Raw genomic sequence first — 288,358 nt, forward strand, 5'->3', positions numbered from 1 at the left:
TATTAGTACTTGTTTTACAGTCATTTACATTTACAGCTCTTGCTCATTTCTTGGTTAATTCCAAAACCGGGGTTTGACCTAAAGGCAAACCCCTAATCCCTAACCCCCCAATCGTCTTCGCTTTTCTGTGTGTAGGTTGCAGGTACGCAGCTAAAATTGAAGATCTGGAATCCTTGTGCAGAGATGAACCGATCCCCCTTCGTTTGACGGATTTTTCGGAGGACCGTGGCGCCAGGCGCCATCGTCCCGACAACTTTTGCTCAAATTTGCAGGACAGCGCCGTATCGACATTCTACTGCTAATTCCAAGTCCGCAGCTTCATCCTATAACCCGAACTCAGTTTATAAGCGAATCTTTATGACTTTCTATGCATGCTTAGCTTAATTCTTCTATGCACATTCTTTACAAAAGAGGGTAGCCTTGCTTTCCTAACCCTTGAAATTCATTTAGCATCCAATCTTGCATTGCGTGGGATTGGATCTTATGAGTTTCAACCCCTCTTTTGAATGTAAAGTCTCTCCCCTAAGTGAAAACCATCGAATCTTAGCGAACCTCCCTTCTCTCTCCTCGGAGTTGGAAGAGGGGAGAACAACTAGGGTTCGATCGCGATTTTCCGCTTTACAATACATATACATATACATAGATACATATACATATACATATATAGATACACACACACACATGTGTGTGTGTGTATATATACATACATACACGTATACATACAAATGCATATACATACATATACATATACATATCTATATATATATACATATACATATACACATACACACACACATATATATACATGTGTGTATATGCATATATACATACATACATACATATATATATGTATGTATGTATGTATATATGTATATACACATATATACATGTATATATACACATATATGTATGTATATATGCATATACACATATATACATGTATATATACACATGTATATATATATATATATAGAGAGAGAGAGAGAGAGAGAGAGAGAGTATTCACATAGAACTTCTAATAGATTTTTTTTGATTTCAATATGCTAAATGAACATATTCCCAACTAAATTTGATCCAACCTCATATTTACAAATAAATAAATAAAAAACAACAATTTAAGGCTTGCAAAACAAGGCCCATAGAATAAATCTTTTCCAGACATCAATTTTAGTCCTGGGATTAAAATTCGAGATACAAAGAAGAACAAATCTATCATATTCGAACTATTCATCTCATTTTCCCTTTTCAATCAAACAACTAAAGTTAATATCATTCAATTTAAGAAGAGATATTAACATGCAAAAGAAAAGAACCTGAATCCTACCTCCTTACGTTATCTAGAAGAGTAAACAGAGACAAAAGCAGAAATTGCCAGGCACCAATCCATAAAGCTTCAACCCAAAAATTTCAACAAAATCTCTTAATTCCTTTACAAAAACCCCGATTTCCCCAAATTCTTTTGCAAAAACTCCATAACCAAAAAATAAATGCACACACAGTAAAACTTCACGGCAAGAGCCCCCTCCATTTATTCAAAAAATAGATTATAATAATTTCGCCAAAATGTAACTCCCCAATGCATGCGAAAACTTTTTATTAATTTTGCTCATCAAATTACTTTTGTAATTCCCCCTCATGCAAATATAAATTGAAAATAATTAAATAGAAATTACTTTTTAATAGATTATTTTATGAGCACAAATAAAATACCAAATAAATATTTAGGTCCCTTAAAATAATCATTTTTGAAATAGTTAAATAATTTAAACCTTCTAGTTCCACAAACTAAATTAATATATTTATGCAACAATTTTTAATTTTATTAATTAATTAATCCTTAATATTTAATCACCTTTAAAATATTAATATTAATACTTCCTTGCTAATAAAATATTAAGCTAAACACAAGGGTAAGAGACTGAGACTAACAATGCAAAATACCAACAAGGCCAACACTAACATGACCGACAACAATGAACAAGAGATAACAACAACCACAATGGTACTTGACAGAAGACACGTTCCATAGGAATGCGATTATGCCTAAGGTGTAACTGGTACTCCAACTTGCACTTTACCATTGGGTTGTAGAGCATGCTCAAACCTGAAGATTCAGGTGGAGTCGATGCTCGGTACCTGCAGCTGCATAAGCAATCTGTTGAACATATACATATAAATCATATAATAACTATAGTGTCATAAAATTGTGCTGCCTACAATTTTAACCACATTTAGGGTCCTCACCTTGGCGACGACATATTCTTCCTCAACCAAGACCTATTTCTGCATTTTCACCCCTTGCCCCCTTCATGTTTGAGCCCTAAGATAGCCTTAGGACCCTGTCCGGCCCCAAGATAGGGCAGGACAGGGGCATGGCACCCTTGTCCCCCCTAGAAAAAGGGTGTGGCGCCCCTTTCCCCCTCGAATAGGGGCTTGGCACCCCTTTCCCACCCTCTTAGGGTTGCCCCAAGATAGATCCCCCCGACCCCATCTGCATTTCAGGATCCTAAATCTCCTCGATGTTGGCCTTTTATGAGATGAATTAATCTTTGAGAGGCATGTATAAAAGGGAGTTGGTTTTCTCATTTGTAGAAGAAGGAGGAATGGGAGGCAAAATTCAAATGAAGTGGATCATAAGCAAGCATAGGCGAAGATATACATCATCAAGCATTCAAGCATTCAAGTCTTCTTCATTCATCCATTGGAGCAATATTTCAACATTAATTTGCAAGAATGTATGTGTGTTAGGGTTTTGTCATGTTACATGCCATTTCATGCAACACTTGTGATTACATTCAAGAAGCAAATCAATCATCATTGATAAATTGTAGATCTACAAGGTATACATTTTCATTGTTTACATTCAAGAATTTGCAATTACTTTCTTTCAAGGTTGATTCCTCAACCGGGGTTTGATTGAGGCAAACCCCTATCCACAACCCTTCTTCCCCTCTTTTCTATGTGTAGGTTGCAGTTGCACAACTGTAATTGCGGGTTTGGGCTTCATTTGCAAAGACGGAAGAACCATTTTTGTTTTGCAGATTTTGTGGAGGACCATGTACATTCCCGCCATGGTCCCAATGACTTTTCTCCAAATTTACAGGGCAAATTTGTATCAGTCTGATTAGCTCAGATCAGAAGTTACAGCGCGATCCCAAATTGGTAACTCCTCATTTCATTCATTTTCTCTCTCTTTTCCACATAGTCAACAAGTCAACTTTCTCATTTACAAAAGAGGGTAAATCACACTTCAACCCTTGCAATCCACTTGGAATTCACATCCTTGTCTCTCTTGGATTTGGATCTAGTGGATTCAAGCCCCTCTTTTGAATGTAAATTCCTTTCCAAGTGAAAATCATCCTAGTGGCTTCCTCTCTCTCTCCTAGGTGGGGAGTCACTAGGATCCAATTTTCCACTTTACAATAACATACCATGGAAAGGGAATGGAAGTGATGTAGCTTTCCCATAGAGAGAAGTGTGATGCTTTTCCCTTTCACCCAAGCATATCAAGGATAAAGTACAATGTATATTAGAACAATTAAACATTGATAAATATAATGACTAAATCATAACCTCACATATATATTCCATCTCATTAATATTCTAACTATCATAGCATGTATAACAACATATAATCACATTAACATGTAAGTCATCAATCCATAAAGCATATACCAAATATAGCCACATAAATTATAGAAAAGGTCATCTAGAGTCAAACTAGCTTAATTTGAGTCTGTTCAAGGGAGCAGCATTACATAAATGCTCAACTATTCCTCCAACAACCAAATCTCAATTCCTTAAAGCTATAGAAGGAATTTTAATGATCTTTTCAAAGCTCCTTGAGAAGATAAAATTGGTCATATTACCTTTAATATTTGTAGACATTATTTCATTAGAAACATTCTCCATGTCATTGATTATGCGAGTGATTTACTCATGTGGTGTACTCAAACTTAAGAAACCATCAATGCCAAACATGATCAATTTATATAGGCATTTAGACATTCCCTCTTTTGATATCGAGGTCTAATTTTCTATTTTCCTTCACATGAATGGTGGCTATAGAGGATAGAGTTCCTTGATGTTTAATGTGCGCTAATTCTTCCTAACACCCAACAAAAAGATAGAAATTACTTCACTGAAACAAGATATGGGAGAGGAGCAGTTGTAAAACCTGTAGAGGAATAGTATTCTTGTGAAACCTTAGGGTTTTAATTTCTTGTTGTAGGTAGATATATTTTAATGATGTCCTGCTTTTATACCAAATGTGTATTAAACACTTGTAACCATTGTAGTCTATTTGATTAATGGCATAATCAGATTTAGTTGAATGTCTCCTTGAATGAACAATTGCATTTTTAATGTATGTTTTTTAGTTTCTCAACCAATTTTTTGTAAAATCCTCACAAAGATATTTCATACCAGTATCTTTTCAATATAATAGCGTGGTTAATTTGAATACTCAATATTATTTTTCTAAATGTCTATGTAAAGCCCATATTGCTTAAATGTTTAGAACATCATAACCTTTTGTGATATCTTGATTAATATCACATTGGTTCTAGTTATTACATGTTTTGTATGATTCCAAAGAATTTGTTTCCCAACTGGATATAGGCGCCAATCGGTCACTTGTTTTATTTCCCTCAAAGTCCTCAATACACTCAAAATCAATCAAATTAAACATCTTTTTGGGTCCATTAGTTGAATGTATCTTACTGCCATGTTTGATTATGCATAAAAACATAAAGGGTCATCATAAAATGCATTTTTAGATGCTAAAGTGGCAAGATATCTATTAATTAGATGTTTACCCATACATTTCTTAACTAGCTCATAAGTATATCGTGACACTAGTATTAACATACATTATACTCCAGGTATAGTTTTCATTTAGTGTCTTTAACCTATTTATCATCAACCTAGTATCTTAGGGAACCCCAGCTTAATGTTGCAGAGCAAAAATCAAAGAAGTTCTTACTTACCTTAATCATTGTTTCTTAGTTGTCTTACCTAAATACAAGTTTGTGTTGATATTCTAAAGATTCAAACCCTTAACACTTAAGAGATTACCAAGCCTCAAGGATTTGGGGCTTATAGCTCATATCACCAACAACTATCTACGACATGTGGAAATTCAAGATAGTGGATTTAATTAAAAAAAGAGATAAACGGTTGTCAATCTCACAAGAAACATAGCCTTCTACAAAGATAGATGAATTTTGGAACTAGTTGGAAAAGAAGGCATGGGGAAACATTTCATTGCGAGTCTTACAAATTTTGTTCTCTCGAATGTCTCTTTAAAAAACTCTACATACAATTTGTTGATGTTTGGAAAAGCAACCACGATGATCAATCCATTTCCTATACAACCCTTGAAAGAAAAGCATGCATAGAAGTATAAAAACAACTAGATGCAAATATCAAAGACATATCACAAGATATACCCTAGGAAAACCCTCATAAAGGGAAAAACTCAACCTCCAAAACCATCGATGCTCAATCTATCATTCAACAATGAAACATTACAATACATTTATATAGCTCCCATGAACACCTCTGAAATATCAAGCCTCTCCTATACATCGTCCATGTGTCTAAGCATGTAATCATATATCTCATGCCATGCTTCACATATGCATTTCTTGGAAGAAGACTCAATACAATAACAACCTAGAGAAACCCTAACTAGCCAAGCTTAAATCACTAATCATGTTCTTTCTTTTAAGAAATAGGCTCACATAAAATACAACCAAGTGGTTTTGCCAACTTACTAACCTCACATTTAATATTGTGTGTTGAGTTTTCACTTTATTAAATATATTTCCCCAAATATTAACTTGAAATATTTTTCTCGTGTGTGAGCCACATAAAATACTTAACCCGATATTACATACAACTTTCTAGTGGCCCCAAATAATTATTCAATGTGGCTAAACACATCACCTAGGATGCACCACAAATAAATAATTATTTAATTACATAATTTAATTAAATTAATATTATACGCAAGATGCACAACACCTTATCCTAAAATTCTCCCACTTATATACATTTCATAAGGTTAATGAATAAAGTACTCATCATATCCATACATGAAACCATGTGAGTCTCCATAATGCTCTCATGCTCCATCAAGATACTTACAAACAACAACAAATATGTCCACCATTTAAATCATGAAATATTGCCATCCTCCAACATACACCTATGGAAGAACAAGAACAAGCCAAGGCGAAAATGTACCAATCCAAAAAAACACAAGCACCAAATCCAAGTGATTAAAAAGGGTCAAAGTTGTTTTCATGAAAAGAAAAACCCACACAAATAAACTCAACAAACATAATAAGGGTACATGAGTATCCGAGTTGGTGTGAAGGCGAGTCGTGAGGTGTAGTCTTAGGCTAATGATCTCATTGCTACGCATAAACTTTGGTTCGATTCTCACTAGTGTTACCATAAACCCTTTTGGTCTGTTAAGGGGCTTATCTAGGTTCAAACTAGAAGTGGTTGTTCTTCTAGTGATGTGTGGGAGAGACCTTTGGAGGGATGGTGGATAGTTAATTTTGATGGTGCTTCTAAAGGCAATTCGAGACCATCAGGGGTGGGGGTCATTGTGAGGGATTGGAAGGGTCAGATAGTTGCTTTAGGAGCTCACAAGATGGAAGAAGGAACAAATAATATAGCAGAAGTGTCAATGGATTTATTAGTTGTTGAGATGCATCTAGAGGGAGACTTGCTGAATGTTATTCAGGCATTAATGAAGGGGGAGATAGAAGCATGACATTTACAATGTTGGATTGCCAATATTATTGAAAAACTAAATTATTTTGATGAGTATTAAATAAGCCACGTAAGGTGTACAGGGAATGTAAAGGCGGATATACTTTCCAAATGGGCACAGACATTTGAGTCGATCGATGAATTAAGAGTGGAGGACTTTCGGCATGTGTTTATTGAGGAGGAAGTTGGAATTTGTCATTAATGACAGTGGATTTGAGTTAAGTACGAAGGATAAAGAGGTGATGGCAAAGAGCGGCAGTCTTTTAAGGAATGAAGATGTTTTAATGATGACACCCGAGCTGAGTGCACTCACATTTAAAATTGTCCACACCATCTTCGACACTTCATTGCGAAGAAAGTCGAATTCAACAAAGGGTTTTGTAGAAGAATTAAGGGCAAGAATAGGGAGGTAGCGAAATGGTGTAGGGTGTTCAAATGGAAGCAACTTTTATGCTGCAAAGTAAGAAATATTTATATCCTTTTTATGGGGACGTAATCATTTAAAAATTGAGGGGAATATTCAGGTTTTCAAATGAATTATTGGCTCAAAATGTATCTATAGTGGTGGGTGGCGCAGATAACCTAATAAAACACAAGTATAAAATGAAGATGGATATTTTTTTACTTATAATGGCATGGAGTTTGGAGTTGGGAGAATCCACAATGACGATAAGACAGGTGATGGAGATGATAGTACATGAGGACTTTCTGGTTGGGATGTATTCTTTCCTGGAATGGGTAGAGATGGGTGTCAATTTTGAAGTACGAGAGGGCTTGGAGGCGAGAGTGGGTGGTAGACATGCAAGATTGTATCCCTTCCTTCGGTGGATGATGGGAATGTGTAAGGCTCGTCGTAGAGTGGAAGCTAGGTGTAGTTAGGATGCTTTAAAGATGGTGGTTGAAATTAAAGAGCTTGATACAGTTATTGTACTTGCCAAGGAAAAAACAGAAGGGGCACCGAGGAGGGTGTTGTGCCCAAGAAATTCAAAGGTGGCAGAGGAACGAGATGTAGGGATGGTGGCAGGTAGGCGACAAAGGTGAAAACAGTGAGTTGATTAACTCACAATTTTTGGGGTGGTTTTTGTCTGTTTTGGTTATCTGTTTCCATAGTTTTTGTTAGTTAGTTGGATAGTGATATATTTGGGTAGGTATTTCTTTGTTGATCATTGTAGTAGGCAAGTTTGGTGGAAGCATTTGTAATGATGTGTCACAGTGAAAGGAGTTGCCTCTATCAGAAACATAGAAACTTTGGGAAGATGTTATTATGGTTTGTAAGACTCTCTTTTTGGATTTTAATAAAATATAATAATTATAGAGAAAAAATAAATAAAATAGAAAACATAGTAAATACTAATCCATCCAACCATCTATACCTCTAAGGTATACAAAACAATGTAAACTCATGCCATCAACACATACAACTCATAATTATAATCACAACCTACAAATGTCAAACCTATCAAGGAAGAACATACACATATAGGAACTCCTATTGCATGGGTACTATTAAATCTAAAGATGATCAAGCATACCAAGTCTACTATGAATATTGCATTGTAGAACACGAGCACCAAATCCAACTGATAAAACGGGCTCCAAGTTGTTGTCATAAGAAGAAAAATCCACATGACTTAAAATAGAAATTATAGTAAAATTATAATCCATCCAATTGTCTATACCTCTAAGGTATACAAAATATTGTAAACTCATACCATCAACATATACAACCCATAAATTATAATTGCAAGATTCAAGTGTAAGACTTGTCAATGAAAAGAGTATGCATCTAGGAATTCCCACTACATGGGTAATATCAAATTTAAAATTGATCAAGGCATACCGAGTCTATATAAGAACTTCGTATCCATAGCTCAATATCAATATGCATGAGAATACAAAGCATAAAACATAGTACATTTGAAAAGCAGGAATGGGCAATACATCTCAAATGACTAATAGTTGAGTAGACCATGAGTAGGAATGAGAATGCTCCTCCAAGATACCAAATCATCATGACTCATCCAAGAATGTCTTCTCATAGTTACATGTTGAAATCACATCCAACCAAGGCGTGGGATCCTCATAATTGTCGTTGAAATCCCATCAATAGTAATCATCTCAATGCAAATCTCTAACTGTAAGAAAACTCTTAAGCTCACCTATGTCTCCAAGTATTAGTGAGCACCTATAACCAATCAATCCATGTGAAGATCCAAATACAAAAAAAAATATCATGAAGCAACCAAGCAAACAATTAAAGTAATCAATACAAAGATAACCAATAAGATAAATATTAAAGCTCCAGTCTCAACAATTAAAAAAATAAACATAACATCATGTTCTAGCATCACCTAAAAATAACATCATATGCTACACATGAACATATCATGGTCTCAAGAGAATACTATCATATCAACACTCTAAAACATGATCGAGAGTACATCGTGACATAATACCAAACCATCCTCTAAAAAAAACACATGCCAAAGTAAACAAGTCATGACACCTCAACCAAAGACTGAAATTCCTCCATGGCAAACCAAGATGTCAACATCTCCAATCAACATGAATATAATCATGCATCGTCAAATATAAATCCATATCACTAGTACAAGCTCCCATTGAAATGTGTAACCAAGCTATCCATGCATCCTAAAAACCATCATCTAATCAAAGATTCTCCATGCCCTCCACACAATCAAAGAACTCAACACCATGTGCTCCCAAAGGGTAAAGCCAAACCGTGATCTCTAGAATCAGATGACCCAACTTCCACCAAATACTCATAACAAATCCAATATCCTCAAACCATCGATGTCAATCGCTCCCACTAAAAAGTGTAACCAAGCTATCGTGACATGGTGATAAACCATTATGCGACAAGTCCCATAACCAAATATCCAAGCACTAAACATCATCCATCCTCTCATCACAATGCACATGTACCAATGCACAAATAATCACAAACAAGGCCAACTAACTAGATCTGCACCAATATCAAACCAATTTCGTGGATATAGTTAGTCCACATCTAAGTTATGATAAATGAGTTGCATATACCTAATATTTGCATAACTAATAGATATAAATCCAATATAACATACAAACTGAGATAACATAGAAAATAACTTGTAGATCTCAAGACTCAAATGCCACATCAAAGGTAGATCCAATTTCTCAAATCAATCCACAACAAATTATCACATTCTAGGGACCAAGACAATCATCTGAGAGATAAGAACAACCTTCTAAAATTGAATCATACCACCACCAAACAACCACAAAATTAATTATATTGTCCCAATATACAATTGTACTTGTATATATGTGACACCATAATCAACACTAATGTTTATTTTGCCCTCAACTATCACCCTCACAAGACTCCAAGTCTCTAATCAGGTTCATCATTGTCCTTATAACTAAAGACATATATACCTATCACCATCGATTCCTAAACTCTAAAAATAGATGTAACCTATATTAGGAAGCACAACACTAATAATAAGTTGTACAGTCATGTAAACCTCATGAAAACAAGTATTCTCTTGAGTTTTGGCCTCTTTACTCATCTAGATGCAACCATAAATACACCATGAATCTCAAGCACCTACAAGCAATCAAATAAGTACCTATCTCTCTTTAATCATTAAAATGAGAATCCAAAATCATCACTATTGAGAGAGCTTTCTGACAATTATAAGTAAAAAAATGAACTATTGGGTGAAATTTATGTCTCTTGGAACAAAATTCCTCTAATTTTACTTGTTGATGACTTTGTGGTGGCCCTCGAGCAACACAACTTGGTGGGCACCAAGGTGGGTAGTGTGGGTTGTTTAGCAGTAGACTCAATAGGTTTATGAGATTCAGTTAAATTTTGAATTTTTAAAATTTTTAATTAAAAAAAATATTGGTGGTTTTTATTGTTTATAGTCTAACGTGGGTGGTTAGTCCCATTGTACTGTGGGATGATAACCAACACTAGTAATCATCAATCAATCAAGAGTTAACATGCTCTATAAAGTATAGATGCATACCTTGTGGATACAAGGCTATGTAGGGGATTTGCAGACCCCCATCACAAATTATTTATTTAATAATTTATTCACAAAAATATTTGTCAATAAAGATTTCTTTCTATTTTTCTCTGCAAATGCCTTTGGTCAAGTCATACAACTAGAGCTGGGTGTAAATTTTTTGTTGCATTTTTTTTTACTTTTCAAAAAATCAGTAATTTTTTTTATAGGAATCTTCATTTCTTGAGTAACTCTTAGATCCAATAGTAAGCTTTGCTTTGGATTAGGGGGTTATTTGTGAGATCTCCCCTCCAAAACCCTTAGAATAAATACCCATTAAAAAAATCATCTTTTGTTGGTTATAGTGAGAATGTAAATGATAATAAAATTTGAATTTCTCTAACTCATAAAATGATTTTTTCTATAGACGTGATTTTAAGGTAGTTTAGAGCTTAATCAGGTGAAGAAAAACCAAAGGAGAAAGATACGACGAAAACAAAGCACTTTGTTGAACACACTGGATGCTAAGAGGGGGGGTGTGAATCAACATAAACTAAATTCTAAAACTTAATAACATAATTAACAACTTAAATCCATTAGAAAATATTATGAAGACTTAAACAATAACAACACAAGCACTCACATAGGAACACCAATATTTTATACATGGAAAACCCGAATAGGGAAAAACCACGGTGGGAGTTAACCCACAAGATAATCCACTATATATGAAATAATTAGAAAAAGGTAGAGCTAACTGCTCTGGACTTGCTATCCAAGGCTAACTGCTCATGGAGCAAGATACAAAAAGGGACTTGCAGACCTGAAGCTAACTGCACTCAGGGAAAGATACACAATTACAATATCAGAAAAGAAATTGTATAAACAGAAGCATCTCAAAATGTTGATTAGAGTCATTGTTAAAGCACAAAACTCTGCTCTTATTGAAATATTTAATCCACTGGACCTTCCGGATCTTTGCATCTAAATCCAATGTAACAACAACACTGCAAAAACATGAGACATGAAATATAAATCGGACCAAAATTATCATTCAAACAAAAGAACACTCCTCGTGGGATCACCGGACCAAATATACATTATATCCAATTCTAATAATGTGACCTTATGCTTGCACCAATTATAATCATGCACAACAGAAAGAGTCTGAACCAAAATAGACAAAACCGAGACCAATCCATAACATGTTGATATCACTCCAATGCAATTACTCAAACACAGAACTCATTATATCAATCTCTAGTTCGAAACCAAATAACCTCATACTTTACCAACTTTTAAACATTGTACTCATACCTATCCATATGCGGATGTCCAAACCAAAATATATATGGACCACGTTGTTTGACATCAATGACAACAGAACACATATTTACAACACACTTCGAGACAAAATCTAAGTAGGAAGATGCACATGTGAAAGAACAATTATATGGATCCAAGGATGGAGAAGAAGGAGAGGGTTCAAAGATTTCAAGGGATTTGCATGATAAGCACATGGAAGAAGAAGAACAAACAAAGCCTAGTAATCCTAATTTGAGGAGGTCTAAAAGATAATGAAATCTAGTTAATAGGTATATCCCACTAGATTTTTGATATATATTTGCTTTGTTGAATATTCAAAATGAATCTAGATCTTAAGGAGCCTTTGTCTTCAAACAAAAGTGAGTCTTGGATGGAGGCCATGTAGGAGGATATGATGGCCCTGTATAGTTGTGACACTTGAGATTTTTCTATTTTACCTAAAAGAAATAATCCCATTGGTTACAAATGGGTGTTTAAAAAGAAATTTGGTGCAAACCATTGGTTAGAGTTGTATAAGGCTAAATTATCTATTATTGTTGATTGGGATTTTGAGATAGAGAAAATGGATGTTAAAATTACTTTCTTACATGGGGATCTTAAGGAGGAGATCTATATGTGATATCTTGATGATTTTGTTGTGAAAGGGAAACAACACTTGGTTTTTAAGTTAAATAGATATTTGTATGGTTAGAAACAGTCACCCAATATGTGGTACTACAAGTTTGATGGCATTGCACATTGAAGTTGGGTTATGTTAGGAGTGAGAATAGTCATTGTGTTTAAACTAAGGTTATTGATGATCAAATAATGATTATTGTCTTATATGTATCAAATGTTGAGAATGGGTGTCTCAAACTTACTGGTTGAAATCTCAAAGAGATGGCACTTGGTCTCTGAAATGAGAAGTTTAGTATGAATAACTTTCATGTTATTGATCATCTTCAAAGAGAACTAAATAACCCTAGTGTTAGTGATATAGTAGTTGATAACCTTCATGTTATGCACTCGCCAAGAGAAGTAGTGAATTTAATATAGTATCTGCGTTCGACAATACTGTACCAGGCGGTTAAGAGAAGTCACTTCTCTTACCGATTTCGGGGACACAGTTTATGTGTCTTGCCGACATGAAGCGATATATCGGTATAACTTGTAGTGTTGGTATGTCTCCCACAATAGTCAATCAAAGTGATGTTGCTACATAGACAAGCCCGAGTTCGATATAGCTTTGGCAAAGTCTTGGTGAAGACAAAGATTTCGGTGTAGCTTGGGGTTTTGTATCGCACAAAAGTGTTATTGGTCGAACTTGAGTTTTCGGTAGCCAAAGTCACCTTTATGACAAAGTGCGATCAACTGATAAGAGACTTGAGAGGGGCACACTATCGGGGATTGTAGATCGGGTAGACAAAGGCTTGGAGAATTAGTGAGTTACACTTCCATCGAGTGGCGATATGTTGATATGTTTTGAGATGGTCTTGGTGGGGACCACTATGGACTTGTTTTAACTTGTTAAGTTGTTTACTGATGATTGGTGGAAATTGGAACAACTCAGAGGAAGCAATGTAGGCAACGTATGTGTTATTGACAATCTGGGAAGTTCGACAATTGGGCAACTAAAACAAACTATTTTTCAACAGAGACATTTAAACATTTGGAAAGTGGTTGAAAAGTTTATTGGTTGATCATGTTGGATCATATGAGGATGATTTATATCATTGTGCAAAGAGGATTGAAGTAATCGATTGGTACTTCTGCAAAAGCTAAATTGAAAAGCTGATTAAGATTATAATCTTTTGTACTGCTGCCTAAACAAAGACCATATCAAAGCTTTAAAATTTGTAAGGTTGTATGTAAATAGTTTTATTGTAATACAAGAGATTTCTTTCGTGTGTGGGTTTTTCACCCGTAAAGGTTTTCCCACGTGAATTCTAGTGTACTACTTTGTGATTGTGTTTTTCATGTTGCTTTGTTTATGCTTTATTGTGTATCTTAGGTTGTTGTATTTTGAATTGAAACACGCATTTGCTTTACTTCTCTAAGAAATTAACATTAGGAAGGCCTTTTCTGCACCCTGCTTTCCTTACAAGTGGTATCAGAGCCTGCCTAGTTATGTTATCCTTGTGGGTAGGATGGGTTTTTGTGTTAATTCTGCAATAGGAGTTTTGCAGAGGTTTGTTTGAAATTGCAAATTGAGATGGCAAGCACATTAGGAAGAGTGGATGTTGATAAATTCAATGGTAGCAACTACGAGTTATGGAAACTCAAGATGGAAGACATGTTGGTTGATAGAGACCTTTGGGTTGCATTGTTTGGATCAAAACCATCATGCATGAAACAAGAAGATTGGAATCTCACAAATAGGAAGGCCAAAGTGTTGGCATTCTACACTCAGATGAGAATAGTTGATGTTGTCATTGATGGCAACCAACTGATAACATGGTTCACAGGTTACACCAGCAAGAGACATCATCTACCGGCATCGGCAGGCACTATAGGATTTTCACACTGACACCCAGTCTATACCAACAAAAGATCTTACCGGCACTCTGAGCTGACATGGAAAATATATTGTTTTGTATTATAATTATATTGTATAGCCGACATGATGTATTGTAAAGACTCATATATGTATGAGATCTTATAGGTCGTTTTGTAAGTATGAAATGTGTGAAAGGATATGTAATTAGGTAATGAATATGAGAGTGAATATCAGTATATTCATTTTGTTTTAATAATTTTATGAGTGAATAAGAGCAAAGAAGAGCGAAGAAAGGTTTATGGTAGAGGTATTTGATAGAGCTTAAACCGGTATTGAATCCAGCATTGCAGATGCTATTTTGAGCAGTACATTGTCATTGGATTTAACTATCCAATTTTGTAGTCAGTGTGACTCCTTTTTATGATTGAGCAGTGAGCTCTAGGCTGTTGGCCTTCCTGCATGTGCAGGCCCCTATTGTATCAGTAATATTTATTCGTATTAGCTAGTGAGTAAATATTATGGGTCACAAATCCCACCGAGGTTTTTCCCCTATCGGATTTCCTCGCCAAAATATCTTATGTTATGGTGTGCATTGATGTTGTCTCTCTTATTTCTCTTTATTGCTTTATTGCATGTTTACTGGTACATTAATTTGGGTTATAAAGTTGCAAACAAGTTTAAATCTTTGGTTTACCAGTTAGACACTGATTCACCCCCCCTCTCAGTGTCTTTAGGACTGATCAAGTATCTAACAATTAGTATCAGAGCCTAGTTCTTTATTTGCAGAAGCCTAACAGCTCGAGGAAGATTCTGAAACTAGTACTGATGGAAAACTTGAGACAACAGTTGGAAGGAGCTCTTGAAGATTTTGATGCAGAAAAATTGAAGAATATCAAACCGGAAGATGAACTCTGAACTGCTCAGGAATTTATCAAAGCACTTCAAGATAACCTTGTTATAGAAAATAATAAGAGAAAAGAACTACATGTGCAATTGTAAAATCAAGATGATTAAGAAAAATAAACTCTCAAAGATATTGCAGACAAATAGAGAAAAGAAAATAGTAACATGAAGAATGAGATGCAAGATTTAACCATGAGACTATGTAAGGATATTGAAGATAGAAAGAGGAATGAAGAAGATTTGGCCAGAAGACTTAATGAAAGATTAGATGAATCTCAAAGGCTTAGTTATGAAAATGATATGCTGAAAACTGATTTGATTCATATGCAACATGATAGAGAGGAACTTTTGAGACAAGTTAGCACTTTGGAAAGTGAATTGATCGCTGCAAATGAATACAAAGACAAATTCAAGAAGAGTTTAGATAATCTTGATGATATGCTGAAAAGTCAAAAACCTGATGGAGAAACAATCGGACTTGGATTTGAACATGGAGAAAGTTCCAGGACTGCAAACAACCATGATCACAACAAACCGGTAAGGCAACCTAATGCTTATAAATTTAATGGGAAATGTTTTAATTACAACAAATTTGGTCATAGAGAAAATTAGTGCAGATTTAGAAATAATCAGAATACAAACTTACCCACCGGTCAATGTTCCAAACGCAATAAAAATGGTCATAACTCAGACAATTGCAGAATGAATGTAAAATGCTATGTTTGTGGTAGATTTGGACACTTGTCTAATCAATGCAGAACTCAAACCGATCAAGGTTATGGAAAGGCTATTCAGAGAAACTATGTAACTTGTTATGCATGTAACAAGATTGGGCATATTGCAAAATTTTGTAGAAGCAATACTATACCGGCAAATAATAAAGGATCCAATAACAAAGGCAAAGAAAAGGTGACTGAAATCAAGCAAGAATTTTCTAAACAATGGATTAAGAAGAGAGATCGAAAAAGTGATGAATGTTGGCATTACGTGAACCGGTATAAGGACATAATGATATTGTATGTTGTCATTGATGTCAATATGTGATATGAAGTGAACCGGCATATGTGATATGTGAGAAGAGAGAACTGACATATGTGTGAACCGCTATATATATGCCAAAGTGAAGCGGTGTATTTGCTCAAGGTGAACCGACATGTAGTTATGGGAACCGACACATGGAAGCATTGTATGGCTACCGGTTGGTAGGTAGTTTCCACTTAAGGATTTTCGGTTGGAGTACCTCAAGCCTGTGTGACTCGATCGGTGATCTTTGTGTGATGAGTTAGCAGTATAACGGAGAATAGGTCGTGTTGCCACGTAAGCCCTATGCACGTGAAGGATCTTGCATGAAGAAGACTATTCCTATCTACCTCGGGAATGTGCGGAGTTTGTCAAATGGTGATAATGCATGATGGGTTATTAGCCGCCATGAAATCGGTGGATAATGGATGATGGAGAATGTCTTGAGATCTATTCAAGATTGTTGCATTTAATGTAGTATGATTCAACGGTCAGGATTGAACTGCTTGAATTGCTTAACCTAACAGGTTTAGGGTTTTTGCTACTGACCTGTCTATTTCCTATAAGGTCAATGTTGTGTTTCTTTCTAAGGTTGTTGGCAAAAGTTGTGTGTGTATCCAAGGGAGGTGATACGTGATTCTTTCCAAACTAAAGGAGAGAAGAGATACCTGCAAAGTGAATGTGCAGAAGGTGAAGAGGAGCCAAAATGGACCTACATTAGCATTGAGTGTTGTTACCAGATCATTGTAATTCCTGTTGATCTTTATCCACTTCAACAGTTGTGAAATTCCTTAACAGGGTAGCCTTAACCGGCTTGATACAAATCCCTTAACAGGGTAGCTTTAACCGGCTTGATTCAAATCCCTTAACAGGGTAACTCGAAGTTATTGAGTTATGGGAAGCTATAGAGCTCTGGAGATCCTTTAGCTATTGAGTTCTTGAAATCCTCTAACAAGGTAACCCTAACCGAGTTTAACCCTTAACTGGGTATTGTAGCCATCCCTTAACCGGGTGATCCCTAACAGGATCGGTTCCTAGCAAAACCTATTGTAATATCTTTAACTGGACAAGGCTCCTAACAGAGCGGACTTCTAAAGAGTTCAAAAGCAGCTTGTGGGTATTCATCCCCACCGTGGTTTTTCCCAGTTGGGTTTCCACGTGAAAAATATGTGTGTCATGTGTGATGCTTTTATCTTGTGATGCTTTATTATTACCTGTTGAGCATATGATGGTTCTGTGTTTTATGCCTATCTATAAAACATATTGAACTAACTATTGTGAAGATCTGATGATAGTTTACCTGTTCATGCATGAGGGTGTAATGGTACTATAGTATTGAGCTAAGAGGAAAGCTTAGTGAGTGATCGGTTTATGATTGTTTTAGGTATTTTGGGTCTTACCGGTTGCACTCTATTTTAACTAGTATCACTGCTTGCCAGTCATTTGGAGTATCTGCTTTCAAACTAGTTTTGGACTATATTTTTGTTTGTACTGATTCATCCCCCCCCCACCCGCTCTTAGTACTAGTTTGGTACTATTCGTTCATCATTGAGTTATCAATTGGTATCAGAGCAATCTAGGTCCTCTGTGTTGTAAGCTTAACCGCTTGAGGTAAAGATCCCAGTCAAATGATGAAGAGGGAAGGTCCAAAGTTTAACAGGGAAAATTTTGGTATATGGAAAGATAGAATGAAGATATTCATCAGAAGCATGGGTGCTCAACACTAGAGTTATGTTGAGAATGTCTATGTTGTCCCTACCAGTACTCTCACCGATGACCAAAAGAGAGAGATACAAGAAAATGGGCAAGTCATGGAAGCCCTCATTAGTAGTCTATCTAACCTTGAGTTTATTGATGTTCAGGACAAGGTAAATCCCAAAGAGGTATGGGATGCTCTTGAAAATATCTATAGTGGTGATGATCATGTAAAACAGGCTAAGGAAGAAAGCCTGAGAGGGAAGTTTGAAGATATGCAGATGGTTGAAGGTGAGACCATTCAATAGTATGGAATAAGAATCAAAACAATTGTTGGAGAAATCAAGAGTGCAGGTGGTAAAATAGAAGATTCCACTGTGGTAAGCAAAGTCCTGAGATCCCTGTTGTCGGTCTATGCAATAAGGGTTGCTGCTATTCAGGAGCTAAGATCAATAGACAAGACTAAGGTATCCTTGGACTCCGTCATAGCCAAGCTGACAACCTATGAGCTAAATAGTTTTGATGGTAGTGTTCAAAAGACTGAATCAACATTTAAAGCCTCTGCTTTACCATCCAGAAAAGGAAAAGAAGCCAGCACTAGTGGTGAACCTAGTGAGAGCAGAGAAATGAATGATGAGGAGATTCTGATGGCATTTGAAGCTCTCCTTGCCAGGAAGCTTCCTAAAGGAATCGGTAAATACAAAGGTAAGCTACCTTTGAAATGCTTTTCTTGTAACCAGATAGGACATATTGCTATAAACTGTCCTAATAGCGATAACAAGGACAAACCAGAAAGGTTCAAGAAATTCAAACGAGGAAACCGGAGAAACTATTTTGTGGCAGTTGATGAAGGTGTCACAGATGAGGAATTAGAAGATGAAGAGAATGAAGACATTGTGTTTGTTGCTGTAAAGGAAGATGTGGCAGACAAGAAGGCTCTTATCTCTCGGTTTGATAACTCCAATGAGTGAATCATTGACAGTGGTTGTTCTCACCACATGACAGGTGACCGGAGCAAGTTTCTATCCTTGGAGGAGTATGATGGTGGTGTGGTGCACTTTGGCAATGATGCACCATGCATGGTCAAAGGTAGAGGGTCCATCTCTCTGAATGGAAAGAGCAGCGCTGACAATGTGTACTGGGTTGATGGTCTTAGACACAACCTTCTGAGTGTTGCCCAGCTAAATGACAGTGGCCTCACTCTGGAATTCAAGAATGGAGTTTGCAGAATCAAAAAAAGAGGGTGAATTGGTGGCCACTGGCATGCAGACCAAAGGTAACCTATTTCATCTGAATGCAAATATAAGTACATGTCTTATGGCTAAGCTTGATGATAGTTGGATATGGCATAGGAGACTCTGCCATGTAAACTTTGATAACATTGTGAAGGCTAGTAAGATCAAGGTAGTTAGAGGGTTGTCGGTGCTAAGCAAACTAGATAATACCTTGTGCAGAGAGTGTCAATTGGGGAAAATGTCTTCCTCAACCTTTAAAGGTAAATCTTTCACTGCTGACAACTTGCTTGATCTTGTGCATACTGATTTGTGTGGTCCTATGAAAACTAGAAGTGTGCAGGGTGATAGGTACTTCATGATTCTCACTGATGACTGCTCAAGAATGATGTGGGTCACATTCTTGAAAGACAAGTTTGAAGCTTTTGTGAAATTCAAAGCTTTCAGAGTATTAGTGGAGAAGGAAAGCGGTAAAAGGATCAAGTGTCTCAGAACTGATCAAGGAGGGGAATTCACTTCTGGTGAATTCAACAAGTACTGTGAAGAATTTGGCATCATAAGGCAATTGTCTGCCCCCCGGACTCCACAACAGAATGGCCTAGCAGAGAGGAATAACCGGACTGTGGTTGAAGTAGCTAGAACCATGTTGATTCAAGGAAAGGTAGCTCACACCTTTTGGAGAGAGGCGGTGAGCACTGCAGTCTACACAATGAACCGGGTACTCATCAAGAAAGGTAAGAACAAAACTCCTTATGAGTATTGGACTGGTAAGACACTTGTGGTTAGCTACTTTAGGGTATTTTGTAGAAAATGTTGCATCAAGAGGAGTGAACATCAGGGCAAATTTGAAGCTAAATGTGATGAGGGAATATTCCTAGGATATTCCACCAAGAGTAAAGCTTTCAAGTGTTATGACAATAGGACTCAAAGAATTATGGAAAGTATCAATGTAAGAGTTGATGAATCCTCTGAGAAAACTGAGGAAACTGGTAGTGAGCAAGTTGTAAATGAACCAGTTGCAACCTTCTAGGAACCAGTTGTCAGTCAACCAAGTACCAGTAACAGTGTTCCTGAACTAGTGAATGCTGATGAAGATGAGGATGAAGAGAAAAAGCAAGAAGAACCTATTAAGACCATTCCTCGGCATGTCAAGTTGAATCATGATCCTAAGAAGATTATAGGAGATAAGGATGCAGGAATCCTTACAAGAAGAAAGGTCAGAGAAAACTCATGTATGATCTCTGAATTTGAGCCTAAATCATTCAAAGAGGCTCATAAAGATGGAGACTGGATCAAGGCAATGGAGGAGGAACTTGACCAGATAGAGAAAAATGGTACATGGTCCTTGGTACCCAGACCAGAGCATAAAAATGTCATTGGCACCAAATGGGTGTTTAGAAACAAGCTGAATGAGGATGGCACAGTGATTAGGAATAAAGCCAGATTGGTGTGCAAAGGATATGCTCAAGAAGAAGGAGAAGACTATGGAGAAACCTTTGCTCCTGTAGCCAGATTGGAAGGAGTTCGTATGCTTCTTGCATATGCAGCTTTTAAAGGGTTCAAAGAATATCAAATGGATGTAAAATCTGCATTCCTAAATGGTGTACTTGAAGAGGAGGTGTATATAGAGCAACCAGATGGGTTTTCCCTATTTGAAGACAGTGATATGGTGTGCAGGCTACATAAAGCCTTATATGGTCTAAAACAAGCACCTAGGGCATGGTATGAGCGCCTACATTCCCATCTTGTGAAGATTGGATTTGAGAGAACAAGTGAAGATAGCAATATCTACTTGAAGTCTGAAGGAGATCAGATCCTGATCTGTGAGGTTTTTGTTGATGACATTATCTTTGGTGGAGATGACAAGATGAGTCATGAGTTTGCTAATGAGATGAAGAAAGAGTTTGAGATTTCACTCATAGGGGAGATTAAGTTCTTCATCAGACTACAGATCCAGCAGATGAAAGATGGAATCTTTATCACTCAGTCCAAATATGTCAAAGAGGTGTTGAAGACCTTTGGCATGGAAGATAGCAAACCGGTTGGTACACCGATGGTGACCGATTGCAAATTGACAAAAGAGGATGATTCTGTACTGGTTGATGAGAAGGAATACCGATCAATGATTGGTAAGTTGCATTATGTAGTGCATAGCAGACCGGATATTGCACATGCAGTTGGCATTATTGCAAGGTTCCAGAAAAGTCCAAGAGAATCCCACTTGGTTGCAGTCAAGCGAATTCTTAGGTATCTGAAGGGAACAGTTGACTATGGATTGTGGTACCCATACAACAATGATTTCATTCTGAAAGTATTCACAGATGTTGTTTGGGTAGGTAATGTGGATGACTGGAAAAGCACAACCGGTGGTACATTCTTTCTCGGTGGTAGACTAGTCTCATGGATGAGTAAAAAGAAGAACTGTATCTCTCAGTCTACAACGAAAGTGGAGTATGTTGCAGCTTTCATGAACTGCACTCAGACAATCTGGATGAAGCATGTTTTAAATGGCTTCAAAATCCCTGTATCTAAACCGGTAAGTATATTCTGTGATAACACAAGTGCTATCAATATCTCAAAGAATTCGGTTTTACATTCTAGAACCAAGCATTTTGAGCTTAAGTATCATTTCTTGAGGGAAAAGGTTCAAAATAAAGAGATTGCACTGGAACATGTTTCTAGTAAGGAGCAGTTAGTAGACATGTTCACCAATCCTCTCCCAAATACTACATTTGTGCATTTAAGAGGTGAATTGGGGGTACTTCCCCTTCAGGAGGTGAACTAAAAGTATTTGTTCCACATCAGTCAGGTATTGCATAGTCAAATTTTTTGTTGATTGATGTGTTGAAGGATGCTACTCCTCAGGGGGAGCAACATAATGGAACATGGATGCTTGTGCCTCCACTTTGGCATTGTTGTCAAAGGGGGAGAAGGAGTGAAGCGGAAAAGATATTTGCAGAAAATGGGGGAGAAGATGTGAAGCAGAGAGATATCTTTGTATATTGCCATCAATGCCAAAGGGGGAGATTGTTGGCATTATGTGAACCAGTATAAAGACATAATGATATTGTATGTTGTCATTGATGTCAATATGTGATATGAAGTGAACCAACATATGTGATATGTGAGAAGAGAGAATCAGCATATGTGTGAACTGGTATATATATGCCAAAGTGAAGCGATGTATTTGCTCAAGGTGAATTGGCATGTAGTTATGGGAACCGACACATGGAAGCATTGTATGGCTACCGGTTGGTAGGTAGTTTCCACTTCAGGATTTCCGGTTGGAGTACCTCAAGGTTGTGTGACTCAATCGGTGATCTTTGTGTGATGAGTTAACAGTATAACGGAGAACAAGTCATGTTGCCATGTAAGCCCTGTGCGCGTGAAGGATCTTGCATGAAGAAGACTATTCATATCTACCTCGGGAATGTGCGAAGTTTGTCAAACGGTGATAACGCATGATGGGTTATGAGCCGCCATGAAATCAATGGATAATGGATGATGGAGAATGTCTTGAGATCGATTCAAGATTGTTGCATTTAATGCAGTATGATTCAATGGTCAAGATTGAACCACTTGAATTGCTTAACCTAACAGGTTTAGGGTTTTTGCTACCGACCTGTCTGTTTCCTATAAGGTCGATGTTGTGTTTCTTTCTAAGGTTGTTGGCAAAATTTGTGTGTGTATCCAAGGGAGGTGATACGTGATTCTTGCCAGACTAAAGGAGAGAAGAGATACCTGCAAAGTGAATGTGCAGAAGGTGAAGAGGAGCCAAAACGGATCTGCATTAGCATTGAGTGTTGTTACTAGATCATTGTAATTCCTGTTGATCTTTATCCACTTCAACAGTTGTGAAATCCCTTAACAGGGTAGCCTTAACCGGCTTGATACAAATCCCTTAACAGGGTAGCTTTAACCGACTTGATTCAAATCCCTTAACAGGGTAACTCGAAGTTATTGAGTTCTGGGAAGCTATAGAGCTCTGGAGATCCTTTAGCTATTGAGTTCTTGAAATCCTCTAACAAGGTAACCCTAACTGGGTTTAACCCTTAACCGGGTATTGTAGCCATCCCTTAACCGGGTGATCCCTAACAGGATCGGTTCCTAGCAGAACCTATTGTAATGTCTTTAACCGGACAAGGCTCCTAACAGAGCAGACTTCTAAAGAGTTCAAAAGCAGCTTGTGGGTATTCATCCCCACCATGGTTTTTCCCAGTTGGGTTTCCACGTGAAAAATATGTGTCATGTGTGATGCTTTGTTATTACCTGTTGAGCATATGATGGTTTTGTGTTTTATGCCTGTCTATAAAACATATTGAACTAACTATTGTGAAGATCTGATGATAGTTTACCTGTTCATGCATGAGGGTGTAATGGTACTATAGTATTGAGCTAAGAGGAAAGCTTAGTGAGTGACCGGTTTATGATTGTTTTAGTTATTCTGGGTCTTACCGGTTGCACTCTGTTTCAACTAGTATCACTGCTTGCAAGTCATTTGGAGTATTTGTTGTCAAATCAATTTTGGACTATATTTTTGTTTGTACTGATTCACCCCCCCCCTCTCAGTACCGGTTTGGTACTATTCTTTCATCATTGAGTTATCAATGAATCTGTCACTGCACCGACAGAACAGAGTAATCCTGCACCGGTAGGAGATTCTTCATCCAACTAAGGAATAATCCTTAGGGATAAGGCAACAAATTAAAAATTATGCATTTACCCTTGGTTGATAGTAAAAAGTTATATTTCTTCTTTACCGACAGATATGTGGAGTTTTCACTTCACCAGCGAGCATTTATTGCGGTTGTAAGTCAAATTTTGGTTATAAAGGCAATGTAACCTCTCATTTCAATTCACCAAGCATCCAAGCATTTGAAGAGAGTGAAATTGAGCAAAGGAATTCTAAAGGCGAAGCAACACAAGTCTTTTCAGGGCATTCAAGGATTCCACAATTAAAAGGTATTTATCTTTCACAATGGCATCTTCATCTTTTGTTCCCAAATTCGTAGCAAACTCTACCATAGTGGAGAACATTAAGCGACCTAGACCCATTTTCAAGATCATTCCTAAGATAGCAAAACATGATGATTCTATTGGTGCATTTTCTAAAATCCTGAAGGGAGTCATGTTTACTGAAGACCCTAGGGCATACATACATTGCAACATAGAAAGTTTAGGATCTGAAGATTTGATGAACATGTACATGAATGTAATCACTGACGAGAATGGGGTAGTGAAACTGGAACATAAGGTAGTTGAGGATTTAGGTTTCATAGACATCCTCCATATGCCTGAATTATCAGATGAAGTCATCTGCTATGTCCTTAGCAGGGCTCACGAAGAATTTATGTGGTTGGACTTGGTATTTAATATTAACAAGGAAGCTATCAAAGTTGTTACCGGTTTACCCTCCACTTGTTCTAGACCTGACAAGAAGAAGAATATACCTAACAAGGAAGTTACGAGCTTAACTGGAGCTACATATGACAACTAGTCGCTTAGGGTTAATGACACAAAGGATAAAAAAGTTAAATTTGCTAGCATGGTCATTGGATATAAAGTTAGTCATACAAATAGGTTGAATTCTGTGTCAAGTTCATGCATTCATAGTGCACATGAGATGATTGTAAACAATGCAAAGATTGATATTTGTGAATGGTTGAAGGATGAATTGCTAGAAAATTTGGATAAGATAAAAGGTGACAAGAAAGGAATATTCAAATTTGGAAATCTGTTATTGTGTTTAATTCTTTACTTTTCTAAGGAGAACCCCGGTATGGGACATAAGGATTTTGCCTATGATATTTCTATTGGAAAACAGATAAAGGAGGCAATCACTAGTATGGGAGCTAATAATGATGAGTTGGCTAAAGACTACTTCAATAATTTCCAAACCAAAATGAAACGGAGAGAAAGGATTTCCCAAAGCATTATAGATAAATATGATAAACAAATATGCTTTGTAGTGAAAAGAGATGAAATCTGGATGGAAGCAGTTAGATCCAGAACTGTATGGATTACTGAAATGGGATATGAGGTGGACTCTCACATTTTGGAATCGTATGCAAAAATACTCCTAGATGCTCCACCAGAACCATCAGAGAAAATATTTGGTAGTGGTGAAATAATCGAAAGTGATGTAGCTATGATGAAGCAGAGGAAGAAAAGATATAAGTTTATAAAATATGCTTCTAAAATGGTAAAAGATGTTACAAAAGGGTTAATGAATCTTAGTGATATGGCTGCTAGTGTGAAAGAAAGCCAATCAGAGCAGATACCGATAGCTCACATTTCCCCTGTGGCTACTTCTTCCGATTCTGATGATGACAGGGCAGCTGAACTCAAGAGAGTGGATAGGAAGAAAAGAAAACCCTCACCGACACTTGCTCCATCTCCCAAGAAGACCAGAACACAAAGAAAGAAACAACAGGCTGTAAGAGAGCCTAGTGGTCCGAAGAAGAAGGTGACTCCAAAGAAGAAACAAGAACCTAAAGCACCAGATACTCTTACACCGGAAGACTTGATCAATGAAATCACACAAGAAGGTAACCTTAGCAATGTGAATAAACTTTATCATTCTTTCAAGGATTCAGATAAGGACACTATAGAGGAAAGCATTAATTTGCACCTTGATATCTACAAGAAAGTTCTCATCGAGGTTGTAGATGATCTGCCTAATGATTTGTATTTGAGGTTAGAAGCTAAAAGAATGTTGGTAATGGAATTAGATAAGAAATTAAAAGTAGAGGCTCTTCTTGTTGTGCATCCTGTTAATTCCAAACAGGAAATTGATGACTTAATTTTAGAGGCAAATAGAACAGTTTTTGTGAGTGGTCATCGATAGGTTAGCCTTATGGCAGGCAGAGTAAAAGAAATTATAGATGAAACAACTGAGAAATGGGATATATTCTTTGTGGAAAGAGAAGAGAAAGAAGAAAAGGATAGGCTGAAAATGGATGTGTCTTTTGCAAAGGTATATCAAAAGGATATAAGTAAAGGTAAAATTGGTAGTGTACCTAATATAACGATCAAGGATAACCTTCCTCCACCGGCACAGGACACCCCACCAATAACTGCAGAGGCACCGGTACAAACTAACAGTCAACCGAAAGAGAAGGTAAAGGAAATAACAGAGATGACACTAATCCAGAATCTGATGTTTTTTTTACCATGAATGTGGACACACATGAATTCAACATTGTCATGGACAAAGAGACTGCAGAGGTTAAGGCAGCTGATGCTACAAATATTGAGATCTCAGAGTCACCACTCAACATTATTGACTCTCGGAACATCGAGATACCAGCAGAAGTTGAGAAGCCCAATACCATCCCAGATGCTACTCAGCCTAACATTGAGAAACCGACAGAAGCACAAGCAGAAGCAGAGGTAAAAGCACAAACTAAACCTATAAATGTTGACACTCAGCAAAAGGTAGAGAAACCGACAAAGAAAGAACCTAAACAGAGTATAACTGAACCGACAATCAACAAGGCAGAAAGTAAGGATGACAGTAAGGTAGAAAACAAAGTTGAAACATAGAATGAGAAAAAGGAAGAAACAGTGGATAAATAAGAGGTCAATGATGGAAACAAGGAAGAAGTGGTCAAGGAAATTGGACAAGTATCTAAAGAAAAGAAAGTTATTGAGCCTAGCACTCCCACCATGGATTACAGACCCACTAATGTGACTGATGTACTCTTGGATTCAATAAAGAGGATCATAGATTGCAACGCCTTAGCATTTAAGGTCATTGATGATACATTACCTATATTGAAAATGATTGCACCGGCTTGTAAGATAGATCATATTGATGGATCTTTAGGTAAATTGGACACATTGTCCAAATTCATTGCTTCAAATATTCTAATTGTGGATAAGATTAATGAGGAGACTGTTAAGGAAAGGGTGAATAAGGAGAAAAGTGAATTCTTTGATAAGACTATCAAGGACTGTATTGAGCATATTGATTCATTATTACTAGTACTTAATTCCACCATTTTGGAATATAAAGAATTGTATAAGGAAGCTTGCAAGCCTCACAACCTGACAGAAGACATTGATGAGGAGATAAGGAAAACACAAAAAGAGATTGATGATGTAGCAGACAACATGATAGGTTCTTCGAAACTTCTATTTTAGATCAAGAAATGGTAGTTTTTGAAGAAAAGATTGAGAAGTTGGAAAAAGAAAAAGCAAGGATAAGAATGAAGGCCCAGGAGCTAAAAAATAAACTTGGTCCTAGATTGGACAACCTTTTAACTCTGTGGATTGAGCTGTTTAAAGCAACAATTCAAGGAGAAAGATCACCAGAGCATCAAATGCATTATCTGACCAGTATGATCCAACAGACTGAAACCATTCTTTCTAACAACACCAAATTCATGTAGAGTCTTAATCTGATTTTGGCGGATATCTTTCAGATTGTACATAACCGGATACAGGCTATGAGGTAGAATTTTGAATTCTTTGATACTTCTTGACATCATTTGTCATTGATGTCAAAGGGGGAGTAGTAGTATGGAGAAAAATGTATAGAAGAGATCATTTGTTCAAGGGGAGCACTCTTGTTTTTTGGATCAGTTTTGGACTTCATTTTTGGATTTTTCTCATGAGTGTTGCCATCAATGCCAAAGGGGGAGGTTGTTGGAATTATACACTCAGATGAGAATAGTTGATGTTGTCATTGATGGCAACCAGCTGGTAAAATGGTTCACAGGTTACACCGACAAGAGACATCATCTACCGACACTGACAGGCACTATAGGATATTCACATCGACACCCAGTCTATACCGACAAAAGATCTTATCGGCACTCTAAGCCGACATGGAAAATATATTGTTTTGCATTGTAATTATATTGTATAGCCAACATGATGTATTGTAAAGACTCGTATATGTATGAGATTGTATAGGTCATTTTGTAAGTATGAAATATGTGAAAGGATATGTAATTAGGTAATGAATATGAGAGCGAATATCCATATATGCATTTTGATGTAACAATTTTATGAGCGAATAAGAGTAGAGCAGAGCGAAGAAAGGTTTATGGTAGAGGTATTTGATAAAGCTTAAACCGTTACTGAATCCAACATTGCAGATGCTATTTTGAGTAGTACATTGTCATTGGATTTAACCATCCAATTTTGTAGTCAGTGTGACTCCTTTTTGTGATTGAGCAGTGAGCTCTAGGCTGTTGGCCTTCCTGCATGTGCAGGCCCCTATCGTATCAGTAATATTTATTCATATTGGCTAGTGAGTAAATATTGTGGGTCACAAATCCCACTGAGGTTTTTCCCCTACTGGGTTTCCTCGCCAAAATGTCTTATTTTATGGTGTGCATTGATGTTGTCTCTCTTATTTCTCTTTATTGCTTCATTGTTTGTTTATCGGTACATTAATTTGGGTTATAAAGTTGCAAACAAGTTTAAATATTTGGTTTACCGGTTAGACACTGATTCATCCCCCCCTCTTAGTGTCTTTGGGATTGATCAAGTATCTAACACAAAGTGCTTATTAGATTATGCCTTGTGGATTCTATTCTCTTGAATTTTCACGAGGAGAAGACAACAACTTGTTTGTGGAAGAAATTTGGTGATATTTATCAGGGAAAGTCTCTGGTGAATAAGGTCTTCCCGAGGAAGAATTTATACTCCTTGAAGATGAGCGAAGGGACATCTGTGGTAAATCATTTAAATGCTTTCAACACGATCATTGCAGAGTTAACTTCTGTGGGAGATAAGATTGAGGATGAGAATCGATGTATGCTTTTGTTGTGTTCCTTGCCGGACACATGGGACCCTTTGGCGATGGCTATTGGGAGTACAACAACCACATTTAAAATGGAGGATGTGGTTTCTTCATTGTTCTCAGAAGAGGCAAGGAGAAAGACTTCTGAAATGGCCAAGGGGGCCCTTACTGTTGGAGGTAAATCAAAAGAGAAAGGCAAACAAAAGGACAAGAAGGCCAAATCCAAATCAATGGAGAGATCAAAGTCTCCTGGCAAGAAGTCCAAGGTGAAATGTTGGAATTATGGATAGACTAGCCATATCAAAAGGGATTGTAAAGAGGAGAAAAAGAAGAAGAAGAACTCTTCTAATACTAAATCTTCTCATAGCAATGCAGATGCCTTCATTGCTACCTTAGCAACATAGACAACTGGCAATGTTTGGTTGATCGATTATGGTGCATCTTTCCACATGACATCTCATGGAGAATGGTTTTCCAAGTATGAAGAGTATGATGGTGGAAAGTTTTACCTGGCTAGTGATTCATCTCTTGAAATTGTTGGTCGAGGAAGAGTCAGAATTAAGTTTCCCGATGGAAGAACAAAGGGAATTGATGGCATATTGCACATACTAGGTTTGGCTTGTAATTTGCTTTCTATTAATAAGCTGAATGATGCTGGTGTACAAGTATTATTCTCAGGGGGTGGCTGTAAGATGACTAAAGGCTCTGTAGTGCTAGCTAAGGGTGCAAGGATTGGTACTTTATTCAAGCTAGATGCACGGTCTATTCAATGTAGCACTGTCTCTAGAAAGTCAGATAAGGTTGTCAAGAAGAACAACATTGCAAGTTTAATGGAGGTTAAACTTCCTGCTGAGAAAACCATGCTTTGGCATCATAGACTTGGTAAAATAGGAGAGAAGGGCTTAAAAGCTATGAAAAAAAAACCTAGTAGAGGGGCTTGATGATTGTAACATTGAATTTAAATTTTGCGAACACTATGTATGGAAAGCAACACCATGTCATTTTATTTCAGTCCTCATAAATCTTCTGGTTTGCTCGATTATATTCACTTAGATGTATTTGGTCTAGTTAATGTTCCTTCGTTGTCGAATTCTAGATATTATGTTTCTTTTATAGATGATTATTCAAGAAGGGTATTTGTGTATTTTTTGAAAAATAAATCAGAAGTGTTCAAACAGTTTAAGGAATTTAAGACCTTGGTTGAAAATCAAACTGGTAGGAAAATTAAATGCTTAAGGATTGATAATGGTAGTGAGTTTTGTTTAGCAGAATTTGATCAATTTTGCAAACACTGTGGAATTAAAAGGCATAAGACCATACCTTACACTCCACAACAAAATGGAGTTGTTGAAAGGCTAAATAAAACGTTGATGGAAAAGGCAAGAAGCATGTTGAGTAGTGCTGGTCTGGAGCAGAAGTTCTGGGCTGAGGTTGTGTCTACAATATATTATTTATAATGTAGATCTCTCACTTCAACGTTGGTGGACAAAATGCCCATGGAAGCATGGTTTGGTAAGAATACCTCTCTGAGACATATTCATGTCTTTGGCTATGAGGCACATGCTTATGTGCCTAATGTAAATAGATTTAAGTTGGATAACGAGGCTATTAAGTGTATCTTTATTGGCTACGGTCTAGGAGTGAAAGGATACGAGCTTTGGAATCCTATAACTAAGAAGGTATTATACAATAGAAGTGTTATCTTCCATGAGTTGAAGACCACCTCAATTGATATGCAGTTTGAAAAGACAGAGAAATAGGAAGAAAAAGTTGAAATTCCTCTAACTCTAGAAAAGGAGGAACTTTGAACTCCATGTGTACCTGAAAGTGAGGAGAGCTCAAGCAACTCTAATAGTTCCAGTCAAGAAGAAGAAGAAGAACCTCCACCTCAGCCAATGAGGAGGTCTACATGGGAGAAAGACAACCTGATAGGTATGGTTTCTCATTGTTGGATAAAAATTGTGCCTATGCTTTTGCTACTAATGTTGATGAGCCTAGGACTGTGAAAGAGGCAATACAAATGCCTGACTCAGATTCTTGTTTGGAGGTCATGAACGAAGAAATGGCTTCACTAAAGAAGAATGAAACCTGAGATCTGGTGCCCTTGCCTGAAGTTAGAAGACCTGTTGGCTACAAATGGGTATTTAAAGATAAAATCGGTCTGGATGGCAGTGTGGAAAAGTGTAAAGCCAGATTGGTTGTGAAGGGCTATTCCCAAGTTGAGGGAATTGATTATGGAAAATCTTTTCTCCTGCAGCAAAGATGACATCGATCAGATTTCTTTTGTCACTTGCAAAAACACATGGCTTTGAGATCGAGTAGATGGATGTGAAGACAACATTCCTTCATGGCAATTTGGAGGAAGAGATTTATATGTCCTAGCCTAAGCATTTTGTGGTAAAAGGTAAATAATCCTTGGTTTGTAAGCTGAAAAAGTCTCTCTATGGTTTGAAACAGTCACCTAGAACGTGGTACCAAAATTTTGATAACTTTGTATTATTTATGGGATTTGTAAGGTCAAAGTATGATCATTGTGTGTATTACAAGACTAAACATGATCGTTTACTTATCATTACTTTGTATGTGAATGATATGTTGTTAATTGAGAATGATAAGGGTATTGATTTCTGACTTAAAATCTCAGTTGTCAACACATTTTGAAATGAAAGACTTGGGTGCATCTAGGTATATTCTCGGGATGAAAATCAACATGGATAGAAAGAATGGAAAGCTTTGGCTTAGTTAGAGCAAGTACATTAGTACTATCCTGGAGAGATTTAACATGTCAGATTGCAAGCAGTTAGTTGTTCTAGTATTGCAGGGAATGAAGTTTTTTGTTGAAGATTGCCCAAAATATTCTACTAAGAAGGAGGACGTGGCCAAGGTTCCTCATGCAAGTGTAGTTGGCAACCTAATGTATGCAATGGTTTGTACAAGGCCAAACATTGCCCGAGTAGCGGGAGTATTAAGTTGATTTATGGAAAATCCAGGAAGATCGCATTGGGATGTTGTGAAGAGAGTGTTTAGATACCTGAAAGGTACCTCTTAGTATGCTCTGTGTTATCATATAGATTTTGTTAGATCGCAGAGGACTGTAAGCATTTAGGGATACGTGGATTCTAATTGGGCATGGGACAATGATAGCAGAAGATCCACTAGTGGATACATATTCACGTTGAATGGTGGTGCAATCAATTGGATGAGAACGTGGCAAGATGTAGTCGCTTTGTCCACTACAGAGGAAAAGTACATGGCTGCAACTCATGCTTGTCAAGGGACCGTTTGGCTTAAGTGTTTTTGTTCTGATGTTGGGTTTAATGCAGGACAAATTTCTATTTGTTGCAATAGTCAGAGTGCCATTTGTTTGGCCAAAAATCCCACTTTCCATGCTAGGATGAAACATGTTGATGCACAACATCATTTTGTTCGTGACATTGTGGAAGATGGAAAGGTTAATCTAGAAAAGTTGGATACTCTGAAGAATGTTGTAGATGCATTGACAAAACCTGTGAACACAACAAAGTTCAAATGGTGTGCCAATTCGATCGGCCTTGGAGCCCATGAATCTCATTAATTTCTAAGTGTTCTAGAGATACCAGTAAGTTCTTCATCAAATAGGAGAATGTTGAGAATGGGTGTCTCAAACTTACTGGTTGAAATCTCGAACAAATGGAACTTGGTCTCTAAAATGAGCAGGTTAGTATGAATAACTTTCGTGTTATTGATCATCTTCAAAGAGAATTGAATAACCTTTTAGTTATTGATACAGTAGTTGATAACCTCTGTGTTATGCACTTGCCTAAAGAAGTAGTGATTTTGGTATAGCATCTGGGTTCGACAGGACTCTACAAGGTAGTTCGAAGAAGTCACTTTTCTTACCGATGTCGAGGAGATAGTTGATGTGTCTTGTCGACATGAAGTGATATATCAATATAACTTGTAGTTTCAGTATGTCTGCCCGAGTTCGATATAGCTTTGGCAAAGTCTTGGTGAAGACAAAGATTTTGGTATAGCTTAGATTTTCATATGGTGCAAAAGTTTTCTTGGTCAAACTTGAGTTTTCGGTAGCCAAAGTTACCTTTCTGACAAAGTGCGATCGATTGATAAGAGACTTGAGAGGGGCCCACTATCGGGGATTGGAGATCGGGTGGAACAAAGATTGGAGAACTAGTGAGTTACACTTCCATCGAGTGGCGATATGTTGATATGCTTTGAGATGGTCTTGGTGGGGACCACGATGGACTCGTTTTGACTTGCCGAGTTGTCTATCGACGATTGGTGGAAACTAAAATGACTCAGAGGAAGCAATGTAGACAACGTGTGTGTTATTGAAAATCTGGGAAGTTCGACAATTGGGCAACTGAAAAATAACTGTTTTTCAACAGAGACATTTAAATGTCTGGAAAGCGATTGAAAAGTTCATTGGTTGATCGTGTTGGATCATATGAGGATAATTTCTATCATCGTGCAAAGAGGATTGAAGTAATCGATTGGTAATTTTGTAAAAGATGAATTGAAAAGCCGATTAAGATTGTAATCTTCCATACTGTTGCCTGAACAAAGACCAGATCAAAGATTGAAAATATGTGAACTTGTATGTAAATAGTTTTACTATAACACAAGAGATTGCTTTGGGGTGTGGGTTTTTCACCCGCAAGGGTTTTTCCACGTGAATTCTGGTGTACTACTTTGTGATTGTGTTTGTCATGTTGCTCTATTTATCTTGTATTGTGTATCTTAAGTTGCTATATTTCAAATTGAAACACACATTTGCTTTACTTCTTTGAGAAATTAACATTAAGAAGGCGTTTTCTGCACTGTGCTTTCCTTACAAATGACATGTTATTTATTGGTTACAACAAGGCAATAATTCGAGAGTTCAAGAATTAGCTTTTTGATTTGATATGAAGGACTTTGGGGTTACAAAATATATCCTCGAGATGGAGATTAACGTAGATCAAGTTCATAGAAAGTGTTGGTTAAGTCACAGTAAGTATGTTGATATCATTTACAAAGGTTTCAAATGTTTCACTGTAAGATAGTTAATATTTCATTTTTTATTGGTACTAAGTTGAGTTTAGACACGTGTCCTAATTATGATGATAATTTTAGTGATATCTCTAAGGTTCCTTATGCTACCGCCATTGGTAATTTAATGTATGCAATGGTTTGCACTAAACCATATATATCCCAAGAAATTATAATTTTTACTAGGTTTGTGTCTAGCCATGATAAATAGCATTTAAATTTTCTTGAAAGGGTGTTTAGATATTTGTGAGTTAATTATGATTTCTATTTGGATTATCTTGGTACTAATTATGTGGTTAAGTCATTAGACAAACAAGAGTTTGTTGGTACATATTGGGCAAGTGACTTGGCTAGTCAGAGGTCCGCTACTAGTATGTGTTTACTTTGTTTTGAGGAGTACCGAGTTAGATGATTAAGAGACAACCTATAATTGCATTGTCTACCACTACATAGAGTATATGAGTGGTACACATGTCTCTAGGGAGGCTATGTGGTTATAGAGAATTGGTATTGTTATTGCTTTTGATTACAACACAGTGAATATTGGATGCAAGAGTAAAAGTGATATTTGTTTGGCTAAATTTCATGTATCATTCTCATACTAAGCATGTTGATGTTCAACACCACTTTATACGAGAAATGGTTGAGAAAGATGAGTTCTTGATTGAAAATGTTGACACTTTGGACAATATTGTAGATTCTCTTCTGAAGCTAGTGGCCACAAATAATTTCTCTTGGTGTAGGAAGGCCATGAGCCTTTATCACTATACTTGATTTCATTATTTGGATCTCTTGGATATAATTGTAATGTATAATGCCAAGTGGGATAATGCTGGGATACGTGACATTAAACTTGCATCCCTATGCCATTCTCAACTATCTCCACATTCCTTGGAAAGTGTTTTGTGGAACATGAGAGAAAAAACATTTAATAATTATTTATATGAAAAATTATAATTAAATTTCAAAAAGGTTAACACATGTCGATGATTTACAAAAAAAATGGGATAATATTCTTTCTAGGCATCCACTTTTGGGGATGTGAAGAGTCATTAGCTGGGCATTCAACATTGGAAGGTGAAAGGTTGTCCTATTGTGCAATGAAAATAGTCATTGGGGAGTTATGGAGCATTGAAGAGGCTAAAGAGTTGATTGGCTATGGGCTAGGCACCCATATTGGATCCATGTGAATTTTATTGTTTTATTATCATGGTTGTTGGCTGCCCATTAACCTAGGCACGTGTTTTTGCAAGTGGTTTCTTGCTTCTTGTTTCAAGTTACCATTGTGATTTTCCCTCCCATTTCTGTAAATTGGAGCCTTGAGATGGTGGTTTTATGGTGAGTTCTTGTAGGTCACAAGGTGTTGTTGGATTGATTAGAGGACAACAGTGAAGTGTACCATTGTACATCTATTCATTTAAGATTAATAAGGTTCTTGCCCTCTTTCTCATGTGGATTTTTTTTCAAAAGAGTTTCTCTACGTAAATCTGGTGCCTTTTATGGTTTTTTTTTTTTTTTTTTTTTAATTTTTTTTTTTTATATTATTACTAAATGTGCAATCACATTAATCTCATTTTTATAATTTAATTTTTAGATTTACAAAGAAGTTTATAAGTTAATATGTAGTTTTGCTTCAACTTTTTTCAACAAACTTTGCAAAAAAGAAAATTAACCTACAAAGAATAATAATTTCTTAAGATGTAGGTTTATTCAACTAATTGTCTTATGCACTCAAGCATAACAACATGAATTCATCCAACAACATGCAATAAGCACACCAAAAATATTAAGATGAATTGAACATTAATTAATTTTATGTAATTTGTTTAAATTTTTTATGATAAATTACTAGTAATATTTTTAATTTTTTTAATCTAAGACTTGATAAAGCTTGCATATCCACGAGCAAATTCTAAAAACAAAGCACAATAAAACAAAAGTGCAAATCTATGCGACAAGATCAAAACTTACTTTCTACTAGACTCGAAGATGCAATGATGAAATAATCAATTCTCCTTCGTAATTTTTTCTTGAGATTCAATATTTTGTTATGGAACTTCATATAACTAGGTTAACAATTGCAATAAAAGGGAAGTAACTTGATACATACAAAGTTGACAATTTTAATTTTGGCTTGTCGCTTTTGCAATAAAAAAGCAATGTGTCATGACCTTTACCTCCTTTAATTATGTATGTTTGTTGGTAGAGAAACACTTTACTATTTAGGTGCTTGAAGTCTATCGATTGAGAAGATTTTCTCCTTTTTTTTTTCATCTTCAAGATTATTTATGTCTTTTCATATTATAATAGATATTAATTTGAGCCATATCTAAACATATAGATTTGGGTGACAGTGGTACTATTATTCAAACATAGTAAATAATTTACAAATTAATAATGTTATTTGTAGAAGTCAATTTTTTTTATATTAATTAACTTGGTCACCTCACAATGAAGGATCATGGTCATAGATATAACAATGTTCAATGTCATTCAATCAACAACAAAATATTAATATAATTGGAAATTTGATCATCAAATTAATATTTAATAAGATTTACATTATTAATATAATTAAAATTTCACCACAAAATTTAATGTATTGAGAATATGATATATTTAAATAATATATAAATGAATTTGATCATCAAATTATTTTTTAATAAGTCTTACATTATTATTTAAATAAATTGATTGGTAATTACAAGTATAATTTATTGATATAAAAGTAGTTTAATACACAAAGGATACCAAAATCAAGGATTAACCCCTATATCAATCTCTGAACAAGAAAAAACTACTAACCTCTATACCACCTGAACCACAAGACACCTTACCGCTGACCATAGTACACGCAAAATTAACACCTTGCTCACCTATAGACCATTATCCGGACACCACCAAAATGTGGCTTATCGCCACAATTACATTGTACCAAATTTAAAGAAAAAAACGACCCAACAACCATCCACCATAGTGCGAAATAGAAACTAAAACAAAGTTATAATTTTTTCTTCTTTTTACTTGGTCCATTAACCCAAATATCTTTAGGAGCAAATTTTGTTTTCTTCTCCACGTCTTTCTACTTTGCCTCTCGTGCCAATTGAAGCTCCACTTCCTTCTCATGGACAAAGTCTTTCAGAGCCTCCCAACCCACATGTGCCTCCTTCGTCCGAGCATCACAATCAACACCATCGTTCCAAAGGATGAAGGGCCTGAACTTCGCGTCAATTCCATCATGCATCATGCCTTCTCCAAACTGTTGCTCTAGTCCTTTACCCACTTCCGCTCTGGCCATGCTAGGGGTCATACCACACAGAGAATGATTAGGACACATGCTCACACCACCCACACCACCTCCTCCTTCAAGCCAAAAACCAACCCCCATGCGACTACCATGGAGATAATGTCGGCGTTCATTCTGTAACGAAACTTCGATTGCAAGTACTCCTCACCAAGCAACACTTCTAGAATCTATAGGAAAGTGGGGTCATCAAATTTAAATATATGCCTCAGCCTTTTCTCAAAAATCTTGCCAAAAAAGGCATGTTTTTGTTTAATGGAATGAAGTGAAAAATTCGCCTCCATGCTCGCTAGTTGTTGCTCTCCTAGTCACCCCCTTGTCACAATCTCAATTGCTTCCTCTACACACATCAACTTGGGAAATACAAAACAACCACCCACCCTTGCATTTAAAATGCACCACCTCACCCCTTGTCAAATCCACATTTAATGATCATTAAGTATTTCTCCGTCGGTGGTGCATGAATCATACATCGACCAACTCCACACCCCGATAATCCTCCCACATGCCTCTCCCCCCACCTCATCCAATGATGTAGCCGAATTGGAAAGTACATTGGCCAGATCATTGCCTTATCTCAATACATGAGAGATTTGAAAGGAGTGGAAGGTTTCTAATTCCATTTTAATTAATTAGATGTATTTGTTGATTTTCCATGAAGCTACCTCGCCATTCATAATAGCATTAACAATTATTTGCGAGTCACCCTCTAAATGCACCACCTTCTAAATGCAAATAAGGAATTGATAGACGTTGCACCATCCTCACCCCCCATAACACTGCTTGCACCTTTGCTTCGTTGTTCGTTCTATCCACTAATCTCCTAGCCCAAATAGCTAGGATATTATCACCTTTACAATCCCAAGCAACAAATCCCAACCTCGAAGGCCTCAAATTATCCCTTGACGCCCCGTCAAAGTTCACCTTCACCCAACCTTCCTCTAGCTTTTGCCATACAACTCCTACCCTTATTTCCCCTTTTCCCAACTTCTTTTCCGGATCCACCCAAGAAAGCCCATTAACGAGCCATAAAACTTACTTTATTAATATAATTAAAATTTTACCAAAAAAATTAATGTATTGAAAGTATAATATATTTAAATAATAATTTCATTTATATATTAACTATTTCTAACATAGATTGATAAAAAATGGATAAATGATATTTTTAAAACTACTAAATTCAATTTTTATAGCAGACTACTAAATGGATTAAATTCTTAAATAAAAGAAATTACATCATTAAGAACTAATAATAACGAGATATCTTCCCATATAGGCTAATACACTAAAAACCAAAAAAATGCTTTCGTGGCAAAACCCTAAAACGCCAACTACCTAAACCCGCGCAAATCAAATCTATTTCTAAAATATCTGAAAAAGCGCTTGAAAATATAAATTGACGCTACAAATTTTTGACTCTGGATTAACTAATGTGTCGGCATTTATTCGTCAAATTCCTGCAAACATAGAGAGAATCTTGTGTCCTCACAGAGCAATTGATTCAAATGCTTGAACTCAGAGGCCATGGAAGGTATCAACAGAGCAGTTGATTTCACTTTTGGAAGCTCTAGAAATAAGCGTCCTTACCCTGTCGATAATTCAAAGAAAAGTATAGCCATTGGCTACAGCAAAGGCTGCATCTTGGTTACAAACTCTCTGCGGAAATTATCAGGTCCCATATTAGCAGCAAGGCGGACGAATTGTGTAGTCGCGGCAACTTTCAAGCGAACTAGCCAAGCTACCAGATGGCGCAACGCCCTGCGCCCCAAGATTCTTAAGGTGAGGGAACCCGACTTAAATATTTCCGATGATGTTGTTAGAGAGCAAGAACTTTTGTCGGGAGAAAACATTAGCCAGGGTCTGGAAAACAAGTCCATTCAGGGTTTGGAAAAACAATTTAGCGAGGGTTTTAGGGAGAGTTTGCAACAGGGAAGTGAAGATACAGGGCGGTTACATGTTTTAGGGGAGGAGGAGAATTTGTTAGAAGAGAATTTTAGCGAGAATTTCGAAAAGGAATCTACTGAAGGTTTTCCGGAGCGTCTGGATGCAGAAGAAAAGAGAAAATATGAAGACGTGGGGAGAAAGCTTTGGGATGATTTGGAGAAATTGAAGTTGCAGTTGGATAAAGATGCGGAAGAATGGGGAGTCGGAACGGACCGCATTTTTCATATATATGAGAACGGAGATGGGGAAGTTCAACGTGTTGACGTAAATGACGATGCTATTTTGAGAAGATGTGGTATTCAGCCGTTAGCTTTTCAATTTGCCGAGGAGGAAGCCAAGTCACTCGCCAACCACAGATTGAATAGGGCCAGGGTAGTGGCCAAAGAGATTGAGAGTGGGGTTTTTAGTCCTCCAAGGAATAGTACCGTGTTTAGATTTGTGAGGCCTGGGGAGTCGACGGGTGAGAAGTTGTGGAAAGGGTTGGGATATGTGGTTGATCGGGTTGACAATGTTTACGGTCATGTTCCAGGAATTTTGAAGTTCACTGTTGTTGGATTTGCCTTTGTGTATTGTTTTTGGTTTCTTTGGATGGCGAGGAAGCCTGCGCCAGCAGTGAGAAATGCATTTGAAGAGGAAGAGAGAAAGAAGATGTTGATGAGGAAGATGAAGTTAAGGATGGAGAAAGAGAGGATGGAAAGGTTGAGGATGGAGAGGGATTTGGGTGAGAAGGATGGAAGGCTAATGGATGGGGATTCACCTAGTGTATATGAGGACAAACCTGTGAGAGAAGGTTCCAAGGTATATGCTGGTAATCCTAATACGAGTGAAGCTGAACAGAAGAAAAGGATCTTTGCAACTAGAACATCTAAGGGGAAGGTTCCTATAGATGATAGAGAATTTGATAGGAAGATTGAGATGATACGGCGCATGGCAAATGATGTCCGACAGATGGAGCAACAAAAAGCAAGTAAGAATGTGAATGATCCTGAAGATTCAAATGAAGCCATTGTTCCAGATCAAAATGGCAGTCCACTGGTGTCGGGTCCTATAGATGTCATTGTCACATCTAGTGCCCTTCTAGACAATGACAAGCATAACAGAAAAAGTGCAGAAGTCACAGTTGCAAAGGATGAAAATTTAAATGGACAGAATAGTATTTTATCAGGAATGGATTTGAAGGCTTTTTCCAATTCAAATAAAGGAGAAACTGTGAATGTAACCGATTCAAATGCAACTGACATTAATGGTGCATTAGCTTCTGCTGCGGGTTCTGAGCACAAGGCCAATGAAAAGGAATTGAGTTCTGTGAATGTCCTTGCATCATCAACTGTCGTGGACTGCAAGGGCACTGAAAATAGAATTTCAAATGGAGCAGCCATAAAGGAAGAGAGGTCGGATTTTGGCTCTGTCGCCGACTCAGGGAGCAAGGTCGACAGAAAGGAATTGGGGCCCATGGATGATCATGTATCAGCTGCAACTCTCGTGGACGACAAGGCCACTGCAAATATAAGTACAAATGGAGCAACCATAAAGGAAGAGAAGTTGGATTTAGGTTCTGTTGCTGACTCAGGAGGCAAGGCTAACAGAAAGGACTTGGGGCCTATGGATTATAAGGGCACTGAAAATGGACTTTCAAATGGTGCAACCAGAAAGGAAGAGAATCTGAATTTACAGAATCATATGTTATCTGGAGAATCAAATGGGACTGAAGGAAACAAAGATTTTTCATTAAGGGAAAAACCAGCCGATGTCAGATACACAGATTCAGCAAAAGAGTGCTCACACACTTATTTTCTTGGACATAGTTCCTCAAAAGATGTGGGTGAAAAGGTGGGAGCTGAACGGACTGTTCATGGTGAAAAACCATTTTCCCAGAGTGGGACTGATAAACCAAAATCACTGAATGGGAAACATCCAAATAAACCTGATGGCATTTCTGTAAAATCTAGAATAGGAACTCAAAGATTGAGGCCACGGGTGATCACCTCTGTAGAGGAAGCCCATGCATTACTGGCATCAAAATGGGGCAAAACTTCTAATGATAGATCTGGTGATATTGAGAACCGCTCCACTCCATATGGGTCAAATGGAAGAATCCAAGAATTTGATTTTGACAAACAAAAGTTGTCCAGTGATCGTTTGATGGCACCTGAGACCGAGTCCTCTTCCCAGGATTTGCTCATTGCAAACGCTAACACTGGGACAAACCAAACAGAATTAACTGCTGGTGGGAAGCTTGACAAAGTAAACTTTGAAAAACTCAGGCCAGCCTTTAAAATAGTCGAAGTCCATCAAAAAGACAAGCCGACAGATACAAAAGTTGGTGATGCAAGTGAAACAGATGATCTACAGATTGAACATGAAAATGAATCTGATGAAGAAGAGAATAATATGGCACCAGAGGAAGTAGATGACTTTAAATGGATGCAAGATGATGTCTTACGTAATATAGTTTTCAAAGTTAAGTCTAATGAAGAAGCTGGCAAAGAACCATTTGATGGCCTAGACTCTAAGGAAGAAGATCTCTTTTTTCAAGGCATTGAGAAGACAATAGAACGAAAAGGGGAAATGGTGAACAATTGGGTTGCTGACAAAGTGGAGAATCTGGACTACGGCAAAGGTAATCCCTGGTTCTCTTCCTCAATTTTTATGGAATATTTACTTGAGCTTGCTCCCAAACTTTCAAGACTGGGAATTAAGACAATTTCCAGGTCTCTTGCTCTGCTACCATCTGTAAGCTTGGTTTGTAATATTAATCTTTGCATCCTTCTAAACTATTTAATGGACGAGACTATCTAATTTTAGTAGCTGCAAAGTAGCTTCTGAATATTATTCTGATTGAAACTAGTGATGCCATCCTTGTCCTTGAAACTTGGGGATAAATTACTCATGGTATTGTTGTGTGGATCTTGCATGCATTGAACATAATTATAACTAGCAATGGTTGACAGTAACCAAGCTTCTTTGTAAAGACCTTAATTCAAGGAAAACATATCAGAAACAAGTCAATGTGGAAGTATTTTCTTGCATCTTTGTTTAGCACATTTGTAAGAAAATTAACAACCTTGGGGTCAACTATTTTTAGTTGTGTGTGTCATCTTTGATAGGGAAGGTCTTTTGTACACTGGAAAATTGTAGGTTACAAACCAAAACCTTTTGATAACTAAACATTGTTTATATCTACAATTTAAACTTATGATCATAGATCTTAGAACATTTACAAAGTCCAAAAATCGTAACTGTAGACTTTAGGTGTGTAACTCTAGACATCATAACATTGAGCATGTGAAATTCTTCCATTTGGGATTATGGAAATATCAATAGGAGTTGGTATGTATGCAATTCTTGAGCATGTCAACTTTAGCATTGTTTAGTGACATGTTGAGGGATGTTAAGAGATCAATGGCATATTAGCAATGAGATATTTAACCATCCTGGTCCAATTGCTGTGAGGGAAATGATTAGATTTGTCAGAAATTGGAAAAAAGGATGCTGATTTTGGAACTAGTAATTATCTAGGGTTTAGTTGTGCATTTTCTAGGGTCTGTCACTTTGTTTTCTATTTTGTCAGTGACTTGTTTGGTCCATTGCTTGTTTTTTAAGTTATGCCTTTATGCCTTTGATATCACTCAGTTACCAGCCTTTCGTCCTAATGACCACTACAGTCCTTAAGAGCTCATGTGCAAATGATTCACTTAAATATTTTATGTGAGTGCTCGTTTAAGTGGTCCCAAAGAGAGATCATTTGCATCAGGCTCAGTAAAGTTGGCTTATCTTAGCATTTTGATTTGGGCAGCCAAATCATTTATTTGATCCTGCTTTTGCATGACTACCTGTTTGAGCTCTCCCAGATTCTTCTGTAAACTTTTGAATTCATTGCAAGGGAAAGAAATCAAAATGGGAAAAAATGAACAGTGCTGGTACCTTCTACAGAGGGCTCAGGCATAGGAGCAGGAGTCGTCATCAGAATATATTTGAGCTGGGATCTGATTGTCGCAATATCCTCCACAAGATTTTGCAGCTTACCACGATTGTCGTTCTTCACATTAAGTAGATGGCACCAAAGTTGCCAGTTAAGTTGCCAGTTATCCAAGTCTGGCTGCATTTTGTTAGGAAATGTATTGTTAGTACGAATATTGTCATAATGGTTATGTGTTGTTTTAACAATTCACCAATATTAAAGTGGGTAGTAAAACTGTATCAGAGAAAATTCAGCAATGCTCGTTCCTATGAATGTATTGTCCCGATAGATTTGAAGATACATAACTAAAACAATATTATTATTTTTTGTGTGAAGCTTTATGAAGCTTTCAAAGCAAACATGCTATCAGAGCATGGTTATTCCTTTGCACTTTGGGCACTGATATCATTCTTGTATTGATTTTGTACTGCTAAAGGCTTATTCCAACGACATAGTCCAGAGCTTGGGAGCAGAATTGAAGGTGAACTAGTAAGAATATTACAGGCATTTATAAAAAAAGTTTGAAACAGCCTCACAGAAATTGGCATATCTTTTTCATTTTTTGATGAAATTTGACGATTCAAATAGTGTTGGAAAGCTGAATAACAAGAGAAGAAAACCCACAAATCTGTTAGAAAAATGTTGTGAAACGTGAAAGCTGTTTGAAGAAGGAAAGTGATTTTTCAGTAGCTGGAGCGTGGTAATTGCAGGAGGCATCATTATAGACCTCTATTTAATAGTTGGCCATGTCACCCAGCTATTTTGGAGATATATGATAATATGAGGGATTAAATCTACCATTAGAGAGCTGGAGAATGCATGCAATTTAGTCTCTTTCCATTCTCTTCCTTTTGCACATTTTCTTTTTGTCTAATTTCTATTATTTCTGCAGTTTTATTCTCTTATGTTGGTGGTCAAGAAAGCTTTGAAAATATCATTAGTTGCTCATTTCAAAACCCTAATCCATCATGACAAGAGACGATAGTGCTTCTCCTCCAGCGTGCTCTTTGTGAACTATTTGAGGGGTGTTTTTTTTTATAACAATCTAATTTAATATAACTGCATTGCCTCAAGTTATAAAGTTGCGTAGAGACATTCATTCATATGGTTGCCACTCCACAACTGTCATGCCCCGATTTTGTATTAACAAATTAGATTAATAAACAAAACCACACACATCCTAAGGTGATAATGTATATGCAAATCTGACAACAGTAGTATATAATATTTCTTTTAAATCAACCGTTTGAAAGATAAATTGGATTAATTGTCATAAAGTAATAAACAGGTATTAGTAGTGGCAGACCAGATCTGACGCATGTCAGATCTGTCTGCCTTTGCAACAATTAAATAGATCACCAATTTATGCAGCGATGTGAATGTTGAAAATATTAGCTGTTAGTCAACACATTAATGAAGAGGCACGATTTGTCTAAAGGGAAAAGTGCGATCGAGGAAAGGTTGTATCTATCACCAAACAAAAGGGTGCAACCATTCAACCATTCGAATATTTATTTAATAAGAATCGCATACTTATTAAGGATTATGGGAGATATCCATCACAAAAGATATAAGTTTAAAACTACAGAAGACCGATATATATTATCGATCAGATCAGATCAGAACTGTTATTAAGTTACAGGCAGTAACATCCTTGTTCTTGGTGGTATGCATGGGGATGTGTTTAATAAGTATGCTTAATACTACAGAAGACCGATATATATTATCGATCAGATCAGATCAGAACTGTTATTAAGTTACAGGCAGTAACATCCTTGTTCTTGGTGGTATGCATGGGGATGTGTTTAATAAGTATGCTTAATATATAAAGCCTGATAATATTCTTATGCAGAATTAATAGTAATATTAATATGGACTGCAATATGTATGACAGTCGTACTTAATTTCATATATATTCATAATACATAAGAAGTTAGTATACTTATAATCTAAATCATGCTATTACTGTCAGTATTTAAGGAGATGAGATCGAGTTGTTTCCAAGAGGGGCATTCTAAATCCAGACAATAGGGTGATTCCCAAGAGAGGGTGGGGATCAGCGTCCTGAGAACCTTGAGGGACAGGGTCCCAAGATAGGGTAAGGGCTTGGATCTGTAAACTTTGAGGGAACCTATTGTATTTGGTATCTAAGCGCTTGGGTAACATTCACATCCTCTTCTTCCTTGAAACTGAAGTAGTAACAAAGTTTGTCACTTGCATTAAGAATTATGGATGTATGACAGGTGAGCAAGTTACTTATCAATAAATTAATGGAATATCACTGATTTCATTCATGTTAAGATAGAATTGTCTCCTAATCAATTTAGTTTTGAGTCATAAGTACATTGGAATAGGTTAATTATAGTTAAAACAGGCCTAAACCTAGTAGGGGACATTACAACAACGTAGAAGTGAGTTTTTCCAACAAGGAAGAGTGCTATTTGATATATCTTAGAAATTAATTATCTTGTTGAGAGATCAATATCAGTTACTCCACAACGAAGAAGTGAGTTTTTCCAACAAAGAAGAGTGCTATTTATATATCTTAGAAATTAATTATCTTGTTAAGAGATCAATATCAGTTTTTGAATATATGTTTAAAAAAATAGTGTTATAACCAATTTTGCATTATCGATGGAGCCCGACACCTTCAATTTTCATTTGTGTAAGGGGTAGTCATGGATAAATTAAGTTTTATTCAAAACTTTGAAGGTAGATATTTTCATACATGGCAAATACAAATGGAGTTACACTTGATAGAAAAAGATCTTTGGGAAGTTGTCAAACCTACCTTAGCCTTTCTAACTAATGGCAATGAACTTGCCAAGTGGACTGTCAAAAATCAAAAAGCGTTGGGTAGTCATGGATAAATTAAGTTTTATTCAAAACTTTGAAGGTAGATATTTTCATACATGGCAAATACAAATGGAGTTACACTCGATAGAAAAAGATCTTTGGGAAGTTGTCAAACCTACCTTAGCCTTTCTAACTAATGGCAATGAACTTGCCAAGTGGACTGTCAAAAATCAAAAAGCGTTGGGGACTATTGGTCTCCACTTGTCAAAAGCATACTTAAACCATGTGGATTTCACAAAGTTTGCAAAGGAGATTTGTGATTCATTAAACAAGCTCTTTGGATTTGAAGCAAAAAATGCCAGGATGACATTGAACCAAAGATTGTATGGATTGAAGATGTATAAAAGTGCAAAAATGGCAGATCATATAAATAAGTTCCACTTTCGACTAAATCAATTAGCTAGCATTAACAAGAAGGAAAAAGAGGATGATGCAAAAACGATACTTTTGAATAGTTTGCCTAAGAATATGTCTAGTATGGTGTTTAGATTAATCTATTAAAATAATATTATATCTGTTTTATAATGGTCATCTTAATTGTCGACTAAGTTGTCTTTTTAGTTCGTTTAGCGTAAATGCTGCTTCTTTTATTAGAAGGCGTAATTAGCTTTTTTAGCTTTTTAGCTTCATGTTGAAGCTTTAGTTGAATGTTCGTTCTTTTTGGAACATCGTCTTGTAATTCTCTTTATATACGTTGTGTATTCGTAAATATAATCATTCAATTATTTTTCATGGTATCAGAGTGGGTTGATGGGATCTTTTAAGATTTGGTGAATTTTTTAATAAAAAATTCGTAAGCCCTTCTATATGGAAATAATTTCCAGAAATTTTTTAAGTGTTTTTTTTACGGAAAAAAGCAAACTGATTTGCTACTTTCGGTTCATGGGCGTTTGAAAAAAATTCGAGGGCATAATAGTCTGTGCGATTTTTGTTTCCAGGTGAAGAGCAGATTTTGGAGTTTTTTAACTCCTTTTCGTCTGCACATCTTGCTTGAGCTCGTGTTTTCTTGGTTCATGCGTCTGTGTTTGAGTTTGCAGCTTGTGCGCAACATACTTGTGCGTGTGCGTCTATATTTTTGTCGTGGTTTTTTTCGCAGTTTTCATGGGCTGTTTTCTGTTGGGGGTGCTTGCTTTCTACATTTTTTGGTTGCTTTTTGTTCCAGTGATGTTTTTTTTTTCTTTTCGCAATTTTTTCAAACGAGCGATAGTATTCGATGAGGAAGACGACTGTTTTTTTTGCGCGCAAATTTCTGGGCAGTGGCCGCACAATTTATTCTCTACGACTTTTCTTTGGTGGTTGGGTTTCTCTAGGTTTCGTGGGCTTTATTTCTCACGACGGTTTTTCTTTTGTCTGTGGCCATGGTGCTGTTCTACGCGATTTTTTAGTCATCGCGACTTTTTTTGGCATAGTTTTCAGGCGACAGATTTAATCCGCGCGATTGTTTCTCTTGCATGCGTCTTGTTTTTGGGTTTCACGTTTTTCTGACGATACCTTCCTTTGTTTGTGGCCTTTGAAGGGTTTCATTCTGTTTTGTTTAAACGATTTTTTAGAAAAATTGTCTTTGTTACCCGCGAGTGGTGTTTCATGCGGCTAGGTTTTTGTGGGTGTTGTGCACAAGCAGGGAGGGCTTCTTCTCATGATGGAAGTGTTGGTTTTTATTATTTTTCTCTTTAAAAAAATATTTTGTTTGGGTTTTATAATTTTTGCCCCTTTAAAAAATTATGTTTGGGTTTTATTAATTTTTTCCACAATTTTTTTTTTTTTTTGGTTTTAATAATTTTTTCCTTGACAATTATTTCTGCGGTTTATAATTTTTTCCCTTCAAAAATTATTTTGGGTTTTTTGGTTTTTTTGCCATAAAAAAAAAATCATGGGAGGGTTTTCATAATTTTTTTCTGAAAAATTGTTTGCTGGGTGGGTTTTCATTATTTTTTCCTCAAAAATTGTTTGTGTAATTCGTGATGTTCGCGTGGGATTTTTGGTTATTTGGGTTTTACTGTTTTTTCCACAAAAACGACGATTTGTAAATCTAGTTTTCAGGGTTTGACAGTTTTTCCACAAAAATTGTGCTTTGTTGCAGTTTGTATTGGGTCACACGTGGAATTGCTGGGGCAAACATCTGCAACCGTGGTATCTTGCAGTCTGTTTTGGAGTTGCTAGAGCAAACAATGCTTGGTGCTCTTCTGCAAAAGTTTTTGTGTTTTTTCATCAAAATCGTGTTTGTTGCTCATTGGAGGGTTTGCTGATTATTCCTCAAAATCGTGGTTTCAGGGTTTTGAGGATTACATTAGGTTGGACAGCTTCTGGTACTCTTGGTCATTAACATTCTGTAGATCCTGGGAGGGTCTCCGTAGCAGCAGACTATTCTTTGCATTTGTGATCAAAAGACTTGCAATGTCTTTTGTAGTGTATTGAGTATGATGACCATTAGGGAGGGTATTAAAATAATATTATATCTGTTCTATAATGGTCATCTTAGATGTCTTTTTAGTTCGTTTAGTGTAACTAATTGCTTCTTTTGTTAGAAGACATAGTTAGCTGTTAGTTTTTAGCTTTTTAGCTTATTTAAGCATTTGCTTTTTAGCTTCATGTTGAAGCTTTAGTTGAATGGTTTTATTTAAGCATTTGCTTTTTAGCTTCATGTTGAAGCTTTAGTTGAATGGTTCATTCTTTTTAGAACACCGTCTTGTAATTCTTTTTATATACGTCGTATATTCGTAAATATAATCATTCAATTATTTTTCATAAGCAAGGTAAACATCAGCCTTGAAGGAGTAATATCTACTCTACTTGACCATAATGAACATCCAAAATATGAAAAAGGCTTATATGTGCACAACAAGGCAAGTTCACTTTCAAGAAAGGGCAAGTACGAATCTAAGAATGTTCCTTTAAAATGAAAAATAAAATGCTTCTATTGTAATGAAATAGATATGTAATTTGAATTGCAAGAAGAGACAAGTAGTGTAGACATCTAAAAATGGCTACTGCATTTTCATCTTGTCATGTTACCACTTTCACTTATCCATATTAATTAATTATTTAATTATTTCATTAGTCTTTTCTATCCATAATTAATTAAATATTTTAATTTAATTAATTTTATCATTTTTGTCCCAATATTAGTTAAATAATTTTATTATTTAATTAATCTATTGGCATAGTGAACTATAAAAGATCCTTTCCTTTTTTCCTTTCATTATTTTTTTTGCTCATTAAAAGGCCTAGGCCAAAATTTATATTAATATATAACAAAAAATTACATATTATAGGGCCATGCCCTGTAACCGCCCAAAAAACAGAGGAAGCCCAAACTAGAGAAATTCGAACATCTCCCTTCCTAATAACCCAAATTTCAGCCATAGAAGCCGAGATAGATCAAAACTTGAGACATGGTCTCACAGAGGAACGCAATGGAGCATAACATATCAAAATGTATATGACCTTTGATCAAAGACAAACTAGACCCAAGGAGCAGGGGCTTGAGAAGGACCCACTTCATCTATAGCCCAGGAGAGAGCTTGAAAGGCTCCAATTGTCGAAGCCATTTAGCTCCATATCAGTAGGATCATCACTCATTTCGTCAATATCCTCATCCTTCTTAAACTCCACAACCCAGTCCGCTTCTTCATCCACAACATCACCAATGACCTCAGCCAATAAACCCTTAGGAGTATAGCCCATGAGTCTTTTTAGAAAGTCTAAATTCGGTTGAACAATGGGTCTCCTTATATGAGATGGCATATCTCTCTTGATAATCACAGGAAATCTCGGAACCAATTCCCTCGCAAATCTAGTGTGAAAGTAATGATTGGGGAATGGGATGGTCAAATTGACATCCACATTGTGAAGCACTCGGTCCAAATCACCCAAGAAAGCCTTCTTGAAGACCCTTCTATAGAGATGCTTTGCCACAATCTTACTCTCTCCCATCCACAATACAGTAGCTAGAAAGAAGGCTGTAATATCCGTGTTAACTTTGTATTTGTGGTATGCTCTTATGAATTCCCCCATAGAATCCTTTTAACTGCATGAATGAATAGGTGGTGGGAAAGATTTGTAAGTTCAAGCACTCGCTTATTGGTCACTACCCCAAGAAAGGCCATCTGCCTCTTCTCAGAGACCAATCTAATGGGCAAATCCATCTATGAGAACTCTCCAGCTGAACGCAACAAGACAATGAATGATTTTGGCTAGCCGAGGGAGAATAAATAGAAGGGTTTCCGATCTTTGATAGCTTCTCGAAAAAGAAACAATTGAATGCTTCATAATTATACGATGCCATGCTGTCTTTTCCTACAATTTGAAATGCTTCAAAAACCACATATCATCCTCAATTTTAATATGATGTGACTCCAAACTTGCAAGAAACAAGTAAGCCAACCTGTCGTCAATCTGCCTCAATAAATGCAAATATTCTTTCCCAGTGAAAAAGATTATGTTTTAAATATAGCCCGCCAAGTAGTTGGTGACTTGTCTCATAATCTCCAACTCATCATCCACGACCTCACGAAATGTTGACCAGAGGAAGGCACCATCCATACCACAACAAAGCCCAGAATCTCTACCAATTATATTGAAGAAAGTCGAGAGGGCCCTTCAACCATTCAATGGTTAATCTCCTGAATCCTATCAAACCTTATGGAGCAATAGGCTCCAACTTGCAGAAATGTAGACCACCAGCCGGTGCATTGGCCAATTTGTCTGCAATCGAATTCCCCTTGCTATAAATGTGATTGATATTATAATCTCCAAAGAAATCCAGGATTTCCAACACCCTTTCTAATAGAGAGCCCAACCTCCAAGTTGGAGTAGATTTGGATCTCACAACATTCACCAGCACCGCAGATTCTCCCTCAATCTCAATCTTATATATTTCCAAATCCTTACAAAGCAACAGTCCTTCAATCAATGCATTGAATTCCGGTAAATTGTTAGTATCCTGCTGTAGGGGAAATGAGTATCGAGCCACTATGATCCATCCCACACACTTGGGGAGTCTTTTAGATACATCCCTCCCTTTCCTTCATGCTAGAATCCCCTCCAATACCGAAATTTGGGGGTATCTTAAGTCCACACCAAGTTTTCTTCATAACATTGTCCCACTCAGAAAATCTAATGCCTTTAGGCTGATGGATAGGTACTCTGCTATTAGCTATCTCCACTTTAGCTATTTCTATCTCATTGATTAAACTTTCTCTGGGCAAAGCCTTTTCTTGAAACACCCTTCTATTTCGCTCTTTCCATAATTCCCATAAAAGGATTGATGGGCTACAAATCCATAAAATCCGAAAAAGGTTATGACTTTTCCCCCTTCGACCAACCTTTGAAGAGACTTAAAATATCATTGGGGAGGGCCGTAATCCACCCTAATCGAGCACAAAGCCATCTCCAACAAGTTTGTGAATAGGGGAAACTCAAAAGGATATGATCCACTACTTCTTCAACATTTTTGCATAAAACGCCTCTAGAAGGACCTTCAAATCCCATTTTCCTGAACTTCTCAATGGTTAAGATTCTACCCTGAAGAGCAGCCCATGTGAATACCACAGCCTTAGGAAGACAAAGTTTACTCCAACACAAATGCAAAGGCAGTTCTGTCTTTTTAACCAATTCATATTTTTAATGATATCCCTATAACCATCCTTAGTATTATACAGACCTGTCTTAGAGCCCAACCATATTAATTTGTCTTGTTCATGTCTGAATGACACTTTCCTCTCCATCAAAATTTGTTTTTGTCTAACCAAATCTCTAGCAGGTAAAGGAAGATCATCCATGTTTCTCCATTGCCACCACAAAAAATGATGCTGTTCTATCATGACAACATAATCCCTCACATATGCCCCCCATTGTTGCTTAAAGTAGTCCTTGATTCTACTGGTGTTCATTAAGTCATCAATGGTAGGGAGACCAAGCCAAGAATCTTCCAAAATAATGCAGACCTACCATCCAGGATATCCTAAGATATTTGTTTCCATATAACCTCTTTACAACTAAGAATGAAGTTCAAGACCCTTGAACCTTTGGGAGGGTTTGGAGTTCTAAAGATCCCACAAGCCTCATCATTTTGCAAATATTTGTGTTGGAGAATCCAGACCCATTTCAAATGAGGTTCTTGATACATTTTCGAAACCAATTTAGCCCCAAGTGCCTTATTCTGCTAGAGCTGATTTCTCAACCCAACTCCTCTAAACTCGTTTGGCTTACAAATATTTTTCCAAGAGATCATAGCCAACATCTTCTTTTCCTCACATCCTTGCCAAAAAAACTTCCTCATAAGATGTATTAGTTTTGAATTCATCCCCACAGAAAATGGAAGGCAAGAAAGAAGATAAATGGGAAGGTAAGATATAACAAATCCCAACATAGTAAGTCTCCCCGCCCAGGATAACCATTTACCTTTCCAAGAAGAGAAAATGCTCTCCATCCCATCTTTTAGTGGATACCATAGCTTAGTAGATCTAACTCCTTCGTCCAAGGGTAGCCCTAAATAAATGCATGGAAGCTTGCTCACTTTGTAGCCAAGAGACTGTAAAATTTCAATCTCTTTCCTAGATTCCACTGAAAAGAAAAAGACTTCTGATTTCAACTAATTGATCTCCTGTCCAGATGCTAATGCATATTGTCTCAGAATTTTCCTCAACGGTAAGGCTTCCCTCTTCCTCCCTTCCCCAAATAGCATAGTATCATCCAAAGAAGCATTAATCGTTTGGGGAAAAAATCGGGAAAAAATAATGAAAGAATCGGATTTATAGAAAAATGTAAAAAATTGAAGAAATTACTATTTTTATATATTTAAGTGCCTTTCCATAGCATAGAGATATTGGGAACAAATAAAATAGAAAATTCAACCCATGAACTGTAGAAAATAGATTTTCTAGTTTATATTCATATTGCTGGTTACATTGCATAAAACATACTACATATTACAAGAGCATAAATAATAATCAAGTAGTGCATTGTCAATTACAATATAGTTTGTGATTTTGTACAAAGTCAACCTATAAACTAAGTTCAAGTTTCAAAAAATCATAAAGATAATAAGTAATTTTGTACAAAAGAAACTAATAGGAAAAAAAAAGCAAACATCAAATTATCAAATAATAAAATAATTTCTAAAAAAGCTAGTGGAAACAAAGCCCAACATGTGGAATAAAGCAGCGTGTAATATAATAAGGTAAAACAACACGATTAAAAATAAAGAGAAGTGGTAACTAGGGATTATTTGTATCGTAGGAGGTGATATATTTAATGTGAATTATCAATCAATCATCTTTAAATATTTTTTAAAAAATTGAAGTTATTTCTCTTCTAACTTCATAATTTTTATCACTTTTTTAATTTTGAAAAAAAATAAAAAATATGATTGTTCTTTATTTCATTCCATACACTTAAAAAAACAAATTGTAGAAAAACGGTTGTCTACAATAGCTAGCAAAACTAATGCGTGAGTTATAAATTAAAATTACCTTTCAAATCATCAATAAAAACACAAAATACTATCATTTATGTTTCATCCTACTAACATAAAGATAAACAAACAAAATATTAAAAAAACAAAAAAAAACAAAACTATTTTAATGTTGGAGATTTTTAGTGTTGTTCCTCCATTGTTGCTTGCTATTCCAACCTCCATTGTTGCAGATCCGAGCTGCCATTGAAGACATTTTTCAGAATTTTAGAAATGGTGCCATAGCTGGGAAATTTCGATTTCCATTTGGAGGTATTTTGTGCCATTGTTTGGGGAGATTTCCTGCATGCTTGGTGGTTGCCATCATTCCCAACTCGCTGATTTGTTTCAGATCTGAGATTTGCTTCAGATTTTGACCTCCATTGTTGGCTGCACACTAAATTTTCAGACTTTAATTTTCATTGCCCAGCCAATTCCAACTTAGGTGATTTGCATTTGAAGGTGCTTTGTGGAGTTTTTAGTGCATTTTCAGACCATTTCATCGCTGTTGCAGGTCTGAAAACTCCATTGTAGGCAGTTGTTCTTAAAAATTTTCATTTCCAGCCACCTAACCACTTTGGTGATTTTGCTTGGAGTTGATTCCTTAGCTATTTTCTATTATTTTTAGGGATTTTTAACTACTTTGCAAGGTGTTGGTAAGTCTACTAACATAAAGATAAACAAACAAAATATTAAAAAAAACAAAAAAAAAAACTATTTTAATGTTGGAGATTTTTAGTGTTGAAAAATTTGGCGATATTTTTCCTCCATTGTTGCTTGCTGTTCCAACCTCTATTGTTGCAAATCCAAGCTGCCATTGAAGACATTTTTCAGAATTTTAGAAATGGTGCCATAGCTGTGAAATTTCAATTTCCATTTGGAGGTATTTTGTGCCATTGTTTGGGGAGATTTCCTGCATGCTTGGTGGCTGCCATCATTCCCAACTCGCTGATTTGTTTCAGATCTAAGGTTTGCTTCAGATTTTGACCTCCATTGTTGGCTGCACACTAAATTTTCAGACCTTAATTTTCATTGCCCAGCCAATTCCAACTTAGGTGATTTGCATTTGGAGGTGCTTTGTGGAGTTTTTAGTGCATTTTCAGACCATTTCATCGCTGTTGCAGGTCTGAAAACTCCATTGTAGGCAGTTGTTCTTAGAAATTTTCATTTCTAGCCACCTAACCACTTTGGTGATTTTGCTTGGAGTTGATTCCTTAGCTATTTTCTATTATTTTTAGGGATTTTTAACTACTTTGCAAGGTGCTGGTAAGTCTGAAGTAATTAATTTTTCAGACTTGTCCTCATAAATTTATATTTTACCAGCCACACTTACATTCTTGGATATGATTGTTTTCATCATCAAAACTTATTTTTATCGAGTTTATGCATATTTTGAAGGGTTGCAACATCTTTTTTGAAGTTATTTTAGTAGTTGCAGGTTGTCTTCAGATTTGTTGACCTCCATTGTTGACCGCGGAAGGTGTCTTCAGACATATTTTGTGTGAAAACACAACCTTTCACACCTTTCCGTAGTCATCATTGATCCGGTATACTCCTTTCGTTTTAGCTTGCATATTTTCTAAGCATAAGGAGGTACTAATGAATTTTATAGGGGGTTTCCATGCCCTAGTGTTGTCACACTTTGAATCTAATTGTCAAAAAATCTACAAAGAGTATGGATTATTTTCCTAACTTCATGCTCTAATTAGCTAAAATCTTTAGAAAGTCAGGAATTTTATCAAGAGCTTAATTTATTTTCTTAAGTCTAACTTCAAGCTTCGTACAAGTGCGATGTCGAAGTCCGGATTTAAGGAAAGGAAAGAACTACTGAAGATGCTGGAGACTGGATTTTATCCAGAGCTCAAGATTTCATCCAGATGGAAGGAGATCACAAATACAAACATGCATTTTCTAGACTTGGACCAAATGTGACAACGGATGTTCGGAGTCGGAAATCAATTCTCTTCCCTAGCATATGCGAACATAATGAAGAGTGGTATTTTTCTGCCGCTAGATTTCCACAGTCCATACAATGCAGTGAGCTTATCTTGGAGTGTGCACGGTGTTATGGTCCGCTCACGCGAATGATCAAAACTCCTAAGGGCGTTGTCATTGCCTACCTTGCTGAGGATGCTATTGCTGAGGTGTTCAGAATTCCACGCGGAACATATATGAAGGATGTGACCAAGGATGAATATACGAAAAGATACACGAAGAAGATGGGTGTATGCAAGAATTTGATAAACAAAGAGTGGATGATTGAGCCTAGGTCTCATCATTCCAAGGCTCCCAAGACACTCATGTGCATAGACTTCAAAGAAGAGTATAGCGACTTAATATTCCTACTCAACAGAGTGATGGGGATGCCGCAGGGAGCAATATTCGATGGATGGATGTTCTATTTCATTCAGGATTGTCTAAGATGAACATTAGTAAATTGGTCTAAGATTATAAGTGACAATCTGGACTTTCAGCTGAGGAATGTAGAGTGGTCCAAGTCATTCGCTATGACTTCTTACTTGGTATACCTGCTTGCACAATTTGTTTCATATAGAGGATTGATATGCAAAGGTGAAGTCGGGAATGGACAAGGACAATTTAGGAGTCATGAATGCTACCCCTAGTTGAGCATGTATAGAATTGAAGGCTATAACATAGTGAATGATGCATTCACTATGTACATCACGCAAATGCTGCAAGGCGGAATCCACAGAAGATTGTCCAAGGAGGCAATAGACTTAATAGAGAAATATGGATCGTGGTATATTCAGTTTCCCACTTTCACGTACCTTAGGATTCATGGGTTTCAATCTGAACCCTACAGACTTTCTAGGTATCTGACCGACAGAATGATCTTGTTGGAAGTGGTGAGACAACTTTTAGAGTTTGATGTCATTCAAAGAGAGAAGCATAGGACATGCATGACATTCCCTATTTCAGTTGGGAAGACGTCAAAGGTTTGCCAGTCTGCCATAGCCGCCAGCATTGCGAGTGAGGAGCTTGCATTCTATTGATTTGCTACATATAAGAAAAGAGAAAGATTTGATCCAGACAAGAAAGTTGGAAGGATCAGGGGAGAGAAGTTCATTCACAAAGTTGACATAGAAGATTATTGGGCCAACCTGATGGACGAGCAAGCAGTGAAAAGAAGAATGTGGTCTAGAAGGATCAGGGGAGAGAAGTTCATTCACAAAGTTGACATAGAAGATTATTGGGCCAACCTGATGGACGAGCAAGCAGTGAAGAGAAGAACGTGGTCTAGAATGTCAGTGGATTTCATGAGGAAGTGTGGACTTTTTCTCATTCCTAATCAAGTGTTAGATGACAGAGATCATACACATCCATAGTATGAGAGTGAAATGAAGAAGGCAATCCTATTGCCTAATTGGTCAGAGTCATAAGAGATTGACCTGAATGTATTGATGAGAGAGGTCTTGAGTTTCTCCCGTGCATGGGTAGATATACAGATGAATAAGTTAGTTGATATGGGTGTTCCCTTCACTTATGAAAGGATGAAGCCGAAAGAGTCTACTTCCGAGGATGATCAGAGGACTATCAGTGATGTCAGGATTCATGCAGACGAAGAAAGTCAAGCTCCCAAGAGAAGGAAGAACATGCCAGGAGAAGTCAAGGCCAGAGGGAAGAAGATCGAGGAGGTGAAGAAGAAACAAAAGACTATCATTCCTCCACCTATCACTCCACCCCCTCTCAGTGTCTCATCAATCGAAGTGATTAAAGTAACAGAGCTGAACAAGGAGACTCAACAGTGTTCCAACACAATGATGCTACCAAAGAATATTCAGGAGTTACATGCCACAGTGACATCTGCACCTCCAAATCAGAATGATGATCAGCCAGGATACCCTACTATCCTTTTGGAAGTTAGTTTGGGAAATGAGGTATACGATTGGACCAGGAATAATTCTGATGATGATGATGATGTTATCTCGGCATTGAGAGGACTTGATCGAGAAATATGTCTCGATGATGGTATGGAGATGGCCGCTATTCCTGAATGGCTGATGAGAAGTATGGAAAAAAGTAAGAAAATGATAAAGGTACAACCTATTGATGACATTGATGACTACTTAGCTAGGAGTGCTAAGGAGAAAGAACCCAAGAGAGCAAATATTTTGTTGCACATAGCTAGAGATGAGATAGGAATGCGGATTGCGTAGATTGCTGTTTCTATTGCAGGCGTGACAGGGGACATTGCTACTTCTATGGATTTCCAAATCACTTCAGTTGCCCTTGGTCGTACATCCAGAAAGCAAGAATTTCAGGAGGTTGGTGAAAACCTCAAGGCAATCGATGCAAGGTTAGACAGAGAGATTGCGGAGAAAGAAAGGTACAGAGAAGAGAATATCAGACTTAGATAGTATATTGCAGGGATAAGGCGTGAAAATCCCACCCTTATTTCCCCTATTGTAGTTGACCATGGAATGCATTCACACTATGAGGCAGCGAGAGATACACTCTTGGAGGTGGAAAAGTGGATTGAGAGTACAAGAAAGCAGACAGATGATTTCCTTACTCAGTTCGTCCATGCATATGATAGGACAACAGGGCTCGTATTCAGAATCCAGTATTTGGAGGGAGGTTGGGAAGAATTCCGGCCTATTCAAGAGAAGACTATTCCATGCCTCCAGGCTTTGAAGAAGATTCCTAATTCCACCTTGGTCAGCGAGAACATTGTGCACAGTGGAGACGGATACGATTTCCATGGATGGTATTGTTCATTAGCCATAAAGAAATCAACTTATGAGAACACCCAGTCGAGTTGTATGGAGATGGGAGGGATTGATTCAGGACATTCAGATGAAGATCCTTGCCTCGATTGAGGAGTTGTTGGGTGTTGATGTTAGTGATGCCAGTGGTTTATACTTAGCCGAATTAAGAGACAAGATGAAATTTATGTATTTTTGCTAGTTGGACTCTTTGAAGAAGAGTTAGATAGATGACTTGGTCTCTTTGTTGATTCATGTTCATAGTTTGTAGAAGCTCATTCAGATTGGGAGAACACTTTGGATGCTTGCTCAGATTCACTAGACGTGATTGATTTACAACAAGATACCTTACCTAGCATTTCCATGGAGGAGTTAGATTCAGTATTGGCTAGATTCTTGGAGTATGCTAGGAGAGAGAGAGATGCAGGGAGGAATCCTCTAGAAGATTCCCTATTTGATGACTAGGTATCTTTTCATTGGGCCATATGTAGGTGGCACCATTTTTTATGTAAACCCTAATTAGGGCAATTTTAAGGTTTTGTTGGCATGATCTCGGCCGTTGATCTTGTATCAATCTTGGCCATCCATTTTCTAAGAAACTCTATATATGTCTCCTTGTCTCTCATTTGTAAGAGAGTTTTTGTAGAATTGTTGGTATATGCTGCAACTATTTGAATCATAATCATTGTTCAATTGTTGGTGATTTTGCTCTTCAAGTGTTGTGTTTGCATTCATGGTTCTCAATTCCTTCAAGTTAGATTAGAATTTATTTTCATGTATGTTAGATTGAGTGAAAGATAATTTGAATTTATTTGTGTGGAATCCTTAATCCATACCACTAGGCTCTTGCCGTTGGTAAGTGCGCCTTGTTTGGTCAACTGGAAATTTAAGTGAGCTCAACTTCAACTATCACGCGTCCCTTGACAAGCATCAACTTGGATGGTGTCAATGTTTGATGGTGATAGCCTGAAAATCTTTAAGTATACCTTAGACAATTGCACTAAGCTTGTGTCAATACCTGTTTGTGAGACCTTGCCTAGTTTGATTCCACTAGATCCGTTCATTATTTCCTACATTCCTAGGCTTAGAATAGATTTCGTGAACCCTATTCCTTTTGCCCCCCCTTTTTAGTAAGAAGTTAAATCCTGAGCCATATTGATAAATCTTAAGTTGTCAACACACCTACTCCGCATCATTCATGATAATCCAAACATTTGCGTAAGTCCCCAAGTGAACACAACAATTCACATCGACCATTGAGTTACCCACTCGTCAAGACCTGACATGTAGAAACCTTGGAATCATTTTAGTTGATTTCATTCTTAGCATTTGAGGTGATTTTGTTCAAGAGAGGGTAAAATATCTTGGTAATTTATTCTGTAATGTTATGTGCCTAAAACACACATCAACACCTACCATACTCAAATTGACACCTCATCTTACATCTTGCCATCCAAAGATGATGATCAAATGAAGTGATCATCATAAATTGGTTCAAATTGCTCCATTACAAGGATTGGATTGCTGCAAAAACATCAAATGCTCATCCTTGATCGAAAGGTTTTCTATGTTGATCGGGGCTTCTATGAGGTCAAAGGAAGTGACTGTCAATGCCTTAGCCAAATTTAGCATTTCATCCCTAGTTCTACAAGCAAAAGATGTAAATCCTTCATTTCGAAAGCCTTGGAGACTTGACTGACCTCACTTAATCAAGAGAGAGAAACTTAACTTGATTTCCTCCTGGCAATTTGAGAAACTACACCTCTCCAACGCAAAGGCTAATAGCAAAGACTTTACCACTATCCTAGAAAGCAGAAAAAAAGTGGGGGTCCCCATTTACAATGGGGCGATGTGTGAAAACATCACAACAGTCACCACCTTTCATAAGACTTGAGTCACCCCTTTTCATTGTTGCCTTTGAGAATAAAAAAATATTCCCCAAGTTGATCTCCCTTGGATATCCTTCTCAAATGAAACCTTGTCCCCTTTATATAGAGAGTCACAACTCTTCATCGTGTCTGCCCTTTGCAATGGTCACAACCTTTCACAATTATCCCCTTCGAAAGAGTCACAATCCTTCATCATTTCTGCCCTTTGAGAGAGTCACAACCTTTCATAATTTCCATGCTTGGAAAGATTCACAACCCTTCATCATTTCTGCCCTTTGAGAGAGTCACTGTAATTTCCCCACTTCAAAATAAAATTTAATGATAAATAATATTAAAATTAAAATATTAAAGGATATAATTAAATATATTTAAAATTTAATTAAGTTAATGAATGGACAAAAGACATAAAATGAAAAGTTGTGTCTCCCTCAAACACGAGATATAAAAGGGAGAAGAGAACCTCATTTGAGGGGGGATAATTTTGGGAATCAGAAGTGCAGATCTGATTGTGAGAGGTTGTGTACCTTTCAAAGGGCAAAAATAATAAAGAGTTGCACTCTTTCAAAGGGTGCTAATGGTGAAAGGGTGTGTCTCTTGCCAAAGGGCATACACGATGAAGAGGTGTGATCTTTCCATCATATTGAGAGATATAAAGGAAAGGAGTCAAAAGCCTCTAGTGACATCACCATCGATCAGATCAGATCAGAACTGTTAATCCTCGTTCTTGTTGGTTTGCATGGGGACGTGCTTAATTTGTATGCTTAATATATGATGCTTGATAATGTTCTTATTCAGAATTTAATAGTAATATTAATATAGACTGCAATATGTATGACAGTGTAGTAATGCCTTTCTATCACTAACTGTTCATATGACGATTAAGTAAATTATATGATGGAGTCTATAATACCTTCCGATCTCACCATCCAATTATGGAGGGAGAATAAAAGGAAGCAAGAGCACTAGGCTCCAGCAGGTATGCCAACCCCGAGTGTAGGCTAAGAGACCAAGTTTACGAGGCCCTTCGTGCTCTTGGGCATGTTGGAGAGGGATAGACTTGAGGCGCCTTGTGTAATTCTCCTTGACCTCCATAATGAGGACAAGTGTAGGGAGAGCAAGGGTTGTTAAATCCTTCATATAAAGTGGGCAATATATAAAGAATGTTGAATATATGATCTATCGTAACATAATGGAAATGTTGACTAACCTATTGTGTAGGTAAGCTTTAGCTGACAATAGTGTCTGTCTATTGTATTTACTATGCACTAAAATTGTGATTCTAGGTCAAAATATAAGAGGGTTCCATTAGGGATATTACAGTCACAACCTTTCATAATTATTACCCTTGAAAGGGTCACAACCCATAATCATTTCTGCCCTTTGAGAGAGTTACTTCTTTAGTTCCTTTCCATTCCCTCTTCTTCCATTTATTTTTCCTTAATTCCTATGCTCCTTTTTTTCCTTCCTCCATATCCTCTTTCAAATGAACTCCTCCCTTTTATATCTCACGTTTGAGGGAGTTACAAATCTTCATGGCATGCCTCTTGACCTTGTTGGCAACAATGCAACAAACTGAGAGGTGGGGGAGGGGGGGTGAATCAGTTTGCACAAAAACTTACTGCAACTTAAACCACAAATCAAATCTGATAATTAACAGTTTAAAGCATGAAACCATACCACATCAATAACACACATAACACCAAGATTTTTGACGTGGAAAACCTGGTTAAGGGAAAACCACAGTGGGAACCTACCCACAATGAGATAATAACCTGTTAGGAGTAAATGTAAATATTACAATGGGGAATGCACATTCATTCATTCACACTGCCTAGAGCTCATTGCTCAAACAAGATACCCAAAAGGGCTACAACCCTTAGGGAAGGCTCATTGCTTTACAGGAAGTCTCACGGACTTACAAAAGCATTCGTACAACAATCCGGATTACATGAACTGTGAAAATAGCATCTCCATATGCCTGGGTATAGTTCTGGTTAAGCTCACTGTCAAATCTTCTTTGCAACACACTTCTTCGCACAACTTCGCACAACTTCCTTGCTACTGAATGATTGATACAATATTCACACATAGCATGATACCTCACAATAATTATTACATTCATTTATACAAGTCATCAACCCATGAAATATAGGTCGGCTCAACACACCCTACATATTACAAAATAATAATTATACATGCTATAACAATGCATGCGGACCAAAACAATGTCGGCTAAGACATAGTCTGGACCTAAACAACCACCACAAATATGAAACACCTCCAATGATTATGCCTCAATCATCCGCAACACGCTACAGTCACCAAGAATGTCGCATAACACGAAAAACATCACCGGACAAGGAAAATCTTGAATAACGCGCACAATAATCAATGCAGACCACCAATACACATAGAACACGATGTAGAAACATTCACAAGCAACGTGAAATGCACCACAACAACCACAACAATTCAAATTACTAGAATCATTATCATCTTTCTACTGAAGCTCAAGAACACCAACATAACTGACTATCAACCTGAAAGATTCGCTTGTGGATTTCCAAATCATGAACCAATCGAACGGAAGACACATTAACGTCCAAAATACAACACACACATCCGCAACTAAAGATATTATAATTTCGGAGCAATATGGAGCACAAACCGGAATAACGAATAACATGAACAACTGAATATTACCCACAATACCAAACCTCATAAACCGATCAAAACATCACGCGGACCTCTGCAAATGGGAATGGACCATCTATAGACAACATGCTAGAAACCCTTTAATTCGCATCAGCTCATCCGCAACACACAAGCTAAATCAAATCATTCAATCTGTCTGTAACACTGGAATACACAAAAGAATATGTTGACACACTATTCCAGCGAACTTCCCAACAATCTCCCCCTTTGGCATTGATGGCAACATATGGATGTGAAAAACAATCAATCCAAAGAAAGAAATCAACTCACAACAATCTCCCTCAAAATCACAAGGATCAGCTCCCCCTTTGGCAAACAACTCAAATCTCAAATCTCAAAATGCTCCTCTCCCACAGAGTTTTTCACATGCTTCTATCCTCCTTTGACACCAATTACAAAGGCTCAGGATTCAGGATTCTCTCCCCTTTGAATTAACTTCACAAATCTGTACACCAACATTGACTATCCCCCCTGAGTAGCAGCCTCACTCATCAATCCGGATCATAAAATATCTCTTTGAAGTTCATCGGACTGATGCAAATCCATGCATCTTAGTTCTCATGAGGAGGGGCAATCACCCCTAACTTATCTCTGAGATACTCAAAAGTATCTTTAGGTAAAGGCTTCGTAAAGATGTCCACAATCTGTTCTTTTGTAGATACATACTCCATTCTGACTTCTTTCTCATTGACCTTCTCTCTCAAGAAATGAAACTTGATTGATATATGCTTTGTTTTGGAATGCAACACTTGATTCTTTGAAATATTGATAGCACTTGAATTATCACAGTATATAGCAATAGGCTCATCATAAATAACTCCTATATCCTTCAACATGTGCTTCATCCAAATCACTTGAGTACAATTGCTAGCAGCAGCAATGTATTCAACCTCTGCAGTAGATAAAGAAATAGCATTCTGCTTCTTACTTGTCCAACAGACCAACTTCTTATCCAAAAAGAATGCACCACCAGTAGTACTTTTCTGGTCATCAACATCCCCTGTCCAATCAACATATGTAAAAGCACTCAAGGTAAAGTCATCATTCTTAGGATGCCACAAACCAAAATCAATTGTCCCTTTCAAATATCTGAATATCCTTTTTATAGCAGTAACGTGAGATTCCTTGGGATCAACTTGAAATCTAGCAACATGACACACAACATTCATTATATTAGGTCTAGTCTGAGTCAAATACAACAATCCACCAATCATAAATCTATATCTGGTCTGATTAGCTTTCGGGGAGTCATCATTCTTTGTCAACTTACATCCGGTCACCATAGGTGTACCAATTGGTTTAGCATCATCAAAACCAAATTTCTTCAACAATTCCTTCACATACTTGGACTGAGATATGAAAATACCTTTAGCCAACTGAGTAATTTGCAATCTCAGAAAGAATTTCATCTCACCAATCATAGACATCTCAAATTCATTCTGCATCTCTTCAGCAAATTTCTTACATAGGCAATCATTTCCTCCAAAGATAATGTCATCAACAAAAACTTCAACAATCAAATTGTTATTCTGATCAATCTTGAAATAAAAATTACTATCAGCAGTACCTTTATTGAATTCAAGCTTCATCAAATACTTATCCAATCTGGCATACTGGGCTCTAGGGGCTTGCTTCAATCCATACAATGCTTTCTTCAACCGACAAACCATGTCCTTTTCATCTGTCAGCTGAAATCCACCCAGTTGCTCAATGTAGACTTCTTTCAACTCACCATTAAGAAAGGCTGATTTGACATCCATATGATAAACCTTGAAATCTCTGTGAGCAGCATAGGCAAGAAATAATCTAACAGCTTCAACTCTGGCCACCGGAGCAAAAGTCTCCTCATAATCAATTCCTTCCACCTGTGAATAACCCTTACAAACAAGTTTAGCTTTATTTCGAACAGCTTCACTCTGTTCATTAAACTGTCATATTTTAAATATTCAATCTAGATATTAAAGTATTAAATTAAATTTAACAAATATACTAATTTAATACATTAAAATTAAATTGAGCAAATATATTATATTTAATATAATATTGTTTTATTTTAAAATTAACACATTTAAATATTTAAATTAAAATTTTAAACTTATTAATGTTGATTTTTTTAAAATTTAGTATTGTTTTATTTTATTTTTATCGTTTTTTATTTTTTGATATTAACTTTTAATAAATCGATCATTTCTAAAAAAATTATATAAGTTGAATTTAATGTCAAATTTTTTTCCGAATTTTTTCCCCTTGCGAACATTCGAATTTTATTGTTGCCAAACTGGAACTTGAGTTCGAACCTTGGGGCTTAGGTTATAACTACCACCTCATATATTTAATGCCATCCAATGAGAAAATTACAAGTCTTTGAATGTACGTCCTTTTAGAGAAAGGACCAATGAAAAATGAGTCGTAGCATTTAATTTACTGCCTTCTACATGTTCAATTGTTCTTCTTTAGATGAGTTAGTCTCAATGAATCTGGACACGTTGACCTTGAATTATTTGATTGGTGGAGATGAGTAGGCACCACACCAGCTTGCACGTTTTGCAAATTTTGTTCTTCCTTCATCTTTGTTTGAAAATTACTTCTGTATCATCATAAAGAAGTCTCCACATGTCCAACAATATCTCTTGATGCTCAACATCATCCTTGCTCTTTCCTTGATCTTTCCTTTCTCATTTCAGCTTCATCTTTGAAATCCTTCGTGTTGTTTTTGATCTTCTCATCCTTGTCGTTGTAGAGCCTTTCATCTCAGATCAATCCTTCTTTGTCATACTCTTGAATGTGTTGATCTTGTCTTCCCTAGTATTGTTAAGCCCATCTCCTTTATTCGCTATCATCTTCTTGAAGTGTTGATCTTATCTCATGTTCTTGTTCCTTGATCTTTCCTTTCTCATTTCATCTTCATCTTTGAAATCCTTCGTGTTGTTTTTGATCTTCTCATCCTTGTTGTTGTAGAGCCTTTCATCTCAGATCAATCCTTCTTTGTCATACTCTTGAATGTGTTGATCTTGTCTTCCCTAGCATTGTTAAGCCCATCTCCTTTATTTGCTATCATCTTCTTGAAGTGTTGATCTTATCTCATGTTCTTGTTCAGTCCTTCATCACAGAGCAACTTCCCTGCATTACTTGGACCTTTACCTCTTCATGTTGTTCTTGTATCCTTGTCCATTGTTCACCATCATACTTCTTGCAATATCTTTGTAAAAGAGAAAAAACACCTTGGATTATAATTATGAATGAAACCCCATGCAAATAGAATGCAAGAAGATTGAGAGTTTAAAATCTTGGGTTCTTGATTCATGTTGTAGAAGTTTAAAAGGAAACTCATGATAATCAATCTTTAGTAGAAAATTTTGGAACAACACCAACAACATCATGAACAATTCATAAAAAGTTGTTTCACAAACCCTCTTCATAATCTGAAAATGACATTTCATGCTTAGAGTTCTTGTTTCAAACATGGAAACAATGCTTGAATTAGTGAGGAAATTGCATAAGTTTGCATATGAATTATTGGTTTTGCCTCCAAGGAATCGCCTCCTTTCAACATTCAAGCATCGACCTCTCCATTTCTTCACTTAATCTTGGAATCTGATTTCCCTTGTTCGAACTTGCCTCTATTTTATGTAACTCGCTTGTCTTCTGCCTTGAATTAGTTTGTGAGTTGTATCTATTCATACACTCCTCCTTGGTTTCAAACTAGGAATCTGATTTGCAATTCCAATTTCCTTTGGACAAAAGCACCTTCATTCTATTCACCACGACAACACTTCTCCCTTGGTTTGCTTTGAAACTGGTGGGTTTGGATTGAATTTGCACCTGGCTGCTAGGTTTTATATCTGCTCTGCTGCGATCTGATTTGGATTGTATAGCACAAATGTTTAATATGATCCCTCCTTCATAAGCGCTCATGAAAGGTGATTCTCTTGCTCAATACTTGGATCTGTCTTCTGCATTTCTTTCTAAAGCTAGGGAATTCTTTGCTTCTGATCTGCCTTTGAATTTCCTTGGGAATGCATTGCTCTAGCTTGCAAAATGATTTTTTGATTCTATCTTTATATGCCTCTCATATGAATCTTTCATTAAGCAAGGTGTTGGCCAAGGGGTTTGTTTCCTTTTGTTCCCTCTAAAGTTTTAAATTATTTCCAATTTTAACTAATTCGGCCCCTACTTTTACATGTTTTATCATTGACTTCATTATCTTTATGCACTTTGAGTTTTTATTCTTCAAGTTCAAGTCGGCCTTCTCACATAAATCAGGTCAGCCACCTTTTTTTTTTGATCGGTAATATATGATTTTTATTATTTAGAAAATAAGGATTACATTTAAACCATGAAATATAGCTGTACAATATCCGCCCAGTCTAAAATAGTGACAACCCAAAACGCCCACCACCTTCCCAAGCCCCATAATACCATACATTTTTTAGAGCACAATTTTTTTTGTAAATTACATCTGCCATTAACAATGGCCATAAACCAAAATGGTCACCCAAGACCATAACACTATTAGATCCCTATTCATATATAGACATGGAAATCATCAAAAACCACGTATGATACAAAATTGTGGGCAAAGTCACACAAAAACCAAATTCATCCTTGTAAAAATAGTGTACACCTGGCTCCCTACTGCTTTGGCTTCTCTGGTCCATTGTCCCAGTAGTCTTTTGATTTGAAACTTGGACTTTGGCCACTGTGTCTCCTTTTCTACTCCCAATGCCTCCGCCGCTCAATCTCCTTTTCCCGAACTAATTCTTTTAGGCCTTCCCAACCAATTAGGGCCTCCTCTCGTCGTTCCTCTTTGTTCATCCAATGCTTCCAAAGAATGAAGGGCCTGAAATCATCACTCTTTTCTTTGGTATAGATGCCCTTACTTGCATTCCTTCGCAGGCCCACCCTTGGAATAGCCTTCGCCAGCAAAGTTTTTAGTCCGAAGAGATAAATCTCCGGAACATAGGCCCGAGGCACCCATTCAACCTTCTCCTTGGTGCCTAGTTCCAAACCGTAGGCTGCCATCATAGACACAACATTAAAATTAGTCTGGAACCTAAATTTTGATTTCATATAGTCTTCTCCCAATAAATCCTGAATTTGAATGAAAATGGGCTACTCATGCATAAAAATTCTGCATAGCGTTTCTTAAATATCTTGCCCAAAAAGGCTAGTTGCTCTTCAGACAACAAGAGTGTGAAATTTACCTCAATGGTCACCCATCTGCAACAATTTGCCAACTTTAAAATACCCTCTCTTTCACTCTTTCCCAACTTGCTTTGGAAAGGGAAAATGACCCTCAGTGTCCTTTTATCCCACATCACCCATCCTAGCCACTCACAACCATCATTCCCACACAAATGTCAGCGTACTATCCTCCCGTGTGACAACTCAGTCCCTTGGAAATCCTCCCAAATCTACCTCCCTTGCATTACATTTAATGCTGCACCTACTTTAGACAACGTGTCCGCCATTGTATTGCCCTTCTGCAGAGTGCGATATTTGAAAGTTTTCAAATTTATTTAATTCTTTTATTAATATATTTATAAATTTATTCAATTTCCATGACGACGCGTTGACAATAATCAACAAGTCCCATTCTAGGTGCAACTTTGAAACATCTAGTCTTTTAGCCATCCAAACACCCACAACGCCACTTGGGCCTCAACTTCATTATTAGTTCCTTTTGGAAGCCATCTCCCGCCAAGGGCAAGATCCAATTGAGAGCTACATCCAACACGTAATGGTCTTGGATTCCCTTTTGATGCACCATCAAAGTTGATTTTTATCCATCCCTGATCCAGTTTCTGCTACTCCACTTTGGTTCTATCCTGACTATTTGGATCAACTCGAGAGAGCCCATTAACAAGCCATCAGGTCGGCCACCTTATTGAGCCAATTTTTTTTTTTTCTTGATTCCAAAGGCAAGTTGGCCAACTTTTCTTCACGTTTCATTTTGTTTTGCTTTTTAATTTTGGTTTCCACATGTTTTTTCTGTCTTTTGAGCCGACCTTGCCTTGGATTACACTTGCTTCACACTTTTGAAAGAGATTTTATTCAAGTCGGCCTCCACTTTTCCTTGCATTGCTCTTCACATCATTTCATGCGATTTCATTCACAAATGCCTAGAAAATTTCGTTGATTTTTTGTTGTCATGGAAAGATCCAAATCCATAAAAGATTTCATGGATTTTTGCTTCTTATGGATTTTTCCAAATCCAAAAAAAAAATTGTGGATTTTGGGCTATCATGGATTTTTGCAAGTTCATTCAAATTCCATGAAAAAAGTAGGGGACTTAACAAGTTGTGGATTTTTCACCATTTTCTTTCATTTTTCCATGATTTTTTTTTGTTTTCTCTTTCATCTTTCTATGGTTTGTGAGAAAGGTGTTTTCTAGAAATTGTATAAGCTGAATGTGTTGCAGCCTGTGGGGATTTAATCCTCCCGAATGTAATTGCATGTACTGAAAATAAATTCCAATCAATAATAAAATAGATCTATTTTATTATTGATTGGAATTTATTTTCAGTACATGCAATTACATTCGGGAGGATTAAATCCCCACAGGCTGCAACACATTCAGCTTACACAATTTCCAGAAAGCACTCACAATCCAACTTTTCTTTTCGCTGCCCAAACTACTACAAGTTTCCTCAAATGAGTCCTAAATAACCTCCCAATGGTTTGGAGCAAAAAGTACAATTTGAAAATTAAAAATTGGCGATTTGGCGCCAAATGTTGAAATTGGAAATTTTGAAATTGAGCCAAATTCGAAAACTGGAAACTTTTCGAAACGTTGTCCAACTTTCGACAACCATAACTTTTGATCCAATGGTCATATTGTTGCGCCGTTTGAAGCGTTGGAAAGTTCTTGGAGTGAAGAATATGTTATTAATAGGCTTTGCCTATTTTCGCCATTTTCGGGGCCGTTTGGGACCGTTTAGTGCATCAAATTTGACTCGGAAGAATTTTCACTCGATTTTCGAGAAATTGAAATTTGAATAACTTTCATACCGTAAATGATTTTGACCTGATTCTTTCACCAAAGTGCTTATTTTGCTGTTTTGAAGCTTCCCACAAATTTCTCTCTTCAAATTGAAACTTTCTAAAAATAGTAGGTTGGCTAGAAAAAAGCAGGAAGACAATTTTGAAAGTTGGAATCTCTTATTCGCCCAAATGGGTATCCAGAAATGCAAAAACACTAAAAGAAAACTAACGAAAAGAAATTATTTTTGGGTGATGCAGGATTGCCCTTACATAACCAGATGCTCCCGCATCATTTGTTAGGAAAATATTGTGAATGGCTATTATCATATTTGTTTGACAACATGTTCAACATATTTCCTTTCACATTTTATGACAATTTATAGGCAAACTTACTATGCTCATCAAGTTCTTACGCTATCACTTCTTGGTGTTTGAGCATTTATATTTTCTCTCATTCTTCCTTCCTATCGACTGACATACACCCTATAGTTTTTTATGGCATTCTCATGTTGAACAATCCCTATGTTTTTGTTAGTTTTAGCAATCAAATTAATCAATAAATAACAGAAAATCAGAATACAATGAAGAACAAACACATAACACTCAGATACCTTGGGAAAACCTCCCTCTTGGAGGAAAAACCCTGCATCAAAAGGTCTCAGATCTGATTGTATTAGGGCAGAAATAAACAATTACAAATTCGCCCAGCTAGGGCTAGATAGGAGCAGACTTATCTGAATGTTAAACTCAAATCTGAACTTAGCTGAATTCCAATGTGATAGTGAGCAGATCCTAGGGCAGAGTAGAATCAGATTTCTTCAGCTTAAAGATGCACGCACAACATGAAGGAAAGCCACCACCTTTGAGATGATTCGCATGACAAGGAGACCTCCCAAACAAGTATGCTATGCAAGGAATTGGATTCACCGTTCTCCAAAGTGAATTTGCTGGTCTTGAATGCTAGCAGATCAAAATTCGTATGGCAGAAGATATTCGCTCAACAAAAGTAGATTTCGTTGGAGGAGTGAATGTATTCTAAGGCTTTATCTTGCCTTACACATATATGAATTACAAATGATCTAATAGTCTTGGTCGGCCACAAGGAGTTTGGCGCCAAGATGTAATTTGAATTTACAATTACAAGTTACATCCACTTGAGTCCTATGCTATAACAAGTTACCCTTTACATTTTTGCTTATGCGCCCAAATGGGCCTGCCCTTTTAATATTACAAGTTACAATTTTGGGCCCAGCCCCAATTACATTAAGTGACCGTATAAGTCATCACAATATACAAATAAATTATAATGGCCAAAGGCCACATTAAAATTTTATACGCTAGGAATCCGACCTAGCTATTTTCAACACTCCCTCTTAGCTAGGGAGGATTCAAAAAAAAAAATAACCAGGTTATATTGTGATTATCACCATGACACTCTCAGAGAGTGATAAAAGAAGATTCATGGACTCTTTCCTTGATATCCATCTTGCATTGCTTGTAGAGGATGGATCCACCTTACATTGCCCGCAAAGGGTGGAGGAGGTCTTTCACCTCAACCTTCTCCCCGAGAAGGATTCAAATGTCACCTTGCATTGCCCGCAGAGGGTGACTCCACCTTGCATTGCCCGTAGAGGGTGGAAGATGCAACTTAGTGCATCACTAGGACCGAGACTCCCTCTCAGCCAAAGCTATGTTCTCGACAACTCCAAGTTTCTCTCTGAAGTACTCAAACTTCACTTGAGCAAGAGGCTTAGTAAGGACACCTGCAATCTGCTCATTGGTGCTGACATATGTCAGCTGAATGGCACCTCTTTGTACCATATCACGAACATAGTGATAATAGGTTTCCACATGTTTTGACTTATCATGAAACACAGGATTAACAAACATCTTAATACAACTTTGATTGTCACAATGAATGACTGTGGGTTCCCAAGGTTGTCCAAACAACCGAGCAAGAAGCTTGCGAAGCCATACTGTTTCTCTTGACGCCACACTTGATGCAATGCACTCAATTTCTGCAGTACTCAAAGCAACTGAGGACTGCTTCCTACTGGTCTAGGAGATCACAATAGAACCCAAACTGAAGCAAATCCCTGAAGTGCTCTTCCTATCAGTTACACTTCCTGGCCAATCAAAATCAGAGTAGCCTTCCAGGGTGATGACAGTGTTGATTGAATACTTCAGCCCATAGCCAACCGTTCCTCGCAAATATCTCAGGATATGCTTGGCTGCAACAAGATGAACATGCTTCAGTTTGTTCATGAATTGGCTAAGGGCACTCACTGCATAACAAATATCCGATCTAGTGTTAACTAGATACATCAAGGATCCAATCAACTGCTTGTTCTCCGATGGATCTGCAAAATCAGAGTTAGCTGCAGATAAACTCAATTTCTTCAAGTTAGTTTCCATAGGAGTAGACATAGGTTTGCAATCCACGATTCCAAATCTTTTCAATATATCAATAGTATATTTTCCTTGACTAAGGATAATTTCATTAGATCTTTGCCATACTTCTAAACCTTGAAAGTAATGCATTAGACCTAGATCCTTCATTTCAAATTCTGTAACTAATTCTTTCTTACATCTAATGATGAGACTATCTTCACCAGTTAAAAATAAATCATCCACATACAAGACCAGAATTAGCATTTTACCATCAAATACTTTAAAGTAAAGGTTAGAATCAACATCATTCTTACAAAATCCTAAACTAACTAAATACTTATCAATTCTTTTATACCAAGCTCGAGGAGCCTGTTTGAGGCCATAAAGAGCTTTCTTCAATCTGCACACATGCAATTCTCTATTATGAATCTCATATCCTTTTGGTTGCTCAATATAAACTTCTTTCTCAATGACACCATTAAAGAAAGCAGTCTTTACATCCATCTGATGTAACTTCCAGCCCTTAGCTGCAACAATAGCTATAATAGTTCTAATAGAAGTATATCTAGCAACAGGTGCAAATGTTTCCTCATAATCTATGCCTTCCTTTTGAGAAAAACCACGAGCTACAAATCTAGCTTTATATTTCTCAATACTTCCATCAGCAGTATGTTTAATTTTAAACAACCATTTAGAAGAAACAATAGACTTACCTTTAGGTCTAGGCACAATATCCTAGACATTATTCTTGATGATGTATTGATATTCTTCATCCATAGCTAGTTTCGATGCTTGCTGGTTCATAGCTTCTTCTATGCTTGATGGTTCAGTCTCAATTATATTGCACATAATTGCAACATAGTTTGAGAATTTCTGAGGTCTTCGGCTTTCTCTAAATGTTCCTTGGGGAGCTGCAAACTTTTCTGCTTCTTGAATTGTGCTCCTAACCCAAAGTGGTATTTTCTTGCTAATTGCAATATCTCTAGGTCCATCAGTTGGATCCAGAGGCTCAGGAGGATCACCATGCTCAATAGGTTCGGGAGGCTCAATAGACTCCCTCTGAATCTCAAGATTAGTATCAATATCCATATCTTGATTATCATTAACTTCTCTATCATTATTGACAAGGAAACCTTTAGATTTCTTAAAAGCAATATTTTCTTCAAACTTAACATCCCTACTTACCTCAATGTACCTTTGTCCTGGAATGTAGACACGAAATGCTTTGGAGGACTCACTGTATCCAACAAGGATACCTTTCTTTCGGATGGCTCTAGCTTAGATCTCTTTTCTTTTGGCACATGAACATAGACAGGACTTCCAAAAATCCTTAGGTGACCGATATCAGGTTTGACTCCAGTGAAGGCTTCTTCGGGAGTCATGTTCCTTAGGACACGATGAGGGCATCTGTTTAGAATATACACTGCAATCTTAGATGCTTCGGGCCATAGGAAAGTCTGCAGGTCCTGATCATGAATTATTGTTGGTGTAATTATTTATTCTTATAGGATATAATTACACTTTACTTAAGTTGACTTAGGATAATGCATCTCATCGTAGTTTGGATATGAGACACTTAGGGAAGTGTGCACATATGGATGATGCTTGTAGGAGAAATTCCACCTTTTGTGGTCTTATCTTGCTGTTACATTCCACATTCGGTGGGTGATCCACCTTTTGTGGAATATTATCTTATTTCTCCTATCTACCCTTGTTTCTCATTGAGCCACATGTCATGATCGTGTGCTCACATATCCATTTGGCCTTTCCTATATAAGCAGGCTCATATTCATTGTATTGGTTAATCCAGTTGATAACTTTTGCATATTGATGAAAATACAGTTTGTTCTTGTCAGTTTGATCTCTTTTGTGTGCTTTTCATTGTGCCCTTGATCTTGGCAAAATCTCACAATTATAGCTTTAGTTGCTTCAACAATGGCTCTATTCTTCCTTTCAGCCACACCATTTTGTTGAAGATTGTAGGGGACGCAAAACTCCCTCTTAATTCCTGTCTCTACACAAAAGTCATGAAAACTACTTGAGGTGTATTCACCTCCATTATCAGATCTTAACACTTTAATCCTTTTACCAGATATATTTTCAACTAGAGCCTTAAATTCTTTGAACCTACTTAGTACTTCATCAGATTCTTTAGATCTTAGAAAATAAATCCAAGTCTTTCTAGAAAAATCATCTATAATTGTAACATAGTATAGAAATCCACTGAGAGAAGGAACTCACATAGGTCCACATAGGTCAGAATGAACGAGTGCTAATTTTTTCCTTGGCTCTACTTTCACTTTTATGAAATGGACTTTTTAGTGTTCTTACCTAACGCACAACCTTTGCAAGTATCATCATGAAAATGACTAAGTTTAGGCATACCTTTAACCATCTTTTCAAGTGAGGGAAGTGCCTGGAAGTGAAGGTGACCAAGCCTTTTGTGCCATAGCTCGCTAGATTCAGGAGCCTCATGAATGAGTGCTTGAACAGGGTGAACTGATAGCTTAGACAAACTATCATATCTATTTCCAATAACACGAGCCCTTTTAAAATTAGATTTCTTGCGCCATGCAAGTACTCTACCCTCAGAAAATGCTACTTGATAACCTTTATCTTCTAGGGCAGAAATGGAGATTAAATTTCTTTTAATTCCAGGAACAAATAAAATATCACTAAGATGCAAGGAGATACCAGATTCTAAATTTAAAAAAGTATTGTCAAAATCTCTTACCGAATACCGAGCATCATCACCAATTACCACATGAAGGTTGGACTCTTTCTCCATTAAGTCTGGGAGGTGCTCCCGCTATCCCGTGATATGCTTGGATGCACCACTGTCTATCAACCAAGTGTTGCTGTTAGTTGGCACATTGCTGGATAAGGCAGAAATGAAGAGGAAGTCTTCATTATCCTTCGAATCTGCAACTTCATTCAAGTTCACTTCTCCTTGCTTGGGCAGATTCTGACATTCTTTAGCATAGTGTCCAAACTTATCACATCTGAAGCAACGGATATGTGAAAGATCCCTTGGCTTCTTCCTTGAATCATGAACAACAGGTCTGAAATCTCTATTTCTTTTGAAGTTCTTCTTCTTCCAATGACCACCCTTCCTTTTGACACATTGAGATGCAAGCATGTGATGGTCACCTCCATGAGTGCCCTTGAGCATTCCTCTTGCAGCTAAGCGTGATTCTTCTTGAATGCAATCAGATCGGAGGCGATCAAATGTGGGAAATTCAGATCTTCCGCTTATGCTTTGAATGAATGGATCCCAAGAATTAGGAAGTCCATTTAGTGCAATCATGACAATGTCCTTGTCCACAACTTCATTTCCAATGGAGCTAAGTTGATCCTTCAATTCTGAAATTTTCATGAAGAAAGACATTATTGAATCTCCCTTACCCATCTTGACTTGAAGTAGTTGCTGCCTTAGGGTAAGTGCCCAGCTGATGTTGTTGATCTCATACATTCCCTCTAAGTGTTTGAACATCTCCCTGGCTGAAGGTAGCTTGGAGATGATTGGGACAAAATGATCCTTAACAAAATCAATTAGAAACTTCTTGGCCTTAAGAGCATTCTTCTTGAACTGCTTTAACTCTTCTGGATCTGAGGGCTTAGGTAGATCCTTATCTTCTACAAACTGCAGCAGATCAATCTCCTCAAGGGCAAGGAGAACACGAACCTTCCAAGAGGTAAAATTAAGAGCCCCATCAAGTCTGTCCTCTACTTTCAGACCTATCACCATCTTGAAAATAAAACAGCAAACTGAAGGTGAAAGCTTACTGTTAATCTGATTACTTAGAATGAACCTAAAGCTTTGATACCATGTTAGTTTTACCAAGCAGATTAATCAATGAATAACAGAAAATCAGAATACAATGAAGAACAAACACATAACACACAGATACCCTGGGAAAACCTCCCTCTTGGAGGAAAAACCCAGCATCAAAAGGTCTCAGATTTGATTTTATTAGGGCAGAAATAAACAATTACAAATTCGCCCAGCTAGGTCTAGATAGGAGCAGACTTATCTGAATGTTAAACTCAGATCTGAACTTAGCTGAATTCCAATGTGATAGTGAGCAGACCCTAGGGCAGAGTAGAATCAGATTTCTTAAGCCTGAAGATGCACGCACAGCGTGAAGGAAAGCCACCACCTTTGAGATGATTCGCATGACAAGGAGACCTCCCAAACAAGTTCGCTATGCAAGGAATTAGATTCACTATTCTCCAAAGTGAATTCGCTGGTCTTGAATGCTAGCAGATCAGAATTCGTATGGCAAAAGATATTCGCTCAACAGATGTAGATTTCGTTGGAGGAGTGAATGTATTCTAAGGCTTTAACTTGCCTTACATATATATGAATGACAAATGATCTAATAGTCTTAGTCGGCCACAAGGAGTTTGGCGCCAAGATGTAATTTGAATTTACAATTACAAGTTACATCCACTTGAGTCTTGCCCTATAACAAGTTACCCTTTACATTTTTGCTTATGCGCCCAAATAGGGCCTGCCCTTTTAATATTATAAGTTACAATTTTGGGCCCAGCCCCAATTACATTAAGTGACCATATAAGTCATCACAATATACAAATAAATTTTAATGGCCAAGGACCACATTAAAATTTAATACGCTAGGAATCCGACCTAGCTATTTTCAAAAGTTTTTACTATTGTCTTGCCAATGTTATTGAGGGGACTTTGAAGTCTATGAGTGTGAGACTCGTGTTTGCTGAAAGAAGGGAGTTGATGATCTAAAACATGGGCCCATTTGAATGCAAGAATATTGGTTTTGAAACATCTACAAGTACTCGTAAAATACACATGGAATAAACTTGTCGAGAACACATGAAACATGATGGGAATTATATTCAAGACATGAGGCATACTTTAGGAAGGCACACACACACATATGCAGTAATCTTGCTGAAAACATGACAGACATGGGGCAAACACATAAATACACATTAGATATGAAGCATACTCAAAGCATACATGATAAAGGTACACATATAAAACACCCATGGAGTAAACATGCTGAAAACACGTTAGACATGAAGCAAATCTATCAATACGCATGAGATACAAAGCATATCCATAAATACACTTGAAGCATCTACATAAGACATGTAAGGCATGAAGCAATACACATAAATACACGCAAGGCATGAAACATGCATGTGAGGCATGGAGTAATGCACACAAATAAACATAAGGGATGAAGTGTACAGGTAAGGCATGAAATATATATTCATGTAAGGCATGAAGCATACATTTGAAAGGCACACATATATATGTGCAATAGCGGCATATTTGATTTTATTTTTTGATTCACTTAAGGGTTGAATAGTTAACCCTAATTTTATGAGGGTTAAGTAGGTTTGGCCCATAGGTTGGCAAGATTAATGCTCTGATACCAATTGTATGTCCCCAAATTGGGATAGACCTCTTTTTGCCCAAAATTAACAATTCCAATAATACAATTCATTTTACCAGTAGCATTCCGAAGTTCATTTAAAATTTATTGAGCTTGTGAGTTAATGAACAATTAACATCATATGAAATGATAAATAAGTTTGCTACTAGAACCTAAACGCTAGCTTATTCCCTAGAACCAACCATAGTAGAGTTTGGAGAGGAATACCACGGAAGGGCACCCAAAGACTGTTCAGCCCTATTAAGCTCAAAAGTGCAGAGCATCCAACTAAGACAACTTTCCCCTTGGCCCACAAATGGCAGGAACATCCAACTCAGACAATTCCATCCACTTGGGGTGGCCTACTTATTTGGAGGGAACTGGTCAAATGCCTCTCCCTAACAGATATCCTTCCGTTTCATGTATGATTGATTGTGGATACAAGGAATAGGTAAATTTATTATAGAGAAACATAATAGATTGACAATGCTTATTAATGTATGGGTCAAAGCTTTATTAAAGAGTACAAATGTATCATTGCATACCAAAAACTAGTAAGAACACCAAATTGCTGTTTTTTGAAATGTAGATTTTCTCATAACCAGACTGATCTGTTCTAGTTTCTTTTTCTTTCCTGATTTGAGGTATTGTTGAGTGATGATTGAGTAATTGTTGATTAGATGATTGATGAGTGATGATGTAATGAATGCTAGTTTTATATATTGGTGGATGATGATTGAATGATTGTTGATTTGATAGAGTGATGTTTGATTGCTGAATTGTTTGTTTTCTTGATTCCAATATGATGTGATGATTGATGTAGATTTGATGATTATTTGCTTAATCTTGCTGATTGATTGATTTCTTGAGGGATTAATGATTGATGGATGAATCAAGGATTTGTCTTGATGGATTCATGAGTGATGATTGATAACTGACCCTTCAATGATTGGAATGATCTCTTATATACTTCATTGGTGATAGGGTCACTACCTGTCATAAGACTTGAGTTACCCCTTTTCATTGTTGCCTTTGAGAATATTAAATTATTCCCTTGGATATTCTTCTCAAATGAAACCTTCTCCCCTTTATATCTTCTAATGTGAGATAGACTCACACCTCTTCATCATATCTGCCCTTTGCAATGGTCACAACCTTTCACAATTTCCCCCTTCGAAAGAGTCAGAATACTTTATCATTTCTGCCCTTTGAGAGAGTCACAACCTTTCATAATTACCACCCTTCGAAAGAGTCACAAGTCTTTATCATTTCTGCCCTTTGAGAGAGTCACAACCTTTCATAATTATCACCCTTTGAAAGAGTCGCAACCCTTCATCGTTTCTGCCCTTTGAGAGAGTCACTTCTTTATTTACTTCCCATTCTTTCTTCTTGCATTTATCCTTACTTAATTCCTATGCTCCATTTTTTCTTCCTCCATATCCTCTTTCAAACGACCTCATCTCCCTTTTCTATGTCATGTTTGAAGGAGTCACAACTCTTCGTAGCATGCCTCTTGACCTTTCATTAAACTTAATTAACTTGTAATTGTACTATATTTTATATATGTTTTAATTTTATTATTATTATTATTATTTATTATTATTAAATCCTTTTTCAGAAAGGGGACATTACAGTCCACCCTGCCCAAGATTGCTTGTCCTCAAGCAATGTCGCTTTTAATCTTATCAACTGAATTCTTCGCCAATATGAAGGATCTTAAATCAACCTTAAATCAACCTTTGGATATTTGTAATCCTTAGTTCCTTCTTGTAATTAGCGTTTGCTGCGTTACTCTGATATAACTTATGAAGGTTCGGCACTAATGATGTTTCTTTCAATATCTTGGTTGTATTGAACCCTATATTACCATGACTTCCTTGAAGAGTTGTTAATGTATTTGCCACATAGTCAATATAGTCTTAATGTCATAAGTTTGACACCATCATGTACAATTTATTCTCTAGTATTCTTTGGGTTTGTGAACGTGTACTGTCATTATAAACTGCTCGCAATGTTATATTATGACTGTTGTTCTCTTTCTATTGTTTATCAGGAATATATTATGAATGGCTATTATTATCTTTGTTTTACTACATGTTCAACATATTTCCTTTCACATTATATGACATTTTATAGGCAAACTTACTATGCTCATTGAGTTCTTCAACTATGACTTCTTGTTGTCTGAACATTTGTATTTTAACACATTCTTCCTTCCTATCCTTTGACATACACCCTATAGTTTTTTATGGCATTGTCATGTTGAACAATCCCTATGTTTTTACTAGTGTCCTGCCAATGTTATTTAGGGGACTTTGAAGTATATGAGCGTGAGACCCATGTTTGCAGAAAGAAGGGCCTTGATGATCTAAAACATGCATCCCATTTGAATGCAAGAATATGGCTCTTGAAACATATATAAGTACTCATAAAATACACATGGAATAAACTTATTGGAAACACATCAAACATGATGCGAAGAATATTCAAGACATAAGGCATAAATTAGGAAGGCACACACACACACATGGAGTAATCATGTTGAAAACATGGCAGACATGGTGCAAACACATAAATACACATAAGATATGAAGCATACACAAAGCATACATGAGAAATGTACACATATAAAACACCCATGGAGTAAACATGGTAAATACACATTGGACATGAAGCAAACATATCAACATGCATAAGAGACAAAGCATATCCATAAATACACATGAAGCATCTACATAAGACATGTAAGGCATGAAGCAATACACATAAATACATGCAGGGCATGAAGCATTCATGTGAGGCATGAAGTATCCACGTAAGGCATGAAGTAATGCACATAATTATACGTAAGGCATGAAGTGTACACGCAAAACATGAAGTATAAATACATGTAAGGCATGAAGCATACAATTGAAAGACACACACATAGAAGTGTAATGGTGGCCTATTTGATTTTATTCTTTGATTCATTTAAGAAAGTGTTGAATAGTTAACCCTAATTTAATGGCGTTAAGTAGGTTTGTTCCACAGGTTGGCAGGATTAATGCTCTGATACTAATTGTAATGTCCCCAAATTGAGTTAAGACTGGTTTTTGCCCAAAATTAACAATTCCAACAATATAATTCATTTTACCAATAGCATTCTAAAGTTAACTCATTTAAAAGTTATCGTGCTTGAGAGCTAATGAACAATTAACATCATATGAAATGATAAATATGTTTGCTTCTAGAACTTAAACCCTGGCTTATTTCCTATAACCAACCATAGTAGAGTTTGGAGAGGAAAACCACGGAAGGGCACTCAGAGTTTGGAGATTGGTCAACCCAATTAAGCCCAAAAGTGCAGAGCATCCAATTAAGACAACTTGCCCCTTGGCGCACAAATGGCAGGAATATCGAACTAAGACAATTCCATCCACTTAGGGTGGCCTACTTAATTTGAGGGAAACGGTCTACTGTCTCTCCCTAACAGATTTCCTTCCAATCCACGCATGATTGCTTGTGGGTACAAGGAATAGATAAATTTAGCTATAAAGAAAAGATTGACAAAGTTTATTAATATATGTGTCATTAAAGAGTATAGATGTATAATAACATTTATCCACATTACATACCAGTTACTAGTTAGAACCGATTGTTCAACCCAATTAAGCTCAAAAGTGCAGAGCATCCAATTAAGACAACTTGCCCCTTGGCGCACAAATGGCAGGAATATCGAACTAAGACAATTCCATCCACTTAGGGTGGCCTACTTAATTTGAGGGAAACGGTCTACTGTCTCTCCCTAACAGATCTCCTTCCAATCCACGCACGATTGCTTGTGGGTACAAGGAATAGATAAATTTAGCTATAAAGAAAAGATTGACAAAGTTTATTAATATATGTGTCAAAGATATATTAAAGAGTATAGATGTATAATAACATTTATCCACATTACATACCAGTTATTTGTTAGAACCCAAAGTTGCTGTATTCTGAAATGCAGATTTTCTTATAACCAGACTGATCTGCTCTAATTCCTTTTTATTTCCTGATTTGAGGTATTGATGAGTGATGTTTAAGTAATTGTTGATTGGATCATTTATAAGTGATGATGTAATGAATGCTTTATATATTGGTCGATGATGATTGAATGAATGTTGATTTTATAGAGTGATGTTTGATTGCTGAATTGTTTGTTTTCTTGATCCCAAGATGAAGTGCTGATTGATGTGTATTTGATGATTGTTTGCTTGATCTTGCTGATTGATTGATTTCTTACGGAATTAATGTTTGATGGATGAATGAAGGATTTGTCTTGGTGGATTCATGCGTGATGATTGATAAGTGATCCTTCAATGATTGGAATGATCACTTATATACTTGATTGGTGAAAGGGTTGTGGCAGATTTTGTCATTGATGTCAATTGTTGAGCCTCAAGAAAGTGTGCTGGATCGTAGTCTCAGTTGAGCTACATGGTTGAGTGCTTAAGCTCCCTACTTGCCTGCTTGAGCTGGCTGTCTACTTGCTTTAGCTGCCTGCTTGGATGGTTGAGGTGCTTGGTTGGTTTGTTCAGCTGCTTGCTTGGTTGCTTGAGCTGTGTGGATGTCTACTTGAGTTGCTTGTCTGTATGCTTCAGCTACCTGTCTGTATGCTTAAGCTGCTAGCGTGTTTACTTCTTGCCATGTCATCTGCTTGCTGGGTTGTTTGGCCGAAACTGTTTGTCATGTCGTCTTTTGACCCTTTAGAAGTATGTTGCGCTCAAATTACAACTACCAGCCTGCTACATTGAAAGGTTATCATGCTATGTTGCTATGTAGACATTCTTTTTGAAAGATCTGGATATTAAAAATGTGACAGGTGTTGTTTTATTTGAAAAGAGCTTGGCAGAGGTTTAATGATAGTAGCTGTCTCTTTTTCTTTTTAATATGCAACCCTCTAGTATCGTGGCAATTGTTTTCTGTATCCGTCTTGAAAAGGATTGCCGTTTTATTTCAGAAAAACGTCTTTGGTTTATGATTGATAAAAAGCAAATGGTGGGAAATAATTTTTTGTTCACTTATCGCACTGAAGTAACAGGTGTATATTTTTCTGTGATTGGCGGAAGTAACTGAAGGATTTAATCAGGCGTCTCATTTCTTTCCTCTGTATTTGATGTGGTGGTTCGGTTATGAGATGTAGCTGTGTCTTTTCTACCAGTGGGTGTTGTATTTCTTAAAGTAGCCTTTCAATGGATAAAATCGAAACAAGAAGGAAGGCTGCTGAATGGAGACGTAGAAACTGCTAAGTATCTCTATAATGTGATTCTTTTTTCGAAGTGAAGCCGTCTTCTGGAGTTAAGTCTTTTTGAAGTGGACAGCGTGTGGGTGGATTTTTTGAAGAGAGTCGATGCTTGTAGTGTTGCGTGATGAAAAGGAGTGGGTCGTGTTAGAAGATGCTACGCAGATTGTCTCATATTCTTTTTATTGTGGCTTGAATGTATATGTCTCTGTATATGGCGAGAGTAATATATGTGTGGCGAGAGTAATATATGTGTGAAGGTTTTTGTTGAAAAGCCATTTTTTTTGTGTTGATGTGTCAATGTTAGATAAAAATGCAATAGAAGTGCAGTTTGGTTACGGTGATAGTAGTTCTCATTCATTTCTATGGTGATTGAGTTTAATGGTGACAATGAAAAGGGTTTGTTTTTTTTCTAAAAAACGGGAGTATTATTCTGTGTGCTGTGAGTGAGTAGAAAGAGGCTGTGAAGCAATTTGGAGCTGTTGCTGATTTGTGAATGATCGTGGGAGTTTTATGAGTGCTTAAAATCTAACTTTATCATTTTCTGGTACTGGTTATCTCTCTCAGTCGATTGGAACAGCTACCTGAGTGTGGAAATCATACTTAGCTGGGTGAATAAGCTACATCTGGGTGTGGGATTGGAGTTGCTGGTTATAGGCCACCATAACAGAAATTTTGGGTGTGTGATGCTGTTTTGAATGAAAGCTGGAGTTTTATTTTGAGGTACAAGAACAGATAATGGTGCAGCAATTTTTGTGTGTAGCTCTGTTTTTCTGGTTGAAAAGCTTTCCTGAGCCTTGCAAGTAGTGTGTTGCTGCTGTATTTCATATTCTGTGATTTTGAGTTGGTGCTCTCTGTGGGCTGGTGCTCACATTTGTAATTGGGTTGGTGCCCATTCTTTATTAATAAAAGTTTTGCATGCCATGGTTTTTTACCCAAAAGGGGTTTCCACGAGAAATATGGTGTTAATGCTTTGACAGTTGCTCTTGTTAAGTGTTTATCTGGTTTCATTTTTTTAAAAGTTTGAAGTTCTGATATACTGATTCTCCCCCCTCACCCCTCCTCCCTGCCCCTCCCTCCCCTCTTGGCATTTCTTTTGTGCTCTTCAAGGGTCACCACCTTTCATATTTGAGTCAACCCTTTTCATTGTTTCATTTGAGAATACTAAATTATTCCCCAAGTTGATCTCCCTTGGATATCCTTCTCAAATGAAAGCTTCTCCCTTTTATATCTTCCAATGTGAGAGAGAGTCACACCTCTTCATCATGTCTGCCCTTTGCAATGGTCACAATCTTTCACAATTACCCCCTTCGAAAGAGTCACAATCCTTTATCATATCTACCCTTTGAGAGAGTCGCAACCTTTCATAATTACCACCCTTCGAAAGAGTCACAACCCTTTATCATTTCTACCCGTTGAGAGAGACACAACCTTTCATAATTATCACCCTTTGAAAGAGTCACAACTCTTCATCATTTCTGCCTTTTGAGAGTCACTTCCTTATTTACTTTCCATTCTTTCTTCTTCCATTTATCTTTGCTTAATTCCTATGCTCCATTTTTCCTTCTGCCATATCCTCTTTCAAATATCCTCTTCTCCCTTTTATATCTCATGTTTGAGTGAGTCACAATTCTTCATAGCATTTATAACTAGTTGATGAAACTTAAGTGCACTTAGACATTTTAATCCTTATTAAGTTTTTATTGTGTCTCTTCTTAGTAGCACCTCATTGGGCTTTGATAAGGAATTTTGGTGCTAGAAAAAAGCTTATATATTTTCAAGCCAAAAACAGACGATTGCAAGTCCTGATGTGTGTGTGTGCATGAGAATGAAACCTCAATAAGAAGTCTCCTAATTTTCAAGACAATCTTCCTTGAGATGTGTAGAGATGTGAAGAAATTCCATCTGAAATCTCCTGATGTCTGGAGATTCCCCCATATGTGACTCTGAGATGGGGATTTGTTTCCCATATGGAAAGCTAGTTCCAGGGTTCAGGGTATGAATCTTCAAGTAACTATGTTAGTATGTTGTTTTCCTGCTATTTTAGTTCAGAGATCACTGCCTGTATAGCCTTTAAAAAAGAGTTTTCATTTGCGTGGATGGGATTGTTTTTGTCTTGTTGATTTGATTGTTGTTTAAAGATTTTTTGAACAAACCTTTTATTTTTTGCAATGTCAGGGTGAAGATATGAATCTAGAGAGTGATTGGTAGTTCAAACTTCAAGATGAGTATGTTTTAACTCTGATGTTTCTTGTTTCAGATGGTATTGCGTATGATGACCCACCAGAGGTTTTTATGGCTCGTTGGAAGGATCGTGATAAAACAGAGAGTTCTCCATTTCTTGATAAATTGAAAGAGGATCGTGAAAAATTCATGAAAACCAAAACAGAAAGCTCTTCCAAATTGTATCATTCGGGAAATCCTGAAGCAGAAAGCTCTTCCAAATCAGGAAAGTCAACCTCAATATCAATGTCTTCTGCTTCACCTTCAACAAATTCCACGTGTGGTGCAAATGATAAAGTGTGTACTTCTTTCAATGATTCTTCGTCAGGTGCTAAGACTATTATCAGTAGCAGTGGGGAGTCCAGCAAATTTGTAAAGGATTTGAAAACTGAATCTTGGCAGCACACTAAGAAATGGAGTCGTGCCTTACAAGAAAAATACAATGCAGAAAAAGACCCAAAGATAAAAGAAGTAATAAAAGAAATGGGACAGGACCTTGATAGGTGGATAACAGAAGAAGAGGTTGAGAAAATTTCACTGGTTCTTAAGAATTTTTCAGAAGAGGAACTTAATAACATGAAAAGAATAAAGGAAAGGATTACTAATGAGAATGAAAAATTTGGACGAGAAGCAATGCTAAGTAAATATAGAGGGTATAAGCCAAAAAAGAAAGACCATTTATGGTGGATAGACCTTCCATATGTGCTGGTATGTTTTTCTGACTTATCTGTTTTGTTAAAGATATTAGTTTTCCACAATTTACAATAGTTCTTTCTATTTCATGAGCTTTCTATCATCCTGATGATGGATCACAGAGTGTGATCTGAAACGTCGATGCAAACAAATTCACACAATCTAATCCAGAAGCTATAGAAAGAGTTATCTGTATTATGTTGGTGTTTTGAACTATTAGTCCTTGAGATGTAACTGTTGTCATTTTATGACACCCTTGGTCTATCAGTGAGAACCGATCAGAGATATGTTCCATGGACCAGCACGGCCCCAGTTGATCAGTGAGAACTTCATGAAGAATGAAGTGTTGCCTGCCCGGAGGGAGTTCCTCCGTTGGCTTTTTCTTCTTCCCTGGAACTCCGGAACCTCGAGGTTCTGAGGTTCTTTGCCCTTGTCTCTTCCATTCTTCCTTTTCAGGAACTCTGGAACCTCGAGGTTCCAAAGTTCTTTGCCTTAGCCGCTTTCCTTCTCCGGAACTCCAGAATCCCGAGTTTCCGAAGTTCCCTTCCTTCCCTTAGCTTTTCTCCAGTTTCTCCGGAACTCCGGAACCCTGAGGTTTCGAAGTTCTTTCCCTAGTGTAAATGTTATTCAAATTTATGTTCAAATCTAAGTTGTAGATTTTCAGAAAATTCTTTTATTATTTTATTGACTGTTGCTTCTTATTTGCAGGTTGCTGTAGATTACATTAATTGATTTCAATGATCTACAACATTTCACAAGGCATATGCTTATATGTAATGCCTACCAATCAAGGCATGCCTTGACCGGGCATGTCTCTTGACATGCCCGATGTCTTGATCGGTTTCATAGGCACCGTTTCATTAAACTGCTTTACCGATAATTATCGGGCTAAGACACATGCAATATAATTATTGACAACCGATAACAAATCGGGTCAAGTCAAATATCATTTAATAATATTAACAACCAATAATAAATTGGTATGGGATTAATACAATAACTATAGTTATCTGATATGTTCTATTTCAATTATAGCATATGAAATCTGATCATAGCATGATCGATAATGATGTGCAAGTATCGAACTGTGTAATCTGATGTGAAATGCATATAAGTTTATTCATTCAATCATGAAGTCTACCATTAGTTTGTAGTTACTAGTTATATTGATAAGGTAGATGATTGAATGAGAGATAAATGAAGTCAATCATTTATCTTACCGAAGCTACTTAGTTTTAACACTCCCTCTTAGCTAGGGAAGTGTTGATGTGTTTTTTATGCACATGTGAACACAGAATAAAATACCTAAAGGTACCTTATCCTCTCTTGAATAAAGTTTCCCGATTGCTGAAGATCTCGCTGAAGCATCAATCGAGGCAACTCCAAGGTTCTGTTATGTAGGATCTCTACTCGTGGATAAGCTCTTCGTGGTATGATGTGATTTTGCTGGAATCACAATGGGACTTACAATCGATGACCTGAACGTCTGATTTGCTGGAATCACAAGTCCTATTTACTAACTGGAAGACAAACAAATGGCAAAAGATGCAGGGTTCAGGAAGTCTACTCTACTACCTAGAATGCGAGAAGATGGATGAATGACTAGGCGGAGTCCTACTGGGTTGGGTCTCACCATCAGGCTTGAACAATTCGACACCAACTCAGTGCGATCTTCTGGGGGATGCTTCAAATATATTCAAATCGGACACCTTCAGATACTGATCATCATTCAAGTTAATGCATGAGCAATGGACGTGTAACGACTTGAGATTAAGCTCATTTTATGCCAGTTGACCACGCAGGGCGCACTTACTATCAGTAAGAGGCTAGTGGTATGGATTAGATGGATTCCACATAGGTGCATTCAACGACTTCTTTCATTCAATTTAATTATCTATCATCTAAAATGAAGATTTAACAAGAGACCATGCATATTGCAACGAAACAACATACTTCACCATAACTTCAATGAAAATGGAGTTTATTTACAATCAATGGCAACAATTTCTTGCCTTGTCCTCCTATTCTACTCTAACTGCTATTCTATTTGCTATTAATCATTAGCTATTCTAACCTCTATGAACTAACTATTCACCTTCTAACTATTAATGACTAGCTATTATTCTTTACAAATGAGGAGCCAAGGCTTATATAGCGCTCTCAATACAATTCAATGGCTTAGATCAACTTGAAATCAATGGACGAGATCTTACAATGAAAACCCTAATTAGGGTTTGTTACAACAAACTCAATTTTGGCCAATGAAACAATTGCATTGTTTGGACACATGTCTTCTCTGGAATATTTGACCAATGGAGAACAGGGTTAGGTACATCGAAGTTTGTGCCATCTCCCATGAGTCAGGTACATTGAATTTGGACACGTTGAGGTGGACCAATCCGACTGGAGGAGTGATGACTAGGATGCCACCTTGTCTGACACTTGTAACTTGGTAGATGCTCAATTTGATGATGCTGAGAAGCTAACTTTAATTAACTCTTCTGGAACTGTCTGCTTCTTCAATGAACCCTTTCTTTAACCTCCTTTGTCTTTGATGTGCAGGATGGATGGTGTACCTTTCCTTGAAATGCTGGACTGGAAGAGGTCGTCCTTGATGATGCTGGACCGGAGAAGGCCGTCCTTGATGATGCTAGACTGAAGAACGCTGTCCTTGTTGATGTTGGACTGGAGAAGGTCGTCCTTGTTGATGTTGGACTGGAGAAGGTCGTCCTTGTCTTGGCTTGATCTTCTTTCATCTGCAAAAACAAATCAAAAGATGATTAAGGACATAATAAATTCATTTCAACATAGTATTTCACACCTTAAATCATTAGCAAAAGATATTAAAATGAAGTTAGTTCAAAACTCTTTCCAAGGACAGGCCCTATAAGAATTTCGCCCTGGACCCTCTGGAAGGGTCAAAAGCGAAATTTGCATTCCTTGCTCATTTAAACCTCTTTTCAACATTACCTCACAATTAGCTCCTCGCCTAGCCCCAACAAGGTGAAAAATAGTAGTTTCAAAGGATTTCGCCTTGAACCCTCTGGAAGGGTCAGGAGCGAATTTTGCACTTTTGGACAAATCCCATCATGTCTCTACTCCAAAATGCCTTCCAAGGCAAGCAAAAAACGCTATCCTTCTCCTCACCAAAGGCTAGGAATCCACAACTTAACCTTTATCATGAGCAATTTGAGTGAAATTGGGAATTTTGCTCTGGACCCTCTCGAAGGGTTAGGAGCGAAATTCACCTTTTAGGTCGCAACTCTTCATTTTCTTCACTTCAATTCATCTTGCAGGGCAAAGTAACATCATTTCAACCTCAACTACGCCTTAGGACTCCCTCACATTGAATCCATTTCCCAACTTGGCAAGATTTGTTTGATCTTCACAAGGCTTAAAAAGTCAAATTTGCTCAAAAACCTAGCCAGGGACAGGACCTATCCAGGATTTCGCTCTGGACCCTCTGGAAGGGTCAGGAGCGAAATTCTCATTTTAGGTCAAAATTCACACTTTTGATGGTCAAACATCTTTCCAAGGCAAGGAGCGAAATTCTCATTTTAGGTCAAAATTCACACTTTTGATGGTCAAACATCTTTCCAAGGCATTCTTAAGGGTTTATCTTACCTAGGTCTAGGCTTGGCTTGGCACAAATTTTGGAGAAAATGATGGGTTTTAGGATTTTTGCTCTGGACCCTTTGGAAGGGTCAGGAGCGAAAATCTTGTTTTAGGCTCATTCCTCCATCATTTCAACTTGAATTTACCTCCAAGACTAAGGACACATTGCCTCACTCCTATCTAGGCCATAAAAATCAAAATTTTAACTTGTCTTGCAAAGAAAGTAGGTGATCCTAGGATTTTCGCTCTGGACCCTTTGGAAGGGTCAAGAGTGAAATCCTTGGTTTGGGCTAATTTCCATCATTTTTCAACACCAATTAACTTAAAAAGGCAAGAACATGTCTCCTCGCACACATCCAAGCCATGAAAACCTAACGTTTGACTAGACTTGCAAGGAAAATAGGTGACTTTAAGATTTTCGCTCCGGACCCTTTGGAAGGGTCAGGAGCGAATTTCTTCCTCTAGCCCAAAATCATCATTTTTGGAGACAAAAATCCATTCAAGGGCAATCTCAAGGGCTTCTATCATCTTTGTCTAGGCCTGGCTTGGCACAAATGTTAGAGGAAAAGGTGGATTTTAGAATTTCGCTTTGGATCCTTTGGAAGGGTCAGGAGCGAATTTCTTAATTTAGGCTCATTCTTCCATCATTTCAAGTTGAATTCACCTCAAAAGGCTAGAAAACACTTCCCCTCTCACATCCAACCCAAGTTTGACTTGATTTTGCAAGGGAAAATAGGTGGTTGAAGGATTTTCGCCCTGGACCTTTCTGGAAGGGTCAGGAGCGATTTTCATCATTTGGCTTAATTCCTTCAAACTCGATAATTATTGACCATTCAAGGACATGCCTAAGGACACCTCTAATCTTGACCCACACTAGACTTGGCATAAATTTGAGGGAAAAGATAGGTTTTGCACAATTTCACTCTGGACCCTTTGGAAGGGTCAGGAGCGATTTTCCTTTTCTAGCCCAAAATCATCATTCTTTCAATCCCAATCTTCTTTGCAAGGTGAAATTTCATCTCTCTTCGACCTAGGAACAAGGTTTTAAGCTCAAACAAGGTTAAAAATATATGCTTGTAAGGAATTTCGCTTTGGACCGTTTGGAAGGGTCAGGAGTGAAATTTCCTTCCTTGGCTAAAACACTCATTCCTTAACTCTTTCAAACGTCTTTAAGGGTTTCAATATGCCCATTGTCTCTTTCAACATGCCTTGGACATCAAAACTTGGCCAAATAAGGAAAGAAATGAGGTCTAGGAGAATTTTCGCACTAGACACTTTGGAAGGGTTAGGAGCGAAAATCTCATTTTTGACTTGATCCTTCATCTTTTTAACTCCAATCTTCTCTGGAAGGTAACAAAACATCATTCTTCACCCAGGAGACAAGGTTTGTGGTCTAAGCAAGGTCAAAAAAATAGGCTTGCAAGGAATTTCGCTCTGGACCCTTTGGAAGGGTTAGGAGCGAAATTCACCTTCTTGGCTAGAATCCTTCATTTTTTCAAAGCTTTCAAACATTTCCAACGTCCAAACATGTCCACTCTTCCCTTCAAGATGCCTTACAAATCAAAATTTGGTCAAATAAGGCAAGAAATGAGTCTTAGGTTGATTTTCGCTCTGGACCCTTTGGAAGGGTCAAGAGCGAAAATCACAATTTGGGCTTGATTGCTCATTTTTCAAACTTCAATTTTCTCCTGGAGGCAAATATAGATCGTTTTCCATCTAAGGAGCAAGGTTTCAAGCTAACACAAGGGAGCAAATGAAGTTTATAGGGAATTTCGCTCTGGACCCTTTGGAAGGGTCAGGAGCGAAATTCTCCTTTTGAGCTAAAATCTTGATTTTTCAAACCTTCTAACTCCCTCTCAAGGCAAAAACATACCCAGTCATCCTCCATCAAGCCAATGCCTAGCCAAAATAAGGAAGAAAACAAGAGTTATAAGGATTTTCGCTCTGGACCCTTTGGAAGGGTCAGGAGCGAAAATCATGTTTTGACCTTGATTCTTGATTTTTCAAACTCTAATCTTCCTTGGGAGGAAAACATAGACTACTCTCCTTTCATTTCCACCTTGGTCCTGACTTTGGCTAAAGGAAAAATGAGTGTTTTCAAGAATTTCGCTCTGGACCCTTTGGAAGGGTCAGGAGCGAAATTCGCTTTGGACCCTTTGGAAGGGCCAGGAGCGAAATTTGACATTTTGGTCTCTCTGTCAGGATCATTTTATGGAATATATTCCATAACATTTAAGTATAAGTGACTTATACTTTAAGTTATATTCCATATATATTGTCAGGATGTTTGAGAGTGGTTTCAAACCTCCAGGAGTTATATTGCAAAGTCTAGTTTTTGGAGGATTCTTCAGTTTTTCAGAGTCAAATTTCAGGATCAGGACATTCTAGACTTAGCCAAATTTCAGGACATTTGAAGATCAGGATGACATTCCAGACTTCATCACTCACCAACTTGACCTAGCTCAAGCAGAGCCTGCTATCTAGGTGATCCCCCTGGCGACACTCAAAAAGCAAAGGCTAACAGACAAAACTCTAAAACCTAGAAAGCAAAACCCCACAGAGCGAAAAAGTAGGGGTCCCCATTTGCAATGGGGCGATGTGTGAATACGTCACAACAGGAAGATAACTGGAGACCTATGTAAGTATTGAAATAAGCATCACATTTCTCATAATAGAATGTATTACATGACCTCGTAATACAAAGGATCATATCACATATGCTTGTGACATGATGTATCAATAATAAGTGACACAAGAATATATCACATCATCTCGTGATATAGATATCGCATAACACGCGATACCTTGGATATACAATATTGAGAATGTTGAATTCCCTTATATCCAGGTTGTGGTATGTGCACTGACATTACGTCACATAATGTGTACCATAACATATCATGGCACATCCACGAGTCAATGATATCAAGTCAGCATGATATCAACATTATAAGATCGCCACCTTATAATGTTTAATACAAGTGTTCATTGTCTAAAAGATTGTCACCTTTTAGAAATGTACATAGGGGGTGGAGCCCATAAAGTCACAACACGACAAAAGAAGTTTACATTTAAACATCTCATATATATATATTTTTTTTGATCGGTAAGAGGCCGAGGCCAAGAATTTTATTAATTATTTTAAAGTTTACAGTACATTACTCCACTCGTGCGGGCACCCGTAGGAAAGAGTGGAGGCGAGAAAACCTCCGGCCTTGCCCGGGACCATAGTCCAGCTTAACTTACATAATATACGATAATTCCAAATTTTACTATAACAAAACCAGCAAACCCCGGGCCAGGGTAATCAGGAGGGGTGTTTCTATTTTACCCCTCCTTTACAAGCCCTTATTTGCCACTTTCATAACTAAGAAGTCATTGTCACTTAACATCCATCTTTTATAGCTCTGGAGATGATCTTTGATTGTATAGTTTCCATGATTGCTCGGGGCCTACCTGTTTGGCCTGCATGGTTAGTTGCTCAAAAACTAGGCAGGTTGTTAGAATCACTCAACCCATTATAATAAATGAAAAATTTAGCTGTCCAACTGGAAAGATCACCTTAATAAACTTATCTTGTGAAACCTGTCCTCAAAGAACATTCATACGAGATATAAAACTTAAAACTGAGTTAGGTATCAAATTCGTCAATGCCCAAACATGATCGACCCATGACCCGGCCATATAAGGAATCTCTCACTTACCAACTCTTGTTAATGCTCCTGGATGCAGTCCCTGAGAGAGAAGGGATCCAGGCTACAATAACAAGGGTAGGTAAATGGGATTCAATCAATCCTACCTCCCTTTTTTTGAAATTATAGCAGAAGGGATGATGGGGTATGATTCTGCCAGGCTGGATATGAATAGCTGTCCCGACCCTAAAATTGCCTATTAACCACCTTTAAACCATAGTCTGTAAGATATGACATGCAAGATAGCTAATTATAGAAATTCAGCATGTGGTCATTAAAGACTTCTCCTGGATTCATATATAAAATTATTCCCTTAGTGAGTGTAAATGCCAATGAATACATACTTCCACATGCGATCTAAAGTAAAAATTAAGAATTGCTGGGTCTATAGAACAGAAAGGAAAAGTGTGACTGCCTAGCCTCTGTCTAAAGGATTCAAAACCCCTTATTTGTTTGACCCAGTACTGATATCTGTAGTTAGGGTCTCATTTACTCGAAAGAATCTTCTGCTTTGAATCAATCAAACAAGAGAATCTTTTGCAAATATGACCCCGATCTGCTATCGAGAATTATACCCTTATGATACTTTAGGTATGAAAAAATTGCGAAGTGGGATAGGAATGAAGTATACTTCGAGGACTGAAAATTTGGAGGAGGGCATGAACAGGAAAAAGGATCATGGACACTTTTACCAAATTTTGTATAAGTATTTATATAGGTAGACGTCCATAAAATTCCTGAAAGATAACACAGAGTATATATATATATATATATATATATATGCATGTGTAAATGTATATGCATATGAGAGTATGTCTGTATATATATTAGTATATTTGAGTATATATATTTGAATGTAAGTATCTATAGGTATCTGAGTATATATCTATAAGACGACACTGAGCTCGCCTCGGGCTAGAAATTACTAGAGGAAACTGGGACTACCAATAAAAGGGGATATATCCGAACGAAAACCCTTATAGTCGAAGCACTACAACATGAGTACTTCCCTTCATATTTATCCCTGAAGCTTAAAAGACCCAGGAAATCTTAAAAGACACAAGAAAACGGGATTGAAAGACCCAGTTATGCCTTTAAATACTAATAATCACTTGTCTCTATATTACTTATGGGTCTGTGGCTAATGTCTAGATTAAATATATAATTTACTAGATATGCAAGGCACAAAGTTACCTTTTTACTAGGGATGGTAAACACCTTTAAAAAACCACTAAAATTAGGCATTTTAGAGGTGAGAATAACGCCTAAAATACGACGGCCACACATCTTAACACTAGTAATATTGAAAAGCTAACTGGGAATGTTTATATTCATATGGATGTATTTTATATATATATATATGAATATAAATTACTGAATGAATGTATATTACTGAATTACTTCCCCTTTTTAGCCTAGAAGCATAAGAACAACTCCTGAAAGTAGACATCTTCAGAAACAAGAACAAGATTGGAAACCATATTTTACCTTTGTGAGAATACTAACCTTATATTCTTCTAGCAAAATAACTCATTGTCTACGTGATCAAAAACAGCTTAGAAAAAACCAACTCAAGGCTATCAAGTTTGAGGGATCAACTATGCTACGTCCTTTTTCATAAAAGGCTAGTAAGCGTAATGTTTCAAAGTATTCCTTAACATCTAAAAACAAAAAGATTATATCTAATACCGAGACCTTGTCTTTGACGAGTGCCCTTCTTGGGCCATTATCCTTTCTTGCTCGGCTTTTGAGAAGAGTGAGGTCCAGAGCTCCCTGGGGTCTCTGCAGAGAGGGCTTCAAGAGAGCGGGGGATGGGCATGTGATCGGGGATGACCGTAATATTTTCTTCATCCAAATAATTCTGCAGCCACTTCTCTTGTGGGGGTTTCTTTACTAGGAGGATCCAGGAGAGAAATAAGAAGTTCCTGCTCCTTACAGAGCGTAGAGCTTCAAAAGTCATTTGGTCTTCAATAACCAAAATAGGGAAACGAGGAACCTGTTTGTTATTCTTGATAAAGACATCATAGTCCTGAGGCTTGGGAGCTGTAAGTTCATCATCTATGTTCACCAGAACCCGCTTCAATTCACCAAGAACGTCTTTGATGAAGACCTTCTTGCATAATTTCGCCACCACCTCCCTATCCCTCTCGAAATACATTGCCAAGGCCAGAAACATTGCGGCAATATCTGAGTTGGCTCGAGTTTGGTCCTTGTTCATTATGAAATCCTTCCCAAGAAATTTCATAACTGCTCCAAAAATCAGAGGGTTCTGTTGAACAAGTATACCTTTCAGTCTCTCATCTTTAATTTCACCCACAAAGGCCATCTGGTGTTTCAACCCTATAAGTCTGAGTGTTGTATCCATTGTTGCTTAGCGAGAAGATACTCAACATTCCGAAGAAAGACTCGCACTCTACCAACTTGATAATGAGCAGTTACTAAATAGTAAATATCAAACAAGGAATGTGCATTTCAAGACGAGAGATCATTAATATTACCTTGCTGCCACCAAGCCTAGGTTAACTCAACTGTCCCATCACTGCGGCAACATTACTCATCTTTCGCTGTTAGCCGTCAAAACAGGGTTTGATCGAGAAAGGAGCTGACGTATGGTATTATCAATAATGATTCATACGGCTCCTAGAGTCCTCCATCTAAATGGAGAATAAAACTATGGATACCTTGAAAAGCTTAGGTTTTAGCGGAAGGCTATCTATACATTAATAGAGTTCGCTCTATATCCATGCTTCATATACTTTAGGTGAGATATGAAATCATGTTTATAATCCTAAACTTGTTTAATGTATGGATTAGTCTTCTTCTAATCCCAAAGCCTATGATCTCGCGATTAACTTTGAGTATTACTCGAGAAGAAGGAAGAAAGATACAACTTAAATCACAAGGTGTCCCTTTATTTAGAGCCTGTCTAAAAAGGTTTAAAGGGGAGAATCCTCAAAGATTAATTAAAAAAGTGAATATTTAACCAATGGCTCTGAAGATTCTAAAGGTAGACTTGCAAGGGCTCAAAACCTTTCCAAGGCTTAAATAAGTTTGAGATATCTGGTTAAAAGTATATAGATCTTGATAAATATGATTATATATAAAAAACTTCTACATGAAATGTATTTATATATATATGTTTAAACAGTGGCTCTGGAGATTCTGAAGGTGGACTGGCAAGGGTTCAGAGCCTATCTAAGGCATAAATAAGTTAGAAATATATGGTTAAAATCTATAGATCTTAATAAATATGATTATATATATAAAACTTCTACATGAAATGTATTTATATATATATATGAGGATTTGTATCTATAGATATAACTTTCTTACGGATATGTGGATATATGTAAGTATATATATCACATTTGGAAAATATATGTGTGGATGTCTATATTACATACATATATACCTGCATACATCCTTACATCCATACATATATGTGTTTATATATCTATCTATTTGTATTGATGTATGAATGTATGTTTGAAATTGTATCTATGTATATATACCCACATGCATATATAACCAGACTTGTGTATATATACTTAGTATATTCACATATCTAGCAAATGTATTTTGGAGGAAGCTGAGGATGCCCAGAATCTATTCCTGGATCTAAATACAGAGGTGAGAACTAACTATGGATGCTAAGATATATCTGTAAGATTGATGATTTTCTAAACACATCCGTTCTAGGAGAAGATTGACAATAGATTATAGATCAAGGAGTGAAGATAGAAAAGGCAGAACTTATCTTAGGTAGGCAAGGACAGGAGTTTGATGCCATCAGCCCCCAGGTTAGCAATCTCATCTGCCCTTTTATTGCCCTCCCTATAGATGTGATTAACTGTGAACCTATCAAACCCTTTGCATAGATCCAGAGCCTTTGATAACAAGGAATTAAGTTTCCAATTTGGGATGCTACCTATTCTAAGAGCATTGACAATTATAGTCGAATCACCCTCAATATCTAAGCACTTCACTTCAAGTTTCCTGCATAAAAGCAAACCTTCCACCAAGGCCAACATTTCTGCCCAATTGTTTGTAATAATGCCAGCTGGAGAAGCAAGGGATGCTACTTCCTTGCCTTCCCAATTGTGCACAACGCATCCTATCCCTGCTTGCCCTGGGTTGCCCCGGGAAGCCCCATCAAAGTTTAACTTCAGCCACCCTTCACTAGGGGGGTGCCATCTGCATGATGCTCTAGATTGAAGGCTAGCCGTAGGGCCTACACCTACAAAGGGGGGGAAAGGACAAGCCTTTCCAACGTTTTTTAATCTTTTCATCCCAGTAAGAAATGGAAGCATTTTTAAGTGAACCTAAGGAGAGTCTGTTATTTACAAGCTCTGTGACAACTAACTCTATTTTATTTATGATTCTTAGGACATCTAGTTTTTCATTCTTAAAGATGCGCTTATTTCTTTCTTTCCACAGTTCCCACATTATGGATGATGGGAGAGCTCTCCACAATCCTTCGAAGAGACAACCCCTCTTAAGAAGAGGCCAAGTCGTAAGCATCCCTAAGATGGTGTTGGGAAAGGCTGCAGACCATTCAAGTTTATTGGTAAACCATATCCAGCATTGATGAGCATAGGGATAGTTAAGGAGAATATGATTGGTGTCCTCTTCTTTTGCTTCGCATAGGGGACATCTACTGGGACCCTCATAGCCCATACGCCTAAATTTGTCCGCAGTGAGGAGTTTGCTTTGGATTGCAAGCTAGGAGAAAATGCCTGCCTTGGGCAAACAGTTTCTATCCCAGCAAAGATTTAGTGGAAGTTCTACCTTAGGCCTTAAAATTGCTTTGGATATGTGAGAGTACCCATCTTTGGCATTGTATTCTCTTTTTAAGGAGCCTTCCCATACAAGCTTGTCCTTATCATGAGTTAGGACAAAGTTCCTAGAATTGAGAATGGACAAGAGTTTGTGCTTGTCCCCTATCGCGATGACTTCATCATCCCTTTCGATCCATTGCCAGCCAGCCCCCTCCTTTGAAGGGGATAGGTAACTGTTTAACAGGGGACCTCTTTTTACTTCAAGAAGGACTCTGGTTGTCCCAAAGTCATGGATGTTTTCAATGGCTTTATAGCCTTCCCATGAATCTGACCAAAAGAGAGCTTTGTCCCCTGAGCCTAGGTTCCAGGTAAGCCTGTCCGTGATGATCTTCCTACATTCAAGCATAAAATTCCAAAGGTAGGAGCCTCTGGGAGGGTTGATCTCCCTGAATATTTGGGATGGGTCATCTCCATTAAGGTACTTGAGGTTAAGTAATCTTGCCCATTTAAGATGTGGGTGTCTGAATAATCTCCATACCAACTTTTCCCCCAATGCTCTTCCTTGGGCTCGAAGGTTTGTGATGCCCATACCCCCGTCCTCTTTGGGTGAGCATATCTTGTCCCAGGAGATAAGTGAGATTTTGTGGTTGTTATCAGTTCCCTACCAGAAGAAAGTTCTAAGATGCTAATTGATTTCAGCAAGTTTTGAAGAGGATAGCTGCTGAAGGGAAAGCTGGAAAATGGGCATAGCTGATAAGACTGATTTAACCAGAGTTGCTTTGCCAGCCGAAGATAGCCATTTCCCTTTCCAAGTGCTGATTCTAGATTTGATCTTATCCACTAAGTTATTCCATAAATTAGAGGGTCTCCTACCTCTGTCAAGGGGAATGCCTAAATATTTGCAAGGAAGGGATCCTATACTGATTTCCAGGACTCTGCAAATGTCTTTTTCTAGAAGGGGATCTATGTTGAACATAAAGATAGCAGATTTAGCTAGATTAACCTCTTGACTTGAGGCTCTCATGTAGGAATTGAGAATATTTTTAAAAGCACGGGCCTCCCCTATGTCACCTTGTCCAAAGAGCATTGTGTCATCCACAAATTGCTGGTGGGTAAAGGAGGGAAGGCCACTGGTGATGGGAATACCTTGAATCTTCCCTTTCTTTTTGGCCATCGTAATAGCTCTTCCCAAGGCTTCAGCCATAATGATAAAAAGAAAGGGAGATATAGGGTCCCCCTGCCTAAGCCCTCTCGAGCTACTAAAGAAGCCTACTGGGGAGCCATTAACTAGAACCAAGAATCTAGGGGTGGATATGCATTCGTAGATAAGGTTGATCCAGGTTTTCGAAAAGCCAAAGGCTTCCATGCATTTGCAGAGGAAGCGCCAATCAACTTTGTCATAAGCTTTACTAATGTCCAATTTGATTAACATGCTTGGTGATTTGTTAAGCTGAACTGAATGCAAGGCTTCCTGGGTGATAATCACCCCATCATAGATTGATCTTTCCATAACGAAGCCAGTTTGTTCCTCACTGATAATTAAGGGAAGGAGATTTTGGAGTCTAGCTGCTAAGGTTTTAGTTAAAAGTTTGCACAAAGTGTTGCAGAGAGCAATTGGTCTGAAATCATTGAAGCTCTCCGAGTTTTCTTTTTTTGTAATGGGCGAGGAAGGTGTTGTTGACTTCTTTAAGAATCTTTCTTGAGTTCCTTACCCCTTCCAAGGCCTCTGTGATTTCTGTTCCCATAAAATCCCAGCATTTTGGAAAAAAACTAGTGGGGAAGCCATCGGGACCCGGAGCTTTGTTTGGATTCATCTTGAAGAGGGCAGATTTAACCTCCTCCACAAAGAATTTCTTTAAAAGGATTTGGTTGTGGTTATTGGTTATGAGTTTCGGGATATTCTTAATGAAGTCAAGTTGGCCCTTAAGGTCAGAGCCTTCAAGATTGTTTAGGATATTCTCATAGAACTTAGCTGCTTCAGACACTATCATATCTGGTTCAGACAAGATGGAACCATGGTTGTTCATAATTTGAGAAATTCGATTGACCCCTCTCCTTTGCTTGGTGCTATTGTGGAAGAACTTAGTATTTCGGTCCCCTTCCTTCAGCCAAGTCTCTCTATATTTTTGTTTCCAAAAAATCTCTTCGCAGGATAGTATCTTTCCATATTCCGAGAGAAGGGCCTTCTCCTTAAGGAAAAGATGCTCATCCATCCCTCTCTCTAGGACCTCAATATTAACCCTATTGAGATCATTCTCTATTGATGTTTTTTTGTGAAAGATGTTACCAAATTTGGTCCTATTCCACTCTAAGAGCTTCCTTTTTGTAAGTTTTAGCTTACTTGCAACAATAAACATCTTCGAACCTGAGAAAGTGGAGCTACTCCACCATTTTTCAAGTAAGCTTTGAAAGTTATCATCTCTAAACCACATATTCTCAAATTTGAAGGGACATTTTTTTGGAGTATAGTCTAATAATAAGTTTAATTGGAGTGGGAAATGGTCCGATCCTGATAAAGGAAGAGGCTCTGCTTTCAAGGAGTAATTCAGTTCTGAGAGCCCACCATAGATAAAGAACCTATCAAGTTTCTCTGCTATATTACAAAAACCAGATCTTCTATTGTTCCAAGTGAAAGCATTCTCTACCGTCTTGATTTCCAGCAGGGAATTCGTATTGATCTAGAGATTGAAGTCTATAGCTGAAGGAGGAAGCTTGCTGCTTCCTCCTCTTTTATCTGAGGCTTTAGTGATGGCATTGAAATCTCCCCCAATGATACTAAGGTCGTTCGGGAAGCTTTTAAGAAAGATCTCAATATCCTTCCATACTTTCACCTTTTCATTGTTCTGGATGGGGCCATAAACATTAATTAGTTTGAATCTGAGGTTATTTTTGTAGTTTACAACCTCTCCTCCTATCCAATTCTGTTGGATCTCTAGTGATGTGAACGAAAGGGTTCTAGGATCCCAGATGATAGCTAAGCCCCCTGAAGCACCAGAGGTTGGGGAATGATTAAGTTGTCTAACCCCTAGTTTTTGCCCAAAGATAGATATCTCGGATGCATTCATTTTTGTTTCTTGAATTAATATTAAGTCAGGTTTAGAGTCAGAGATGCAACGCTTTAAGATGCGTTGTTTGTTAGGGGCTTTCAATCCCCTAACATTCCATGTTATGATTTTCATGGCTCTGTGGGGAGGTACTTCCCCTCCCCTACATTAAAAAGAGTAGATATTTTGGATTGACCCCTAGCTTCTCCATCCTTCAGTCTCAATTCTGCTAAGGATCTCCTGCCCCTTCTTTTATTGAATTTAGCACAATTTGGAGAATCTTTGCTTTTGACAGAGCAGAGAATGCCCAAGGTGTTAGGATGCTGATTTTCCGCGTTCTCTGATGCTATGAAGAGTTCCTCTCTTTCTAAGTTAACTCTAGTAATATTTACTAGATTATTAACGAGGAGATCTCTTTGTCTTTCCAATTCTTTGTTATCACAGATTTCATCAATCAATTGATCTATGAGGTCGTTTACTACTTCTTCCCCTATGAATTTGGCGATGATATCAACTTCCTTGGCTACTTGGTCAGCCTCAGAAGCTATAGTTGTGTCAGGGTCAGCCTCTGGGGATGAAAGACTAGCCTTTTCCCCTAGAGGGGTTATCAGATTTGACACTGGGGAGATTTGATGGGATTGTCGTGAAGTATTTTCTAGATCTTGGGGAGAGTTACCCTTATCTTTTGAAGGTGATAGGTGTTGACGTGTATTTTGTACACCATCATACACAGAATAAAATACCAATAGGCATCTTATCCTCTCTTGAGAAAATAGTCTCTAACTGCTGAAGATTCGCGTAAAGGATCAGTTAGGTAGACTCCAAGGTTCTTTTAGTAGGGTCTCTACGTGTGGACAAGCTCCAGTGGTATGATGTGATTTGCTGGAATCACAAGGGGACTTACATTTGGTGATTGAACTTCCGATCTGCTTTGCTGGACACAGGCTCTTACTAACTTAGATTTGAAAAGAAATGAAAAAAGGATAAGGGCGAAGAGAGGATCTAATCCTAATACTAAGAATGTAGGAGCAATGATTTGATTTTTGACAAAACTCTAACTAGATCTTGTTTTGACATCAATGGAACATCTACACAAGACTAGTGCGATCTTCTAAGGGAGCTTTATGATGTTCAAATCATCACCGCAGGCATAGATACCATCCAAGTTGATGCATATCAATGAAGAGGCGACAAATTGAAATTGAGCTTAAGCTGAATGATTCTAGTTGACTACGCAAGGCAAGTCTGCAATCAACAAACTGCTAGTAGTATGGATGTACGAATTCCACCATCAATCAATCACATTTCCTCCATTCATCTAATTATCTACCATCTAAGATTGAAGACTTCAACAAGAAACCATGCAAATTGCAAGAAAACGACATATTTCACCATTACTTCAATGAAAATGGAGTTTGTTTACAATCAATGGCAACAATTTCTTGCCTTGTCCTCCTATTCTACTCTAATTGCTATTCTATCAACTATATTCTAACTCTTCCAACTATTTACAACTCTCTCTAATCATCTAAAATTAAAACCCTTACAAAATGAAATGCCTGGGCTTATATAGTGCCCACAATACAATTTGATGGCTTAGATCAATTCAAGATCAATGGCCAAGATTTTACAATGAAAACCCTAATTAGGGTTTGTTACAACCATTACATAACATTTAATGCTTGACCAATGATAAAATTGTATTGCTTGGACACATGTCCCTTTTAGAAAAATCGACCAATGGATAGCCGGGGTAGGTACATTGGAGTTTGTGTCACCTTCCATGAGTTAAGTACATTGAATCTGGACATGCTGAGATGGACCTCACTGATTGGAGAAATGATGACTAGGATGCCACCTCATCTGACACTTGTAACTTTGGTAAATATTCAACTTGATGTTGTTGAGAAGCTTTCTTTAAATAATCCATCTGGAACTATTTACTTCTTCAACGAGCCCTTTGTTCTAACTCCTTGTGTCCTTGATGTGCAGGAAGATGATGTACCTCGCCTTGGAACGCTGGATTGAAAGAGGTCGCCCTTGTCTTGGCTTGATCGTCCTGGCGAAGACCATCCTGGCGAAGACCATCCTGGCGAAGACCGTCCTTGATCCGGCTTGATTTTCCTTGAAGAGACCTCCATTTGATGCCTACACAACATTTCAAAATTAGTAACATGATTTTGCAATACATAACATAAATTAGAGAGCAATTTTTTAGGAAACTTAATGATAAGTCCTTTATTAATCATTTCCTAAAAGCGACTCTTGAGCTAGGAATTCAAAATTTCAAAATTTCAAAATCTAAGCTATGACGATTAACAATCAAAATCAAAACAATAAATCCATATCGCCATACCTCACTAGAGAGCTAACTCTAGAATGCAAAATGAGGAATTTGCCTAGGCAAAAATCAAAATTCGATAGTCTTGATGTGATCTTCAAAAGAACGTTCCTCTTATCAACTTCGCCACCCTTCAAGTCTTGGACGTGATCTCCTCTTCAAGTTAGCAATTTCGCCATCTTTGATATGTCTTTGACGTCCTAGGCAACTTCGCTCAAATAGAAACTTCAAGTTCGCCTCTCCTTTGGATAGTAGTTTCGCACCACCTTTGATTGAATTCGCTCCTCTTCTTGAATGATAATTTCGCCCTTCCTTTGTATGAAATTCGCTCCTCTTTTGCCTTCTCCAAGTTGCATATGAGAGATGATAAATGATGATGTGAAAATGAAATAAACACCTTCCTTTATAGGCGCTCACCTTCATATTGACCTTAGGCCGACTTTTTGCAAAATATAGCAATTAAAACGATTTTTAAATAAATAATAAAGGCCGACCTTGACAAAATAAACCCAAGCGCTCCCTTTTGATTTTTATTAAATTAATAATTAATTATTAAATGCCTTTATTTTTAATTAATAAATTTCGATTTTTTACAAAGGCAAAAAATAATTAATAAATACATACCATGCGCTATTTAAATGCTTTTAATTAAATATCGATTTTTTTTTCTAGCATTTAAATAAATTTAAAAAATGTGTTTTAAGCGCCAAAATGAAAAAGTGAGAAGATACGTACCTCATCGCCCTGGTCCCTGACTGAGGGACAGGAGCGATCCATCAATTTGGTCATGATTCTTGCAATTTTTACGTCCAAGGTCTTCATCCTTACGTCCAAATCGCCATTTTAGCTGGGTCCTTTGAGTTAGATTGACTTGCATGTGTGATGAGTGCCTTTGGATGTAATATCGCCCTGGTACCTTCCTGAGGGACAGGAGCGATCCTAGTGTCCTGGCTCAAATTTGCAAACTTTTGATCTTTGTTCTTCATTCATTGTCTTCCAAAGGACGTCCTTGACCATGCCTATCTTTGCCTTGTCTTGGTTTTGACGGAACATGAGTGTTTTAGTAAAAATCGCTTTGGTCCTTGTCCAAAGGACAGGAGCGATATAGGCTCTTTGTGCAAATTGGTAGCATTTTAACGTTCAACACTTTGGTATATCACCTTCAAAAGACGCCTTAGACCTTTTACCATCTTGCAAAACCTTGGCTTGACGTAAATTTTGAGAGACTTGGCCAATATAATCAATATCGCTCTGGTCCCTTCCTGAGGGACAGGAGCGAACTTCAAGTTTTTAAGCTTGTCCTTGCGTTCTTCAACTTGCCATTACCTTCAATGCGTGAAATGACGTCCCTTGATTCCTCTTGGTGGCTTGATACTTGTTAAACTTTCAAAATCTTGGTCTTTATGGAAATTTCGCTCTGGTCCCTTCCTGAGGGACAGGAGCGAATTAGGATATTTTAGAGCAAATCCCTCAATGTGGCGATCCTTGTAACTTTGTGCTTGATGGAGATGCTTCGAAACGTCCTTGGTACCTTGTTCTTCGCCTTGGAGTGTCCTGATCTTGGAGGGACGGCAATATAATCATCATATCGCCCTGGTCCCTTGGAGAGGGACAGGAGCGATCTTGGCTTTGTATGCTTCACTTCACTTTGCTAGCTTCCAGATTTATATTCAACGGGTTCATAATGCGTCCTTCCATTCATCCATGCCTTGGAATCGGTCGTAACTTGGCGAGAAAATCATCTATAACAAAAATCGCTCTGGTCCCTTCCTGAGGGACAGGAGCGAACTTAAGCATTTTATTGTTTTGATCAAGTCTGGATGCTCTATCATGCTCATTTCGTCCTTCACCATGCCTTTGATGTCTCGATTCGTCCGAACAAGGTCAGGAATGGCTCAACTAATCATTTTCGCTCTGGTCCCTTGGTGAGGGACACGAGCGATTCGCCTTGGTCCCTTGGAGAGGGACAGGAGCGCTTTTCGCTGTGGACCCTTGGAGAAGGACACGAGCGAAATTTGACTTTTCGCACTCTCAATCAGGACAATTTTAATGGAATATAACATTTAAGTATAAGTGACATTTCCTTCTATGTTTCTTCTTTCTTATACTTTAAGTTATATTCCATATATACTTTCAGGATGTTTGAGAGTGGTTTCAGACCTCCAGGAGTTATATTGCAAAATCTAGTTTTTGGAGGTTTTTTCAGTTTCCAGACTTAGTCAAATTCAGGATCAGGGCATTCCAGACTTAGCCAAATTTCAGGATCAGGACCTCACTCAGGCCGGACTTGCTATCCTATGTGATCCCCTGGGCGACGCTTCAAGTTATATTCATTTGATAAAATGCACCTCTCTGGACCTTTTCACATCGTCAAGACGTTAAAATCTTGCAAGGACAAAGCAAAATTGGATTTGTAGCTCCGGTCCTTCACTGAGGGACAGGAGCGATTTTTCCCCTGGAGGCATTTCTGTGTTCATGAAAATCTTCAATTTATATTCAATGGAAAGATCTCGCCTTTCTCCATCACTTCCAATTCGTAATTCATCTTGACCCTGCAAGAATAGTAAGATATTTGAAAACGAGCTCCCGTCCTTCACTGAGGGACAGGAGCGATTTTGCTCCTACAGGCCAAAATATCATGATTTTACACATTTTATCACTTCACAAGGCGAAAACAAATCATTTGAAATGCCTAGGATCAAAATTCAAAAAAGTCAAAATTTGGTCAAAAATATTCAATTGGACAAAAATTCACATTTCATCTTCAACACTTAGACAAATTTAAGCTCTGCATCAACATTCCAATTGAAAATTAGACCATTCTGGCGAATTCATTTCATTCAAAATTTGCATTCTAGAAAAGGAAACTCAAAAGCCCTCAAAAACGACTGGATTTTGGTCCGAAAAGACGGTAATTAGAACCCTAAGGCTTGACCCTAAATCCAGACAACTAACAAACTAACAAAACCCTAAAAAAGCAAAGCGAAAACGAGCAAAACAAGCAAAAAAAACATGGGTCCCCATTTGCAATGGGGCGATGTGTGAAAACGTCACAACAATAGGGTAGTAAGATCTCGCAGAGGGGAAGTTTTTAAGGAGTTCTCTTTGTCTTGTGGGGTAAGAGAGCCTAATGGTGACATAATTGTCATGCCGAATTGTTCAATCTGGGGGAGCCCCTCACAAATTTCCCCTTCTTCCAAATTACCAATCCCACTATAAGGGTCACCCATAGGAGGGACAAACGATGGAGGTGGTTGGGGCTGAGAACATGGGGACTTAATTAGGGATTTCTGATGACATAGAATCGGAGAAGGAAGATTAGTGCTGAAGTTATTAAAGCCTGTGATGGTGAAACCCCCTCCTTCAACAAATCTAATTGGAGCTATTCTTGATTTAGTGATTAGTTTAGGGAAAGCATTTTTTGAGGGGAACTTCCTTGGTCTATCCATTTCGAAAGGACCATTGTAGAAGGGTAATTCAAGAGATAAACTCAGATTATCATACCTTAGTGTTACTGGTTCGACGGTTTTAATGTTTATATTCATGTTGACAATCAGAAGATTGTTAAAGAAGCTTAAAGCTGATTTTTTAACTTCTACAAATTTGCCTATTTTATTCCCTAAAATTTTTAAAAAGTCATTATTTCTTAATTCAATTGGGGTTCTTTCGAGTGATATAGCTCTATTAACCATACATGAATTTAATTGCGAAGGATGAAAGAGGGTATGCCACTCCCAACAGTCAAACCCTAAGCCCATGAACTCAGATAAACCCTTATTTAGTACTGAATTTTTAAAATTTTGATTACCACATTCAATAGCTAAGAACTGATTAGGGAGGATGTCAATTTTTACCTGATTATTGAGAGAAGACGCCACCTAGTTGGCAATTTGTTCAGATGGAATCCCCCAACCTTTCCATCGTGCAAAAAACATTCTTTCTTTGCAATGCATTCGATACAAATCCATTGTTTGGGAGTCAATGTCAATGATTATCCCGTTGGGGCTATCTTTGGAAGATTTGCCAGCAGACATTTTGGTGGCTGAAGCCGTGGGACTGTTTGTTCGGTTAGGTTTTACAGAACCTTCCTTCCACCCTGGGTTGGGATGTCGCTTAAAGCAATTTGAATGTCTTTCTGCCTTCTTGTTTCGGCGCCTTACCGGTTGCCAGTTTCGATCCTTGCCTTGGAGCGAAGGAAGGGAAGCCCTAGCCGAAACAACCAGTGGGTATTTTGTTTTAGCAAAGAAAGCTTCCTGCTTTTTGATCCGAGATTTTGCTCTACTCAATTCATTTGCCCTAGCATCATTAGCCAGAACCGCAAAACGGTTTCCATAGCCATGATAAACACTTCGCAGAGGAAAGGGCTGGTCGCAGAGAGAAGACTTGATTTTGCCTTTCGCGGGCATAGTCATTGTTGCATGATCATAGAGAATTAGTTACAAAAAGAATCTCATATATTAGTACAAATTACAAAGCTAATTATAACTCAATCATACCAAGACCTTTCTTGAAGTGTTTAACTTTCATTCTGGATAGAGGCTTGGTCAATATGTCTGTTGTCTGGTCTCTTGTACTGATATACTGCAACTGAATCACATTCGTATCCCCCATATCTCTCACATAGTGATAAGGAATCTCTCTGTGTTTGGATCTATCATGAAATGCAGGGTTCATGGAGATTTTTATACAACTTTGATTATCACAATGAATTATAGTAGGCTTCAGTGGTTCTCCGAATACGTGATATCCCCTTCTAGTTGACATTTGTTAGTTGAGTAGATTAGCCTATCATTGACCCTCGTAGGCTGATGAGGTTGGGTAGAGGGTCCTCCAGAGTTTGATTCACCATCTTCAGAGCGAGCACTCCAGGTTTGGTTTTTGTTTGGGGTCTCCAAGACTCCGTTTGAGATACTTTCTATTTTTAGCAGTCCTGCTATTTATAGCCAGTGGGTTGGGCAAGGGCAGATTATGGTTTGGTAGTCTCCAGTTCAGACGACAAGCATTTCTGATGAATTCTTAGAGAGATATTAATATTTAATTATTTTAATTAAATATTAAATGGCGAACTTTAATGTTTTAAATGTTTTAAAAGTCACTTTAAGTTATAACTTAAGTGAGGGTCTATTTCTCATCAGATGGGGCCAGTTTTTATATTAAATGGAAAAAGATTTATTTTTTGACACTTCAATAGTCAAAAATAAATAATAAAAGTTAAAACATCATTAAAGGCCAAATCGCACCTTTCTTGGGAATCGTGCCAACCCTAAATGGAGAAGATTAAAAAAGATTTTAGGTCTTCTTTTCTGTATGCTAAGTTTTGGGATAATTTGCTTTGGAGCTCTAAGAGGAGTTTTGGCCTAGGGTTTCAATAGAAGATTCTTCTGCAGTGATCAGAGGTATCGGTATAGGAAAACGTGGGATTCTTGTGCAACAACATCAGAGGTTGTGAAATATCAGCTGATCTTGCTCTTCCAGTTGGTTTCATTTAGGAGCCAAGTTTGTGCTTATTAATTAGAGAGGTGCCGCCTTTTCTCCAGTTTAAGGCTGCAGTAGCAAGAGGGAAACAGAGGCATCCATGAGAGATTGTTTATCAGTGGCTGTACGGCTGCCTGGAAAGTAGCGCCAAACACCAGAAGGGCTACGATTTTCATATTGGAGGAACCAAAAAAATATAAAAGAATAGCAGAAGGGACGCCTTGCCTATGTCTCTCCATCGGGCTAACATGCAAGTGATTCGGGTCAATTGGGAATAAATTATGGCTTGCTGTCATAAACACTGTGTATGACCAGCAATAAGGAAATAAGGGTTTTAACAGAATGTCCCGGTATTTATCAGTTCTTCTCTTGCTTTGTTTGTTTATTTATTGAGCATTAATAAATGATGAACAGATGTAATAAGGGTTTGATCAGTATTGTTGAGTTATAAATTGATTTCCAGCAAATACCCATAGTTGCTTTTTGTGCTTAAGTTTGTCAAAATTATATTTGTTGTTACAAATTTGCAAAGAACACACTTGAAACGCAAGAGGTTCAGTTAAACGTCAGTTGTCTCAGTTGAGGGCCTTTTAAGGTTCTTACAGAATAATCCTACAAGTAGTTTCCGTAGCCATACAACTTCTCGTGCAGCCATGGAAGCTGCGATATATTCGGCCTCTATAGAACTCTGAGCTACTGAAGACTGTTTCCTGCTAATCCAAGATATCATGGCTTAACCCAAGCTAAAGCAGCACCCTGAGGTGCTTTTCCTGTCAGTCACACTTCTAGCCCAATTTGAATCAGTGAACCCGTGAAGATCCAAACCAATATTCTCATACTTGAGTCCATAGTTAAGAGTGCCTTGAAGGTATCTCATGATATGTTTTACAACCATAAGATGAATCTCCTTAGGTTCACACATGAATTGACTCAAGGCATTTACTGGATAACATATATCAGGTCTAGTATTGACTAGGTACATTAATGATCCAATCATCTGTCTGTAGAGAGTGGGATTTACCAATGGGGAATCTGCTACTGCCTCCTTTAGTTTGTGAAGATTAGTTTCCATAGGAGAAGTCATGGGTCTGTAGTTCATTATACCAAATCTCTTCAATATGTTTAAGGTGTATTTTCCTTGATTAAGTATAATACTATTAGAGTTTTGCCAAACTTCCAATCCAAGAAAGTAATGTAGAAGGCCTAAATCCTTCATATCAAACTCTTTTTCAAGGTCTTTCTTACGTTGACCAATAAGGTGATCTTCTCCTGTAATCAGAAGATCATCAACATATAAGATCAATATCAACATATCACCTTTGACTTTCTTGAAGTAAAGATTCTGATCTGCATCATTTTTTGAGAATCCCAATCTCAGGAGATAGCTGTCAATTCTTTCATACCAGGCCTTGGGAGCTTGTTTTAGACCATATAGAGCTTTCTTTAATCTACACACATGTGTCTATGCATTGTGGATCTCAACCCTTCCGGTTGTTCCAAGTAGACATCCTCCTCAATTTTACCATTCAAGAAAGCAGTTTTCACATCCATCTGATGGACTTTCCAACCTTTGGCTGCTGCAATGGCCAGTACTGTTCTGAAAGAGGTGTATCTAGCAACTGGAGCAAATGTCTCATCATAGTCTATTCCTTCTTTTTGTGAGAACCCCCGGGCAACAAATCTGGCTTTATGTTTCTCTATGCTACCATCTGCAACATGTTTGATTTTGAATAGCCACTTGGATGAGACAATGGATTTCCCTTTTGGCCTAGGAACAATTTCCCACACATCACTGTTTAGGATGGATTTATATTCTTCCGACATGGCATCTTTCCAAACTTGAAGTTGAAGAGCTTCTGGTACACTAGAGGGTTCTGATTTGGAGAGATCATTCATTAGGGCTACATAGCTAGTGAATCTTTGGGGCCTTTTACTTTCCCTAAATGTCCCTGAAGGAGCTGCAAAGTGCCTTGCATCTTCCATTGTTTTGTGAACCCATAGAGGTCTTTTCTTAGGAATTTCTTGGGGAGGAATTTGTACTTCATTTTCTTCTGAACACTCCCTCTAAATCTCAGGAATGGGACCCTCTTCTATGTCTGAAGATGGAGCATAGATTTCTGACTCAATAGAGTATTTAGCTCTTTTGAAGGCTATGTCCTCTTCAAATATTGCTATGTCCAGGCACAAATATTCTGTAGGCTTTAGAGGTTTCACTATATCCAACAAAGATTCCTTTTCTTCTAGAGGGTTCTAGTTTTGTTCTTTTCTCTTTAGGTATATGAAAGTAGACAAGGCATCCAAATATCCTAAAGTGAGTGATATCGGGTTTTATCCCTGTGAAAACTTCTTCAGGAGTTTTATTTTCAATGTGGGAGTGAGGACATCTATTTTGTATGTATATATCAGTGTTGGAGGCTTCTGCCCAAAGATGAGTTTCTAAGTTTTGATCAAGAAGCATGGCTTTGGCTACTTCTACAATGGTTCTATTTTTCCTCTCAGCAACCCCATTTTGTTGGGGGTTGTAAGGGACAGTCAACTCCCTCTTAATCCCAACTTCTTTACAAAATTCCCTAAAAATGTCTGAGGTATATTCCCTCCCATTATCAGTCCTTAGGATTTTTATTTTCTTTCCGAAAGAGTTTTCAGAGAGAGATTTGAATTTCTTAAATCTCTTGAGGATCTCTTTAGATTCTTTACGTTTAAGAAAGTAGATCCAGGTCTTCCTAGAGAAGTCATCAATGAATATTACATAATAAAGGAACCCTCCTAATGATGGTACAGACATTGGCCCACATAGGTCAGAGTGAACTAGTTCTAAAACATTGCTTGTTTTCCTAGAACTATTCTGAAAGGACCTCTTAGTATTTTTACCTAGGGCACATCCCTTACATGTACCAGAATGGTATTGTTTTAACTTAGGCAAACCAATTACTAATTTTTCCATTGAACATAAAGCACAAAAGTTTAAATGACCTAATCTTCTATGCCAAATTTCATTAGAATATGCAATCTCATGAAGTAGGGCTAGGTTAGATTCAGTACATACCTCGTACAAATAGCCTTTTCTACGTCCTAGGGTTATAGACTTCTTGATGGAAGAATTTTGTGGCCATACTAGAACTTTACTATTCATGAAGGTTATTCTGTACCCATCATCTTCAAGTTCAGATATGGAGATTAAATTCCTCTTGATGCCAGGAACGAATAGTTTTAACACTCCCTCTTAGCTAGGGAAGATAACTGGAGACCTATGTAAGTATTGAAATAAGCATCACATTTCTCATAATAGAATGTATTACATGACCTTGTAATGCATCCTTAGGACCTTCCATACGTTGATGGAGTGCTCTACCACTGAGCTATTGGCCCCTCTTGGACCAGTCCATCGTCAGTCCAGGTGTGGCTTATTTCCAACACCAACACCCCCCCTTAAGCCACACCTCTCGTGTGCTTGGGGCTCCTAGCTTGGACCTGGCTCTGATACCATGTAAATGTTATTCAAATTTATGTTCAAATCTAAGTTGTAGATGTTCAAAAAATTCTTTTATTATTTTATTGCTTGTTGCTTCTTATTTGCAGGTTGCTGTAGATTACATTAATTGATTTCAATGATCTACAACATTTCACAAGGCATATACTTATATGTAATGCCTACCGATCAAGGCATGCCTTGACCAGGCATGTCCCTTGACATGCCCGATCAAGACATGTCTTGATCGGTTTCATAGGCACCGTTTCATTAAACCACTTTATCGATAATTATCGGGCTAAGACACATGCAATATAATTATTTACAACCAATAACAAATCGGGTCAAGTCAAATACCATTTAATAATATTAACAACCGATAATAAATCGGTATGGGATTAATACGATAACTATAGTTATTCGATCTGTTCTATTTCAATTATAGCATATGAAATCTGATCATAGCATGATCGATAATGATGTGCAAGTATCAAATTGTGTAATTTGATGTGAAATGCATATAAGTTTATTCATTCAATCATGAATTATACCATTAGTTTGTAGTTATATCGATAAGGTAGATGATTGAATGAGAGATAAATGAAGTCTCTCATTCAATCATTTATCTTACCGAAGCTACTTAGTTTTAACACCTAGCTTAGCCTCTCCTCTCCTTAGCCTTTCTCTCTTTTCCCTCCGGAACCCCGAGGTTCCGAGGTTCCTTGTCCCTTTTCTCTTTCCCTCTTCGGAACTCCGGAACCCCGAGGTTCCGAAGTTCCTAGCCTTCCTTTCCTTCGCCTCTTCTTTGCCTGGAACTTGGGAACCTCAAGGTTCCGAAGTTACCCTTCTCTCTTTAACCCTTTCCCTCTCTATCTCGGAACCCTGTAACTCCGATATTTCGAAGTTCCTTTAAGCAGTTTCCTGGAACCCCGGAATGCCGAGGTTCCTTCCCCTTTTGCCTTCTCTCCCTAGTTCCTCTGGAACTCCGGAACCTCGAGGTTCCGAAGTTCCTTGCTCCTTCCCCTGCCTTCGTCACTTCGGGAGTCCGAGCTTTCGAAGTTCCCCGACTTTCTTTCGACTGGCAACACTTCCGGATGGCGTGATTGACACTCAAGACTTTTAATGCTCCGACAGTTTTGGTGACTTGTGCACTTTCTTTTGTGGAGCCACAATGGTGCATTAAATGTTTTTGGCAGGATTTCCATCAAGGAGGTATGGGGCCATGCTTGGTGACTTATGTCATGTCTGACTTTGGAAGGTTAGTCAATCCTTCTTCTCAGGATTGCCTTTTGGTGGTATGGCTAGGTTGCTTGCATGTACAAGTCAAGTGCATGCACTTCCTTGCACCCCCAGACTGACATACAGGGGTCATGATCACTCTTGTAACCATTTTTCTATATACAGGCTGTTAAGTCTCATTGTAAAGGGTTCTCTCCTTGCTGCCTTGAGCTTTCCTATGCTCTTTATCTTCTCTTGAAGACTTGTAATTATTTTTGCATTTTTGCAACTGTAAGATTGGCTTTTTGCCTTATGATTAATTGAAAATCTCCATTCTTGCCTTCCTTCAACTTATGTATGATGTGTATGTGGTCTTACCTCCATTATAAGTGTATGTTTGTGGTTTCCTTTCACATGTATGCTGTGTTAACTGGTTTTCTGAGTGTGACTTTGTGGGAATCCTTCTCCCCTCTTGACACTTAGAAAATTCTAACCTCCACACATGCGTTTGGGTCACTCGTGCAATTGAAGTTTGTGCATCCCTTGGGGTTTTTCAGTTGATTCTTTGTGCCATTTCGAGTGGGGAGAGGAACAATCTCTTCTTGGTGCATCACCTCCTTTTATTTCAAGCAATTCTCTCTTCCCTTTACCTCTGCAAATTGTTAGGATAGGCTTAGGAGTTAGTTTTGAAGTGTTGAGTTGGTTCAACACCTGCACCTGGAGTGAGCAGGAAGCCGGCCTTCTCTGGAGATTCAACCCCCTCGCGCAAGGTCTGACACTTCGGGGTTGTTTCCATGTTTCACAAGGTTGTTGAGTTGATAGCTTAGCAAGGGTGCGAATTTTTGTGATAACAGTTACCTGCCAATTTTGTGGCCTTTATATTCAATCTCAAAGTCAAACACCTCTTCATTATGAAACATAGGTCAATAACAGAATGAATCCAAAACTTATTCCACAAAGATAGGGTCTAAAATCAATTTGAAAAGAAAGCTTTTTATTAAATTCACTTTCCTATAAGTGTGCAAGTCATGACAGTTGAGGTCTTTCAATAAAAAGAGCCATATGCACCCTTATTATTTGTGTAAGTAATCTTTTTGATTATTTTCATTTTCATTTGAATTTGTTTTGGTAGAAATTCATATGCCACCAAATAGTGGGTCTGAAAGTATGGAACTGATATAAGAATTAATCACCATTCAAATGATGCATGAGAGAAGCATTGGAAATTCAGAAGCACCCTATCAATCCCAACAAGGATTATGGATGGGCTCTATGTCAGTCTGAAAAACAGTACATCCATAAATAAATAAATACAATTCTGCAGTCTATATTTCCTATGATATATTTTCTTACTCTGGTTGGCACTGATTCTTTGTAGCAATAAAATGTATATATATGTTGGTCCGTGGTTTCGCTTAGCAGCCTTCCACATTTGATAATTTTGAAGATAGGTAATGGAGGAAGGGCACAAAACAGTGATACCAATATCTTGAATTTGATTATTCCTTTTATGCTGACTTCATCATATTGCTAAATAGTTTTACATTTCTAGATATGTAATTATGCTCCAATATTATGAAGGATACTTAAAATGATTAATCCAGAACATTTTAACATCAAGCACCTCCAAAAGACACAATGTGACATTATCTAGTCATTTTCTTACTGAGGTTTATCTTGAATTGCAAATCTATTATTTGTTGTTTTGTCTGTCACATGGATGAAGAGATTTGTAGCATATTATTTGAGTAACTGATTTGAAGGGTCTATGAAAAAATATTGTTTTATAAGGAAATCTCATAAAAGTAAGTCATTTTGTTACAGAAGTTTCTAAGAATGTAAGTTTAAATGTTAGGAGTTATGTATCGTATACCCTTGTTTTTTTTGTTTGATTTTTCTGATTAATAGGAGGCAGAAATGCAGAAGGGTTATAGAAACATGCATATGTATTGCATCAATTGAACAATTGAAATAATATCTAAATACAATATTTCAAAGTACCCACAACCTGTAAGAAAGTGAAAGTACATTACAACATCAAAAGATTCAAAACTAAAGATACCTGGATGATAAAATTTCATTACAATCAAATGTCTAACATGCCCATTCGAGCAACTGGTGCATGGCAACCCTAGGTGCCACCCTCAAAATCACCACCAAAGGGGATGGCCTGATGAAGGAAAGATATAGCAAGTTCTGGACACCAGAAACTGCAAATAAACTCTCCAAAATTCCAAAATTCCAACTGACCTCTCCTCAAACCCACAGGTCTTTTCCAGCTAGTGTACAGTCAGCAAGGAATGGTACGGCCAGCCTTAAGGAGTTTGAATCTGCTCAATATTTGCTATAAACTTCTCTAATCTGCTTTAAAACAGTCTCTCCTTAATCTTTCCTGAGCTCTCTGAGAAGTAAAATGAAGATATCTATCAACAATGAAGTCCATCTGTGATTCTTGGATGAAATCACCAAGTAATCTTCGAGATTGGGTCTTTCACCAACCTAGAAGATGCTCCTTCAAGGGTTTTCATCCTTACTAAGCCATAGGATGAACAAGTATAATCAGCAAGAATATTCTCGAAAATATCCAATCCAAGCAGAACAAAATGAGCTCCAAAACTCTTTTTAATAGCCCTTCAAAACCCATGCCCAGCTAGGGATACTTCTTATTTTATTTAAAATCCTTAGGTCTCCTATAAAGTGGCACCCACCCCAACATTGGCCTATATTTAATATTTGCACTTTAATATATCATATGGGTGCCCATATAGTCAATAATTAAATAAATCAAATAATGATAAATTTAAATATTTAATTTAACTTTATAACTTAAGCGTTATTCAATTTAAAAACATTGGACTATATCAAATATCAAGATATCAATATTAACTGCATCCATTGACAATTCTAAAAATAGCAATACTGACAACCGGCTGAGTCGGTGCCCTAGCTCACTTACTAAAAATAGTAAGTGAGAAAACTTTCCAAATCCATTCCAAAAAGGGCATTATGCAAGTCTCAATCGCTTGAGCTCAATGAAACACTTGTCACTGCCCAAAGCCAGATCAAACTGTCATCATGAGTCCACTAACCCTAACTCATTAACCTATGGGAACCCGCTAAATAGGCTAATGTTCCACCATGCTGAAGTGCTTAGGAGGGGGACATTACAAGTTAGAATAGAGTGGTCACTATAACCAACATGTTATTTATGTTGCTGGTTCAGGTTTGGTGGTTCTGTGCTCTCCCTCAAAGTTAAGTATAGCTGGGTTCCGACATTCTCTCTCTCTCTCTCTCTCTCTCTATATATATATATATATATTATTTGCAAAAAATGTATAAAATATTCATAACATAGCTGATAGTTACTAATTCAATGTGAGCTGTCAAACATTTAAACACAAATTAAAGTTGTTTATGTTAATGCATTTGCATTTGATTCATGATCCCAAGATGCATTGTTCATTACACCTTGTCAATAAAAATTCCTAATCCCTTATGGTTTGAGTCAAAATGACATTTGTTAAGAAAGCAACAAACAAATTTTGATAGTCAATTGACAGATGTTATACCCAAAAGTTATTACAAGGATCTTGTAAACCAAATTTCATTATTATTGCAATTCAATTATATCGGTCCTCTCTCGTAAGGCATAGAATTGAATGGGGGTCATGTTGTGATGTTTTCACACATCACCCCATTGCAAATGGGGACCCCCTACTTTTTAGGCCTTCTGGGTCTTTTTTTTTTTTTTTTTGGGTCTTCTGGTGGCAGTCTCGTCACTCTCTCCACTTTGCAAGTGTTTGGGGGGTCATATTGATCAAGTGTGCCTTTCGTTTGAGTGAATTTGGTTAAGTCTAGGGCTCGTTTTGTCAATTTTAGGGTTTCTGCCTTTATTTCTAGATTTTAGGGGTTTCTGTTAGGGTTTTGGAAAAACTGAACATATAACTGGAATCGAGACCCTTCAAGGAACCTCCCAATAAAATATGAGCCAAAACAAAGCTTTTTAGAAAGTTCCTTTTTTTAGGGATTTCATTGAGTTTCGTAATGTCTTCGTTTTCCCAAAAATCAAACTTACCATTTTTAGTAATTTCTATTTTTAGTAAGTGCTTTCCTGACCTTTTTGTCCAAACCCTAACATTTTTGAAACACTTACTATTTGGGAAAATCTATTTTTGGCAAGTTTGTCACAGGAAAACACTAAAAACTGAACATCCCTGAAGACGCTGAAGACTGAACGTTCTTGAAGATCATTTCTAAATTTGGAAGAGTCAAAAGGTAGACAAGTGTGATCAAAATTTGGCTAAGTATGGGAACCAGTCCAAGAATGGAAAGCTTGAAAAATCATCTAAGTTTGGAAATTCACATCAATCCACAAATGTCATCTTGATCCGGAAATGGCTTGAAATTTGACTAAGTCTGAAAATTTAAAAGATCTTCTAAAACCTAGAATTTGCATTATAATTTCTAGAGATCTGAAACCACTCTCAAACATCCTGCCGATACATATGAAATATAACATTTAAGTATAAGAAAGGAAAAAGACATTGAAATGCCACTTATACTTAAATGTTATATTTCATATATATTTTGATGAAGAGAATGAGACCGACTTGGTAGAAATCATCAAATTCCTCCACAAGCATGGAAATCTGCCCAGGCAAGGATGAAGGTGCCAAAGTGGAGTGGTCTTGGAAAACTCAAAAAATGTGAAATTCCTCTTCAAAGTGAAAATATCGCCCAAAGAAGATAGAGGGCGCTAAACTCTAATGCTCATGGAATTCAAAGGAAATGATGAACTCCTCCCTCATGGCAAAAATCCGCCCCAAGCCTAAGGAGGGCGCCAAAATGCAAAGCTCTTGGAATGATGGAAAAAGGGAGAAATTCCTCCCTCCTTGGAAAATAGCACCCAAGACCTTGGAGGAGCGCCAAACTAGAGTTACTAAGGAAAACTCCAAAGCATCAAAGTTCCAAGCCAAAGGTGATTTAGCACCCAGGGAGAGAGGAAGGTGCCCAAGGGAGGTAATGAAGGAAATTGTTAAAAAATCATGAATTCCTCCCTCAATGAAGAATGGCGCCTAGCAGTGAAGGAGGGTGCCAAAACACATAGGGCATGAAAAATGGAGAAGAGCTCCAAAATCACCACGACAGGGATAAACACTTCAAGATGAAATTTCCTCCATCAAAGTAAAAATTCCATGCCCTGTCAGGAAGTCGAAGAGAAATTTTTCAAGGCATGGAAATAATGTAATTCCTTCACCAAGTTGGATTCCACGTTCAAGTCAAAGAATGAAGAGAAATTGTCTAAGAAATGAAAATCCAAGGGTCGCGGAGGAATGGAAAAGCAAAAATCCCCTCGAGAATTTTTTAGAAATATCCATTTTTAGACACCAAATCTCGTTTGAATTTCGAAATTTTTGCAGATTTGGATTCGTAGGAGAATTTTCTCTCTCCCTAAACCTGGTTCCTAAACTTCAGGAAAGTTCCTAAAAAATAGGAGATGTGAAAAATGGTCAAAAAGCTCCCTACGGACATGATGAATTCAAAGAGCATAGAAAAATTCTTTCCTTAGGGAAGAATTGTGCCCAAGAAGAAGAAATTCCAAGAAGGTGAGAATTTGGTGTTGTGTTGGTCCTTCCTTTAGGACAAAATTCTAGGAAAGCTGAAAAATTGACAAGTGTTGGAAATTCCTTCCTTCAGGACATAATTCTTGGAAAAGGTGAAAATTTAGCTAAGTGATGGAAATTCCTTCCTTTAGGACAAAATTCTTGGAAAAAGTGAAAAATTGACTGTGTTGGAAATTCCTTCCTTGAGGACATAGTTCTTGGAAATCATAAAAATTGGCTAAGGCATGAAGAATTTCCTTCCTCAGGGGTAAGGAACAAATTTCTTTCCAAAGGAGAATTCCTTCACAAGGTTAAATTTCCATGCCCAGGCTTGAAGGTGAAAAAATTCTAAGGCATGGAAATCAAAGGTCAAGGAATAATTGAGAAAGAAATTCCCCTTAGGAAAATTTTTGAAAAATCCATTTTCGAGCATAAAAAATCATCCAAGTTTCAAATTGATGATGGATTTGGATTCGTAGGAGAAATTTCTCTCTCCTAGACCCTAGAACTCAAATTTCAAAAAAATCCTAATAAATAGGAAATGTGCAAAATTGATGAAAATTCTTCTCCATGGCAAGGAAAATTCAAAATCTCAAGAAATTCTTCCCAGATAAAGTTTTCTCTCCAAGGGTTTCTCGCTAAGTGACAACAAGGTCAACGCATGATGAATTAATGGAGCATCTTTTGCATGCAGGTGTCACATTTAAGGCATTATGGTAGATTCCTTCTGCATGCAACCGTCACATGTGAAGTTGATGGTGCATTTATGACATGATGGCGAAATTTTTGCATGGAGGAATATTCAGTGCATGTGGGCGAATTTGGTAAAGATGGTGCATTTAGTGCACAAATGGATGCTATTTTGGGTACTTTTGAATTAATGGTACAAGGGCATGATGGGTTATTAATTGTTGATTCCCACCTTGTTGCATCTTGAGTGGAGAATCTTTTAGGGGAAACCCTAATTAGGGTTTTGCATGTAATCATGGCTTGAGGCCTAGATAAAGGGGTAATCCCCCTCATTTGTAGAGAGAGGGAGATTTGTATGAAATTGTTGCAATAAGTTTTTGAGATTATAATAGTGAAACATTGTTCTCTGATGGTGTCCACTTAAGTTATTTTTTCAAAGCTTGCATGGTTTCACCTTCCTCACTTAGAGTAGAAGTAGTATAGTGCTTTGATTTCAATGGAAAATGTGATGGTGTTTGATGAATTTCCATGGTTCATACTTTTGGCATCTTGTTGAGCATAAGATGCTTTGTAAAGTTAGCCCGAACCTGTACATTTGTGCTAAGTTCGATTGTGGATAGTCGTTTGGATTGCGCCGTTTTTGGGTATTCAAACGCACTTTCTCAATTTGAAAATCCTTTAGCATCCCCAGAAGATTGCACCAGTTCCTGCAGAGTTGTAGATAAACTTGGCGAAGCAGAACTTGGTTTATTTGGAATTTGTCCACCGAAGCATTAACTGCTGATATCACTGCCCTTAGGAGTAGATTTAGATCCTTCTAAACCATTTCCCTTTTATTTTCAGTTCATTTTAGTCCGTTCGAAGGAGAAGCATCACAAAATCGCCATATCCGATGATGGAATTCCAGCCACAACAAAGAAGTGAAAGGGTGATCTAGACGTAAGGCCCCTTGGATTACCAGCATATCACATCTGCCAACTGAGTCATGTCCGAAGCATAAAGGAACCTTGGAGTTAGCCATTTGATCTTTTTGCAATCTTAGTATACGGCCTAACCTTGATCAAGAGAGAGTAAGGTGACCGTTGGTAACTTTATTCTGTGTTTGGTGCTGTCATAGAAAACACGTCAACAGGTCAGAAGTAAAACAATTAAATAAATCAGCAGATAGCCTATGCTTTCCTAGTCTAACATAACCATGGGAGCTGCAAACACCTTACAGACAAAAGGTTAAAGCGGGCTTGCATTTAGTTCTTTCGTACCTCTGGCAGGGCATCACTTAAATAGGGCCCAGGAACATGGGCGAACTGAGGCAAGACCTAGACTAAGATCAGAGCTGGGTCTGGACTGGTTTGAGTTCAAACAGAATTCTTGCAAAATCTAATAACATGGCATGTTATCAAGTAAAAGTTGTAATATAGATTATTGTAGAGTTGAAATCTGCACGCTTTGCACTTTTCCTTTCATGTTCTGTACCTACTTTAGTGTCCATCACCCTAGAGATAATTAGGCCCCATTTTGACTATTGTTGAGCTTGAAATCACTCAAAGATGTGCCGAGTCACCAAACTAGGATCTCTTCTGCTGTCAACAACTCATCCCCCTTTGTTTGCATTGTTGTGCTCTCGTGGACACCAGCATGCCAGCACTAATGTACCCCACCAATTTGAGTTGCTTCCTACTCCCTATGGTCACTAAATCCCTGGCTTACTATGTTTTCCAATGGTCCATTCCCCCCTAATTTATTTATTTAAAGAAGCTTTCCGTTTTTAGAAAGTCTTTCTCTCTCTCTCTCTCTCTCCCCCTTGGTGCCTCTTCTAGCTTTTTTGTACTCTTCACACTCTCACTCTTACACCAATACTTGAAATTTTATCTTCTTCCATTTGCAAACCTTTAATTGCAGGGACTCCATTGAATGTTCAAGGCTGAAACTCCATTGAAGACCCTTGGCACACCTTTGAGCATCACTCCACCCTTTTTGTCCCTTTGTACATAACACATAGCACATGCTTTTCACATTTTAGCAATGTTCTAGAGCCTATCCAACACCACTGCACACATTATTTCTCTACACTTGCTCTCTAGGACCACACACTCGATAACCTCCAATCTACTTGGGCTAAACATGCCTAATAGGGGCTCAACCAAAGCAAACTCCTAATCTTTGACACCTTTTTTTTCTCCCCCTCAGATTTCTAAAGACCTCTGTATCTGTAGCCACATCAATCACTTTTGAATCATCTTGGAGCAAGACAAAATTAGGCAAGTAGGTACATGAAGTTTCAGGTTACGACAGTCAAAGGACACCACCATTTGAGGATGGTTGAGTGACTAGTGCACGTGAAGGATTGTTACTGTCTAATGCAATTCCCCTTAGTGCATCCAAAATCCCTTTTGGTGTGTTTTCTAGCACTTCCCAGCTTTTTGCCACAGCCACATTAACTTCAAACACTGAATTAGGCAAACATTTTCTACCCTTAGACCATTTCCATTCTAGTTTTATTTCAATCTCAACTCTTGTGCTTATTTTGTCTAGTTTAATGTAAAATAGTTCAACTATTCTTTAACTGACAAAATCAAAGTAGCAAGACGAATAGCACATTGTAGTTAGTATAAGACAATCTAAACACTAGAGTGGTGTTTATTTTAGTCTACAACTTTTAATAGTGCACTTTCATCTATAAGGTTTTATTTTTCTTCATCAACTTTAATTTCTCTTTTTGGTTTTAAACTTTGCATTGACGCCCTTTCATATTTGATCCTAAATGCCATTGATCTAGAGAATCATGTTTTAGGATTTAGAGAGGTGTAATTTGAATACAATGCCTTTGGGCATTAATTACATTGTACGAAGTTTGATCAAACAAGAACTATTGTAATAGAGATGAAGAGCCATGGTTTGACTGAAACTCTTTTATAAAGACATGGGTCATGTGTGAGAAAGATTAGTGATTGATGTCATTATAAGATCTACTGGAATTTGTGAAGATTTTGAAGCCATTAATCTAAGTGTTTTGTACCTTTCAATTGGAATTTTAAAAAGATTGTATTTGAAAGAATCATATACTTAGTTTCATTCTTCATATGAACAAAAAGCAATCATGATTGTTTTCAGAATGTAATATTATTTTATGAAAATCTCCAAGCAAGTTCCTGTTTAGAGACTTGAAAATGAATGTCTTGTAATGTTAGGTATTCATGACACATGCAGGTAGATGTCTGCTCACTTATCAAATTGTCCATATGAGCCAACATATACCTCTATTATGAACCTATCAAGGACTACTGAAGTGTAGTTTCTCTGTCATTGTTGAATAGAATACCATAACAATGGATGTTAATATCTGGGTTGTATCCCTTCATGCCCTTGTTCTTCCAAAAAATCTTTATACAATTCCATTCTTCCTGTTGCAGCTAGAATTTTTTGAACAAAAAAATTTATTAGAAGAAAATGAGCTTTTCTTCCTTAATGTTGTAGGGAGTTCATTCCATCTTATTGAGAACTTGTGAATGTCTGCCATACACAAACTGATGGTAGGTGTCACATCATTATTTCCAATAAATTTGAATGATTTATTTTTTCTCCATTTTTGATGATACTTGCCACAAAGGTCCTTTTTTGATTTTCATTATTGTTTAGAAAATCTTCCCACTAGCTGAAACTTGACACCCATCCTTGAACATACTAGTGGAAATGGCATGATGTGATTAAATTTCTATACTAAAATATTATAGAAACAACATCATAATATTCTAAGAGAAAAAGATAAAGTTGCTCGATATACCTATATTTCTTTTATCCTCATTAAAAGATCATCCTATTAGAGTTATGCAGGCAACTAAGTGATGTCCACAAATTGTCCTCGGGTAAGCATAAAACTACTGTTCAGTTATGTATTTCTATTGGTGAATACATTTGTGCCTTTTATCTTCATGCCAAGAATGCTAAAAAAAACAGTGCTATGCCTCTAACCCTATAGTGTGGGTCTGGTTACGAGTAGTCAACTTGTGGCTGCCTTAACTCTTAAATAAGTTATAATCATTATACCTTGGAAAGATGGTATTGGGATTAGAGAGGTGGTGGGGAGAAACTAAGTGAGCAATGGTTGTGGAAGTGATCTGTAAATGGGGAGGATATCTCTCACACATCATACACCAATTATGGATATCGCTTTTGTAATTCTAATTAAATCCCTAATACACATACCTTAATCCCTTCCATTGGTTAGCAACATAACATGATGTGCATATCAAGGGAAAACATGGGAAACTCCATGAATCTTGACAAGAAAATGAGAAACATACCACAACAGCACAAGAACACAATGATTTTCCTTGGAGAAACCCATCTTTGTAAAAATTCCAACTAAAAGTGAGCTATTGTCGCTCAAATCAATGTTAACAGATAATTATAGATATTTAAATCAGTATCATGGCTAAATTGAGCTATACCAACACTCAAATTCTCCAAGATACTTGTAGTAACTTCATCACCATGAATAAAACTTGCAACTAATACAACTGTAGTGAAAAGATGGACTCATGCCACCATGACAATGAGAGATGGACTATAAAAACCACCAGCTGTAATGTAAAGATGGACTAAAACCACCGTAAGAATTGAGACAAACTTATCCAAAACTTATTTACAATAAGCACATGCCTTTTCCAAGACCTTCCAATGTGAAGAAATGAAGATCAAATATTGGAAAAAAAAGTTGATATTACACACCTCCACTATGGCAAATTTACCAATTTTGTCAAAGCTGTTTATGTTTTTTGTTGCTTTAGACAGGTGGTTTTTTCATTTTTATTTGTGTTTATGATGAATTTTTTTTATTATTGAATATCGATTACAAATATCTTGTTCATAATACGAGCATCAACATTAGACCAATACAATCTTCTTATGAGCAAACACATTAGAAATAACCCATGGAAGACCAAGAGTCACCACTTTTATTTAGAACCATATTAGAAGCCAACTATAAAAGGCCAAGAGTCACAACTTAGAATTTCACTTTAGATGTTCGGTAGTTGCAAGGGTTCGTATGGGTTCCACTTAAGACTTTGACCGGTCATACAAAGGTGCAGTAGTGTACGACAAGATGATAGAAGGCCGTACAACAAGGGAAAGACATCGTACAAAAAGTAGACATGTTTGAATAGGCCGTATGAGAGATTGATTGCATTGCATGGGAAGCCAAAGCATGACTAGCCATACAGAAAACATCCGAGGCCGTACGAGAAAGGAGGGAGTCAGCATGTGGGAGAAAACAAGATGTACGACAAAACTTCTAGTAGGTTGTATGTTGGAGAAATCATCAATGCGAGTGAACAAGGCCAACCATATGGTGGAGAACTAATTAGCCTGTACGTAAGCAAAGCTGATAGACCGCACATAGGAAAATCTAATAGCCCGTACATGAGCAAAGCAGAACTTGCCCGGTGAGAAAAGGGGATAAAATCCAAGCCATACATAGTGAAAGTTAGCTTTGACAATCTGTATATGGAAGAACTTCATTTGGAGAAAGGCATGGAAAGAGAGCAGTTTTTATACATAAAATATGCACTCATGAACGATTTGGATTCTACAAGAATATCAGACATCTCTCTTAGCAAATCGGTTTAACGCTCCAGTTGGTATGAGTTTCCTGTGCACATACATTTAATATTGTAGCAATATTTGTGACTATTTCTGCATAAGAGTACCCGTATATTTCTGCATGTTCATGTCGATATTCTGCATATTTATAATGAATTTTGTTGATATTCTGGATATCCTTGTTAGACAATACATTATGCTCATATCTGCTATGATAGATCTGAATTATGATATATTACTGCTGGTTTATTCTGAGTGTTACTATGTCATGATAGAGGGAGAGAAGTTACGGTTAGAGGAAATGATGTTGGGGTCACCTTCTAGGCACGCCACCTCATGGTATAAGACTGGGGAGTCCCATGAGGCCAAAGGGGTATGAGGGTGCTGCCTTTGGACCTATGAAGGATAGACTTTCTGGGCACCCTATTGTGACAGTCCTCATGCTCTCTATCATGATGAATAAATGTGTTAATCATGAGACATAGGACATGGATGGCAATACTAAGGAAAACGGTGATAGGATACCTCACTAGGTATTCCACCTCATATGGTATTGGCCACATGAGGCCAACGGGGAATGAGATCCGCCCTTGGGCCTAGGGTAGAGGGTCTCTAGGGCACCCTATCTAGTCACCCCTCTATGATTGAACTCGAGCATAATTTAATTTGTAATTAGAACTATATCAACTTTTGTCTGGTTGGTGTTTCCTAATTAATAGATCTATTAAATGAAATATGATTATTGTATATTTTCGAACTTCCTTGCAAAGCTTCAGTCAAAGTAACAGGTATCTCTAACCCCTATTCCCCTTCAATTAAGGTAGAAATTGGGTATCTCAAATTTGGGGACATTACAAGTTATCTTCTCTATCAAGCTAGGTGCTCATATTATCTTGACATTAGTTTCCTTTTGACATCAATAATAACCTATCTTGCTTTAACATCAATGACAATATGTCTATGACAGTCTTCTTACCTCTTACATCAATGGCAACAAAGTCTTCACTCCTTTGACATCAATGACAATCTTTACAACAGTTGATAGTAAAGCTATAGCAAATTATATAGTGGAGAAATCTAGTAATGGCCTAGGAATCAGCTAGTCGATGCTTTATTCTCAGTTTTGTCGAGGATCATGTTTGCAGAAAATGGACACTTATTGAAACAAGAAGTACTGCCAATTACAATATATCTATTTGTCCTTAAGCTCACGATAGAAACTGATTGATTATCAAGATTCAAAACCGTTGATGTGTTTTGTGATACTCTCCAACATAGGATAAAATATCGAGTATTTTGTCCTCTCTTGAACAAGGAAATATCAAATGCTAAACAATGTGATCAAATAAGGTGACCCCAAGGTTCCTATTATCAGGTCTTGATGATGCAATGGATAGTCTCAGTGAAATTATGTTTTTTTGTTGGTATTACAAAGGGACTTACACTTTTCATACAAAGCAACTGGAATTTGAATACTAAACTGACTTGAACTTCAAATAAATGCCAAAAGGGATAAGATTAGAGAAATCTAAGCTAAACCTAAGGACAATGATAATAATGGATGGTGCTTAGATAGACAAATTCCTTATGGTACCATTTTCTATTTTACCAAAGATAGCTCACAACGCCATAGAAAGAGTGCAATACTCTTAGGATAGTGAAAGATTTTCATATTGTAAAGTTCCATTCAAATACTCAATGTTGGCGCAATCCAAATGAACATCCACAATCGAGCCATTGCCAAAATGAGGTTCAGAGTAACCATACACTGCAATTTGCAATGAACAAACTACAAATGGTATGAACCAAGGAATTCATCAAATATCATCATGTTTCTCCATTACAATCAATGAACTTCAACTAAAACTTAAGAAGTAGAAACCATGCAAAATGCTGAAACAACTCACAAAGATCCACCATATCTTCAATGAAAATTATGAATTTTTCCCAGCATAGTCTTGGCAACAATATTTGATCTCCTCCTTCTACTACTTTTACTTGCTAAAAGAACTATTCTTAATATTTTAAACCTTTGCAAATGAAAAGGCTAAGCCTTTTATACACTTCTCACAAAGGAAGGGCCTAGATTGATTCTAAATCAATGGCCAAGATTAAACAATGAAACCCTGAGTGGAGTTGGTTATAACTACCACCTTTTACATTTAATGCCATCCAATGAGGAAATTACACAACTTTTACACCCTTTTAGAGAAAGGACCAATGAAAAATGAGCTCTACAATCATATTAAATGTAATTCCACATTCTAATTTCCTTCTTTGTAGGAGTCATGTTTGATGAATCTAGACATGTTGACCCTGAATAATTTGATTGGTTGAGATGAGTAGACGCCACCTCAGCTCTTATACGCCTTGTGAACTTTCTTCTTCTTCATCTAGCTTCTTTGTTTCAACTCCACTTATATATCATCACAAAGAAGTTCTATCCTTCATACCTCTATTGGATGAGTTTCTAATTTTGATTAACTCTTCTGAAACTTGAAAATGATTTCCTTGATTATTTCTTTTTCATTTCATCTTCATCTTCGCCATCCTCCTCTTGGATATCTTTGACCTTGATTTTCTTGTCGTAGTTGTACCTCCATCTGTAATGCTCTTCCATGTCATAATCTTGAAGTGTTTTTCTTTGTGATTCATCCTCCTCCTTGGATATCCATGACTTTGAGCTCTTTCACATTGTTGTCTTTTCATCCTATACTCATCCGCTTCCTTGTATCAATCCTGAAAAAGAAAGAGAATTCTTGGATTAAAGTCAGGGATAAATCACTTTTAGCAATTCCGGATTTTGGAATTCCCAACAAATTCATGAAAAGATTATGGAATTCCAAACTTAAACATATGCATTTCACCCCTAATTCTCTTGTGGAAGATTAAAGATTTTTCATGCAAAACATTCTTCCAAAGAAATTGTGAAACAAGTTTTTACTTTAAGGAACAAAGTCATTTGGATTTTCAAAATTCATCAAGAATTCACAAAAAATGCATTGCATACGCTCCCAAAATCCTTGATCTTCACTTCCTTCATATTTTTTTTCCAGAAAACTAATCTTAGTGACCTCTGGTTTTACATCCAGCAATCTGGAAATTCACTTGGAAATTCTGGAAATGATGTTCCTTTTTTGTCTTGAAATCTGGGAATGCTCAGTTGGTAAAGGGATTTGCTCAAATTTGCATGTAAATTCCTTGAATTTTCTCTTTGCTCCAGATCTGATTCCTGATAAATTTCGCCTCAACTGCTGTAATCCTCTCTTAATTCTGCTCTTTAATTGATGACTTCTGCTCTTAATTCGCCCCTCTTTAATTCTACTCCTTTTTCCTTTAATGCTTGCTTTGAAATCTGATCCTTCTTTGTTGGCATATATTATGTACTGTGGGACAGTTTTACACTTCCTTATGTATCCTTTCTTGTCTGGGAATTGATGTCTATGAATTTCTTTGTGAAGCTGTTGACTGCACAGAGGTGTATGGGTTGCTGTTGATAGGTTTTCTGAAATGACAGTTCTTGTTCTGTTGAGGAAGATCGTCAGTGCACAATAAGTTGCTAAATTGTTTTTTATCCATTTTTATACACACTTATAAGTTCTGACAGTGTATTGCCTAGAATTGTGACTGTAAATTAATTGAATAGTTTTGGACTATGCATGGGCATTGCTGGTAGGTTCTATGGGATATATTTGTAGTTTTCCATTACGGATTGATGGGTCATTAGAAAGATTCATTTGGGCTGTAATGCAAGTCTTACAGTTGTAAAATCATCATTATCTAGCATATATTACAAGAATCTTCCTTTCATCCATCATACTTATGATGGGGCTCGCTTCTTACATGTCCATTGGACCCAAGCCTTACCTTAGTTTTCAGTTGATTCCATCAGTTACTATTTTAAATAGAACTCTGTCGACATCTCAAGCGCAACATGGGTGAGACAAAAAAGAGTTGTCTATAGAATGGATGCAGGGCATCCATACACAACTAGAGTATCACTTGACCCCAAATAGCAGGATGAACACTGGGTTATCGCACTTTCAAGATTGATTACAGAGTATGACCTGATGCCAAATAGCACAATGAACAATGGGTGATATATCGCACCTTTAAGATTGATTAGAGTTTCAGCACATGAAAATGAAAAAATTGCAAGGCATACACGGGCCTCTTGACTGTGGCCCATATGCCATTATTAAAGCTGTCGGTTAGATTTCCTTGGTTCTCAACATCCCACCCTACCTTAGCATCAATTGTGCGTTGTTGATTAACTTCATAATACTTCTTGTTTCTGTTGGATTTGCATTTTGCAATTTATTGCTTATTGACTTCTAGTACAGTTGTAATAGATGCTTTCTTTGTCATTTATGTACATTGTAAAACATTTCATCTTGTATCTAGGCTTCAGAATAATAATTTTCTTTGGGTTAGTCTTTGGCTGGATGCTCCATCACTATGCTCACCTAAATCAGAAATTATGGAGTAACAACAAATTTATTATATTCATGAGCTTCTCTGGAGCTATCATGTGATTTATTTGAATATTTTTTAAATTGTGTTTCTTCACATTCTTGTGTTTGCTCCTAAGTTGAATTTTGCGTAGACATAAAATATTGGTCACTTAACACATTTTTTCCACAACAACAAAGGAATATTTTCATTCAATGTCAACGAATTCCAACTTATATCAGAGGGCATACATGTTGAGTGATATTATCATGGTCAAAATTTCAGTTTCTACCTTATTGATAAGTAAGATCTATCCAGACATAATGCATGCACCCTATTACACCACCCAATTTTCTCAATCTCATTTAATTCCATGATGTGTGTTGAATGATTCATAAAGTATCTAATTGTGCAGCTACTATTTAAATTAGAGGATTTGTTTTCCTATTTTTCAATACATAAATTGCTTGAATATCTAATATCTAATGGCTTATGGGGTTTTTGCTTTCCTATGCAGTGCATCGAATTATATAGAAACAAAGATGGTGAATTGGTGAGAGGTTTCTACTCTTTGGAAATGGTTCCAGACCTTGAACCAAGAGCTAAGTATCGCCATGTTATTGCTTTTGAAGACCGTGGGGATGCTAAAAATTTTTGCTATATTCTAAGATCAAGTCTGGAGAATGCCAGTGCCCGTGTCATACCACGTACTTCCAAGGTAAAACTTAGATTACATGGATTTGGCTTTCTTAGAGTATTTTTTAATTTCTCTTCTTTCAACTTTTCTGATCATAAAACATAGTACAAAATCAACATAAGACCTTTGAATGGGAGCCAGTTTTTGTTTTAATGGGTTGATCTTGGTGTTGATTTCTTATATATGCTAGTAATTTATGGCTAGCACCAGTGATCAATCAAAAATAGGAAAAAAAAAATGCATTTTTGCACGAAAAATGTCCTATTTATATTTTGGATTCTAAGTTGGTAGTCTAGGGAAATGGTCAAATATATCTATATTTGAATAACTTTAATCCTAGAAAATTACTGCCATGGAAATTTGCATTAAAAAAACCCTGTTTTCCTTTTTTTCTTCGTATTTTAATATTTTTTAGTGTAGTATGCCACCCCATATTGCATGCATTTTGTCAAACAGTTGGGACCCGTACTAATTGCATTGGCTAGCACCAGTGATCCATTTATATTTGTACCAGTGGAAATTAAAAAATGCATTTTTGCACTAAAAATGTCCTATTTATATTTTGGATTATAAGTTGGTAGTCTAGGGAAATGGTCAAATGTATATCTATATTTGAATAACTTTAATCCTAGAAAATTACTTCCCATAGAAATTTGCATTAAAAAAACCCCATTTTCCTATTTTTCTTCGTAATTTAATGTTTATTAGTGTAGTATGCCACCCCAAATTGCATCCCAATTTTTGCACTTCTTTCACCCACTCAGCTCTGAAGGTATTTTGTCAAACAGTTGGCACCTGTACTAATTGCATTCTTTACCATGTCATTTTAACAAACAGTTTGCAGATTTCATTCTTGTGAGTAGTTTCGGTTTTGCAAGATGATGATGTTTGTTTATTTGTTTGGTGAATGATTTGCAATTAAACTTATAAACACAATTCCCTTGTAAACTTGCCACTTTTCTCAAACAAAGGAAAACTCAAACACAATCAATTTTGGAAGATATTTATCCATTAACCGATTGCTGATCTAACATTAGCATGACAGAAATTTACATCAGATATTAAAGATTAACGATATGCCTTTTATCAATGACCAAACTAGTACCATGGAAGTGCCCCTTTGATGTTCACCTCCAACAGAGCTTCCAGCGAGTTTCCCTATGTCTTTAGCAGCCAGATTAATGATGTTGTAGACTGAAAAATGCCTCCAAAAGATACGAACAGACCTTTCCTTATTGCTATAGCTTACCAGATATGCTCAGCTCATAGACTCCAAGACCAGGGCAAACTGTTTAGCATGCACTCTATACTCATCTTCTCAGGCCTTTTCAAATCAGAAATAATATGCAAGGGAATGCTCCTGAAATAAAGACAGAATGGTATGCCTGGAAGATTTCTTTGAGACATCCAATCCCTCCAATGTGCTCACGACCTTCAAGAAATTCGTCATTACTCAAATCCTTGCAATATCAAAGCAAACCACACATGCAACATCACCCAGCTGGAAAGGAAAACCCACATTCTCCCTTCTTCACCCTAACTGCAGTATGGCGTCCAGCTTATAATTCAAAATCGCCCTAGGCAAAATGCCAATTCCAAAACAATGCTTCCAATGTAGGCGTCCAAAACCAACAAGAGATAATCTTCAATGCTCATCGATTTCCAGCACCCTAAAAAAGGAACTTCTAGAATGGCATTCTTTTTTTCTGAATATAAGCAAACCCTTCATCTGAAACTTACTTGTAACTACTTCAAGAGAATAGCGCACAAATTAGAAAACCTCAAGGGCAGATATCTCCAACAGATATTAGCAAGGGCAGATCTTTCACCACCGGAGCTAATCTTCTCCAAGAGGAATTTTGTCCTCGGGAAGGCTGAGATGAACCAAGTCCAATCTCCAGAACCACGCATGGTTTTCGGAGAGAAATTATAATCTTCAACATATTGAAAATGAGCAGTAAAATGCCTTTTTAACTCCTCTAACTCCAGTGCCTTAATTAGGGTTTTGTAACTTTTTAATTTAACTTTATCATCTCCTTATGTCTCCCTATGTTGGTGCCAACTTCTAAGAAAACACTTTATTTTATACTTTAAAATAACACCGTATAACTCCCTAGGTGCTAAAATAAAGCTACTTTATTAAATCAAATAATGTTAAGTTAAATGCTATGTTCCACGGGGACGCGTCCTCAGGCTTGGTACCCCCGTACCCATTTCGGAGACATTATAGGGACAGTTCTCGGACGTACCCTGCCTGTTTCCGCACAATTTTTTTTGAAATGTTTCCTATTTCCATTGGGCCAGTGTTGGTTGTGGAGACAATTATTTTATTATTTTAAATGTCACCTAACATTTTATTATTATTTTAAGTTGATCCCTTTCGGTGGGTTCATTTTGTTTTTTGAAGTGACCAGGCACTTTTTTTAGCAGTTCTTTCTCCTGGTTTGTACAAGGTTCGGGTACCTTTCAAATACCTGCTTTTACTTAATCAAAACATTTTTCCCACCTGTTATATATCCCACTTGCAATCCAGACAATTGAATGCCATAGTCAACAAATCTGTATTTGTAGACACGGTTAGCTTGAAATTCCATGCATGAGTAATAAAGATGTCATTGTACAGGAGGCTGCATTAACAGAAAGCTCAGAAATATGCTGGCATAACTAAATTGCCCCAATCTGCTCTATTTGAAGAGGGAGACATTTGGATATATTAAACTTTCACTTAAACATCTCAGCCAATTTAGGATGACAATCATAATATCAAGTTTAACAAGTATGACAGTTAGCAATATTTTTCATTATGAGAACAATAAATAATTACATGAAATTTTACAGTCTAAACGAGTGAAAAAGGCAAGTCCAAGACATTCATATCTAAATTCTAGTTCTAATTTGACTAAATGTTAGATATTAATGTCCACTAGTTAGCAGAAATATAATTCATTCAGGCGTTAATGTGCTTCATCATTGTTATGATGTGCATATTTGAAATTTCTATATTTAAAAAAAATCTTCCTATCTTTTTAATGGTCGTCCCCTAAAAAATGGTTCAAAAATACCCCCGTATAGGAAATGTGTCCCATGCCATCTGTATCTTTGATTTCAGTTGTTTTGCCTTATTTGCCTCCTGATTCGAGTAGTGTCATTTGAGGGCACTCATGCAGATTACAGTCTTCTCTACTTGGTCATGTTCTAGTTCAGTGGATGTTCTTCAGATCAGCAGTTATTCTTCGACAGAGTTTGCAGGGTCTTCATGATTCAGTGATATTTTTTCCATCTCTTTTTGGAGTAGAGTTTTGTTCCCACGTGGTTTTCTCTATTTCTCCAGTTCATAGAGATTTCATTGTATTTGGGTACCTGATCAGGCCTTGTTGCCGGGACCCATCTTTCATGCTTTCAGTAGTTGTTCTAGGTTTTAGCTTCTCCCTAAGTCTAGCTTAAGGGGGGGTGTTAGAGTATTCGGGTATTTACTTGATTAATTAAACATTCTTTGTTTAATTATTTAAGTTCCCTTTATCTCTATTACACTTAAGCTAACTTTAGGTGCATATAATTAATTGTTTTAATTAATTATTATGTGCAAACCTAGGTTTTCCCTTTTTAGGGTTTCTTGACCTATTAAAGGTTGAGTTCTTTCTTTTCATTGTAAGAATCACATTACATATTTTTGTGAATATTGAGCTCTCTCTTTTTGAGCATATTCTCTGTGTTTTGTATGTTCTTCAGATTTTGCTTCATTGCTTCTCCTTGTAACAGGTTATTCAGCTTGCAGAAGATCTTCAGGCTCCTGTGGTGTTGTATTTTCTCAACTCCTATATGGTATCAGAGCACCCTTGCTTGTTTGTCTCCATCTCTTCTTTCTGTGACAGGTTATTTGCATGCAGGTGATCTTCGGGGTTTGTGAAGTTGGCTTTCTCAACTTCTACATGGTATCAGAGCTCCAGACCTGCTGCTTCCTGTTCGTCTTCTGAAGAATTTGGAGCTACGAGGGTTAGATCTGATTTTCCGGTTTTGGTTGCATCAGATCTGTGTGTCTTCTGTTTTTTATTTTGGAATAGGGGTATTTTTTTTCGGTGCACTTTGAGCCCAAACGGACCTCACCGTTGAGCTCGTAGCGCCCCAAAACCCCTATTTCCATATAAAATTCATCCGATTTGGACACAGTTGCACCAGAAGGCAAATTTTTTTTATGCCCCAAGGCCGTACGGCCCCAGGGCACGCAGACTGAGGCAAAATCAAAAAAATATATAAAAAAAGAGGTTTTTTGTTTTGAGGAAGGCGCAGCCAGTTTAAAACGCAGCGCCGCCCAGCGGCCACTGCCCGGCCGCCGCCGCCGGCGGTCACCACCGGTCGCGGCCAGGCAGCTCCCGCCACGCCGCAGGCGACGCCCGCAGCCGCCGCGCCACCCGCGCTCCGCCGCCCGCGCCCAGCCCGCGCCTTGCCCACGTGCCGCCGCCGCCGCCACTGCACCGCCCCTGCGCCGCCGCCCCCTGCGCCCGCCCCTGGTCGCCCAGAGGACCAGGGGCTTATTTTTTTTAAGCCCTTGAGGGCTTAAAGGGCCTATTTGGGCTTTTTTGGAGCAGTTTTACTAAATCGGGTATAACTCGGGCATTTTAGCTCGGATTTTCGAATGAAAATAGGCGTTGGAAAGCTGGTTCCGAGCCCGATCTAAAAGATGGAGATTTTTTTTTCTGATTTTGCCATTTTACAGTGTTTTTTGCCAGTCAAAGTCAGAACAAGTTTTTTGCACTCCAGGAGCCATATCTTTTGCATACGGACTCCGTTTTTCGCAAACGAATAGGCGTTGGAAAGGGGTTTCTGTGCTCTTTCCAGATCTGTCATGTATTTTTCCAGAATCTGCACCAGGTACATTTTATTCAGTACTTTGTGTTTTCACACATCTATCAATTTACTTGGACGTTTCAAACTTGGAAATGATTTGTTTGCGTGGGATGGCTTTATTTGATCTACTTTATCAGTATTAAAGTCATTTAGTCTCAGATTTGTTAATTTGAAGAGTTATCATGGGTTTTTCTACTCACCCTTCAGTTGTATTTCTAGAACGGGGTAATTATGAGTCATGGGCAAAGGGCATACTTACACACTGTAGGTGGCTTAATATTTTGCCTTATTTGTATGATCTCATACCTGAACCAGCAGCTTTAGAGGGAAAACTAGCTTGGGATATCATTAGAAATCACATAGTAGGAGTTATTTTGTCTAGTGTTGATTCTGACACTGTGTGGGCTATATCGGGCATTGATTGTCCTCACTCACTTTGGACACGTCTTTGGGAGATCTATGGAGACCCCAGTCTTTCTCCATTCCCAAAGGATCCTGCTTCAGATTGTCTTGTACCCATTGGTTGGAGAGATAACACACCTTTTGATCATGATACTTTAAAGGAACTTCAATATTTAGACACCCTTACATATTCCGATGAATCAGAGGATTGTCTCACAGTTCCTACTCTTCAGACTGAGATTATACATGTATCAACATCATCTCCTTTTGTTCCTGATCAGTTTGATATTGCCTCTTCTTTGGCTCCTATTGATTCAGCTAAGCAGGACATCACACATCTTTCAGACATGGCTACTTGGGATTCTTATCTTGCAGGCATTTCATCTTTGTTTGTAGAGTCCTATATTGCAGACTTGGAGGATTACTTTGAGGATTTTCAGCTCCTCTTTGTTGACAGCCATATTCCAGGTGTTAGCCCACCATCATCTGTGCATTCAGAGGTTGCAGTTTTTGAGTCTTCCATTCAGTTTGGATTTGACATCTTTTGTTTCAGTTCAGACAGAGGGATTCTTCAGCATCCTATTATGGCACACATCTTGAGACAGATTGATTCTTCTCTCTTCATAGGGTTTCTTCATCTTCGTCCTTTGGATCCATTTCTTCCCAAGGGGAGGAATATTATATGCCGCTTCAGGATCTCTTTCTGGATTCTACCTCAGGCATCCATATGTGCGACAGGAGTTTCTTCATTGTGGGGGGGGCTTCTAGTCTCTTTCTTTTTCTCCTATGGAGACCATTGTATATGTACTTATATGATAGAAGTTGTCTATGGGGGGTATCATGTTATCCACCTCCTATCCTTCTGTTATTAGTGCATTTATTTCTTTCATCTCTTTTTGGAGTAGAGTTTTTCCCATGAGGTTTTCTCTATTTCTCCACTTTACAGAGATTTGGTTGTAATTGGGTACCTGATCAGGCCTTGTTGCCGGGACCCAAGTTTACTTTCTTGCATTGTAGTTACATTTGCTTTCTTGCACATGTTTGTAACTGCACTTTTGCTCATCTTAAGGGGGGGTGTTAGAGTAAAGGTTTTAATTTAATCATGTTGATTAAATTACCTTTATTCCTCTCTTAAGATTTCACTTTAGTTTGCATTTGTGACATTTAATAATTATATTAATTATTAAATGTCTACCTATTAGGGTTTCTTTTAGGGTTGCACAATATCCTTTTATAAGGATTCATCATTGTAATTTATCTCTCTCTTGGATGAATACATTTTTCAGCTTTCAGAGCACCCTTGCTTGTTTGTCTCCATCTCTTCTTTCTGTGACAGGTTATTTGCATGCAGGTGATCTTCGGGGTTTGTGAAGTTGGCTTTCTCAACTTCTACAGTTGTCACCTGTCGTCCCCGTCCTTGCCCCTGAAACTTGGTGGAACATAGGTTAAATTTTTAATTCAACTTTAATACTTTTTAATTGCTATTTTAAATAATACCTCTGAACACCATAAGTCGCCAACATAACATCAATTAATGCAATCATCAACTATCCCAAAATAGTAACATTGCGAGAACCAATTGAAGTTGATAGATAATTGATGCCGACACAAGTTCATACTATAAATAGCAGTGTTCTCTAAGGACCAAAGAGAGCAAACCCAAAAAAACCTAGAAAGATTAGTGCCATACAAGCACGTACTAACCAGAAAGATTAGCACCATGCAATCACTTGTTATAAATAGTAGTGATCTATGGGAACCAAAGAGAACAAACCCAGAAAAATAGAAAGATTAGTGCCATGCAAGCAGTTTCTATAAATAGTAGTTTTTTTCTAGAAACTAAAGAGAACAAACCTAGAAAAACCCATAAAGATTGGTGCCATGCAAGCACTTACTATAAATAGTAATTGCTGCCGAAACCTACTGAAACTGAAAATTAAGTTCACCAAGAGCATTTGAACACTCCTAGTGAAATTGGAAACCTTCAGAAAACCCTAAAAATTATGCAGCACTTGTAGAATAGGATGACATAAAAATGGGGACATTACCATTTAGTCCATATTTTTTACAAAAGTCAAAGCTCTATAGATTCTTGAATCCTAAAGTTTTGGAAATTTGCCACATTTGCATGTCCGTGTTAACCTTTTTCTGGTAACTTTGGAAGAAAATTGTTGCGAGGCAAACTGTACATTTTTCCTACATACCCTGTTGTATCAATTCTTTTGTCATTTTTAATTTTCTTGAGAATTTTTTTGGTTAGGCATGGACCTATATTAATACATTTATTTGGACCAGATCAAATGTTTTTTAAAATTGAAAGTTGACAGTCAAAAGGCCATGTAGTCTAAGATAAGAAGCCATTTCGTGGGGATACGTATGGTGTAACTTGAAAGAATTCCATAATATTTATCTGTACAAATGAAGACGGGCCAGTTGTTTGTGAGGAAATAGAGAGCCAACAAAATAGCTCTGGTGGGAATACCAAAAATGAAAATAAATGAAATAGGGAGGACAAGAAGAATATGGGTAGGAAGAAATTAGAAAAAATGAAAGGTGAGGATGAGGAACAAGGGATGCAGGATTAACTTTCCATAGCCACTAATGTGGCATTTCATTTATTGCTAAGTTGTCAGTTCAGGTTTAGGTACAGGAATTTGGTTTGCTAGTTTGGGAAAATTTTGAAATGAGTTTTGGGTTTAGGCATGGATTAAGATTAGAATCTCACATACCATCATATAAACAACAAAACCACCATAAACTTGTAATCATAGCATCATGTGATCATACCATCATAGCATCATATACTTCAAGTTCAATATCAAAATAATAATATAGAGTTCAAGTATCATTTTTTCAATAGTTGGAATTTTAGTTTTAAATTGTAATCATCAAATGGATTCTCCATATCATCAACATCATCATTGACATTGACATTAGATGACAATGCGAATGCCAGTGCCATTGCCACTTGCACTTGCACTAATAGTGTTCTCGTTTTTTGAGTCCTCAAATGCAACAAGATGAGAAGTGGAAGCATCCAAGTCAGTATGCTCAAGCTCTATATCCCACATCTTTGAGTCCCCTTGCTTGTAGTCATGTCTCTTGTGTGAAAGGAGAAGCAAGTTGGAATGCACATATACTAAGTTCTCCACTCTTTTTGATTGCAATCTATTGTGCTTTACTGAGTTGATGAAAGAATATGTGCTCCAATTTCTTTCTGATGTAGATGAACTAGCAACCTACGAAGACAAAGTAAACTATAAATAAAAAAACTTACTTATGATAAAATAAATATTCATTAATTGTTAAACTTGTGATGAAATTTTGATTGCGAGGGGCTGCAGGTTTTGGAAGCATTGGTCATGGAAGTACCACCAACTATGAGCATCCTTCTTAAACATATGATGAAGAGCATCAACACTTAGATCATTTGTGTTCACAAAATCTGTGAACTCATTTGTAATCAAATCTCGCACATCATCTTCAGGGAAGAGTCTAAGGAATGTTTCCTTGTACCCTTTGGACACTAACTTCTATATGGTGCAATCCTTCCTAGCATATCAAGAAACTTATTGCTGTAGTATTTTGGAGTCAATGCATAGGCAAGAAGATGTAATGGAGTGGTCATCATGTTCCACCTTTCTTCAACAATTGCTTGCAGTTGTTTGAAGAAAGTCTCCTCACGGTCTTGCTCTTTTGCACTTGTGATGCATTTCATCTTCTCAAGCATTGAGTTGATGCCATCATACACCTCTCCAATGCAAGGCCTATCCATGTCAGTGCAGCCAATCATGCTCATAATGGGCTTGATGAAACTAAGGAGATACTCCACACGATCCTACCATGAGTCATCTTATATCTTTTGCTTGATTTTTGTTGCCCTCTTAATACTGCTTTGCTTCCATATAGCCCAGTTTTGGCTGAGCACCATATTACAAAGTGGCACTTTAACTTTCACAAGTTGTCTCAAGACGATTGTGTTAGATGCAAAACGGGTCTCTACGACCTATAAGAGAAATTAAAACCAAAATGTTTAAAAATTAAAGACACTTTACAAAAGAAAACATATTACACAATCAAATTATGAAAATAAAAAAAATCAGAAAATGTATAATTAAATTACTACTTCACTCGCCTTCAATAGCTCCAAACCTAAAAATGATCTAAAAATCCATTGAGACATGTGGTGGTTGGTGATGAACATTTGGATCTCCTTAGCCTCTTCATACACCTCTTTGATCCACTCAATTTTATTCCCAATCTTTTGTAGCATAAGATTGAGCGAGTGGACCTCACAAGGTGTCCAAAAGATATGGTTACAACATTCCTCTACCAACAAACTAGCAGCTCTACAATTCTTTGTGTTGTCTTTTATGACTTTAACAATTTTATAGGGTCCCACTATCTCAATGGCAGAGATGAGAATATCAGCAATAAATTGCCCATCTTTTACTTGCTCCACACAATCCATGTTTTTCAAAAACATTGCCCCTTTAAGGGACACCGCTATGACATTGATATACATTTGTTTCAATCCACGAATCCTTTATGGACTTCAATGCATCTTCAACTCCCTCGATCTCTCTTTCCAACAAGGTGTCACGTACCTTCTCATAACCCGGGCCCTTACACCCTCCTGGAGCTTCATTAACACTTTTCAACATCTTTTTCCAATATGGAGAGCAAACAACATTGAAAGCCAACCCATTTGCATATATACATCTTGCTACATCTTGGTCAACAATGCCTTGACTCACATTTTGAAATGCACTTTCCAAAGGTCCCTTTGATTTTTTGCGTACAATGGGTGCTTAATTTTCAGGCTTAGTTGTGGTAAAAAATGAGATGGGGGCCGCATTCCCTTTGATATTTTTGAAATGGGGTGATTTAATCTACGTGCTTCTCTCCCTTCTGCTTCTTCATGCTCCCTTATATATTTTAACACTATCTCTTGTTGTATAGGCACACCATTTTTTCCAGGGCATTTTTGATGCCTCTTCCTGGTATTCCACACAAATGGCCTGCCACCTGAAAATATGAACTATTACATTCTACATGACATCCCCGACATTTCCAACAATGTCCCTCACTTCCTGGAAGCTGCCATATAATATTAACATATTTCCATAGAGGATAATTTGGATCTGTTTTGTGTTTTTGTTGTTCATTTGTGCCTATGAAGAGGTAGATGCTATTCTAGTTCCTATGGCAAGAAATTTTATGAACACATTCAAAACAAAAACAAAAGAATAGAAAAAATAGGCAAACTAAATAAATAATGTTTTCATGTTTGTGAAACAAAAATGGATGAAAAAAATGAAAAAAAAACTCACCTCTTTCAGCCAATGGAAGCTTGCAAATGAGTAGGAATGAAGCTGCAACACTTGATCAAGCTTCAACAATCGATCTTCAACTCCTTCTATTTGATGCTAGAAGACAAACTTTGCTCAACTTGCAAGGAAAATACAATTGCTTGCAAAACAAAAGAGAAAAAATAACCCTCGTAAGTGTTTAAAACTCACTTTTAGGGTTTCATTTCACTTTTTACAAGTCATGGACTTCAAAAAAAAAAAGTAAAAATTCTGCAATTTTTTTTTAAAAAAACCAGCACCCAAGGAGTTGGAAACGATGCACCTTGGTGTGCACCCTGACTGGACGTGCAAGCGTACCAGACCAAGACAGGGTTGTGATGTTTTCACACATCACCCCATTGCAAGTGGGGAACCCCACTTTTTTGCTTTTTAGGTAGATGTTTTGCTTAGATTGCCTTAGCTTAGCAATAATTTCTTGGTTTTAACCTTTGCTTGTGAGAGGGTGTCTTAGTTTTAGTCTCCGGTCTCTTGCCTGTGCAAAGTGTTGAGTTTTTGGGTTTTTTCATTAGTTTCAAAAGATATCATCAAATCAATAGTTCAATGTCTTCACTAGGAAGGACGAATAGGTCACCCTCATAGTACTACAACTAGTGTTGGTCTTCTGGTTGGTGCCAACATGGTTGGGAGGATATTCTGATGCTATAGATGTGTTTTGATAGGTTAATGGAGCAGAATGACATTTTCTGGGATGATTTTGGACAACTTTTAGAAAGTTGCTTTTTTACTTTTTCTATTTTTTAGAAAGTGTCATCTTTAGCACTGATTGGTCAATTGGAGAAGTTTCTATTTTAGAAAATGCCAGTATTAGAAGTTACTATTGTGGAAAAGTACCATGCAAAGAAAATCCTCAAGGAAGTGTAGAAATTCTTGTTCCAAGCACGAACCCCACCTAAGGAAAAGAGAAAAATCCACTAAGAGGTCGAATTTCTCAAGTTAGAAGCAAAGTGGACAAATCCACTTGGAGGTCGACTTTTTCAAGAGAAAAAGCCACTTTGAGGTTGATTTTCCCGAGTAGAGGCGAGCAAAATGTTTCTAAATACTTGAAAATCCATTTGGAGGTCAAATTTCCGAAGAGAAAATCTGCTTGAGGTCGAAATCCGCTTGGAGGTAAAATGAAGTTCCAAAGAGAAACTTGAGGTCGAAAATTCACTTGGAGGTTGTAATGTGGTGAATGTGTGAATGAGAGATTAAGAGGAAAACTACCCTTTCCCTCCAAGGAGAGATGAGAGTTTCACTGCGGATTTCCCTTCAAACACTTTTCACCCAATTACATTGGAAGAGGAGAGGAGAATTCTGAGTGAAATAGGAATGATAAGCTATAATTCCCCTCTTCCTATTTGAAATGGAAAGGAATTGATTGAATTATGTAGAGCAAAAGTGACAAAGAACTGATTATAATTTGAGATCGGAGTATGGGATTAAGTTGTGCACTTGGATCTGGTAGTAATATGTCGAGACGAAGTCGCCTTGCGAATTTGAGGAAAAGTTGCCTGGATCGTGGCGGGAATGTACACAGTCCTTCGAAAAATCTGCGAAACGAAAAGAGTTTTTTCTGCCTTTGCAAATGGAGCCCGAATCCGAAAATATAGCTATGCACCTGCAACCTACACACGGAAAAGAGATGAAAATGGGTTGGGATTGAGGGTTTGCCTTTAGGTCAAACCCCAGTTTTGGAATTAACCAAGTAATGAAAGAAAGTACTTGCAAGTGGATGTAAATGAAAGACTGAAATGTAAATCACCTCAAGGGAGATTGTGATAGCAATGTTGATAGAGATGCTTGTGTGGAATTGAATGTTGGAATCAATCTCCTCCTTAATGGTTGAATCCTTGACTTGAATGCAACACCTAGCCGTGAAGGGAGACTTGAGAATACTCAATGTTGAAAAGGAATGCTTGAATGCTCTTGAATGCTTGATCTCATGTAAACTTCCCACTCATCCAACTTATGCAAATGAGAGGACAAATGCAACTTAAATACTTGTCAATTAGGGTTGATGAGACTGATTTTCGTCACAGGCTAACATCGGGGAAGTTTCCTGCTCATTGCACAACCTACAATGCATGTTCTAGGAAAGGTCCTGCCCCAAAATAGGGCAGGGACAGGGGCGCCACGCCTTTGTCCTAGGGGGGATAGGGGCGCCACGCCCTTGTCCTACCCCTTTCTCTAGGGCAGAGTGTAGACAGGGTGGTGTGGAGGCCAAGGAAGGAGCGGATCCTAAGGGTTGAGTAGTGGGACAGGGGCGCCGCGTCCCTCTCTTACCCCTTTCTCCAGGGCAGAGTGTAGACAGGGTGGTGTGGAGGCCAAGGAAGAAGAAGATTTCGAGGGTTGAGTAGTATCCAGTCTCCAATCTCCGATTAGGCTAGAGGATTCAATCTTGCGTGCGTGAGGACCCTAATGTAGTCGAAAATTGCTAGGGTCGCAATTTTATGACACTATAGAGGTAAAATGAAGTTCCAAAGAGAAAAATCCACTTGAGGTCGAATTTCCCAAGTTAGAAGCAAAGTGGACAAATCCACTTGGAGGTTGACTTTCCAAAGAGAAAAATCCACTTAGAGGTCAATTTTCCAAAGTAGAGGTGAGCAAAATGTTTCTAAATCCTTGAAAATTTCTTGTGAGGTAAAAGCAATTCCACTAAGAGTGCAAGGTAAAATGAAGTTCCAAAGAGAAAAATCTACTTGGAGGTCAAATTTTCGAAAAGAAAATCCACTTGAGGTCGAAAATCTACTTGGAAGCAAAATGAAGTTTCAAAGAGAAAATCCACTTAGAGGTTGAAATTTCACTTGGAGGTAAAATGAAGTTCCAAAGAGAAAATCCACTTGAAGGTTGAATTACTCGAGTTAAAATCCACTTAGAGGTCGAAAATCCACTTGGACGTAAAATGAAGTTCCAAAGAGAAAAATCCACTCAGAGGTCGAAAATCCACTTGGAAGTAAAATGAAGTTCCAAAGACAAAAATCCACTTAGGGGTCGAATTTCCCAAGTGAAGAGGTAATAAAGTTAAGTGAAATAAGAGTAATTCCATCATGAAGTCGAATTTCCCATGTGGAAATAAGGTTGCAAAGGTAAAGTGAATTTCATAAGGACAAATTAATCCCTATGAGGTACGTTTCTCCACTTAGAGCTAAATTACCTATTGGGGGTCACATCAAATGTTGGGATAAAAGTAGGGACAAAATTTGTCCCTATGCAAATTGAATTCCCACTCTTGCATTAACAATTCCAAAAACTTAAAGCGATACACATTAAAGAATTATTATTTGCTGGTAAAATCGCATGAAAGGAGAGGAGGTCGGCTTAATTATCAAGTGCTAAGAAAATGCAAATTTATATTGCAAACAAACATAAAAGTTTTTTTCAAGGTAAGTCGGTTGTGTATGAAAGTGAAGAGGTGTGATCATTGAATGGAAGACATATATAATGAAGAAGGGAAGCACTCCATCACAAATCAATTCGAATTTGCTTAAGACAAATTCGCATCCAAGAGAAATATAAACATGTTCGCAGAAAAAAGGAAGAAGATATTCACCACAGCTGGCATAAGGAATTCAGGCCATGAAAATCAGACCTAAGGATAGAAGAAATAGCGAATTTTGTTAAAATCAGATCTGGAGCAAAGTAGGTCATAATTGGGAAGAATAAATCAGAGTTTTATAAGCAGATCTGAGTTTGTCTCTTCACCTTTTCGAGTTTCCAGATCTGGAACATTATTTCCAAAAAGTTTTGAGAGAACAATTTCCAGATTTTTGAAGGGTTTTAAGAAGCAAGTTTTGTAAATTATCTTGCATTTTGCTTACTTAAGGTTACATTTATAACCAAGGTTTAAATATTCTTTGTCTTTTTCAGGTTGGATGCAAGCAATGTGATGTATGGAGCATGCAAGATCATACAAGGAAATGGATGAAGATGAAAGCCCTACAAGGACGTAAGATGCACAAGATCAAAGTGAAAGCTCAACACATGAAGAGGACTTCACCAAGGCAAACAATTTTCAACTCAAGGATCAGTTCAAAGGACAAGTCAAATAAGACAACATCACAAATGCGAATGTGGAGGATCAACATGCCAAGTCTTGGAGGAAGATAGTGTTGATATGTTTTTTATGCACCATACAACACAAAATAAAATACTAAGTATTCTATCCTCTTTTGAACAAAACCCTTCGAAGTGCTAAGCTATGTGATCAAATGGGGTGACTCCAAGTCTCTGAATGTCAGGTCTTGACGTGCTCTTGGATAGACTCAGTGTTTATGATGTGATTTTGCTGGAATCACAAGGGGACTCATGTTGATACTTGAATGCTTGAACTCTATTGGAATGTGGAATTTTACTTAACTTTAAAAGAAAAGGCAAAAGAGATAGGGTTTAGGAAGCTAATCTAATCCTAGAATGTAAGAGACTATGAATGACTGAAATTCAACTAGAATTTGCTTTGCCATGCAAAGCAATAACTCCACAAAAGGCAATCTTTGAAGGTAATTTTATGATGTTCAAATCACCACTAACAACATAGACACCATCAAGGGGATGCATGTCAATGAGCAAATAGTAATTGAAGTTAAGTTTATGAAGAGTTCAATTGACCATGCAAGATACTTCACAATCAGCAAAATACTAGTAGTGTGAACATAAGAAATTCACCATTAATCATCCATAATAGCTTCCATCCATCTAATCAACATGAAAATAAATGAGAAGTAGAGACCATGTAAAATGCTGAATCAACACATGAAGTTCACCATATTTTCAATGAAATTAACATGCTTCTTGCAACAAAGTTTTGACAACAATCTCCTTTTCTCCTAATCTACTCTATCTAACTGCTAAAAATCTACTTCCTATTAATGTTAATTTTAAATCAGACTGTAGGTTTAAACAACAGTATGCACAATTTGTTCTTTACACAAAGATCACACTTGATTATGCTGTATATTTATTTAGTGGTTTGAATTTACTGGATGCAGAAATTGTTATATGTATATGCATAGTATATATTCCATGGATGGCGCACCCCTAATGCCCTCGATTGAAGGAATTAAATACCTGTCCAAAGCAAGTGAATGGACACGACTCCAATCAGAGTAACACGTCTGAATCAAGGGGTGTGATTTAACCAACAGCCCGATAGTTAACCAACCTTAATCATCGGTTAGGAATAATAGATACTAACTAAGGATTTAGCAAATAAGAGATCGATAGAAATAATACATCGATAAGCAATAAAAAATAAGTAATGTGCTTGTAATAATTTGACACAGCAGATAGGTGGAAAGAGAACTTCTGCTGCTATAATCATTAACACTCCCTCTTAGCTAGGGAGGTATCTTTCCAGATATACATGTCATGGAGTCTCTCAACATGACATCTATTACGCAAGTAATTGGTAAAAAATTGAATGAATTAACAATGAGCAAACGCTCAATAAATAGGATTATAAAGAATTACAAGAGGGGCAAGTTTCTAAAAAGAAACTACCAATAAGATCGAGCAAGATCTTATTAAGATATTTACACTAAGTTTACAATATTGAGCATTAATTATAAAATAATAAAGTATTATTCTAATACGGACTCAATCTATCAACTACACCAATAGACCCCCTGAATTTTACAAACTTATCTGGATTGAGGGTTTGGTGAAAATATCTGCTGATTGCTCCAAGGTAGGAACATACAGCAACTGAATGGATCCGTCTTCAACCAACTGCCGAATGTAGTGACAATGAAGTTCTATATGTTTGGTTCTTTCATGGAAGACTGAATTCTTGGCAAGTTTGAGAACTCCCTGATTGTCCGAAAACAAGGGAGTCGGACCTGCTTGAGATATTTGCATATCTCCAAGCATTCGGCGAAGCCAAACTGCCTCACAAGCTGCCTTAACAGCTCCTCTATACTCTGCTTCTATCGAAGAGAGAGCCACTGCCTGCTGCTTCTTATTAGTCCAGGTGACTGCACCAGATCCCAAACTGAACACATATCCAGAGGTTGATTTCCTATCATCAACTGAGCCTGCCGAATCTGAATTTGTGAACCTACTAAGTCTAGGATCATCACTCCTAGTGTAAAGAAGTTCATAATCCGAGGTGCCTTTCACATAGCGCAGGACATGCTTCGCTGCTACCCAATGATCAGTCTTGGGAGCCGTCATGAAGCGTGAGATGTAGCTCACTGCAAAACTGAGGTCAGGTATAGTGGCAATGAGATAGATGAAATTGCCCACTAGTTGCTTGAATTGTGTTTCATCTACAAGAGGAGAATCAAACTTGGCTGACAATTTTAGACCAGTCTCCGTAGGTGTGGAAGCAGGTTTGCAATCCTGCATTCGAAACCTGTCAAGCAAGCTTCTGGCATACTTAGACTGAGAAAGGAAGATACTGCTATCAGTCTACCAAACCTCAACACCCAAACAATAATGAATTCCTAAATCTGTCATATCAAAAGTGCTGCACAAATCCTGTTTGATTTCTGAAATCAACTGTGCTGAATTCCCAGTAATGATCAAGTCATCTACATAGACAACAAGAAAGAGAATATCATTACCAGAGTGTTTGATATACAAATTACTGTCTGAAGGACTACGCTGAAAGCCATGAGCAACCAAGTACTGATCAATTTTTATGTACCATGCTCGAGGAGCTTGTTTAAGTCCATAGAGTGCTTTCCGGAGTCTACACACTTGCGGTTCTGAACCGGCAACCTTGAAACCAGGAGGCTACGTCATGTAGACTTCTTCCTGCAATTCATCATTAAGGAAGGCACTCTTCACGTCCATCTGATGGACTTTCCAACCATACTGAGCTGCAATGGCGAGAAGAAGACGAATAGTACTCATCTTGGCAGTAGGAGCAAAAGTCTCCTCATAGTCAATGCCTTCTCGCTGTGTGAATCCTCGAGCAACTAATCTGGCCTTATATTTATCTAAGGTACCATCTGCATGATACTTGACGTTATATACCCATTTACAGCTAATGGGTTTCTTCCCTCGAGGAAGATCTGAAAGAACCCAGGTGTGATTCTTCCGAAGACTTTGGAACTCAGCATCCATTGCCTGTTCCCACTCTGGAATCCCTTTGGCCTCTGCATATGTTTGAGGCTCATAGATACTGTGGATGTTAGCCATAAGAGCAAAATTAACTGTGCTTTGCTGTTTGCCCTTATTTTTGGAAGCTCTACCCTCAATGAGCTCATCAGGACGAAGAGCACTGATGGTCTTAGCCCACCATTTAGGCCGAAGAGTAGATCTGCCAACATTAGGAGTAGGAGGAATAACTGGAAGAGGAAGCGGATCAGGATCAGGAGGAGGAGGAAGATTAGCATCTTTCGGAGGAAACTCAGGTAGTGCATCATCAAATACAAAATCTGCATCATCCCTCCCATCAGGTGAACTGAATGGAAGACAGATACCTAAGTCAGAAGCCTTCAAAGGCTGATCCTCAGAATGCTGCTGAGACGAGGAAAGCTGAAATGGTCCTCGTTCTTCATCAAAGACAACATCACGACTGAAGATAAGACGATCAGAGTCTACATCAATCAGTCGGTAAGCCTTATGGTTGTCACTGTACCCTGTAAATATGAGCTTCTGACTCTTGGAATCCAACTTAGTGTGCTTGGCATCAGGAATCCACACATAAGCTAAAGAGCCAAAAACGTTCAAATGGCTGATCCTAGGTTTGTGACCAGACCATGCTTCCTCAGGAGTCTTATTTTTAACAGCATGAGTGGGTGACCTATTAAGAAGATAGACTGCTGTGAATACTGCTTCTGCCCAATATTTCTTAGGAACGTTTCTATGTTCCATCATAGACCTAGCCATTTCTGTAATGGTGCGGTTACGACGTTCTACAATGTCGTTTTGCTGAGGGGTGTATGGTGTGGTTAACTGACGTTTTATGCCATGTGTATCAACAAAAGTAGAGAAAGTAGAAGAACAAAACTCCCCCCCATTATCAGACCTAAGAGTAATAATAGAAGAACTAGACTCTTTTTCTACTAAGGCCTTAAATTTCTGAAATACAGTAAACACATCTGATTTGTGCTTAAGGAAATACACCCACATTTTACGACTGAAATCATCAACAAAAAGCAAGAAATACCTGCACCCAGTAACATAAGTAGTATTCATAGGACCGCATACATCAACGTGGACCAGCTGCAGTACCTTAGAGGCTCGCCATGAGTCACCATCCTTGAACGGTGTTTGGTGGTGCTTCCCAGCTTGGCAAGCTTCACAAACGCGATGATTCCGAGTCTGAATATTAGGTAGACCATGTACTAAGTCTTCTCGAACAAGCTGTGCAAGATAATGAATGTTCAGGTGACCATATTGCTTATGCTAGAGACTGCTGATAGATGAAGATTTAGCTGTGAAGGCATGCTAAAGAGAATCGCCTGTATCCACAAGTCTATATAGACCATGATCCTCAATGCCAACAGCTACAATAGTGCTAGAAGCACGATCAACAATCGAGCACTTATGTGTACTGAAAACGACATCCAGCTGAGGAGAATGCCGCATAATTTGACTGACATAAAGGAGGTTAAGTTCCATACCAGGAACATATTACACATTGAGGAATATGAGATTCCTCCCTCCAGATTGTATCTGAACGTTGCCCTTGCCGACAACAGTGTACTCTGCACCACCTCCAAAAATAACTGAATTAGTGTAGGGAGAGAACTCAACAAACCAGTCACGCCTGTGAGTGAAATGACGAGAAGCACCAGAATCATTGTACCAGGCAGAAGACTTCACATGATTTGCAGGTCTTTTAGCCATGAAGGCATAAAAGGTAGACTCTTTCTGCTTTGTGTGCTCAACAACATTGGCTTTAGGCTGATACCCTCCCTGCTTCCGCTGCTCAGAAGCCAATCTGGTACGACAATCTTTGATCATATGACCAAATTTGTGACAGTAATTGCATTGCACCTTCTTTTTCTTGGAACCATCCTGAGACTGAGAAGAGTCCCTCTGTTGAAAAGACTGGGATGACTGGAATTTGCCTTTATCCCTGTGAAAGGATTTGGCAGCAAAGGCATGTTCTGAGGAGGCTGAAGTAGCACCGCTACCAAACTGTTGTTTCCAACGATCCTGCTGCAGAAGTTTGGTGCATAACTCTGGAAATTTCAGAGCAACATTAGTAGAAGTAATGTTGAGAGTCTCTATAAAGTGCTCATACGGTTTTGGTAGACTTTTAAGAGTAATGACTACCATATCTGTTTCCTCCATTTGTTGACCAATAGCTTTGAGCTGATCTTGAATGTCCTTAATCTTTGTAAGATGCTCCTCTAAGGACGTGCGTTCATCCATCATAATGGAGAACAGTTGATTCTTCAGAAAAAAAGCTCGAGCTTGAGAAGCATAACTTCTCGATTGCGGTCATCAAATTTGTCCTGGTCAGCTCCAAGTGTTTGAGGACGGGACTCCGTGTCCAAAACAAGATTATCTAGGCGACGATATTCAAAAATAGTTAGCATGCGCTGCTTCTAGGTGTTATAATTTTTCCCATTAAATCGCTGACTGCCTTCCAACATCAAGTTGGTCAATGACGCCATCTTGCATGTTTCCCAACGCACGGAAAACAAAAAACCGAGAAGAGGCATTGGCATGAAATTCAAAAAATTCGAATCCCAATGCAAAAACAGAGGTAGATGTAGGTACAGACTTCAAAAAATGAAGTACGATAGGCACAAATTTCAGGAAAAAAATTCCGGCTGACCCAGAAAAATCCGAAGACAACCTAGAAATCCTTGCGAAAAACCCAAAAAGAATCTGCTATCGGAATTGGATCTGCTGGCTCGAAAATCGAGGCACCTAGAAAATTTTGAAAACCTAGTTGAGCTCTCAAAAAACCCACCAAGAACTTGCAATCAGAAATTTTTTTTGACTTGATCTGAAGGGTAAAAATCCTTGTCGAAAATGCAGATTTCCGTCAAAAAATGGTTGAAAAATATTTGCAGGTGGGGAAAAGTCGCATTGTGTGGTTGCGCAAAATGCAAGAGAGACGGGTCGCGGGAGAGGGCAGAAAATAGCTGAAAACCCTAGTAGCCACAGCCAAAATGATCTGCCAAAAAACAGAATCGCGGAAATAGACTGCAGAAGACAAAACGCAATTTTAAATCACGTCACTGTTCATGAGTAGAAAGAATGATGCGAAAAAACGCTCGACCAATCCACACGAACCAGTAGCAATTTCGAATAAACAAAGAAATTTTTCAAAAAACTGTTAAAAAATTCGTGACAAATTTTTAATTGAAAAATTATTTCGAAAATAACCAAGGCTCTGATACCATATTACGCAAGTAATTGGTAAAAAATTGAATGTATTAACAATGAGAAAACACTCAATAAATAGGATTACAAAGAATTACAAGAGGACAAGTTTCTAAAAAGAAACTGACAAATAAGATCGAGCAAGATCTTATTAAGATATTTACACTAAGTTTACAATATTGAGCATTAATAATAAAATAATAAAGTATTATTCTAATAACATCCACCATGGCTACTCCCATGTGTGAAAGGAATTAGTGCACAAGTGCCCATCACGGAGTCATTCAATGTTATGTCGTCATGGAGTCACTCAATGTTATGTCGTCATGGAGTCACTCAACATGACGTCCACCATGGCTACTCCCATGTGTGGAAAAACACAAGTACAAAGGATTCATCACAGTGTCTCTCAATGTGATGTTGTTATGGAGTCTCTCAACATGACATCCACCATGGCTACTCCTAGAGGGTGGATATAACCACATCTCCGTCTCAAAGATGGACAAGGGCTTTCACCCCAAATTTCTCCGTTTCAGAAAAAAAATGCATTATATCAGATAACACAAACCACTGATGCTGAGCCTCCCTCTCAGCAAGGGCTTCATTCTCCACAACTCCAAGCTTGTCTCGAAAATACATAAACTTCATTCTAGAGAGAGGCTTGGTGAGAATATCAGTCGTTTGATCATTAGTGCAAATATACTTCAGTTGAATAGCTTTCCTAAATACCATATCAATGATGTAATGGTATTTGATTTCCACATGTTTTGTTCTGTCATGGAACATAGGATTGACGGATAGCTTCACATAGCTTTGATTGTCTCAATGAATAACAGTTGGCTCCAATGATTGTCCAAACAATCTTGCAAGGAGCTTTCGAAGCCACATTGCTTCTCGAGCTACTATACATGCTGCAATAAATTCGGCCTCCATAGTTCTTAGTGCCATTGAAGACCGCTTCCTGCTACACCAAGAAATCATTGCAGATCCCAAGCTAAAGCAACAGCCAGAGGTGCTTTTCCTGTCATCTACACTCCTGACCCAATTAGAGTCAGAGTAGCCTTGTAACTTTAGATCTACACTGGAAGTATATCTCAAGCCATATCCAACTGTGACACGCAAGTATCTCAAGATATGCTTTGTTGCAACTAGGTGAATTTGCCTTGGTTCACACATAAACTGATTGAGGGCACTCATAGCATAGCAAATGTTTGGTCTAGTATTGACTAGATACATTAATGGTCCAATCAATTGTCTGTACATGGTGGGATCTATTAGATTTGAACTAGCTGCAGACTCACTCAATTTCTTCAAATTTGTTTCGATTGGTGTAGACATAGATTTGCAATCCATCATACCAAATCTCTTCAAGATATCTATGGTGTATTTCCCTTGACTTAGAATAATCTCATTGGGTCTCTGCCATACCTCCAATCCTAGAAAGTAATGTAAAAGACCTAAATCTTTCATCTCAAACTCAGAAGCTAACTCCTTACATTTGGCAATGAGATGCTCTTACCCAGTAAGGAATAAGTCATCAACATAAAGAACCAATATTAGAGCCTCACCATTAATTAACTTGAAGTAGAGATTTGAATCTGCATCATTTTTGGAGAATCCCAATCTCATCAGGTATCGATCAATCCTCTCATACCAAGCATGAGGTGCCTGTTTAAGGCCGTACAATGCCTAAATCAGTTTGCACACATGAGATTCCTTTCCATGAATCACAAACCCATTTGGTTGCTCAATGTACACTTCTTCAATCACACCATTAAGGAATGTTGTCTTTACGTCCATTTGGTGTAGCTTCCATCCTTTAGCTGAAGCAATACTAGTAATAGTTCTAATGGATGTATAACGAGCAACAGGAACAAATGTCTCCTCATAATCTATTCCCTCCTTTTGAGAGAATCCTCTAGCCACAAATCTTGCTTTGTATTTTTCAATGCTTCCATCGCCTGCATACTTGATCTTGAAAAACCACTTAGAAGATACAACTGATTTTCCTTCAGGTCTCGGTACAATGTCCCAAACATCATTCTTGATAATAGATTGATATTCGTAGCCCGCACGGGTAGGTGAGTTGGCTTGGGTGGTGGGTTTGCTCCCCATCGGTCTCGGGTTCGACTCCCTCTCAGGTTTAAGAGGGAGGACTGGTTGTGGGCTTTGGCTTCTCCCCCTAGGGAATTAGTCTCGCTACAGATCGCCCCTTCTTGACCCCAATTTGGCAATAAAGTAAGCCCAAGGTAAGGCAGGTTGGGTTGCTGGGTTGGGTCGCGGGGATACCCCTAGCGTACCAAAAAAGAATAGATTGATATTCGTCAGCAACAACATCTCTCCATACTTGCTGACTTGATGCTTCCTCAACACTGGAAGGCTCAGACTCAATGATGTGACTCATCAATGCTACATAGCCAGGAAATTTCTGTGAACTTTTGCTTTCTCTGAATGTGCCTCCAGGGGCTGCATACTTCTTTGCATTTTGCATAGTCTGTCTAGCCCATAGAGGTCTTTTTTCAACTTATAGCAATATCTCTTGGACCATCAGTAGGTTCCAAAGGCTCGACTGGATCAATAGCCTCTTTAGGTTTAGTAGACTCCCTTTGAATCTCGGGAGTATGATCAACGTCCATGTCTTGAGGAGTCTCCTAGTCTTCATTATCTATCTCCACGTATGAACCCTTAGATCTTTTGAATGCAACATCTTCAAAAGAGACATCCCTGCTTATCTCTATCTGTTTCTGTCCTGGAATGTAAATCCTGTAGGCTTTTGAAGATTCACTGTAACCCACAAATATTCCTTTCTTGCCAAATGGTTCTAACTTAGATCTCTTATCTTTAGGCACATGAATATAAACTTGACAACCAAAGATTCTCAAATGACTAACTGGAGGTTTCACATCTATAAATGCTTCTTCAGGAGTCATATTTTCCAATATTCGATGAGGGCTCTGATTCTAAACATACACTACAGTTCTAGATGCTTCTACCCAAAGGAAGGTTTGCAAGTCTTGATCATGGATCATAGCTTTGGCTGCCTCAACTATGGATCTATTCTTCCTTTTTGCAACTCTATTTTGTTGGAGATTGTAAGGAACACAAAACTTCCTCTTAATCCTTGCCTCAATACCGAAGTTAGGGAAGCCTCCAAAGGTGTATTCTCCTTCGTTATCAGATTTCAGAACCTTGATCCTTTTCCCGGACAAATTTTCTATTGGAGCCTTAAATTCTTTGAATTTCTGAAGCACTTCTTAAGATTCCTTAGACTTCAAAAAATAAATCTTCGTCTTTCTAGAGTAGTCATCAATGAAAATTACATAATACCAAAAACCAGCCAAGGATGCCATAGACATTGGACCACTCAAATCAGAATGAACAAGATCTAGAATATATTTTGATCTACTTTCACTACTATGAAAAGGACCCTTAGTATTCTTACCCATTGCACATCCTCTACAAGTACCATAATGCTCCTGACTGAGTTTTGGAACGTCGGTAACCATCTTCTCCATGGATGGAAGAGCTCTGAAGTGAAGGTGAGCAAGTCTCCTATGCCATAGCTCACTTGAACTGGTGGAATCATGCATCAATGCTTGAATTGCATGAATGGAAAGTCTATAGACTCTCTTGATGAGCACCAATCACTCAGGCTGTTTTGATGCTAGAGTTCTTCGCAAGGATTTTTCCCTTAGAAAATGCAACCTGATACCCTTTGTCTTCTAAAGCTGAAATTGATAGAAGATTCCTCTTGATTCCCAACACGAACAAGACATCACTCAAATGAAGAGGGATGCCAGAATCTAGGTGAAGAGAGGTGTCTCCAGCACCTTTTACTGAATAGCAAGCATCATCTCCAATTATCACTTGAAGGTGAGCTTCTCTTTCTACTAAATCTGAAAGATGTTCTCTATAACTTGTAATGTGACGTGAAGCGTCAGTATTAATCAACGATGTGCTACTGTCGGTTGGAACATTGCTTGATAGGGCAGAGATGAATAGAAATCCACTTGAGTTATCTCTTGATTCCTTCAGAGGAGAGACATCATCCACATCCGCAGTAGAGGCATGATGCTTTGGTCTTGGTGGACAATCTTTAGCATAGTGACCATACTTGTCACATTTGAAGCATTGAATATGGGAGAGATCCTTTTTCTTCTTTGATTCAGGAGCAACATCTGATTTCCTGTTTCTATTCCCTCTTGAAATTTCCTTTTTTCCCTTCTCTTCTTTTCCTCTTTGAAGTTTAAGCAGCAAGAACATAGTTGTCTTCATTGTGAGAGCTATGACCAATAACTCTTACTGCCAACCTGGATTCCTCTTGAATGCAATCTGCTCTAAGGCGATCAAACTTTGGTAGCTTAGATCTTCCACTGATACTCTGGATTAAATGCTCCCAAGATTGAGGAAGACCGTTAAATGCTAACATAACTAAGTCCCTATCTTCAACTATGTCTCCAATGGTATATAGTTGATCCTTCAATTCAGTAATCTTCATGAAAAAGGAGATGACTGAATCTTCTTTAGCCATCTTGATGTGATGAAGCTGTTGCCTTAAAGCAAGAGCTCTGCTGGTATTATTGATCTCATACAATCCCTACAAAGTTTTGTACATTTCTCTAGCTGTCTTCAACTTGGAGATAATAGGCACAAGGTGATCCTTCATGGAATCAATCAATATCTTCTTGGCCTTTGTGCCATTCTTCCTCCATTGTGTTTTCTTAGTCTCATCTGAAGGCTCGGACACCTCGCTCTCCACGAACTCGAGAATATCGTTTTCTCTAATGTAATAAGAACTCTAAACTTCCAAGAGGTGAAGTTAGAGGCACCATCAAGTCTATCTTCAACCTTGAGTCCGTTCACCATTTTCGATGCTAATATAGATGCCCTAAGAAGAAGAGAAGGATATGTCACTGCTTAAACAATTCTGATCACGATCTTGCTTAAACTTGCTCTGATACCGTGTTAATTTTAAATCAAACTGTAGGTTTAAACAATAGTATACACAATTTATTCTTTACACAAAGATCACACTTGATTATGCTGTATATTTATTTAATTTTTTGAATTTACTGGACGCTGTCATATCCCTGTGTAGACAGCGAGAGGCATAACCATATGATATTTATACACATGTATATTTTCCAAATTTACCATTAATAAAATATTGTTGACCAATTTAAAGTGTTTACGCTTTAACTAATATTATTAATGAAAGTATGCATCATTTCCAACCATCTCCAAAAAGACGCCATTCTTTCAAAAAGGGTTCACGTGATTTCAAGAAGATATAAACCACGTCACCAAGGGAAGCATGGGTAAAAAAAAAGAGAGGAGGGAAAAACGGAAAAGGAGAAGCGACAAACAGGTAACCCTGTTACTCAACATTAATATTAATTCAGTTTTATTTGCACTGCATCCTAGTGGCCAGCGGGATAGCCTGTGAACGCATCAGGTTGAGTCGATGTGGGAGGTAGTGGTGCTGGTTCTTCCCAGCGATGAAGAACCAGAGCCTAGACGTGCAGAACACCCCCCCCTCCCCATTGCCGGCAATCTGGTATGCTCCTAGGCTAAACCGTCTGGGTGGCTTAGGTCGTCCATGTTGTTTATCTTCCATTGAAAGTATTTTTATATGCAAGTTTGCTTCAATCTTAATTTCTGTAATTTACCTTAATCTTAACGGGAATAAACATAGTCCATGTAATAGCACATGCAGAATGCTAATAATCAGATTTATTATTGTTCCATACATAAGGCAGAACCGTAAATAAACATTTTCTGTGAATCAATCGTATTTGTAATGTGTAGAACGTAAAGCAATCAAAGTTATAATAAACTTATCATTCATGCCATACATAAGATCTGCAATATTAGGTCCAATTATTAATTATTAAAATAAACTCTAACCACAAACAGCAATGAATTGAATAAATATGCATAAACCATTAATCCATAAAAACACGTTAATGAGAGATAAGAACTATAATTACTAGCAATCATGCTTTTGTAAATAGACAAGAACGTAATCCACACTACCATTAATAGTGTAGCGTCGTAAATTGTACGCACTTGCTAGGGTGGTACAATTTCACACCTAGTTTAGCACCCGCCTTGGCGCATTTTGCATTTTGCATTGCATTTCCCCTTTAGCACTTAATTAATTAAATTAATTAGGTCTAAGGTCCTATTTTATCATCTCCCATATCATACAGTTGGGCCCTTTCATTAAAGTGTGCCCCTTTCATTTTATTCTTCCAATACATCATTTAATCAAAAACCCTAATTAGGTCCTATTTTGAACTTGGGGGCTTGATTTCGGAGGTCAAAACATCTCGAAATCACCTGTAACTTCGAGATTCTCTCTAAAATCATCATATCTGACGGCCCTGAAAATTTGGTGAAAAGTTGTCGGGACCATGGCGCCCATGCAACATGGTCCCGGACATTTTTCCCGAAATTTTGGGAGCACGATCCAATCATAAAATAAAGCTTAACCCCAAGAAATTGGCGGGATATTCAATCTCTAGGTCGGCCAAAATACGAATTTACAACCTAGGGTTTCATACATAAAAGCTCTCTTTCCTCATTGGAAAGGAGCGGATTTTTGGCTTTCAAGGACCTTCTATGCAGCGAAAGAGCAGATCTTTGAAGACTTCAACAACATTCAATATTCCTCTATCAAGCACTTATCAAATTCATTCATCCACTTAGGGCTTGGAAGACATTGAAGAACAATAGGAAATTACCGACTGAAGATTGGCTTGTACTCCTCCCTTGAGGGTTGGGTATGATTTCATGTTGTTTTCATGTCTTTGCATAAGCTTCAATATATCCCTTATTCATGCTTTAGATCACTTTGCATCTTGATTTAGAGCATTTACATTATCATTTACAAGCAATTAGGGTTTACTTTCTAGGTTGCTCTAGTTTGCTTTCTTGCATTTAAGGACCTTGCACACACACTAGGTCTGCACACACAATACATTTTACAATACAACTTGGCTATTCGTGGAGGTGGAAATCACCGAAGCGGGGGTTTGACTAAGGCAAAACCCTATATAGCCGCCCAAACACCTTTTTAGATATAAGTGCAGGTTTCGGGACTCGGATGACGCCGCAGGTTGCAGATCCGGGAGAAGCAGACTGAGACCGACCTTCCCACCAAATTTCAGAGAAATAGACCAGGACAGGGGCGTGGGGCGCCCTGGTCCTGCCAGGACAGGGGCGCTGGGCGCCCTGGTCCCTTCTGGGCGCCCTGGTCCCTACTGGGCGCCCTGGTTCGACAGCATTTTCAGCATTTTTGACAGCTTTTTCCAAAGTGCAAAAACAGCAGTTTCCGGAGCAGTTTCAGGGGCAGAATCAGGACAGTGGCGCCCGCGCCCCCGTCCCAAACATTTTCAGTCAGATTTTAACTCCGGGTACGCATTTTCATTCTTGTCTTATCCTTGTGTTTACAGCTTTCCATCATTTAAGTTCAATTCTGCAATTTTGTCATTAGTTCCTACTTGCATTTTGAGGTTAGGGATTGAACTTGCATCATTTGATCTTCCAATTTCAACAAAGGAATAGAAATCCTAATAGATATCCCGTGGCTCTCTCTTTCACAAAAAGAAGTAGCCAATTGTGCGATATCTCTAGGCTCTTTCGTATTCCGTAATGTGTGTCAAAAGGTAGGATTAGGGCATGATTAACCTAGTCTCACTTTTTCCCCTACACAAATAGGAAAGGGTAAAACCACGTAACACATTCTGAAATCTTTTTTTCCTTGTAGATATTGTTATCTTCCTGCTGTTTTCTGTTTGTTAGCACATTCGGAATAAGGGGGTTCCAGCCAGGGGTATGCTGGGCCCATCCTCAGGTGACCCTATGAGCCCTAAGAGACAGGATGGGTTTGGATGGGTAGCCTAGCTAACCCGGAGTGCCCACAAAGTTCTGAGTGGGTCTGTTTTTATGTAAGTTAATTACTATTATTGCTGATATATATGTATTGCCATGTCTACAATGTTGCAGGGAACCCTCTATCTGATTTATTGCCCTAACTAAACCCTTGGAGTGATGAATTTGATCCTAATCTCAGGAAGGCAAGGCAGGTACAGCAAAGGTTCATTACAGACACAGAAATTGTTATACGTATATATTCCATGGACGACGCACCCCTAATGCCCCTGATTGAAGGAATTAAATACTCGTCCAAGGCAAGTGAACGGACATGACTCCAATCGGAGTAACACATCTGAATCAAGGGGTGCGATTTAACCAACAGCCCAATAGTTAACCAACCTTAATCATCTGTTAGGAATAATAGATACTAACTAAGGATTTAGCAAATAAGAGATTGATAGAAACAATACAACGATAAGCAATAAAAAATAAGTAACGTGCTTGTAATAATTTGACACAACAGACAGGTGGAAAGAGAACTCTTGCTACTATAATCATTAACAACTAAACTATTAACTATTAACCTTTACAAATGAAGAAGTGGAGCCTTTTATAGTGCTCTTATTACAACGAGCAACTCAGATTGATTCACAATCAATGGCCAAGATAGAAACCTTAATTAGGGTTTGTTACACCCATTATATAGCATTGAATGCTTGACCAATGATAAAATTACATTTTATGGGATACATGTCCTTCCTTGAATTTCGACCAATAGACGATGATGGTAGGTGCATTGGACTTTGTACCCTAGTGTGGTAGTCATCCACCTCACTGGATGAGCTAGGTGCATTGAACTTGGTCACCTTGACTAGGAATGATGTGATTGGATAACTGATGACTGGGTGCCACCTCAGCTAGTTGTACCCCCTGTAACTCATCACAAGAATGTGATTGTAATTCCTCTTGATCATATGACTTCTCATCTTCTTGTTTGAGAATTCCGCCTTAGTGCTTCATTTGATGTAGACCTTGTGATGTTTTATACTTGATCCTTCTTGTGTGATCTTGTGAAATTCTTTCCTTCAAGAAGCTTCCTTGAATGTATTGATGAACTTGTATTGTCTAATCTCCCTCTACGTGGTAAACTTCCATCTCCCTTGCTTCCATAACCTGAAAAGAAAACACACCTTGATCAAGATTTAGAAGAGAACAATTTCATTCTTTAAATCTGTAAATGAACTCCCTTTGTTTAATCTCTCGTTTTCACATTTCAAGGTCTGATTCACTGATGTTGTAAAGTCTGATTTGTCATACTTTCAGTCTAAGCCTTCACTTCTTCAGGTCTGATTTTGATTTGAGTTTCTGATTTGAACTTGCTTCAAGGTCTGACCTCATTTTGCAAGTCTGTTTTTTCACTGTTCTGCTCTTAGTCGTGGATTTAGGCATCAACTAGAAGTGCCTAAAGACTGATCAGGGATTTGAGGTTGCACTGGAAGTGGGTTCAGCTGGTCGTGGATTTGAAGGGGCATTGACAGTGGTTGGGGTTTTGAGGGGGCACTGACAGTGCACCTTGGCAAGTCGTGGATTTGACCCTTCACTGACAGTGGTCTCAAGATATCAATAAAACTCACTCAATGAACTCTTCAATGCATTTCCATTCCTACCTAGCAAACTTTATCAACTTCAAACAGCATTATCCTTCAAATCATTAAGTATTTGCCTCAATCAAAGTTCATTTTACCAAGTATAGAGACTTTCCCACCTTGATCAGACTTTTGATGGGTCATAGGAAATGCTCCCTCAAGGTGGTCGGACTTTTGGGGGGTCCCTGGAAGTGACCTCAAGCAGCTGACCAGGGTTTTGAGGGGTTGCAGGAAGTGACCTCACTTGTTCAATTCGATGGGTTATAGCACTTACCTCACTCATTCTAAGAGTTTTTCAGCATTAACAAAGCCTCTTCATAGTTGCCTATGGCTTCATCCTGATTGGCATTCATCAAACATTTCAATTCTTTTGACTGACCTCCACACTTATCCCCATCATCTCTATCGCTGATATGAGGATCAAATGAAATGATCATCATATATCGTCCATTGCTAAGGCATTGAAAAACTACATTGACCTTAATTCCACTTAAGAGAGAGAGACATGACTTGATCACTTCTTGACAACCTGGGGCACTGCACTTCCTTAAGTAAAAGGTTAATAGCTAAAGACTACTAGACGACTGAGCTAAGACTACTAACCTGGAAAGCGGAAAAAAGTGGAGGTCCCCATTTGCAATGGGGCGATGTGTGAAAACATCACAACAGATAGTAACAAACACAAAAGGATGTTTTACAATCTTGAATTTCCTCTAGAAATCTAAGAATTATTGCTTGTATTCCAAGGTGAAAGATTCAGTGGAGCAAGACAAGTTAATCAAGTCTACAAGGCGAGCTGAGGTGGCATCCCAGTCATCATTCAACCAATCAAAGGGCCCCAAGTTAAAATATCCAGATACATTGTACTTGACTCTTTCAAAGAAGGGTCAAGTGACACATGGCAATTTATCAAATATTGTTTTATGTACCCAACCGCAACTCTCATTGGTTAGAATTCAAAAAAGGACGTGTCCACATCATTGTAAATATTTCATTGGCCAGAGGGAGTTTGTTGCAGCAAACCCTAATTATAATTTCGACCATTGATTGGAGAATCAATCAGAGCCATTGAAATATAAAAAGAGCTCTATATAAGGCACAAACCTCTCATTTGTAAAAGGTTAATAGTGGCTAGACAATAGTTAGTAATTAGATAGCATAAGCAAATAAGAGTTAGAAGTAGAGTAGGAGGAGGAAACTAGAAATTTTTGCCAAGGCTTCTGAAAATAAATATTTGATTTCATTGAAGTTATGGTGAATCTTTGTGTTGTTTCTTCATGTTGCATGGTTTCTTGTTACCTCTCAAAGTTAGATAGAGTTCATTGATTATGGTGGATCCTTATGAAGATATTATGATGAATTCTTTGGTTCATACTTTTTGTGGGTTGTTGATTGTAAGTCACAATGTAAAGTTAGCTTGAACCTCATTATTATGCTAAGTTCGATTGTCGATACTTGTTCAAGTTACCCCAGCATTAGGTATTTGAGTGATGTATTTGCAATGTGAAAATCTTACATTTCCTTAGAAGATTGCACTAGTCTTGTGTAGTTGTAGTCATCTTGGCGAAGCAAGACTCAATTTGGGGGAATTTGTCTATCCAAGTAACATTCATCGTCATCACTGACCTTAGAGTAGCATAGTCTTTTTCAACCCTTTATCCTTTTGCCCTTTATTCAAGTCAATTAGAGTCCATGTTCCAGCAGAGTTCAAGCAAAACATAAGTCCCTTTGTGTACACACCCAGCAATATCACATCAAACAATTGAGCTTATCCACATGTCAAGACAGTATAAACCTTGGAGTTGTCTAAGTTGATCATATAGTTCAGCATTGAGAGGTCTTTGTTCAAGAGAGGATAAGATACCTTGGTATTTTATTCTGTGTTGCAAAGTGTCATAAAAAACACACCAACAGACAGGTATCGGGGGTGCCAGGTGCTGAACCCTACAACTTAGATTTATTGAAACTATGGTCCATGTCTTACTAATTACAGTTGGATTGTGGATGCTGATGAACTGGATAATAGAGATAGCTTAAACTATGCGTGTCTTCTGGAAGATCTAAATATTTGTTGGCGAGTATATGTCATCATTGAACAAATCATTTAGCATTCATCTTACATATGTGATTATGATCAACCCAAAATGGACTTTGTGATTCAAAGAGCTTTGAATTTTTAGTTGGTGCACTATTTTGTGTTGACTGCTCTGAAATAATACTATAAAGTGTTAGACAAGCAGCACTTAAAAAACAAAAATTAAATGATGGACTAAGCTGTTTTTCATTTTTTCCAGGACCTTTACAGGGAAGCCCAATCAGAGGGCTACAAAGTGACAGTTATAAAGAAGGCACGGATACAACTCTATTTTGATAAGCCGCTTGAAGAAGTGGAAGACATGATGGCCGAGATTGGGAATGATATCTACTATGATAAGATACTGGAGGACAATGTCATTGACATGGATTCTGTTATTGAGAATGGATTTGGCTATTAACATTGTAGGCCTAAATAGCAGCGGAGTTCCACATTGAAATTTTGTTTGTAATTATGTAAATGTGAAGTAGGATTTCTGCTTCTTGTATAGCAGTTATACAGCTTTTTTAATTCTTAAGAACAAAAAGTTTTCAGATTTCATTAAAAATTGAGAACAAAGGTTTTGGAAAAAACTCTAGGAAAGTAGTCAACAGACAGATACTGTTGAAAAATTAAAATCTTCTACAATGTTTTTTTCAAAAGCTTTGTTCTCACATTTTATTCTTCATTTAATAAAATAATAAGATCCCTTTCCTTTTGTGTGAGGAGAATCTACATAAAAGAACCACGTATTATTCAATTAAGAATCTACGATTGTAGCAAGAATGAATAGAGGAATGGATCAATGAATGTCACAAGCATGGAGTTGTCATGGTCATAATCACAAAATGAACACCAGATAGAAAACACTAATTGCTGGAGGTAAACAACAATGTAGCACAATTATTTTTGTTGCATTGAGATATTCACATACCCAAGAAAACTACCCATTATAGCTTGTGTCCTACATTATTAATATTCAATGATGCCCATCCTTATCTGTAAGGTTGTAATTTTGGTTTGGTGGTCAGTGCCATCTTCATGTATCCGGATCATAATTACTTTTTAAGCAATGGGGATGAAGCGTAATCAAGTGAATAAAGAAATGCGTGTCATCACAAATCTGAGCTCCAAAAAGGAGGCAACTTTTTAATTGTAATGGAAACAACCCATAGAAAGCGACGCGTAGTTCCTTGAATTCGAGAAAAGGTGTAATAATTTCCACGTAAATTAAAATTTGAATTATAATGTAAAAATAAAATTAAACTCTAATGCAATGAGTGACAGCGTCAATAACCGGACAAAGGCGTAAGTTACATTATCCAAACTAAAATTAGAGCCGTAATTTATTAATATAGATGACTATCTTAAAAGCTTAAATCATTGGAAAGATAGTAAGGTTGCATGTAAAAAAGAAATGAATTGGTTCTTCGCTTTTAAAATATATGTTTAATAAATATAATAAATAAGGCAATGTAACAGCTCTAGTTAAGAGTTGTGATATATAATAATAATAATCTAGAAATCAAAAGTGAAGAATTTATAACTAATATATTGGTGTTCATTGTTCTGAATTGTAGCTTATAATCACTTAAACTTGGACGTGTTGGAAGCAAGATGATAAAAATAGTTAATATTATAGATGATAGATCATTGTTCAAGTTTTGAATTGTAGTTTATAATCATTGGAATTCGAAAGTGTTGGAAGAATAATTTGGAAGCATTGGAGGGAAAATGACAAAATTTGAATTGGGTGGTTTTTAGAATTTGTTCAAAGGCTATCTTACATATATTTGATGTGTTTTTACTTTTGTTGTGGATTTTACCTCCTATTAGATTTTATTTATTTACAAGTTCGTTCCTTCTATACTTGATTAATATGTTGAGAAATTACATTAGAACTTGCTAGGCTAAATGTGAGAGGTGACTTAGGCTAAATGTGAGAGGTGACTTACTCCCTTCATTTTAGTCTAGTAAATTCTCATTAATTTATTAGCCATTTTTAAGAAAGTAGAAAAATATTAAAGTATCAAATGCAAATTATAATTTTATTGTGAAAGGGACTAATTTAGACTCTAGACTTGACGCAACAAAATAACCTAGTGCAATGGATAGAGTAATCTTAGTGGTAGAGAATAAGTGTAGTGTTGTAAATTGTATATCCTTGCAATTTTACCTATATTTTGTTTTCGTGTCTCTAGTCTTTGTGTAGGTTCATTTTAGGCCTTGTATGACCTTTTTACTCTTCTCAAGGTGCTTCAGATTCCTTTTCAACAACAATATTTTTGTCACTTCTGCATTAACCTTGTTTTTTAATCTTGTTTTTGAGTGATAATTGTTTGGACATTAGCACATAGCATGGATGTTTGTGCGTAGTGCTAGTGTTTAGTGATATTTAATCATTAAAAATGCATTCTCGACCATTTTCTACATTTAAGTTAGAGAAAACAGTTTGAAATAATTCCAAAACCACTTTGTCAAGTTAGAAACAATTTGAAATAATTTCGAAATGGCTTGATGACTCTCTCTCTCTCTCTCTCTCTCTCTCTCTCTCTCTCTCCCTCCTTACCACTTTTAAATCTATCTTTGTTTTACTCAGTCTCTGAGATATCTCTTGGTTCTCTTGCTATATTGCACTTTCTTGCTCACACACAACTCCCTACAACTTACTCTCTATCTCTTTGACACCCCCCCCCCCTTCCTTTTTTTTTAATCTTTTTCCATTGAGCATGTTTAGGATTTATCACATCCCTTATCAAAATGATTTATCTTTGAATCAAATTTATTTATCTTTGATCAAAATCTATCTTGGCTATTGTGAAAGTCCCTAAACATCTACCAAGCATTTTTCCTCGTGTGTAGGTTTATTGGAAACATTTAAATGCATGAAGTTTTGCACTTGGTTATTTATCATTTATTTATTTTAAGTCATTTTATATCTTATTTAGTTTATCTCTTGTTATTTTGTATTTGTTGATGTTTTTTGGTTTCTGAGTATTGTAGGTTGTATAAACCACAAAGCTGGGTTTCTACTATTTTATGAGTGTTTTCTTTTTGTAGTCCATATGAGATGACAATGTTACATGCAGATGTTCACATGTCATGTTGGTGTCCTTGGCCGAGATGCTCAAACGTCAATTGGAGGATCCTTGTTTTTTGTATTTTGTATTTTGTATTTTTGTAGTTAGTTTATTTTATTTATCTATTTTTACACATTTTAAGTATTTTAATCATTTTGTCCCAAAAAAATAGAGAGTGTAGGCAGGTGAGTGTGAAGTGAATGACTTGATGTCGAGCAAATTGACTCAAAGGAACACAATTTTCTTTTTTGACAGTAATATTTTCTACATTATAATAGGAAACAAAAAAATGCACAACTTAGTAGTGATGTTACATAATTTGTTGTGTTTTTATTTGTTTTTGCAAGTTATGCAATTCTTTTTTATTAAACAATATTTCTTTTATAAATTAATAACAAATTTTGATCAATCTTCCTTTCATTAGTATTCACTACGTCTTATAAGGTGTATAATCACTACATGTCCTGGTGATGAAGTATAATTTTCTTCCTTTCATTAATATTCACTACATGTCTATAAGGTGTATAATCAATACATGTCCTGGTGATGAAGTATAATCCTTTAACATAGATAGGAAATTGTGTATAAGATCTATACAAGATAATATAGTAGACAAATAGTTAACAATCTTATGTATCTAATATGTAAGATAATTCATGGTAAAAGAAGGCAATACCATTATTATGAACATATCTCATAATATATGATATATGCATGGAGTCCTAAAATAAAGTCATAAGGGTCCATAGTGTGAGCGTGGAAACAAGATATAGCTTGCAAGTAAAAGTATGCTGCAAACTCAAAGCATCCAAGTATATATTAGTGATAAAACATAGATGGAAATAGAAATAAACAAACAATAGATGCAAATTGTTACACAAGATATATGTGACAAAATCGTTTCAAGGAAAAAACTTTACACTTAAAAAAGATTAAAAACTTGTATTAATCTTTCAATAGTTACATCAATACAACTTCCCTCTTTAAATTTTCATAGCACTTTGTTACTTCAACTTGCAAAACAAATTGCTTTCCTACTCTAGGCTAAAATATATAGTCAAAGGTAATACAAGAAACTATAAATGGTTACCAATATCGAGGACTAAATCTATGATGCAAATATAACTCATGAGAGTTAGGGAATTACAAACATCTTTTAAGAAGCATCAAGACTTTTTACACGTGCTTAGCCATTTGACTTCATAAAGGGAAAAATATTCCCCTAGAAGACAAAATAACAAACTCTGATGTTTAAAAATGGCTACCTAGTTCTTACCCATATTCCCAATGCTTTTTTACATCTCTTACACTCTCATAAATGCTTCTTATACCACTATAAATGATGAGGTTATCTTCCACTACATGCCAAGTGTTTGTATGTTTGTTATTGGCTTAATTAAGCTCCTCCACTCAATGCCACCTTGCAAAGAATATAAATTTCTTTTTCCATGATTCTTAGTCATCAAATAATAATTGACTAAATTTGTTTTAAGGCAAATTAAAATGTATAGTCATAGGATTGCAATGTTGATACCACTAATATACCATTCTCATCAACATGAAATGACAAATGCAGAATAAACAAATAACACAACCACAAATTGAACACCAGATTTTATACATGGAAAATCCAAATGGGAAAAACCACAAAGAGTGTTAGCTCTCAAGATAATATAACTAGTTCTATGGTGTTTACAAAATGAGGTGGCTCACTGCTGGATGACTCACTACCAGATTACAAAGCGACTCAATACTGAAATGCTCACTGTAATAGAAAATAATTGAACTAAAAAAAATTGCATCTCCTAATGCATGAGTTCAGTTCCAAATGAAGCTTAGATAATGAGTCACAACAGATCCGGTGAGGGATCAGTGTACCACTATCCACAATCATCTGCAACAAGTCTGGTAAGGGATCACTGCACCATTGTGTCACACTATACACACCTTCGCTCATATACTGCTCACATGATAAATTGCTTCTCTTACTACAACTGCTCTGCTGTCCACAACTTTGTCACTTGCATACTCCTTACATTGCCATGCCACACACACTCTGCTTTCTTCTATCTCATACTCTCCACCCTTATTTTTTCATTTCACACACCTTCTATATATATATATACCAATAAGCTCATACACCGAGATAATATGTTAGCCAAGCACAAATGCTTTACACTATAATATGCTACTCAGATCAACACGTTATCCAAAACATTCCTCGACCAAAAATAGGATAAACAAGTCGGCCTATACCAACCTCTTACATGCTTCCTTCATAGACTTCATTTACCGAAACATATGCCTTAATAATCAAAACAAAACAGGGGTCTACTAGACCCATAGACTTCAGACCCATAAGCACAAATTCCAACCACAACAACTCCCAAACTTCAAGATACAGATGCTACAGATTCTGAAACATAAAACCATGCAATATAATCATCTGGATAGCAATGCAACAGATACAACTGCTATGATTGATATAACTGATATCATAACTCACACAACTAATACCGGAACTGGATACAAACCAAGATAAGCACAACATAGGATTTTGGAGATTGACTCTAGTAGATCATGTATTCCTTACTACTTCACATCACATTCATATCTATCTTTCACAGTTGCTCAACCTGCAATACCAAAACTTCTTATGCCACATTCGGTCCTAATCGGATCACTAGGTTTGACATCAATGACAACATTCACACAAATCCAACAATCTCCCCCTTTGTCATTGATGGAAAAACATCTCAAAAAGAATAAACTCATAAACATATCTTCATATAACTCTCCCTTACTCATATATCTCCATTTACCTTTCTCATTTAATTTTCTCCCCCTTTGACATCAAGGACAAAGAGTGCCTTTGATGAAAAAGAAAATAAAGAAAAATAAATTCATTCAATAACAAAATTGTCAGAATTGCATACCAACTCAAAAAGATTCTCAATTGCTTTTCTTCTGAAATATTTGTTTATACTTCTCCTTGAGCTTCATAAGGAGAACCTTCCAAGAGTGAAAGACCAACTTAATGCTAACTGATAGACTCCTACACTCCACCAACACATCAACAACATGAGAGAATCTATCAGGAACAAACAGATTCTGCTCATACTCAACCGCATGATCGAGCAATACTGAAAAGTGCTCTAGTTAGCTTCAACAATTTCCTTGACCTTCCAGAAAACACTCACATAGTCTTCTCATTGCCTTTGCAAAAATAATAACTCAACTTGAAGAGAGTTTACCTTTTTCCTTTTCTCTCCATCCTTGTCACACAAAAAATCAAATGAATTACCTAAAGAACCTAGTTCTTCTTCAACATTTTCAATCTTTTCTTTATGTTTCACCACAACAACCAACCATGAAAGACAATACTTTTAAATTTATCTAGCTTTGCTGATACAATCTCTCATTTCATTTATGCATTCAGATAGAGTCCTTTGTGTATCATTGCATTTATCCAGTATACTCTGCATGTTATCAACTTCTTCTTCTAAATCTTCTACACTAATAGGTTGCACAATCCATTTCTCTTTAACTAACTCAAACAAAGATTCCAGAAGCACATCACTAACATCTTCAATTTTAACATTGTTCTAGAGTAAATAATCTATCAGGACTTTCTCAATTCTATCCGCCTCAACAAAAGTAAGTCACATCTCTCCAATCTTCTTTATTCCATCTTCTCTATCAATAATTTCCAGCAAATCAGACTCAACAATGTCAGATTCAGATACTTTTACTTTCCACTTTGCAACAATCATTTCTCCCTTAGCCACAAGGGATTCCAGATCTTTAATCATAATAATGTCTTTTTTTTTTTGATCCTTCTTTTGCTTCTTAGATTCCAAAGTACTAGTAGGCATCGTCTCTTTCCTTTTTCTCTTTCCGGAGGAAGAACCCTCCTTAGTTGAACTGGTAGCTAGGGATATCGGATCGATACTCCATACATCTATAAATGATTTGAAATAAGAATTACCTGCATCTTCTCTCTTATCCAATCCATTAGATTATTGAAATATTTGCCTAGCAACTGGGACTCTAGATTCCCATATCACATTCTCCTTAGCCAAAAGGGATCCCAGACAATACATAGCCAAACATACAAGTAATGATCCAAACCGAAAGGGATAACCTTGCTCTTTTGTCACTTTGATGTTATCTAACAACCGATTCTTTAACAATTCACACAAATTGAACACATCTTCCATAGAAATCATGTGCGCAACATACACTGCAATAGACGAAGTACAACCTTCCCTATTATGAAATAAATCTTATAGGATATTCCAAATGCAACATACCTGACAACAAGATCAATGATTTTTGTTTGATTAGCAATGCTCTTTGATCACCTGTCACACCGGTTAGGGTTTTAGCCTCCTTGTTCTTTACTGTCTTCTTAACTCGTACACTCCCATTGTCACACATGCCAGTAACAATCAGAATAATGTCCTTCGTGATCAGATAGGGTTTATCCAACACAATACATTCATTCTGCACACGACTCAAAATTAACCTGATTACATCCTCATTGTCGAACCACATAAACTCACTCCATAAATCCATTCCTTTGTGACTTAACTCTTTGACGTTATGCAAATCTGCTTCACTTAGGCTCTTTTCCATTTTCCTAATCTTCTCTGTGTCAAATTCATCTACCCGTACCTTTTGCATCAACTGAAAACTTCCATTGCTTGATTCTCCGGTGATCATCTTTGATTCCATGCTTGCTCTGTTTCTTTGTTCTAAGCTCTTTTAATTTCTACTCCTACTCTTCTATTCTTTTTTACATAATGATGGAAATGATCTCAAATTCCCAAATTTAACTTACCAATTCCTTCTAGGGTTTTTCCGCCAAAAAGTGTCTTATCGATAATGTCAACACAAACCTTGAAATACTGGATTGCATCTCAAACATAGTCATGCCAGACAGACGACATGAACCAACTTAGATGAGGGGGTCAAAATATTTTCCTTGAGAAACTCCCCCCAAGCCAAAGCAATATGCTCAGTTACCAGAGGAAGAGGTGTAGGCATTGGATTCCGGTACATCGGGCTTGCTCTCATTATTCACTTCCTTTTTCTTTGATTCATTAGTCTTCATTGCATTCTTCTCAGTAGACTTTTGCATACCTTCATTTCTGCACTGATTAGCATAGTGTTTGTATTGCTTGCACTTGTAACAATTGATGTTCCTTTGTACTGAATTTGATGAATGTGTTCTAGATCTACATTGATTAGCTTTATGACCATAGCCATTGCATATATGACAATATCCATGATGAAAGTTACTATTCACCTTATTTGCTGCAACCAGATTATGATTCTGACTCATAGCATGATTTCTATAGTAGTTTGCTTTATGACCAAACCTCTTGCAATTGTGACATTGAATGCTTCTACAGTTTGCAACATCATCACCAAATTTCTTCCAATGAAATTATTAACCATTAAATGATGGGTACCTTTGTGCATTTAGTTGATGAACTAGTAGACTCCTTGTAGTAGATCTCTGATTCCGAGTTTTTCTTGCATCTCTGATTTCTTCTCTGTTTCTACCTAAAGTTCTTTTCTTTTGTCTTTGTCATTCTGATTTGAACATTCACTGGTTTGAAATCCAAGGCCATTCTTGTCTAAATGAGCTTTCTACATGTTAATCAAATCTTCCAAAAGTTTGCTGCTATCAAGAACCTTACTTTCTGCCTTCAACTTCTTCACTTCTTGTTCTAGCTTCTCACATTCTTCGGTCTTCAGCTTGATTGATTCTTCCTAAGTTTCCTCTATCTTGTTGTTTTCCTCAATATTTTACATCAAATCTTTAACAATTTCATTCATCTGCTTCAACTCATTGTTAACTTCCTTATGTCTCAATTTGAACTTCTGAATGTGTTCTCTTAGGTTCTGCACACATTCATTTGTTACCTTCACATTCTCTTTCAATTCTTCATTCTTAAATTCCACACTTTCCAAATCTTCAAGAGCTATCTTCAATTCCTCATCTATATGATATTCTTCAGTCATAGACATCGGTGCCATGATTCAACCAACAAGGGTCTCCCTCAAGCGGTTGAGCTTTCAAGCAAGGGACCAAGCTCTGATACCAGTTGTTGAATGGATTGGAATACTGAGAGCGAGGGTGAATCAGTATTCCCGCACTTTCAAAACTTTTACTAATACATTAATGTTATCATTTATTCTCATCAACATGAAATGACAAATATAGAATAAATAAATAACACAACCATAAATTGAACACCAAATTTTATACGTGGAAAACCCAAATGGGAAAAACCATGGAGTGTTAGCTCTCAAGGTAATATAACTGTCGAATGGCTCACTGCCAGATTAGAAAGCGACTCACTGTTGGAATGCTCATTGCAATAAAAAATAATTGAACTGAGGAAAATTGCATCTCCTAATGCATGAGTTCAATTCCAGATTAATCTTAGACAACAAATCATAGTAGATCCAGTAAGGGATCATTGTACTACTGTCCACAATCGCTTGCAGCTAGTCCTATAAGGGATCACTGCACCATTGTGTCACACTATACACACTTTCACTCATATATTACTCACACTATAAACTGCTTCTCTTACTGCAACTGCTCTGTTGTCCACAATCCTGACACTCACATACTCCTTACTTTGCTATACCACACACACTCTGCATTCTTCTATCTCATACTCTTCACCTTTTTTTTCCCATTTCACACACCTTCTATATATATATATACCGGTAAGCTCATACACCGAGATAATATGTTGGCCAAGCACAAATGCTTTACACAATAATATGCTGCTCGGATCAACACGTTATCCAAAACATGCCTCAACCAAAAATAGGATAAACAAGTTGGCCTATACCAACCTCTTACGCATTTTCTTCACATACTTCATTTACCTAAACATACACCTTAATAACTGGAACAAAACAGGGGTTTATTGGACCCATAGACTTTGAACCCATAAGCACAAATTCCAAGCACAACAACTCCCAAACTTCAAGATATAGATGCCACAAATTTAAGAACATAAAGCCATGCAATATAATCATATGGATAGCAATACAATAGATACAACTGATATTACTGCTATGATTGATATAACTTATACTGGAACTCACACAGCTGATACCAGAATTGGATACAAACCAAGATAAGCACAACATAGGATTATGAAGATGAGGATCTTTCGGAAATGACTCCACTAGATCATGTATGCCTTATTGCTTCATATCACATTCATATCTATCTTTCACAATTGCTCAACCTGCAATACCAAAATTGCTTATGCCACATTTGGTCCTAACCGGATCATCGGTTTTGACATCAATGACAATATTCAAACAAAGCCAACAATATTCACATTGCAGTGACATAATAGAGAATAATAAATTAAATTGGGTGTTAAGAGAGGCAAGGATCATGGCCTCCTTACACCAAAAGAACTTCTATATGCTCAATAGCTTAGTGAGAGTTTGCAACATTCTCTAATTGACCACTTTCTATTACATGACTACTACTTTCAACCATTTTTCAAACATTTTGCAATGGTGAGAAGTCTCATGTTATCTGAAAACTCTTTTTACATAAGTTGAATGTTCTTTATCAATATTTTCCATAAACCTACTAGGAAATTCCATTCCTTGTGCAATATCAAGTCTTGTATAGACCATGACATACATAAGCCTTTCTACAACATTGACATATGAAATTTTATCCATATTTTCATGTTCATCATTGGTTTTCTGATATTGATCAAGAGATAGCCTAGTGCCAACCATAAAGAGAATACTATCTAGTTTACAATCTTGCATAGCAAAATGCTGCAAAATAGAGTCAACTTGCTTCTTTTAGTTAACCCAAACGTTATTAATTTCCATGCCCAAAATGTGTTTTGCAACCCTTAAATCTTTCATATCAAAGCTGCCAAATAATTGACCCTTAAGTTCCCTAACCATTCTCATATCATTCCTTATAAAAAATATATAATATACATATAGGGTAATGATTAGTACTTGATCATTAATCAATTTAAAATAAAAACAATGATCTTCATTTATAATAAAGTCTTGATTTATGGGAATTCATCAAATTTATGATATCACATTCTTAGTGACTGCTTCAAACCATATATAGATCTCTTTAACCTAGAAACCAAGTATTCCTTTCGCTTGACAAAATGATCAACCTATTTCATAATTATTCCTCATCAAGATCTTCATGTAAGAATGTTATTTTAACATCCATTCTCTCTACCTCTATATTAAAACCAGCAAAAATAGATTAAAGGAATCTAATATAGGTTAATTTAGCCACAAGAGAAAAAAACTCACTGAAATCTACTTCTTCAACTTGGGAGTAACCTTTTGCACTAATTGGGCCTTGTACCACTCCACCTTATCATCTACTCCAAATTTCCTTTTAAATTTCCATTTGCATCTATTGTCTTTCCTTCGTATGTGTCACATTTTCCCAAGACCTTAATTTCATATTTCATGGCCTCTAAACAAGACTCATGGTCATTTGAAGAGAAAGTCCCCTTCATAGATCTAGGTTTATTGTTAGTGCATGATAAACCAAAAATAGAACAAAAATTAGATGGACTATATCCATACCCAGTAGCAAGTTTTTATTGTCTAGTGGATCTTCTTAGGGGTGTAACAAGTGTCTCCTATGGTTCCTCATCAAAAATTGAATTTGAATATTCTTCTCCCTCAACTTGTCCATCTTGTTGTTTTCATAGTTGTTCTAAACATGCATATTCTTGTTTATCAACCTTATTATCTATATGCACTATTTTATTAGGTTTCACATAAGGTGGTTCATTTTTTTTGTCCCTAACCTCCTTGAAAACAACATCTTTATAATTATCATTTTCATTGCTACAAGATCCCAAAACTTATATCCCTTAATGTTCTCACCATATCGAGTTTTATCATCAAGAGAAAAGCAGGGGACCTATTAATTAGGTAACAAGCAATGTGAATTGTTTTCACCCAAAATTGCTGTTCAAGTTTATCACTATTCATTTCCTGCATGCCTTAAATGTTGGCATTTTTGATGTTTATGTTGTGATTGTCATTGGTGGACACACACTTGCATTGAGATCCCCTTTATATGTATGAGTTAGAGCACAACCGGTATTTGTTCCAACCAGTATGTTGTATTATAGTCTTTAGACTATTGGTGTTTTGCAGAATGTGTTTCCTTGTCTGAAGAGACATGTTGACCCCTAGCGGCGCGTGGATCCCAAGCGGTATGAGGGATTAAAGCGACATAACACATTTTTACCAGTCTTCATTTTTGTCAAACCGACAACCGACATTTTATATGAACCGGTAATACTCTGTGATGAGTCACCAACTGGTATTTTGTGATGAGTTACCATCCATCGATTGTTTGAAGGTGCCGACACCTTAACGGTGCTTTTTATGTCGTGGTACCAAGTATATCCAGGTTCATTGAACCTAGGAAATTGTTATGTAATCCTATTGGACCGACATGAAATCATATTCCTTTATAAGGACATCATGTCTAGGGTTCTAGGTTGTTGATGTGGTTGTAGAAAAAGTTTATGTTGTTGCTAGGGTTTAAGGTGGTTGAGGAGTTGGAGAGAATATGAATGTGTAGAAGACTGAAGTATTGTTGGAGTGCATTAGGAATGAGCTATCAAGGATCTAACTGAGTAGTCTGTGCTACTAGCTAGATCAAACACTTGTTGATTACTCACATCTTTGACAAGTCTGTAGCCCTTAACTGGGCAGGCCCAAAAGCCTTTTGTAAATCCTCTAACAAGGTGGTTCACATCTGTGGATCTAAAATCCTCTAGCAAGGTAGTCTTTAATCGGACTTATCTCCTAACAGAGATTGAGATTCCTAACATGATCTGTTCTGGTAAAGAACATTGTAAGACCTTAACTGGTCTGGTTCATATTCTGCAGATAGTTACTTGTGAGTTCCATCTCACTGTGGTTTTTTCCATTTGGGTTTCCATGTCAAAATCTCTTGTGTTATGGTGTTTTTGCTTCTGTGGGTGAATGCATTATTAGCTATTTGGTTTGCATGTGTGTTAACTAGTTTGTCTGCCAAACTGTTTTACCGGTTTACTATTAGTCTTGCAAAGTGTTTAAGTGCATAGATTTTTGGCATACTAATTCACCACCCCCTCTTAATATTCATCAATTGGTATTAGAGCCTACCTTTCTATAAGCTTAACCACTTGGAAAGAGATATGGGGGAATACTCTATAAGGGAACTTACACATAGACTCACTCAGTCTGAGCAAGCCTATGATGATCTTATGGTCAAATACAAGGCATCTCAAGCAAAAAGGAGAGAACATGCTGAAAAGCTGATGGAGCTATCTGAAAATAGTTCTTCAGATGAAGCAGACATGGAAGCCCTAATTGCATATGTAAATAAGTTGAATGAATCAAACTCCAACCTGAGAAAGGATTTGGAAGGATTGACTATCCGGATGTGTCAAGAGCTGGAGAACTGGAGGAAAGCTGAAGATCTGGTGAAAGAAAGAGATCACAAGACCTCCAAGCTGAAACAAGAGATCAGTGCCCTAATTGCTCAACTCCATGCAAGCAAAGTGGAAAAGGAAGACATGCAAGGAGAACTGAACATTGCCATCTCTGAGAATGAAAACTTGTTGGAAACAAATGCTACTATTTCAAAAGAACTCTCTGAGTCAAAGGAAATACTTGCTAAGTTCAACAAGAGTACTATCAAGCTAGAGCAAAAGCTTGAATCTGCCAAACCGGTCAAGAATACCAAAGGTCTTGGTTATTCCAGTCATGAGGAAGGTGAGACCTTTGGTACAAATGCTAGAATGTCAAAGAAACAATTGACATCAAAGGATAAAGGTAAGCAAAAGTTTAAACCTATTTGCTTCAACTGTCTTAAAGAAGGACATACTGCAAATGTGTGTAGGAGTAAGGCTTACAACAATTTTCCTTATTTCCTAAATGATAAGCCTAGATCCTATAGATTCAATGGTAACTATTATGCATGCAACAAGTATGGGCATAGAGCATTTGAATGCAGGTCAGTTATGAACAACATTGATAGATATCCCCAAACAACCCAAGGAGCTGGTCCTGAACCTTTTGTGAACCGGAATCACAACCAGTTTAATACTTTCAATCATCAGCAAAGAAGCGGTGGCTATCAAGCGGCAACCAGATGGAGAGCAAATTGTATGGTCTGTCATGGTCATGGTCATACTGCTACAACATGTAGAAGGAAGAATGGAAACATGAACAACAAACCTTGGAGAGCACCTGGATTGGTCTACTATCACTGCAACAAACTGGGTCACATTGCCAGATTCTGTAGATCAAGAAAGAACATATCTGATGATATACCGGTCACTCTAGAAGGAAACATTGATGTTGACACTGTTCAAGCGAACATGAACAAAACCTGGAAGAAGAAACCAACAATGTTACAAGAGGAATCGATTTTTGCACCTAGTGTGGAAATCACGGAACCAGCAAACTAAGCTTCAGAAAAGCTTAGGGGGAGCAAACGGCGAAATGTTTTGAGCCCCCGGTTTACACCGGTAAAAGACCTTAACCGGTATGTGATACCCGTCGTTTGGCAGAAGACCAAAAACAATAAAAAGGCAAATTAGGGTTTACGCCCTAATGGAGGAGCATTAATGATGATAGGTGAGGAATATGTTTAAAAGTATTTTTCAAGTCATTTCTCACTATCAGTTCTCGAGCGAAGAAAAGTTTTTCAAAGAGCAGAGCGACGAAAAGGCGATTTGAGCTGAGATTTTGATAAATTGAGAAACCGTGAAGAAGATTCAAATCCAAACTGCAAATGGTCAAGTGGAGAACACAAAGCGGTGATTCAACAACCAACGGAGTGTGAAGTGAAGGAGAATCTGCAAGCCCTAAATTCACATGTTTCAAAAGGTATTTCTTGAGTTCTTAAAATTTCTATCATGGCTTCCGCATTTCATACCAGTTCTAGTGCATCTGTCGAGTCTGCAAGTTTTATTCAACGAAAGTCTAAGTAAAATGCCCTATCACATCTTACGGTTGGTGTGATAGTAGAAGAGGGAATTTCTGACTACATAGATTGCAAGATTGAAGACCTAGGGTCTCTAGCTATCCACTCCTAGTTAGGTTTATTTTGTGGAAAGGATAAGAAGATCAAACCGGAGTATAATATTTTAGAGAAGAAGAAGCTCCACAATGCTGTTTACTTCCTGGAGGATTTCACAGAGGATCATATAAGGATCATTCTGAGTAGAGTCCATGGTGACAAGATGTACCTGGAGAGAACACATGATATCACGCCGCAGGCAATTCATGCAGTCATCGGATTGTACAACACAGGGGAAGTGCTAGCCCTAAGGATGATAAGTAAAACTTAAATGTCCAAGCTCATCGGTTCAGTGAGCAACTCATGAGGCATGACAGTCAATTCTATCAAGGATGATCTGGTTAAGTATGCCTGCATGGTGATGGGCTATTGGACATTCTCTACTAGCAGAATTAACTTTGTATCTACTGCAACGGTAAATGCCACTTACCAGATGATAAAGGAGGATGCATCATTTGACCTATGCACCGATATGCTAAGACAACTCCTGTTGAATATGAAGTCAATCAAATAGGATAATGCACAAAGGTTCAAGTTTGGACAACTACTGGTTGGGTTGTTCTTCTATTTCCAAGGCTAGTTTCCAGGAGTAGGAGATGTCCAGTGGTCTGCTGACCAACCGGTGACCAAGCAAATCAATGAAAGCATTCAAGCAATTGGAACCGGTTACCCTGATGTTCTGAACAAGTATTTTGATGAGTTCAGACAGAAAATGAGCCAAAGGATGAGGATATCGGGTGACATCGTCAAAAAATATGAAGACGATATCTGTTTCACCATCCAAGTGGATAAATGCATAATGGAGGCTGTTGAGCCCAGACAGGAAGAAGTGGAACCAATGGGCTATGAGGTGATGTACGATATACTGGAAGGGTATGCCTCTACCCTTATTGCCTCACCTCTTGATCCTAAGGCAAAGAGGACCGAAACCTATTTGGAAAGGGTTACACCGGTTGAGGAACCCTCTGCAAAGAAAGGAAAAGAACCTGCAGTGAAGAAGGCAAAGGCAGTGCTTGCAGCATCAGCACCGGTTACTACTGCAACTCCAAAAGTGACCAAGCGGTCACCAGCCAAGAAGAAACTAGAAGCAGCACCGACTAAAGTCTTTGAAAGGAAAAGGAAGACAAAAAGCAATACACCAGACTCAGAGGAAACTGTGTCTGAGGAGGAACCCAAGAAGGTGAGACAAATAAGAAAGAAGACAAAGAATGAACCAACATCATCTACACCAGTAAATATTAATATCCCCTCCTATAAACCTTTGACACATTGTCAAAGAACAATAAAGAATATTAGGAGAAAATTGCTACATGATTTAATTGAGTATTTTGATGACTTTAATGATGATGAAAAGGAAGCGGTTGAAAAGGAAATAATTCAGTATTTATGTGTTAATGACTGGTCACCTTCAGAAATTAGATCTGAAACACCAGATTCTTTGTATAAGTCCTTAGACAATAAATGGCACATTGCCATATAGCAGGAACAGGAAATGAGAGAAAAAGTTTTTGGTGAACATTTTCCTGATGTGTTAAATTTGGAACTGTTCGATGTAATGGACAAATACAAAGGTCTTTTCTTCATGAGAAGAAGAAGACTCCTGTTACTGGAAGGGAACACTAAGGAAGTGCTCAAGGATACACACACTTGTGCTCTACAAGCTCTGAAGATGCATCGAGTGGCTGAAGCCAACCGACAAGCCGAGAAAGAACCGGTTATAACAAAACCAGATGAAGCATTTGATGAGGAAGGAAACTCGGTTGATGAATCGGTCGACACTATTGATGTCGATGCCCTGGACGTAGAAGATGTTACTCAGGAAACACCATCTGAGGCAATAGGACAGGAGCAATAGGCTGAACAGGTTGATAAGCAAGCCGAGGACAGACAGGAAGCGGCAAATGAACAGGCCGAGCAGAGGAAAAATGATGAAGAAGAGAAGAAGAAAAAGGATGAAGAAGAGAAGAAGAAAAATGATGAAGAAGAGAAGAAGAAGAAAGAAGATGAAGAGGAGGAGAAGAAGAAGGATGAAGAAGAGAAAAAGAAGCAAGAAGATGAAAAGAAAAAGAAAGAAGAGGAAGACAAGGAAGAGGAGAAGAGGAAGGAAGCAAAGAAGAAGAAGAAGGAAGAGGAAGAAAAAGAAGAGAAGAGGAGAGAAGAAGAGAAAAGGAAGAAGGAAGAGGAGGACAAAGAAGAGGAGAAAAGGAAAGAAGCAGAGAAGAAAAAAGAAGAGGAGGGTAAGGAAGCAGAGAAGAGGAGAGAAGCGAAGAAGAAGAAAGCGGAAGAGGATAAGGCAGGAGAAGTGGAAAAGAGCACCCAGATGGAGACTCCGAAGGCAACCAGGAGTCAAGCCAAACCAGCTGATCTCACCAGTCCTATCGATCTCCAGTCTGCAAGTGAAATAGGGCTAATGTAGAGCATCAAGGTTGCTCAAGAGCGCCTTGAAATTATTCGAAGGAAGAAGGAGCAGGATGTAATTCAAGCGGCTGTGGACACTCTTACCGGTTTGATACCCGGTACAAATCTTCCCAACACCAATTCATCACTAGCTAAACTTAAGCTCCAATGCACAGTAGTGGATGATCAGGTGCAGAGCCTAGAAGAGGCAGCAGAGGCAAATGTCAAGAAGGAGCATTCAAAATCTCTTAACATAGCTTTGGTGAAGAAGTTGAATGAGCTCTGGTCTGAACTAAAGAAAGAACAAAAGGATATAAGGGATGCTCTAGATGAGGGAAATCTGCTACTCAACAAGATATGCCAACCCCATCTATTCTATGATGATGTGCTAGCTCAGAAGAAAAAGATTCAAACAGACTTGTAGTCCTACATGCACACATTCAAGCCACCTTATGATTCCTTTACGACTTATGGGCAAATCGTTCACCGGTTTCACATCTAGTTAGCAAAAATGGAGCAAGAGATCAACACCTGATCTAGAGATTTGTAGGAGCTACAACTGGTTCTACTCCCATGATTGCAAATTCTTCAGAAGTGCTATCTGAACTTGGATGCCTTAACAGTTACATAGGAGATGAGCACAATTGATGCCATGGAAGAACAGGTCTCCCAGATGCAAACAAAAAAAGAAGTAGCCACCTCCCTACTTGTGTCCTGGTCTTTGTCGATGAAGCAATTCTTGCAGGACTTTAAATCTATTTTTGACAAGTATTATTCCTTATTGTCATAAACTTTTATTATTTTAATATCAAATGAAAACAGGGTTGTTCAGCTGTACTTTGTCATTGTTGGCAAAGGGGGAGAAGAATTCTATTTGGGAGAAGTATCTGGTAATCGAAATTTTGATATATGCTCTGAATATCTCAATGTTTATGCTCTATATGTAAAAGTGTTATACATTGTATTGTTAAAGGGATAGTGTATATGCTTAGGGGGAGCAATTTTGCTAATGGCATGATTTTGTTGTAAAACACCTAGATGTCAAAATTTTATTTTCCTAAGTGTTGCCATCAATGCCAAAGGGGGAGATTGTTGGCATTTTTGATGTTTATGTTGTGATTTTCATTGATGGACACACACTTGCATTGAGACCCCCTTTATATGTATGAGTTAGAGCACAACCGGTATTTGTTCCAACTGGTATGTTGTATTATAGTCTTTAGACTATTGGTGTTTTGTAGAATGTGTTTCCCGGTCTGAAGCGGCATGTTGACCCCAAGCGGTGTGTGGATCCCAAGCGGTATGAGGGATCAAAGCAGCATAACACATTTTTACCAGTCTTCATTTTTGTCAAACTGACAACTGACATTTTATATGAACCGGTAATACTCTATGATGAGTCACCAACCGACATTTTGTGATGAGTTACCATCCACCAATTGTTTGATGGTGCCGACACCTTAATGGTGCTTTTTGTGTCATGGTACCAAGTATGTCCAGGTTCATTGAACCTAGGAAATTGTTATGTAATCCTATTGGACCAACATGAAACCATATTCCTTTATAAGGACATCATGTCTAGGGTTTTAGGTTGTTGATGTGGTTGTAGCAAAAGTTTATGTTGTTGCTAGGGTTTAAGGTGGTTGAGGAGTTGGAGAGAATATGAATGTGTAGAAGATTGAAGTATTGCTGGAGTGCATTAGGAACGAGCTATCAAGGATCTAACTGAGTAGTCTGTGCTACTAGCTAGTTCAAACACTTGTTGATTACTCACATCTTTGACAAGTCTGTAGCCCTTAACTGGGCAGGCCCAAAAGCCTTTTGTAAATCCTCTAACAAGGTGGTTCACATTTGTGGATCTAAAATCCTCTAGCAAGGTAGTCTTTAATCGGACTTATCTCCTAACAGAGATTGAGATTCCTAACAGGATCTGTTCTGGTAAAGAACATTGTAAGACCTTAACCGGTCTGGTTCCTATTCTGCAGATAGTTACTTGTGAGTTCCATCTCACTGTGGTTTTTCCCATTTGGGTTTCCATGTCAAAATCTCTTGTGTTATGGTGTTTTTGCTTCTGTGGGTGAATGTATTATTAGCTATTTGGTTTTCATGTGTGTTAACCGATTTGTCTGCTAAACTATTATACCAGTTTACTATTAGTCTTGCAAAGTGTTTAAGTGCATAGATTTTTGGCATACTAATTCACCCCCCCTCTTAGTATTCATCATTAAATAGTCATCAAAGTCATCTCCAACTTGATCCTACTTTGTGGGATTATGTACTGACATTCATATAGTTATATGTGCCACTCCATATTCCCTAGTCTATGGTTTTGAATCTATCCTATTGGCAATTTGGCACTTAGTTGTCATTGATGTCAACCGGTGGAGATTGAGCATGGTAGATGGCTGCCTGGATAATGATGAAAAGGCAAAATGTTAAGATGTACAACTGGTACAGGATGCTATACCGGTCAACAGGTGAAGAACACTTTACTGGCAAAGGGTTTTGTCGGTATGTGTTTGTCGGACCGACTGAACATTGGAAAGCCATGTCTTGATTAGTTTGAAGCTGAGGTGGCAAGTAGGGTGTGGTTGGTGAAGCTTCATCTGCAAGGTCGATGAAATAGATATTCACCATTAATGAAGGAACCGCAAATCAAGGGATTGCATTAGACTAATTAAGGCTCGAGGAAGAAGGAATGACAGAGGAAGATCAGGGGAGTAGTTGGCGCTTGGATCAAAGCAAGAAGATCGGATTGAAAGAATACCTCGAGAAGGAAACAACAAAGGCATTAATAGCAATTTGATAGATGTAAATCTATATAAAGGATCGTGTTTCCCCTATCCGTAAAATGTGTCTTTAAAGGCATGGAAATGACGAAGTTGAACCCATGGACTTCAAGGAGATAAGATCTTGCAAGATCTGATTGGATTTGATTTGCCTCAAGGATGGTGAAGAAACCCTAACTGCTTGGATTTTGAATTGTTTTGGCGGGAAACCATCTTATAAGAAAATGGAGCAATGAATAGAAGATTGATGATGCTACAGAAAAGAAAGCAGTATGGAGAGGAGTTGGAAGAAGAAAACTTGAGAAGGGATTTCGATCAAGTTACAATGTGAGTAAGCAGGTAGACCGGTCAGAGGATTCTACTGGTAGTTTCATAGTTGAGTGATTGAGCCTTATCGGTAAGGTGTGGCAGAGCAGGCAACATCCCAGTGTGACATAGTGTACTGAGAGACTGTGTGAGAAGGAGAGAAATATAACAGAAAATTAATTGATTCAAGAGCTGCAGAATTCATTTGTAGTAAGAAGCCTAACTTGTACTCAAATAGTATTTCAATGTACATTTCCAAGTTGAAGCTTGGTTCAGGGGTTGGTGCCTTAAACTTTGTAACTGTGTTTTACTGTGAGGCTGGATTGGAGTAGTAGACTTCAACAACTTTTCTCACTGAGGTTTTTCCCATATTGGTTTTTCCTCATAAATTTGGTGTTGTGAGTTGGTTGTGTGTGCATGGTCACTTTGTCTTTCTTTCTTATATTACCTGTTTGACTGTCTATGTGATTAAGTGCATAGTTGACATTCTCAATTTAGATCAGAAAAAGAATAGACCTAGGAACCACTGATTCACCCCCCCTCTCAGTGGTACTCTATGTTCAACAATTGGTATCTGAGCATAAGTTGCTGGTTATCTTTAAACCTTGGGTAGATTTTGTTAGGATTCCCACAGATATTGAGAGGAGGGGGGGGGGTGAATTAGTATCTATCTGGTTGTAAGATTTTCTTGACTTAAAACATGTAAAGCATATCAATACTGTATAAGAGTAAACAAAAAGTAATACAATAAACAGAGATAACAACAACCACATGAAAAACACACCATAACATAGTAGTTTAACGAGGAAAACCGGTGTGGGAAAAACCTCGGTGGGATTTGTGACCCACAATATTCACTTACTGGCCAATAAGAGAATATTACAGCTACAAGAGGGGCCTGCACATGCAGGAAGGCCAAGTGCCTAGAGCTCATTGCTCAATTACAAAATGGGAAGTCTCACTGACTTACAAAATGGATTATATAAATCCAATGTCTTGTACTTCTTCAAAATGACATCTACTATGCCAGATCTAGTACCAGTTTATAGCTCTGCTTTATACATAAACCCTTAACCTATAATTCGCATAATAGGTCTGCCTTATTTCACCTAATAATCTCCTTCCATCTTCTTTTCTTAATTTTTTTTAATGTTCGACAATGAACTCTTATATATATGAGTCATTTTACAACTTGCCAAGTCAGCTTACAATGATTTTACAATAATTAACAAAATATATTATAAACAAAATTCCTATCAGTTTCTGTGTCGGTATGCTTCCTTTCACTGCCAGTGATCTTTGTGCCAGTGTAGAGTCTATCTTTGCTGGTGCCGGTAAATTGTCTTGCCGGTGTCATAGGATTGCAAGGTTGCCATCAATGACAAAACCTTCAATCACCTACAATATCTCATTGGAGTGTGCATTTGCCAACAATCTCCCCCTTTGGCATTGATGGTAACACTCATGAGAAAAATCCAAAACTTATTATCCAAAAAGAATCTGCCAGAATTGTCTTACCAAAAATTGAGTACCAAAAGAATGTGTACTCCCCCTGAGTTGATGAGTCATTTACTGATTATTTTTCTCATTCCACTACTCCCCCTTTGGCATCAATGACAAAGGTTGTCAAAGTGTCAATTGAGTGTGGTTTCCTGTTTCATCCTTGTAACCGGTTGGTTACAATCTGAAATAGGTCTGCCAAAACTAGATTCAGGCTCTTAATGAAATTTTTGTTGTCTTTTATTGTGGCCTCAGTCCTCTGAATTGTATCGGTGAGGTATTGCATTTGCGTTGCCGGTGTTTTCTTTCCTTGAATCAAAGCATCATATATTTCTTTTCTTAAGGAGGCGAGGTAGTCCAAGTTTGGACTAAGTCTCCATTTTAGATCTTTAGCCTTTCCTTTTATTCTTTCCTTCTCTCTTTCCAACTTTAGTAGTTCTTCTTCAAAACTTGTTATTTTCTTCTAAAAAACTGGTAATGAATCAGATGAATTAATAAAATTATCAGCTAGTTGATTTATTTCCTCCTGTATCTTGCTGATCTTCTTGTCTATATCAATTGTCAAAAAGTTAGTTTTACATGTATCCCTGTACAAAGTTTTAAATTCCTTTAGTGTACTACACAGTTCCGGTAAACGAGTGTCGAATTATCTTATACACTTCTTTATTTCCTCCTCAAAGAATTTGTGTTTTTCCTTCTCTAGTCTCTCCTTGAATGCTTCCTGTTTTATTTGTTCAACTGTCATAGTGTTGTTAGTAATATACTTAGATAAAGTGTCAAGTTGACTCAAAGAATCTTTATTATCTACATTACATTTAGGTGCTATCGTTTCAAAATTGGAATGGTATCATCTATTGCCTTGTATGCTTGTGAGCTACAATATGTTATCTTCTTTATGGAATCCAAAAGAACTTCTGTTACATTAGTTGATTTGAATTCTGCATTTGAAGAGCCAACAATCTGTATCCCGCGGTGGGAGCAATTTCCTTGCTTGTGGCGACCTCTGGTAGGTCAGTTTATGTTTTCATTTCTTTAAGAAAAGGTTTGGATTGCTCAGCTGATGCCAGTGGCATTGTCTCTGTATGAACCTGTTGCTAAGAGGGATTCTGTTGCTATGTGTGAGCCTGTTGCTCAGTGTTGTCATTTGCCGGTTTACCTTCTCTACTATCTGTTATCGGTGGCTCATTAGCCATATCTGTTTTCCCTATTGAATCCTTATCTACCACAATATTGACTTTCTGAGTGTCAATGTCCACTGTATATAACACCTCAGAATTGGGATTTGTGTCCTCTTGTGGTATGTCCATACTCTCACTAGCTGGTTGATTGTTAGTGCTAACTACCGGTGGAGTATCCAGAGGCAGTGGGGGATAAGTTATCTGTTATTTTTATGCTAGGTGGTCCACCAACCTTGCCTTTTCCCTTATCCTTCTGATATACCTTGATGGGTTTAGGGCTTCTATATTATTCCTGCTTTTCCTTCTCTACAAGGAATATGTCCCATGCATTAGCTGTTTCCTCTGCAACCTCATTCACTCTACCAACCATAAGTGCTACATGCCGATGTGTAGTTGAAAATAATGATCGGTTAGCCTCAGAGATTAGGTCATCTATCTCTTTTGATGAGTTTATTGGATATACAACAAGAAGTTTTTCAATTTTTATTTTCTTATCAAGCTCTACAACAACTTGCCTTCTAGCTTCAAGTCTTTTAAACAATTCTGCGGGTAATTCATCTACAACTTGTATTAAAAATTTCTTGTAAATGTCCAAGTGTAGAATTACACCGTTTTCAACTTTCTCCCTGTTATCAACTGATAATGAATCATATAATTTATTGATGTTTTTCAGCTTTCCATCCTCTGTAATTTCATTTAGAAGTTTGTCAATTGGAGCAATGGTTTGTTGAGTCTTCTTCTTGGGTGTTAACTTCTTCTTTGGAGTTACTTTTCTAGTCGGGGGCCTTACTGCCTGTTGTTTCTGTCTGGTTCTTCTAGGAGAAGGTGTAGATACCGGTGAAGGTTCCCTTTTTCTCACAACTCTTTTAAATGCAGCTGACATATCACTTTCCAAAGAGGTTGCAATCGGTGAAAGGTGAGTTTCTGGCTGTAGTGCTTCTAACTCATCTTTAGTAATACCATTTTGTTTAAGTACATCTTCTTTGATAGCTTTAGCTTGTCTAGATCCTCTTCTAACTATTGCTTCCACCTTCTTTACCCTTTTCTTTGATTGGATTTGATTTTTAATAGTCTCAGCACTACCAAATACCTCTTCTTTAGGTTCCTTGGGTACTTCCAGGAGGGCTTTTGCATATGTTTCAATTATGTGGTCATCAGTTTCATAACCCATTTCAGTAACCCAAATGGTTCCTGGGATAACTTCCTCCATCCAAATCTCATCCTTCTTAATAACAAAGCATATTTCATCCTTATACTTATTTACAATTGCTTGTGATAATCTGACTCTAGATTCATCCGGGCCTTCAATGCCTGAAAGTACTCATTTATATTCTTTTCTCTATTTTCACCCATGTTATTTAGTAAATCAGGCAATTGTTTGCCTACCGGTATATCAAAACCAAGATTTTTGTTACCGATAATAGGCACTTGTTTTGTTATGTGTAGCATTAAACAGACAAGTAGGTTTCCAAATCTAAATGTCCCCCTTTTGTCTTTCTTTATCTTTCCAAGATTGTCAATAAGTTCTTCTTTCAACCATTCACACACATCTATTTTTGCATTATCTTTAATCATATCATAGGCACTCTTTATGCATAGGCTAGAGACTGAATTTAACCTATTTGCATGTGTGGTTTTGTAGCCTAAAATCATGCTAATGAATCTGACATTTATGTTGGTTACATCATTTACTCTTAAGGATCTCTTATCAGATGTTGCACCTGTTAGGTTAATCACTAGGTCATTTGAGACCTTCTTTGTTTTATCAGGCCTGTTACCAGTGGAAGGTAACCCTGTCATAGCTTTTACTGCCTCTTTTGTAATTTTGTGAACTGAGTCCAACCAGAAGAATTCACCATGAAACTTGCTTAGAACTATCCTTATAACATCCTTAGGGAAATCCATAATACTGAGAATTTCAATGAAACCTAGGGTTTCCACTATCTTGTGTTCAGCTTTAACATTGCCGGTTTCATCACAGATTACTGATTTATACATGTTCTTGATTTCCTCATCACCTAAATTTTCCATGTGACAATGTATGTACATTCTAGGGTCTTCAGCAAAAAATAATCCTTTAGGGATTTGAGAAAATGCACCAACATTATCATATTTCTTGGCAATCTCGGGAACTGACTGGAATACGGGTCTAGGGCATTTAATCACTTCGCTATAGTAGGGTTTGCTATGAATTCAGGAATAGATGAAGAAGCCATGGATATAAATACCTTTATTTTCCTTAAGGATGATTGCTTGATGAATTTCTTCTCTTCTTTTCTTGGAATGCCTTCGCTCAGGAATTTTCACGCTCTCAAATATTTGAATGCTTGATGAAATGAAAATGGAGCCAAAACACTTATTTTATAATGTCAAATTCACCAACCACCACATTTAATGCTTGCCGGTTAAGTAATGACTTAACATATCTGCTGGTATATAAATAATTTCAAGTTCTCACCATTAACTGAGGGAATAATAGCATGTTTCACATTTAATTACCAAACCCTCAAATGAAGTTTCTTCAGTTAGATGAAGAGTCTCCTGCCCGTGGAGTGTTACTTTGTTTTGCCAGTGGAGGAGTGTTCCTATCACCATTTAGATCTGATTTCCTGATCCATTGTTTTGAGAATTCCTGCTTTACTTCTTCAACCTTTTCTTTACCTTTCAAACGAGCACCATTATTACTTGCCGGTGAGGACTTGCTTCTACAAAATTTAGCAATATGTCCAATCTTGTTACAGGCATAACAAGTCACATTATTTTTTTGAATAGCTTTCCCATATCTTATGCCGGTTTGTGTTCTGCATTGATTAGATAAGTGTCCAAATCTTCCACAAACATAACATCCTACATTCATTCTACAATTCTCTGAATTATTACCAACTTTGTTGCATTTGGAACATTGACCGGTGGGTGTATTTGTGCTTTGATAATTTCTAGATCTAGATTGATTTGGTCTATGACCATACTTGTTACAGTTAAAGCATTTGCCATTAAATTTATAAGCAGTAAGTTGTCTTACCGGTTTGCCATGATCCTGTGTGTTTGTAGTACCAGAGCTTTCACCAGCTTCAAAGCCAAGGCCATTAGTGTCACCATTTGGTTTCTGATTCTTCAGCAAGTCACCAAGTTCTTTTGAGCTTTTCTTGAATTTTTCTTTATGTTGATTTGCAACAGCCAGTTCTCCTTCCAAGATATTTTTTGTCTCATGAGTTCATTTGAGTCATTTTGTGCATGCATCAGATCTGTCTTCAACATATCATTTTCATAACTAAGTCTTGTATTTTCATTTGCATCATCATTTAGTCTTCTAGTCAAATCTTCTTCATTCTTCTTTCTATCTTCAATTTCTTTAGAAAATCTCATAGTCATATCCTACATCTCATTCTTTGTTGTCATGTTTTCTTGTTTTAGCTTATTCATCATATCACTAAGAGTTTCCTTTTCATCATTCTCATTTTGCATCTTTTCATAAAGTTCTCTTCTCTTGTTTCTTGCAATGGTAAGATTTTCTTGAAGTGCTTGAATGATATCCTGTGCAACTTTTAGATCATCTTCAAGTTTGATATTTTTCAACTTTTCTGCTTCATAGGCTGAGAGAGCTCCTTCTAATTGCTTCATCAAGTTTTCCATCTCTACTACTGTCAAGATCTTCCTCAAGCTATTAGGCTTCTAAAAATAGAGGACCAAGCTCTGATACCAATTTTTAGGATTCCCATAGATACTGAGAGGGGGGGGGTGGGGTGAATCAGTATCTAACCGGTTGTAAGATTTTCTTGACTTAAAACATGTAAAGCATATCAATACTGTATACTGGTAAACATAAAGTAATGCAATAAACAGAGATAACAACAACCACATGAAAAACACACCATAACACAATAGTTTAACGAGGAAACCCGATGTGGGAAAAACCTCGGTGCGATTTGTGACCACAATATTCACTTACTGGCTAGTAAGAGAATATTAATGCTACAAGAGGGGCCTACACATGCAGGAAGGCCAAGTGCCTAGAGCTCACTGCTCAATTATAAAATGGGAAGTCTCACTGACTTACAAAATGGATTATATAAATCCAATGTCTTGTACTGCTTCAAAATATCATCTACTATGCCAGATCCAGTACCGGTTTATAGCTCTGCTTTATACATAAACCCTTAGCCTATAATTCGCATAATAGGTCTACCTTATTTCGCCTAATAATCTCCTTCCATCTTCTTTTCTTAATTTTTTTTAATGTTCTACAATTAACTCTTATATATATGAGTCATTTTACAACTTGCCAAGTTGGCTTACAGTGATTTTACAATAATTAACAAAATATATTATAAACAAAATTCCTGTCGGCTTCTGTGCTGGTATGCTTCCTTTCAGTGCCGGTGGTCTCTGTGCCAGTGTAGAGTCTATCTTTGCTGGTGCCAGTAAATTGTCTTGTCGGTGTCATAGGATTGCAGGGTTGCCATCAATGATAAAACCTTCAATCACCTACAATATCTCATTGGAGTGTGCATTTGCCAATAGATTTTGGACTTTGAGCACAATGGCAAGAAGTAAGTCTGCGTCCTCAAAAGCCCCTTTGTTTGATGGATCTAACTATGCCTTTTGGAGCAAAAGAATGGAGACATATATTTCATCTATTGGATTTGATGTATGGATGTCAGTCAAGAATGGGTATGCTGTTCCTAATACTCCTCCTACTGATCTGGATGCAAAGGAGTATGAAAATAATTCAAAGGCTAAACATGCCATATTGAGTGGACTGTCCGATAATGAATTTGTCAAGGTTATGCACTGTGTTTCAGAAAAGGAAACATGGGACAAGTTGCAAAGATTATTTGAGGGAGATGCAAAGGTCAAGGATGCCAATCTACAAACTCTAAGGAGCCAACTGGAAAGCATCAAAATGAAAGATGATGAAAAAATCACAAAATACCTTCACATATTTGATGAAACTGTGAATACTATTAGAGGACTTGGTGAAGAGATTGCAGATGAAATTATTGTCAAAAAGATACTTCCACTCCTAAATATGATACTAAAGTGCCAGCCATAGAAGAAGCCAAGGATCTGAAGACTTTTACTATGGATGAACTATTTGGTTCCTTGACAGCCTATGAGATGAGAACAACCGGTGAGACTTCCTCAAGAAAAGAAGTTGCTTTCAATACCACCAAAAAGGGGAAGGAAGTTGTTACTCTTAAAGAATCTAGTGAAGACTTTGATGCTGAAGTAGCAAACTTTGTCAGGAAGCTCAAAAGAGGATTAGGCCGGTACAAAGGAAAGATGCCACTTAAGTGTTTCAACTGTGGGAAGGTAGGACACTCTGCTGCAAGCTGTCCTCACAAAGAAACCAGTGGAGATGAGTTAAGAGAGTTTAGAAGATCTATCGGCAAAGATAGAGAAAGAAATGACCACCTGCAGGGAAGAAGAGACTACCAGAACTAAAATAGTTTATATACCATTGAGGATGACACAACAGATGATGAGGATGCATTAGAATATGATAACCATGAGAACCACATAAGAGTAAACCTTTTCATGGCATTTGACAGACCTGCTACTGAAGATGAGGAAGAAGAGGATGTTGAGGCTGAAGTGGATTTGGAAAGTGAACTTATCAGTGCACTTGAATAACTAAGTAAAATAAGAAGAGAACTCAAGAGAGTCAAGCTTATTGCAGTAGATGAACAAGATCTCTTGAAGTAGTCTCTGGAAGAATCCGGTCAAATCATATATGACTTAAAGCTGTAGCTGGAAGAAACTAAGAGGATCAATGAAGCTACAACCCTTGACTTGACAAAGAAAGAAAAGGAGCATCAAGAGCTGGAAGCTGAGATAATAAAGATCAGAAAGGAGCTTGAGGAAAGCAAGGAAGAAATAAAAATAAGAAGCAAGTATGAAGGCAACACTAAAGCTTTGGATAAGATGTTGAGCAAACAAAAGCAATCCAAAGACACTGGTGGCTTAGGCTTTGAAGTTGGTCAAGGATCATCCCACAAAGGAAATTTTGACAAAGAGATAATGTTCACTTCTTCAATTGAAGGAGAAGAAAAGAAGACATTCACTGTAGGCATGGAAATTGGTAAAAAGACATATGCTGATATTGTTAGAAATTGGCATCCAAACCGACATACAAAAATGAATCGGAGGTCACATTTCATGCAAAAAATTGCAGATCCGAGAAGGAATGCTAGGATTGACTGAGAAGGATTCACCAGATTCAACAACATGAATGGAAGACCCCCAATGAGGCAGTTCCATTCTGGACCAAGACAACATTGCCGATATGTATGAAATTTTCATGGTTACTGTTATCGGTGTAATAAATTTGGGCACAAAATAGCTGACTGTAAGTTAAACAATAAATCTTCTATGAATTTTGAAAGTAGAAATTCATTTAATGCACTTTGAGATATGAATGTTGTTTGCTATTAGTGCAATGGATATGGACATAAGAGCTTTGATTGTAGGAAGAACCAATTGACATCCTACAATAGCATTAAAGATGCTTCTTTTATTGAAAACATAAAATGCTATAACTGTCAAGAATTTGGACACATAGCCAAGTTATGCAAAAACAAGAAGATCAAGCAAGTGAAATAAAATCCTGATTAGAGACAGGTATCTGGACCTGAGAAGAATTTAGGAGCTGACAATAAGAAGTAAATCAAACTGGTTTGGGTTGAGAAAGAAAAGGAAAAGACAGAATCAAGTCTCATAGTGTAGTATGCCTTGCATGTTGAGAGGAAAAATCTATGGGTAGTAGATAGTGGTTGTTCAAACCATATGACTGGTGACAAAAGAAAATTCATTAATCTTGAAGATTGGAATGGTGGATCAGTAAGGTTTGGGGACAATTCCTCCATCAAAATAAAGGGAAAAGGAACACTAAGCATTGATGGAAAATGGAAGGCACATGATGTATATTATGTGGAAGGCCTCAAACATAATCTGCTAAGTGTGAGTAAAATGTGTGCCAAAGGTTACAAATTCAATTTTGACTCAACTAGTTGTTAGATAAAGAAAGACAATACCGGTAAAGTCGTGGCAGAAGGAAATAGAACTGATGGAAATGTTTATAATCTGAAGGAATGCTATGAGTCCCAATGTATGTTAGGACAAGTAGATGAAAGTTGGTTGTGGCACAGAAGATTAGGCCAAATAAATTTTGAAAATTTGGTTGTAGTAAGCAAAAAGGGGTGTGTGAGGAATATTCCACCCATCATCAAGCCAGTAAACACATTTTGTGATGAATGTGTAAAAGGAAAGCAAACAAGATTAAGTTTCAGAACAAAGGAGCACAACACCTCCAAGCCACTGGAAATTGTGCATACAGATTTGTGTGGTCCAACTAGAACAAGAGCACTTGCCGATGAAAGACATTTCATGCTTTTCATTGATGACTACTCAAGGATGACATGGGTCACCTTTTTGCAAGATAAATTACAAGCATTTGAAAGATTCAAGATCTTTCAGAAGATGGTGGAAAAGGAAAGTGGGTACAAATTAAAATGTCTAAGATTAGACAGGGATGGAGAGTTCACATCAAATGAATTTGAAGATTACTATGAAAAACATAGAATTAGAAGACAATACTATGCTCCTAGAACACCACAACAAAATGGTGTGGTAGAAAGGAAGAACAAGATAGTCAAGGAGATGACAAGAACTATGTTGAATGAGGCCAGTCTACCAAATACTTATTGGAAGGAAGCAATGCATACTGCTGCATACACCTTGAACTGGGTTCAGTTAAGAACAAACAACAAGATGACACCTTATGAATTATGGTATGATCGGAAGCCATTAGTCAAATATTTCAAAGTTTTGGGAAGCAAATGCTTCATTAAGAAAGATATGGATGGTTTGGGAAGATTTGACTCTAGAAGTGATGAAGGGATCTTCCTTGGTTACTTGTCAAACAAAAAGACCTACAAATGCTACAATAAAAGACTAAGAAGAATTGTTGAAAGCATGCATGTAAGAGTTGATGAGGATATGCACAAAGGATGTCAACCACACATTAACTGGTATGATGACTCCGATGATGAAAAAATTGATGTTCGGTCTGACACTGAACTAGAGGCATCACCTTAGAAGGCTCCCAACCAATATGTACAGTTGAATCATCCAGAAGAGCAAATTCTGGGAAATAAGAGTGATGGTGTGCAGACTAGAAGAAGACTTGCCCAAAATGATGAACAAGTCAACCTATGTCTCATGACTGAAGTTGAACCCAAAACTTTCATTGAGGCTAGCAAGAGACAAGAATGGATGGATGCCATGGAAGAAGAAATGCACCAGATTAAGAACAACAAGACTTGGGAATTAGTCCCTAGACCAGAAGATAAGAACATCATTGGCACAAAGTGGGTCTATCGGAACAAAATGAATGAAGAAGGTAAGGTTGTGAGGCACAAAGCTAGACTAGTGTGCAAAGGATACTCTCAGGTAGAAGGGATTGACTTTGAAGAAACATTTGTACCAGTAGCTAGATTAGAAGTAATTATGATGTTTCTAGCTTACTCTGCCTACAAGGGTTACAAATTGTACCAAATGGATGTAAAATCTGCTTTTCTAAATGGAAATTTGGAAGAAGTATACATGGAGCAACCAGAAGTATTTCTACTGCATGATGATGAGACATTTGTATGTCGGTTAAAGAAAGCTTTGTATGGTCTAAAGGAAGCCCCCAGAGCATGGTACTCAAGGTTAGATCTGTATCTAAAGGAGTGGGGATTCAAAAAGGGAAGTGCTAACAACAATTTGTACATAAGAGAAGATGGGACTTACATGATTATTGTGGTTGTGTATGTAGATGACATCATCTTTGGTGGCAACAAGGATACTCTCTGCAAAGAGTTTGCTGATTAGACGCAGTTAGAATTTTAGATGTCAATGCTTGGTGAATTGACTTACTTCCTTGGCTTGCAGATACTACAAAAAGATGAAGGAATCTTTATCTCACAGGTCAAGTATGCAAAGGAGATGCTGAAGAAATTCCAACTGGAAGATTGCAAACCAATACATACTCCCATGGTGACTGGCAACAAATTAAGTAAGAATGATGAATCACCAGTAGTGGATCAGACCTTGTATAGATCCATGATAGGCAGTCTACTATATCTAACTATTTCAAGACCAGATATTGTTTAGGCAGTATGTATAGCGGCCAGATTTCAAGCTGCACCAAAGCAGTCACACATGAATGTTGTTAGCAGAATTTTTAGGTTTCTACAAGGAATGCTCAGCTATGGTTTGTGGTATCCTAAACAGGGAAATTTTATTTTGGAAGTATGCACTGATGCTGATTGGGCAGGGTGTATTGATGATAGAAAGAGCACAAGCGGTGGTGCATTGTTTTTTAGCTACTGGTTGGTCTCATGGCATATCAAGAGGCAAGACTCAGTCTCCCTATCTACTGCTGAAGCTAAATACATTGCTGCTGCTACATGTTGCTCTTAGGTGCTTTGGATGAAGCAAACTCTCAAAGATATCCAAGTGGACATCACTAATCCCATCCTCATCCGGTGTGACAATTCAAGTGCAATGAACATAGCAAAGAATCCGATCATGCATTCTAGAACAAAGCACATAGCAATCAAATACCACTTCCTTAGAGAGAAGGTTGAAGGTCAAGAGGTAAGAATGGATTATGTTCCTACTGGTGAACAAGTAGTAGACATTTTCACCAAACCACTACCGGTAAGCACGTTTGAGTACCTTCGACACAAGTTGGGAGTTGTATAATTGACCTAGGAAGGTTTGTGTGGCTCAAGGGGAGCATTGTGTGGTTCAAAGGGGGAGTGCGCAAGTACCCTTTGTCATTGTGTCAAAGGGGGAGAAATGTACCGGTATGGAGCCGGTATGGAGTGGATTGTGAGAAGTTGACATCAATGCCAAAGGGGGAGATTGTTGGGAATTTGGCACTTAGTTGTCATTGATGTCAACCGGTGGAGATTGAGCATGGTAGATGGCTACCTGGATAATGATGAAGAGGCAGAATGTTAAGATGTACAACTGGTACAAGATGCTATACCGGTCAAGAGGTAAAGAATATTCTATTGACAAAGGGTTTTGTTGGTATGTGTTTGTCGGACCGACTGAACATTGGAAAGTCGTGTCTTGATTAGTGTGAAGCTGAGGTGGCAAGTAGGGTGTGGTTGGTGAAGCTTCATCCACAGGATCGATGAAATAGATATTCACCATTTATGAAGGAACCACAAATCAAGGGATTGCATTAGACTGATTGTGGCTCGAGGAAGAAGGAATGACAGAGGAAGATCAGGGGAGTAGTTGGTGCCTGGATTGAAGCAAGAAGATTGGATCGAAAGAATACCTCGAGAAGGAAACAATAGAGGCATTAATAGCAATTTGACAGATGTAAATCTACATAAAGGATCATGTTTCCCTTGTCCATAAAATGTGTCTTAAAAGGCATGGAAATGATAGAGTTGAACCCATGGACTTCAAGGAGATCAGATCTTGCAAGATCTGACTGGATTTGATTTGTCTTGAGGATGGTGAAGAAACCCTAACCGCTTGGATTTTGAATTGTTTTGGCAGGAAATCATCTTATAAGAAAATGGAGCAATGAACAGAAGATTGATGATGCTATAGAAAATAAAGCAGTATGGAGAGGAGTTGGAAGAAGAAAACTTGAGAAGGGATTTCGATCAAGTTACAATGTGAGTAAGCAGGCAGACCGGTCAGAGGATTCTACCGGTAGTTTCATAGTTGAGCGGTTGAGCCTTATTGGTAAGGCGTGGCAGAGTACGCAACATCCCAGTGTGACATAGTGTACCGAGAGATTGTGTGAGAAGGAGAGAAAGATAAAAAAAATTTAATTGATTCAAGAGCTACAAAATTCATTTGCAGTAAGAAGCCTAAATTGTACTCATATAGTATTTCAATATACATTGCCAAGTTGAAGCTTGGTTTAGGGGTTGGTGCTCTAAACTTTGTAACTGTGTTTTACAGTGAGGTTGGATTGGAGAAGTAGACTTTAACAACTTTTCTCACCGAGGTTTTTCCCATATTGGGTTTTCCTCATAAATCTGGTGTTGTGATTTGGTTGTGTGTGCATGGTCACTTTGCCTTTCTTTCTTATATTACCTGTTTGACTATCTATGTGATTAAGTGCATAGTTGACATTCTCAATTTAGATTAGAAAAAGAATAGACCTAGGAACCACTGATCCACCCCCCTTCTCAGTGGTACTCTGTGTTCAACATATCCTACCTATAGAGGTCAAGTTACCATCCCTACGGGTATACTTACAATGCTTCATTGATGATGAACAATATAGACTTTCTAGATTGCATGAACTAGAATTGTTAGATGAGAGAGGATAGAATAAAGTAAATTATCTTCAAGTCTATAAAAATTATCTTCATCACATCTACAACAAGAGAGTTAGAGTTTGAAAGTTTTAGATTGGAGACCTAGTTCTAAAAGAAAATCACAAGAATTAACAAAATAGAGAGAAGGTAGGAAAGTTTGAACTCAACTGGCTAGGTCCTTACATCATTACAACAACTTATGGATCTAGTGCATAACAAATTGTTATACTTGATGGTGAATTGCTAGAAGAGACAATCAACAACACACACATTCACAAGTTCTATTCTTGATCCTTATAATATACCATAAAAAAGACAAAAAATTAAAAAAAAAGAAAATGCAAAAAATCATCACCCTGATGAAGCAAAGAGGAATCTTTTGTAACACAAAAAAATTGAAAAATAAAAAAAGTAAAGAGAAATAATCCATTCTATGGTGAAAACCATTTTGAAGGGGCCTTGGGAGAGTACCATGGTGAAAACCTAGTAAACATGTGTCATGTGTAGTGAGTCATGCTCTTCCATCTATCATATGTCTATTCGATTTTCTATTTCCATTTATAATAAATGCTCATCCCATTCATAATAAAACTTATCCATGTCTATCATAGATTGATAATTGTCAATATATAACATCACTTATTCCATCCTATGTTATAATAAAGTCAGTCCATCCCACCCATCCCATAATAAACAAGTCCTATTCTTAACTAGGGGCACCTCCTTGACCTAGTATTTTGGATTGGATCCTTAGAATCACATCAGAGGAAGCACTTCACTTTTTACTATGTTGATTACACCATTTGTATCACCAAATTTAATAAATATTCACGTACCATAATAAATTTAATACTTGCACCATCACCATCATCATCACCAGAATCTGTAATAAAATATTCTTTTTCTAAGACTATTAGAGTAAATATTATTTACTCTTTTTGGTTAAGTTCCACTTAGGCATATTAGTTGTCATTATTAGAATTTCTAGAGAAAATTGAATACCTTGATTTACATTATGAGATATTAATACATCAAAGCAATGAGAAACCGTGTATTCACGAGTTCAACAAATACCTTAAATAAACTAACAAAATATTTTCTCTAACAAAGATATTGACACTTTGGACAAAAACAGGCATAACATTGCAAAATCCAAATGTTGGAAAATAAACAAGTTCAGTACCAAAGATTGTGCATGTTGATCTCTATCCAATAGACTAATCGAATGATGAGATTCAAGGATTGGATAGCAACAACATGAAAATCTGAAACTCATATGCAGATCTGAAAATTAAGTTGCCTTAATTGTGGAAAATCCATGATTAGATCCTTCTTTATGATGCCAAAAATTGACCTGTTAACCATACTTAATAAACCTATCTAATGTGAACTAATAACAAATATAAATAATGTATGCAAACATCTAGGAAGAAAAACAAGACCAAAGAGAGAACTTGCAAATCAACCATATCCTTGTCCAACACTAACATGTACCAAGTTGTGTAATGTAAGATCTCCTTCACCATTCCCATACTGAAAGGATATAAACATATAACATTCAATCAAATGAAACATGGAAGCAATAGATTTAAACCTCTCATACCATAGGTAGATCAAACAAACCATCCATTTGCACAACAAAGGGAATATGCCCAAAACCAAAAACCATTTCCCGTACTTCTCCAAATAACCTTAAAACTATATCCATAGCTTAAGACTAACAATAAGGAGAACAACATAAATCCATAAATCCATGCATCTTGTTCTCAACAAGCTCTGAGAACTTCTATATTTAAGACTTATTCACATGAGAAAAAAATATACAAAATAAAGAATGAATAAAGAATGCATTTGATAATTAGATAGGCAACACCTCTTAGATCATTCACCTACTAAGTAGACCAAGAGTGGGAAACAAAATTGACATGTACTCACAACACCATGCAATAAATATTATAATAAATATCAATATTCTCTTTAGGTCCATAACCAACTGTAGGCTACTCAATCTTTCTGTTGATATCCTCATCAAAAAGTCACCATATCAACACATAATCCCAAAAACATGAGATCTCATAGCCTCACCCAAGTCTCTCTAGTCTCCATGAGCATAAACCAATCAATTCATGCTAACTTCAAATGTGGTCCTACAAAATTGAGAAGCTCCAAGCAAATGATTAATACTCAAAACCAAAAAGAAACAACAAAACCTCACTAAATAATCAAGAGGCCTCCATGACACCAAGATCTCACCATAACCTTCCATCATCAAATTATGAGTCCACATCATTTTCAAATCTCCCACTAAACCATGTAACCATGCTCTTTAGACATCATGACAATCATCTCCTAACTAAAGATCCTCCATGGCCCGAAAACGATCAAAGAGCTCCACCAAAAGCTCCAAAAATGAAGAGTCAAACTACAATATCCAAATCAAGAAGATACAAATGCACTTCCTTTGTCAATAGAACCAAAGATGTCAAACTCTCACTACAATCTAAAGGCATAATCCAAGAGATCCACATGACACCAACACCCATTGCAAAAGGTCATCCATCTTCTAATCAAAGATTGTCCATGGTTCACAATACATTGCAACCACAACAACTTAGAACCAAAATGTTAAAACAAAGAATATATAACACATTATATGATTACATAAAGCTCCTACTTAAATTGATATTGAGTAATACATGGCATCATGAACAACAACATTACCAAAGCTCCACTAAAATTGAACAGAGCTTCTCATGCACCATAATCTACTACTAAGATTCAAATGATGAGGTACTCCAAATAATCATTTTCTTATTGTAATAAAAACACCAATGTAATAATGGTGACCACCAACAAAGGCCTACCAAACTAAATCCTTATTAGACAATCTACAAGATTACCACATATGCAATATCTCAAAGAAAAATACATAATCAGTGTTCCAATCTCAAATAACTGAAAGATTCAACCTCCCATCAGTATCATGCATAATAGATATAATCAAGCATAACATGTGGATTTACAAGACTCAAACACTAGAATCAACGCCAAACCTGACTTGCCAAAAAACCCCACATGGGAGTAACCTTAGATCAATAATAACTTTCCAAGCAACCATACAAACATGTAACTATCTCCATCTAAAATACCTCGAATCCAGTCATACCACAAATACATACCATAGATTTAAGTTAACATGTAAATCTTACAAAACCATCTCTATAAATTTTAAATCCATTTGAACAATGGAAATACCACAAATCTACAAAACCCAACATTTGAAAATAAGAGATCATTGCAACCCAAGAATGGAAAGGAAAATTGTTCCAAAGCTTAAACCATGTGAAATATATCAGCTCCACAACTCTCAAAGACTTTAGTGGCTTTTCTTCCAGTGCTTTCATGTAACCATGGGCTAAAACCATGAACCTAACATAAGCACTCCATTCCGTAGTCCAAATAGTTAGTGTATCTCCATGCGACCATGATGCCAATACCCATCCAACATGAAGACCTTATCACTGCACATGACCATAAGGTAAAGGAACAAAACCAACAAACAAGAGGATACCCACATATTATCAAACAAGAGCTCCAAGTTACCAAACCTTAACCAACTCCAAGAAGATCATAAACATGAGCTTCAAATGCCTAACATAGATCACACTGATAATATCCATGGTTTCCAATGTCAGAGATCTATGTTGGTACAACATTTAACACGTTCCCAATGTTTGTGTTGGTACAACATTTATCATTATCATATATTATATACAAACAAATTAAAGGTAATCTAATGCTTTTTTGCATAAGGATCATCATGTTTTATGCATGTCTCACATACCTTGACCAGGTGCATTCATGTTCTAGAATGGATAGAAGTACTCCTTGTTTGTAGTGTGTATATCTATGCAAAGGGATACAAATCTCACCTTTCTCTTATCATACCTTGGTTCAAATCTATCCATTTTCAAAATAAAAAATGCTTTATGATGATATAAAAACACATTTTATAGGGTTTCTTCCAATATTTAGTTTGTTAAGTGGTGGTGGTTTTGTTGTGATCACCGAGGTTCAAACTCCTGCTAGGCCATTGTGATCACAAGATTGTGCATTTGTTGATCCAATGTGCTCGCGGGTTTGAGCCTTAACATTGTTATATAGGGACGATGTCCCCCATTTGTGACCCCATGAGTTCATTGCTCCAAGTCAAAATCATTTTACATGGAGCCAAAGGGCATGCCATGCTAACATCATTGGTCACATTTAAAAGTTTTTTCGATACTTAAGAAAACATGTTTGATAAATAAAAGATGAAGTTATCACATCAATCTCCCATCATCCAATCTTTATCAATCAAATCATCCATCAATCCTATCTCTATCTATTCTATCTTATCTATCTATCTATCATTTCTTTGTATTTCCTATCAATCAACCCTATCCCAGAACCAAACTAACTTTTTCTTCTTTCCATTTTCCTCATGTTGACACACCAAAAACAAGTGCATCCTATATCCACAATCATGTTAGGAAATCATAGTATAAACATGAGATCATAACCATAATCATCTCATATCATATCTTACAAATCCCTAACTAGGTTAGAATCATAACATAGATCATAATCCATCACATTGCATCAATACACATAGTATCATAAAACATATAAGAATTAGGTCATATACACATCCATAACATCACATCCTACATACATGGGCTGGGGGCCTATCTCGATTAGTGAGAGCTTCCAGTGGTAAAGCATGAGGTCACAAAGTCTAGTCTCCCCTCAACCCATCAGGTAGCGAAGGACATGCCACGCCAACATCATTGGTCACATTAAAAAGTTTACCTAGTACACTACAATTTATAGGGGCTGCTATACTCGATTTTTGCAATCTACAAAAATAAACACACATCCTACATACACCGTCATGTTAGTATTATAACTCTTATCTATGCATGCATACATAAGTCCATAATACATTCAACATACATCTATACATATAAGAATCACATCACATAACCATCATACATTTATAAATAACCAACACATAAGAGAAACATGCATGACACAAAAATCATAAAACATCCATATAGATCATCAAAAATGCATCTCTCATATATATCTCATAAAATTTATCATGGTACATAATAAATAAATATGTATACAAACTATACATCTTTATGTGGTCTATTATGATGATCTACTCTCAAACTATGCAAGTGAACGATCTATAGGAATATAAGATCCTATCCCTTCTTGTCCCTATCCCCTTGATGGTGGTGTTGTCGTGGTTTCCCCATAACCCTCTTAGTCTTTGATTTGTGTGAATTGAATCTTATAGACCTGCTCTAGATAAAACTCATTGCTCAACACTTTGGTAGCATGAGCCTCTCTTATAAATTCTTATAATATTGAGCGTCCCTAGCTGATTGAACCATCTCCATGACCATGCCCTCCATGTGAACATACACCATATCTTCCACTCTCATCATGTCTTGTTCAACCCTCTATTCTATGATGACATAAGTAGATCCTTCTCTTTTGGAAATCTATCCCTCTTAGCTATCAATGAATCTACCATCATTTTTAGGTTGACTTCTTGTGCCACTATAATATCCCTCTCCAATAACAACTAATCTCCCCTTCAACGAGCCTTATCTTTCTTTGATAGTGCTATGGCTAGCTATACCTACATTTCCTTTCGACCATACCCCCACCTACCCCTAGGTTGTTCACCTCTATCCCCTCCCACAACCTACTTGGCCTTATCCATTGGCTGATCCTCTACTGCTTGACCATGGTCAACATCTTGCTCATCTTGATCCTAGTCCTTTGCCTATGCTAAAGAAGTCACCGTTGAGGAGGGACCTCAAAGAGATCAATCTGGACCAGTCAACAAGAGTAAACACAACAAAAACACATAGATGTGATGGAGGCAATGCATAATAGATAGTTTTATTACATGAAATTTGATTACACCGAACCGATAACAACCAGGTTACAACATATCGACACACATGTTTGGTAGAATAGGTCACAGCTGGGACCTAGGCACAGTCTATCTATCTAATACTCTAATTGATTCTAATTGATTTCATTTTAAATCATGATTACAAATATATATATGGATCCAAAGGATCCAATCGGCCCAAAAGGGATCATAACTCGAAGAACAAGACCTAACATGCAAAATGAAGAAGGTCGGCCTCCACCAAGAGATTCCTCCAAAAATCCAAAGGATGAAACATAGATCGTGGGGAAAGGTCAGCCGCATGCCAAGGAACATCAAAATTAATGCTCAAGGTTCCATAAGCTTCAGAATGGATTCTGGTAGATCACCAGAATAGGTCTTAGGCAACCGGTAACAAAGGAACAACTGGTAAGAAGAAATTGTCATAGAAACCGGTAGTGATATCTTGCCGAAAAGTGATCCAAATGAGATGCAGTCTAAAAGAAAGAAAGATGATCAACTCTTCAAGTAGAATCCAACTCCACAGGATCTGGTGAGCCAAAACAAAGACACACAAAAAGGAAAATTGAAACTGCAAACAAAAAACAAAACATAAAGGAAAATGTTTTTGGTTGATGCAAGATTGCTGTGAACCGGGGATGCTCCTGCATCAGAGACATCCACGGTTAAAGAAAAAGTGAGCCTCTCACTTTGTTGGGGTTAGAAGGAAACCAAGGTGGTCTACCTTTTCTTGATAAATACAAGATGAATCTTCAACTGGTCTGTCCTTCCACTTCACAAGGTATTCTTTGTACGGACTGTTCTGGGTACTATGCACAATCCTGCTATCCAAAATCTCTTCAATTTGATTCGCTTCCATCCGGGGCAATTGTTTCTCAAGGTCTACAACATTGTCCTCACTGAATTTTGGTTCATGGTACTCATGAAGATCTGCAATTTTTAATATAGGTGAAATACTTAGACTATCCGGTAGCAACACTTTATATGCATTTCCAGAACCAAACTTCCTCAAAATCTTATAAGGTCCAAACTTCTTCATCTGCAACCTATTATAAGTTCCAACCAAGAATCTCTCTTTTCTTAGATATATCATCACTTCATTGCCAACTTCAAATTTCTTATGTCTCCTCTTCTCATCTGCCTTCTCCTTATATTTGATGTTCATGTCTTCCAAATGTTGTTTAACCTGAATATGTAATGCTGCCATGTGATCTGCAAAATATTCTGCTTCTGAACTCTTCCGATCTTCACTACAAACCTTTCTCAATTTTGATATCCCTCTAGGATGCACTTTGGTAACAATCTCAAAAGGTTTTTTTTCATACTTCTACTCACTGAATTGTTTTAGGCAAACTCTACTTGTGCAAGGATCAAATCCCAACTTCCTGTTTTATCTCGCACTAAACATCTCAACAAGTTTCTGAAACTCCGGTTAACAACTTCTGTCTATCCATTAGTCTGTGGATGAAAACTAGAACTGAACTTCAAATTTGTCTTCACCTTCTTCCAATGTGTTCTCCAAAAATAGCTAGCAAACTTAATGTCTTTGTATGAAACTATGCTCTTAGGTAATCCATGCAATCTCACCACTTCCTTGAAAAATAGGTCTGCTACATGCAATGCATTTGATGTCTTCTTACAAGGTATGAAATGAGACATCTTTGAAAATTTATCCACTACCACAAATATAGAATCATTCCCTCTCAGTGTCTTAGGCAATCCAATTACAAAATCCATGCTTATATCCTCCCAAGGTCTTACCGGTATTGTCAAAGGTTTATACAATCCCACATTCTGACTACTACCTTTTGCATTTTGACAAACTCTACAACTCTGCACATATCTCTTAACATCCTTATGAATTTGGGGCCAAAAGTACTACTCACTCACCAATGCAACTATTTTGTCAATGCCAAAATGTCCAGCTAAACCTCCACTATGCTTCTCTTTTATCAAGCTCTTTCTCATGGAACTCTTAGGTATGCACAACTGAACTCCCCTGAATAATATCCCATCCTGAATGAAATAATCCAACCATTTTCTCCTATCAATCATAACTGGTTCTCTACATGCTTTCCAAGGTTCTACAAAATCTGGATCTTCATCATACAAGGTCTTCAGATCTTCAAAATCTAATACTGTCACTCTCATCTCAGTTAGCAAATTCCTTCTTTTATTCAATGCATCAACAACTTTGTTAGATTTCCCACTTCTATGCTTCAACACAAAGGTGTAACTTTGCAAGAATTCCAACCATCTCACATGTCTCTAATTCAACTTACTCCGACTGTTCAAATACTGCAAATCTTGATGATCTGCATACAACACAAACTCCTTAGGCAACAAGAAGTGTCTGTTGGAATTTTGATGATTATGTTGTGATTGTCATTGATGGACACACACTTGCTATGAGATCACTTTTAGAATGTATGAATTATGCTCAACGGTAATTGTTCCAAACCAGTATCATGTTGTAGTCTTTAGACTATTGTTGTTATGCAGAAAGTGTTTACCGATCTCAAGTGGTATAAAGACCCAAGAGGCATAGAGAGATCAAGCGGTTTAAGGATCTCAAGCGGAGCGGAGCAAAGGAGCCAGAAGCGGTAGTTATCTTTTTCCCAGGCTTCAATTTTTGTCAACCGGTAATCCGTTAAACTGATATTACTCTGAGTGACCAATCGGTAACTGGAAAGTTGGACAAACCGGTAATACTCTGTGATGAGTTATGAACCAGTATATTTTTGTGATGAGTTACCATCCACTGACACTTTGACGATGTTTTTGTGCCATGTTATCAAATGTGTCTAGATACAATGAACCCAGGAACTTGTAATGAAATCCTATAGGATCGACAAGAAATCAAATTCCTTTTAAGGACATCATGTCTAGGGTTTTGAAAAAGAGAGAGTATGTGAGTATAGCTGTTAGGTTTTGTAGTGGTTGAAAAACCTCTTGAATGTGTGATCTTAACTGAGAAGATCAAGTCTGTGAGTTGTAACAAAGTAAAGAGTTACTGAAGATTGAAGTAATGCTGAAATGCATTAGCTATGAGATACAATGGATCTAATCAAGTAGACTGTGCCATTTGCTAGATCATTCACTTATTGATTACTCACATCTTTGACAAGTTAGAAACCCTTAACCGGGTAGGCCCAGAAAAGACTTTGTAAATCCTCTAATAAGGTGGTTCACATCTGTGGATCTAAAATCCTCTCACAAGGTAGTCTTTAATCAGACTTATCTCCTAATAGAGATTGGGATTCCTAATAGGATCTGTTCTAGTAAAGAACATTGTATGACCTTAACCGGTCTAACGTTTACCGGTCAGACCTTAGCTAGTCTGACCTTGTGAGTTTCATCTCACTGTGGGTTTTCCCATTTGAGTTTCCACATCAAAATCTCTTGTGTTATGGTGATTGTGCTTCTGTGGGTGAATGCATTGTTTTCTATTTGGTTTGCATGTGTGTTAACCGGTTTGTTTGCTAAACTATTTTACTGGTTTACTGCTAGACTATTAAAGTGTTTAAGTACAATATTTTTTGGTATACTAATTCACCCCCCCATCTTAGTATTCATCAATTGGTATTAGAGCCAACCTTTCTATAAGTCTAACCACTTGGAAAGAGATATGGGGGAATACACTGTGAAGGAACTTACTCATCGGCTCACTCAGTCTGAGCAAGCCTATGATGAACTTATGGTCAAATATAAGGCCTCTCAGGCAAAAAGAAGAGAGCATGCTAAAAAACTGATGGAGCTAACTGAAAATAGCTCTTTTGATGAAGCGGACATGGAAGCCCTAATTCGAGATTTTGAAAAACTGAATGAGTCCAATGCCAACCTAAGAAGGGAACTTGAAGGCCTAACTATCAGAATGTGTCAAGAGCTTGAGAACCGGAGGAAAGCTGAAGATCTAGTAAAAGACAAAGATCATGAGATCTCCAAGCTGAAGCATGAGATCAGTGCACTTACCGCTCGTCTTCATGGAAGAAAAATGGAAAAAGAAGTTCAAGGTGAACTAAACATGGCTATCTCTGAGAATGCAACCTTGAAGGAATCCAATGCTGCCATTTCCAAAGAACTCACTGAGTTAAAGGAAATACTTGCCAAATTCAACAAGAGCTCTGTCAAGCTAGAGCAGAAGCTAGAATTAGCTAAACCAGTAAAGAATACCAATGGACTTGGTTTCTCTAAATATGAGGAAGGTGAGACCTCTTGAACAAAAAGTGGAGCATCAAAGGATAAAGGTAAGCAAAAGTTCAAACCTATTTGCTTTAACTGTCTCAACGAAGGACACACTGCTAATGTATGTAGAAGTAAGGCTTACAATAATTTTCCTTATTTTCTAAATGACAAGCCTAGATCCAATAGATTCAATGGTAATTGTTTTGCATGCAACAAGTTTGGGCATAGAGAATTTGAATGCAGGTCTGTCATGCACAATACCAGAAGGTATCCTCAAATGAATCAAGGAGTTTTTCCTGAACCCTCTGGGAACTGAAACCCAAACTATTTTAATGCCTATATTCATCAGTCAGGTAGCGGTGGCTATCAAGTGACAAATGGATGGAGAGAAATATATGTGATTTGTCATGGTCATGGTCACACTACTGCAACATGCAGAAGGAAGAATGGAAACATGAATAATGGACCTAAGAGAGCACCTGGAATGGTTTTCTATCATTGCAAAAAACCGGGTCATTCTGCAAGATTTTGTAGAAGTAGAAAGAGTATATCGGATGATATACCGGTCACTCTGAAAGGAAATATTGATGTTGAAACTGTTCAAGTAGATATGAAGAAAACTTGGAAGAAGAAGCCAAAATAAGTGATTCAAGAAGAACCGGTTTCTGCACCCAGTGTGGAAGTCATTGAACCGGAAAAATAAGCATCAGAAAAGCTTAGGGGGAGCAAATGGTGAAATATCTTGAACCCCCGGTTGACCTTAACCAGTATGAGATACCCGTCAGATTGGCAGAAGACCAGAAACAGTATAAGGCAAAATTAGGGTTTACGCCTGTGTGGGGGAAAAAGCGAGACTAGGCTAACATGTCCTAATCCTACCTTTTGTCACATATTACAGAATACGAAAGAGCCTAGAGGTATCACACAATTGGCTCCTTCTTTTTGGTGAAAGAAAGAGCCACGGGCTACCTATTAGGGTTTCTATTCCTTTGTTGTAATTGAAAGGTAAGATTATGCAAGTTCAATTCCTAACCCCAAAATGCAAGTATGAACTAATAACAAGATTGCAGAATTGAACTTAAATAATGGAAAGCTGCAAACATAAGGAGAAGACAAGAATGCATATGCATACCCAGAGTCAAAATCTGAGTGAAAATGTTCGGGATGGGGGCGCGGGCGCCACTGTCCTGATTCTGTTCCTGAAACTACACCTGAAACTGCCACTTTGCAACCTGGAAAACTGTCGGAACTGCCAAAACTTGCTGTCTGTCAGGAGGACCAGGGCGCCCAGCGCCCCTGTCCCAGGGACCAGGGCGCCTAGCGCCCCTGTCCTGGTCTTCTGCTCTGAAACTTGGTGTATGGTTCAGTCTCCGTCTGCTTCTTTTGGATCTGCAACTTGCGGCGTCGTCTGAATCCCGAAATCTGCATTTATATCTGAAAAGGTGTTTGGGCGGCTATATAGGGTTTTGCCTTAGTCAAACCCCCACTTTGGTGATTTCCACCTCCACGAATAGCCAAGTTGTATTGTAAAAGTAGTGTGTGTGCAGACCTTGTGTGTGTGCAAGATCTAAAATGCAAGTAAGCAAACTAGAGCAACCTAGAAAGTAAACCCTAATTGCTTGTAAATGACAATGTAAATGCTCCAAATCAAGATGTAGAGTGATCTAAAGTATGAATACAAATGATGTAAGAAAGCTTATGCCAAGACATGAAAACAACATGAAATCATACCCAACCCCAAGGGGGGGGGGATACAAGCCAATCTTTAGTCGGTGATCCCTTATTGCTCTTCAATGCCTTCAAAGCCCTAAATGAATGAAATTGATGGATGCTTGATGGACGGATGTTGAGTGTTGCCGAAGTCTTCAAAGATCTGCTCTTTCGCTGCATATGAGGTTCCTCAAAACAAAATTCGGATCCTTTCTAATGAAGAAAGAGAGCTCTTATGTATGAAACCCTAGATCTTAATTCCAACTTTTGGCTGACCTAGAGATTGAATATCCCACCAATTTCTTGGGGTTAAGCGTTATTTTATGATTGGATTGCGCTCCTAAAATTTTGGGAAAAATGTCTGGGACCGTGTGCACTCCGGGCGCCATGGTCCTGACAACTTTTCACCAAATTTTCAGGGCCGTCGGATATGATGATTTTAGAGAGAATCCCGAAGTTACAGCTGATTTCGAGATGTTTTGACCCCCGAAATCAAGCCCCCAAGTTCAAAAGAAGGCCTATTTAAGATTTTTGATTAGATGATGTATTGGAGGAATAAAATGAAAAGGGGCACACTTTAATGAAAGGGCCCACCTTTATGATGTGGAGGATGATGAAATAGGACCTTAGACCTAATTAATTTGATTAATTAAGTGCTAAAGGGGAAATGCAATGCAAAATGCAAACTGCGCCAAGGCGGGTGCTAAACTAGGTGTGAAATTGTACTGCTTTAGCAAGTGCGTACAATTTATGACGCTACATTTAGCCCCCACTTTAGCGGTCATATGAGTACTACGTGCATATGCAAGCTAAAGTATAGGAAAGTAAACATTATTTGAAAAAGGATATATCCATAAGTTCGTCGAACGAAGCCCCCAGCGGTATCTGCAGTACACAGTTAGGAACCGCACCCTACAAAACACACGTTAGATCACAAAATCACCTAATGCTTACTAAGGAAAGTGATGAAATTTGTGAGTAGCTATATGCCCCCCCTTGTTTCGGCTTGCTTATTAGGGAGGTGAAACAGGGTAGCATGTTTACTTACAACAAATTGTGTGAACGATGAGAGATTTTCACTACAAAGGCTTCATCAGAGCACATTTTGGAACATCAAGGGAGTAAGGGAACGAGAATACGATTCCTACACAACAAACGGTTCGAAAATCGCATCTCCCAAACTCAAGTAATGATGAAATGAGTGATTTAGGGATAATTAGGGTTTTGAAAGTAAAGGTAAAGGAATGAAAGTATATACCTTGAAAGTGACTATTGCATTTGTCACTTTGTTGATCCTGAGTATTGTTCATTGCATCAGAGCCCACATAGCCATCATCATGCCTTCACGACGACCAGAGCGTCCCGCGAGGATTGAGATCATGCGACAGGTCGTGATCGACGACGAGCCACTGGACAAGGTGAGTTGACTGAACTTTGACTTTTTGCATTTCTGTTGACTCTAATTTTTTGTGATCGAATGCGGGCCCTAGAATCTGACCCTGGGTCCCACCCAGGGTGCCATGGTCCCTTCAGGGCGCCATGCTCCCTTCAGGGCGCCATGGTCCCTGTGGGGTGCCATGGTCCTTTCAGGGCGCCATGGTCCCTATGGGGCGCCATGGTCCCCTCAGGGCGCCATGGTCCCAATCAGGACTTGGCAGGGGTCAACTTTCGATGTTCGTCAGTTTGCGTATTTGGCATAGATGATTTTGATGATTGATTACTGATTACACTAATTTTTTTGTGTTGCAGGGTCTCCCATACATGAGAGAGCACACGATGGGGTAGATTCTTCATAGTTTGCAAGATCAGATTCCCTGGCTGACTCAGGCAGAGAGAGATACATTGTCTATAGTAGGTTTGTGGTCTATGATTCTTATGCCGGCCATTTGATTTCATCCTGCGATGCTGATGGCACTCATGGAGCGATGGGATCCTGACACATGCACATTCCAGCTTCCAGTAGTTGAGATGACGGTGACACTTGAGGATGTGTACTGCATACTTCACCTACCGATCAGAGGAGCTACCATGACATATGCGACTGATCGGTCAGCAGAGGATCATCAGAGGGAGTAGGTATACTGCATAGGGAGAGTCATGCCGAGTGAGACGAGAGGTCATATCATGGTCAGCTGGCTCTTACATCCTACAGAAGAGGTGCCCCTCATGAGACGTATTATGATAGCCATCATTGCACTAGCTGTTTGCCCTAATGGGCGAGGTACACACATGCATGGGGGTCTCACATGGTGCATCAGGGCTATGGAGAGACATAGGAGAGTATACGCCTGGGGTTGGAGTATGCTTGCACATCTCTATCACGACCTCGAGGAGTATGTTTTCGGACAGGGTTACAGCTTGATGACATGCACACTTCTGCAGGTGTGGATATTTGAGCACTTTACATGCACCAGGCCTGTCGGCTATCCGATGAGTGCGGCTAGCGAGCAACCTAAGGTATTTGCTTATCCACTTACCAGCGAGTGGAGATTTGGAGATCTACTGTATTGGAGAGTGACATTTGACAGATTGACAGCTGAGGTGACTGTATGGAGACCATATCTGCGGATGCACAGATGGGATGGGATGGAGAGATAGTTAGCATGCTTACAAAGGAACCGCCTACTGAGAGGGCTATATCCACATATCATAGTCCCATTCTACTTTGACCGAGTACGGAGGCAGTTTGGGCTAGAGCAGTGTGTTCCAGCCGATGTACCCATCTACACTCGACACTCGCAAGTCCTTCCCAGACCCAGAGCAGTAGTGAGACCTACGATAGATGATATCGAGATCACAGATATAGAGGGGTCCGACCAGGATGTGGTCACCAATTATGCTGCAGACCCCGAAGCACAACACAGGTATCTCTCATGGTTTGTGAGAACATACCCGGGGCCTATCTTTCCACCAGATCACCCGACAGGCCATCCAGGTCCATGGAGACATGGAGACCGAGATGAGGATCAGGGATCCAGATCGGAGGAGCCAGAGGAGGGAGAGGGTCATGAGGAGGCAGGAGGGCCTGATCCACCCATAGGAGATCAGCCTAGTGCCGAGGAGGAGGAAGGAGAGGAAGATGACACAAATAGAGATGATGATGAAGAGAACGAGGATGCGGATGAGGATGAGGATGACGAGGAGGAGGAGGATAGAGATGATGAGGAGGAGTCAGATGCAGCTCCCCATCATTCAGGAGATGATACCATAGCCTTAGATCCTCCCGTTATTCCCCAAAAGGGGTAACACGAGGTGATACGGAGACCTGTACCCATCGTGCATAGATCATTCAAGCGTGGGGAGCCTAGTAGTTCCCAGTCACAGATGCTACCATATCACGATCCCTACTGGCGTGAGGGAGATCCAGGTATAGTAGGTTTATATTGATTGATTGATGTTTTGATGATATAAAATGGTACTAATACATGATTTGTTCTACTACTACAGCTAATGTGTAGGAGTGGCGTTCTCTGATCCAGCAAGCAGTGACAGATATCTCCACGACGACGCAGATCCCTAGTTCCTCATAGGTTGCTTATAGACCTCAAGGGAGCACGGGTCGGCATGATGATTTGTTTTCCCCATTTCGAGTACAGGTAGAGATATGGAGGGAGAGAGAGCAAGCTCTATCAGAGGACCTTCAGCAGGCACAACGTGATCTAGCAGCAGCTCAGGCCGAGGCTACCTTGTATCGCGCGATCCTTATGGATAGGGATCGTACGAGTTCCTCTCGGAGTCACTCACGATCTATATCACGGTATACCCCTATGGGTCCACCTGCACGACCAGATCAGGAGGGAGCATCTAGTCGTTACTCTTCAGCCACCAGCCCTAGGGATAGGAGATGATCTTATGATGTAGGGTAGGTCACATTTTGGATGTATAGTGACCTACCTTTGTATATTGATCCACATATATATATATATATATATATATATATATATATATACATGCTTCTTTGTCTCAAACGTGTTATCTTTAATGCCTAAAACAATGTATATATTTTGCTTTGATTAAAGCTAACACATTTGGTAGATTTATATGTATGTTATGAATTTAATTTCCATGTGATTGATTTCTCAATGCTCCATGATTAAATTGATACATGTGTGACTTAATTAAAATATTTGATCAAGTACTACATTGATGATAGGGAAGAAAATATGTGTTAAGCCTAAGAATCATATAACTAATGTGATTTAATTTGAATTTAAACACAACATGACACGATTCAACTTAACACATAAAGACATTGTATAATATGCCAACATAATGAAAAATGTAAATCTTTTGCAATTTACATAAATGAATTCAAGACAAACCATAAAGTAAAGAAACACGCTTGTCAGGAACGAAGCAATATAGATTAAAAAAAACATCATTTAATTCTATTTTCTCTAACAAAGATATGCTAACATATTATCCAATTTTGAAGAAGTGAGAAAGGAAATAGATGAATGATAAGGAATGAGGAATTAAGCATAGTATCTATGCAAGTGCATAGCGTTTATAGGGTCTTTAAGAGACATATTGTCTACACCCACTACTTTATAAGCACCTGATCCATAATCTTCAATAATGATATACGGTCCAAGCCAATTAGGACTAATTTTTCCCTTTTCTTCAGGTAAGGCATTCACATTGTGCTGATTCTCATAGAGAACTAAGTCACCCACTAAGAAGGAATGTTGAATAACCTTATCATTATAGCTTCATTGTAGAGTTTTGTGATACACTTGAATATGCTCAAGAGCATTTATACGCTGTTCATCAAGCATCTCAAGCTGTTGAAGTCTTTGTTCTCTATAAGCGTCATCATCTACTATACCTTTGAGAGAAACTCTAAGTGATGGAATCTCTAATTCTAAAGGCATAATAGCGTCAGCACCATAAACAAGATTATAAGGGGTAGTTCTGGTAGCAATTCATACACTCATTCGGTAGGCCCAAAGAGCATAGATTAGCTGAGTACTCCAATCCTTACCATGCTTATTCACGGTTTTACAAAGAATTTGTTCAATTATCTTATTGGATGATTCGACTTGACCATTTGATTGAGGGTAGTATGGTGCAGAAAATCGATGTTTGATATGATACTTCTCGAGGAATTTCTTCATGTCCTTGTTCTTAATGATGTCCCATTATCAGAGATTATAGTGGAAGGTATCCCAAATTGAGAAATAATGTTTTCTAGAAGAAATCGACTAATCACTTCAGCAGTAGTAGAGCGAAGGGGAATAGCTTCTACCCATTTTGTAAAGTAATCTATTGCGGTTATAATGAAAGTATGTCCTTGAGATGAAGGAGGGGAGATTTTACCGATAAGATCCAGCCCCCATGCAGAGAAAGGCCAAGAAGCTACATGAGAACGAAGTTCTTGGGCAGGAGCATGAATCAAATTATTGTGTTGTTGACATTGATGACATTTCTTAACAAATGAAAAGGAATCCTGCTGCATAGTTTGCCAATAATATCCCATATGGAGCAACCTTTGAACCAAGGATTTGCCTCCAAAATGCCCCCCATAGGCACCTGAATGCGCCTCTTCAAGAGCAATAGGGATTTCCGATTTGTTAAGACAATGAAGGAGAAGACTGTTATAACCCCTTCGGTAAAGAACTTTAGAAAGAATGATATATCTAGCGGATAGCTTGTGAATTCAAGCCCTAGTGTTCCTATTGGAGGAATCAAGAAAGGTACCATCGGTCAAGTATCTTACGATATGTGAATACCATTCATCTGAGTCTATAAAGTCACAACATGTCACCAAGCTAGAATCATCTACAATAGCTGGAGAAATAAGGTTGTGAATAAAAAATTTAAGATCAACCACAGGGTCCTCTAAAGATACCAGAGAAGCCACACATGCCATTGCATCCGCATGTCGATTATCTTTTCGAGGAACAAGTTCCATGGTGTAAGAATGAAATTTTTGTAACAAAGAGATAGCAAGGTCTTTATATTGTGATAATTTGTCTTGTTTCGCTTGATATAGTCCTGTTACTTGTCTTATAATTAGTTGAGAATCTCCAAAAATATGTATGTGTTTTATATTCAAAGCCAAGGCTGCCTTTATTCCTGCTATAAGAGCCTCATATTCAGCAATGTTATTGGTACATAGGAAATTGAGACGATAAGATAAGGGAATGGACTTCTTTGTAGGAGAAATCAGAACAACACCTGCCCCCGATCTCGTACGACACTTAGAGCCATCAAAGTATAACTCCCAAGTTTCATCTTTCTCTGTACAAAGAATGAAGTCGTCAGGAAAAGACTCAGGGTTAGGGAAGGAGAAAGGTGAAGGGGCCTCAACTAGGTGATCGGTCAACGCTTGCCCTTTAATTGCTCTTTGTGAAACAAATTTAAGGTCAAATTCAGTTAACATCATAACCCACTTAGCTAGGCGTCCTGATAAATCAGTTTTAGAGAAAAGATTCTTCAACGGATCAAACTTTACCATGACGTGGACTTCTAAATTTAAAAGATAATGTCTCAATTTCTGAGTCGCAAACACCAAGGCCAAGCATTGTCTTTCTATCGTAGAGTATCGGGTTTCATAATCGAGTAAGGTACGACTTATATAATAAACCGGACACTCCTTACCATCTTTATCATGTTGTGCCAACAATGCTGCAAGAGCATGAGAGGAAGCAGCTGTATAAAGAAGGAAGGGTTTAGAAGGTTCGGCAGGTTGAAGGATAGGAGGATTAACCAAATACACTTTTAAATCTTCAAATGCTTGCTGACAATCTTCATTCCATTGAAAAGTGATATTCTTTTTGAGGAGTTGAGTAAAAGGAAAAGTATGATCCGCAAGTTGAGATACAAACCTACGAATAGCTTGAATCTTTCCTTGTAAGCTTTTGAGTTGAGACACATTTCTAGGAGGTGGCATGTTGACAATAGCATCTATTTTCTTAGTATCCACCTCAATCCCATGATGCAAAACTATGAATCCTAATAGTTTTCCACTATCCACACCAAAAACACATTTTCGGGGATTCAAGCGCATGTGATATTTATGAATCCTTTCAAAGATTTGACGAAGGATCTTAATATGATCTATGTAGAGAATGGATTTGGCTAAAACATCATCAACATAATCTTCTAAAATCTTATGCATGTAATCGTGAAAGATAAGGGTCATCGCTCGTTGATAAGTTGCACCAGCGTTTTTAAGTCCGAAAGGCATCATTACCCAACAAAACGTACCCCAAGGAGTGGTGAAAGCAGTTTTGAATTGATCTTGAGGATTAATGAAAATTTGATTGTATCCTGAAAAACCATCCATGAAGGATAACAAAGCATGTCCTGCTGTAGAATCAACTATCATGTCAATGTTTGGGAGGGGAAAATCATCTTTCAAAGAAGCTTTATTTAAATCTTGAAAATCAATACACATTCTTATTTTATTATCTGATTTAGCCACATCGACAATATTTGAAATCCATGGGGAATAATCAATAGGGCGGATAAATCGAGCCTCCAATAATTTTTCAATCTCAGCCTTAACAAGCAAAGCCACCTTAGGATTCATTTTTTGAATCTTTTGTTTCACAGGCTTAGCATCGGGAACTAAGACAATATTATGAGTGACAATCTTAGGATCTATACCAGGCATGTCAGAATATGTCCAAGCAAAGATCTCAGGGAATTCACACAATAAATCTTCATATTGTTTTTGTTCCTCTTCGTCCAGAAATTTTCCAATTTTAATAACTTTTTCTTCATTGCCAGAATCCATCTTAACATCAATGGTGTCACTTATAAGAAGATTACTTTGTTGAGGAGTATCTTTTAACTGAGGAAATTCTTTCACAATCTCATTGTTATCAGTCTCTTTTCCAAAATAGGCTTCAGTGTTCAAACAATAAGGGAATCCCCTATTGTGATGATAACGAGGAAGAGTATCATATGCTCCTAAAAACTCAGCTAAAGCATCATCGGTAGGAAAAACATCCAAAGCACAGGCATACGAAGGATCAATATACTCAGGGTGTCTCATTGGTAGAGATGTAGAAATAACATTAACACTAATACATGGTCTTCTAGAAGCTTTAGTGCGCTTGCAGGGATTATAACCAAGTCCAAAGGCATAATCATAAAGATTATTCTCTAGAGGAACCTTTATTCCTTGTTCGTGAGCGCCACAGCCATTTCCATTATACCCATGCTTAGCTAGAATATGAAAACCACGACCATAACGATCAACCATTTCAGAAAGAGAAGGTGGTTTTTCATAAGACAAAGAATCAAACCCTTCAGAATTGGAAGTGTGAGGAGAAGAAGTTTGAGAAGCGGCCACGAAGTTATTGCTCATAGGCTCAGGTAATGTTGATTGATTTTTAGCTTCTTCCTTCTTTTCAGCTTTAAGCTCTCTAGGAGGAACCTTATATTCACCTACAAATGTGGGATTAAAATCAAGAGATCCCCAATCGTCTTCTACGAGAATGTTCTTAGGATCAAAATCCTTCTTATGTGTAGATTTAAGTCGAGAAGAATCTTCTTCAGGACCTCCAGACCCATCCAAAGAATTTTGATCATCAGAGAGCGAGGGTTCATCGATAGGTATCTTGTTTAAAGAGTCATCACTAGATGAAGAAGGCTTAGAAGAACCCCCTTTGGAAGTAGATGTTTGTAAAGAAGCTTGGAAATTAGTATCACCTATCAAGGTATATGTCTTATTATTATAAATAAATTTAACTTGTCTATGCAATGTAGAGGGGACCGCTTGCATACTATGAATCCAAGGTCTCCCTAATAGCAAGTTGTATGTTAGATTTCCTGACATAACATGGATAGGAGTAGGCAAAGTAACAGGCCCCACTGTGATGGGTAAGGTGATAGTACCTAATGAAGTTTTAGCCACATTATCAAAGCCTCGAATAGGATGAGAGTCAGGCTCAATTAGGGATGTATCCACATTCATCTTATGCAAGAGATTAATGCTACACACATTAAGACCAGAGCCATTATCTACTAGTGTTTGTCTTATAGCAGTATCATTTATGATAACCACAATCATCAAGGGATCATATTGATGTTGAATTTCACTAGTGGGCAACTCATCTTGAGTAAACACAATATGAGCTTTAGGATTCATCACAGAGTTAACCAAAGACACTATATTACTAGATGTATTCGGTGGAGGAACATTCAAATCTTTCAAAGCATCTTGTAACATTCCGTGATGAGCAGAAGAAGTTTGAATCAAATCCCAAAGGGATATCTTAGCAGGGGTAGCTTTAAGTTGTTCTATGAGATCATATTCCTTACTAAGAACTTGTGAAATACGGGGAGCTTGCGGAAGAATTGGTTGAGGATTAGGAAGAGAAACTGGAGTAACTGAAGGAGGATTAGGCTGCCTATTATTTCTAGTATGATAAGTATGGGCAACCGCATGATAACTCTCTCTAGTTAATTGCTTGGCATAACTATAAGGACTTATAGGTTTTCTTCCTTGCACAGTGATGATAGGTTTATTTGGAGTAAGAAAGGAATCATACCCCCCTTGGATAGTAAGGAGAGGTGATTTAGGAACTTGAAAGGTGGTAGAAGGACAAGCACCTTGGACTTCAAAGAGAGGCTTATTATGCTCATTCAGGTTTATCATGTTAACTAATTTAGAAGTTTTGTTCTTGTTTAGAGATTTCGATAAAGCCACAAAGTCATCAAGAGCATCATCCAACAAAGCATGATCATATCTATTAAAAGGTTTATCTTTTGATTCAAAAGGAGACATCTCCTCATAGAGGGGATTATTGAAAACAACCATGTTACTAGATTCAGTGGAAGAGTTGATAGGAATGTACCCTTGAGAGGAATCATTCAACTTATCTTTCTCATCACAACGAAATGGCATAGTAACAAGGTTTATGAATTTTTGGTAAAATGAAGGTTTGGCCTCTTTAGGATTCAAAAACTCATCTAAAGCTTCATCTAATTCATCTTGGCTATACTCATAATCGGCATAATTGCATACATCATCATAAATATGAACATCTTGCAAATAAAAATCCGACATTTTGAAATAAAAGTTGCATAAAACTTAGACACACAATGCAAAGAAACAAAGAAACACACTCTTTTTTTTTCCTTTTTTTTTTTTGAAAATGAAACTTAAATGAAACACACTAAATCTAGATCTAGATCTAACAAATGCAATGCGAGAGAAAGAAATAATTCATTTCACGTCGGGTTCACCAAAATGTGTGGGGGAAAAAGCGAGACTAGGCTAACATGTCCTAATCCTACCTTTTGTCACACATTACGGAATACGAAAGAGCCTAGAGGTATCGCACAATTGGATACTTCTTTTTGGTGAAAGAGAGAGCCACGGGCTACCTATTATGGTTTCTATTCCTTTGTTGTAATTGAAAGGTAAGATTATGCAAGTTCAATTCCTAACCCCAAAATGCAAGTATGAACTAATAACAAGATTGCAGAATTGAACTTAAACAATGGAAAGCTGCAAACATAAGGACAAGAAAAGAATGCAGATGCGTACCTGGAGTCAAAATCTGAGTGAAAATGTTCAGGATGGGGGTGCGGGCGCCACTGTCCTGATTCTGTTCCTGAAACTGCACCTGAAACTGCCACTTTGCAACCTGGAAAACTGTCGGAACTGCCAAAACTTGCTGTCTGTTAGGAGGACCAAGGCGCCTAGCGCCCCTGTCCCAGGGACCAAGGTGCCTAACGCCCCTGTCCTGGTAGGACCAGGGTGCCCCACGCCCCTGTCTTGGTCTTCTGCTCTGAAACTTGGTGTATGGTTCAGTCTCCGTCTGCTTCTTTCGAATCTGCAACTTGTGGCGTCGTCTGAATCCCGAAATCTGCACTTATATCTGAAAAGGTGTTTGGGCGGCTATATAGGGTTTTGCCTTAGTCAAACCCCTGCTTTGGTGATTTCCACCTTCACGAATAGCCAAGTTGTATTGTAAAAGTAGTGTGTGTGCAGACCTTGTGTGTGTGCAAGATCTAAAATGCAAGTAAGCAAACTAGAGCAACCTAGAAAGTAAACCCTAATTGCTTGTAAATGACAATGTAAATGCTCCAAATAAAGATGTAGAGTGATCTAAAGTATGAATACAAATGATGTAAGAAAGCTTATGCCAAGACATGAAAACAACATGAAATCATACCCAACCCCAAGGGGGGGGGGATACAAGCCAATCTTCAGTCGGTTATCCCTTATTGCTCTTCAATGCCTTCAAAGCCCTAAATGAATGAAATTGATGGATGCTTGTTGGACGGATGTTGAGTGTTGCTGAAGTCTTCAAAGATCTGCTCTTTCGCTGCATATGAGGTTCCTCAAAACAAAATTCGGATCCTTTCTAATGAAGAAAGAGAGCTCTTATGTATGAAACCCTAGGTCTTAATTCCAACTTTTGGCTGACCTAGAGATTGAATATCCCACCAATTTCTTGGGGTTAAGCTTTATTTTATGATTGGATCGCGCTCCTAAAATTTTGGGAAAAATGTCCGGGACCGTGTGCACTCCGGGCACCATGGTCCTGGCAACTTTTCACCAAATTTTCAGGGCCGTCGGATATGATGATTTTAGAGAGAATCCCAAAGTTACAGCTGATTTCGAGATGTTTTGACCCCTGAAATCAAGCCCCCAAGTTCAAAAGAAGGCCTAATTAGGATTTTTGATTAGATGATGTATTGGAGGAATAAAATGAAAAGGGGCACACTTTAATGAAAGGGCCCACCTTTATGATGTGGAGGATGATGAAATAGGACCTTAGACCTAATTAATTTGATTAATTAAGTGCTAAAGGGGAAATGCAATGCAAAATGCAAACTGCGCCAAGGCGGTTGCTAAACTAGGTGTGAAATTGTACTGCTTTAGCAAGTGCGTACAATTTACGACTCTACAACGCCCTAATAGTGGAGCATTTATTATGGTAGGTGGAGAATCTGTTTAAAAGGAATTTTCAAATCATTTCTCACTATAATTTTTCAAGCAAAGAAGTTTTCAAGTGCAAAGCGAAGAAAAATGATTTACATTGCGATTTAAAGAATTTATCAAAATCCTGAAGAAGAATCTGAAGCAAACATCTGTTGGAGAAGAGTAGATTGCAAAGAGGTATTTCAACAACCAAAGGAGTGTGTAGCGAAGTTCAAATTGCAAAGACCTAAATTTCGATCTACGAAGGTATTTTCAAAATTCTCTGTTTATCATGGCTTCAACATCACATGCTAGCTCTAGTGCACCCGTTGATTTTGTAGACTTCATTCAATTAAAGGCAAAATACAATGCCCTATCTCAAATACCTGCTGGTGTCATAGTGGAAGAAGGCATTTCAAATTTCATTGAATACAAGATTGAAGAGCTAGGATCTCCGATGATCCATTCCCAGTTGAGTTTGTTCTGTGGAAAGGATAAGAAGATTAAACCGGAATTCAACATTTTGGAAAAGAAGAAACTTCACAACACAAACTATTTTCTTGAAGAATTTTTAGATGATCACATTCAAATTATTTTGAGAAGAGTACATGGTGATAAGATGTACTTAGAGAAAACACATGATATCACACCAAAAGTGATTCATGCCGTCACCAATTTCTGCAACATCGGTGAAGTGCCAGCCCTAAGGAAGATCAACAAGATGAAAATGACCAAGCTCACTGGTTCTATGAGCGATTCATGGGGAATGACTATCAATTCAATCAAGGATGATCTTGTCAAATGTGCATGTATGGTGATAGGTTACCGAATGTTCCATGCCAACATAATCAACTCTGTCTCTGCTGCAGTGGTAAATGCCGCCTACAGGATGATCAAGGAAGATGCATCGTTTGATTTGTGCACTGGTATGGAAAGACAACTTCTATTGAACCTTAAGTCGATCAAATAGGACAATGCACTGATATTTAAGTTCGGACAACTACTAGTTGGGTTGTTCTTTTACTTGCAAGGCTACTTTCCTAGATTAGGTGATATTCAATGGTTTGTTGACCAATCGGTGACAAAGCAAATCAAGGAAAGCCTACAAGCGGTAGGCACTGGTTATCCAAAAGTGCTGAACAAATATTTTGATGAGTTCAGATGAAAAATGAACCAAAGCATAAGAATATCCGATGATATAGTCAAAAAGTATGAGGAAGACATCTGCTTCACCATCAAAGTTGATGAGTGCATAATGGAGGCGGTTGAGCCTAGACAGGAAGAAGTGGAACCAATGGGATATGAGGTAATGTATGATATGTTGGATGGATATGCCTCTACCCTACTTGCCTCGCCTCTTGATCCAAAAGAAAAGAGAACTGACACCTATCTAGATAGGGTTACACCTGTTCAAGAACCCTCAGTAAAGAAGGGAAAGGCAGTGCCTTCAGCATTTGCACCAGTTACTCCAACAAGTCCCAAAGTGACCAAGCGGTCACCAGTAAAGAAGAAACTAGAAGTGGCACCTGCCAAAGTCTTCGAGAGGAAGCAGAAGACAAAAATAAATACACCAGACTCAGAGGACACTGTGTCTGATGAACAACCTAAGAAGACTAGGCAAACAAGGAAAAAGAAAAAGAATGAACTGACAACATCGACACCGGTAAATATTGACATTTCCTCTTACAAACCTTTGACACATTGTCAAAGAACAATTAAGAATATTAGAAGAAAAGTACTTAGTGATTTGAAAGAGTGCTTTGATGATTTTAATGATGATGAAAAGAAAAAAGTTAAATAGGAAGTTATCAATTATTTATGTATTAATGACCAATGGCCTTCAGAAATTAAGTCTGAGATGCTTGATTCTTTGTATAATTCTTTAGACAACAAGTGGCACATTGCCATAGAAAAGGAACAAGAAATAAGAGAGGAAGCATTTGCACAATACTTTCCTGATGTGCCTAAAACAGAACTGTATGAAGTGGTGGAGAGATATAAGGGCCTCTTCTTCATGAGAAGAAGAAGACTCCTATTATTGGAAGGAAAAGTTCTGGAAGTGGTCAAAGATACCCACTCCCTTGCTCAATCAGCTTTAAGACTACATGAAGTGGTTGAGGCTAACACGAAAGTAGAGAAAGAACTGAAAATCACTCAACCGGATGAAGTATACAATAGTGAAGGAGAACCGGTCACCACTCAAATGGAACCGATTGATGTTGATGCCTTAAACGGTGACAATATTACTCCAGATGCACCAGTAGAAATAGAGGGTCAGAAGAAACAAGAGGAAGACAAGAGAAAATAGGTAGAGAGAGAGAGAAAGAGAAACAAGAGGAAGAAAAGAAAAAGGAAGAAGAGAAGAGGAAACTAGAAAAGGAGAAGAAAAAGGAAGAGGAGAAGAAGAAACAAGAGGAAGAAAAGAAAAAGAAGGAAGCGGAACATGAAGAGGAGAAGAGAAAGGAAGAGGAGAAGAGAAAGGAGTAAGAGAAGAAGAAGCAGGAAGAAGAGAAGAAGAAGAAGGATGAAGAGGAAGAGAAGCGGAAAGAAGAGGAGAAAAATAAGGTAGAAGAGGACAAGGAAAGAGCTAAAGAGAAAGAGGGAGTGACAAAGAGCACTTAGATGGAGACTCCAAAGGCAACCGGTAGCCAAGCCAAGCCAACTGACATTACCAGTCCTATTGACCTCCACTCTGCAAACGAATCAGAGCTACTGCAGAGCATTAAGCTTGCTCAAGAGCGATTGGATGCTCTAAGGAGGAAAAAGAAGGAAGCTTTTATCCAAACTATGGTGGAAACACTCACCAATTTGATACCCAGTAAAAACCTCCCCAGTACCGATTCATCAGTTGCCCAATTAAAGCTTCTATGTACAGTTGTGGAAGACCAGGTCCAAAGCCTAGAAGAAGTTGCAGAAATAAATGCCAAGAAGGAGCATGAAAAGGCTCTGAACATTGCCTTGGTGAAGAAGTTGAATGAGCTTCGGTCAGAAATTCGTAAGGCACAAAAGGAGATCAAAGATGCAATGGATGAGGGAAATCTAATACTCAACAAGATTTGTCAACTTCATTTATTCTGTGATGATGTGCTCACTCAGAAGGACAAACTGCAATCAGATATGCAGTCATTTATTAGCACCTTCAAGATGCCATATGATTCCTTCTCCACATATGGACAAACAACTCACCGGTTTCAACTTCAGTCTGCAAGAATAGAGGTAGAGATAAGAAACCAAACACGTAATTTGCATGAACTTCAACTGGTCCTATTGCCAAGACTGCAAATTCTTCAGAAATGATATCTAAATCTGGATGCACTAATGGTCACTCAAGAGATGAGTACCTTGGATACCATGGAAGAGCAGGTTTATCAGATGCAAACGGAGAATGAGGTTGCTACCTCATTGCTTGAATCATGGTCTTCATCCATGAAGACATTTATGAAGGATTTTAAATCAGTTCTTGACAAGTTTCACTCTTTATTGTTGTAAACTTTTTAAATCAATTTTTAATGCTAATGGAACAAGGGTTTTTCAACTGTACTTTTTCGTTGTTGGCAAAAGGGGGAGTTGTATTGTGTATTTAAAATTTTGATGCATGATTTGCATACTTTCTTGTTTATCTTAGTAAGGAAGTAGTATACATTGTATTTTTTGCGAAAGGGATATTGTATATGCTTAGAGGGAGTAATTTTACTTATGGCATAATTTTGTTGCAAAACACTTAGATGTCAAAATTTTCCTAAGTGTTGCCATCAATGCCAAAGGGGGAGATTGTTGGCATTTTGATGATTATGTTGTGATTGTCATTGATGGACACACACTTTCTATGAGATCACTTTGAGAATGTATGAATTATGCTCAACCGGTAATTGTTCCAAACCAGTATCATGTTGTAGTCTTTAGACTACTGTTGTTATACAGAAAGTGTTTACCGATCTCAAGTGGTATAAAGACCCAAGCAACATAGAGATATCAAGCGGTTTAAGGATCTCAAGCGGAGTAGAGAAAAGGAGCCAGAAGCGACAGTTATCTTTTTCCCAGTCTTCAATTTTTGTCAACCGGTAATCCATTAAACCAATATTACTTTGAGTCACCAATTGGTAACCGGAAAGTTGGACAAACCGGTAATACTCTGTGATGAGTTACAAACCGGTATATTTTTGTGATGAGTTACCATCCACCGACACTTTGACGGTGTTTTTGTGCCATGTTATCAAATGTGTCTAGATACAATGAACCTAGGAACTTGTAATGAAATCCTATTGGACCGACATGAAATCAGATTCCTTTTAAGGACATCATGTCTAGGGTTTTGAAAAAGAGAGAGTATGCGAGTATAGCTGTTAGGTTTTGTAGTGGTTGAAAAACCTCTTAAATGTGTGATCTTAACTAAGAAGATCAAATCTGTGAGTTGTAACAGAGTAAGGAGTTATTGAAGACTGAAGTAATGCTGAAATACATTAGCTATGAGCTACAATGGATCTAATCAAGTAGACTATGCCATTTGCTAGATCATTCACTTGTTGATTGCTCACATCTTTGACAAGTTAGAAACCCTTAACCGGGTAGGCCCAAAAAAGCCTTTGTAAATCCTCTAACAAGGTGGTTCACATCTGTGGATCTAAAATCCTCTCACAAGGTAGTCTTTAATAGAACTCATCTCCTAACAAAGATTGAGATTCCTAACAGGATCTGTTTTGGTAAAGAACATTGTATGACCTTAACCGGTATGACCTTAACCAGTCTGACCTTAACCGGTCTGGTTACTATTCTGCAGATAGTTACTTGTGAGTTTTATCTCACCATGGTTTTTCCCATTTGAGTTTCCACGTCAAAATCTCTTGTGTTATGGTGATTGTGCTTCTATGGGTGAATGCGTTATTTGCTATTTGGTTTGCATGGGTGTTAACCGGTTTGTTTGCTAAATTGTTTTATCGGTTTAGTGCTAGACTATTAAAGTGTTTAAGTACAATATTTTTTGGTATACTAATTCACCCCCTTCTTAGTATTCATCAGTGTCTCCATTTCTTCAAGGCTTGAATTATGGCATAAAATTCCTGATCATACATTGAATATCTCTTCTGGGCATCATTCATTTTCTCACTGAAATAGGCTACTACTCTCCCTTCTTGACTCAAGACTACTCCTATTGTTGTTCCGCTTGCATCACAATCCACTTGAAATACCTTATTGAAATATGGTAAGCCTAACATAGTCTGCTCAGTCACTTTCTTCTTCAACAATTCAAAACTTTTGTTTGCTTCGGTGGTCCACTTGAATTCCTTCCTAGTGCAGGAGCACCTAGTGTAGTAAAAACTCTCCTTTTCGAGTATTTCATGCTTTCATGTTTGTAATGTCTTGTGTTAGGTTTATGATGTTGTTTTAGGTTTTTGTGTGTCTTTTCTAGTTCTTTTGATCTCATTTTGTGCTCAAGAGGTCAAGTTTTGCCTTTCAGGATGTGAGTTGACAATATTGGGTTTTTAGGCCAAAAAGGGCAAAAATGTGTAAAATTGCCTAAAAGGTTTAGAAATTCTTTCCAAAGCATTGAAACATGTTTTATAAGTGTTTTTAAGTATGTCTTAGGTGTTTAGATAAGTTGATGAGGTTTGGTTGTCAAAAATGCCTCTTGGAGCAACAAATGTTGTCATTTGGGCTTGAAAAAGTTGTCATTTTTGGTCATTTCTAGTTAATGAAGTTGTAGAAGCCTCATGTCCGTACTGGGCTTGATAAATAATTTGAAAGACTATAAAAGGGCCTCCCTTCTCCTTGGTAAATTCTGGTGATTGTATTGACTAAGTTTTCCATATATGAAAAAGATGAAATTCTGGCTTTTAAAGTGTTTTTCTCTCTTTTAGAGCAGCGGTTCATACTGTAGCACATCTGGTCTATACTGTACCTTCTGGGAAGTGTACATATTTTTTTCCAAATTCTATTCAAGTGATCATTGTATTGGTTTTCCATTTGCAAGTTGGTTAAGCAAAATTCTTTCAGTTTGGTGTGCTCACTACCCTGTCAAGGGTTTGGGGTTTCAAAATGCCACAAATTGACTAATCCAGGCCTGGGCTCCCACCAAATGGATTTGGTCAAGTTGGTATGCATGTATATAATTTTCTTTTATGCCAGGGTTGTGATGGAAAAGATGAGTCCGCACTTATTAGGCAAGTTGTCTAACTTGGCTAGTATTCTTCCTTTATGCTCAAAATTTGGATTCTAAGCATCAAGTGTTGAAACAAACATGGATAGAGGTCTGCACCTATCCTAGAATATTTTTGAAGGGATTGGATCTCAAAAAAACATCTTTTTTTCATTGTAAAGTGTCACTGTTTTTTCAAGGGCAGCGAACTCACTGTTATGGGAAATATAATGGTTTTTGGCATCAAGATTGTCTTTGAAACCTTCCATGCATGAAGACTTCACCATACTTGTTAAATATAGAGTTAAATTGTTGTTAAAAGGTCTATATATGCTATGGTGCAGGAATTTTAGAAGTTCTAACCCTCTATTGTGTAGAAATAACAGTGAAAAGTCAGAAAACAGTGAAAATGACTGTTTTTTTCATCTTCTATAGCTAGTGTGCCAAGTGTTTGGCAGAATGACAATTGGAAATTGTTTGAAAAATGATCTCCAAGGTGTGGTAGAGCCCAATGGTCAGTTTTAGGCCTTGGTTTGAAAAGGAGTTGTGAAATCAAACATTGCAAGCATCAAAACCCTCACTAAACCCTACATTTAAGCCTAAAATGGAGGACAATCACTAAACTTGATTCATGGAGCCTAAGACCTAAAATATATTTGAGCTTAGACCTCTAACACATCATCAAAAACAATTTTTTGGTGCAAATGCCCATCGTTGGGCTAGGTAAGAAAAAAAGTGACAATTAGCCCTCCACGGCTAGTAGCCTTTTTAGGCCTATTTCACAAAAAACGCTTAACCTAATTTGAATAAGGTTAAGGAGACTTGCTAAGTTGTTTGAAAGCCATTAGTAAACTTAGTAAGAACCACTGAAAATCCTTTGTAGAAGGATACACTCCATTGTTGACTTAACCCAGGCATTGGTGGGTTTGAGTAACCTAGAGTAAGACAAGGTTGAACCTTCAAACCGTGAACAAAACTATGAATAGTCCTTAAACCTCTTCCTTGGAACATTTGAGGTGGTCAATTTACAGTCAGGGGACAGAAAGGTTGGAGCAAGGTGAGCAGGAGTATGTTTGGAGTGGAGTGACTAGTTGAGCAAGGTAATGTGAAATTGAGTAAGGAAGGAGTGACAATACATTTGGGGATTGTTTGAGGGATGTATGAGGTGTTGAGCAACTAGAAATCCAAAATTGAAATTACAACTAGAAGGAAGACTCAAAAAATTTGTCCTTGAGGGCCATTGAGGTTGTTTAAACCAATTAAGAATCATTGAACAACTTCTCTCACAATCTCCCTATCATAGTGGTATCAGAGCCATCGAAAGATTCAGGAGAAAAAATATCATTACTAGAAAACATGGTGACTAATGCTGAGTTAGCCAAGAAGGTCAAAGACCAAGAAGAATAAAATAGAGCACTCAGAGAGAGGTTGGACCAGTTAGCAATGAAACTAGCTGAAGTAGAAGTAAAAACTGAAGAAGTCCATGATAAAGTTGGAGATCAGGGCAAAATGGTGGCAATAGAAGACGAGGTTCCCATATTTGACCCTTTTATTGAACAAGAACCATTCTTGAAGGCTTTGAGAGCTATGAGTGGTAAAACCTTAGAGGGAGTGGCTCTTTTCAGTGGAAAGATGGATCCAGATGCTCTTATAGAGTGGATTGAAGGTCTAGAAAACCATTTTGAATGTGATGGAATAATTGAAGCACAAAAGGTTAAGGTAGCAAAATCAAGGTTGAGAGGGGCAACCTTAACTTGGTGGAAGTTCATCCAAGAGGAAAGGGTGAAAGAAGGTAAGAAACCAATAGCCACCTGGAAAACAATGGTAGCCAAAATTAGAGAAACCTATCTTCCTGAAGACTATGAAGTCCAACTTCATAGGAAAAGACAAAATTTGAGACAAAAAGACTTAGATGTCAGTAGCTACATTGAGGAGTTTCAAAAACTGTGCATGAGATCCAAGGTAGTAGAGGATGGGAGTATAAAAGTGGCAAGGTACTTGAATGGATTGAGATGGAACATCCAAGAAGAGATGAGTTTGTTATGCCCACAAACAGTACACAAGCGTTATCAACTAGCACTTAAGGTGGAAGAGAAAGGTAGGAGAAAGCAAGAACAAAACAATAGAGGAAGAGGTAGGGGTAGAGATGGTAGAAGCCATAGAGGAAGTTTTGGTGGAAGAGGAGATCAAAGACCCCAAGGAGAATCCAAATTTATTGAGCAAAGTGGGGATTCATATAGCAAGAGCAGCAATAGAGGAAGGGGATCTGGCAACCCAAGTAGAGGTAGATCTAGTGGACCAAGAAGAGGGTCCTACGTCTCCACCATGAAATGCTACAACTATTAGAAGTTGGGACACCCTACCTATAGATGTCTAGAGAAACCCACCTCATCATGGAGGGGTGAAAGAAGAGTGAATTATGTGCAAGAAAATGCAGCAAGTAGTAAGGCTCATGAAGTGAGCTTAGCATCAGAAGATGGGGAGAGTCTGATGATGAGAAGAGTTTTGATAAAAGAACCAATCAAGGAGGAACCTACTCAAAGAAGGTCATTGTTCAGAATTAAGTGCAAGATCATGGGAAAGGTATGCAAGATGGCCATAGATTCTGGATCCACAGATAACATAATCTTAGAAGAAGCAATTGGTAAACTCAAACTTGAGAGAATCCCACACACACATCCCTATAGAGTCACATGGTTGAATAGGGAGAAACATGTCCTTGTAAATGAACAAACTTGGGTAGAATTCACCATAAATGGGTATCAAGATAAGATCCTATGTGACATACTTCCAATGGATGCTTGCCATCTACTTCTCGGTAGACCTTGACAATTTGATAGGAAAGCCATTCACAATGGGGAAAAGAACTCCTACTCTTTTAAGAAGAATAGAGTTACATACAAAATTCAAGCCATAAATGATGAGAAAGAGGACAGCAAGTCAACAAATCAGAATGTTTTAATTGTGAGTAGAAAGAGTTCATAAGTACACTTGAAGAAGGTGAAGGAGTGGGATTTGCACTCATAGTGAAACCCAAGGAAGAAAAGATTGAAAAGAAAGTTGAGATACCATATGAGGTACAACAGATCCTGGATAACTTCAAAGCAATAATCAGTGATGGTACACTTGCAGCCTTACCACCTCCTAGAGCCATAAGCCATCAGATTGATTTCATACCTGGAGCCTCTTTACCCAATAAGGCAACCTATAAGATGACCCCTGCACAAAATGAAGAAGTAGCAAGACAAATACAAGAACTCATAGACCAAGGGCTGATTAGGAAGAGTATTAGTCCTTGTGTAGTACCTACAGTGTTGGCACCTAAGAAGGGTGGAACATGGAGACTTTGCACAGATTCTAGAGCCATAAACAAGATCACCATCAAATACAGATTTCCCAATACCCAAGATAGCGGATTTGATGGATTTCTTGGGGGGTGCACAGTATTTCAGTAAGATTGACTTGAAGAGTGGTTACCATCAGATAAGAATCAAAGAGGGTGATGAATGGAAGACAACTTGCAAAATGAATGAGGGTCTCTATGAGTGGCTTTTCATGCCATTTGGACTCTCTAATGCTCCCAACACATTCATGAGACTCATGAATGAAGTTTTACATGATTTCATTGGCAAGTTTGTTGTTGTGTATTTAGATGATATTCTTATCTTTAGTAAAACTAAGGTAGAGCATCTGAATCATTTAGCTATTGTTTTGAGAAAGTTATCTGATGAACAGCTAACCATTAATCTAGAAAAGTGTGATTTTATGAAGCAAGAATTGGTCTATCTTGGTTTTGTTGTACAAACTTCATTCTTCAAAGGTTCCTCCAAAGGTAACAATGTTTGCTTCATCTCAATGGCCACAATAGTGTATGTATTCTTTGTCCCATCATGTATTGTTTGTCTATCAAACTACCAAGGTCTACGCAACAAAAGATGACAAATATCCATAGGCATAATATCACACAAAACTTCATCATGATAATTCCCAATTTTCAATTTTACCAAACATTGTTCACTTACTAACAACTTATGTTCATCCTGAATCCATGGTATCTGATAAGGATTAGGGTGTTTCAATCTCTCCAATTTAAAATTATTCACCATCTCTTCTGAAACAAGATTATTTGAACTACCATAAACAATAACAACTTTACAACATTTACCAGATACCTTACATCTGGTTTTGAACAGATTCTTCCTCTGCAAGGGTTTTTTATCTCCTCCAATATGACACAAAGCTTTCCTCATCATCAACAATTCTCCATCTTCTAGTTTATTGTCTAATCCGGTTGGGTTTTCTTCCACCACTATTGCTCTTCCGATAGCCTCTGTCTTCTTACACTCAAATGCACAGTTTCCTTCTCCTCCACACTTAAAGCAAGTTCCTTTAACTGTCCTCTTATCTTGTCTTCCAAAGTTCTCATTCCAGCAACCATCTAGTTCTCTCCTTCAGTTGAAATTTTTATCATCCTTTCGGTATGAATTACCTTCTTTTCTCACTTCCTTGTCCTTGTTCTGATCTGTACTGGTTCCTCTTCCTCTGGTATATCCTCTTCCTCCTTGAAATCTCCCTCCGGTAAATCTTCCACCTCTACCTCGCTGTCTCTGCTCATGTCTTTTGTTCAATTTCTCTTCAGCCTTTAGTGCATACTGGTAAGCCTCTTCAACACTCTCCAATTTGATCATACCGAGTTCATCTTGTATAGACATCCACAATCCATTCAAATATCTTTCAATTTTTTTCAACTTCATCATCAACATGTCCGAATCTGATGTTCAACTTGTAAAATGCTTTGGTGTACTCCTTCACACTAGATTCCTTCTGTCTCATATTCTACAACTTCCAGAACAAATCCACTTGATAATGCGCCGACAGAAACTTCGATTTCAACTTAGCAATCATTCGATCCCATATCTTAATCTTTTATTTAGCTCTTCTTTTTCTATCAACTTGCAAATATTCCCACCAAAGAGATGCATGACCTTTCAACTAGGTACATGCATATTTCACCTTCCTTTCTTCTGCAGTGTTTTTAAAATTGAAATACTTCTCCATCTCTGAGATCCAATCCATCAATTCATCCGAATCTAACCTCCCATCATATTCTGGTGGGGTAAAATGAGGTTTAGTGTTCACCCTACTCAAAACCCTTAAAAACCTCACTTCATCCGGATCAACTGCTGGTAGGTTACTTGTTCTGTCAGAGCTTCTTCTCCTTCATCTTAACTTACATCTTCAATATGCTTGCCTCTTCTTTGGGCTATCTCCACCTCTTCTAATCGGGATGCTACTCCTTGCAATGTCTGCATCACAACAGGGTCTGCATTCCTATGTGCTCCACCATTCCTAGTTCCTCTTCGTGCCATCAATTCACGCTAGTATTCTGTAATTGCAGGTTGGATCCGCAATCCGCCATCCTACAACAAAAAATTCAGGACACACAACCTCTGAAATTAAACTTCACTCTAATACCACTTGAAGCAGTCAATGGTGAGGAGGGACCTCAAAGAGATCAATCCAGACTAGTTAGCAAGAGTAAACACAACGAAAACACACAAATATGATGGAGGAAATGCATAACAGATAGTTTTATTGCATGAAATTTGATTACACCCAACCAGTAACAACCGGGTTACAACATACCGACACACAGGCCTAGTAGAGTAGGTCACAACTAGGACCTTTAATTGAAAGATCTATCTTCTAGGCATAGTCTATCTATCAGATACTCTGATTGATTCTAATTGAGTGCATTCTAAAGTATGATTAAAAATATATATATATATCGATACAAAGGATCTAGTTAGCCCAAAAGGGATCAAAACCCAAAGAACAAGACCTAATGTGCAAAATGAACAAGGTTGGCCTCTGCCAAGAGATTCCTCCAAAAAATACAAAGGATGAAACGTAGATCACGGGAAAAGGTTGACCACATGCCAAGAAACATCGAAATCAATGCTCAAGGCTTCAGAAGATTTGGAATGGATTCTGGTAGATCACTAGAATAGGTCTCAAGCAACCAGTAACAAGAAATGGTCATGGAAACAGGTAGCGATATCTTGCTAAAAATTGATCCAAATGAGATGCGACATGAAAGCAAGAAAGATGATCAAGTCTTCAAGCAGAATCCAACTCGATAGGATCCGGTGAGCCAAAACTGGGACACACAGAAAGGAAAACTGAAACTGCAAATAGAAAACAAAACCTAAAGAAAATGTTTTTGGTTGATGCAAGATTGCTGTGAATCGAGGATGCTCCTACATCATATGCCCTATCTAGTCCTCCAACCAAGTGTACAAGTAGGATCTATATCACCCAATTTTGATCATCCTGAATGTCCTCAACAATGATGTCCTCAACGACTATGTTATGACCTCATCTCCCACCTCATCTCAAAGACCCACCCCTAGCCTTGTGTCTTCTACCTCTCTACCATCTATCTCCAAAATTAGATCTCGTAGGTCTATAAGTTGTCAAGGTCTATGGGCCTTGAACAATGTATGTTACTTCATGGTGACATTCATTTTTTATATCTCTATGTAGAACCCACTAATTTATCTATAAACTCTTAACATAATCCATTGTTGAGTCAATATTGATGGTTAGTCCCAAATCTCTTCTCTCTTGGACCATGTATTAAAAAATAGCCAAAAAATGTCCTAGATCCTCTGGCTATTCCTCATAGTCCAACCATAACATCAAATTACAATGTCTAGATCATCAAGAACTCATTTCTAGTGCCATATGTTTCCAATGTTATGCTAAGAAATGAAGATGCAATATTGATATTCATAGGGCTGTCCTACTACCCTCACCACATGTGAAATTGGTCTAGTAATGTCAATATTTTCCACACCAATGTGTGGAGTAGTGTCATCCCCAAAGCCATTGTGGTGAAGCCTTGGTAAACTACCTCATGGATGTCCTTGTAGAGATATACCAATAGACATGGGCCCCATACAAATTAATCACCATCCAAGATAATATGCTCCAAGATATGTCCCCATCTAATTGGTAAACCCAGAGGTCTGCTATAAGAAATCAACACTCCTCTAATGATCCCAACCACAACTAGTGGGTATGTTTCACATTCAAGGACAACCCATTGCAAGTCAAACTTCCCACCAATAACGTTTATCTCATCATCATCAAACACTTGCTCCATGAATACTAACCTAATGTCCATATCATAGACTAATATGTCATTGTTGTTCAACACATGAAGAATACACCACACATCCTATCATGTAACCATGATCTCTCTTGTAGGTAGATGGAAACAACTAGTCTCATTGTGCCACCTCTCAAACAACTCTATAATCATGCTAAGGTTGGCTCAGATGTCAAGCATTTGAGCCATGTGCCACAATCAAACTACACTTAGTGTAACAAACTCTACCTTTGTGAGCTCTGGCATCAGAACCGACTTAAGGAGATTTATCTCCCTTGATAGCAAGAAATCCAAGTCCACCTATAGATCACAAAACAAAAAAATTAAAATCTTGTTTTTAAAATTAGGAAAAGACCTACCTTTTGCATTTGCACAACTATTTCCAACACATTCACAATCCTAAGACAATCACACAATTTTAGAACAAAAGTACATACGTAGATTTCAAATACATAGGCAAAAACCTCACATGCAACAACAATAACACACTTCTATTGAAATATGCACCTATTCATTGAATACATGTGTATTTGCATGACAAATTTTCATAACCGTAAGCACTTGCACATATGAGCTCAATACCTAAATGATAATTGCACAAACGTGCTTTAACTGTTCATCAAAATCAAACAAATGCACAAAGCTACAAAAATATTGAACTTGAACATAGAAATTGCGTAGAAAAAACCCAAATAGATTTAATGCATTCAAAAATGGAAAATCCCTAGAAATCAACCAAAAAATGCATTGAATTGACAAAGTGGGACCAATAAAATATCGATGGCCCATAGTTAACTGACTTCTCAAAGACTCTTACTTTGCAAGATGATTAGCAACAATTCTCACCTTCTCTCAAAGTGTAAACTAAGCTCTCAAGTGACACATGGACTTGTAAAGGTGAGTGTGTAAATGAGGTTTGTGGAGCCCTCCCCTTTCTTTTTATATCTCCCCATTAACATGGTGTTGACCCATGAAGTTTCCTGAACCTATTGTAACTTTTCGCTTTGCCCTTCCTAGCCTTTTTCTGTTGGTATTATGTTATATTTTTTCATTGATGCAAAATCCTATGGTCCGGTTAGGTCTAGATGTCATATATTGAACAATAGTGGAATTTTGGTATGTATGTAATATCGATGGTCGCTTGGTTATTTCTTGGAAGATTTGGCTTCTCGGAAGAAGTGTTGCTGATGTTAATTAATGCTATTTTAGGACCGGTTTGATCCATAAGTCGAGGATGTGTAATGTCAGTTGTATAGTGTGTGGATAATGTTTTGGGTCTGACATTGGTGATGTAGTAGCATGTTATTGTGTTTGATGAGGAACATTGTGATGTGGTCTACTTCTCATTTCTTCCCACCACCAGAATGTTTAGTAGTGACCTATTTTAGATCTCTATCTTGGTTGACTTAGAGGATTATGTCTTTTTCAAATACAATACATGTGTGTGATTGATCTAGATGTGTTGGTGTGGAATTCTTGTGAGTGACTAATTGTGGAGAAGATATGCAAGATTGAAAGAATTCAATTGTTGTGAGAAGTTGTGTTGAAGATAGTTACCAGAAGCAGTTCTAACAGTGCAGACTGTGTTTTCAGTGGTGGATTTTCTTTTCTATCTTTCTTTCTTCGACCTTTCTGGTGCAGAGCACCCAAGTCAAGCATGACCATCATGAGGCCACAATGAAAATGAAGGAGACATTTATGTTTTAAGGTCAATTTTTACCATTTGATTTTGTAATCATGGCTAATAATGCCATTTGAAGTTATATTGTTCATGTATTGAGTCATTTTGTAATGAGTTGTCATGTGAGCAAAATAATGTCAAAATGTGTAATTTAATGGGGTTCAATGGGTAGAAGAGGTTTTTAATGAGAATTTTAAGTTTTATAAGGTCTTGTGTGACCATATTAATGTAATAAAGTCGATTAGAAAGTGTCAAGATGCAAAAAGGTTAAAAACGTATTAATTGACAACTAAAGTGTCAATTTGACAATAAATTAAAGTTGTAAACACCCACAAAGTGGTTGAATGGGTAGTTAGGAGTTGGTTTTTGGTTCCCATGAAGGGAAATGGTTTATATATACTTTAAATGATAAAAAATGGGGAGAGTTGGTCGAAATTGATTGGCAATGTAAGTGTTTTGAAGTTTGAGCAATGAATACACAATTTTCCTTGCAATTTTGATAAAAAAATATGAGCTTGCAACTGCTGTAATTTCCTTTTCACAACATATTTTGATCTGATTATTTTTGGAGGTGATAGGGAAATGTTTTAAATTTAATTTGGCATTGGTTTGAAGGCTTAATCAATTGTTTTGTATGTTTTATATTAACTGTCTTAAAACCAATCATTTTGGACAACTTTACAAGGGTTTGAGTGTCATATTGAAGAATTGACACATTCCACTTTATGTATCTACTATTTCTTGTGGAATGGGCCTCTAAAGTTTTATTATAGGTTGTTCTAACATTTTGAGTGTAGGTATGGCCATGGAGATGTGATGGTGAGACCCTAGGGTGAAGAGTGGTGAGGAATGGTGTGTTGAGTAAGTGGAAATTTGTTTCCATGTATGTATTTGAGTGAAACCATTGAATGAGTGGGTGTTTTTATGGTTGATAGAGTTTGTGCAGGTCATGTGGATGGTGTTTCATCCATTGTTGAAGTTGTGAAGTGTTTGGAGGGGGTGTGTATGTGAAAGCCCTAGTTTGTAGGCCTACAAAGGAGGGTTTTATGTTTGGGCGATTAAATGAGCATTTAACTGTCTAAAACATGGAAAATTTGTTTATTTGAATCCTTTAGTAAGACAGTTTTTGGTTGTGGAGTCTTGGTGAATAGTTTTTGAGGTAGTTGCTTTGTAAAAGTGGGCTAATTAGCTTAGTTTCAAGCGTAGTAGGGTGTTGCTCGGTATAGTTCATCCAAAGTAACTATACCTGAGTTTTGGATATGTTTTATAACTTCCAAATGAGTGTTTGAATATGTAATTTTTTGGGCAAGTTTTTTTGAGAAAGTTTTGAGTTATTGTTGAGTTACCTTATTTGAAGGGCTAGTAGGCTTGAAGCCTAGAGGGAGTAGTTTGGGTTTAGGAGTTTGAGCCCAAGTTTTGGGGTTTGTAGAACCTTGTATTATGGTATTTGTTATGTGTTAAGACCATTAGAAGTGTTGGAACAAGCCATTGGGTTGTTATCCTTGATTGTGTGCATTGAGTAGAGTCTAGAGAGTTGGAAGAAAGGCCTTGTTTTGGGATCTTGTGATTGATCCTAGTGTTATAGATTGGAAAAGTGATGTGACATATGAATGTGTGATCAAATATGGTGAGTTGAATGAATCTACAGGTGGATTATTGTTTTGGAAGCCTTGGATAGGTGAATGTTGTTACAAACAAGAAGAAAGAATGAAGAGTTGTAGTTTGATTGTGGGAGGGTCCATGATGCTCTGCAACACTTTCTGGGAAGTGAACCCTCCGATAGTGAGCCTTTCTGGGAAATGATTCCTCTTGCAATGAGAATTTTTGGTAGTGAGCCAACCTTTGTAAAAATCACCTTAATTGGTGTTTTCATATTAAGATTTAGCATTCTTTGTGGTTTTTCCATTCTTGGGTTTTCCAAGTAAATTCTGGTGTTCTTTGTGTCTGATTTGTTATGTGCATATGGTTTCATGCTTTATCTATTTTGATTATTTGTGCTAGTTGTTCCAGATTTGTGAATAAAGTTTAAAGAAGATTTTAATTTTCAACTGATTCACCCCCCCTCCCTCTCAGTTTCCCAGATATTCAACAATTGGTATTAGAGCTTTGGTTCCTTGATATAAAGCTTAACCGCTTGAGGTAGATACTGATCCGATGGCACACAATTTATCTATTCCTATATTTGAAGGATTTGATTATAGTTTCTAGAAAGTAAAGATGAGAGGTTATCTGGTTTCTTTGGGTTACAACATTGGAAGGCGGTGGAGACTAAGTATGTACAACTAAAAAATGGTCTTACTACTCTGGATGAGATTCAAGCCTATGAAGAAAATGAAAAGGCAAGCTATTATATCTTTAGTGCATTATCAAAAAATTAATTGACAAAAGATATTTCCTTAAATACTGCTTATGAGGTTTGGTAAAAGCTAAAAGATATCTAGGAAGGAAATGAGAGTGTTAAGTTAACGAAGAGGCTAACAACTAACCAAAGGTATGAAAACCTGAAGATGGAAGAAGGAGAAGACATAGTAAGATATTTTTGGAAGGTTGACAATATAGTGAATGAAATTAGAGAAATCAAAGGCACTTTGAATGACGTAGATTTAATTGACAAAATTTTGATGACTCTTTCGGTGAGTTACAATGATAAGATCTCAACGATTGAAGAACCTATGATCCAAAGAAGTTTACTAGAGAGAAACTATTTGGTACCTTGACTGCATTTGAAGTGAGAAAGTTTGGAAAGGACAATGACAAATCAGAGACATTATTCAAGGCACCTGAATATGATCAGGATGATGACAACCGGGATGAGATGGAAGCAAATTTTTTGAGGAAATTGAAGAAAGGCACCGACAAGTACAAAGGTATGTTACCCTTTAGATGTTTTAGATGTGGAAAGATTGGTCATATACTTAGTTGATGTCCAGAAAAGGAAACAAGACAAAAGTTTAGGGAAAACAAAGGAAAGTTCAATAAGAAAGCCTATATGTTAAGGATGATGCTGACATTTTAGATGATGAATCAAATTATAAGAAAGGTGATTATTTATTTTCAATAGAAAATGATGCACCTAGATTTGATATATCTAAAACTGTTGCTACTGTATTTCATGCTAGAAGAGATAAGAATGAATGAATGATTGATAGTGGATGCTCAAATCATATGATTGGTGATAAGAGTAAGTTCATAAAACTTGAGAAATATTATGGAGGTTCTATTAGGTTCGAAGATGATTAGATTGCACAAATTGTTGGGATTGGTTCAATTTCTTTTGATGGAAAGCATCACACTGGCAATGTCTACTATGTGAAGGGTTTACATCATAATATTTTGAGTGTTGGACAGATGTGCAAAAATGGACATAATGTTATTTTTTAGGATAATGGATGTGAGATTAAGAAGGAATTGAGAATGGTTATTACAGCTGGAAGAAGGACAAGTGGAAATATGTATTAGTTGGAAGCAGCTACAAGACATTGTTTATTATCTCAACTTTGATAATCTAGTAGAAATTAGTTCAAGAAGTGCTATGAGAGACTTATGAAGATTGATAAAAATAGACAACAACATCTATAAGGAATGTCAAGTAGGAAAGCAGACAAAGAGCACATTCACATGAAAAGATGATTCATCCACCAAATTAGTGGATTTGGTTCACACAGATGTTTGTAGTCTGACCAGAACAAGGAGCTTGCAAGGTGATATGTATTTTATGCTATTGATTGATGATTATTCTAGAATGACTTGGGTTACATTTTTAAGAGAGAAGTATGTGGAATTAGAGAAATTCAAGATATTCAAGGTGAAGGTTGAGAATGAGGTTGAAAGGAAAATCAAGTGTTTAAGATATGACAAAGGAGGATAATTTATTTATGACGAGTTTAATGATTTCTGTGAGAAACATGACATTAGAAGATAGTTATCTGCCCCCTAGACACAACAACAGAATGGTGTAGTAGAAATAATGAATTGAACTATACAAGATGCAACTAGAACTATGATGAAAGGAGAAAAGTTTTCAGAAGTCTACTAGAGAGAGGCAATTCACACAGTAGCATACACTCTTAACAAAATTCTATATTGGAAGAAATATGGGAAGACATCCTATGAAATTTGGTATGGTAGAACTCAGATAGTGAAATATTTCAAAGTATTTGAAAGCAAGTTCTATATCTGGAGATATGAGGATAATCTTGGAAAATTTGACAACAGACCAGATAAAGGCATATTATTAGGCTATTCAACAAAGAGAAAGGCATATTGGTGTTACAACAAGAGGCTGAATAAGATTGTTGAAACTGCAAATGTGAAAGTTGATGAAAGTACTTTTGCAAGGTGTGCACCCTTGGTCTCCTTGTGCTATACAATGCAATGCTCATGTTTGTGACATGGATTAACCGCCTCCTGTGGATTCTATAAGTCTAGTGGTTGTATTGGGCATTAACAAGTTGATCTTTTGGTGGAATGACAACCACACTTGTAACAAGTGGTATCAGAGCTTGGTCACAGGTTCAAACCCCTCGCTTGCACTAGGGGGATTGTTGCAAGGTGTGTGCCCTTGGTCTCCTTGTGTTGTGCAACACATTTCTTGGGTTTGTGACATGGCTGAACTACATCCTGTGCATTCTATAAGTCTAGTGTTTGTATCGAGCATTAACAGGTTGATATTTTGGTGCAATGACAACTGCGCTTGTAACAAGTACTCCAAAAGATTCAAAGATATTGGTTAGATATGAATTTCATGAATTCGAAGACAAGAAAAAGGAAGAAGAAACTAGAAGTGAAGAAAATAATGTTCAAGATGCTCTGACATGTACATCAAAGACTCCAAGATATGTTCAAAAGAATCATTTAGAAGATCATATTATTGGAGATAAGAGTAAAGGTATCATCACAAGAAGCAAAGAAGCTCAAGAACAAGTTATGCTATGTTTACTATTTGAAATTGAGCCAAAAATAGTTGAAGAAGCTTATAGTGATTAGAATTGGATGAAGGCAATGAAAGAAGAGTTGGATTAGATTGAGAAAATGTTAGACTTGTGTGAATATTGTTGTCATTGATGTCAAACCAATTATCCAGTTTGGTCTGGATGGTATATGCAGTATATTGATGTCAAGTTAGTTATCTGGTTTAGTCCAAATGTTGTGTGCAGTTGTATGTATTTGGTGTGTATAGTTATGGGTAGGTGATGCAAATTATGGTATTGCTTCAGTATGTGTTGCAGTAAGATGTGGTTGATCTATTGGAGTTATTTTTTAGAAGATCATTATGTTGGCAAGAGACATGACACAGGTCATCCGATGTTGTCATTGATGGCAATCAAAGTCAGATATCTCATCCGCAGTGATTGATTTTCCTATACTAGAAGTCACTTTGAAGATTTGGTTAAGTTTGGTGAGTTAGTATAGAGCATCCGACAAAATGTAGTATTTTCGTTGGCATTTCATTTCTATTGAATATTTTGTGTTGCAAAGCTAGAGGAAGATAGTTAGATATATGGAGTACCTTATTCTAGACTCTTAGTCTTTGGTGATGATTGGCGTGCGAGTTAGTAGATCTAGTGTACAAGTTTTTGGGTTGAACATTGTGGTATGGCCAACTTGAATAGTTAATCATTGTGCAAAATTGATGGAGTAATTTTGGCTTTTTTTTTTGTGATCAAGGATGTTTAGCTGACATTTTTGAAGTGTGTGGACAATTGTTTTTGGTCCACATATGCATTAGAGTTCAGATTGAGCCAACTATGTATGCACGTTTCATTATTTGTATAGTTTTCTTGAAGCCGACATGTAGAAGAACTAATTTCATATTATGGATATATAAGACTGATGAATATGATCATTTTGGATATCAGTGGTTATGTGAGAGATGTTCATGATTGATTGTGTGCAGTTGCACGTACGCAAGTTGAAGATCTATGCTCTAGAATATTGCAGAATAATAGAACAAAGTAGTATGAGTTGAAGTGTGTGCAATACGTATAATGAGCTTAACTGTAACTATAATTTAAAATTGGTAGATGCTATTCATTAGCTCATTTTACTTTTGTGATCTTTATAATTGCTTGTAAGGCAGTGAGCCTTCCCAAGTGTTGCAACCCTCCTTTCTTTGTAAATTGATTAGTGAGCTTTGGGCAGTGTGCCTGAACCCATGTACATTTCTTTTTAATACTTTTAACAGAGTATAATTATCTTGTGGGTTCATCCCCACCATGATTTTTACCTTAACCAAGTTTCCATGTATAATTTTTTTTGTGTTATGGTGTTGTTGTGATTCTTTGCTTTATGCTCCTACATCTTTCCTTTATTCAAATGCATTAAGTGGTTGAAAGACTTTACTGAGAGTAAAATTTGCAGAACAATGATTCACCCCCCCTCTCAGTGTTCACTTATTCCAATAATTGGTATCGAAGCCTAGTCCCACAGGAAAAGTTTAACAACTTGAGGAGGATACATGAAAGTGATTCAATGGATTCAGGTAGTCTTCAACATCAGCTTCTTGTTGCAATTGATGATCTTGATCAGTCCAAAGCTGAAGTTCAAAACTTGCGAGCAAATCTTAAAGATGTTGAAAAATTTGAATTCTGTCATTGAAAGATTAGTCAAACAAGTCAAGAGAAAAGGGAAAGAAAATTTGTGATAAGTTGAAAGAGAAGGAAAACAAATGCATGGAAGATGATCATTTGAATCAAGTTCTAAAGGAGAAGACAAAGGAATGTGAGAAGCTTGTAGGAGAGAATGTAGCCCTGAAGCATGAGATGGAATCTATAGTGATAAAATTGACCAAGGATATTGAGGGAAGAAAAAAGAATGAAGAGAATCTTAATCAGTCCTTTAAAGAAAGATCTGATGAATGCATCAGACTTGGTTGTGAGATTAACCAACTAGAGCATGATCTGCATGAAACTAAAGAAAAACTTGGAGAATAGATTATTCTTCTTAGATATGATCTTGAAGATGCAAATGAGTATAAGGAGAAATTTAGGATCAGTTCACGCAAACTTAATGAGATGCTTGAAACACAAAAAGATGCAGATGACAAAAGAGGTCTTGGATTTGAGAAAGGTGAAAACTCTAGATCTGGTCAAAGAAATCCTAAGTCTCAATATCAGAAGAAAAAAGCTAAAAGGTCTCCGGTAAGGCAAACTAATGCTCATAAGTTCAATGGTAATTGTTTTGAATGCAATAAATTTGGTCATATGGCTAGTCAATGCAGAAATAGAATGAATCAGAATGGTCCATCTTTCTTCAGTTAGTGTTTCAATCGTAATAAATATGGACATAAGTTAAATGAATGAAAAAGCATGCTAAATAAATTTACAAATAGAAGGAATTCTATATGTTATGCATGTGGTAGGTTTGGACATGTTGCTAATTAGTGCATATTAAGAGGAAACCAAGGGAATTTCAGACCTAGACAAAGAAACATGGTGTGCTACAATTGCAACAAATCCGGTCACATTGCAAGGTTATAAAAAAGAAGAAATGTGAATAAGAAGGGATCAGAAGAGAAGAATAAGAATATACAGGTAGATGAGAAAGACAAAGAAAAAATGGTTGAGATCAAAGATCAGATGAAGAAGACATGGGTTAAGAAGAGTGATTCAAATGTAGGAAGTGGTTCCACACTTGATTCTGGTGCTGCAAATTCATCTAGGAATTAGTTTGAGGCCTTTGACCTAAGGGGAGTTTACATGTAAATCATTTTCTCCCCTACTAGCAGTGATGCCAGAAGATCGAAAGATTGTCAGTAGTTGTATCTTGGTAGTACAATTATTTTGGAAGGAGTTCCGAAAGAGTATGAGAAAATTTGAACATTCGCATAAGAATTTTAGAGATACTGTCTATGTATGTAGGGTATCTCAAAGAGTTAGGGCATATGATAAATCAGTGGCTATCCAAATCAGAGATATTCTATATAGTATTGGAGATGACAAAACCCGAAAAGCCACTCTATGGGGTTATTTCAAGAATTTCCAGAGTGAAATGCATGATAGGGAAAGAATACCTAAGCCTATGGTTGAGAAGTATTAGGACACCATTTGCTTCATGGTGGATATAGATCAATGTCTAATGGAATTAGTAGAACCAAGAACATCTTGGATCATTCCCATGGGGTATGAAGTTGAAGAGGAATTTCTTGAGATATATGATCAAAATTTGTTAAGCAAGTTGGTGGACTCCTCTAAGGAGAGATTTGAGACTTATGCTAAGAAGAGATTGAAGCTGCACAAGCAATTCAAGAAGCCAAAAATTTAGAAGAAATTAACGAAGTAGAAGCATATGCAGAGAGAATTGGGATCACTAAGGAGGCTATCCGGGAAGCAAGAAAGAAAAATATACTACTTGCAGAGGAGCCTGTTAAGGAGAAGAAGGATAAGATGGAAGTATCTACTCCCGAGCCAAAGAAAACAAGGTGCTTTGTACCTTCCTCCCATTCTCAAAAGCCATCCAACATAACATAAACTCTAGCTAAGCCATTCGGCAAGGGTGAGAAGAGGAAGAAAGAAAAGGGCACACAAGTATATGTCTCTATAAAAGATGATGAGGAGACTGAATCTGATGAAGAAGTGAAGAAAATGAAGACAAAGGGCACCACAACTACAAAAGATTCTAAGAACAATCCCTCTAGTGAAGGAAAAGCAACAAGAAGGTGAAGATAGATAAGCTTGGTATGTCGGTCGAAGAAGTTGAAGAGGTTGTAACTGTATAAGGTAATTTGAAACCTTTTTTAGAATCTTATGACAAGTTTGATGATGCTGATAAGAGAAATTTAGAAGAAGCCTGGTTCAAGAGCACCAAGAAATGTATCCACATCATTTTGATTCATGGTTGTATTGGAATAGAATGTGTGTGTGTGTGTGTGTGTTTGAAGGCCTATTAATTAGGCCTAGGCAATGTAATAAGCGCTAAGGCTCCAAAGTGTGTCAAATTGGTCAAAGGCCTTGTATGGGAATTCTATAGGCATTTTTGTTGTTTAGGGGTCTACAATGTGTAGTTTTTTCATTCTTGACCTTTGGTGTGAAGACAAGATCAATTTGTACAAAGTTGTCAAAAGTTACAATTGTTGTCAAGCAACTTTTTTTGCAACATTTTTAAAAGTGGTTACTCCAATGGTTGGTTGGTGGCTTGTATGTGCTGAGGAAGTTGGAGGAGTTCCTTGGCATGATATAATCTCAGAGGAATGATGTCTTCCAATTGGTGAAGTTGGAGAAGTAATTTTGAATGAAATCTTTGTCTTCAAACAAAATAGTTACTGAGTTTTTTCTGCATTTTCTTTGAATTCCAATTCTTGCATGATTCCTAATGATTGGTGGGTATGATTTGGGCATTTGAAAAGTTGTAGTAGAGTTTTACCAATCATTTGGAGTTGGTTTGAGGCATTGAAACATCCGGGCTTGAAAGAAAGAGAATTTTCAATCCCACTGGCCTGGTAAAACCCTCAAACTAAGGGTTTGAATGCTAATAAGGGCATAAATCAACATCTCTCCATGGGATTGATCTAAAACATGGGAGTATGTTGATTTTTCATGTATATTAACTATTCTTGGTGGTTGTGAAGACAAGAGGTATCATTTGACTATCCTAAGATGAGGCCCTAGGCTTGACATCGGTCATGTGGCAAGCTTGAGCAGTATGAAAGGAGATATAAAGCCTGAACAACATATTGGTGGATGGTCAAACTAGGCATGTGAAGGATACTTGGGTAGGTGCATACCCTTGGAAAGTGTCATTTTGGTATTTTGATGATGTTTAGTTGTGATTGTCATTGATGGACACACACTTATTTGATGTATGAATTATTCTCAACCGGTATTGTATGTCATTAAATGTATAGTCTTTGTTTGTTGAAGACTATCGATATTGTGCAGAAAAATCTTACCAGTAAAAATATGACCAAAGATCCCAAGCAGTATGAAGATCTCAAGTAGAACAAAGACCCCAAGTGGTATGAAGATCTCAAGCAGAATGAAGACCTCGAGCGACAGTTAACCTTTTGATCAGAACACTATGTTCGAGTTTTCGAGTCTTCACTTATTAACTGGTATTCGATATACTTTGTTAACTAGTATAATTATAATGTGTGATGAGTTATCATCCACCGACACTTTGGCAGTATTTCTGTGTCATCTTACCAAATGTGTCTAGATGCACTGTACCTAGGAAATTGTAGTTTAATCTTATTGGACCGAAATGAAATCAAGTTCCTATATAAGGACATCATGTCTAGGGTATGATAGATGAGAGTGTAGTTGATGTGAGCAAGTGTTTAAGAAAATATCAGGTCTGAGCAAGAAAAGGTATCTCACGATAGAGATTGAGAGTGGAAAATATAGAAGACTGAAGTAATGCTTGAATGCATTAATAAGGAGTTGTCAAGGATCTAATCAAGCATTCTATGCTACAGTCTAGATCATTCACTTCTTGATTACTAATATCTTTGACAAGTCTGAAACCCTTAACCTACTAGGCCCAACCAAGCCTATTGTAAATCCTCTAACAAGGTGGTTCATAGTTGTGGATCTAAAATCCTCTAACAGGGTAGTCTTTAATAGGACTTATCTCCTAACAGATATCTGGATTCCTAATAGGATCTGTTCTAGTGAAGAACGTTGTAAGGCCTTAACCGGTCTGACCTTAATCGGTCTGGTTACTATTCTGCAGATAGTTGACTTGTGAATTTTACTCACCTTGGTTTTTCCCATTTGGGTTTCCACGTCAAAACATCTTGTGTTATGGTGATTGCACTTTTCTGGGTGAATGATTCATTTGCTGTTTGGCTTGTTTATGTTTTAATTTGTTTATTGTTTAATCTGCTACACCAATCTACAGTTAAACTACTTAAGAGTTTGTTTAAGTTATTGGGTATACTAATTCAGCCCCCCCTCTTAGTATTCATCAATTGGTATCAGAGCCAACCCTTCTATAAGTCTAACCACTTGGAAGGAGATATAGGGGAATACAACATGAGGGAACTCACTCACCATTTGGCTGAATCTGAGAGGGCCTATGATGAAGTCAAGATTAAGTTTAAAGCCTCTTTAGCCAAGAGAAGAGAGCTTGCTGAGAAGTTGATGGAATTTATTGAAAACAACTCTTCTGATGAAGCAAACATGGATGCCCTAGTTGGAGAAGTGGAGAAACTAAATGAATCCAAAACTAACCTAAGGAGGGAGTTGGAAGGACTGGCTATCAGGATGAGTTAGGAGCTAGAGAACAGAAGAAAAGCTGAAGATTTGGTAAAGGAAAAGGAGCATGAGATCTTTAAATTAAAACAAGAAGTCGATACCATTACCGCCTATCTACAGGAAGATAAAGAAGAGAAAGAAGAAATACAAGCTGAATTGAATGCAATGATTTCTTAGAATGAAACCTTGATGAAGACCAATGATGCTCTTTCCAAGGAACTTGTTGAGACAAAGGAGATACTTGCTAAGTTCAACTAGAGTGCTGCTAAGTTAGAACAAAAGTTGGAATTGGTAAAGCCATCAAAGGATACCACTGGACTTGGTTTCTCTGGATACGAGGAAGGTGAGACCTCTGGAGCCAAGAGTGATGCACTGAAGAAGCAATCAACACCTAAGAACAACAATGGAAGTAAAGGTATGCAAAAATTAAATCTATTTGCTTTAACTATCTTAAGGAAGGACATACTGCCAATATATGTAGAAGCAAGGCTTACAATAAAATTTCCTTACTTTCAAAACAATGTGACTAGAACTAGTAGATTTAATGGTCATTGTTATGCATGCAACAAGTTTGGGCATAGAGCTTTTGAGTGCAGGTCAGTTATGAACAACTCTAGAAGTTGTCCACCAAGAGCTAAAGGAGTTGTCCTGGAACTTCCTGTGAACCGGAATACAAACCGGTACAGAACCTATGACCACTGGTCAAATGGTTATGAAGTGGCAACAAGATGGAGAGAAACCTATTTGGTTTGTCGTGGTAGTGGTCACACTGCTGCAACATGCAGAAGGAAGAATGGAAATGTGAACACCAGACCATGGAGAACACCTGGAATGGTATGCTATCATTGCAACAAACCAGGACACACTGCCAGAGCATGTAGACTGAGAAAGAATCCATCGGGAGACATACCGGTCAACCCAGAAGGGAAGATTGATGTTGAAACTATTCAGGAGGATATGGATAAAATATGGAAAAAGAAATATGAAGGGAAGCCACAAGATGTACCAGTTTCCGCACCTAGTGTGGAAATCCATAAACCGACAAATTGAGCTTCGAAAAGCTTAGGGGGAACATATTGGTAAAATGTTTCAAACCCCCAGAGTATATCGGTAAAGAACCTTTATTGGTATTTGTTACCTGTCAGCAGACATAAGAAATGAAGCGGTAAAAGAAGAATTAGGGTTTGGACCCTAATAGTGATGCATTTATTATAGTAGGTGGGAGCATGTTTGAAAGTGACTTTTGTCATCATTTTTACTTACCTCTTTTCAGAGACAAATTTTTCTAATCTGAGCAGGGCAACCAGAGCGATTCATCTTGCATTCAAAAGAATTCAAGAAGGAATCTTACACAAGATTTTGCAGCCACTTCAAGCTATCAGTGTGGAAGTCAAAGCGGTAGATAAACGTCTGAAGAAGTGCGATGTGCTCGACATCAGCAAACCCTAAGTTCGAAGAGTAAAGGTATTTCTCATTGGAACATTCTTATCATTTGGAATCCTTTAGATATGGCATCTACATCTAAAATCCCCTCTAGTTCTAGTGAACCCAAGGAGGCACCTGAGTTTCTTAAAAGGAAGATGAAATATAATGCCCTATCTCAAATTCCCATTGGAGATTGTCAAAGGCAATGTTTCAGGATATATTGATTGCAAACTAGAAGACCTAGGGTGCCTAGTAATTCACTCCCAGCTGAGTCTATTCTGTGGAGATGATAAGAAGATTAAAATTAAATATAGCATAATAGAGAAGAAGAAATTGCATAATGCAGTATACTTTCTTGAAGAATTTATAGAAGAACACATCAGGATTATCCTTAGTAGGGTTCATGGTGATAAGATGTACCTTGAGCGAACCCATGATATAACACCGGAGGCAATTCACATTGTGACTAGATTCTGCAATGTTGGAGAAGTCCCCATTCTTTGAAAGATTCCCAAAACCAAAGTGACAGAGCTTACTGGTTCTATGAGTGACCAATGGGCAATGACGGTCAACACCATTAGAGATGATTTGGTGAAATATGCATGTATGGTAATTGGGTATAGAATATTCTATGCTAGCAGAATGAATTCTGTTCCTTTAGCTATGATGCATGCCGCCTACATGATGATAAAAGAAAATGTAGACTGTGACATATGTACTTGTATGTAGAAACAACTCATAGATAGCTTGAAGTCGATCAAATTAGACAAAACCTAGAGGTTTAAGTTTGGTCAACTACTTGTCAGTTTATTTTTCTACTTTCAAGGATATTTTCCTGGTGTTGGTGATATTCAATGGTCAACTGGCCTACCAGTTTCTAGACAAATAAAGGAGAGTCTGAAAGTAGTAGGAACTGCATATCCGAAGTCTCTGAACATATATTTTGATGAATTCAAACTAAACATGAACCAAAGAATGAGAATATCTAGTGATCTGGTTAAGAAATATGACAATGACATCTATTTTACAATCACAATAAATCATTACATAATGGAAGCGGTCGAACCGAGAAAAGATGTAGTTGGGCCTATGGGCTATGAAGTGGTAAATGATATATTGGTAGGGTATGCCTCTACCCTACTTGCTTCACCACTAGATCCCAAGAAGAAGAGGACCGATACTTAGAAAGGATCAAATCTACTGAGGTATCAAAGCAGAAAAAGAATAAAGTAGTGCCATTGGCATTGACACCGGTTACATCTACTGTTAGTCCTAAAGTGACTAAGAGGTCACCAACCAAAAAGAAACTGGAGGCTATTCTGGAAAAGATATTCGAACGAAAGAGGAAAACCAAGAATAACTCACCGGATTCAGAAGACACTGAACCAGAGGTAGAAATGAGGAAAATAAGGCAATCAAGCAAGAAGACGAAGTCAACTGGTAATGTACCAGCAACCTCTACACTGGTAAATTTAGATATTTCCTCTTACAAACCTATGACACATTGTCAAAGGACCATAAAGAATATTAGAAAAAAAGTTCTTGATGATTTAAAAGAGTATTTTGATGATTTCAATGATAGTGAAAAGGAGGATGTTGAACAAGAACTTATTAAATATTTATGTATTAATGATCAGTCACCTTTTGAAATTAAATCATTTACTTCTAAATCTTTGTATGATTCATTGGACAACAAATGGGGCATTGCCATTGAAAAAGAGAAAGACATCAGGAGAAATTTTTTGCTCAATATTTTCCAGATGCCTCTAATTCAGAATTGTTTGAAATTATTAACAAAAAAAAGGCATTTTCTTCATGCAAAGAAGGAGACTTCAGCTACTCGGAGGCAAGTCTTCTGAAGTGGAAAAAGACACCCATTTGCAGGTTAAAGCTATTGTCAAAGTGCAACAAGTATCTAAAGCTAATCGATTGGCTGAACAAGAGCCTGACCTATCCACAATGAAACCGGATGCAGTCTTTGAAAATATGAGGGAAAGAATAGCAAGACAAAATGACCCCATTGATGTTGATGCACTAGATATTGAGGATACCACTCCAAATAAGGAATCAACTGAAAAGGAAAGAGTAGAGAAAGAAAAGGAAGAGAAAGTGGAAAAAGAGAAACAAGAAAAAGAGAAAGCGGAAAAAAGAAATAGAAAAAGGAGAAAGCAGACCAAGAGGAACAAGAAAAAGAGAAGGTAGAGAAAGAGAAACAAGAAAAAGAGCAAGCAGAAAAAAAGAAGGAAGAAGAGGAAAAGAAGAAGGAAGAAGAGAAGAAGAAGAAGGAAGAAGAAGGAAGAAGAAGAGAAGAAGAGGAAGGAAGAAGAGAAGAAGAAGGAAGAAGCAGAGAAGAAAAAGGAAGAGGAGAAAAAGAGAGAAGGAGAGTGGAAGAAAGAAGAGGAGAAACAGAAGGCCACCAAGGGAGCCCAAGAAAAATAAGAAGAGGAGAAGAAAAGACAAGTAGAGATCAAGGAAAAAGAAGGAGGACAGACTCCTAAGGCAACCAGAGATCAAGCCAAGTAGGTTGATTCCACCGGTCCTACCGATTTCACTCTTGTTTGTCTAACTCAATCGGTTGATGAGACTGAGCTACTGTAGAGCATTCAACTAGCGCAAGAGAGATTGGAAGAACTGAGGAAAAAGAAAGAGCAGGATGTCATTCAGTTTGTTGTTGACACCCTTTCCAATCTCATCCTCAGTACTAACCTCCCTAGTACCAATTCCTCACTTGCTAAGCTCAAATTTCTTTGCACAGTAGTGGATGACCAGGTACAATGTTTGGAAGATGTTGCCCAGGCCATTGCAAAGAAAAGCCATGAAAAGGCACTCATAGTTGCCTTAGTAAAACAAATGGATGAAGACCGGGCAAAAATGATTAAGCAAAAAGGTGATGTAAGTTCAACTATGGGTGAAGGTAACCTACTCTTGAGTAAAATCTGCCAACGTCACCTATTTTGTGAAGATGTTCTAAAATAGAAGACTCAATTACAATCAGAGTTACAAAAGTATATCAGAAACTTCAAACTACCCTATGATCTGTTCATAGCCTATGGACAAACTGTTCATATTTACCAGCATCAGATTGCAAAGCTTGACTCAGAGGTCTGCAATCAGACTCGAGATCTCCAGGAACTTAAGTTGCTCCTATTGCCAAAATTGCAGGTTCTTCTTCCTGAACTTGGAGGCTATTACTGTGACACAAGAGATGAGCACCATCGATGCAATGGAAGAATTAGACTTCCAGATGAAGACCGAGAGTGAAATTGCTGCCTCACTTCTTGAGTCGTGGTCTTCAGACATGAAATTTTTTATGCAAACCTTTAAGTCTCTTTTTGAAAAGTTTTACTCTTTATTGTCATGAACACATACTCTATTTTTATATTATGCAAAAAGGGAATATTTTGCATTACTTTGTCATTGTTCGCAAAGGGGGAGTAGTTTATATTAAAATTTTGGCAAGCATTACAATTTCATACTTGTAATTTTTGCAAAGGGAGTCATGTATATGCTTAGGGGGAGTAATTTTGATTACAACATCTGTTTTTGTTTTGTAAGCACTTAGATGTCAAAATTTTCCTAAGTGTTTCCGTCAATGCCAAAGGGGGAGATTGTTGGTATTTTGATGATGTTTAGTTGTAATTGTCATTGATGGACACACACTTATTTGATGTATGAATTATTCTCAACTGGTATTGTATGTCATTAAATGTATAGTCTTTGTTTGTTGAAGATTATCAGTATTATGCAGAAAAAGCTTACTGGTCAAAATATGACCAAAGACCCCAAGTAGTATTAAGATCTCAAGCAGAACAAAGACCCCAAGCAGTATGAATATCTCAAGCGAGATGAAGACCCCGAGCGGTAGTTAACCTTTTGATCAGAACACTATGTTCTAGTTTTCCAGTCTTCACTTATTAACTGGTAATTGGTATACTTTGTTAAGCAGTATAATTATAATGTGTGATGAGTTATCATCCACTGACACTTTGGCGGTGTTTCTATGTCATGTTACCAAATGTGTCTAGATGCACTATACCTAGGAAATTGTAGTCTAATCTTATTGGACCGACATAAAATCAAGTTCCTATATAAGGACATCATGTCTAGGGTTTGATAGACGAGAGTGTAGTTGATGTGAGCAAGTGTTTAAGAAAAGATCAGGTGTGAATGAGAAAAGGTATCTCATGAAAGAGATTGAGAGTGCAAAATATAGAAGATTGAAGTAACGCTTGAATGCATTAACAAGGAGCTGTCAAGGATCTAATCAAGCATTCTATGCTATTGTCTAGATCATTAACTTGTTGATTACTAATATCTTCGACAAGTCTGAAACCCTTAACCGGGTAGGCCCATCCAAGCCTATTGTAAATCCTCTAACAAGGTGGTTCACAGTTGTGGATCTAAAATCCTCTAACAGGGTAGTCTTTAATAGGACTTATCTCCTAACAGAGATCTAGATTCCTAACAAGATCTGTTCTGGTGAAGAACATTGTAAGGCCTTAACTGGTCTGACCTTAACCAATCTAGTTACTATTCTGCATATAGTTGAATTGTGAGTTTTACTCATCGTGGTTTTTCCCATTTGGGTTTCCACGTCAAAACATCTTGTGTTATGGTGATTGCACTTCTGTGGGTGAATGCTTTATTTGCTATTTGGCTTGTTTATGTTTTAATTAGTTTATTGTTTAATCTGCTACATCGGTCTGTAGCTAAACTGCTTAAGAGTTTGTTTAAGTTATTGGGTATACTAATTCACCCCCCCTCTTATTATTAATCATGTCATTCTTGCATTACTTATTGACCGACGAAGCTTTTGAGAGCCAAAACCCCAATATCGGTTAGAAGAGGCAAAATAGGGTCAGTAGGGTTTGACCATCCATACTCAAAACCCATATGAAAAAGTTTAGAATCTTGTAGAAGGACCAAATGGGTATCCAAATATCTAACTTATTCAAGAGGTTTTTTAGGTAGATTATGAGACAAATCAAGAAAATTCCAATTGGAGGGCTAATTGCTTGTAGCCCTATTTCCTAGGTCTAATAGGGGAAATGACACAAGAGCTTAATAAACACCCATATGAGGGGTCATAATCTATGAAAATTCCATATAACACATGTGTAAACATTAACATAGGCCAAATTAGGGTGTGGGGTTGTTAGGTGACTTCGGTTGAAGGGTTGGAACCTAAGGGGTAGGAGACTCCTTGTCAATTGTGAGTTGTCATGAGTGGAGAGATCCTTGGGAAGGATCTAGGGAAAACTCTAATAACCTTGGGAAGGTTAAGGACATTGGTTCATTGGGTGACACCTAGAGGAGATCCTTATTGAGCAAAAACCAAAGAAAGTGATTGAACATCACATAGCCCTCTGCATCAAAGCCACAATCAAATATTTGAACACTTTTAATAGAGCTCTTGTGAAAATAATGTTAGAAATTCCAAAAAGCTTATATGATATTCGGGAAATGAGAAGAAATATTGCTAAAGAAGAAGATGAAAGGTTAAAAGAATATGTAATAGTTAGTATATGTCCAATAATAGTAGTAGAGGAAATAAAGAGAATACTCAAAGAGGCCCAAAAGAATTTTAGGAGAAAAACAAGAAATAATAAGATTATGATCGGGCAAGTAAGTGAAGTAATAAAGGATACTCAGGCAATTCTGAAACTAATTTTGGAGAGGAATCAATTTGATGTTGTATCATCCATTCTAGGAGAGAAAAATGATCAACCAAAAGATGATCAAGCTAATGTGAATAATGTTGTGCATTGGTGGTGCTAGGATATGTTGTTGTCATTGATGTCAACACATTCATGTAATTTATTTCTTCGGTGATTGCAAATTAGTTTATTGGGATCATGGTTTGATGTATGGAGTATTTATAGTATCTTTATATCTTTCTGTATTGGTTTTGGTGATCCAGGAAGCTTAATTGATCATATTATATGATTTGGTTTGGAGTTTATTTTTTTGATCAGTGCTTTGCAGAGTTTGGTATTTCCTCCAGTATATTTCGATGTCATTAGATCTTGAGCTGAGTTTTTGGGAGAATGTTTGGGATGGTCTTGTATATCTTCATTTTAGATTGTTCAAGATTTGATGCTCCACAAATTATCTTTCTTTGTGACAGTTGTTGCTGTTTGAGTATTCTTGAGGTTCCGATGAAGATTTGATAAGTGGTGTTGGCACAACTGTCATTGATGATTCTAACATGCTAGCTGGTGTTCCCTAATTATGTCCTATTTTTTTGATGATATGCATTGATCATTATGTGAGTTCTTGGTGATTTTGCTGATCCGGTGATGTTCTTTGTGTGATTCAGTATTCGTGTTGGTGTAGTGTATTGTGGTTGATCTTGGCATGATTATCGGTGGTGATGAGTATTTGGAGATTTGATTTAGGTCCATGTTATATCATGTGTATCATTATATTGGTCCGGTGGTCGATCTTTGTATCGTGTAATGTAATTTTTTAATTGCAAGTTGAGGGTTTAGTTGACCTTGTTGTCAAGGTTGATGATTTGTATAAATAAGTGATATAATCATGTAATTTAGGTTTTGAGGTTGTGTTTGCATTATTAGAGAGTGATGTATGTGCAAACAAGGGATTGATCTTTCAGTGTGGTGTATTAAGAAGAAATTGGTGTTGCAGAGTAGACATATGTGCTTAACTAGAACTATTATCAGGCATTAGTAGATGCTGCTATTGTAGTTCATTTGATTCTGGATTATTGTCTGAAGATTTTGTAAGTCAGCGAGACTTCCTTGTAAGGTAGTGAACCTTCCCTAAGGGTTGTAGCCTTTCAAGTTATTTTATCTTGAGTTGTAAGCTCTAGGTAGTGTGTTTGAATGCTGGTGCATTCCCCATTGTAATAATTACACATACTACTGTAGAGTATCATCTTATTACAGGTAGGTTCCCACCGCAGTTTTTTCCCTTAATCGGGTTTTCCATGTCAAAATATTGGTGTTGTGTGTTGTGCCATCTATTTTCTTATCTTTGTTGTTGCTGCAATTTATCAGATTTGTGATTGTGGTTGAGTTTGTTAATCTGGTGAAAACTGATTCACCCGCCTCTTAGTTTTTCTTCATTGTTGTTTCCAACAAATACTGCCTCTATTCCAAAAAAGGAAGATATAGATAAACATGAGAAACAAGATGAGTTGAATAAGGGTGAAGAGGAGGCATGCAATGGTAATGAGGATGAGGATACACAAAATCCTCTAGATCAACCTATAGATTCAATGCCATTTGTGGAAGCTCAAGCTCTAGTTGATGATGCAGGTTTGCAAGATTTACAAAGCAAAAATTGATGATGAAGAAGAAAATTCTTAATGATTTGGAATTTGTCCAAGGTCCCATCAACCTTTCTTCTCTATCTTCCATCCATAAGATGCAGTTCGATTCATTTGCAGAAGCCAAGGCAAGTGAAGACCCGCTGAAGTCACACATTGAAGAAAATGAATGCTCACTATTGCATCCAGTGTTATTGAGAAGATAATGCCCTCTTATGTCAAGGAAAAATCTGATAACCCCTCTAGCTAGCTAAAAGGTTTGATCAATTCAGTAAGTACTCATTTTGAGTCATTAGAAAGGTCAGCTAAGGTCAAGGTCTGCAATGAGTTTAATGCCAAAAGAATCAGGACATTAAAGACAATGATTGCAGATGATAGAGTTGTGCTAGATACCTATGTCAAGAGCATGCAAGATGCATTATCTGAAGGAGGTAATATTAACAAATCATGTCTATCTTTGTCAAAGTTCATTGAGAATATTGAGAAGCAATCCAAGGAGATTGAAAAGAAATTAGCCAGTATATCTCAGTCATTTGATCCTTTATTAGTCCCTATGGCCAGTCAAGAATACCAAGTAATATCTTTACTTGACAAAATCATGAGTTTAAGCCATGATAAGGAGAAGATTATTGGAAGAGTTGGTGAACTTCGAAGTCACATCACTCCAAAGTTGGACACAATGCTCAATGCATTGAAGGATGCTCGAGATGTCATAGCCACAGGTGACCCCTCTGATCTCAAGTCGGAAGAGATGCAAACATACCTCTTCAGTGGCCTCATATCAGTTCTAGAGTGTCTCAAGAAGGGTTGGGACAACCATTTGAGCTCTTTGAAAAACATTTTTGCAGATATTTTCAAGATTATGTAAGTTAGTAAGGTTTGTACATACATATACCGATGTATATAGAATTTTGTGTAAATTTTTGGCATGCATATCTCTACCTTTGCCATTGATGTCAAAGAGGGAGTGTAGAGTAGCAAAAATTTTTGCATTCATCTCAGGGGGGAGTTCTAGAGTTGTTGAATTTTTGCTGTGTATATATGTTGGTACTGACTCCGATAGTCATTTTTCAATAAGTGTTGCCATCAATTCCAAAGGGGGAGATTGTTGGCAAGAGAAACTGCTTAGGTCATCTAGTGTTGTCATTGATGACAACTAAAGTCAGATATCTCATCCACAGTGATTGATTTTCCTATACCAAAAGTCACTTTGAATATTTGGTTAAGTTTGACAAGTTAGTACAAAGCATCCGATAAAATGTAGTATTTTGGATGACATTTCATTTTTGTTAAATATTTTGTGTTGCAGAGCTAGAGGATAGTTAGATATCTAGAGTAACTTATTCCAAAATCTTAGCCTCCAGTGATGATTGTCGTGTGAGTTAGTAGATCCGGTGTTCAAGTTTTTGGGTTGAACAGTGTGGTATGTTGAACTTGGATAGTTAATCAGTGTGCAGAATTGATGGAGTAATTTTAGTGATTGTTTTTGTGATCAAGGATGTTTAGGTGACATTTGGGAAGTGTGTTGACAATTATTTTTGGTCCTCATATGTACTGGAGTTTGGATTGAGCTGACTATGCATGCACTCGTCAATATTTATATAGTGTTCTTGAAGTCGACATGTAGAAGACCTAATTTCATGTTGCAGATATATAAGATTGATGTATATGATCATTTTGGATATCAATGATTATGTGAGAGATGTTCATGATTGATTGTACATAGTTGAATGTGTGCAAGTTGAATATTTATGCTCTGGAATATTGTAGAACAACAAAACAAAGAAATATGAGTTGAACTATGTGCAGTATGTATAATGAGCTTAATCGGAACTATAATTTGGCATTGGTAGATTCTATTCATTATTTCATTTCACTTTTGTAATTTTTGTAATTGCTTGTGAGGAAGTGAGCCTTCCAAAGAGTTGTAGCCCTGCTTGCTTTGTAAATTAAGTAGTGAGCTCTAGGAAGTGTGCCCAAATGCATGTACATTCCCTTGTAATACTTTTAACAAAATATAATTATCTTGTGGGTTCATCCCCACCGTAGTTTTTCCCTTAACTGGGTTTCCATGTATAAAAATTCTTGTGTTATGGTGTTGTTGTGGTTCTTTGCTTTATGCTCCTACATCTTTCCTTTGTTCAAATGCATTAAGTGGTTGAAAGAATTTACTAAGAGTAAAATTTGCAGGACACTGATTCACCTCCCCTCTTAGCATTCACTTATTCCAACACCTTATACTCATAATTTTGAGTTGTGCCTACATTGGTCCCGGTATCAATTATGTGTTCTAGTATCAACTATTTTGGTTATGACGGATATATATTTTCATGTCTCGTGGTTCAGTATCTATGGTATGCATAGAACCTATATTCTTGGAGTTGGAATCATTATATTTGGAGTTTTGTGTTTATGGGTCATCTATGTGGGTTTGGATGACCCATGTCCCATTTTGATAATTGAGGTATATGCATCAGTGAATGAATTATGAAGCATGTAGAGATCTTATGAAGGTCAACTTGGTTATCATGTTTTTGTTGGATAATGTGTTGAGCTGGGCCAACATATTATCTCGGTGTGTGAGCCTTCTAGTGTATATATATATATATATATGATGATGATGATGATGATGATGATGATGATGATGGTGATGATGGTGAGTGAGTGGAAAAATAACAAGAAGCTAGTAACAAAGTGTGAAGTGCAAGTTGCAAACAACGAAGGCAATTGGTGCAGAATTAGAGTGCAAACAATATTGCATTAATCCTTCACTAGATCTGTTGCAAGCATTTAAGTATAGTTGAATTAACTTGGAACTGATGTCATGCATTTGGAAATGTAGTTTTCTTCAGTTTAATTATAATTGTTGTAGCGAGCACGACAGTTTCTCACCTTTTGTAATTTTGCAGTGAGCAGTCTGATAGTGAGTCATTTATAATTTTGGCAGTGAACTACCTAACAATGAGTTACCCCTTTTGTAAACATCATATAGCTAGTTATATTCTCTTTATATTCTCTTGAGAGTTAACACTCTCCATGGTTTTTCCCATTTGCGTTTTCCACGTATAAAATCCGATGTTCCTTTTGCGGTTGTGTTTCATGTTTATTTTGCATTTACTATCTCATGTTTGATATGCTTAATTGATGAGTTTGATATATCAACAAAGGTTCAAGATTTGGAGAAAGTTTAAGAATCTATGAGAATGCTGATGTAGGAGCATCCCCAATCGATGAGCAATCTTGCATCAACCAAAATTATTTCCTTTCAGTTTTGTTCTTGTCTAGTTCTTTTTTGTGTTCTTATCGGTTGGCACCAGTAGTTGCTTTCCTTTCATGGTAGATCTTATTTTTAGTTTCCACACTGGTTCATGTGCTTAATTCCATATTTTTTAGTTCATTTGGGTTCTTTTTTGGTCAGTTATAGCTTCCACTTGACTATTTCTGGGATTTGGGATAGTTCTTGTGCTTATCGGTTGGTTTTCCTTCATTATCGACATGATTCTTGGTGTGTGGATCTATTTTGGGTCTTGTTCGATGTTCTTTGGTGTGTGGCCAACCTTCCTACTAAACCATACTTCATGGTTGTTATTTTCTGGAAAGGTTTATTTAATTCTTAGGGCTGACCTAGTTACATGTTTCATTTTCCTACATTGGTAAATGTAATCTTATGAGGCCGACCCAGATATGTTTTGGTGGGTATAAATATGATGTTATGTAATCATTTGTAGGGGGTAGAGGAAGTAGAATGGATAATAGGGATTGAGAGTCACATTTTGTGATCTGATTGATTCTTAGAGTCCGAGATTGGATTATATCTGGATGATAGCCTGCATGTAACCAATTAACTACTAGGCATTCTTTGATGATTATATGATGATAGGTGGATGATTTCTGAAAGTTCTAAATCAATAATATGATCTATTTATGTAATATTGTTGTGTTTTTTTTCTTCTTTCATTGTATTACTCTTGCTAGATAAGCCGATTGATTCTCTTTGAGGGTTTTATCGGTTATGGTTGCATCAAGTGGTATCAGAGCAGGTTACAGACTAGCTAGTGGAAGAATTGTTTGCGAACATTGAGGCATTCCTTTGGGTGGATAGATCACTGATTGGAGGTAGGCTGCGTGTGTGTTCAATAAATCATCGAGAGGAGGAAATTGAAACCAACAATTAGATTGTTGAGTTGAGGCAGTTCATAGGAGTGGAGGAGGAGATGCCGCTTAGAAGGACAAATCCCCAAAGGGTAGAGAAGATGATGGAAGACTTCAAAAATGAAGTGAGGAAAAAAATCCAAAATGCTTTGATTGGTTTGTAGAGAAACCCTAATTTTGAGGATGAATATGAGGAAGGCAGTGAAGATCTTGAGGAAGTTGAAGGACCAAAATATGAAAGAGAGAAATATTCTTGAGAGTAGTGGTGCAAGCAAGTAAAGTTCATAAATTTGAGGTTTCCAAATTTTCTGGAATGCTGAACCTGAAGGATTTGATTGATTAGATCAGAGTTGGAGGATTACTTCGAGTTTGAGGATGTCAAGGACCCCCAAAGAGTTTGGTTGGCACATACTAAGTTGAAAGGGCATGCTGCCTTATGGTCGAAAGAATTTTAGAAAGATAGAGTAGAGAATGGTGAATTGATGATAACCCAATGGAGAAAGATGGTTGCAAGATTGAAGGCCAAGTTCATACTAGGAGACTATGAACTGGAATTGTTCAAGAAGTTGCAGAACTTGAAACAAAGAAACATGACTATGAAGGAATATACTAAGGAATTCTAGAAGGTGGTGATTAGATCGGGACATAAAGAGATGGACAACAAAAAGGTGGTGAGGTATATAAATGGACTTGCATTTAACATTCAAGATGAAATGAGTATGTTGAGGGTTTCCATGGTTGAGGAAGCTTACTGGTATGCTTTGAAGGCTGAGAAGAAGATGAGAAGAAGACCACCGAATAGAGGGAAGGAGAAATTCAAAGGTCAGATGTGTGACAATATGAAGAAACCGATTGAGGAAGATGAATGAAAATCAAAGTGGAGTAAATAACTGGAGAAAAAGACACAGAGGAAAGGCAATAGAAGTACTGGTAGAGAATTTCCTGGAAAATGCTTCAAGTGTAGAGAAACCGATCATAGATTCTATGAATGTAAATAGGGAATAGAAATAAGTTGTGTGGCAAGTGAGGAACCAGAAGGTGAAGGTACCAGATCTAACTGTACACTGGAGCAAGGAGAATCCCTTATGTTCAAAAGAAAGGATACCTGATCTACTCAAAGGAAGAGTCTTTTTGGATTGTGTGTAAATTAGGTGGTAAGTGTTGCAAGGTTATTGTAGATAGTGGAAGTATTGACAATTTGGTATCTGAGAAGATGATTGTGAATCTTGGATTGAAGAGGCTTGAGCATCCTTGTCATTATGAGGTAAGTTGGTTACAAGATGATCAAAAGATAGAGATAAAGGAGCAGTGTTTGGTGAATTTCAATATTGGGCCTTTTAGAGATGAGGTTTTGTGTGATGTTGTATCTATGAGTGCTTGTCATGTCTTGTTGGGAAAACCTTGGTAGTTTGATAGAGGAGCTATTTATGAATGTAGAAGAAATGTAATCACTATTGAGAAGGATGGGCATAAGTTCACATTGATTAATTTGAAGGAGAAAGAGAAGGAGGTGAAGAATCCGAGTCCTGAGAAACTGGTTGTAGAGCTATACTAGAAGGTGACTTGAAGAAAGATCTGATGGAACCAATGACAGAGGTTATACCTGAAGGTGACTTGAAGAAAGATTTGATGAACTAGTTGCAGAGGTTGACATGAGTTTGCAAAAGGATCTGATAGACGAACCTGATGGATAGATGGAACTAGATGATAGAGAGCTTATGGTGACAAACCAAATGAAGTATTGTGGCAGAAACAAATCAAATTTGTAGAAGAAAGAAGGCAGTAAATAGAGACAATGTGTAGATTTGAAGAAAAGGAAAAGGAACAAAGAGGGTAAGAGGTTAGAGAAGTCAATTGAGGCACTAGAGGAGCTAAAGAAGAGGTTGGTAGATAAGGAAGATTTTTGGATAAAAAATGAGCATGGGATCTTTATTCCAAATCCTTTTAGATGTTTATGAGTCACCTCTCATGGAACATCTTTTTCTACCTAGGTTGTGTGATGTAGGAGCATTCTTAGTCGATGAGCAATCTTGCATCAACCAAAAATATTTCCTTTCAGTTTTGTTCTTGTCTAGTTCTTTTCTGTATTATTACCAATTGGCACCGATAGTTGCTTTCCTCTCATGGCATATCTTATTTTCAATTTCCAGCTTGGTTCGTTTGTTTAATTCTCAATTTTTAGTTCATTTGGGTTCTTTTCCAGTCAGTTATCGCTTCCAATTGATTGTTTCTATGTTCTGGGATAGTTCTTGTGCTTACTGGTTGGTTTTCCTTCAATACTTGACATGATTTTTGGTGTGTGGATCTATTTTGGGTCTTTTCCAATGTTCTTTGGCATGTGGCCAACCTTCCTGTTGAACCACACTTTGTGGTTGTTATTTTTCGAAAAGATTTATTTAATTCTTAGGGCCGACCTAGTTACATGTTTCATTTTCCTACATTGGTAAATGTAATCTTATGAGGCCGACCCATATATGTTTTGGTGGGTATAAATATGATGTTATGTAATCATTTGTAGGGGGAAGAGGAAGTAAAATGGAGAATAAGGATTGAGATGCGCATTTTGTGATCCAATTGATTCTTAGAGTCCCAAATTAGATTGTATCTGGCTTATAGCCTGCATGTAACCGATTAACTACCAGATGTTCTTTGATGATTATATGATGATAGCCAAATGATTTCCATAAGTTCTAAAGCAATAATATGATCTGTTTATGTAATCTTTTTTTTTTCTTGCTTCTTTCATTTCGTTTCTCTTGCTACATAAGTCGGTTGATTCTCATCGAGGGTTTTACTGATTATGGCTACATCAAGTTGTATCAGAGTAGGTTATGGGCTGGCTGGTGTATGAATTGTTTGCAAACATTGAGGCATTCCTTTGGGTTAACAGATTACGGATTAGAGGCAAGTTGCACATGTGTTTAATAGATCACCGAGGGGAGGCAATTGAAATCGAGAGTCAAATCATCGAGTTGAGGCAATTCACCAGAGTGGAGGAGGAGATGTCACCTAGAAGGACAAACCCCTAGAGGGTAGAGAAGATGATGGAAGACTTCAAGAATGAAGTGAAGAACGAAATCCGAAATGCTTTGGCTGGTTTGCAGAGAAACCTTGATTCTGAGGATGAATATGAGGAAGTCGGTGAAGAGCTTGAGGAAGCTGAAGGACTAGAAGATGAAAGAGAGGAAATATTTCTGAGATCAGTGGCGCAAGAGAGTAAAGTTCATAAAGTTGAGGTTTCCAACTTTTCTGGAACACTGAACTTGGAGGATTTGATTGATTGGATTAGAGAGTTGAAGGATTACTTCAAGTTTAAGGATGTCAAGGACCCACAGAGAGTCCGGTTGGCATAGATTGAGTTGAAAGGGCATTTTTCCTTGTGGTGGAAAGAATTGCAAAAAGACAAAGTGGAGAATGGTGAATCGAAAGATCACCCAGTGGAGAGAGATGGTTGCAAGATTGAAGGCCAAGTTCATACCCACAGACTATGAACTAGAATTGTTCAAGAAGATGCAGAACCTGAAATAGAGAAACATGACTGTGAAGGAATATACTAAGGATTTCTAAAAGGTGGTGATTAGATCGAGACATAAAGAGATGGACAAAGAAAAGTGGTGCAGGAGCACCCAAGGCAAACATGGCCATCATAAGGCCACATTGAAGGGCAATGAAGATTATAAATATTTTGATGTTGTAAGGTCAATCTTGACCATTTAAATATGTAATCATGGTTAATAAGACCATTGGAAGTCATGAAACTCATAAAATGAGTTATTTTGTAATGAGTTGTAAAAATTGTCAAAATGGGCAAAATTGGGCAAATTGAGCATGTAATGGGGTTCAAGGGTAAAGTAGGAGTTTTGTTTAATGTTTTGTGTTCATAAGGTCTCAAAAGACCATATTCATGTAATAGAAATTCTTATTAGTTTCATAGCACAAGGGAGGTCAAAAGTTGTTATGTAAACCAAGTGAGTGATTATGTGTAAAACAACCAAAGTTGGTTAAAATGGTAGTTAGGGAGGTTGATTTCGGTTTTGGGAGTCTAAATGCATTTAAAAACCTCATTCTCACATGGGGAGAGGTTGGTTGTTATTGGAGTATGGTCAAAATTGATTGAAATGTAAGAGTTTTGAAGTTGGAGCAATGAATACCTAGTTTTCCCTGCAATTTTGATCAAAAATCTGAACTTGCAACCATTGTAATTTCATTTTTACAAGACCTTTTGATCTGATTCTTTTTGGAGGTGATAGGGAAATGTTTTAACTTTCATTTTGCATTGGTTTGAAGGTTTAATCAATCACTTTGTACGTTTTATATTGACTGTCCTAAAATCTGCTGTAGGTGACAGTTTAAGAGGGGTTTGAGAGTCATTTTGTGAATCTGACCCATTCTACTTTATGTGGTTAATGTGGCTTGTGGAATGGGTCAAGAATAATGTAAAATATGTACTTTAATCATTCATGTGCAGGGAAGAACCTGGAGTTGAAGTTTTTGATGCCCAAGAGTATGGGGTTGAGTGAGAAAGAGTGCATTTGGGGTGCCACATTCAAGGTCTGAGCAAAATGTATTAACAAGTGCTTGGTTTTATGTTAGTTTATGTTTGTGCAGGTTAAATATGAGGTGTTTGATCCATTAATAGGATCTGAAAGTTTTTGGAGAGTCAGATTTGAGAAGGCCCTAGTTTTGGAGGCCTAAAAGTGAGGGTTTGGGATTTCATGGGATAGATGAGATTGGCAGCCCCTAAAACCTTGAAAATCCTTTGTTTGGGAACATTTCCTAAGACTGTTTTTTGGTTTGGAGTCATTTGGAGTTGATTCAATAGGGGTTGCTTTGAAAAAGTGACCTAATAGGCCTAAATTCATGCATAACAGCAGGCTGATCCGTACAGGTGGTCCAAAGGAGTAATATCTAGTTTTTGGATATGTTTTAGGGTCTGCTAAAGGTTATCTAAATATGTAATTTGTTTGTCAAGTGTTTTGGGATGATTTGGAGAAAAGTTGAAAATACCCGATTTGGAGGCTACAAGGAATAGAGCCTAGAAGAGCAAGTTTGGTTTATGAGTTTGAGTCTGAGTTTGGGGGTGTGTAGAACCTTGTCTTATGGTGTTTGGGATGTGTTAAGACCAATAGAGGTGTTGGAACAAACCATTTTGATGTTATCCTTGGTTGGGTGTGTTGAGTTGAGTTTGGTTTTGAATCACCTAGCATGTAGAGGATCCTTTGATGTGTCTCCTTGAGTTGATTTAATCCTTAGGGAGAGTTCCAGAGTTGATCTCTCTGCATCAAAAAGGTGGCGAGGTATATAAATGTACTTGCATTTGACATTCAAGATGAAATGAGTAGTTGAGGATTTCCATGATTGAGGAAGATTACTAGTATGCTTTGAAGGCTAAGGAGAAGATGAGAAGAAGACCACTGAATAGAGGGAAGGAGAAATTCAAAAGTCAGATCATTGACAGTCTAAAGAAATCAGTTGAGGAAGATGAATCAAACCTAAGTGGAGTAAAGAACTGGAGCAGAAGACACAGAGGAAAGGCAATAGCAGTATTGGTAGAGAATTTCCTGGCAAATATTTCAAGTGTGGAGAAAATAGACATAGATTCTATGAATATAAACATGGAATGGAAAGAAGTTTTGTGGAAAATGAGGAACCAGAAGGTGATGGCACTGGATCTGCCTATGCACCAGAGAAAGGAGAATCCCTTATGTTTAGAAGAAAGGATACCAAATCTACTCAGAGGAAGTCTTTTCTGGATTATGTGTAAATTAGGTGGTAAGTGTTGCAAGGTTATTGTAGATAGTGGAAGTATTGACAATTTGGTATCTGAGGAGATGGTTGTGAAGCTTGGATTGAATAGTCTTGAGCATCCTTATCCTTATGATGTAAGTTGGTTACAAGATGATAAAAACATAGAGATAAAGGAGCACTGTTTGGTGAATTTCAATATTGGGCCTTTTAGAGATGAGGCTTTGTGTGATGTTGTATCTATGAGTGCTTGTCATGTCTTGTTGGGAAAACCTTAGCAGTTTGATAGAGGAGCTATTTATGACTGTATAAGAAACCTAGTCACTATTGAGAAGGATGGGAAAAAGTTCACATTGATTTCTTTGAAGGAGAAAGAGAAGGAGGTGAAGAATCCGAGTCCTAAGAAATCGGTTGCAGAGGCTATACCGAAAGGTGACTTGAAGAAAGATCTGATGGAACTAGTGGCAAAGGTTATACTGGATGGTGACTTGAAGAAAGATTGGATGGAATCAGTTGTAGAGGTTGACATGAGTTTGCAGAAGGATATGACAAACGGACTTGATGGACAGATGAAACTGAATGACATAGAGCTTATGGTGACAAACCGGATGGTCTTGTGACAGAAAAAAAATAGAGTTGCAGAAGAAAGAAGGTAGTAAACAAAGACAATGTTTAGATCTGAAGCAAAGGAAGAGGAACAAAGAGGGACAAAGGTTAGAGAAGTTGGTTGAGGCACTAGAGGAGCTAAAGCAGAGGTTGGAAGATAAAGAAGATGATTGGATCATAAATGAACATGGGGTCTTTATTCCAATTCCTTTTAGATGTTCATGAGTTGCCTCTCATGGAACATCTTTTTCTACTTGGTTTGTTTGATGCAGGAGCATCGCCAGTCGATGAGCAATCTTGCATCAACCAAAAATATTTCCTGTTAGGTTTGTTCTTGTTTAGTTCTTTTCTGTGTTCTTACTGGTTGGCACCGGTAGTTGCTTTCCTTTTGTGGGAGATCTTATTTTTGGTTTCCAGGCTGGTTCGTGTGCTTAATTCTAGATTTTTCAGTTCATTTAGGTTTTTTTTCGGTCAGTTATTGCTTTCGGTTGACTGTTTCTAGGTTCTGGGATAGTTCTTGTGCTTACCGATTGATTGTCCTTCATTATGGGCATGATTCTTGGTGTGTGGATCTATTTTGGGTCTTGTCCAATGTTCTTTCATGTGTGGTGGACCTCCCTAGCCATGAACCATACTTTGTGGTTGTTATTTTTTGGAAATATTTATTTAATTCTTAGGGCTGACCTAGTTACATGTTTCATTTTCCTACATTTGTAAATGTAATCTTATGAGGCCAGCCTGGATATGTTCCGGTGGGTATAAATAGGATGTTATGTAATCATTTGTAGAGGGCAGAGGAAGTAGAATGGAGAATAAGGATTGAGATTCACATTTTGTGATCCGATTGATTCTTGGAGTCCCAGATTGGATTGTATCTAGCTGATAGCCTGTATGCAACCGGTTAACTACCAGATGTTCTTTGATGATTATATGATGATAGCCGGAAGTTCTAAATCAATAATATGATCTATTTATGTAATCTTGTTGTGTTTTCTTGCTACTTTTGTTGTGTTACTCTTGCTACAATATCTGGTTGATCCTCTTAGAGGGTTTTACCAGTTATGACTGCATCAAATACTAACTCACCCCCCCCTCTCTTAGTATCCCGATCTCTTCAACCAATCCAATAGAAAAATCAAATATGGGATTTAGTTAACATACTGAAAGACAAAAATGTGATTGAAACTAAGTGGGTATTTCGGAATAAGCTAGATGGAGATGGAAAAGTTGTAAGAAACAAAGCAAGATTGGTCTGCAAAGGTTATACTCAGATTGAAGGCAATGATTTTGATGAGACTTATACCCCAGTTACTTAGATGTAGGAAATAAATATGTTCTTGGCATTTGCAACATTTAAGGATTTCAAGGTTTATCAGATGGATGTGAAATCAACATTCTTGAAAGGAGAATTGAAAGAAGAAGTTTACATTGAACAACTAGAAGGTTTCAAGTTGAGAGATTATTCAAACATTGTTTGCAGATTCAGGAACGCTCTTTATGGACTAAAACAAGCCCCTAGAGCTTTGTATGGAAGGCTAGACAAGTACCTGATTGACCAAGGGTTTCAAAAAGGATCGACAAACAACAACTTGTATTTTAAGACTGAATCAGGTAAAATCTTAATTGCTGTATTATATGTTGATGATATAATCTTTGGAGGAAATGAAGTTATGTATAAAATGTTTTCCAATGTGATGTAGAAGGAATTTGAGATGTCCATGATTGGTGAGTTAAATTTATTCCTCAGTTTGCAAGTCAATCAGAATGATAAAGGAATTTTCATTTCATAGTTTAAATACATTGAGGAATTGCTAAAGAAGTTTGGGCTGGAGAACTCCAAACCCATGTGTACACATATGACCGCTAGATGCAAGTTAACCAAAGATGACAAATCTCCTAAGGCATATGCAAGTCAGTGGTGGCATTTTTAGATTGTTGGCATTTTTCATATAGATTGCATTAATGATATGTTGTCATTGATGTCAATTGAACCGGTGAATGATATTCATAATATTGTTGATGTTACTGTTGATATTGCTTTTGTCTTGTAACCAGTATGATAAACTTTGTGGAAGATATTGTAAACTGGTATATGGTAGTTTGTAAGTTGAATTGGTGTATAAGGTTAAACATTTCTATGTTATGTAAACCGGTAAACCCTACCAGTTGTTTTGTGTTAAACCCTAACCAATCAAGTTTGTTGGTTTATGTTGAGCAGTAATGATGGAGACACGTGTGATCATTGTATAAGGATAAGTTTAGATTGATTTGGCACATTTGTTATCTTGGAAAGGAGCAAAGTGGATTGCATCAAATGCATAGCGCGCAATGAGTTACAAGTCCGATGAAGTGGTGATCATGGAGCGGTGGAAATTTTCTTGATTAATGTGAAGAGATTGTTATGATTTCTAATGGTCAAGATTGTACCGACTTGTTTGTAATATCAATGATGAGAATTAGGTTTTTGTTGTGTTACTGACCTAGTTGATTTGTATTTAAGGTCGATGAAGTTGTTTGTAAAAGAGGGCAAAGTTGGCAGAAATTAGTTGAGTGTGTGGTTGCCAAACCGGTGGATGGATCTGTAGTTTGTGTAAAGGCAAATTGAAGCTTAAGAAGGATCTGATCAATCAGATGTAGTGCTATTCAGACATATCAAGAAAACCTATTATTTTTTAACAATTACAACATAAATCAAAATCCTCTAACCGGGTAAGTTCTAACAAGCTTGGTTACTTATTAAATCCTCTAACAAGGTGGTCCATTAGTTTGGATTCTCAAATCCTCCAACGAGGTTACTCCTAATAGGGTATTGTGCTTTTCATCAAGGCATATTTGTAAATCCATTAACCGAATGATTCCTAATCGGAATTAGTTCTTAACATGACTTATTGTAAAGCTTTAATAGGCTTGGTTCCTAACAGGGTGAACTTTAGAAGAGTTCAGATAGCTATCCTTGTGAGTCTCATCTCACCGTGGTTTTTACCTATTTGTGTTTTCCACGTATACAAATTTGTGTCTAGTGGTGAATGCTTTTGTGGTTATGATCTTATTTTTTGATTTGATTAACTACTTAACTATTCTGATAAGGCATGATAACTTGAAGCATGAGAGATGAATATGTTGATATTTGATTAAGCATTGTTGATGTTTACAAGATTGAAGTTGTTTACTGTTAAGTTGGTATAACAGTCAAACCGATTGATGATTGATTGATGTTGGTAATCTTTGAGACATTATCTTTATAGAGTTATTTGTTGATAAGTTTATTTTGAGATTGGGAGTTTATTTTCAGTTTTTGAGTATACTAATTCACCCCCCCTCTTAGTATTCTACCAGATCCTTATTCTTTCATCCTATCATCAGTTAGTATAGGTCAATGGTTGGAAGATTGTTATATTTGACTGCTACTAGACCAAATATCATGTATGCAGTTTATTTGGAATCTAGGTTTCAACAAGAACCAAAAGAATCACATGTTGTGGCGGTAAAAAGGATTTTTGGATATCTAAAAGGCACATAAGAGTTTGGTTTGTGGTATCCTTGGAATTTAGATTTTACTCTGATAGCTTATACATATGTAGATTGGGTCGAAAGTGTTGATGATAGGAAAAGTACAAGTGGAACAACATTCTTTCTTGTTTCCCAGTTGGTTGCTTGGTCGAGTAAGAAGTAGGACTCTATGTCTCTATCTACAACATAAGCATAATATATTGCAACATCTTCTTGTTGCACACATATTTTATGGATGAAGTAGACTTTGAAGGACATTGGTGTAAATTTTGATGACCCTATCTCAATTATATGTGACAATGCCAGTCCAATAAACATATCAAAGAATCAGGTACAACATTCCAGAACAAAGCATATATCTATTCGGTACCATTTCTTGACAAAAAAAGTGTTGGATAATGAAGTAAAACTTAAGTATGTACCTACTAAGGAGAAAATCATGGATATATTCACTAAGGTGTTGTGCAAAGATACTTTTGAGTATCTTCGGAAAAATTTAGGGGTATTACCCCTTTCCAACTTGAACTAATGTGCATTGGTCTAGTGAGGAGCTTGCATAATCTTTTCTAGACTAACGCCTGAGTGCTTCCTCTTAGGGGGAGCCGAAGTGAGTTTCTTAGGGGAAATTTTATCTGCCTTTGTCATTGTTATCAAAGGAGGAGAGAGAGTATGATGTATATTGATATGCTTATTGTAGTGTACCTCCTTGATTTATATTTTTTGATTATGCATTGATAAGCTTATCTAGACATTCATATGATGTTTGATTTATGCTTAAGAATCTATCTATATCTCAGATTCTTATTGATGATGCTAGACATTCATATGGACATTGATACATGATGAATTAAGTGGATTATGATATCTATCCTTGATTATTATGATGATTAATTTATATTTGATGATTTATATGCATTTGCTATTCTCGAATGGATTACATTGCTATGAGGTTATGGTGGCAATTTGATTATGCTAACCCCATTTCATGACTATATTTGATGAGATGATTTTATGTTGGTTGTGGCTGTCTTACTACTATATTCATGATAGAGGTGATGTCATATCACTCATTGCGAGCATGATATAATGTTACAATTCTTTATCACTTACCTGATCACTTATGATATATGTTATGATATATGTTTTATCTTGGTGATTGGTGGTTGTAGGATTGTAGGTAATAGCCATCGACTCCACTTGGTCTCATAGGTATGAGCATGTTGGTATTCTGATACTATTTTGTATGACCGTAAGTGATATGGTTGTCATTTTGGCAGCATCATCTCCTTAGTCTTCACAGTCCATCAATAGTAAGTAGACCGAGTAGCAGTAAGTAGATCGGCTAAGCAATAAGTAAACCAACAAGCAGTGATTAGATCGACAAGCAGTGAGTAGACCGGAAAGCAGTAAGTAGACTGAGTAGCAGTGAGTAGATCAACATAAGAGAGGTCCATCAGCTAAACAAAGAACATACCGGTATTGAGAAGGAAACCGACTAGACAAACTTTTTGATAGGTTCACTGGAAGAGTTTGTAATCGACAGACTAGTAATGTTCAGTTACATCTAGCTGAATCAAGAGTTTTCTCTAGTCAACCGGTGGACTTATCGACATGTTTGACTGTATTGACAGAGATTCCTGCAATGTTTTCAGAGACATGATTTAAGGCATGATAATGGAATTTTTAAAGGAATGTTTTTGCAGGGAAAGTTGGTGACAGACTAAAGGGTCTAAATACACATATCTCATTCTTGAGATGGTTGTTGTCAAGGTGAACGAAGATAATGTGAAAGTGGACACAGGGGGAGTTTAAGAGACTGCAGAGCCGAATGACAAAAGATCGGTAGACTAGAGTTTCACAGAGTGGTAACTCAAGTGACAGAGGACCGACAATGTGATATTCAAGGATCAACAAATTGATAGAAGGCAGAGTTGATAGTGCATTCAGGAAATGAGAGTTGTGTAGAACAAACACAACCAATGCAGATCTAGTGTGATTCTTCAACATGGTCTGATCAGGATAATAAGTAGTAGTTTTAGCAGATCATCCATCTGTTGCTTTCTAACAACTGCAACATAAATCCCTTAACCAGGTGGACTTTAATAGACCCCATTGTAAAAATCCTTTAACTTGGTTAATTCCTTTAACTAAGCTACCTTTAATAGGGTAAAGGCACTAACCAGCCTTGATCAAAATCCCTTAACCAGGTGGCACCTAACAATGTCTTTGTAATCTCCTAACAAGGATGGCTCTTAACTGGGCATACTCTAGAAGAGTACAAATTTTGTGAGTTCCTACTCACACCGTGGTTTTCTCCCTATTGGGTTTCCATGAGATAAATCTATGTGTCATTGTGTATCTTTTCATGTATTCTTAATCTTCTGCAGTAAATGTTTACATTGATGAATGGTAAATTAGTTCAAACTTAAAGTAAAAGTTCCAATTGGTTAAAACTGGTAAAGTGGTGATTCACCCCACCCCTCTCAGTACTGGTTGTGACTAACAATTGGTATCAGAGCTCAGTTCCTCTGAAGTGAAGCTTGATAGCTTGAGGATAAAGATCATGGAATAGTAGTGGCATTAGAAGTAGATTGATGAAGCCAATGAAATCATTTCTCAACTGAAAGAGAGACAAAAAATCTCTTGCAAAAAGGAAGGAATTAGGTCAATAGCTAAATGAGAGTCAAGATATCATAGATCAACTCTCTGGATAGAGTGGATTTGAATAAGTTGAAGAAGCAGTCTCAAAACTCATGGAAAAGAACAAGAAGATGACCAAAGAAATTACACATCTCAAAAGAGAACATGAAGGTGAGGCCTTGAGAATGACTGAGATACTGGAAGCTAGTAAAAGTGCCGATAAAAGAAAAAGAGAGGTAGAAGAACTATCAAAAGCTAAAAGAGCCAGGAGGCTTGCTGAAGATGTCCTAAGAGAAAATGATGTAATCATGATTAAGAAAGATGAAGAAATATGAGTTCTTACTCAAGAGAATGAATACATACACAAACATCTGAATGAAAATGCAGAAGAAAAGAAGAAGATGATGAAAGAGATTGAACAACTCAAGAGTGAGTTGAAAACTGAGAATGAGAGAAATGCGAAGCTCAGAAAGTTCAATGAAATCTCTGAGAAGGTAGATAAATAGTTGAAAGCTCAAAGAAGAACAAAGGATGCTGTTAGGTCCAACTAGGAAAGCTAATTTACTGAGAGGGGAGGGGTGAATCAGTATTTCAAAACTTTTCTCCAAAAACAATCTTACTGATAAACATAAATTGTAAACTGTTGATCTCATAATATAAAGCTAACACATAAATATAGAAATGACATTCATACACATTTCACTCCATAACACAAATATTTTGGTTATGCATAAACTCTTTGTTAGAGAGAAAAACTGTGGTGGGGATGGCACCCACAACTTCACTACTGCAATAATAAAGGTTGCTCGGTTAGAGCTACATGTTTAGCTATTTCTGATAGCTTACCCTATTAGGAGTATCAAGATCTTTAGATCTACCTTGCTAAAGGATTTTACAACACTTATATAAAATGCTGCACCTGGTTAAAGGCTTTACAATTTATAGACTTTGTTAGTCTTTTACCCTATTAAAAGTTTCTATTACAACTCAAATGATTCAATAAAATCTTTACAAATATCTGCAACTTTACATTTGAAATGTTATAGCAGATTCTATGTGCTCAATATGAAATTACCTTGCTCATAGCATACCTCGGTAATTGATAAATCAACTCGGTAAACCTTTTTGTTTACTATGTCCCTTAAACTATTCTCTGAAGACTTTCTCGGTGACCTCTGAATATCTCTGTCAGTTGTAGCAGTCACAACTCAATGTGTCCTCTTATGATTTTCCTTTTAACTCTTCTATCACACATGTCTCATATTTTTTATTCTCAAATCACTCTATATAAATAGATCTCTGGGACGATAATCTATTCATGCTTCGATCTTACAAACAAGATTCACCGAATGAATAAACATAGAAATTATTTCATTGGATAAACTTCCTCAAAATCATACAAAATCTTGAAGTGCAATTTCCTATGTGATAACGGTTCCCTGTTCCTCAATTCTTGTAACACGTTTCCACATATGTGTCTAGGTTCATTGAATCTGGTAACACATTTCTACTCGGTTCATATTACTCGGTATACCTTCTTTTCTGCTCGATAGACATAGAACGTTACTCGGTAGACAGCTCGGTGTATACTTAACTCTGTGACTCCTTTCTTCTGTAATTGACTACTTTAGTGTTTACCAATTGAATATTTTGGTAGTATTAACTAACTAAAGTATATAGGATGACTTTGGAAATAAAACTAATGACAACTTAGTAAATAATAACAATCTCCCCTTTTGACATTAGTTTGGTATGTTTGACAAAACTCCTTTCAAAGCCATAACTCAAAATCTATATACTTACAAAATTTGACTAAAATGACAGTATATACAATTGTCAATAAATAGTAACATACTCAAATATATACTCCCCTTATCAATATACTATACATAACAATTTGCATGCTCCTGTGATCAATGCTCGGTGATCACTTCTCTATGTTCTATGCTCCCCCTATCAAATTCAACTATACATTCAGATACTTTGTTCTGCTTGGTACACTCCCTCTTATACTCGGTACACTCCCCCTTTTTGACAAACATCAAAACTAGTTACCATTAGGTGGAGGCAACTGGTCAAAAATAGATTTATACTTTGTACTAGCATCGGTGAGAGAAGTGGAGAGTGCATCCTTGACACTGTCCATTAGGGAATTTTGAGCTGTAATATTAGCTAACAATGCAATCAAACCATCTAAAGTGCTTCCCTATGGTTGAGTGGATAAGTGGGTAGCTCGGTTGATCTTCTCTTGAACTAATGATAAGTGGGGAATAAATAAGGTCTAGAGAGTCATGATATCCATCCTTATTTTGTGCTCTTCATTCCAAAGTTCTAACTATTGAGCCATAAGAGTTTGCAGCTTGGTATAGAAATTCTGAACAGAATTTGGCTCAGTGGTCAATTTATTGGAGAGATCGGTAATCTCTTGTTCAATGACTTCGGTCTTATGCTTGATATCCTTAATAAATAATGAAAATGTATAGAGCTTCTGAAATAAATAAAGAATATGTTTGAGTTGAGGGGACAACTAAGCAATGAGTCCAACAAGCTTGACTTTACCTATAGCAATTGCTTTCTGCACTTCTTCAATCATTTTGGCAGTTAGCTCTTTGTCCTTCAACTTGATAAGGTATTCTAATGCATCTACTCCTGATGCTTCTAATTTAGTGAGTAGTTCATCCAGTTGCATATGGATGGTAGCATCTTTATTCATGGTAGCTTCAGGTAGCATGTCTATCAATAATGCTTTAACCTTCTGAAGTACTCGGTTCTTCTTCTGAATAGCCATTTGTCTTTCTTGTTCTGCTTTGGCTTTACATAGTGTAGCGTCGTAAATTGTACGCACTTGCTAGGGTGGTACAATTTCACACCTAGTTTAGCACCCACCTTGGCGCATTTTACATTTTGCATTACATTTCCCCTTTAGCACTTAATTAATTAAATTAATTAGGTCTAAGGTTCTATTTTACCATCTCCTATATCATAAAATTGGGCCCCTTTCATTAAAGTGTGCCCCTTTCATTTTATTCCTCCAATACATCATTTAATCAAAAACCCTAATTAGGTCCTATTTTGAACTTGGGGGCTTGATTTTGGGGGTCAAAACATCTCGAAATCAGCTGTAACTTCGGGATTCTCTCTAAAATCATCATATCCGACGGCCCTAAAAATTTGGTGAAAAGTTGTCGGGACCATGGCGCCCGGAGTGCAACATGGTCCCGGACATTTTTCCCGAAATTTTAGGAGCACAATCCAATCATAAAATAAAGCTTAACCCCAAGAAATTGGCGGGATATTCAATCTCTAAGTCGGCCTAAAGTTGAAATTAAGACCTAGGGTTTCCTACATAAGAGCTCTCTTTCTTCATTTGAAAGGATCCGATTTTTGGCTTTCGAGGAACTTCATATGCTGCAAAAGAGCAGATCTTTGAAGACTTCAACAACATTCAACATCCTTCTATCAAGCATTTATCAATTTCATTCATCCATTTAGGGCTTGGAAGACATTGAAGAACAATAGGAGATTACCGACTGAAGATTGGCTTGTACTCCTCCCTTGAGGGTTGGGTATGATTTCATGTTGTTTTCATGTCTTTGCATAAGCTTCAATATATCCTTTATTCATGCTTTAGATCACTTTGCATCTTGATTTAGAGCATTTACATTATCATTTACAAGCAATTAGGGTTTACTTTCTAGGTTGCTCTAGTTTGCTTTCTTGCATTTAAGGAACTTGCACACACACTAGGTCTGCACACACAATACATTTTACAATACAACTTGGCTATTCGTGGAGGTGGAAATCACTGAAGCGGGGGTTTGACTAAGGCAAAACCCTATATAGCCGCCCAAAACACCTTTTCAGATATAAGTGCAGATTTTGGGATTCAGACGACGCCGCAAGTTGCAGATCCGAAAGAAGTAGACTGAGACAGAACAACACACCAAATTCCAGCCCAGAAAGCTAGGACAGGGGCGTGGATCACCCTGGTCCTGCCAGGACAGGGGCGCTGGGTGCCCTGGTCCTTCTGGCAGACAGCATTTCCAGCATTTTTGACAGCTTTTCCAGAGTGCAAAACAACAGTTTCAGGAGCAGAATCAGGACAGTGGCGCCCGCGCCCCCGTCCCGAACATTTTCACTCAGATTTTAACACCGGGTACGCATTTACATTCTTGTCTTGTCCTTGTGTTTACAGCTTTCCATCATTTAAGTTCAATTCTATAATCTTGTTATTAGTTCATACTTGCACTTTGGGGTTAGGGATTGAACTTGCATCATTTCATCTTTCAATTACAACAAAGGAATAGAAATCCTAATAGGTAGCCCGTGGCTCTCTCTTCCACAAGAAGAAGTAGCCAATTGTGTGATACCTCTAGGCTCTTTCGTATTCCACAAGTGTGTGGTTGAAAGTGAGATTAGGGCATGCTTGCTTAGTGTCACTTTTTCTCCCGCACACATAGTTCTCCGAATTCAATAAGTGCTTTCCCTTTCAGTTTTGAAATGTCAACATTTGGCAACACAATAGGCTTTGACATATCTACCTTGAAACTATGCTTCTGCACTTTCTGTTCTTTGGATGATGAGGCTTTCACTAGTTGAATGAGTACAATGGCTTTGGAGGCTTGTTCTCCCTCGGTAGGTTGCTCGGTAGAGGTAACATTTTTGTCAGTTTCCTTAGCCTCTGATGTGTCCTTCGGTGATTCCTTTCTTGGGGTCTTAGTGGCAACAGTTTCAGTGCATGCAGGTGCTTGAGAAGTCTGTTCCCCGGTGGCCTGAGAAGTAGATTCTCCTTTTGTAGACTGTTGACCATCTTTGCCTTGATCAGTGTCCTGAGGTTTCTTGGTTGAAACTTGCTGAGTTACCGGAGGATAGGACTTGACTTGTTCCAAAACTGATTCACTTGATACCAGTTTGGCATAGGCATTTCCTTCTATTATCTCTTGTTCCTATGCCTCAACGTCCATGACATTCTCATCAAGTTGAATAGTTGATGCAGGATCTTGCTCGGTACTGTCAACTATTTTAACTTCACCTTGGTGTTCAGTATTCTTGATTTGGAATATTTCTTGCCATTTGACTTTGGTTTCATTCTCAACTTCAAGATAAAGACCATTCATCATTTTCAAGGCCCTTTACATTACTTGAAAGTTTGTCTTGTAGTTCTTCAAATGTTTTCTTATGTCTTCTATCGACATATCTGGAAAGAGATGTACCAAAACCCTTTCTCTGACCCGTTCTCCGAGTCCATTGCATATTGCCACCTAGTGTCAATGTGTGAATACAATGTTTTAGGAAGAAATTCAGTTACTTCCAGTGGAATTACTCAGAATTTGAGAAGTGTACATACTACTGATTCTTCTATTTGCCTCTTCTCATCTTTTGTTCTGGAGTCATATTTTACATACCTGAATGACCCAAGTCCACCATATTGTTTTGGATTTGTGCAAAAATTGTCCACACTGTGTACATCTTCCTTGGTGCTTTTAACAATCTAAAATTTGCTTACATCTTCAGATTCTGTGTCACTTGACTCTTTATTCAAAATGAGTCTCCTGGTTGACTTCTTATAGGTTCTAGTTACCTTAGGTATTTCAACATTTTTTTGCCTCTTATCGGGTGACACTATAGATGATCTAGTGTTGGGGTGCTTCGCTGGAGGAGTCAGTGATACCTTTGTTGTATCCTATTTCTTCCTTTTCAAAATTTTGCCTTTTGGCAATTCGGTGCTCAGAGTAATTGCTGCTTCTCGAGCCTCAGATTCTTCCTCAATTGTGAGTTGATCACTCTTGATAGGAGTGGAGGTAGAGCCTTCTCCAAATTTCTCAGTTAGCACTTTGATCATTTTAGTGGCTTTTCTTGTAGCCTTCGGTACTACTATGCTCATTTTTACTTTTTCTTTGACCTCTCCATAGGTACCATACCTAATCTCGGTAGCATGCCTTGGAAGTGTCAAAAAGGCATCCATCTGTTGTTGAGAAATATTAAGATCCATCTCATAACCCATGGATGGTAGAGATTGAGTTCTAGGATCTACTGCATTGACATAATAGTAGTCGGTGTCCACTTCAAAACATATATCATCCTTATATTTTTCCACTAATTGAGGTGGGATTCTGTACCTGTTATGTATCTTTTCTTGAAATTTGCTGAAGTAATCATCCATTATCTCATTGAAATTATCACCTAACTTATTGATAAAGTCATTTATTTGATGGGTGATTGGTTGGTGTAACTCCCAAACTATGTTACCGACTGATGGGAAGAATTTCTGAAAATAGAAAAACATGCACACTAAGAGTGACCCAAACTTTAGTGTGTTTGCCGAGTTATTCTTCTTAGGATTCCATATAGTGTTGAGATTTTCAAATAGGTTTTTCAACAACACTTCACATAGATCAATCTTGATACCCTTTTTCACAATCTTGTAGGCCAAATCTACAGCTACACATGGTACACTGTTTTCTCTTACCAATTGAAAGAAACAATAACCAATGACTCTAATTGCAAACTTTAGCTATGCATCTGTAACATTATTCAATTTAAGACCTCTACAATCAGACTCAACTTTGGTTAAAGTTATCAATTCCTTCTATGAAATCATTTTCTATGCTCGGGCATGGTCGTATATAGGGTATCCGGTTATTATGTGAATGATCTCCTTGGTGATTTTGAACGGTTGCTCCTCTAACCATATAAAGTCATCATGAAGTCTGCTCAAAAAAAATTTAACCCATTGGGGTTTGAAAACTTGAGGGTAGGTTAGGGCTTTGGTCAATCCCTTGACTTTGATATACTCATACTTGCTATCTAGGATTCCATCGGTGCATAACTCATCATACATGTCCTTGATCTTGGTATGACCTAGCTCTTCAACATTACACTTATTGTAGAATCTGACATCCTTAAACAATAGAACCCTATCCAGAATAAGAGAAAATGCAGTTTTCTCATCGGGTTCAGATGCAACTTTGGGAGGTAAGGAATACTTTAGTGAGGGCTTCTCAATATTCTCAGCTACAACAAGTTTCTACAACTTAGGAGCCATTTCAAACTTGGATTTCTACTAACAAAAGATCTTAGGGTTTTAACTAACTAGAAAACACTTTCAACTTTGTAAATATAATGCAGATGTTCACAACTGATATTGACTGATTAACTGGCTTGAAAATGCATTTGAGATTGCTGTATAAATACCTTGAAATTCGCTTGGGAGATGTTTGATCGCCTTTGAATCACTTAGCTCTGTTCTTTGATAACTGGTAAGTGTAATATGATCACGTGAAGAACTTTAAGTACACATTTTACTTTATCAGGCTTTGTGCAGCTAGGTAAGAAAACATTAAATGCACTCAGTTACACTAAACCGATTAACTTCCTTTTACGCTTTTACCAACTAGACAGGCTTCCTGCCCTTACCGACTTCTCTGGTACTCCAAAATACTAGGTAGAATTTCAAACTTGCTAATGCATCTTAGCTATGCAGATTTTGAAATTAAGTACATGATAAAATAGGAACTGTTAAGATCTAACCTTGAGATAATGCAGTCCCTTCATACCTTTACTGATTAATTTGAAGTAGATGCACCTAACTCGGTAGGTAAGGTGCTTTCTTCATTTTTTGACTCAATTTCCTTTTTTTTCTAGATTTTGTATAATTTGATTTTTATCTCTTCAGTATCTCCTCTGGGTTGATCTTTGCAGTTCTTAGCCAAGTGTCCAACTTTATGACAATGAAAGCATGCCATTCCAGAATTCCTCTATGATCTTTGGTTGTTCATTCCAAACCTTATCATGCAATTGGCACTTATATGTCCATATCTTCCACAACATTCACACCATATCCTTGTATTGTAATCCCATGGTACTGCAGTATATTGTCAGTTAAGATCTGTGTGAGTTCGGTAGCTTCTAGTATTTGCTTAGTGTGAAGACCTCATATAGTTTTTCTGCTTAAACCAACACTTCTCGGTACTGTGTCCATATCTATTGCAGTTTTTGTAAAACCCCTTGAATTTTGCCTTCTGAAAATTGCTAGCAAACTTTGTCCTACATTGTTTAGATGTGTGACCATACTTATTGCAATTGTAGCAATAACCATCAGACCTAGTGAAATTCAGTTGCTTACCTTTTCTGATTTGGTACATGTTGGCAGTATGTCCTTGTTTTCGTTAGTAGTTGCAGATAGGCTTCTTTCCTTTGATGTTCTCCTTATTTCCAGCTTGCTTTGATGATTCCCCTCTCTCGGTGGTGTTGATCCCTTTCTCGGTAGAGTGTTTTTCTTTGTAACCTAGTCCTACATCTTTGTTGGGTCTTCTTGTAAAGTGGAAAATCGAACCCTAGGTGTTCCCCCACTCCAAGGAGAGAGAAAGGAGGTCACTAGGATTGATGGTTTTCACTTAGGAGAGACTTTACATTCAAAAGAGGGGTTGAAACTCACAAGATCCAATCCAACACAATGCAAGATTGAATTCTAAATGAGTTTCAAGGATTAAGACAGCAAGGATACCCTCTTTTGCAAAGAATGTAGATAGAAGGATTGAACTAGGAGTGTATGTAAAAGTAAGAAAGATTCGCTTGTAGACAAAGATATTGACACGAGATGAAGCTACGGACCTGAAATTAGCAGTAAAAGGTCAAGACGATGCTGTCCTGCAAGTTTGAGTGAAAGTTGACGGGACGATGGTGCCCAAGGTGCACACGGTCCTCCAAAAAATCCGCGAAACGAAGGGGGATCTGTTCGTCTCTGCACAAGGATTCCAGATTTTCAATTACAGCCGCGTAACTGCAACCTACACATAGAAAAGAGAGGATGATTGGGGGGTTAGGGATTAGGGGTTTGCCTTCAGGTCAAACCCTGGTTTTGGAATTAACCAAGAAATGAGGATGCTGTAAATGTAAATGTTTGTAATGTAATCAAGTACTGATACCTTGTTGTAAGAATGTTTGTATTCTTGCATGCGAAGGTGTAATGATGTTGTATGTTGTATGTTGTAGGTGATCTCCTCTTCAATGGTTGAATCCTTGTCTTGAATGCAACACCTAGCCTTGAATGGAGACTTAGAATGCTCAATTGCTTGAAGGAATGCTTGAATGCTTGAATGTTTGAATGTTTGAATATCACTTCTGCCTCTTGCACACATATGTCTTTCCGTCTCCTTTTTCCTTTCTCCCCTTTTCTGGGAGGGGAAATGTAGTTTATATACTTGTCAATTAGGGTTAGGAGACTAATTTTTCTGACCTTAGGCCGACCTAGGAGCATTATTTTCCAAATTGTAAACTTGAAGACCCGATTCCCAACAAGAGACCGGGCCCAAAATAGGGCCAAGGACCAGGGCGCTGGGCGCCATGGTCCTGAGGGACCAAGACGTTGGGCGCCATGGTCCTGAGGGACCAGGGTGCTAGGCGCCATGGTCCTGAAGGACCAAGGCACTGGGCGCCATGGTCCCACCTCCCGGGACAACAGGGTGCAAGGAGGATCAGGCCAAGGTGCAGAAAGATGTAGTTTTTGATGTCGTAAATAGGTTTTGGGGTCTCCATTCAAGTTCAACGTTGCGCCGCCATCATGAAGACCCAAATGTAGTCAAAATTGCAAGTGTCACAATTTTATGACGCTACACTTCTTATATTTAGTTGCTCATCCAACATCCTTGATGCTTCATAACTTTTCTTTAGTGTTTCTTTTGATTTCTTCTCTCCTTCAAGTTCATTGGTCAATCTTGATAGTTCAATTTTCAATGCTTGATTCTTATTTTCTTTTAGATTTGCTTCATGATGTGCATAACCCAATTGATCAGAAAGATTATGTTGAATTCCAATCATTCTTGTGATTTCATCATTCTTTTTAGACACCAATGCTTCTAGCTGTTGTTTTTCCCTTTCCATGTCTCTTATGTTATCCTCAACTATTCTTAATGCATCAAGATTTTCAATCATCTGTGTGCTGAAATGCTCATGTTCTCTTTTCATTTCTTTCAACTATTCAGTTAGTGCTTTGTTCTTTTCTTTTAGTTCTCCAATCATTTCTTCAGTCTCTTCTGATATACTGTTCTCAGATGATGTCTCAATTTGTTCCACCAACTCTTGTGAGTCCTGTAAATCATCAGACAACCTTCTTCTGACTTTCAGTGATCTTTGCATTTGTCTCTGCATATTTGCAATCACTTGATTAACATGATCCAATTCTTCTTGAAGATTCACAATTCTCTGAGATTGTTCGCAGCCTTCCATTGATAAGATCTTTCTCTTTAGGCTGTTAAACCCTTTTCCAAGATTGAAGCTCTGATACCAATTGTTAGGTCCAACTAGGAAAGCTAATGTACTGAGAGGGGAGGGGTGAATCAATACTTCAAAACTTTTCTCCAAAAACAATCTTACTAATAAACATAAATTGTAAACTGCTAATCTCATAATATAAAGCTAACACATAATTATAGAAATGACATTCATACACATTTCACTCCATAACACAAATATTTTGGTTACGCAGAAACTCTTTGTTAGAGAGAAAAATTGTGGTGGGGATGACACCCACAACTTCACTACTGCAATAATAAAGGTTGCTCAGTTAGAGCTACATGTTTAGCTATTTCTGATAGCTTACCCTATTAGGAGTATCAAGATCTTTAGATCTACCTTGCTAAAGGATTTTACAACACATACAAAATGTTGCACCTAGTTAAAGGCTTTACAATTTATAGACTTTGTTAGAGTCTTTTACCCTATTAAAGGTTTCTATTACAACTCAAATGATTCAATAAAATATTTACAAATATCTGCAACTTTACATTTGAAATGTTATAGCAGATTCTATGTGCTCAATGTGAAATTACCTTGCTCATATCATACCTCAGTAATTGATAAATCAACTCAGTAAACCCTTCTGTTTACTCTGTCCCTTAAACTGTTCTTTGAAGACTTTCTCGGTGACCTCTGAATATCTCTGTCAGTTGTAGCAGTCACAACTCAATGTGTCCTCTTATGATTTTCCTTTTAACTTTTCTATCACACATGTCTCACATGTTTTATTCTCAAATCACTTTGTATAAATAGATCTCTGGGATGGTGATCTATTCATGCTTCGATCTTACAAACAAGATTCATCGAATGAATAAACATAGAAATTATTTCATTGGATAAACTTCCTCAAAATCATACAAAATCTTGAAGTGCAATTTCCTATGTGATAATGGTTCCCTATTCCTTGATTCTTGTAACACGTTTCCACATATGTGTCTAGGTTCATTGAATCTGGTAACACATTTCTACTCGGTTCATATTACTCGGTATACCTTCTTTGCTGCTCGGTAGACATAGAACATTACTCGGTAGACAACTCAGTGTATACTTAACTCTGTGACTCCTTTCTTTTGTAACCGACTGCTTTAGTGCTTACCGACTGAATATTTCGGTAGTATTAACCACCTAGAGTATATAGGATGACTTTGGATATAAAACTAATGACAACTTAGTAAATAATAACAGATACAACCGGCCTTGGTTACCCTGGTTCAGGTCCTAAGGAAACTGGAGAATCATCTAAATCCAAAAAGATGAAGGATGATAAAACAAACCATCTAGAAGAAAAAGGTATGAAGTCTTTCAAATTGTCTTGTAATCATTGTGGTAAATCTGGTCATAAGATCAATGACTGTAGAAATAAACTGGTTAAGCAAAAGAAGACTTTCACCTTTGATGGTTCTTGCCATAATTGTCATAAGGATGGCCACAGTGCTTATGAGTGTAGATCTCAATCTAGCAATATGTCAAATGGAAGAAGATTTAATGGATATTACTTCACATGCAACAAGTTTGGACATAGATCTGAAGAATGCAAGTTCAAGAAAAATGTATCAAGATCATCGTTCAAACCAGTCAGTCCTAAGAAAAGGAGTAATTAGTTGAATGCCACCTATTCCATGTGTGGTAATTTTGGTCATGTTGAGAAAAATGCAGAATGAGAATGGGTTAGAGAAACAATTCAAGACCATGGAGGACAACTGGTATGACATGTTTTAACTACCATAAGATTGGTCACTTAGCCAGAGAATGCAGGAGCCGATCCTACAACCGGTCTATAGACAAGAACCGGTTTAACAAGAAGAAAGAGAAAAATGACCTGAAAGGAAAGAAGACAACTCAAGAAGGAAGAAATGAAATGAAAAAAACACAAATCAAGAAGGAAGAAGGAAAAGAAGGATAAGGTCAATCTGAAACCAAGTCATCATCCTTCGATGATGACAGTTCCTCTTCTAACTAGGCATATCGATGCCTAGGGGGAGCACATTAGGTAAGATTACTTTTGAATCCCCTTAACAAATATAAGGATATGTTTATCCACATAGTTTTGATGCATAAAAGATGGTCTAAAAGTTCTTAATTGAAGTATGTCCTGTGAGTCATTTATTTGTGTGTCGGTATCGGCAAGAAAATAACCCGTGAAGTCAAATCAGTGTACTTTAAGTTATAAGTTTTAAAATTGACCATTGGATCATAGCGCTGATAAATCTCAATGGATAAATAAGGAAATGGTAGCACATTTTCATTTACACTAGCCTATTGTGAACTTTCTTGAGCTCCCGTGCGATCAAAGGTGATTTGAAACTTGCTAAGTTTTGTTTGTGTGGAAAATTCAAGCTGACCAATAGTGGTGTTTGATATTCCCTAGGAAACATTTTCATCCTTGTCTGAGAAAAGCTTATTTGAAGGTCATCATGGCAGCGCCGATATCAACTCCTATGTTGGTTGAAGCTATCAAAGAACCCCAACCCAAGTTCAAGCTACACCCGATGAAAGCCGATAAAATCGACAAGGCTGGTGCTTTATCATCTGTGCCCTCCAGTGTATTGTTGGTAGAAGATATTTACTCCTACATTCATTGCAAGCTTGAAGAACTTGGAGACAAGTTCATTCGAAATGAGTTCAAAGGGTTATGTGATAATAAGCTATTGGCATTTGCATGAAGATTGCATTAATGATATGTTATGTTGTCATTGATGTCAATTAACTGGTAATGATATTGCTGTTATTGTTGATATTGTCTTGTAACTGGTAGGAAGAGCTTTGTGAAGGACATTGTAAAACAATATGTAAGTTTGTGAGGAGAATCGATAATCAGTGTAAAAGGTTAAACTCTATCTATGTAATGTAACTGGTAAACCCTACCAGTTGTTTTTGTTAAACCCTAACCGTTTAAGGTTGTTGAATTGGTTATGTTGGTTTATGATTTGATGTTGAGTAGTAATGATAGTGACACGTATGGTCATTGCATGAAGACAAGTTCAAAATGTGGCACATTTTTTTGTCAAGGAAATGAGCAAAGTGTATTGCATCTAATGCAAAGCGCGTGATGAGTTACTAAGCTCGATGAAGCGATAATCAAGGAGTGGTTGAGGTTTTCTTGATTGATGTGTAGAGATTTCTATGTAATCCAACGGTCATACTTGAACCAACTTGTTTGTAATCTCTATTAGAGAATTAGTTTTTTGTTGTGTTACTGACCTGATTGATTTGTTTATAAGGTTGATGAAGTTGTCTAGTTGAAGTTGTTGGCAAAGATCAGTTGAGTGTGTGATCATTGAACCGAATGATGAGTTTGTAGTTTGAGTAAAGGTAGATAGGAGCTTAAAAGGATCTGATCAAGCAAGTGTAGTGCTATTTAGATAGATCAAGAAAAACTCCTATTGTTTTCTAACAATTACAACAAAATTGAAATCCCCTAACTGGGTAAGCTCTAACAAGCTTGGTTACTTATTAAATCCTCTAACAAGGTGATCCCTTAGGTTGGATTTTCAAATCATCTATTGAGATTACTCCTTATAGGGTATTACTTCTAACAAGGCATTTGTAGTCAATCCCTTAACCAGGTGATTCCTAACAGGATCAGTTCTTAATAGTACTTTTGTAAAAGCTTTAACAGGCTTGGCTCCTAACAGGGCGAACTTTAGAAGAGTTCAGATAGTTATCTTGTGAGTCCCATCTCACCATGGTTTTTACCTATTTAGGTTTCCACGTCAAAAATACTTGTGTCATGTGGTGAATGTTTTTGTGGTTATGATCTTATGGTTGATTTGACTAACTACTTAACTATTTTGATAAGGCATGATAACCGAAAGCATTGAGAAATGAAGTATGTTGACATATGATAAAGTATTTGGATGTTTATAAGTTTAATGTTGTTTATTGTTAAGTTGTTGTAATAGTCAACAGGTTTTCTTATGAGTTTTTATCTTGACAGTGGTATTTTATTGATAAGTTTACTTTGTGTGATTGAGATTGAGATTGGGAAATTTTGTATCAGTTTTTCTATTTACTGATTCAACCCCCCCCTGCGTTAGTAATCTACCAAATACTTATTCTTTCATCATACCATCATGATCAATTGAAACCAATATTTCTGCCTCTGAAGACAAAGGGTTTGGCTAATGTGATTGATTTTCCTGATCAATTTCATGACGAATGGGTTAGATATGCACTGAGTAGGGTTCATGATCAATTTTTGTGGCTGGAGGCTAATGCACCTATCAAGATTACAAAGGAGGTAATTTGAAGAGTGACAGGGTTCAGTGCAACTGGTGAAGCATTAACCCTAAGAACAATTTCATCAAATGAAGTAATCCGGTTAACCAAATCCCAGTGTGAAAGTAGAGCAATGAAAATCACCCATATTGAGGATGTTGAAGTATGATTTGCCTTTGTAGTGTTGGGTTATAGGGTTTATCAATCAAGCTGGATGAATAGTGTGTCGAGAGGTTCCATCCATGCTGGATATCGAATTAACAAAGAAGATGCATCCTATGATATATGTGAGATGATTCAAAGTTAGTTCATGGTGAACATGGAAAGGATAAAGAAGGACAAGAAGCAATCTTATAAATATGGCTCGCTATTGGTATGTATATTTTTCTATGTGCAAATTTTTTTCCTTGGTAAGGGTAATGTAGTATGGTCACAAGAGAAACCTATCATGGTTCAGATAGGTGAAATGATTAGGGATCTGGGAAATAATTTTGGTGAAACAATGTGGGGATACTTTAAGGAATTCCAAATTAGGATGCACAAGAGGGAAAGAATTCCAACCAGAATACAAAGACAACA

The 288,358-nt window shown here is 37.4% G+C and overlaps 1 protein-coding gene across 1 annotated transcript; it reads left to right on the top strand.

The window, feature by feature from the left end:
* The first annotated feature begins 38,926 nt into the window (after positions 1-38,926).
* On the top strand, positions 38,927-163,948 carry LOC131035605 (uncharacterized). The gene is made up of 4 exons (XM_057967339.2): positions 38,927-42,107; positions 85,404-86,074; positions 130,555-130,755; positions 163,444-163,948. The coding sequence occupies exons 1-4, from the start codon at positions 39,068-39,070 to the stop codon at positions 163,642-163,644; spliced, it is 4,113 nt and encodes a 1,370-aa protein (XP_057823322.2). The 5' UTR covers positions 38,927-39,067; the 3' UTR covers positions 163,645-163,948.
* The last annotated feature ends 124,410 nt before the right edge of the window (positions 163,949-288,358 follow it).

The sequence above is a fragment of the Cryptomeria japonica genome, chromosome 3, assembly GCF_030272615.1.
Source record: "Cryptomeria japonica chromosome 3, Sugi_1.0, whole genome shotgun sequence".
NCBI lineage: Eukaryota > Viridiplantae > Streptophyta > Pinopsida > Cupressales > Cupressaceae > Cryptomeria > Cryptomeria japonica.

Bases quoted from the DNA above. Each gene is read 5' to 3' on its own strand.
- LOC131035605 (XM_057967339.2), top strand. From the start codon at position 39,068: ATGGAAGGTATCAACAGAGCAGTTGATTTCACTTTTGGAAGCTCTAGA. The intron at 42,108-85,403 runs GTAATCCCTGGT...TTCTTGTTTCAG, and splicing joins GAATCTGGACTACGGCAAAG to ATGGTATTGCGTATGATGAC. The intron at 130,756-163,443 runs GTAAAACTTAGA...CATTTTTTCCAG, and splicing joins TCATACCACGTACTTCCAAG to GACCTTTACAGGGAAGCCCA.